At 47.9% G+C, this 281,083-nt stretch overlaps 10 protein-coding genes, 1 long non-coding RNA gene, 1 other non-coding gene and 1 pseudogene across 25 annotated transcripts in view; 7 read left to right on the forward strand and 6 right to left on the reverse strand.

The window, feature by feature from the left end:
- The first annotated feature begins 5,660 nt into the window (after window positions 1-5,660).
- Dpep1 (dipeptidase 1) lies at window positions 5,661-21,031 on the forward strand. Its single transcript, XM_045134772.1, has 11 exons — window positions 5,661-5,886; window positions 14,477-14,665; window positions 18,300-18,432; window positions 18,673-18,805; window positions 18,926-19,076; window positions 19,260-19,329; window positions 19,576-19,752; window positions 19,841-19,925; window positions 20,003-20,078; window positions 20,451-20,586; window positions 20,667-21,031. Exons 2-11 carry the CDS (start codon window positions 14,562-14,564, stop codon window positions 20,832-20,834), a joined length of 1,233 nt encoding a protein of 410 aa, XP_044990707.1. The 5' UTR covers window positions 5,661-5,886; window positions 14,477-14,561; the 3' UTR covers window positions 20,835-21,031.
- Window positions 21,032-25,452: 4,421 nt separating this feature from the next.
- Chmp1a (charged multivesicular body protein 1A) lies at window positions 25,453-47,945 on the reverse strand. Of its 2 annotated transcripts, none has more exons than XM_045156162.1 (7): window positions 47,689-47,945; window positions 30,662-30,681; window positions 29,492-29,569; window positions 28,578-28,724; window positions 28,039-28,167; window positions 27,507-27,694; window positions 25,453-27,023 (listed from the first exon to the last, which is right to left on the reverse strand). In XM_045156162.1, the coding sequence occupies exons 1-7, from the start codon at window positions 47,693-47,695 to the stop codon at window positions 27,002-27,004; spliced, it is 591 nt and encodes a 196-aa protein (XP_045012097.1). In that variant the 5' UTR covers window positions 47,696-47,945; the 3' UTR covers window positions 25,453-27,001. The 2 variants fall into 2 exon arrangements, with proteins under 2 accessions (XP_045012097.1, XP_045012093.1); XM_045156158.1 differs by lacking the exon at window positions 47,689-47,945 and adding an exon at window positions 36,308-36,436.
- On the forward strand, window positions 47,914-60,321 carry Spata33 (spermatogenesis associated 33). Its single transcript, XM_045156171.1, has 3 exons — window positions 47,914-47,986; window positions 48,157-48,336; window positions 60,110-60,321. The coding sequence occupies exons 1-3, from the start codon at window positions 47,950-47,952 to the stop codon at window positions 60,319-60,321; spliced, it is 429 nt and encodes a 142-aa protein (XP_045012106.1). The 5' UTR covers window positions 47,914-47,949.
- Cdk10 (cyclin dependent kinase 10) lies at window positions 48,205-74,397 on the forward strand. 4 transcript variants are annotated; one of them, XM_045156136.1, is made up of 14 exons: window positions 48,205-48,336; window positions 61,459-61,548; window positions 67,469-67,559; window positions 68,402-68,473; window positions 68,853-68,955; window positions 69,091-69,172; window positions 69,470-69,537; window positions 70,830-70,882; window positions 71,070-71,139; window positions 72,461-72,520; window positions 72,772-72,895; window positions 72,970-73,109; window positions 73,507-73,559; window positions 73,809-74,397. In XM_045156136.1, the coding sequence occupies exons 4-14, from the start codon at window positions 68,455-68,457 to the stop codon at window positions 73,904-73,906; spliced, it is 870 nt and encodes a 289-aa protein (XP_045012071.1). In that variant the 5' UTR covers window positions 48,205-48,336; window positions 61,459-61,548; window positions 67,469-67,559; window positions 68,402-68,454; the 3' UTR covers window positions 73,907-74,397. The 4 variants fall into 4 exon arrangements, with proteins under 4 accessions (XP_045012071.1, XP_045012066.1, XP_045012058.1 ...); XM_045156131.1 differs by having other exon boundaries at window positions 67,469-67,541; XM_045156123.1 differs by lacking the exons at window positions 48,205-48,336; window positions 61,459-61,548 and adding an exon at window positions 65,481-65,637.
- On the reverse strand, window positions 74,398-78,094 carry Spata2l (spermatogenesis associated 2 like). 2 transcript variants are annotated; one of them, XM_004664820.2, is made up of 3 exons: window positions 78,084-78,094; window positions 77,668-77,971; window positions 74,398-76,295 (listed from the first exon to the last, which is right to left on the reverse strand). In XM_004664820.2, exons 2-3 carry the CDS (start codon window positions 77,968-77,970, stop codon window positions 75,324-75,326), a joined length of 1,275 nt encoding a protein of 424 aa, XP_004664877.1. In that variant the 5' UTR covers window position 77,971; window positions 78,084-78,094; the 3' UTR covers window positions 74,398-75,323. The 2 variants fall into 2 exon arrangements, with proteins under 2 accessions (XP_004664877.1, XP_045012085.1); XM_045156150.1 differs by lacking the exons at window positions 77,668-77,971; window positions 78,084-78,094 and adding an exon at window positions 77,015-77,032.
- Window positions 78,095-83,726: 5,632 nt separating this feature from the next.
- Window positions 83,727-99,817, reverse strand: Vps9d1 (VPS9 domain containing 1). 5 transcript variants are annotated; one of them, XM_045141796.1, is made up of 16 exons: window positions 99,702-99,733; window positions 95,794-95,869; window positions 94,230-94,404; window positions 94,041-94,130; window positions 93,776-93,938; window positions 91,755-91,866; window positions 91,605-91,667; window positions 91,087-91,139; window positions 90,904-90,991; window positions 90,656-90,741; window positions 88,204-88,721; window positions 87,252-87,381; window positions 86,766-86,974; window positions 86,395-86,491; window positions 84,999-85,103; window positions 83,727-84,507 (listed from the first exon to the last, which is right to left on the reverse strand). In XM_045141796.1, the coding sequence occupies exons 3-16, from the start codon at window positions 94,234-94,236 to the stop codon at window positions 84,414-84,416; spliced, it is 1,815 nt and encodes a 604-aa protein (XP_044997731.1). In that variant the 5' UTR covers window positions 94,237-94,404; window positions 95,794-95,869; window positions 99,702-99,733; the 3' UTR covers window positions 83,727-84,413. The 5 variants fall into 5 exon arrangements, 4 of the variants coding, with proteins under 4 accessions (XP_044997731.1, XP_044997730.1, XP_044997729.1 ...); XM_045141795.1 differs by having other exon boundaries at window positions 94,041-94,133; window positions 99,702-99,732; XM_045141794.1 differs by lacking the exon at window positions 94,230-94,404 and having other exon boundaries at window positions 99,702-99,817.
- Window positions 99,818-100,213: 396 nt separating this feature from the next.
- Window positions 100,214-119,187, forward strand: Znf276 (zinc finger protein 276). 2 transcript variants are annotated; one of them, XM_004664821.2, is made up of 11 exons: window positions 100,214-100,593; window positions 101,485-101,788; window positions 102,094-102,140; window positions 102,232-102,678; window positions 104,436-104,514; window positions 105,649-105,732; window positions 113,610-113,720; window positions 113,787-113,862; window positions 115,093-115,210; window positions 118,362-118,461; window positions 118,533-119,187. In XM_004664821.2, the coding sequence occupies exons 1-11, from the start codon at window positions 100,362-100,364 to the stop codon at window positions 118,801-118,803; spliced, it is 1,869 nt and encodes a 622-aa protein (XP_004664878.2). In that variant the 5' UTR covers window positions 100,214-100,361; the 3' UTR covers window positions 118,804-119,187. The 2 variants fall into 2 exon arrangements, with proteins under 2 accessions (XP_004664878.2, XP_045012397.1); XM_045156462.1 differs by lacking the exon at window positions 105,649-105,732 and having other exon boundaries at window positions 100,528-100,593.
- Fanca (FA complementation group A) lies at window positions 119,012-172,346 on the reverse strand. Its single transcript, XM_045156446.1, has 41 exons — window positions 172,261-172,346; window positions 171,085-171,218; window positions 170,867-170,962; window positions 169,751-169,824; window positions 167,567-167,679; window positions 165,807-165,889; window positions 165,113-165,146; window positions 164,334-164,397; window positions 163,476-163,588; window positions 160,989-161,065; window positions 160,463-160,604; window positions 159,767-159,900; window positions 154,953-155,063; window positions 152,212-152,307; window positions 152,067-152,126; window positions 151,158-151,246; window positions 149,818-149,878; window positions 149,681-149,730; window positions 147,917-147,993; window positions 144,920-145,021; window positions 142,415-142,551; window positions 140,587-140,657; window positions 140,243-140,339; window positions 139,931-140,118; window positions 137,306-137,402; window positions 135,910-136,086; window positions 132,051-132,124; window positions 129,936-130,064; window positions 129,447-129,531; window positions 125,780-125,952; window positions 124,299-124,398; window positions 124,161-124,220; window positions 123,955-124,059; window positions 122,943-123,055; window positions 121,803-121,941; window positions 121,330-121,395; window positions 120,788-120,893; window positions 120,094-120,166; window positions 119,736-119,904; window positions 119,527-119,619; window positions 119,012-119,321 (listed from the first exon to the last, which is right to left on the reverse strand). Exons 2-41 carry the CDS (start codon window positions 171,154-171,156, stop codon window positions 119,214-119,216), a joined length of 4,008 nt encoding a protein of 1,335 aa, XP_045012381.1. The 5' UTR covers window positions 171,157-171,218; window positions 172,261-172,346; the 3' UTR covers window positions 119,012-119,213.
- Window positions 124,802-124,937, forward strand: LOC123457871. The gene has a single exon (XR_006635230.1). It is a non-coding gene; the product is annotated as a small nucleolar RNA SNORA51 (small nucleolar RNA).
- A 23,986-nt stretch (window positions 172,347-196,332) lies between the features above and the next one.
- Window positions 196,333-247,783, forward strand: Spire2 (spire type actin nucleation factor 2). Of its 2 annotated transcripts, none has more exons than XM_045157509.1 (15): window positions 196,333-196,620; window positions 216,139-216,182; window positions 225,598-225,954; window positions 227,361-227,441; window positions 227,566-227,730; window positions 229,980-230,066; window positions 230,400-230,523; window positions 231,761-231,930; window positions 232,559-232,748; window positions 233,767-233,879; window positions 240,960-241,094; window positions 241,442-241,509; window positions 245,273-245,300; window positions 246,908-247,023; window positions 247,419-247,783. In XM_045157509.1, the coding sequence occupies exons 1-15, from the start codon at window positions 196,353-196,355 to the stop codon at window positions 247,645-247,647; spliced, it is 2,175 nt and encodes a 724-aa protein (XP_045013444.1). In that variant the 5' UTR covers window positions 196,333-196,352; the 3' UTR covers window positions 247,648-247,783. The 2 variants fall into 2 exon arrangements, with proteins under 2 accessions (XP_045013444.1, XP_045013442.1); XM_045157507.1 differs by lacking the exon at window positions 196,333-196,620 and adding an exon at window positions 196,878-196,901.
- LOC123462953 lies at window positions 231,371-251,838 on the reverse strand. Its single transcript, XR_006638587.1, has 2 exons — window positions 251,554-251,838; window positions 231,371-231,896 (listed from the first exon to the last, which is right to left on the reverse strand). It is a non-coding gene; the product is annotated as an uncharacterized LOC123462953 (long non-coding RNA).
- On the reverse strand, window positions 236,500-240,380 carry LOC101595866 (annotated as a pseudogene).
- Tcf25 (transcription factor 25) overlaps window positions 251,830-281,083 on the forward strand; it is a 40,116-nt gene continuing 10,862 nt past the window's right edge. The window contains exons 1-10 of one of the 3 annotated variants that reach the window (XM_045157490.1): window positions 251,950-252,086; window positions 252,806-252,878; window positions 268,776-268,845; window positions 268,991-269,155; window positions 269,781-269,855; window positions 270,852-270,970; window positions 271,693-271,758; window positions 278,106-278,188; window positions 279,463-279,593; window positions 280,499-280,598. In XM_045157490.1, the coding sequence (XP_045013425.1) occupies window positions 269,021-269,155; window positions 269,781-269,855; window positions 270,852-270,970; window positions 271,693-271,758; window positions 278,106-278,188; window positions 279,463-279,593; window positions 280,499-280,598 (709 nt within the window). In that variant the 5' untranslated portion in view covers window positions 251,950-252,086; window positions 252,806-252,878; window positions 268,776-268,845; window positions 268,991-269,020. Of the gene's footprint in view, window positions 252,087-252,805; window positions 252,879-268,775; window positions 268,846-268,990; window positions 269,156-269,780; window positions 269,856-270,851; window positions 270,971-271,692; window positions 271,759-278,105; window positions 278,189-279,462; window positions 279,594-280,498; window positions 280,599-281,083 lie in introns of all 3 variants that reach the window. The other 2 variants (XM_045157494.1, XM_004664822.2) reach the window with 2 other exon arrangements.

Genomic DNA, 281,083 nt, shown 5'->3' on the forward strand with positions numbered 1-281,083 from the left:
CAGAGATTCTGCATGGTTCTGTCCTCGGGCTCCAGCCTCCCCCTCACTTCTCTGCTCTCCTCTTTGCCTGGATTGGATCTTTGCAAAGTTCCCTCTGGACTTTATCTTGTCCCTTCCTCCAGGAGGAAGTCCTAGATTAGCATCAGCTCAAAGGACTGAAGATAAAGGAATCCCTCAGTCCAGATGAGTAAGAAGGCCAGGGCCAATCAATACTCAATTGTTCTGGAATTTTCTGCATACTCATCTCCCTCTTACCCTGCTGGAAGTGAGGCCCTTGTCCCGCCACTGCTGTTTCCATAGGAGGAAAGGTTTGGATGCGTACGCGTGTGAGCAGAGAGAAATTAAAGCAAGGCTTTTGTGGCAACAGGATGGGGGCTGTGTTGATTCTGTCTGAGCCCAGAATGTTCTGTCCTCCTGGCAGCAATCGTCCTGCAACAGCAGTGACACAAACCAGCATCAGACATGTTCAGGAAATGTTCATATTGATTACAAAGGCAAGTCCTCTGCTATGTCTTTTCTTGGCTGTGACACAAGGCATTCCAGAGCCTAAAGATAGCTAAGATGCTTGAAGCTGTTCTGAGCCCGGTTCTGGCCCTAGCTGGGTGTCTGGGGGCCTCTATCTGGTCATGAGTCATCTCGCTAAGGAGCATTCATTTAAAGGTCACAGTTGCCCAGGATGAAGGCTGGGGCTGCAGTTCAGTGAAAGAGTACTTGGCTGGCATACCTACATAAGGCTGTAGGTTTGGACCTGAGTACCAGACAGAAGAAAAGTATAAACACACACTAGTGCATACACACACACACACACACACACACACACACCCTGCAATGAAAACATAAGCATGGTATGAGCCTTCCTTTGTATTACCACCTCTGGTGCTTAGTGTCTCAGATTCGGTCCTAAATCAAAATTCATTTTTGTGCAAAAAGCCCATATTCCCTTTTGTTTTTCCTTTTTAGATTTTTGTTTTATTTTATTTTACTTTTTTCAAAGCAGGGTCTCACTGTAGCCCAGGCTAACCTGGAATTCACTATGCAGTCTCAGGCTGGCCTTGAACTCACAGAGATCCTCCTACCTCTGCCTACTGAGTGCTGGGATTAAAGGCGTGCACCACCATGCCAGACTCACTGAGGGATCTTGATAGAGTCTTAAGTTAGCATCAGCTCACAGGACCAAAGACAAAGGAACTCCTCAGTGCAGATGAGTGTGTTAGGCAGCAGCTGCAGGCCACCGCAGCCACAGGAAAACAGTAGAGGCAGGGACTCTTCTGAGAGGCCGCTTTTTAGCCTGGTGTGAGTTGGGTAGAGGACTTAGAAAGAGAGCTTAGGGCTCTCTTGCCCTGCAGTCTGGATGTGAATCCTGGCTCCAACTCAATGGCTTATTGTTTGGTCTATGCCTCAGTTTGCAGAGAGTTGGACGGCAGGGATGAGAGCGGCGCTTGCTCTGGGGAAGGAAGAATGTGAGTTAACAAATAGGACCTTAGAGGGTGGGGGCCACAGTGAGTGGTGATGGCTCCAAGCACCTGGTCCTCAGAGCCTGGGAGCCCAGCAAACCCTGCATGATGAGGAGTGGCTTCCCTGGGTGACAGACCTGTCAGGGACACACCAGTCAGAATGCCACAAGGCCCTGGCCAACCCCCATAAGAGGCACTCTTGGACATGGTCACCAGAGTGCAGAAGCCACAATAGTTAGCTGGGACCACAGCTCCACATACAGGACGCTGCGGTTTGGGGCAGATCCGTCTCTCGCATCCGGGTGCAGGCTAAGAACAGCCCACCCTGCAGGGAACAAACTCTTGACTGGCCTCAATGCCTGGCCTGGCCCCTGAGCCATCCGCCATGCTCAGGAAGAGCTCTGGGCTCTGTCAGACAGGACGCTGAGGCCTGAAGAGTGGTGGAGTGTCTGTGTCTCCTTCTGAGCTAGCGTTCCCTCTTCCCCCCATTCCTCAGTCCAGGGTCCTGTGACCCCACAGGAGGCCCTCCCCCTCCTGCTCCCTGTCCTGACACTGACTTCGCTTCCTGGCTCAGAGTGTGGGAGGCTGGGCTGGGCGAGGTCACGTCCAGGACCCTATCAGGAGAGAATCTGCTGAGGAAGCAGCGAAGATGCCAAAAGATAAGCTGGCCTCAGACCTGCCCCACCCAGGGAGGGCGCTCAGGGCCACCTTCCCCATGACGAGCCTGTGCCCTACCCCCAAGGTCCTGGCAGGACACCCAGTACTTCAAACACACCTACAGAAGTCTCCCATGCTTGGATGTTCTGAGTCCAGCCGATGGATTTTACACAGATGGCAGACACCTCAGTGTCCACATAGGAACTTGATTCAGAAGTTGGGGATGGCCGGGCGTGGTGGCGCACACCGTTAATCCCAGCACACGGGAGGCAGAGGTAGGATCACATGAGTTTGAGGTCACCCTGAGACTGCATAGTGAATTGCAGGTCAGTCTGAGCTACAGTGAGACTCTACCTTCAAAAACAAAACAAAGCAAACAAACAAAAAAGGCTGAGGATGTGACCACAAGTGACGAGAGATCCTAACCTCTGCTGGAACCTGCGAGAGAGAAGGCTGTGATAGAGGAGGATGGGGGGCATGGAATGAGTGAAAAATCCTCTTCACCTCTGTTCAGAGGTGTCCAGAAAGCTTCCAGACCTACAGGGGACTTGGGAAGGATCTGCGTGGAGGATTTTAGGAGAGTTTGGGGAGTCATCATAGTAGAGATAAGGGCTCTTGGACAGCCAAAAGCACCCTGATAGCCAGTGTGGACACAGGGACAGCTGATGTGCGTCAAGGGTAGTCACAGGAAGGTGGGTTCTGCGCAGTCTCAAGTGAGAAGCTTGGTAGAGTTCGTGAGGATTGGAGAGTCAGGCAGTGTTGATACTAGGCTCCGGTGAGCAGTTGTGCTATGGGGTATGTGTGGGGGTCGTGGAAGCCTGGTAAAGGTAGTCAAAGGGACTTGAGTTCCAGTGGGAAAGGGGATTCCTATTGAGCAGAGGATGGTCTTCAGACTCCACACCATGTATCATGTGGCCTCAAGGGTGGGGGTCCCATTGGAAAAGCACAAGTGGTGCTGAGCTGCTGGCCTGGAGCCAAAGGCACAGGGACTCAGAGCAGGACCCCGGAGGGCTGAAGGTGTCACTGGGGACCTTAATCATGAGTGCAAACTGATGCGATAGACAATGGGGAAGAAATGCAGGCATAGTACCAGCAGGATCATAACGGATTTACCAAAGGAGCGTGTAGGGTAGTGGAGCCAGCAAGATTAAGACACCCCCAGGAGGCACAGAGGAGAGCTGCGTCCTGACAGCAGAAGTCCCAGGCAGCAATGGCAGTTCTCCCCATTGTGCCCCCACCAGAGAGAAGGACCACAAAGGGGGAAGAAGGTCACTGCAGAAGGTCAGCTAAAAGACCCTGCTTGGGACTGAATTTTATTGAAATAGATTCATGGCAGGATGGAACTGGAGAGGGGACAATAAACAGGAACCATGTGGAGCCTGGTGTGGTGACACACGCCTTTAATCCCAGCACTCAGGAGGCAGAGGTAGGAGGATTGCCTTGAGTTCAGGGTCACCCTGAGACTCCATAGTGAATTCCAGGTCAGCCTGGGCTAGAGTGAGAGACCCTATCTCACAAAAAACAAAAACGTGTGGGTTCACCCAGGGTTCAGCCTACAAAGAACCAGGAAGGCTGAGGTAAGACAGGAACGGAAGAGGGAGGTGGGGGGAGAGAAAGGAGTTCCCAGGAGCAGCACCTAGCCTCCCTCCTCCAGACCCTGACTCCTGGGACATGGAGGGGAAGCAGTCCTGCCTCACATGCCACCCTCAGTACACAGTGATTGCTCAGTTGACGGTCACAACTACACCCATCTCTAGAGACAGGCAGCGTGTCCCCGAGAGGCCTTCAGCAAAACAGAACAAGCAGGATCACTGCCTGTGCTGCTCAAGGCAGAGGTCAGGAGGACGTCTGTGTGCCTGCTCAGGACCTCACTGTGTGCAGGGCAGGCAGTCAGCCACCCGTGCAGAGCCCCTCTGTCCCCCACATTCCTTTGTATCGTCAGGCCTACCGACACAACAAGTCAAAGGTGAACCAAGAACCTCAAGGTGGTTGTCAGACCTTGATGTCAGTCCAAGCTCTCCACGGTGGGTGTGGAAGATGCCTGCTGCTTCTCACCCTGAGCCCTGCGGTTCCTACCAAGCCTGGGGAAACTTCTGGTAGTGAACTTCCTGCAGCCAACCTGAAATAGGGCTTGAGGTCCTCGTGTTGGTCCTGGCAGTAACAAATAGCAATTACATCACCAATCTTGAAGGGGTTCCTGATTTAACAACATTTCAGGATGTTTTCACTCCAGGGACTTAAAAAAATCAGTAGGATCCCCAGGTTAGAGCAGGGACATGAAGCCAGGTGCACTTGCCCCCCCCCCCCTGCAATACACTAACACTTGACCATGCTTGGAGGTGACCCCAAGGCAGAGGTGGGGACACTTGGAGATTTCCCCCGATAACCTCTAAGTGAACTAAGGACTCAGGGTGGATCTGGGGACACCGAGATACCCAAAGTCAGTTGGGGTTCCCTAAGTCACCCCAATACAGCATGCAGCTGGTGGCTAGGCCATGCCCTGAGCCCTCACCTCCTCAAGCCAGGGGCTCTTGTCAGCCTCTTCTCGGGGCTCTGGCCCGTGACGCCCCCAGAAGGAGCTAGACTCCTGTACCCTCCAGAGCAGGGTCTCTGTCACTCTTTATGAGCCTGTCCTAGTTGGGTGAGGTGAGCTAGGTGGCCCCAGTAGAGCACAGGGCGTGTCCCTGTCCCTCTGAGAACCCGCCGGCCTTCCTCGCCCCTTCCTCTGTGCTGAGGACGCTCCCTGTGGGGCTCCTAGGCTCCGTCACTGTGTCCACCTCTGGGACTTGGGGTCCGACTCCCTAAGCCATCCCTGACTGCATGGCCTGTGCTTACTTAGAGACCCCGTGCCTGCCGCACCACAAGCGAGTGGCTCACGGGGAGTCTCACAGGTAGCACTGGGGTGGGCCAGAGCAGGAGCAGGGCCCCCATGTGTCCCTGCTGTGTCCCAGCCATGGAGCTAGGGTCAGACCTGGCCTTCCCTCCCACTCGCTAGAGCCCACCCAGGAGGCCCCTCCCCCTACTGGCACAGCAGTTCCTCGGGCTCAGCCTGAGCCACCAGACCCTCCCCTGATTTCGAAAGCCTGTTCTTCTGCCAGAGCGCATTCCAGTCTGAGGTTGCTTTCAGTTGTCCTTGCAGCCTGGGATGGGGGACATCAACCCTTCTCTGTTACAGAGAATGGAGCCAGGGGCCCCTAGGCCCTTCAAGATCAGCATTGGCTAGTCCCATGTTGGGGAGGAAGCTGTCCCAAGTGGGGTGCACATGTCACTCTTGTACCAGGAGTGAGAGAAATGGTAGGGGGTGGAGAGAAAGCACTGAGGTCAAATGCCTGGGCCCCTCAGGACACTGGGCCCTTCAGAGGAGCCCAGGGAGGCATAGATGCTCCAAAACTCTTCACTACCTGGCCCTGAACTTCTCACTCATTCTCCACCTGATGCCATGACAGCCTGGTGCAGAGCCCAGGTTACTGCCTCAGGGCCCTCAGTTTCCCACCCTACAGACTTTTGCCTGCCCTGGGTGAGGGAAAGCCCGAGACTCAGGGCCAGCAGGATGCTCAGCGTCACTGAGGGCTCGCATGTCTCGGAGACAAGCAGCAGCTGACATGTGTGAGGCATTAGCCCTGTCTGCGCTCCCTGGCGCAACGTGAAGCCCCAGGGAGTTTCCCTTTTAAAGAGGTGGCCCTTCCCCGCTGGAGAACTCACGAACAGGCTGCCCTGCTCCCTGGGTTTCAGCCGCAGGGACCAAAGCCCCACTTGTACCCCTGACCTACTCTTGGTGAGTATTGGGGTGCTGGGAAGTGGAGCTGGGTAGGATCCAGACATTAATGAAGTACAGAAAGTCCCTCACTTCCCTGGCCTGGCTGTAAATGGCATGTGAGCAGGGAAACCTCAGTTAGTGGACAGCAACTTTAAGCCCAGCTAGCGGCATCATGAGAGACCAGGGTGGGTGAGAATCTGAAAGCTAGGAGCTCTCAGGGGATGGACAGAAGGGTGATCAGCCCCAGGAGAAGGGGTAAAAGGGTTACTTACCAGGGGGACTGAGTCCGATGTTGGGGGAGGGAAGGCTAAGGACCCCATAGGGCAGGCAGGGCATGCAGAGCTAAGGTGATGTGTGAGAAAGATGATCTGGCTGGGCAGCTAGTCAGGGACTGTGCAGGCCTCCTGGAGAGAGGGGCCCCAGAAAGAATGTGGGGGGACACAGAGAGGTAACCAATGTCTTCATAAGCAGGAAATGCTGCCAGTCAGGGCATGTCTTCGGGGTCCTGGTGGCGCAGGGCTCTTACACCATGGGTCAGGTGAGTGAGGCTTTAGGGGTCGGGTGTGTGGTGGGGGCTTGGCTGCTGGGCCTGGAGCTACTGGGAGACCTGGGGATCCCCAAGTGGAATTGTCAGCCTAGTGCGCAGCTGGGAGAAATGCTGTGCTGTCAGGCTGTCTGACCCACTGTGTCCTCCAGGGAGAGGGACAGAACTCAAGGGTCCTCCTCATGGCTAGCCACACAGCCTTCCTGAGGCTTGTTTGGGGGTGCCTGAGTGCCAGAGTCCCTGGGAGGTAATATGGAGTTGAGGGAGCACTGCAGGCACCCACGGGGCCCGGTGGTAGCAGGACTGGCTGTGTGCATCACCCTGGACCGTGGGGGACTGTGCCCCATGTGCAGAGACAATAGGTGGACACGTGTATGGCTGGCTGTACACATATGTGTGTCGACATGTCTAGGATCTGAGTACATGTTTGCTTAACATTCTGAAAGAGTACATGGGTGTGTTCATAAGTCCATGTACATGTCCGGCCCTGTAGTTTTGAGGTATCCCCCAATATTCCTGCCTGTGATGGTCCATGTGCATGGGTGCAAGTGTGTGGGGCCTTGGGGGGGGTCTGCGTTTGCTTGTGTTCTCCTGTCCAGATATGAATGTGGACGAGTTCACATTTGCCAGCTGTGGGTGATGTTAATATTTGTATGATGTGTCAATATGCAAACGTGCATGTGCAGGGTGTCTGGGTTTTTACCTGTGGCACCATACACTGGAATGGGGCTCAGCTATGTATTTATTTGCTCATCTCTGTGTGTTTGGATGTATTCATGGCGGGCATGGGTCACGGACATGTGGCCTCCATGTCGCTATGAGATGTCTCCACTGCTCTGTGGCTGTTTGGTGGCCCCGCCATTGTCAAGCCAGCTCAGTTAGGGCTCAAGTGGCAGATGAAGCTTAGGAGCTCTGTAAGATCCTATGTCACAATCTGGCTTTGTACAGTGAAGCGTGATGAGCTCTGATCTATAATCCTAGCCGCAGAACGGGTAACTCCAGGCCACTGAAGCGCCCCCGTCCCCATGCAGCACGTTCTCTCGGAAGTGATTCCAGATCCATTGGTACTCCTCATGGTGTCCGTCTCACTCTGGTGTGATTTTCCTTGAGGTGGGGCCTCATTCTGCAGTTCCAGGCTGGCCTTGAATTCATAGCAGTGCTCCTGTGTGCTGGCATGAAAGGCAGGTGCCCCCAACCCGGCTGGTTGGGATTTAGTAGTACTGTTTGGGTATCATGTGTTTATATCTGAAATTTAATGTTGTTAACCTTTTTTCGTATTTTATTTTAAATAAAATAAAACATTTATTTGAGATAGTGAGTGGGAAAAAGAGGCTGATATATTGAGAGAGAGAATGGGTGCACCAGGGCCTCCAGCCACTGCAAACAATCTCCCGACGCATGCACCACCTTGTGCATCTGGCTTATGTGGGTACTGGGGAATCGAATTTGGGTCCTAAGGCTTTGCAGGCAAATGCCTTAACTGAGAAGCCATCTCTCCAGCCCTGTTTTTTAAGTTTAATTGTGGAGAGCACAAGTGTGCATGGGAGGGCATGGCCTCTTGCCACTGCAAATGAGCCCCAGATGATTGAACCTGTGTCAGCAGGTTTTTCCAACAAACACCTTTTTTTTTTCAGTTTTTTTGTTTATTTTTTATTTACTTATTTGAGAGTGACAGGGGGGGGGGAGGGAGGGAGAAAATGGGCGCACCAGGGCCTCCAGCCACTGCAAAAGAACTCCAGACGAGTGCACCCCCTTGTGCATCTGGCTAACGTGGGTCCTGGGGAATCGAGCCTCAAACTGGGGTCCTTAGGCTTCACAGGCAAGGGCTTAACCACTAAGCCATCTCTCCAGCCCCCAACAAACACCTTTAACCACTGAGCCATCTTCCAACCCCACCGTGCTCCTTCTGCATGTGGCAAGTGAAGCTGATTTTCTTTACTCCATGTCTGGATTAAAGGTGATGTGATTCAAGGCCAATGCCTCGTTTGAGAACCAAACCTGAGGCAAGGGGCTGTGTGCAGATCCTAGGGAAGGGAGGACCAAGGCTGAAAGGAATGTCTGAGCCCTGGGCACCATGCAGTCTTCCTCACTGGGATCCATCTTGCTGGATCTCTCACCTGATGGGATGATCCTCCCATGGGTAACTCAGTGAATCTCTCCTTGACTTATTATTATTGGCTTTTTGAGGTAGGATCTCACTCTAGCCCATTCTGATATAGAATTTACTGTGTAGTCTCAGGGTGGTCTTGTACTCACAGCATTCCTCCTACCTCTGACTCCCAAGTACTGGGATTAAAGGTGTCGCCCCCTTGCCTGATCCTTGACCTTTTTTTTTTTCCAGTTAGGGTCTCGCTCTAGCCCAGGCTGACCTGGAATTCATTATGTAATCTCAGGGTGGCCTTGAATTTATGGCAATCCTCCTACTCTGCCTCCTATATGCTGGGATTAAAGGCATGCACCACTACACCCAACTTCCTTGACATTTTTTTTTGTTTTATTTTTATTTATTTGAGATAGACAGAAAGAAGCAGAGAGAGAGAAACAGAGAGAGAGAAAATCGAGCCTTGAACCTGAGTCCTTAGGCTTCACAAGGAAGCACTTAACCACTAAGCCATCTCTCCAACCCCTTGAGTTCTTTTGTTTTTAAGAATTTTTTTAATTAATTTATTTATTTGAGAGCGACAGACACAGAGAGAAAGACAGATAGAGGGAGAGAGAGAGAATGTGCGTGCCAGGGCTTCCAGCCTCTGCAAACGAACTCCAGACGCGTGCGCCCCCTTGTGCATCTGGCTAACATGGGACCTGGGGAACCGAGCCTCGAACCGGGGTCCTTAGGCTTCACAGGCAAGCACTTAACCGCTAAGCCATCTCTCCAGCCCCCTTGAGTTCTTTTTAAAAAAATAAATTTGGGCTGGAGAGATGGCTTAGCGGTTAAGCCCTACCTATGAAGCCTAAGGACCCCGGTTCGAGGCTCGATTCCCCAGGACCCACGTTAGCCAGATGCACAAGGGGACGCACGTATCTGGAGTTCTTTTGCAGTGGCTGGAGGCCCTGGCGCGCCCATTCTCTCTCTCTCTCTCTCTCTCTCTCTCTCTCTCTCTGCCTCTTTCTCTCTCTGTCACTCTCAAATAAATAAAAACAAACAAAAAATATTTTAAAAAAATAATAAATTTTAGGGGAGATGGCTTAGTGGTTAAGGCATTTGCCTGTGAAGCCTAAGGATCATGGTTTGATTCCCCATGACCCACATAAACCAGATGCACAAAGGGGTGCATGTGTCTGGAATTCATTTGCAGCACTAGAGGACCTGGTGCACCCATTCTCTCTCTCTCTAATAAATAAAGAAAAATAAAATATTAAATACAAACAAACAAAAATCTTTATTTTAAATTTATTTTCAAGACAGAAACTGACAGATATTAGGGCTACAAAAGAACTCCAGACTCACAGGCAACTCTATGCATCTGGCTTTCCATGGGTACTGGGGAATCAAACCAAGGCTAGCAGGCTTTGCAAGCGTCTTTAACTGCTGAGATGTCCCCAGGCCTCCCACTGACTTCTGACTCTTTGGCTGAGGATTTGCACAGAAGCCGCTCAAAGGACGGCCTGTTGGAAGCAGCTGTGGAGTCCTCGTCAGGGGACAGCCATGAGGGGACCACCTCAAGGCTCACACAGGGGAACCACTGCCCCCCACAGTCCCCAAGATTCTTCCCATCATGGCTGCTGGATTTCCAGAGAAGCATTCTGGGAGACAGGTGACACGAAGAAGCCACTTGGCATCTGGCCAGCTGTCTTCTGTTCATCACAGCCATTTTCCTATGCCTCGATGGAGCCGTGTCACATGACAACAGGAGCAGTTGGGATGGGATTTTGGAACCTGTAAACCTGTCACAGCCAGTGCCGGGCCAAGGCTGTCCTACTGGAATCTGGCGCTATTAATGGCTGTTTCCATCTTTTGCTGCCTTCCTAAAGTTGAGTCAATAACAGAGGACCCGCCACACCCTACATTGCTATTGCCCAGCCAGGCCCTGGCTCCTAGCCTGGGGAAGCATCCAGGTCAGCTGAGAATGTGATGGTGCAAGAGACAATGCCATACAAGACATGCAGAACCAGTGAGAGAGATAGCAACAGGTGCTGGGGGTGGTGGCCCTCACTAGCTGCATCTAAACCTAAATGGAGAGAGGCCCACACAGCCCGGCTCACTCTGCTGTGGCTCCAGCCCTAAACATTAAGTAGGAAGCCACAGAGATTACCAGCTGGTAGAGGGATACTGACAATGCAAGGGAAGGTTCTGATAAATAGGAAAAAAGAGGCTGGAGTCCACTGAGTAAACCAAAGAGAATAAGAGAAAATAGTGCTGCTTAGATGGATGTGGCTTTTATAACCAGAGCAGAATGCCAAGGGAAAGAGCAGCAAGAAACTACTGTCAAGAGCCTGGGCAGGCAATTCGGTTTAATATATATAGATTTCTTGGGCTGGAGAGGATGGCTTGGCGGATTAGGCATTTGCCTGCTGTTGCAGTCAGGTTCGCATTGCTAGTAGAAATCACCCAACCAAGAAGAAGCTTTGGGAAAAAAGGATTTATTATGGCTTACAGACTTAAGGGGAAGCCCCATGATGGCAGGGGAAAACAATGACATGAGCAGAAGGTGGATATCACCCCCTGGCCAACATAAGGTGGACAACAGGAACAGGACAGTGTGCCAAACACTGGCAAGGGAAAAATTGTTATAACACCCATAAGCCTGTCCCCAACAATACACTGCCTCCAGGTGGCGTTAATTCCCAAATCTTCAACATTCAGCACGCCAAAGTTTCTGGGAGACACCTGAATCAAACCACCATACCTGCAAAGCCAAAGGACCCTGGTTTGATTCTCCAAGGAGGCGCATGCATCTGGAGTTTGTTTGCATTGGCTGGAGGCCCTGTCACAACTATTCTATCTCTTCTTTTTCTCTGCTTGTAAATAAATTTAAAAACAAAACAAAACTTTTTTCAAAGTGCTGGAAGGACTAGAGAGATGGCTTAGTGGTTAAAGCACTTGCCTACAAAGCTTAAAGGCCCAGATTCGATTCCCAGGTCCCACATAAACCAGATGCACATGGTGGTAAATGCGTCTGGAGTTCGTTTGCAGGGGCTAGAGGCCCTGGTGTGCCCATTCTCTCTCTCTCTCTCTCTCTCTCTGTCACTAATAAATAAATAAAAATAAATCTTTCTTTAAAAAAAGAAGAGGAAAGAGGGGAAGAGAGGGAAAGTATGGAGAGAGAAAGAATGAAAGAAAAAGTTAAGAAGAGAGCCTTAAAGCCCATCACTAGGAAATCTTGGAAGTGCCAGGATGAAGTAGCTCTGTCCTGAACAAGCATGGAGCGTACAGAGAACTTCCATGTAAACTGACCTGATGTTTCCATGAACAGCTCCTCAAGTGAGGCCGACTTTGGAGCCTTCCAGTTCAGGGGGACAGTAGAGTAGAGCCCAGAACTGCATTCCCAGCAAAACTGCTGGTGAGGTGTGGGGGCAGAAAGACACACAGACTTGCCCAGACTCAGACGTCTGGTCTCCACACTCATGTCCAGAGAATGTTGTGAGGGTCTGTCCTAATCAAGTCAGAGTCAGAGCCAAAAAAGAGGAAGATCTATACTGGGCATGGTGGCACACACTTTTAATCCCAGCACTCAGGAGGCAGAGGTAGGAGGATCGCTGAGAGTTTGAGGCCACCCTGAGACTATATAGTGAATTCCAGGTCAGCTGAGCTAGAGTGAGACCCTACCTGAGAAAAACAAAAAAAGAGGAAGATCAGAAGTAAGGGAAATAAGGGATGGAGAGACAGCTCAGCGGTTAAGGTGCTTGCCTGCAAAGCCTAAGTTTATGGGGGACACCTGAACCCCAGCTAGATCCCCAGTACCCACATAAAGCCAGATGCACAAAGTGAGCATGCATCTGGAGTTTTCAGGAGCTAGTGGCCCTGGTGCGTTCATTCTCTCTCTCTCTCTCCTGTCTATTTCCACTTGCAAATAAATAAATAAAGTTTAGGGCTGGAGAGTTGGCATTGCAGTTAAGGCAATTGCCTGCAAAGCCTAAGGACCTAGGTTTGATTCCCCAGTGCCCAGTAAGCCAGATGCACAAGGTGGTGCATGCATCTGGAGTTGTTTGCAGTGGAGGCCCTGGTGCATTCATTCTCTCTCTATCTGCCTCTCTCTCTCTCTCTCTCTCTCTCTCTCTCTCTCTCTCTCTCTCTCTCTGTGTGTGTGTCTCTCTCAAAGACAAAAAAAAAAAAAAAGTCAAAACACCTAAGCCAACCAACCAATGAAAAAACAATCTAATTAAGCCAAATTCAAACATGGAAAGAATCTCATAATCAAGAACAAGACGGGTCTAGGCAAGACAGCTTGGCCTCCCTTGGGGGGGCATCAGAGGACACAGGACAGTATCCAGACTGGCCCGGATGTTTCTGCCAGGCTGGGACCAGTGCGGGGAGCTTGCAGCTCATTCCATGAGCGTGAGGACACTGATGCAACAACAGCATTTCAAGGAATGTACCCAAAAAAGGACTGGGGACAAGCAGAGGCGCGAATCAGAGTAAGCACCTCGGGAGAAAGTCAGTACAATGAACAATGAATGCAGGGGAACGTGCTGCCCCCGAACCCTGTGGATGTGACTTAGACACGAAAGATTCTGTACCACAGACAGGGTCCAGTGTGGCTGCTGGAAGACGAGACAATGCTCGGCAAGCGGCGACACCAAACAGAATGGGCCAATTAAGGGATGTGGGTGAAGAGTTACTTGAAAAATGTAGCACAAGCATCTGGGTGTGGCGGTGCACACTCTGCTCCCAGCACTAGGGCAGCTGAGGTGGTAGAATTGCTGTGAGTGTGAAGCCAGCCTGGGCCACACAGTGGGCTGCAGGCCAACCTGAGTTACAGAGTGAGACGGTGTCTCAAAAAGAAAACAGTACATGTCGGGCATGCTGGCACACGCCTTTAATCCCAGCACTTGGGAGGCAGAAGTAGGAGGATTGTCATGAGTTTGGGGCCACTGTGAGACTACAGAGTGATTTGCAGGTCATCCTGAGCTAGAGTGAGACCCTAACTCAGAAAAGAAAAAAAAAAAAACAAAAAACCCAGTATGGAACAAAAGTGCTGTATACCATCCCACTCTGCAGTGACAAGAAGCCTGTCACCCTAAACAGCCTTTAAACACAGGCACCAAACTCATTGCAAGTCCAGGGGCGCTGTGATGGCCTTCATTGTGGAGGACTTCCTGACTGTTCCTGTCTGGGGCAGGTCAGGAAGGATGAGTGTGACTGAACACAGAGAAGGGCCCAGACCCCACGAACCGGGGCATGGACGGCAGAAGTTCCTGCCCAGGGCCCTGATACTAAGGGTGTTTGGAGGTCACTGGAAGATCCCAGCCGGGCTCCTCCCCTAAGGCATGAGGATAGAAAGAGCAGATAGGATGGGCACAGAGGGCTACTGTCTAGTCTAGTACCCTCAGCAGTCAGCTGAGATGCTGCCAGCAGGAAGGAAACTGAGGCCCAGAGGTGCAGACACTTGCCCTGGAAATAGAGCTGCTTGATAGCAGAGCCAGGGACGGACTGTGGCCTTTCTCCTCAGGGAAAGGAGGAAAAAAAGGGCCTGCCAGTACACGGGGTGGGATGGGTACCGGTAAGATTCTGCCTGTCTGAATCTTGGCACCTACTGTGATCCAGATCCTGAGGGGCAGGTCTGTGTGAGAGTCCCAAGAATCCAGGAGCAGATATACCAGCAAGCCAGGAGGAAGGGAATTCCCATGTGGGGGACTGCTCCTTGACCATCTGCCCTGCGGTCAAGCCCTCCTGAGCCACTGTCCTTTCCTGGAGTTCCAGCCCCACCCTGGGCCTGGGATCACAGTATCTTACCAGGCATCTGCCTAGCCTAGACCATGCCGCCCAGCCCTTGGATCTAGGATCATCTACGCTACCTACCCTGGAAGGAAACACAGAAGTTACTCATTGAACATGGGGAGTTATAAACAGGAGGGCTCCCAGCAATAATCACCTGGACCAAAGGCCTCTGCTCTCTCTTTTAGCAGGCGCAGCGGCTCCATCCAACGTGCACTGACCAACACAGGGGTGCTGAGGCAGCTGTGGAAACAGATCTCCGGGGACCTTGTAATGTTGACCGCCTGGTGGTTCTGGCCCCTCGTGGCCACCTGTGCTGCGGACTCATTCCGAGAGCAGGCCGAGAGAATCATGCAGACCACGCCTGTCATTGATGGGTGAGTGGCCATGGAGCCTCCCACACCTCGGCTGGGGACTCAGTTTTCCCCACTGGGCCATGGCCCTTGTCCTCTGCCTGATCTCAGTTTCTTTATGAGGTCAGACACCAAGCTCCTAGAGGCCCTGAGGCTCAGAGTCTTCCTGGGCCTTGGGAGACTGAAGTCTCCTATGTCTTGTTAGCCATGTATCTGAATAAGGGAGCCACGTCCCCCACTTGGGTCTCAGTTGAGAAGCTAAGGTAAGGTTGGTTTCCTTCCCTCCGGATGCTGTTACTTGTGGAGCATGTTTCTGGCTCTCCCTCCCTGCTGCCTGACCCAACAAAAAAATGGTCAATACGCGTCTCACTCCCTCAGAGGGCTCACAGTGCCTGTGGGAGTCTTGCATAGGCTCAGCCTAATCTCCCTGTGTCCACTGACCTCACTAGGAGGTTTAGGGAGGACCCCCACCAGTCCCCACTACCTGCTCCTTTCCTGGTACAGGATGGTGAGTTTGCTTTTAGCTGTCACCTCCAGACTACATTGGCCCAGCCACCTTCACACTGTGTTACTATGGAAGCCTCTAACAAACCTCCCTGCATTGCTCCATGATCTCTGAGTCCTCTAGGATCTAGACGTGCAGTTTGGTCCAAGGTGTTTCTATCCTCCTCCAAGACAGACGTCCTGCCCTCTAGTGTTGTCCTCCCATGGAGAATTGAGAGAGGGAGGGTGAGGAGGGAGTGACCCCAAGAGTAGTAAGGGTCTGCTAAGGTCCCTAGGGTTTCATTCAAAGACACCCCCATTCCCAGCACCCACAGTGGGGGCGGGGGGAGTGTATTTCTTAAACAGGCAATGATTTGCCTTTGGGCAAAGGATTAAAGTCCCTTTCCTGAAGCCTGCCCAGCCCTGCCCCAAGAGCTGCCAATTCATTCACCCAGCAAGTTCACCCTGATGGATCTGTGCCAAGCACTGGGGAACCAATCAGCCCAGCCTAGCCCAAGCCCAGCTTCTCCTGAGGAGTGATGCTCACACCAGCAGAGATTGATGTCTGCGCCCCTTTGCCAAGGGATTGGGGCGGGGAAAAGCTGTCCCTAGGGAGAGCTGCCTGATGCATCCTCTGAGTTTCCTGGCTTTGGAAAAGTCATTAGAGTGTGAATCAGGTCCAGATGCAGGAGACTTGATAAGAGGGTGTACCACATGGACTCCACAAACTTCATTTAATAATGCTGTTGTGCGGGGTGTGGTGGTCTATACCTGCAACTCTAGCACCTAGAAGGCTGAGGCAGGGGGATTATTACAAGTTTGAGACAAGCCTGGTCGACGTGGAGAGCTCCAGACCATCCAGGCTTCTGTCCAGTGAGCCCTTATCTCAAAAGAAGAAAAGAAAATCTAACCAGTGATTTCCCACTTGAGACTTCTCCCATTTTATAGGCATTTTGCCTTCTTCCCTTCTATCCTCCCCATATCTCCCCTTCCTCTTTCTCTCTCTCTCCGTCCTTCTTTTTTTTCTTTTTCTTCTTCTTTTTCTTTTCTTTTGAGGCAGGGCCTCGCCCAAGCCCAGGCTGACATGTAACTCACTTTAAAGCCCTAGGCTGGCCTTGAACTTTCAGTGATCCTCCTACCTCTACCGTCCTAATGCTGGGACTTTAAGCCTTGGCCACAACACCTAGTTGGCTTCTTTCCTTCTTTTAAACTCTTTAAGTAAATGTTGAGTATGTTTGAGCTTCAAAAATGCAACCACAGACTGGGGAGATGGCTTAGCCGTTAAGGCACTTGCCTGTGAAACATAAGGACCCATGTTCAACTCTCCAGATCACATTTAAGCCAGATGTACAAAGGTGAGACAAGCCCATGCCCTCTAGGTGGCACAAGTGTCTGGAGTTCAATTTTAGTGGCTGAGGTCCTGGCACACCAATTCTGTCTCTCTCCCTCTCTCTCCCTCTCTCTAAAAAAAAAAAAGAAAAGAAAAGAAAAGAAAAAGAAAAAAGATGGTGGCACATGCCTTTAATCGCAGCACTTGGGAGGCAGAGGTAGAGGTAGGAGGATCACCGTGAGTTCAAGGCCACCCTGAGACTACACAGAGAATTCCAGGTCAGCCTGAGCTAAAGTGAGACCCTACCTCACAAAACCAATAAAATAAAAAAAGAAATAAATGCAGCCAAGCAACAATAATACAGTCAGGATTCCCATAATGACATTTGGATGATGGATTGAGTTGGCCACAGTCAGTTCCTATGATAATACCTTGTAGCTTAGTCAGTAGAAGCTTACACAAGGATGAAATTGCCTGATGATGCATTTCTTAGGACAGATAGGCATGACTGCACTAACAGTTACTCATTTACTCTAATAATTTGCTGTCTGGGGAAGATACCATCATAGCCCTCATGTTACAGATGAGGAAACTGAGGCACAGGGGAAAGAAGCTGGGATTAGAGATGGAAAATAGACACACCTGGGGAGAAAATACAGTCTCTGTCCACCTTCTAGGGACCTTAAAGCCCCAGACCAACACAGGCTGCAGCCCCAAGCCTGATGGCACACACTGTCACCCACTTCCTTGGCCATCCCTGCATGCAAGGGCCCAGGAAGGACTGAGTCTGAGCTTCTAATGAACCCAACTTGGGGTGCTCCTGGTCTCTGTGTGCTAGAGTCCAAGGAGAAGTCAGCCCCAGGTTGTGCAGCAGAGGCAAAGGTGGCAGAGGGTCCTCATAGAGTGGCTCACCTGCCAGCTCCTGGCCCCTCATTTTTCCATGGGACCCCTGGCCCGCCTCCCTTGTAGTCCCTGGCAGCTCAGAGGACGTCAGCCCTTGGCAGTGAGAAACAAGCTGGCAGAAGGCAGATCGGGACTCTTTCCTAGAAATAGAGACAGAGAGAGGCTCAAGTCCTGTATGTGAGGACCTGCTCTCTGGAAGAACGTGACATAGTGCTGGGATTCCACGAAAGAGGGAGCGAATCTGTGAACTGAAAAAATGTCAGGTTCTAGACGGGCGTGGTGGCGCACGCCTTTAATTCCAGCACTCGGGAGGCAGAGGTAGGAGGATCACCATGAGTTCGAGGCCACCCTGAGACTACATGGTTAATTCCAGGTCAGCCTAGATTAGAGTGAAACCCTACCTTGAAAAACAAAATGAAACAAACAAACAAAAAAATTCAGGTTTGGGATGGAGAGACTTGGGTTTTATTCCCCAGTACCCACATAAAGCCAGATGCACAAGGTGGCACATGTGTCTGGACTTTACAGTGGCTAGAGGCCCTCTATCTGCCTCTCTCTCTCTCTCTCTCTAATAAATAGATAAATAAATAAATATTTTAAAAAATGTTAGGTTCCCCTAGGTTCTCTCTGCTTCCCCTCAGCCAAGTGTGGGTGATCGTGAAGCAGAGCAGGTAGGTGTCTGCCTTCTCCTCCTCCCTAGCGGAGGACCTGCCCAGCCACATTCAGCTCACTGTCACGCCGCCTAGGGTACAGTTGGGACGCTCACCCGTGAGCAAATGTGTTCAGGTGACAGAAGCTCTTCCCCCCAAGGCCTAGGCTAGGCATTAGGACGGACAGAAAGTAGGAGGTGGAATGGGACAGACTGCAGGCCAACCCACCCAGAAGCCAACAGGTCCAAGTGGACATCCTAACCTGCTCTGGGCCCCTCCTCGGTTCACCCAGGCATAATGACCTGCCCTGGCAGCTGCTGAAGTTGTTCAACAACCAGCTGCGGGACCAGAGAGCCAACCTGAGCGCACTGGACAGCACACACACCAACATCCCCAAGCTGAAGGCTGGATTTGTTGGGGGCCAGGTATATCTTCCAGTCTCCCACTCGCCCTGCACTGGAGCCCCACACACACACACACACCTCCCTCACGTGATTGGCTAGATGTGGCCCTGCCTGGAAGAGTACACCTCTTGGGCACTTCACTGGCCTTGGAAGGGTACAGCAATTGGGGCCTCCCTCAAGGCTTGCAGAAGGGACAGAGAAACCAGACATGCGTGCAGAGGATTGTGCCAGATCTGCCAGCTGCTCTCCCTTGGCTCCTAGTTCTGGTCTGCGTATGTGCCCTGTGACACCCAAAACAAAGACGCCGTGAAGAGGACACTGGAGCAGATGGATGTTGTACACCGCATGTGCCAGCTATACCCGGAGACGTTCCTGTGTGTCACCAACAGTGCAGGTAGACTCCCCGTCAGGTCTCAGAGGCCCCTAGCCAGGTCTCTAGTAGTGGGTGCCTGTGTTGGGGCTGGGACCTTGAGCCTTGGATGCCCAGTGCTGCCTCTCTCTTCACTCTCTGTAGGCATCCAACAAGCCTTTCAGGAGAAGAAGGTGGCCAGTCTGATTGGTGTGGAGGGTGGCCACTCCATCGACAGCAGCCTGGGTGTCCTGAGGGTGCTTTACCACCTGGGCATGCGGTACCTGACGCTCACCCACAGCTGCAACACACCCTGGTGAGGGGGACTCCTCACCATGGGGACCTCAGGCTGTGGTTAGGAGGAGGACCAAACATGACCTCTGTCACTCCTTATATGCTATCCTCCCCTCCTGAGCCCCAGACCAGGCCTTGTCAACTGGGTGGGTGAGGGTGGGTAATCACCGTTCTGCTCCTTGAACACACGTATGCTCCTTCCCAGGGCTGACAACTGGTTGGTGGACACAGGAGATGACAAGGCTGAGAGCCAAGGACTGTCACCTTTTGGGAAGGTGAGGGGGGAAGGACCACAGTCCCCAGAGACAAGGCAGAGGCTTAGAAGAGTTTCCAATACAATCATAACCTCAAGGGACCTTACTGTCGTGCTTGGTCAGGGGCAGCTAACAGAGCTAATCTCCAGGCTGAAGCTTGTATGCAGAATGCTGAATCCTGGGGGCCCATCTCCTTCAACTTCCAGTCACTGAAGGGCTAGTAACACTTGGCTCAGCACTGCCCCTCCCATGCCCTGTCTCTTCCAGCGAGTGGTGAAGGAGATGAACCGCTTGGGTGTCATGATCGACCTGGCCCATGTATCTGTGGCCACCATGAAGGCTGCTTTGCAAGTGTCCACGGCCCCAGTCATCTTCAGCCACTCCTCGGCCTACAGCTTGTGTGCGAGCAAACGGAATGTACCAGATGATGTGCTCCAGCTGGTGGTGAGCGTGAGCGGCTGTGCTGTGGAGGGAAGTGCCCGGTCTCCCGTAGGTGCTCCCTGGCTCTCAGTCCTCGCCTCTCTCTGAGCAGAAGGACACGGAGAGCCTGGTGATGGTGAACTTCTACAATGACTATGTGTCCTGCACAGAAAAGGCCACCCTGTCCCAAGTGGCTGGTAGGTGTATGGTGACTCCACTGTGGCCAAGTGGGGGAGGACCTTGTTTGGGACCCACACCTGACACTTTTTTATAGACCATCTGGATTACATCAAGAAGGTGGCAGGTGCTGGGGCTGTTGGTCTTGGAGGGGACTTTGATGGTGTTACCAGGTAAGGGTGAGACCTTGTCCTGTGATGACCTTTGGTGTTGTGATTCAATTAGTGTGTCCTTGTGGGAGGTGGGGACAAGGAAGGGAAGGTGTGACCTAGGCATGGGATAAGACATTTTTCTGCAAGCCTGCTCTGCTGGCCTCCATGTGCTAGGGGAGCAGCCCCATATGCTGAGTCCAGTACTTTTGTTTTGTTTTGTTTTTCAAGGTAGGATCTCGCTCTAACCCAGGCTGACCTGGAACTCACTATGTAGTCTCAGGGTGACCTCGAACTCATGGCGATCCTCCTACCTCTGCCTCCCAAGGGCTGGGATTAAGGGTGTGTGCCACCACACCTGGATTTCTGAGTCCAGTACTTGTGATCTTGACGCAGGCTCCCAGTGGGACTGGAAGATGTCTCTAAGTACCCAGACCTGATTGCGGAGCTGCTTAGGAGACACTGGACAGAAGCGGAAATCAGAGGCCTGCTGGCTGACAACCTGCTGAGGGTCTTCAAGGCTGTGGAGAAGGTAAAGGTAGAGTGGCCGCCTGGGCTTCCTGCTTCCCACCCACCCACCAGACAAGCTGCCCAACCTGTGTCTGTCTCCAGGCAAGTAATCACTTGCAAGCTCCTGAGGAGGAGCCCATCACTCTGGACCTGCTGGACGGCTCCTGCAGGACGCAGTATGGCTACTCAGAGGCCCCTGGCCTCCACCACCAGTCAGAGGCTCTGCTGGTCTCCATGGCTTCCCTGCTCTTCGGTCTGCATTTTCTGTGATGTCTTTGGGGGCGGGGGGATCAGAACCAACTTCAGTACTCCTAGAGCTCAGGGAAGATTAGCAGAGCCAAGAGCCCCTGGTGCCCATGTACAAAGCCCACCCTCTCCTGAGCAGGCACTGGGCTTGCCTGGGGACAGCTCAGGACATGGTTAGACAAGGGATCCTCCATAAATACAATGATCTCTTCAAGCCCTAAGTATGTGTGTTGTTGGCACCCCATCTCTGAAGGGGTGCTTCTGAGCATCTGGAGGGTATATCTTATGATAATGGGCCCTGGGTGGACAGGGATGTGGGTGTGCCTGAGTCCTTGGAAATGAGAGTCAAAAGGAACCCAGACATCTGGGAAAGGGCTCTGTACGAGAAAGGCTGTTTCAAAACCTGTGGTCCAGGCTCCAGTGGCTACTTTCCTGTATCGCGTGTGTGCCACATGCATAAAATACACCTCACACACATGCACTTGTACTCTTCATATGCACGTATATGTATGTGCACACCTCTCCACACACATACACTCAAGTGCACACACACCTACACTCACAATGTGCACATGCACTGACACACCCCATGGGTGATTATGTATATGTACATATATAAAAAATATCACCTCTGTCTGGGTTTTGTAAATCTGGGAAGACATCAGGAAATCTGCATTTGGTCCAACCTTGGAGGGTAGGGTCCAAAAGGGGTGGGCGCCAGGGCCCGTGCAGGGTCACCTCACATCCCTAACAGCAGGTCCTTCGGCACCCACAGGGACAGAAGTGGTGGTCTGTGTGTGCACTGTGTGCACGATCCGTTGTCAGTGGGGACAGCGGGTCAGGTCATTCATGGATGGGTGTGGCGAATGACCTTGTGGAGGATGGCATGGCCCCAGTCCCCACTGTATGGTCAATGTCCCCATCCTGCACCATGACATTGAGAACACTCCACCTTGTCACAAGGATGGACTTTTCTTCCCACCACCAGACCCCACCTGCTCCCTTAGTGCCCACTAGGGGGTAGGGCGCTGGGCCACACAACCCTTCTGACAGGATGCTTTCTCAGGGGACCTGCCTGAAGGCGTGAAGCCCCACAGCCACGTGTCTCTGCCCTTCAGATTTGCCTCTCTTGGGGGAAAATCAGAAAGAGGGTGACCACAGCCCAATGGAGGCTGAGCACAGGACATTCACCTGAATTTTTTTTTTTTTTTTTTGAGACAGTCTCATGTACCACAAGCTGGCCTTTGACTTGCTATGTGACCAAGAATGATCTTGAACTTCTGATCCTCTTGCCTCTAACGCTGGGATAAAAGGTGTGAGCCATGAACCACCACACCCAGTGCTGGGGATGAAACCACCGGCTTCCTGCATGTTAGGCAAGCACTCTACACCCTCATCCCCAAGCTGACTTTCAGAGTCCCCCATGAGCCAGGTCACTTGCATGAATGTGTCAGAGTGAAGGGATAGGGGCTTGTCTACCTATAAGTCTGTGAGCATTAGCATAGAACAAGACTTGGTCTTACCCCTTAAGCTTTTCCCAACATGCATACCCTACCATGTGGCATCTCTCCAGGCAGATCTAAGCGTCCATGGTGACATTTGCTGACCACCTGGCTATCAAAAAGGGGAAACTTTAGTAAAGGTTTCTATGCCTAGTGTCTAGTCCAGACGATGGAAGGGGTCCCCCTGGTGGCCTTTAGAAGTATTACACCTCATTTTGCTTGCTGGGAAGTATTTTCTCCCAAGTCACAAAAAAAACGGTCCTAAAAAGTCCCAGTGGTGGTACATACTTTAACATCAGTCATCAGGAGGCTGAGGCAGGGGAAGTATTAGCTCTGTTGTGATGGGATCTCATGTAGCACAGGATGGCCTCCAGTTTGATATGTATGTAGCTAGGGAGGACATTAAACTGATGCATAAAGCTTAGACACAAGTAAACTCACACCAAAGTTCTCAGGGAGGGCACACTTATCTGACTTGAGATTTCTTCCTGCTTGTTGCAATTGGTTTACTCATCCTCTGGGTCCAACCTTGGGTCACCATCTTCTGAAACACCCAGGTCTCACCACGGCCCCCAAATAAGTCAGGGCTGCACAGAGGTGAAGGTGAGGCAGAAGGCCACTGCACAGCACAGCGACCCCACCTGCAGGTGTAAGTAGACAACTCTGCCCCCCCCCACACACACACAGGGCAGTGTCTGTCCTTCCTAGGCTACCCCTGGCCTAGAGAGACCCTCATCTACGTGTTCTGCACTAATGAGCAAGGCAGGAACTGCTGCCCTGCTTGACGTTTGTTTTTTTTTTAATTAATTAATTTATTTATTTGAGAGTGACAGACACAGAGAGAAAGACAGATAGAGGGAGAGAGAGAGAATGGGCGTGCCAGGGCTTCCAGCCTCTGCAAACGAACTCCAGACGCGTGCGCCCCCTTGTGCATCTGGCTAACATGGGACCTGGGGAACCGAGCCTCGAACCGGGGTCCTTAGGCTTCACAGGCAAGCGCTTAACCGCTAAGCCATCTCTCCAGCCCCTGCTTGACTTTTTAAAAAATATTTTTATTTATTTGAGAGAGATACAGAAATAGGCAGGGAGAGACAGAATAGGTGCGTTAGAGCCTCCAGACACTGCAAACGAACTCCAGATGCATGCACCCCCTTGTGCATTTGGCTTACGTGGGTCCTAGGGAGTCAAACTTGAGTCCTTTGGTTTTGCAAGTAAGCGCCTTAACCGCTACGCCATCTCTCCAGCCCCTGCCTGCTTGCTTTGGATCCATTGCCGTAGCCTCCCATCTAGTTCTAGCAGTACACAGGGCACTTTTCACCAAAAACTAAGTCTAGCCAGGTGAGGGGAGGCTCCCACAATGGAATGCAGACACAGGAACCCACCAGAACCACATGATCACCCCTGGACGAGATGAGAAGAGAACCCCAGTCACTTTGTGAGACTCTGAGGTGAGACAATGACCTGCAGCTAGTAAGTCTAAAGCTACATATGGTGCAAGGAGTATACTTCAGCAGCCAAAGAAAAAAAGACAGATCCACAAAAAGGTACATGCATCTGGAGTTTATCTACAGTTTATCAGCTGTAGGCCCTGGAATACCCACTCTCTTCTCTCTGCTTGCAAATAAAATTTAAAATTTTTTTTAAATTAAAAAAAAAAAAGAGCTAGGCATAGTGGCACAACCTTTAATTCCAGCACTCAGATGTAGGAGGATCACTTAGAGTTCGAGGCCAGCCTGAGACTACAGAGTAGGTTCCAGGTCAGCCTAGGTTAGGGTGAGTCTGTACCTCAAAAGAAATAGGTGATGTGAAAGCCAGTTTTTCATTGTCAAAGATATTATACAAATGAAATAGGTATGGTAGCCTATGTATATAATGGAAGTCCTTGGGAGACTAGAAGTGGGGATTTGAGGCCAGCTTGGGATACATAGAAAGACCTGTCTTGGGGGATGAAATGAAAACAGGCAAGGCAGTCAGGAGCAGGGCCCGAAGCCTGCGCAACATGGAGAAGCTGGCAGTGCAAAGGGCGAGCCAGACGGAAGCATCTCAAATTGAACCCAGTATGTTGCCAGGTGTGGTGGCCTACGCCTTTAGTCCCAGTACAGGAGACGGGGTAGGAGGATCACTAAGTTTGAGGTCAGCCTGAGCTAGAGAGAGACCCTACTTTGAAAATAAATTGTAAAGCCTCAGGTTTATTTTTCCAGGTAGGGTCTCACTCTACCCCAGACTAACCTGGAATTCACTATGCAGTCTCAGGGTGGCCTTGAACTCAAGATAATCCTCCTACCTCTGACTCCCAAGAGCTGGGATTAAAGGCATGTGCCACCACGCCCAGTTTAAACCTCAGATTCTGATTCTACACTCCTGACTGGGGCCCTGAGAATCTGCATTCTTCTAGCCTCCCCTCTTCCCTTTGGTGCTTCCGGTTTGTTTCCTTCAGTTTTTCAAGGTAGGGTCTCACTCATGCCAAGGCTGACCTGGAATTCACTACATATTCTCAGACTAGCTTCGAATTCATAGCAATCCTACCTCTGCCTCCTGAGTGCTGGGATTAAAGGTGTGCACCATACCCAGATCCTCTTCCCTTTGGAACTGGGCTTCCAGGGACCCTTCTCTTAGCACCTGAGGTGGAGGACCTCATCCTGTTTGTCAGCCTCATCCAGGCAACAGAATTTACTTGTGCAAGTTTTCAAGGATCAATTTATTTATTTTATTTTTATTTAACTTTTGTTGTTGTTTTTTCTAGGTAGAGTTTCACTCTAGCCCAGGCTGACCTAGAATTCACTATGTAGTTTCAGGGTGGGCTGGAATTCACAGTGATCCTCCGACCTCTGCCTCCCGAGTGCTGGGATTAAAAGCCCAGCCTTTTTTTTTTTTGAGGTAGGGTCTCACTCTGGCCCTGGAACTCGCTCTATAGCACCAGGATGACCTCAAACTCACAGCAATCCTCCTACCACTGTTTCCCAAACGCTGGATTAAAGGTGTGCACCAAAACCAAACAACCAGGGTTTGATTCTCCAGTACTCAAGTAAAGCCAGATGCACAAAGTGGTACATGCACCTGGAGTTCATGTGCAGCTCACCTGAAGGCCCTGGCGCACCCATATGCACTCTCTTTCTGCTTGCAAATAAGCAAAGAAAAGATTTTAAAGGTGTGTACCACCACGCCCTGTTCAATTTATTTATTTACAACAGTATTTTAAGTGAAGGGCAGACATGCCCACTCTAATGAACCCAACCCAGCACTCCCACCTCAATGGTACATCACAAACTGTACCCTCCAGGGCCAGAGTTTTCCCAGGCTCTCCCCCAAGAGGGGCAGCAGTTACTTCCAACACTCAGTAGGTAGGTCGATCTCAGGAAGCCTGCAAAGGGTAGTTTCTTGGCCCCCCAATACCCAGAATCACCAATGCCACCATCCCCCCAAAACCCAACTTGCAGGAACACCCACAGGCCCCAAAACATAGAACAGAAAGAACCAAACATACTGAGTGCAGGTTAGCATGCCCATGTTTTGATGTGTAACCCGTGGGCTGCAGGGAGACTCTACTCTCAGCACGGAGGAGGATGTGAACAACACATCCCATCTGTTGCACGCTTTCTACTTTGGCAAAAGAACAAAAACCTCGGGAGCTTCAGGAACACGAGTAAACTTTAGGAATCATAAAACCAAAACAGCGGCCTGTACACACAGCCTCTTGGACTACCATGGCCAGCCTCATGAGCTGCCTGCAGCTGGTTTCTCACCAGCCCGTTTCCCCCTTATGAAAGGCCACGGCTGAAGATGACTGTCCCAGGTTCTCTATGTGAGCCACTCTGGCTTCCGCTTGGAGGCAGGAGGGTGGCAGCTAGAGGTGGCACCTGTTACTTACAGTGACAGGAAAGACACAGGAGTCTTGCACTGAGGAGAGGCACTGGAAGGAGGTCACAAGCTAGAGGGCCTTGTCAGTGGTGGGGCTGACAGCCCAGCTCAAGTGGCCCAAGGCACCTCCCAGGCAGCTGATGCCTGAGGGCGAGAACCCCCAGGGAGAGCACACCTGCACTTAGAATTAGGTGCCAGTTCTGTCCCCACGGGCTGGGCAAGAAAGCAAGGATAGGAGGCCCAAGCAGGCTCAACCAGCTGGCAGTGGTGGCCAAGACCCCAGTCCTGGAACAATGGAGAAGAGTCATTGTCTATAAAGGTTCCAGCAGAGTTTTGGTAGCACTGGAGGTCTCCAGTACACACAGGTCCACAGGAACCTTCACAAGGCTTTCCTGCAGTGGGGCTTCTTATCTGCAGATGGAGAGGAAGAGGCAGCCAGGAGCTGCCTGGAAAAGGAACAGCCCTGACCCCTACTGGCCATAGCAGGTAGCAGGTCTGCAGTCACTGGAGTCCAAAGCCCCCACAGCATAGAGCTGGAATCCACACACATCCATCGGGCGGCCAAACCCTGTCAATTCCATAGGGGCACAAGACAGAGCTGGGCCTACCATTTCCCAGCTGTGGCTCAGAGCCACAAAAGTCACTAACACACTTGTGCAAATTCAATACCAAGAAACAGACCCACTGCCCAATCTAAGGATCAGTTCCAAGGTGCCCACCCTGGCAGATGAGGGGCAGAGGCAGCTCTGCAGGGCCAGAGGAAGGTGTGTGGAGAGGGTGCAGAAGCCTCCAGCATCAAGGGCAGGGGAGGCAGCACCTGCAGAAGGTGTGCTAATTCCTCAGAGCAGCCAACCTGGAAACCAAAACAGATTCTGGTGAGACAAGCAAGAGGGAGGGGACACCTTCAATACTGTGTTCACTTGTCAGATGCCAGCCCAGAGCCACAGTCCCACCCTACCCAAAAACATGCTCATTTCCTCCTTACTCTCAGCTACCCAAGGTTGTTCTGGGACAATAGCAGTGAAAGATGCCAGAAACAGCCATAGTAGCCATTCTTAACATGGAATTCCCTTTGGAAGTGAACTGCATGTAGTCAAATGTGTGATCACACATTGGGCACTAACTGCTCTGCTACACAGGGTTGACTGTCTGATGCAAGGGGAGCTGTCCACCCCCAAGACAGGAGTCTCCTCTAGACTTCTCAACACCACCTTCCATGATCAAGGCCCAGCCCATGTTGTACTAAGTCACGTACCATGACCATGTATCATGCTGATCTGAACCTAAAAACTATGCCAGAGCATGGATCATTACATTTGTGTAGGAAGGGCCCTACCTCCGAGACAGCTGGTCCTCCTGGCTGCGCACAGAGCTCTCGCCCACAGCAGACGCGCCCTCAGGAAGCTGGCTGAGCTGGTCCAAGACCTCCAGGCCATTCTCCTCAGCAATCTGCACAATGAGGCTGTCAACCTGCTCTTGCGGTGTGCTCAGTGTGGTGGCTGAGCTCATGGAGTCCTCCATCACCTGGGGAGAGAGGAGCATTCTGGGCAGTGTGGTCCAAGGTGGCCCTCCATGACATCATGAGGACCACTGCGAAGGCTCTCTCTCCACACACACAGTCTTCTCAGAGGTTTTCTCCGGGGTGCTCATTCCCTGGTTCGCTTGGCTCATCCTGCCCATACACAGGTCTGCTACCTCCAGGCACACCTGCTCCAGGGCCCTTTTCACCCCTCTATGCCCATTAATCATCTGACCCACCCCAGAGGGGCAGGTATCCCACCTCCCCTTCTCCAGGTCCTGCAGACACCCAGCACAGTGCTGTGAGCCACCCTGACACACTGCAGGATGACGTCGCAATGGCAACCTACCGACGTGTGCACATCCAGGTTCTGCACCTGCTGCTCGAACCTGTCCATCACTGCCGACACTTTCTGAAGATCCATGGCACTCAGAGCCTTGTCCAGAGCTTTGGTCACTTGTGCCATGTTCTTAGTCACCTGGGACAGAAAGACAATTAAGTGAGGCAAGGGTCAACAACCAGGGACAGGTGGGGGGGAGCTCAGCGCTTTGGGAAGTGTTGATGACACGCGTAAGCAGAGAAGACCCAGAACGTGGGCTCCTGAGGGTGGGTGATGACGCAGTGAGGGTTCAGGCAGGCCTCCTCGGAGGGAGGGGGATCGACGCTGCAGAACCAAGGGGTCTGGTGTGACTTCCTGAACAAGGGCTCTGCCCCTTGTAAAATGCTGTAGGATCCAGTCAGTCTTCCTGGGCTCCCCTGTGGCTGGGACCCCCTGCTGTCTGGGCTCTATGCTACATTCCCTCCCCTCTAGGGCTGCTTCAGCTCCGCCATGCAGCTCCACCCCAACCCCACGTAGGGTGCTCACGGGAACCAGGGCCTCGCACTCACCCCCTTCATGGTCACGGCTGTCTGCACTTTGGAGGCCACTGCGTCCACACGGGATGCCATACGGAGCCAGTTCACACCTTCATTCTTCTTACGGATCGCATTTTCAGCATATACTCGGGCACATTCCACATTTTTCTGCTGCAGGGCCTAAGATACAGGGGGAAAAGGCTCAATGGGGAATTTGGTGGCTTGTCTGCACAGAGTGCCTGCCTGCCATAAACTTGTGCAAGCTTGTAAAAGTGCAACGCTCAGCTCCAAAGCCCACTCTGGAATGAGTGGTATCCAGACAGAGTGAAGGCACAGACCCCATGGGTCAGCTCTCTCTGAGGCTTTCGGCTACACAATTTGGCTGAATGTGCCAACAGCAGTCAACTCAACCCACTTTTCCTTTTGCTCCATCTGTCTTTAGGCAGGGAGTCCCTACCAGAAGTCACAAAAACCTTGATACCTGTCCTGCCCTCTAACAAAAAATGCCTTCGCCAGCTGTACATGGTGGCGCATGCCATTAATCCCAGCACTTGGGAGGCAGAGGTGGGAGGATCACCATGAGTTTGAAGACACCCTGAGAGTACACAGTGAATTCCAGGTCAGCCCGAGCTAAAATGAGACCCTAACTCGAAAAACCAAAAGAAAAAAAAAGGGAAATTGTGCATGGATAGGAGGATGGCTAAGAGTTCAAGGCCACCCTGAGTACAGGTCTGCCTTGGCTCGAGTAAAACCCCACCTCAAAAAACCAAACCAAACCAAACCAAACCAACCAACCAAAAAACAAATTAAAAAAAAAAGGAAAGGAAGGAAGGGGGAAAGAAAAGAATGAAGGGAAAGAGGGAGGGAGGGAGGGAGGGAGGGAGGGAGGGAGGGAGGGAGGAAAGAAGGAAGAAAGAAAACAAATGCAGGCAAGAAAAGTCACGTACCTTCTTAACTTTTGCCTGCTCAGCCTTGGAGTCCTTCTCTGCCTTCTTAGCTAACTTCTCCAACTGCTTTGCTGTGAACTGAATAGAAACCATAATAAACCATAACATTCCAAGCTACACATGCTGAGCCCACCGTCTAGGTCCCATATCTTCCACCTCTGCCCATTCTTGGCCTAATCTTGTGCCAAGATGGCACAAAGCCTATGGTGGTCACCCTGGGCCTGAGACTGCAACAGCTGGAGAAAGGCCACCCTTGTCTAGACCCTTTCTGTAAGGAGGCTGTAACAAGTTTCCTAGAATATGTCATCTCCAGGGTCATCCTAGCCCGAATCTCCCCTGGTGCGGAAAGCCAAGTGGCAACTCTCAGCAGCCTCTCAGAAGACCGAGGACGCCTCCTTCTCCTGAGCAGACACCTACTCCTGCGAGTGCTCCACCTGCAGAACCTGCTTATGCGGAGCCTCACTGCTGTCGGCAACACCGAGAGAAAGCGGGGTCGAGGCCTGCAGGACCCTCCTGCAGCATCACTCTGGGACGAGAGATCAGGCCACGGCCACCAGCACAAGCTGACACCCTAAAGCCCTTCCGCCAACACTGTCCTCCTGTGGGTGGTGGCCCACACAATGCCATCTGATCTCAGGTGGTCCCAAGTATGCCAGAGCCACATTTGCAGCCTGTGAGCAGCGACTGCCCAGCTCCTCAGAAAGCAAGATACAAGGTGAAGCCCACCCTGAAGACGGCATTAAGGGAAAGGTGGCGAGAAGCACGGCCAGTGTTACTGGGAGGCTACAAATCCATCCCCAGTAGGAAGGACACTGAGCTGCCCACGAAGCTCCCCTTCACAGGATTTCAGGCCACGGCTTGAAACGCTTAGCAGAACATCAAGGCATGCAGCTAACACCCCAGCTGTGTTTCTGAAAGATAGTATACTCGGGCTTTCATGAACGGGGCTGAGAGATCTGCTTCCACTTAGCTGAAAACAAAGAAAGAATGAACATGGCAGAAGCCCAGTCAATAATCCTGTCTTTGGTCAGCAGTCCAAACCCTGTGTGGCAGCCACTCACTGTTGTAATCTGCCCCTGACTTTGCATATCTGTGGTCTGAGTGTCTCCGTACTTGTCCTTACTGGCTAGTCACCAGGACAGGGCTGAGGAATGGTCACTCGATACGTACCTTCAACTGGAACAGGGTATCTGCAAGGACAAAGGAAACAGTTTAAGGATTTTAAGAAATGTGGCAAGTAGCATTTCTTTTTATAATATATTTTACTTATTTACTTATTTGAGAGAGAAAGAGGTAAAAAGAGAGACAGAATGGGTGAGCCAGGGCCTCCAGCCACTGCAAATGAACTCCAGATGCATGGGCTCCCTTGTACATATGGCTTACGTGGGCCCTAGAGAATTGAACCAGGATCCTTTCTTTGGCTTTGCAGGCAAGCACCTTACCCTCTAAGACATCTCTCCAGCCCTACAAATAGCATTTCTAACAAGCAAATAGGCTCAACAGCATTCTTGCAGAGGCTAGGAGCTGGCACAGGTCATGTGAAGGACATTTGCTAAACCTGTTTCCTTGCTGGGAACACAGGGAAGACACAAAGCTGACCTCAAAGGGCTAGTATGAGAATAGACAGCTCTGGCCATGGTGACAATAGAGATGGCAGTTTACAATTAGGAAAACTTTAAAAAAAGATACTTGGGATTCTTTCCTAGTTTAATAATCTTTGTTCTCTGACAGCCTGTTTTTTCACATCCTATATCTTCCCAAAGGCAAATGGATAAAAAGTGAGAAGTTGGGGCTGGAGAGATGGCTCAGCAGTTAAGGCATTTGCCTGCAAAGCCAAAGAACCCCTGTTCCATTTCCTAGGAGCCATGTAAGCCAGATTCACATCTTGGAGTTCATTTACAGTGGCTGGAGGTGCTGATGTGCCCACTGTCTCGCTCTACCTCTTTCTCTCTCTCAAATAAATAAATAAATAAATAAATAAATAAATAAATAAATAAATACTGGGGAAATGGCTTAGTAGTTACGGCATTGGTCTGCAAAGCCTAAGGACCCATGTAAGCCAGATGCACAAGAGGGCACGTGTCTGGAGTTCGTATGTAGTGGCTAGAGGCCCTGGCATACCCACTCTCTCACTCATAAATAAATATTTTTTTTTTTAAAGTAAGAAGTCTTAGGTTATCAAAGAGCTGACACCACACCAGCTGCCATATCTATACCAGTGTATCCGGCCCAGTGCACGCTCTCAAACCCACTCAACAAAGGATTTGAGTATGTTATAAATTCCCAAGCTGGAAGTGGTGGTGTGCACCTTTAATCCTAGCACTTGGGAGGCAGAAATAGAATTGCTGTTAGTCTGAAGCCAGCCTGGGACTAGCAAATGAGGTCCAGGTCAGCCTGGGATAGAGTGAGACTCTACCTCAAAACAAACAAAAAAAGATTCACTGCTAATAGAACATGCTACTCATCCAGCAAAACTTGAGAGCCAGGTAGAGTCCAATGTCAATTTATTCAAATTCTATTTTTTTTTTTTTTTTTTGGTTTTTCGAGGTAGGGTCTCACTCTGGTCCAGGCTGACCTGGAATTAACTCTGTCATCTCAGGGTGGCCTTGAACTCATGGCAATCCTCCTACTTCTGCCTCCCAAGTGCTGGGATTAAAGGCGTGCACCACCACGCCCAGCTACAAATTCTATTTTTCTAATTTTTAATTTTTTATTTATTTGACAGAGAAAGGAGGGAGGGGGAGAGAGAATGGGTACTCTGGGGCCTCCAACCACTACAAACAAAATTCAGATGCATGCGCCCCCTTGTGCATCTGGCTAACGTGGGTCCTGGGGAATCAAACCTAGGTCCTTTGGCTTTTCAGGCAAACACCTTTACAACTAAGCCATCCCTCAAGCCCTCAATTTCTATTTTTTTTTTTATCTTTTAAAAACATTTTTATAGGGGCTGGAGAGATGGCTTAGCAGTTAAGCGCTTGCCTGTGAAGCCTAAGGACCCCGGTTCTAGGCTCAATTCTCTAGGATCCACGTTAGCCAGATGCACAAGGGGGCGCACGCGTCTGGAGTTCATTTGCAGTAGCTGGAGGCCCTGGCGCACCCATTCTCCCTCCCTCTCTCTCTGTCCATCACTTTCAAATAAATAAAAATAAATAAACAAAATAAAATTAAGAAAATATTTTTATGGGCTAGAGAGATGGCTTGGCAGCTAAGGCATCTGCTTGTAAAGCCAAGGGACCCAACTTCAATTCTCCAGGACACATGTAAGCCAGATGCACAAAGTGGCACATACACTTGGAGTTTGTCTACAGTATCCAGAGGCCCTGTCATACCCATTCTCTCTCTCTCTGAAATAAATAAATAATATTTTGTAGAAAGGCCAGTCTGTTGGACATGCCTAAAAAAAGGGGGGGGGGGGAGTAAGAGAGAAAGAAAGAATGGATGTAACAGGGCCTCTAACCACTGAATATGAACTTCAGATGCATGGTCCACTTTGTGCATCTGGCTTTCATGGGTCATGGGGAATTGAACCTGGGTCCTTAGCATTGCAGGCAAGCTCTTTAACTGCTGAGCCACCTTTCCAATTCCCTTCTTTTCTTTTTTTTCTTAAGCTGATGTGGAATGCACTATATAGTCTCAGACTGACCTCAAACAGCAAGCCTCCTACCTCTGCCTCTTGAGTACTAGGATTAAAGGCATGCGCCACCACACCAACCATGCCTGACCAGAGTGGGGCAACAAGAGAGACAATGGGCATGACAGGGCCTCTAGTCACTGCAAACGAAGTCCAGATGTATGTACCACTTTGTGCATCTGATTTTACATGATTACTGGGGAATCAAACTCAGATCGTTAGTCTTTTCAGCCAAGCACTTTAACCACTGGGCCATCTTTCAAGCTCCCCACTTCCTTTTCTTTTTTTTTTTTTCTTTTTTTTTTTTTTGAGGTAGGGTTTCACTCTACTCCAGGCTGACCTGGAATTCACTCTGTATTTTCAGGGTGGCCTCAAACTCATGCTGATCCTCCTACATGTGTCTCCCAAGTGCTGGGATTAAAGGCGTGTGCTAACACACGCAGCTTAAATTTTATTTTTATTCATTTAGAGACAGAGAGAGAGAGAGAGAATAGGCACGGCAGAGCTTCTAGCCACTGCAAACGACTTCCAGATACATATGCCAATATGTGCAACTGGCTTAAGTGGGACCTGGAGAATTGAACCTGGGTTCTGAGGCTTTCCAGGCATGTACCTTAACCACTAAGCCACCTCTCCGGCCCCCCTTCCTTTTTCAATGTGTGAGTGCACATCTGTGGGGGCCAGACGAGAACCTCAGGTGGTAGTCTCAGGAACATCATCTTCCAGCTGCAGGCTATAAGGCCCACAGCACAGAACATAGGTTCTGGGCATCAAACACAGATCCTCATGCTTGTGAGGCAAGCACTTTACTAACTGAGCTATCTCATCAGGCCTCAATTTTTCTCTTTCTTATTTTTTTGGGGGGTGGTGTTGAGATAAAGTCTCCCTCTAGCCCAGGCTGACCTGGAATTCACTATGTAGTCTCTCAAGAGTGGCTCAAAAACATGGCAACCCTCCCACCTCTGCCTCCTGAGTGCTGGGATTAAATGTGTGCACCACCACAGCTGCCTCTTTAAATTTTTTTTGTTTTAACTTATCTGCAAGCAAAGACAGACAGAGAGAATGAGTGTACCAGGGCCTCCAGCCACTGCAAGCAAACTCTAGATGCATGCAACAGCCTGTGCATTTGGCTTTACGCAGGCAAGTACTGGGGAATCGAACCCAAGTCATTAGGCTTTGCAGGCTGCCTTAAGCACTGAGCCATCTCTCCAGTCCACAATTTTGCTTCTTTTGAAATAGAGTCTCACGTACCCCAGGCTGGCCTCAAACTTATCATATAGCCCTGGATTAGAATGACTTTGAACTTCTAATCCTTTTGCTTTCACCTCCCAAAAGCTGGAACTATACATGTGAGTCATGACATTCATCTAATTTACTCAATTTCTAACTTTACACAGCCCTGTGACACTTGATTTCTGAAACAGCTACCCACCAACCCAGCATGAAGTACTGAGGATCTATAGGCATAAAAACGAGATGAAACCTACTTGGGGTGGGGGTGGGGATACAATGAATTCTGCATCTGACCATCTATCACCTGTCTACAGACAGTGGTCCAGGCCAAAGTATGGCCAGAGATGCCAGAGTTGGCTATGACTCTCGGAAGCAAAGGTCACCTGAAAAAGAGGTGGAAAGAAAAGTGCGCCTGGGTGTGGCCCCGCCACCCCACTGGCTGTAGGTCAAATTCCTTTCCCTCTGGATTGAGGAATTCTTCTCAATCCAGACTTTGATGGGACTGGACTCTAAAATTTAACAAAAAGCTGGAGAAAACTGGCATGGGCTTAAGAAAAGTTCCCTGAAGAGCAGAGTAAGTTATGGAACAACAAAAAAAAATTATACAGCCAGGCATGGTGGCACATGCCTTTAATACTAGCACTTGGGAGGCAGAGGTAGGAGAATCAACATGAGTTCGAGGCCACCCTGACACTACATAGTGAATTCCAGGTCAGCCTGGGCTACAGTGAGAACTTACCTTGAAAAAACAAAAACAAACAAACAAAATTTTTTTTTTTGATCTTTTATTCTTAAGGGATAACGTTAACAGGACGGAGGGAAAAATGCTTGCTGCACAAGAGTGAAGAACTGAGTTCAGACTCCGTCCCCAGCACCAGGCACGGTGGCATGCATCTGTAATCCTGGTCCTAGGGAAGTAGAGACAGGAGGATCCCCTGGGCAAGTTGGCTCACTAGTTTAGAAAACTCTATGAGCTCAGAGTTCAGTGAGAGATCCGATCAAAAAAAGTAACATAGAGGGTTGGGGATTTAGCTCTGTGGAAGAATACTTGCTGGGCTCAAACTTCAGAACCAGGGGAGACAGTGAGCAAGTGCAACAGAGGGAGTCTCCAATTATCAATCTCTGGCCTACACACCCATGTACACACACAAGTGTCCACACCCACACAAACTCACATACACATGAAAACGAATACAATCTTTCTTTTGGGAGGCTAGAGTACTTCCCCATATTCCCTCTAAAGGCAACCTATGTACACTTTTACACATTTCCTTCATGACACTCACACAGCTGAAGAGCTTTCTACATTTCAAAAAGTATTTTTGGTTTTGTTATTTTCCGAGGTAGGGTCTTACTCTAGCCCAGGCTGACCTGGAAGTCACTATTTAGTCTCAGGGTGGTCTGGAACTCACAGCGACCCTCCTACCTCAGCCTCTGGAGTGCTGGCATTAAAGGTGTGAGCCGCCACTCCTGGCTAACAGGTTTTTATAAATCTACTGTTGGCGGAAAAAAAAAAAACAACGAGTAAAACTACTTATCGAGCCAGGAGCATTCCTTTTTCTCCAGGTTGTGTTCAGGTCAAGGGGTGCAACTAGTATCTTTACTGATGCCTTCTGGCCAGTCATCCCCGGGGACTCAAAGGCAGAAGCATAGCAAGAAACGAGAACCTCTAGATCTGAACCTGGGACCATGGGGTCAGAAACAGAGGGATAGTGGTGGGGATCCTAGAAAGGCCAGTCGCATCTGGGGTCAAGGGAGGGAGACAGATCCAGGATGGAATACGGAGAGGAATCCAGGGAAGGGGTCCTGGTCCGGAATCTGGGGTGGAGGCCCAGGCCCAGGGGCAGGTACCGGTCCGGATACGCAGTCAAAAGCCGGGAGCGGGTCCTGGGGTCAGCCTCCGCCATCCACCAAACCTCCTCCCGAGCCCCAGGTGGGTGGCGGCCCCTTACCGTCCATGGTCAGTCTGGCGGAGCACCCGTCCGGGAGGTGCGGCCGACACGATACGGCCCACTAGCAGCTCCTCCTGAGGACTTCCGGGGTCGCTTCGCGTCGCGCGGCCCGCTCTCGCGAGACCAAATGCCCAGCCTGGGCGGGGCTCTGCGGCGAGCTTGCGCTCCGCCCGTTGCCGTGGTGACCGACGCACGGGAGGGGTGTGGGTTTTATGAGTCGTTCGGGGTTACGAGCCGCCCACACGGTCGGCGCGGTCACCTATGGGCCTGTCCAAAAGCAAATCCAAACAGAGGAAAGGTAAAGGGCGGCGCCCGGCGACGAGGCGCGCTCTCCGAGGCCAGAAGCGGTGGGCAGGTGGCCTCTCGCAGGTGCATCAGTCCTGTGTGAGTCTAACTGATTATCCGTGTGTTTCAGATGAGGAGCAAAAGAGGACCCCCACCCATTCAAATCCCCCCCATTCAGTTCCAAAGGCTAAGGACAAGACGACGGAGAAGGAGGCCAAGCAGGGAGAGAAGGAGGCCTTGAATCAGCATTCCGATAACCTGTTAGGGTCCGGGTCGACCAAGCATAGGAAGTCTTCTGCTTCCTACGAAGGTAGGAGACATCACGGCCTCTGGGCTGGGGTCTGTTTCCAAGACCCTGATGAGATAGTAGATTCATATCCAGAATTCTCGGCGTCGTTTATGAGCGTAGCACGGGTGTTTTCCTGTGGTACACCGGGGGCCTGTGGCTGAATCCCAGCACTCACCCGAAATCCCAGCACTCAGGAGGCTGTGCAGGAGGTTGTTAATTCATGGCCAGTTGGCATTCTATAGTGAGGTCTAGGCCGGCCTTACGTTCCAAAGAGAGCCTGGTGAGAGGTCACACACAGGAGGGCTGGGTAATTTCTGGTGTCACTGTAATTCCTTCAACCTGTCACATCCTGGGGCAGAACCTCGAGAAAATGTGCAGGCTGGAGTGTGGCTTCCGAGGAGAACAGTTCCTGAGGAGACCCTGGACTCACTGCACCTCACACCAAGATGGGAGGGCCAGCAAGGAGGAGCAAATTATGGGTGACATAAGAGTAAAATTATTTGTCACATCTGTACACTTTATGGCATACTAGTATAGCCGTACTTTGGGTGTATGTGGGTAGAGATGAGACCACAAAATCAGAAAGGAAAAAGAAAAATAACACCTGAAAAAAAGTCTTCCACTATTAACCTGGGTTGTGGAAACCGAATGAAGTATTTAAAACAAGGGAGGTATGATGGGTGTGTGCCTTAGCAAGGTTTTTCTGGTTCAAAAATACAGGTCAGTAAGGGAAGCAAAAACACCCTAGTGAGAGATGAAGAGATGGCTTAGCCTGCAAAGCCAAGGAACCTAGGTTCGATTCCCCAGGACTCACACAAGCCAGATGCACAAGGTGGCACATGCATCTGGAGTTTGTTTGCAGTGTCTGGATGCCTTGGTGAGCCCATTCTCTCTCTCTTCCTCTCTCTGCCTCTTTATCTGAAATAAGTGAGGTGGGGTAACGGTGTGGTTGCATACACCTTTAATCCCAGCAATTGGAAGGCAGAGGTAGGAGGATCACAGTGAGTGTGGGGCACCCTGAGACTCTATAGTGAATTCCAGGTCAGCCTGAGCTAGAGTGAAACCCTACCTCAGAGAATCATAAAGAAAAAAAGAAAGAAAAAAAATTTTTGTAGGCCTGGAATTCACCATGTAGTTTCAGGGCTCGAACTCACAGCCATCCACTTACCTCTGCCTCCCGAGTACTGGGATTAAAGGCGTGTACCACCACGCCCTGCTAGAAAAATACTTTTTAATATTTATTGAAAGGGGGAAAAAAAGCTGGGTGTTGTGGCGCACATCTTTAAGCCCAGCATTCAGGAGGCAGAAATAGGAGGATAGCCATGAGTTCAAGGCCAGCCTGAGACTACATAGTGAAGTTCAGGTCAGCCTCAGGTAAGAGACCCTAACTCAAAAAATAAACAGAACAAAAGAGGGCTAGAGAGATGGCTTAGCAGTTAAGGTGCTTGCCTGCAAAGCCAAATGACCCAGGTTCAACTCCCCAGAACCCACGTAAGCCAGAGGCACAAGGTGGTGGATGTGTCTACAGTTCATTTGCAGTGGCTGCAAGCCCTGGTGCACCCATTCTTTTTGTCTCTCTCTCTCTCTGTCAATCTCTCTCTCTGCCTCTTTCCCTCTCTCCCTCTTTTCTTATGTAAATAAAAAATAAAATATTTTAAAAAGAGTTGATTCGGCAATGATGTACAACTCAGTGGCAGAGCACTTTCCTAGTATGTGTCAAGCCCTGGGGTTCATCCCAAGCACCATTAAGAAAGAAAAGAAACAGGTGAGGATCTGAGGAACGTGCTTGCCTTATAACTTGAACTGAGTTATCAGCCTCCAAAACCCAAATAAAAAGTATGGATAGAAAGCCGGGCGTGGTGGTGCACGCCTTTAATCCCAGCACTTGGGAGGCAGAGGTAGGAGGATCGCCGTGAGTTCGAGGCCACCCTGAGACTACATAGTGAATTCGAGGTCAGCCTTGGCTAGAGTGAGACCATACATCAAAAAAGGAAAAAAAAAAAGATATAGATAGATAGATAGATAGATAGATAGACAGACAGACAGATAGATAGATAAAAAAGAAAAAGTATATGAACACCTATAATACCAATGTTGGGGAGGTGGAGACAGAAGGATCCCTGGCGCTAAAAACAGAAAGAAAAAGCCAGGTGTGGTGGCACATGCGTTTAATCCAAGAACTCGGGAGCTAGAGGTAGGAAGATCACTATGAGCTCAAGGTCACCCTGAGACTATGTAGGTCAGCCTGGGCTAGAGTGAGAGAGACTCTACCTCAAAACAAACAAAAAAAAAAGAGACAGAGAGAGAGAGAAGACGATGACAACCAAAGACCCCAGGGACTGCTGGCCAGCCAGTCTAGCCTCATTGGTAAGTTCTAGGCCAATAAGAGGTCCTGAACTAGGGGTTAGGGAGAGGAGATGGCTCAGTGGATAAAAATGCTTGTGTTACGAGTGGGAGTACCTCAGTTTGGATTCTCAAACCCTATCAAAAGCCCGGAACTACAGTGCTAGCATCTGTGATAACAATGCACTCCCCCTGAGCAAAAGGAGATGGAAACAGGACAATTGCCAGAAGATTACAGGCCAGCACACAGTGCTGAACTACTATGTAAGAGCCCCTGCCTCAACCAAGGTGGAAAACAAGGACCAACACAAGAAGCTGTCCTCTGACCTCCACACATGCTGCAGCAAGCGTGTGCCCACGCCCATACACATGAACATACATATATGCACACAAATTGTTTTTTAAAAAAGAAAGAAATGGCATTCCTGAAAACGATTTCTGAGGTTTTCCTCTGGCCTTGTGCACACACACATAGGTGCACACACACATGAAAAAAAAAAAAAGTTCTGAAGAGATGGCTCAGCAGTTAAAGGTGCTTTCTTGCAAAGCCTGACAGTCTGAGTTTCATTCCCCAGTACCCACGTAAAGCCATATGCACACCGTAATGCATGCATTCTTTGGCAGTGGCAAAAGGCCCTGGTGTACCTATACTCATCCTCTCTCCCAATAAAAATATCTGTAAAACCATACTGTATAAAAACGGCACTCTCACCAGGCATGGTGGTACACACCTTTAATCCCAACACTTGGTAGGCACAGGTAGGATCACCATGAGTTCCAGGCCACCCTGAGACTATATAGTGAATTCCTGCTCAGCCTGGGCTACAGCAAGACCCTACCTCAAAAAAAGGGGAAGCACTCTCAAAACCTTATATAACGAAAAATTAAAATTAAAATTAATAAAACTTTATATTCTGTATGATTCTAATTATGTGGCATTGTCCAAATGACAAAATCATAGAGATGGAGAACAGACTTGATTATAGAAGCTAAGGATGAGAGGCAGGAAGAACAGATGTGACCTCAGGGGGCAGGAAGAGGTCTCTGGTGGAACAGTGTCCTGATCCAGGTGAAGCCACATTATGTTCTTTTGATCAATGTCAGTTTGATGTTGGTATTATACTACAGTTACACAAAATGTTACAACTGGATATAATTGGGTGAAGGGCACTTAGGACTGCTTTTCACTAATTTTGCAACTTTTTGTGAATTTATAAATACTTTTTAAATAAAAAGTTTAAAATAAATCAAAAGTTATAATCATTTTAGTTCTCATTATAGTGCCAGAATAAGAGCAGAGCAATGCAACAAAAAAAAAAAGAAAAAGAAAAAGAAAAAGAAAAAGCTGCGTGTGGTGGCACTCGTCTTTAATCCCAGCACTCAGGAGGCAGAGGTAGGAGGATCGCCATGAGTTCGAGGCAACCCTGAGACTACATAGTGAATTCCAGGTCAACCTGGGCCAGAGTGAGACCCTACCTAAAAAAAAAAAAAAAGGGCAGAGCAATGGCAGAAATTATGGAGAACAACGTTTTGAATGTATGTAGTGCATACTTAAGTGTATAATAAAATTGATCCAGAAACCAGTGGGAAAGAAAAAGTTCTACAATAAATGATGCTAGTGAAATTGCCTGGAACTTGAGACATTAGTTGTACTGCAGCATCTTACCATACACTGAGATGATTTCTGGATGAATAAAGTGAATATAACCAGGTGTGGTGACACACGACTTTAATCCCAGCACTTAAGAAGCAGAAGTAGAAGGATCACTGTGAGTTGTGAGTTCAAGGTAAGCTGGGGACTACAGAGTGTGTTCCAAGTCAGCCTGGACTAGATGGAGACCCTGCCTAGAAAAAACAACAGCAATGGGGGTTGAAGAGAGAGCTCAACAGTTAAAGGCATTTGCTTGCAAATCTTGATGGCCTGCGTTCAATTCACCAGTACCCACATAAAGCACAAGATGACGCATGTGTCTGGAATTCATTTGCAGTGGCTGGAGGCCCTGGTGCACCCATTCTTTCTCTATCTCTCTCTCTCTCTCTCTCTGTCTGTCTCCCTCCCTCCCTCTTTCTCTCTCAAATAAATAAATAATAATTCATATATATATATATATATATTTTTTAATTTTAGCAAGCAGGCTGGAGAGATGTGATGGCTTAGTAGTTAAGTGGTTGTATGTGAAGCCTAAGGACTCCAGTACTAGGCTCAATTCCCCAGGACCCATGTAAGCCAGATGTGCAAGTTGGTGTATGCATCTGGAGTTCACTTGTAGTGGCTGGATGCCCTGGCATGCCCATTCTCTGTCTACCTGCCCCTTTGTCTCTCTGTTGCTCTCAAATATATAAATAAAAATAAAGCCCCCCCAAAATTTAAAAAATGTCAGCAAGCCAGGTGTGGTGGTGTACACTTTTAATCCATCACTCAGAAGTCTAAGGTGGTAGGATCACTGGGAGATTGAGGCCAGCCTGAGAATACGAGGTGAATTCCTGGTCAGCCTTGGCTAAAGTGAGACCTTACCTTGAAAAGGCAAAAAAGGGCTGGAGAAATGGCTTAGCAGTTAAGACGCTTGCCTGTGAAGCCTAAGAACCAAGGTTCGACTCTCCAGAACCTATGTACACCAGATGCACAAGGAGATGCATGTGTGGAATTCATTTGCAATGGATAGAGGCCCTGGCACACCCATTCTCTCTCCCTCCCCTCCCCCCTCCCTTCCCCCTCCCTCTCCCCTCCCCTTCCCCTCCCCCCCTCCCCCCCCACACATAAATAAAATGAAATTTAAAGCTGGGCGTGGTGGTGCACGCCTTTAATCCCAGCACTCGGTAGGCAGAGGTAGGATTGCCATGAGTTCAAGGACACCCTGAGATGACAGAGTTAATTCCAGGTCAGCCTGGACCAGAGCGAGACCCTACCTCGAAAAATCAAAAAAAAAAAAAAAAAAATTGAAAAAGAAAAAAGAAAATTAAATTTAAAAAGGAAAAACCCCAAAAAATGTTTTTAAATTCAGCAAGATGGGTGTGGTCATGCACATCTGCAATTCCAGCACATCAGAGGTTGACAAAAAGAATCCTCATACTGACTGGACTGGAGAGATGGCTTAGCAGTTAAGCGCTTGCCTGTGAAGCCTAAGGACCCGGGTTCAAGGCTCCATTCTCCAGGACCCATGTTAGCCGGATGCACAAGGGGGCACACATGTCTGGAGTTCGTTTGCAGTGGCTGAAGGCCTGGTGTGCCCATTCTCTCTCTCTCTCTCTTTCTCTCTCTCTCTCCTTCTTTCTGTGTCTGCTGCTCTCAAATAAATAAATAAAAATAACTTAAAAATTAAAAAAAAGAATCCTCATACTGGACATGGTGACACAACCCTTTAGCCCCAGCACTCAGGAAGGAGAGGAGAAACCCTATCTCAAAAAAACAAAAACAAATAATAAAAAACAAGGAACCTCATGAGTTGAGGTCAACTAGAGCTGTATAGCAAGAGCTTATTTCAAAACAATTCAAAAAAAATTGGCCCCAACAATCTACTGCTTACAGCTTGCAGGAAAATGGGACATCAGTACTTGTTACTGAGCCACAAAGAAACCTTTACCCTAACCCAAGATGCACATGAGAAGATACAGCACGGCTCAGATTCTGAACACAGCCCTAGTCAAGCTGCGCCTGGACTGGACCACTGAGACTGGGAAACCATAAATGCAGGTGTTGACTGAGCCACTACATTTGTGGCAATTTGTTATGTAGCATTCCTGAAGTCCTGGGCTCCATGCCTTGCAGAGAAAGCTGAGGGGAGTGGGAGGAGAGGAGAGGAGTGGCACACAACATTCAGGGGTCAGAGGCAAGAGGATGGCCTCAGGTTTGAGATCAGCATGGTCTCTGTAGTAGCAACTGGAAGGAAGAAAAAAAAAAGAAAAACAGGATAAGGGCCTGGCATGATGGCACATTCCAGCACTCCAGAGGCAGAGGTAAAAGGATCGCCATGAGTTCAAGGCCAGCCTGAGACTATATAGTGAGTTCCTGGTCAGCCTGGGCTAGAGACTCTACCTCAAAACAAACAAAAAAAGATTCACTGCTAATAGAACATGCTACTCATCCAGCAAAACTTGAGAGCTAGGTAGAGTCCAATGTCTATTTATTCAATTTCTATTTTTTTAATTTTTTAATATGTTTTTATTTATTTATATGACAGAGAAAGAAAGAGGGAGGGGGAGAGAGAGAATGGCTACTCTGGGGCCTCCAGCCACTACAAACAAATTTCAGATGCATGTGCCCATTTGTGCATCTGGCTAACGTGGGTCCTGGGGAATCAAACCTAGGTCCTTTGGCTTTGCAGATAAACACCTTAACCATTAAGCCATCCCTCAAGCCCTCAATTTTTTTTTTAAATCTTTTAAAAATATTTTTATGGGGGCTGGAGAGATGGCTTAGCAGTTAAGTGCTTGCCTGTGAAGCCTACGTACCCTGGTTCTAGGCTCAATTCTCTAGGATCTACGTTAGCCAGATGCACAAGGGGGCGCACGCGTCTGGAGTTCACTTGCAGTAGCTGGAGGCCCTGGCACACCCATTCTCTCTCTCTTTCTCTGTCGTTTTCAAATAAATAAAATTAAGAAAATATTTTTATGAGCTAGAGAGATGGCTTGGCAGTTAAGACATTTGCTTGTAAAGCCAAGGGACCCAACTTCAATTCTCCAGGACACATGTAAGCCAGATGCACAAAGTGGCATATACACTTGAAGTTTGTCTGCAGTATCCAGAGGCCCTGGCATACCCATTCTCTCTCTCTCTCTGAAATAAATAAATAATATTTTGTAGAAAGGCCAGTCTGTTGGACGTTCCTTAAAAAAAAAAAAAAAGAGAGAGAGAGAGAGAAAGAATGGCTGTAACAGGGCCTCTAGCCACTGAAAATGAACTTCAGATGCATGGTCCACTTTGTGCATCTGGCTTACATGGGTCATGGAGAATTAAACCTGGGTCCTTGGGCTCTGCAGGCAAGCACCTTAACTGCTGAGCCACCTTTCCAGTTCCCTTCTTTTTTTTTCTTAAGCTGACCTGGAATTCACTATGTAGTCTCAGACTGACCTCAAACAGCAAGCCTCCTACCTCTGCCTCTTGAGTACTAGGATTAAAGGCATGCGCCACCACACCAACCATGCCTGACCAGAGTGGGGCAATAAGAGAGACAATGGGCATGACAGGGCCTCTAGCCACTGCAAACGAAGTCCAGATGTATGTACCACTTTGTGCATCTGATTTTACATTACTGGGGAATCAAACTAAGATCGTTAGTCTTTTCAGGCAAGCACTTTAACCACTGAGCCACCTCTCAAGCTCCAGCTCCCCCATCCCTTTTTTGTTTTTTTTGAGGTAGGGTTTCACTCTACTCCCGGCTGACCTGGAATTCACTCTGTATTCTCAGGGTGGCCTCAAACTCATGGTGATCCTCCGACCTCTGTCTCCCAAGTGCTGGGATTAAAGGCATGCACTACAACACACAGTTTAAATTTATTTTTATTCATTTAGAGACAGAGAGAGAGAGAATGGGCACAGCAGAGCTTCTAGCCACTGCAAACGAACACCAGATGCATGTGCCACCATGTGTATCTGGCTTATGTGGGACCTGGAGAATTGAACCTGGGTTCTGAGGCTTTCCAGGCATGTACCTTAACCACTAAGCCACCTCTCCAGCCCCCCTTCCTTTTTTAATGTGTGAGTGCACATGTGTGGGGGCCAGAGGAGAACCTCAGGCGGTAGTCTCAGGAACATCATCTTCCAGCTGCAGGCTATAAGGCCCACAGCACAGAACATAGGTTCTGGGCGTCAAACACAGATCCTCATGCTTGTGAGGCAAGCACTTTACTAACTGAGCTATCTCATCAGGCCTCAATTTTTTTCTTTCTTATTTTTTTTGGGGGGTGGTGTTGAGATAAAGTCTCCCTCTAGCCCAGGCTGACCTGGAATTCACTATGTAGTCTCTCAAGAGTGGCTCAAAAACATGGCAACCCTCCCACCTCTGCCTCCTGAGTGCTGGGATTAAATGTGTGCACCACCACAGCTGCCTCTTTAATTTTTTTTTGTTTTAACTTATCTGCAAGCAAAGACAGACAGAGAGAATGAGTGTACCAGGGCCTCCAGCCACTGCAAGCAAACTCTAGATGCATGCAACAGCCTGTGCATTTGGCTTTACGCAGGCAAGTACTGGGAATCAAACCCAAGTCATTAGGCTTTGCAGGCTGCCTTAAGCACTGAGCCATCTCCCCAGTCCTCAATTTTGCTTCTTTTGAAATAGAGTCTCACGTACCCCAGGCTGGCCTCAAACTTATCATATAGCCTGGATTAGAATGACTTTGAACTTCTAATCCTTTTGCTTTCACCTCCCAAAAGCTGGAACTATACATGTGAGTCATGACATTCATCTAATTTACTCAATTTCTAACTTTACACAGCCCTGTGACACTTGATTTCTGAAAAAGCTACCCACCAACCCAGCATGAAGTACTGAGGATCTATAGGCATAAAAACGAGATGAAACCTACTTGGGGTGGGGGTGGGGATACAATGAATTCTGCATCTGACCATCTATCACCTGTCTACAGACAGTGGTCCAGGCCAAAGTATGGCCAGAGATGCCAGAGTTGGCTATGACTCTCGGAAGCAAAGGTCACCTGAAAAAGAGGTGGAAAGAAAAGTGCGCCTGGGTGTGGCCCCGCCACCCCACTGGCTGTAGGTCAAATTCCTTTCCCTCTGGATTGAGGAATTCTTCTCAATCCAGACTTTGATGGGACTGGACTCTAAAATTTAACAAAAAGCTGGAGAAAACTGGCATGGGCTTAAGAAAAGTTCCCTGAAGAGCAGAGTAAGTTATGGAACAACAAAAAAAATTATACAGCCAGGCATGGTGGCACATGCCTTTAATACTAGCACTTGGGAGGCAGATGTAGGAGAATCAACGTGAGTTCGAGGCCACCCTGACACTACATAGTGAATTACAGGTCAGCCTGAGCTACAGTGAGAACATACCTTGAAAAAACAAAAACAAACAAGTTTTTTTTTAGATCTTTTATTCTTTTTTTTTAAATTTTTTATTTATTTATTTAAGAGCAACCGACACAAAGAGAAAGACAGATAGAGGGAGAGAGAGAGAATGGGCGCGCCAGGGCTTCCAGCCTCTGCAAACGAACTCCAGACGCATGCGCCCCCTTGTGCATCTGGCTAACGTGGGACCTGGGGAACCGAGCCTCGAACCGGGGTCCTTAGGCTTCACAGGCAAGCACTTAACCGCTAAGCCATCTCTCCAGCCCTAGATTTTTTATTCTTAAGGGATAAGGTTAACAGGACGGAGGGAAAAACGCTTGCTGCACAAGAGTGAAGAACTGAGTTTAGACTCCGTCCCCAGCACCAGGCACGGTGGCATGCATCTGTAATCCTGGTCCTAGGGAAGTAGAGACAGGAGGATCCCCTGGGCAAGTTGGCTCACTAGTTTAGAAAACTCTATATGAGCTCTGAGTTCAGTGAGAGATCCGATCAAAAAAAGTAACATAGAGGGTTGGGGATTTAGCTCTGTGGAAGAATACTTGCTGGGCTCCAACTTCAGAACTAGGGGAGACAGTGAGCAAGTGCAACAGAGGGAGTCTCCAATTATCAATCTCTGGCCTCCACTCCCATTAACACACACAAGTGTCCACACCCACACAAACTCACATACACATGAAAACGAATACAATCTTTCCTCTTGGGAGGCTAGTGTACTTCCACATCTTCCCTCTGAAGGCAAACTATGTACACTTTTACACATTTCCTTCATGACACTCACACAGCTAAAGAGCTTTCTACATTTCAAAAAGTATTTTTGGTTTTGTTATTTCCCGAGGTAGGGTCTTACTCTAGCCCAGGCTGACCTGGAAGTCACTATTTAGTCTCAGGGTGGTCTGGAACTCACAGCGACCCTCCTACCTCAGCCTCTGGAGTGCTGGCATTAAAGGCGTGAGCCGCCACTCCTGGCTAACAGGTTTTTATAAAACTACTGTTGGCGAGGAAAAAAAAAAAACGAGTAAAACTACATTTCGAGCCGGGAGCATTCCTTTTTCTCCAGGTGGTGTTGAGGTCAAGGGGTGCAACTACCATCTTTACAGATGCCTTCTGGCCAGTCATCCCCGGTGACTCAAAGGCAGAAGCATAGCAAGGAACGAGAACCTCTAGATCTGAACCTGGGACCATGGGGTCAGAAACCGAGGGATAGTGGTGGGGATCCTAGAAAGGCCAGTCGCATCTGGGGTCAAGGGAGGGAGACAGATCCAGGATGGAATACGGAGAGGAATCCAGGGAAGGGGTCCTGGTCCGGAATCTGGGGTGGAGGCCCAGGCCCAGGGGCAGGTCCCGGTCCGGATACGCAGTCAAAAGCCGGGTGCGGGTCCTGGGGTCAGCCTCCGCCATCCACCAAACCTCCTCCCGAGCCCCAGGTGGGTGGCGGCCCCTTACCGTCCATGGTCAGTCTGGCAGAGCACCCGTCCGGGCGGTGCGGCCGACACGATACGGCCCACTGGCAGCTCCTCCTGAGGACTTCCGGAGTCGCTTCGCCTCGCGCGGCCCGCTCTCGCGAGACCAAATGCCCAGCCTGGGCGGGGCTCTGCGGCGAGCTTGCGCTCCGCCCGTTGCCGTGGTGACCGACGCGCGGGAGGGGTGTGGGTTTTATGAGTCGTTCGGGGTTACGAGCCGCCCACACGGTCGGCGCGGTCACCTATGGGCCTGTCCAAAAGCAAATCCAAACAGAGGAAAGGTAAAGGGCGGCGCCCGGCGACGAGGCGCGCTCTCCGAGGCCAGAAGCGGTGGGCAGGTGGCCTCTCGCAGGTGGCCAGTATGGCTGCACCTGAGCGGACTGCTGAGCCGGAGGGGGCATCCCCCTGCATCAGTCCTGTGTGAGTCTAACTGATTATCCGTGTGTTTCAGATGAGGAGCAAAAGAGGACCCCCACCCATTCAAATCCCCCCCATTCAGTTCCAAAGGCTAAGGACAAGACGACGGAGAAGGAGGCCAAGCAGGGAGAGAAGGAGGCCTTGAATCAGCATTCCGATAACCTGTTAGGGTCCGGGTCGACCAAGCATAGGAAGTCTTCTGCTTCCTACGAAGGTAGGAGACATCACGGCCTCTGGGCTGGGGTCTGTTTCCAAGACCCTGATGAGATAGTAGATTCATATCCAGAATTCTCGGCGTCGTTTATGAGCGTAGCACGGGTGTTTTCCTGTGGTACACCCCGGGGCCTGTGGCTGAATCCCAGCACTCACCCGAAATCCCAGCACTCAGGAGGCTGTGCAGGAGGTTGTTAATTCATGGCCAGTTGGCATTCTATAGTGAGGTCTAGGCCGGCCTTACGTTCCAAAGAGAGCCTGGTGAGAGGTCACACATAGGAGGGCTGGGTAATTTCTGGTGTCACTGTAATTCCTTCAACCTGTCACATCCTGGGGCAGAACCTCGAGAAAATGTGCAGGCTGGAGTGTGGCTTCCGAGGAGAACAGTTCCTGAGGAGACCCTGGACTCACTGCACCTCACACCAAGATGGGAGGGCCAGCAAGGAGGAGCAAATTATGGGTGACATAAGAGTAAAATTATTTGTCACATCTGTCCACTTTATGGCATACTAGTATAGCCGTACTTTGGGTGTATGTGGGTAGAGATGAGACCACAAAATCAGAAAGGAAAAAGAAAAATAACACCTGAAAAAAAGTCTTCCACTATTAACCTGGATTGTGGAAACAGAATGAAGTATTTAAAACAAGGGAGGTATGATGGGTGTGTGCCTTAGAAAGGTTTTTCTGGTTCGAAAATACAGGTCAGTAAGGGAAGCAAAAAAACCCTAGTGAGATGAAGAGATGGCTTAGCCTGCAAAGCCAAGGAACCCAGGTTCGATTCCCCAGGACTCACACAAGCCAGAAGCACAAGGTGGCACATGCATCTGGAGTTTGTTTGCAGTGTCTGGATGCCTTGGTGAGCCCATTCTCTCTCTCTTCCTCTCTCTGCCTCTTTATCTGAAATAAGTGAGGTGGGGTAACGGTGTGGTTGCATACACCTTTAATCCCAGCAATTGGAAGGCAGAGGTAGGAGGATCACAGTGAGTTTGGGGCACCCTGAGACTATATAGTGAATTCCAGGTCAGCCTAAGCTAGAGTGAAACCCTACCTCAGAGAATCATAAAGAAAAAAAGAAAGAAAAAAAATTTTTGTAGGCCTGGAATTCACTATGTAGTCTCAGGCCTCGAACTCACAGCCATCCACTTACCTCTGCCTCCCGAGTACTGGGATTAATGGCGTGTACCACCACGCCCTGCTAAAAAATACTTTTTAATATTTATTGAAAGGGGGGAAAAAAGCTGGGTGTTGTGGCGCACATCTTTAAGTCCAGCATTCAGGAGGCAGAAATAGGAGGATAGCCATGAGTTCAAGGCCAGCCTGAGACTACATAGTGAAGTTCAGGTCAGCCTCAGGTAAGAGACCCTAACTCAAAAAATAAACAGAACAAAAGAGGGCTGGAGAGATGGCTTAGCAGTTAAGGTGCTTGCCTGCAAAGCCAAATGACCCAGGTTCAACTCCCCAGAACCCACGTAAGCCAGAGGCACAAGGTGGTGGATGTGTCTACAGTTCATTTGCAGTGGCTGCAAGCCCTGGTGCACCCGTTCTCTCTCTCTCTCTCTCTCTCTCTCTCTCTCTCTCTCTCTCTGCCTCTTTCCCTCTCTCCCTCTTTTCTTATGTAAATAAAAAATAAAATATTTTAAAAAGAGTTCATTCGGCAATGATGTACAACTCAGTGGCAGAGCACTTTCCTAGTATGTGTCAAGCCCTGGGGTTCATCCCAAGCACCATTAAGAAAGAAAAGAAACAGGTGAGGATCTGAGGAACGTGCTTGCCTTATAACTTGAACTGAGTTATCAGCCTCCAAAACCCAAATAAAAAGTATGGATAGAAAGCCGGGCATGGTGGTGCACGCCTTTAATCCCAGCACTTGGGAGGCAGAGGTAGGAGGATCGCCGTGAGTTCGAGGCCACCCTGAGACTACATAGTGAATTCCAGGTCAGCCTTGGCTAGAGTGAGACCATACATCAAAAAAGGAAAAAAAAAAGATATATATATATATAGATAGATAGATAGATAGATAGACAGACAGACAGACAGACAGACAGATAAAAAAGAAAAAGTATATGAACACCTGTAATACCAATGTTGGGGAGATGGAGACAGAAGGATCCCTGGCGCTAAAAACAGAAAGAAAAAGCCAGGTGTGGTGGCACATGCCTTTAATCCAAGCACTCGGGAGCTAGAGGTAGGAAGATCACTATGAGCTCAAGGTCACCCTGAGACTATGTAGGTCAGCCTGGGCTAGAGTGAGAGAGACTCTACCTCAAAACAAACAAAAAAAAAGAGACAGACAGAGAGAGAAGACGATGACAACAAAAGACCCCAGGGACTGCTGGCCAGCCAGTCTAGCCTCATTGGTAAGTTCTAGGCCAATAAGAGGTCCTGAACTAGGGGTTAGGGAGAGGAGATGGCTCAGTGGATAAAAATGCTTGTGTTACGAGTGGGAGTACCTCAGTTTGGATTCTCAAACCCTATCAAAAGCCCGGAACTACAGTGCTAGCATCTGTGATAACAATGCACTCCCCCTGAGCAAAAGGAGATGGAAACAGGACAATTGCCAGAAGATTACAGGCCAGCACACAGTGCTGAACTACTATGTAAGAGCCCCTGCCTCAACCAAGGTGGAAAACAAGGACCAACACAAGAAGCTGTCCTCTGACCTCCACACATGCTGCAGCAAGCGTGTGCCCACGCCCATACACATGAACATACATATATGCACACAAATTGGTTTTTAAAAAAGAAAGAAATGGCATTCCTGAAAACGATTTCTGAGGTTTTCCTCTGGCCTTGTGCACACACACATAGGTGCACACACACATGAAAAAAAAAAAAAAGTTCTCAAGAGATGGCTCAGCAGTTAAAGGTGCTTTCTTGCAAAGCCTGACAGTCTGAGTTTCATTCCCCAGTACCCACGTAAGGCCATATGCACACCGTAATGCATGCATTCTTTGGCAGTGGCAAAAGGCCCTGGTGTACCTATACTCATCCTCTCTCCCAATAAAAATATCTGTAAAACCATACTGTATAAAAAAGGCACTCTCACCAGGCATGGTGGTACACACCTTTAATCCCAACACTTGGGAGGCACAGGTAGGATCACCATGAGTTCCAGGCCACCCTGAGACTATATAGTGAATTCCTGCTCAGCCTGGGCTACAGCAAGACCCTACCTCAAAAAAAGGGGAAGCACTCTCAAAACCTTATATTACGAAAAATTAAAATTAAAATTAATAAAACTTTATATTCTGTATGATTCTAATTATGTGGCATTGTCCAAATGACAAAATCATAGAGATGGAGAACAGACTTGATTATAGAAGCTAAGGATGAGAGGCAGGAAGAACAGATGTGACCTCAGGGGGCAGGAAGAGGTCTCTGGTGGAACAGTGTCCTGATCCAGGTGAAGCCACATTATGTTCTTTGGATCAATGTCAGTTTGATGTTGGTATTATACTACAGTTACACAAAATGTTACAACTGGATATAATTGGGTGAAGGGCACTTAGGACTGCTTTTCACTAATTTTGCAACTTTTTGTGAATTTATAAATACTTTTTAAATAAAAAGTTTAAAATAAATCAAAAGTTATAATCATTTTAGTTCTCATTATAGTGCCAGTATAAGAGCAGAGCAATGCAACAAAAAAAAAAAGAAAAAGAAAAAGAAAAAGAAAAAGCTGCGTGTGGTGGCACTCGTCTTTAATCCCAGCACTCAGGAGGCAGAGGTAGGAGGATCGCCATGAGTTCGAGGCAACCCTGAGACTACATAGTGAATTCCAGGTCAACCTGGGCCAGAGTGAGACCCTACCTAAAAAAAAAAAAAAAAAAAAAAAAAAAAGAGCAGAGCAATAGCAGAAATTATGGAGAACAAATTTGTATATGTATGTAGTGTATACTTATGTGTATAATAAAATTGATCCAGAAACCAGTGGGAAAGTAAAAGTTCTACAATAAATGATGCTAGTGAAATTGCCTGGAACTTGAGACATTAGTTGTACTGCAGCATCTTACCATACACTGAGATGATTTGTGGATGAATAAAGTGAATATAACCAGGCGTGGTGACACACGACTTTAATCCCAGCACTTGAGAAGCAGAAGTAGAAGGATCACTGTGAGTTGTGAGTTCAAGGTAAGCTGGGGAGTACAGAGTGAGTTCTAAGTCAGCCTGGACTAGATGGAGACCCTGCCTAGAAAAAAACAACAGCAATGGGGGTTGAAGAGAGAGCTCAACAGTTAAAGGCATTTGCTTGCAAATCTTGATGGCCTGCGTTCAATTCACCAGTACCCACATAAAGCACAAGATGGCGCATGTGTCTGGAATTCATTTGCAGTGGCTGGAGGCCCTGGTGCACCCATTCTTTCTCTTTCTCTCTCTCTCCCCCCCCTCCCTCTCTTCCTCTTTCTCTCTCAAATAAATAAATAATAATTTATTTATATATATTTCAATTTTAGCAAGCAGGCTGGAGAGATGGCTTAGTGGTTAAGTGGTTGTCTGTGAAGCCTAATGACCCCAGTACTAGGCTCAATTCCCCAGGACCCATGTAAGCCAGATGTGCAAGTTGGTGTATGCATCTGGAGTTCACTTGTAGTGGCTGGATGCCCTGGCATGCCCATTCTCTGTCTGCCTGCCCCTTTGTCTCTCTGTTGCTCTCAAATATATAAATAAAAATAAACCCCCCCAAAATTTAAAAAAAATTTCTGCAAGCCAGGTGTGGTGGTGTACTCTTTTAATCCATCACTCAGGAGTCCAAGGTGTTAGGATCACTGTGAGATTGAGGCCAGCCTGAGACTCCTGGTCAGCCTTGACTAAAGTGAGACCTTACCTTGAAAAGCCAAAAATGGGCTGGAGAAATGGCTTAGCAGTTAAGATGCTTGCCTGTGAAGCCTAAGAACCAAGGTTCGACTCTCCAGAACCTATGTACGCCAGATGCACAAGGAGATGCATGTGTGGAATTCATTTGCAATGGCTAGAGGCCCTGGCACGCCCATTCTCCCCCCCTATCTCTCGCATATATGAAATAATGAAAATTAAATTTAAAAGAAAAACCCCCCAAAAATGTTTTTAAACTCAGCAAGATGGGTGTGGTCATGCACATCTGCAATTCCAGCACATCAGATGTTGACAAAAAGGATCTTCATACTGGTCATGGTGACACACCCCTTTAACCCCAGCACTCAGGAAGGAGAGGTGAAACCCTATCTCAAAAAAACAAAAACAAATAATTAAAAAAAAAAAAAAAAAAAAGGAACCTCATGAGTTGAGGTCAACTAGAGCTGCATAGCAAGAGCCTATTTCAAAACAATTCAAAAAAAAATTGGCCCCAACAATCTACTGCTTACAGCTTGCAGGAAAATGGGACATCAGTACTTGTTACTGAGCCACAAAGAAACCTTTACCCTAACCCAAGATGCACATGAGAAGATACTGCACGGCTCAGATTCTGAACACAGCCCTAGTCAAGCTGCGCCTGGACTGGACCACTGAGACTGGGAAACCATAAATGCAGGTGTTGACTGAGCCACTACATTTGTGGCAATTTGTTATGTAGCATTCCTGAAGTCCTGGGCTCCATGCCTTGCAGAGAAAGCTGAGGGGAGTGGGAGGAGAGGAGAGGAGTGGCACACAACATTCAGGGGTCAGAGGCAAGAGGATGGCCTCAGGTTTGAGATCAGCATGGTCTCTGTAGTAGCAACTGGAAGGAAGAAAAAAAAAAAGAAAAACAGGATAAGGGCCTGGCATGATGGCACATTCCAGCACTCCAGAGGCAGAGGTAAAAGGATCGCCATGAGTTCAAGGCCAGCCTGAGACTACATAGTGAATTCCAGGTCAGCCTGGGCTAGAGCAAAACCCTACTTTGTGAAATTAATAATAGGGAGCAGGGCATGGTGGTGCATACTTTTAATCCCTGCGCTGGGGAAGCAGAGGTAGGAGAATTGCCATGAGTTGGAGGCTGCCCTGAGACTCCATAGTAAATTCCAGGTCAGCCTGGGCTAGATTGAGAACCTACCTCAAAAAACAATAATAATATATAATACACATTATAATATATTAATAGTGTAAAATAATTATTTAATAATATAATAATAATAACAATAACAATAATAGAACTGGACACGGTAACACATGCCTTTAATCCCAGCACTCAGGAGGCAAGAGGTAGGAGGATCACCTGTGAGTTGAAGGCTACCCTGAGACTGTAGTCACTATAGTGAATTCCAGACCAACTTGGGCTAGAGTGAACCTCTACCTTTGGAAAACCAAAAATAAATAATAATTAAATGAAATAGGTACTAGTATCAAACCAGGCACTATACTTGCAATCCCAGCCCTCAGGAAGCCAAGGCAGGAGACTCGAGTTCCACACAGCCTGAGCTACATCATAAAATCCTGTCTCCAGGGGTTGGGGAAATGGCTCAGCTTTTTTTAAAGTTTTTTTTTTAATTTTTTATTTATTTATTTGAGAGCGACAGACACAGAGAGAAAGACAGATAGAGGGATAGAGAATGGGCCCGCCAGGGCTTCCAGCCTCTGCAAACGAACTCCAGATGCATGCGCCCCCTTGTGCATCTGGCTAACGTGGGACCTGGGGAACCGAGCCTTGAACCGTGGTCCTTAGGCTTCACAGGCAAGCGCTTAACCGCTAAGCCATCTCTCCAGCCCCTTTTTTAAGTTTTTAACAAACTTTTATATATTTGTTTATTAGAGACAGAGAAGGAGAGAGAGAGAGAGAGAATGGGCGCACCAGTGCTTCTGAGATGGCTCAACTTTTAAAGGTGCTTTGCTTTGCACAGCTTGCCAGCCTGGATTCAATTCCCAAGAACCCACATAAAGCCACTTGTAGGACAGACATTTGCGATGGTGAGAGGTCCTGTCCCAAAGAAGGCGGAGCACTGAACTCCCTACATACACACATACAGACACAATCACATAAATCATAAATTGCAAACAATTTTAAAGGGGCCTGGAAAGATGGCTCAGTAGTTAAAGGTGCTTGCTTATAAACCTGCCAGACTGGGTTCAATTCTTAAACCACCCAAGTAAAGCTGGAGAGGCATTCATCTGCAGGGGCAAAAAACCCTGACAAATACTTTTTTTGTTTGTTTGTTTGAGGTAGAGTCTCACTCTAGCCCAGCCTAATCTGGAACTCTGTCGTACCAGGCAGGCCTCGAATTTATAGCGATCTGCCCACCTATTCTTCCCAAGTGCTGGAATTGAAGGCATGCACCACCACGCCTGGCCAAAATAAATTTTTAAACCAGGTATATGCCTTTAATCCTAGCACTCCAGAGGCCGAGATAGCTGTGACTTTGAGGCCAGCCTAAGACTATATAGTGAATTCTGGGTCAGCCTGGGCTAGAGCAAGACCCTACCTAGAAAAACAAACAAAGTTAAAAATAATTTTGTAGGTATGGGTGTGGTGGTGCACGCCTTTAATCCCAGCACTTGGGAGGTAAAGGTAGGAGGATCACTGAGTTCGAGGCCACCCTGAGACGACATAGTGAATTCCAGGACAGCCTGGGCTAGAGCAAGACCCTACCTTGAAAAAAAAAAAGTAAACATTGCAATTGCCAAGTGTAGTCACATCTATAATCCCAGCACTGGGGTAGCTACATCAGAATTGTGAGTTCTAGGCCAATCTGGGCTACATATTAAGACTGTTTGACAAAACAGAAATGGGCTAAGAAGATTGAGCAGAGGTTAAAGGCACTTACTTGCAAACCATGCCTGTCTGGGGTTCAATTCTCAAGCTGCCGACATAAACCAGACCCAAAAAGTAGCATGCCCATATACACACAATAAATTTATTTAAAAAAGCAAAACCAAGCCGGGTGTGGTGGTGCACACCTTTAATCCCAACACTTGAGAGGCAGAGGTAGGAGGATCGCTGTGAGTTCAAGGCCACCCTGAGACTACATAGTGAATTCCAGGGAAGCCTGAGCTACAGTGAGACCCTACCTCAAAAAACCACAAAAAAAAAAAAAAAAAAAGCAAAAACAGCCAGGCATGGTGGTGCACACCTTTAGTCCCAGCACTTGGGAGGCAGAGAGGTAGGAGGATTGCCATGAGTTTGAGGCCAGCCTGAGAGTACATAGTGAATTCCAAGTCAGCCTGGACCAGAGTGAGACTCTACCTTGAAAAACCAAAAAAGGTGGCTGGAGACATGACTTAGCAGTTAAAGCACTTGCCTACAAAGGCTATGGACCCATGTTCGACTCTCCAGTTCCCACATAAGCAGATACACAAGGTGATGCAAGCGCACAAGGTCACACATGCACACAAGATGGCACACACATCAGGAGTACTATTAGAGTGGCTGGAGGCCCTGGCACAACAAAACAGTTCTCTCTGTCCTTTCTTGCTCTCTCTCTCTTTCTCTCTCTCTTTTTGGCTTTCTAAGGTAGGGTGTCACTCTAGCTCAGGCTGACCTGGATTTCATCATGTAGTCTGAGTGACCTCAAACTCTCTGCAATTCTCTTACCTTTGCCTTCCAAGTGCTGTGATTAAAGGCGTGTGCCAAAACACCCAGCTCCACAAAATTTAAAAAAAAAAAAAGCAAAATAGGACTGGAGAGATGACTCAGTGGTTAGGACATTTGCCTGCAAAGCCAAAAGACCCAGGTTCTATTCCCCAGGACCCATGTAAGCCAGATGCACAAGGTGGCACATGAATTTTCAGTGGCTAGAGGCTACAGCCCATTCTCTCTCTCAAATAAATAAAAAAGAAACTAAAAAAAACCAAAAAAAACCCACAAAAGTACTAAATGAACGTGGATTAATGGGCTAGGGCAGTGGCTCACCAATTAAAAAGGCACTTGGCTTGCAAAGCCTATCAGCTCGTTTGATTCCCCAGTACCATATAAATATAGCATAAAAAGTGGCATGTGCATCTAGGATTCATTTGCAGTGGCAAGAGACCTGGGTGTACTCATATACACACACATACACACAGAGAAATTTAAAAAAATTAAATTAGAGCTGGAGGAATGGCTTAGCGGTTAAGGCATTTGCCTGCAAAGCCAAGGGGCCCTGGTTCAATTCTCCAGGACCCACGTAAGCCAAATGCACAAGGGGGCGCACGTGTCTGGAGTTTGTTTGCAGTGGCTGAAGGTCCTAGTGTGCCCATTCTCTCTCTCCCTCTTTCTCTGTCAAAAAAAAAAATAGAATATTTAAAATTTTTAATTAATTTTATTCATTTGCAAGCAGAGAGAGAAGAGAGAACGGTTGGGGGAATATGTGAGTACCAGGGCATCTAGCCACTGCAAACAAACTGTAGATACATACACCACTTTGAGCATCTGGCTTTACGTGGATACTGGGGAACTGAACCCAAGTCATTAGGCTTTGCAGGAAAATACTTTAACTGCTGAGCCATGTCTCCAGCCCTCAAATAAAATTTTAATAATTTTATTATTTATTTGAGAGAGAGAGAATGGGCTTTCCAGGGCCTTCAGCCATTGTAAACAAACTCCAGGTGCTTGTGTTCTCCTTGTACATCTGGCTTACGTGGGTCCTGGGGAATCAAACTTGGGTCCTTTGGCTTCTCAGGCAAATGCTTTAACTGCTAAGCCATCCTTCCAGCTCCTCAAATAAAATTCTTAAGAAAGAAAATGGATAACTATTTTATAAGTTTACATTAAGGAAAAGATTCCTCTGTCTCCTGGGATTAAAGGTATGTGCCATCATGCCTTGCTGTCCATCTGTTTTTTGAGTGCTGGGATTATAAGCATGTACCACCATGCCTCCTTCTCCCAGCAAATTTCACAAATATAAAATTATAATTTGACCTAGAAGTTCTACTTCTTGCCCAATAAAAACAAGTTGTGTCAGCCAGGTGTGGTGGTTCACACCTTTAATCCCAGCACTCAGGAGGCAGAGGTAGGAGGTTCGCTGTGAGTTTGAGGCCACCATGAGACTACATAGTGAATTCCAGGTCAGGCTGGGCTAGAGTGAGACCCTACTTTGGAAAAACCAAACCAGCTGGGCGTGGTGGCGCATGCCTTTAATCCTAGCACTTGGTAGGCAGAGGTAGGAGGATCACCGAGAGTTGAGGCCACCCTGAGACTACAGAGTGAATTTCAGGTCAGGCTGAGCTAGAGTGAGACCCTACCTTGAAAAACCAAAACCAAAAAAAAAAAAAAAAAAAACCACTGTGGAGCTAGGGAGATGGCTTAGCAGTTGGAGATCCTTGCAAAGCCTGTGGGCCTAGGTTCAATTCCCCAGCCACCCACATAAAGGCAGGCAAGCATTCATCTGTAGAGGCAAAAGACCCTAGCCTGCCTGTACAAAATATACACACACATAAAAATAAAAACAAGTTATGATGGTTAATAATATCAACTTAATAAGATCTCAAATCACTTAGGAGACAAACTCTAAGCATATCTGTGAAGTTTCTACATTTCAGTGCCTGAGGTGGGAAAAACCACCTAAATGTGGGTAGTACTATCCCATGGACTAGAGCCGCAGATTAAAGAGAAAGGCTAAAGCAAGTGAGCACTAGCATTTATTTCTGCTACCTGAATATGGACACAGTGTGACCCGATGCCTCAAGCTCCTGCCACCATGCCTTCTCTGCCATGATGGACTATGTCCCTTCCGGAACTACAAGCTTAAATAAACCCTCCCTCCCTTACACTGCTGCTCACAGCAGCAAGTAGAGTAACTAATGCACATTGCATGCAATGAAAACAATAAAATTTGGAAATAAAACCTATACATTAAAGGAAGTTGGTCACGTAAAGGATGGAGAATCCTTTGATAGGCCTAGAGGCCAGGACTCTGTATGTAGACATAGGTGCACAGCCCAGCATGCATTTATTAAGCAGCTTCTATACTGTGGATGGCATGGGCATGTGAACCACCTGGAAGGGTAGGACTCAAACATGTGCAGTGTTTAAGTTTACAGCTTTTTTTTTTTTTTTTTTTTGAGGTAGGGTCTCACTCTAGCTCAGGCTGGCCTTGAACTCATGGCGATCAATCCTTCCTCAGCCTCCCAAGTGCTGGGATTAAATGCATGTGCCACCATGCCTGGCTTACATTTATTTATTTATTTTTTTCCCCCAAGGTAGGGTCTCACTTTAGCTCAGGCTGACCTGGAATTCACTATGTAGTCTCAGGGTGGCCTCGAACTCACAGCAACCCTCCTACCTCTGCCTCCCAAAGGCTGGGACTAAAGGTGAGCACCATCATGCCCTCACACCCAGCTTCTTCTTTTTTTCTTAAATTATATACATAATTTTTTGCTTTTTTGAGGTTTTTCTAAGTTCTGATCTGTAAAGTTCTGAACAGAAAGTGTTTACAAATCAGAATTATCTGGAGGCTCGGTTTCTGAGCCCTACCCTTTGAGGTAGACCTGCCTTTTCACATCTTCCTGATTTTGCAACCCTTAAGCCATCCTGCAGGGTCATGAAATGAAATCTAGTCTCCTGTTTTGTTGTTGTTGTTTGAGGTAGGGTCTTGCTCAGGCTAACTTGAAACTCACTTTGTAGTCCCAAATTGGCCTTGAACTCACAGTGGTGATCCTCCTACCTAGAATGCTGGGATTGAAGGCGTGTGCCACCACACCAGGCTTTTTCTGTTTTTTCCTTGCAAGAGGGCATCCAATATTCGTGACTTGCACGGCTGAGTTGTGAATGGTTTGGAATGTTCCTGCACAATCATTCCTTCTGGCCACAAGTCCTTTACGATGAGCTTAAGACAGATCTTTTGTTCATTGTGAAGGAAGTTCCCACACACTCACTAAATAGCTGGATGTTTTCTTCCCTCTAGAGAAAGCCGATGCAAAACAAAAGCCAAGCAAGAAGAAAATTGTCATTCCGCAGATCATCATTACTCGAGCTTCAACGGAGACGCTAGTGAGCTATGGTCCTCCATATGATGAAGAGCAGAGAACCATTCGGGAACAAACTGAATGGGGCCCTTACTATCGACATAGGAACCCCAGTACGATAATGGCCTATGAGCCAAGAACCAAAGAATAAAGCAGAGTTCCCAGAATCTGCCACTGTTTACTGTGATTTGAGTCTCAGCTACACTGGCAGAAGGGCCACTGCCCTGTGGGGAGCTGAAAGCCTTTTCCTAGTTCATGAGGTTCTAGGAGCAAAGTGATTGGCTCAGAGAGTTGCAATCCTAAAGGCTTGACTTGCTATGACTCTGGTGAGCCCTTGAAATCCTTCCCACTCACTTCTGAAACTGTGGTATAAGCACTTGGAAGTTAACAATGAATGGCATGACACAAAACCCAGGGAGAAGGCTATTCTGAGGACTCACCTCCAGCAGAGGTGTGGCATCACCTCAGGGCTGGCAGGCCCCTAGCTTGATGGTTTTAAAAGCCCAGTATGTCCTGCAGTGGGCAGCTGAGGCACTTACAACTTTGGTAGTAGCCTGGTAGCAATGACCTGTCTTTTTAGCACCACTGATGAGGGCTTGCTAATAGTGAAGGGCCATTCAGAATGCCAAGCATGATGACAACTTCTTGGCTGACTCCAGCCTTACCAGCAACCTTCAGGTCCAGCTGTTGCTTGAGAGAATGCTCTGCTCTATGTGGTCTCACACATAAAGTCTAGAAATAGCATCAGTTTCTATGCTACTGGCCTTTGTAGTTAACCAGAACCAGCGAACAGTGGTATGCCCACCAAGATCATGAACATGAGTTTCTCTGATAATGGGGTCTGGGGACTTGTCTGTTACACATGCCAATAGTTTCTTTCTTTTTGGTTTTTCGAGGTAGGGTCTGACTCTGGTCCAGGCTGACCTGGAATTAACTATGTACTCTCAGAGAGGCCTTGAACTCTCAGTGATCCTCCTACCTCTGCTTCCCAAGTGCTGGGATTAAAGGCGTGTGCCACCACGCTCAGCTTTAGTTTCTAATATATACATACAGGCTTATCTAGTACCACCTAAATGACTGAAAAAATGAGTGTGTGTGTGATGCTGGAGATTGAACCTAGGACTTCATGCATGCTATAAGTACTCTGCCACTGAACTACATCCCTAGCCCAATTTCTTCATGTGTATGTATATATACACCTGTCTGTACTGACCCCATGAGTGTGTGGAGGCCAGAGGAAAATATTGGGTGTCCTCTTATCACTTATCCATGTATTTCCTCGAGACAGGATCTCTCCATCAACCAACCCTGAGCTGTTGTCCATCAGCGAACCCAGTGATTCACCAGTCTCTGCTGTCACCAGACTGGGGTTACAGATGTAAGTGGCCATACTAACTTATTTATTTGAGAGAAAGAGGGAGGGAGGGAGGGCGGGCGAGCGAGCAAGCATGCCAGGGCTTCCAGCCATACTGCAAACAAAGTCCAGATGCATGCACACTCTTGTGCATCTGGCTTATGTGGGTCCTGGAGAATTGAACTGGGATCCTTTGGCTTTGCAGGCAAACGCCTTAACTGCTAAACTATCTCTCCAGCCCCCATATATAACTTTTTAAAAAAAATATATTCTATTTATTAGAGAGAGAGAGAGAATGGGTGTGCCAGGGCCTCTAGCCACTGTAAACGAACTCCAGATGCATGTGTCCTCTTGTGCATCTGGTTTACATGGGTCCTGGAGAATTGAACCGGGATCCTTTGGCTTTGCAGGCAAATGCCTTAACCGCTAAGCCCTCTCTCCAGCCCCCATACCTAACTTTTAAAGTGGGCTCTGGGGAGTCAACCTTGTTGGTCTCCAGCCTAAGAGGCCCTCATGATTAAGTGGTCAGCACTCTTTTAACTATTGAGATACCTCACCAGCCCCCCCTTATTGGGGGGCTCAAGGTAGCATCTCAGTCTAGTCCAGACTGACCTGGAACTCACTCTGTAGTTCCAGGTTAGCCTTGAACTCAGTGATACTCCTAACTCTGCCTCCAGAGTGCTGGCCTGATTTAAAAAAAAAAATTTTAGGGCCAGGCGTGGTGATGCACGCCTTTAATCCCAGCACTCAGGAGGCAGATGTAGGAAGATCGCTGAGTTCAAGGCCACCCTGAGAATACATAGTGAATTCCAGGTCAGCCTGGGCTAGAGCAAGGTCCTACCCCGAAAACAAAAAACAAAACAAAATGAAACAAAAAATTTAGGACTGGAGAGACGGTTTAGCAGTTAAGGTGTTTGCCTTCAATGCCTAAGGACCCAAGTTCAATTCCCAGCACCCATGTAAACCAGATGCACAAGGTGGCTCATGCATGCATCTGGAGTTAGTTTACACTGGCTAGAGGCCCTGGAGCGCCCATTCTCTCACTCTCTCTGAAATCAATAAAACAAATTTTTAAATTTATATTTATTTATTTGCAAACAGAGACAGAGAGAGAAGAGAGGAGACAGAGAAAATGGGTGCACCAAGATCTCTAGCCACTGCAAATGAACTCCAGAAGCATGTAGCACTTTGTGCTTCTGGCTTAAGTGGGTGCTGGGGAATCGAACCTGAGTCCTTAGACTTCATAGGCAAGTGCCTTAACCACTAAACCATCTCTCCAGCCCCCTTTTATTGATTATTCATTTGCAAGCACATAAAGAGAAAACACGGAAAAAGAAAGAAAAAATGGGCATACCAGGGCCTCCTGCCACTGAAAATGAACTCCAGCCATTTTGAGCATCTGGATTTACATATGTACCAGGTATAAACGTGGGTCCTTGAGCTTCAGGCTTGGCAAGCAAGCAAGAGCCTTTAACTGCTGAGTGATCTCTCAGCCCAGCCCCCTGCCCTTTTGAGACAGGGTCTCACACTGAAGTTCAAACTGACCTGGAACTCACAGCAATTCTCCTGCCTCAGCCTCCCAAATACCAAGATTATAGGCATGTATGACATCTCCAGTAAAAAAATGAATTCCGGGCTGGAGAGATGGCTTAGTGGTTAAGCGCTTGCCTGTGAAGCCTAAGGACCCTGGTTCGAGGCTCGGTTCCCCAGGTCCCACGTTAGCGAGATGCACAAGGGGGCGCATGCATCTGGAGTTCGTTTGCAGAGGCTGGAAGCCCTGGTGTGCCCATTCTCTCTCTCTCCCTCTATCTGTCTTTCTCTCTGTTTCTGTCTCTCTCAAATAAATAAATAAATAAATAAATAAATAAATAAATAAATAAAATGAATTCCCACTGGGCATGATGGCACACACCTTTAATCCCAGCACTCGGGAGGCAGAGGTAGGAGGATCGCCATGAGTTGGAGGCCACCCTGAGACTACAGAGTGAATTCCAGATCAGCCTAAGCTAGAATGAGGTCTTACCGCAAAAAAAAAAAAAAAAAGCCAGGCATGGTGGCTCATACCTTTAATCCCAACACTTAGGAGGCAAAGGTAGGAGGATTGCTGTGAGTTTGAGGCCAGCCTGACAGTACACAGTGAAGTCCAGGTCAGCTTGGGCTAGAGAGAAACCTTGCCTTGAAAAAAAAAATACACACACACACACACACACACACACACACGTATTGCCCAAGAGGAAATGATCGATCATAAGTCTTAAATTTCTTTCTTTCTTTTTCCTTTTTTGGTTTTCTGAGGTAGGGTCTGGCTGTAGTCCAGGCTGACCTGGAATTCACTCTGTAGTCTCAGGGTGGCCTCAAACTCATGGCGATCCTCCTACCTCTGCCTCCCAAGTGCTGGGATTAAAGGTGTGCACCACCATACCTGGCTAATTTGTTTCTGAGACAGTCTGCCTATGTAGTCCAGGCTGGCCTTGAACTCACAATCCTCCTGCCTCAGCCTACAGAGTGTTCCAATTACAGGCACATGCCACTAGGCTCAAACATCCAACCACAGCCTGCTTCACAACTTCAGTGTAGTACTCACATGGGCCTAGGCACTTAAAAGCAGGGACAGCTTAGCTTCCCATTCTTCACATCAATCCACCACAAAGGACCAGAGGCAAATGATGTTCTGAGTTCCATTACACAGCATATGGAGCACAGTGCAATCTTTCCAAGATCTTTTGGGCCCCTGGAGCTGCTGTGCTGTGGTCAGTACACTATTTTCCTCCTAGCAGTCTCAGAGTCAAGCAGCTCTCCCCAACCCAGAGCGACATTCTGTGCACTGGGGAGGGAGATCAGGAAATCCGCATGTATGATGTGCAGCCCTCCCTCACAAGGCTCTAGCCTTGCCCCTGGTTAGAGATGGGGCCTGAAGTTTGCCTCCTGATCTTGCTCCCACAGAGGCTACTTTTTAGGGTCAGCCTTCTGTTCCCCAAATGCTATCACAAGCACAGCTCTCTGTTGGAAGAGCACTAAACACTATTATTATCTGCTAGAATTGGCATCTCACTAAAATGGAAAGTGTGGAGGGGAGGCAACTTCTGTAGGTTCAGCTGGTGGCTGTAGTTTGAGCCCTGCTACCTCAACTGGGCTTCTACAGTGAATCCAGATTAGGAGACATGTGGCCGTGGTCCTGAGCATCACACCAAGGGTACTGTTTCTACCTGACCTTCCTGCTCCCACCTTCCAGGGTGGGGCCAGAGATTGGCCAGGCAGCCTGCCCTGGGCACTGACTGCCTCAGGAGAGCTCTGCAAAACAGGAAGGGAGGTGTTTCATGGTGGGCATCTCCTCAGAGACTGCTGGAATCTCCTCACCCAGGAACTAAGCTTGAATGTCATCTGAAGAGCCCTTGTTGCAGTCGTCATCTTGTTGCTGGCACAAAGCACCTGACGGGAGGAAAGGGTTTATTTCGGCTTACAGGCTTGAAGGGGAAGCGGGTGCATGAGCAGAGGCCGGTGGCAAATAGTGGCAGGAGGGTGAGCCAAACACTGGCAAGGGGAAGCTGGCTGTAACACTCCTAAACCTGCCCCCAACACACCACCTCCAGGAGGCTCCAGTTCCCAAACTGCCACCATCTTGGGACCCAGAACACATTCATTTATGGGGGGGGGGGGAATACCCGACTGAAATCACCACAAGCTCTCTTCCCCGCTGCTCCAGTTTGTGATCATCACACCTAGCGAGACACTCCGATGCCAAGTATTGAAGCCCAACTCGCTGCACCAAGACCTAACTTCAGCCTGAAGGGTCCCCAAATTGTTGGGCATATTGCCTTAAGGGTCCCCTCCCGCCGGACTACAGCACCCCAGGCTCCTCTGGCGATCCCGCTGGGTCTTGCCTGCGCCCTCTCGGTCCCCAGGCGCGCGGGGAGGAGGAATCCCCTTGCAGCCGCCCCAGAGACAATCCGGAAGTGGGCGACGCGCCTGCGCCGGAGGACAACCTGCGCCTGCGCACACGATGAGTGGGGGGCGCCAGCATTGGGCATGGCGGAGGCGGACCCCGAGTCGGATCAGATCCGTCTGAAGTGTATCCGTAAGGAAGGTTTCTTCACGGTGCCACCAGAACACAGGGTGCGACGGGGTGCCGCTGGGGCAGCGCTGGGGCAGGCCGGGGCTCCCGGCGCGGGCGGGAACGACTGTCCGAGTTAGCTGCGGCGTGGACGGAAGGCGGCGCCAGACCAGCCCGGGGAGGGTGGGAGGGGAGAGCGCGTGCAGCTCACCGGGCGCTCCTCTTGGCACCGTTCTAGTACGGTCCTTTCTGTGCGTCGAGGAAGGTGGACCTTGGAGGCTCCGATTCCTGTCATGGTAGACCGTGGTAGAAAAGGTTTGCAGCAGGAAACTTATTCTGCCAAGCCACGTGCTCAGGAAGCACCATTACCTGTATTTTACTTAGCATTACCCTAAGTGTAGTGCCCAGAAGCGTGCAGAACCCGGTGCTGTGCTGGAATCTGGGTTACCTCCATGATTGGGAATTCTGCTCTTAAAGGGGAGGAAATGGCATGTGTGCAGTGCTTGGCGCCTCAACACAACACTATTAAGGAACCAGGAGCTGATGACCCAGGCCTGTAAACCTAGCTGGGGGCTTAGGCAAGAGGATTGCCAGGAGTTGGAGGCCACCCTGGGATACAGAGTGAGACAGTGTCTCAAGACAAAAGTATCAGAAACTTTGGAGAAGTTTATCCAACTTGGACTAGAGAAGAGATTTGTAGAAGGCCTGACTTCTCTTTTGGACCAGGAAGTGTGGTCAGGGTTTGAGAAGGGTTGACATGCCAGACTCTGATGGGAGAGTCATAGGCACAATGAAGGGAAGTTTCCAGTGAACAGAAAATACAAAGAGGGATCATGAGTCGGGCAGTGGTGTACACTTTTAATTCCAGCAATCGGGAGGCAGAGGTAGGAGGATCGCCATGAGTTCGAGGACACTCGGAGACTATACAGTGAATTCCAGGTCAGCCTCAGCTAGAGTGAAACCCTACCTGGAAAAACTGAAAATAAATAAAAGGAAATCATGGAAGGACAGCAGGTGTGAGAGTAAGAAGACTAAGGACAGAGCTGAGGGCTGTTAGGGAAATGGAAGCCATGTGGGGACTGGTAGAATCCAAATCATGCTGCAGGTGCTTCCTAGACCCAAGACACACTAATCCACGTACAAAGGTGACACACTATGAAGATGTACTAGGGTAAAGACTGATGGGACAGAGACCCCAAGATACAGTGGCTCAAGAAAGGTAGGGCTGGCCAGGCTTGTGGGCACACGCCTTTAATCCCAGCATTTGGGAGGCAGAGTTGGGAGGATCGCCATCAGTTTGAGGCCATCCTGAGACAACATAGTGAATTCCAGGTCAGCCTGAGCTAGAGTGAGACCCTACCTCGGAAGAAAAAAAAAAGGTAGGGCTTATTCTGTCCCATAAAATGTTAGAGGCAGATGTTTTCCATAAGGTCATTCTATCTTGTTCTACCTATCCCTATCCCAGCTTACCTCAAAGGGCAAAAGGAAGTAGGTCACAGCTACCTAGCTTTGATCTTGAAGTTAAACGTATTCCTTCTCATATCCCAGTGACGAGTGCCACTGGGCAGTTTTCCTCACACATAGGACATATGACATGTTGGAGGCAGGACCTTCTGCCACAGAGGTGTTGTGTACATGGTTGGTGGATACTGTCATGACACAGTAGTCATCTGGGCTACTGGGTTGAAGGGGGTATTTAGGCCATCATTGATATTTCACTCAACGTGGTTCCAAAAGCATCTCCTTTGCCCATCAGAAGAGTCCAAGTATGTAACTGCCTTTTCTGCTTGGTGGGCAAGATGTGTACAGGGTTTTTACTTCTATGAGTAAGACCATTCTTACTTGTGCCATCCATTTCCCAATCCTCACACCAATGGCAGCTTTGTCTTACAGCTGGGGCGATGCCGGAGTGTGAAGGAGTTTGAGAAGCTGAACCGCATTGGCGAGGGCACCTATGGCATAGTGTGTGAGTGGTCAAGATGAGGTACCTAGGTCTACAAGTGTGGGACAAGGGTGGTTATAATGACAGCTGTATTGGGCTAGAAGGTTCAAACCAGGACAAAGCCTTGTTTAGGAATTTGATTTCCACAAACTACTCCATATGTGGATCAGGTTGCCAATATCAGTAATCCAAACATATAACAATGTAACAATAACAACTGATCGATAAAGTGTACATGTCTTTTATTTAAATGAATTTAAAAAATTTACTTATTTGAGAGAGTGAAAGAGGGGGAGAGAGAAAGAATGGTCACACCAGGGCCTCCAGCCAGTGCAATGAATTCCGGATGCATGTGCCCCCTTGTGCATCTGGCTTACGTGGGTCCTGGGGAATTGAACTGGGATCCTATGGTTTTGCAGGCAAACGCCTTAACTAAGCCATCTCTTTAGCCCTGAAGTATACACTTCTAAAAAGCTGCTGGGAGCTTATCACAGCTCCACTGGTGTGAGTCATTTGGCCAAGTATGTGTATGTTGCACAAGTGAACAAAATACTTTGTAGCATCATCTTCATACAAAGTTACTTAATTGCTTCCAGAACGTAGCTCAGGTGAACACAAAGTGGTGGCCTGCGTTTGAAGAATGCTCGGAGAGCTCAGTATCCCACAAGCTGCTGGAGGCCAGGTTTCAGCTCAGAGAGTAAAACTAGGGACTGCCAAGCTAGCTCAAATGAAGATCCCAATTAGGAAGTCCATGTTTTTGCCTAGGCTGCAATTCTTACCTGCATAGGGGTGGACTAGGTAACCTTGAGAATCTCAGGAAGGGGCTTCTGTGTGGCAGGATGGGGTTTGGAGTAAATTCCATCACGGATGTGTTCCCATTACAGATCGGGCCCGGGACACTCAGACAGATGAAATTGTTGCCCTGAAGAAAGTGCGGATGGACAAGGAGAAAGATGGTGAGCTGGGAGCAGGGAGAAGGACCACCCCAGCTGGAGCATGAAATTAGGGAGGGGAGAGCCCAAGCCCTGCCAGACTATCCCCACCTCTGCCTGGAGGAGTCTACATTCTCTCTGTTTCCTCTGCCCCTTGCCCACTGATGACATCTCTCCTGTCTCAGCTCACTGTCACCCTCCACGTATCAGCACCCCTGCTCCTGCCTGGCATCCCCTGTGGATGCCTGGCACACATAGCAGTTGGCACTGAGAGGTGCTTCATGGTGTCTGATGACTGTGAGGTAAGACTGGTACTGATAATACTATGATTCTCCTTGAGCTGGAGGCAGTGTCTGCGGGACCCTGAATGGAGTAGCGTGGGTTACTGAGCCCTGTGTTTCAGGTATTCCCATCAGCAGCCTGCGGGAGATCACACTGCTCCTGCGTCTCCGCCATCCGAACATCGTGGAACTGAAGGAGGTGGTGGTTGGTAACCACCTGGAGAGGTATGTGTGTCCTGAGCACATCCTGTCAGAATGGCTCTCTCTCCTGTTGGAGTTACCCTCCCTGCAACAGGCCATGGTCTTTCTTTGCTTATTGAGAAAAGGTGGCATGTGTCTACCCTTTTTTTTTCCTTCCAGCATCTTCCTGGTGATGGGTTACTGTGAGCAAGATTTGGCCAGTCTCCTGGAGAATATGCCAACGCCCTTCTCTGAGGCCCAGGTAAGCAGAGGGAGGTACTTCCCAAGCTGGGTATGTGTGGAGCTGCCACTGCCTCCTGTGAAGCACCTCGGGCCCCACTGAGGTGGAATTAGTGCTTTGGGTCCCTGGGGAGCATGGGGATCTAGTCCTGGGTAGGCCCTATCTGCTCACATATCAAAGGGGAGGAAAAGTGTCAGCAGTACCATCTTGGCTGTGCCCGAGGCTGCCAGTGACTGTGCATCCTAGTGGCCAGTGCAGAAATGGCAGGGCCGGCAAGGCCTTGGGCTTTCTGTAACCAGTGCCTCTGGCCCTACGTAGGTCAAGTGCATCATGCTGCAGGTGCTTCGGGGCCTTCAGTACCTGCACAGCAACTTCATCATCCACAGGTGGGCAGAGCACCCAGCAAGGTGTTTTGGGGTATCTGGGTGGTGGGAGGGGATGCATCTGGCTCCCCACAGGGCTTCTCTCAGGGAAGGATTTAGTACCGGACAGTCTGAGAAGCTCTCATAGGTTTCCATCCAGCAAATGGCAGGTGGGTGCGTAGGGTCACAATGGCCAGAAGCCCTCAGTGGACAACGGTGCATCTCTAGGTCAGGAGCTGGCTGTGACTTGAGAGGCTTGAGAGGTGGGTGTCTACACTGAGGTCGCCAGAACAGGGCTGGAGACCTGGCTGTGTCTTGCCCTCAGTTACTGGGAATGCCAGCATTCTAGCAGCCAGTGTCATTGCTCCTGTTTACCCTAAGCTTTATAAATCTTATTTTTTCCCCCTGAGGTAGGGTCTCACTCTACTCCAGGTTAATCTGGAATTCACTATGTAGTCTCGGGGTGGCCTCGAACTCATGGTGATCCTCCTATCTCTGCCTCCCAAGTTCTGGGATTAACGGCATGTGCCACCACACCCAGTTTATTTTTAAATTTTTATAATTTCTGTGTGTGTGGAGGTCAGAGGACAACTTTGGGTTTGTCTTCACCTGTCTACCTTATTTTTGTTGTTGTTTTTCAAGGTAGGATTTCGCTGTAGCCCATGCTGACCTGGAATTCACTATATATTCTCAGGGTGGCCTTGAACTCACAGTGATCCTCCTACCTCTGCCTCCTGAGTGCTGGGATTAAAGGTGTGCACCACCATGCCTGGCTTCTGTCTACCTTACTTGAGGCAAGGTTTCTTGCCCTGGTATTCTTTGCTGTACTTGCTATGTATTTTGAAGAAATTCTGTCTCCTCCTCCCATCTTGCAGTCATTATCAGCATCATGTTGGGATTACAGAAGCTTGTCTTGACTGCTGGCTTTTATTGTTTTATTTATTTGAGAGACAGAAAGAGGCAGAGTGAGTATGGGCACAGCAAGGCCTCCTGCCACTGCAAACAAACTCCAGATGCATGCGCCACTTTGTGCATCTGGCTTTTTATGGGTAGTGGGGACTTGAACCAGGGTTTGTAAGCAAGTACCTTTAGTACTTGCTTGCCTGGCTCCTGGCTTTTTACTGGGGATCAAACTTGGGGATACTCCAGCTTGAGTGACTAGTGCTTTACCCACTGAGCCATCTCCCCAGCCCCCACCCTGTTTTTAAAACACCCAGGTGGCATTGAAAGTGTTGTGTTGTGTCAGGGCGTGGTGACAGCTTAATTGCCTGTGGAGCTGGCTTTCTGGGAAACCCCGTGTTGTCTTTCTGTCATAGGGACCTGAAGGTCTCAAACTTGCTCATGACGGATAAAGGCTGTGTGAAGACAGGTGGGTACTAATACCATATGTGGGTGGGGCTTTCTGTGAGCACACCTTTGGGGCCTTGAAGGCCAGAAACTGACTTGTCTGTCTTTGTGGCCTCTGGGCACCCGAGTCCAACTCTGTCCACAGATAGCAATTTGTCAGCCCTCACTAAGTGATACCCTCCTCCCTCCCCTTTCTGCCTCTACTGCAGCGGATTTCGGTCTGGCCCGGGCCTATGGTGTCCCAGTAAAGCCAATGACCCCCAAGGTGGTTACGCTGTGGTGAGTCCCTCAGAATCATGATGGCCCCTGGGGACAGGTATACCTCCTGTAGGGGTCTTTGTTGTTTGAATATGGATGCTGCAAATGGGCCTTGAGAGTTAAAGCCATGCAGAGCGGCACATACTCCAATGGCCAGGTCTGGGTCAGCTTCCCAGGGCAGAATAAGGCTATCCCAGAAAAAGGGTGATACCTAGGCTCAGTGGTCTCAAGCATGCCTTACCCAAATGAAGTGCCATCCTCCCAAGACAGCCAGCAAAACAGCTTGGCTGTTACAGTTTTGGGAAGTGAAGATGGTAACAGCAGCTGTGTAACTCTAGGTAAATTTTTGGTTTTTTTCAAGGTAGGGCTTTGTTCTAGCCTAGGCTGACCTGGAATTCACTATGTAGTCTCAGGGTGACCTTGAACTCAAGGTGATCCTCCTACCTCAGCCTCCTGAGTTCTGGGATTAAAAGAGTGCATCACCATGCCCAGCTGCTATAGTTTTTAACAGGTAGTTTTTTGTTTGGTTTTGTTATGGATTTTTTAAGGTAGGGTCTCACTCTAGCCTAGGCTGACCTGGAATTCACTATGTAGTCTCAGGGTGGCCTCGAACACATGGCCATCTTCCTAGCAGTGCCTCCTAAGTGCTGGGACTAAAGGCATGTGCCACCAAACGCACAAGGTAGGGTTCACTCTAGCCCAGGCTGACCTGCAATTTACTCTGTAGTCACAGGGTAGCCTCAAACTCACTGTGATCCTCCTACCTCTGACTCCCAAGTGCTGGGACTAGAGGCATGCGCCACCACACCCGGCTTTGTTTTTGTTTTTTAAATTGGTGTGGTTGTGCATGCCTTTATTTATTTGAGTGAGAGACAGAGAGAAGCAGATAGAGAAAATGGGTGTGTTAGGGCTTCCAAGCCACTGCAAATGAACTCCAGACGTATGTGCCACCTTGTGCATCTGGTTTACTTGGGACCTGGGGAATCAAACCTAGGTCCTTTAGCTTTGAATTCTAGTGCCATAACCACTAAGCCATCTCTCCAGCACAACAGGTAGAGTTTTGAAGTCTTTCATGCCCCAGTCATGATCCCCCATGGATTCTGCTGCATGCCTTTTCACCCCCATCAGAAAAGCAGCTAATGGTAGAGGTCTATGCTGGGGCTCTTGTGGTTCTGGTAACAGACATGATGGCTCTCTGTTGGTGTCCCTGAGTTTTCAGGCTTAAGATCACAGGGCAGGCCAAACTTCAAGTAATGATCCCGTTACTCAGGCTGCTAAAGGCCCTCAGGGAGCTCAAGCTGGAGAGGAGTTAGTTGGAGGTAAAGTTGGCCTCTGTCTGTAGGTACCGAGCCCCCGAGCTGCTGCTGGGAACTACCACCCAGACGACCAGCATCGACATGTGGTAAGAGCGCCTGCTGCTTGTGGGGCCTTGCCACTTGGCTCCTGAGCTTGGCGCTGGGGTAGGAGTGGGACTGAGGAAGGCCTAACCCTGGAACCCAAGAGGAAGCATGAGGCCATAGCTTGGCCATTAGCACTGCAGAAAGGCAGGCCTGCTGTGTTCTGGGCCTGTTGGGAGGAGCCTCACTGTCACTTGCCCATTCCTTTATGGGTATGTTGGCCTGGAGCTAAATACAGATGTGGCTGTTCCTGTAGGGCTGTGGGCTGCATCCTGGCAGAACTACTGGCTCACAAGCCCCTCCTCCCTGGCACGTCTGAGATCCACCAGATTGACTTGATTGTGCAGCTGCTGGGGACGCCCAGTGAGAACATCTGGCCGGTGGGTGTCACAGGCAGTCCTTGGCTCCCACCTGTGCCCACTGGGCCTATGGCTCCAGCCCATGCCTCCCACAGGGCTTCTCCAAGCTTCCCCTGGCTGGCCAGTACAGCTTGAGGAAACAGCCTTACAACAACCTCAAGCACAAGTTCCCGTGGCTCTCAGAGGCTGGACTGCGCCTGCTCAATTTCCTCTTCATGTATGACCCCAAGAAAAGGTGCAGACCCAACCTACGGGCCCCTACATGCCTCTTAGGAGAGGACACTGACCTCTCTCTGTGCAAGGACACCTTGAACCCAAATCCTTAATACTTTTTGTGGGGGGGGGGGTGTCCTAGGGCTTTGTGTGTGCTAAGCAAGCACTGTACCACTGAGTGTACCTCAGCTCAACTGGAACCCTTTGAAGATGGCTTCTCAGAGCATGAGCTATAGATGTCTTTGTCACAGATATAGTAGACACACTGCAACTACGTGTCCAGAGTAGATTCTGCTCTCTTAGGTATTAGAGCCACTCTGAGCTTCCTATAAGTTTCTAGATCCCAGACTTCAGTTATTGGAAGTTGAATTGGGGGCTGTTGAGGCCAGAGTTTCCACTAATGGGCTATTGTTCTTTAGGGCAACAGCAGGGGACTGCCTGGAGAGCTCCTACTTCAAGGAGAAACCCCTACGTGAGTTTGCCAGACCCCTTTAAGCTTTCCTCTTTGAGGGCTTGGTCAGCACCTTTGTAAATACTGTGTGGGTTTCCAGTACAGGCCTGTGCAAGAGGGACACGGGCATCTCAGGGACACACAAAACCGTCACCAGGGTGGAAGGACTAGCCCAGTGCATGCCTAAATGAGTAACCCCATCATGGCCTGGAAGCCTATTGCCTGGGAAGTTATCCCCTAGCACAACACTGAGATGCCCCTCTCCCACAGCCTGTGAGCCAGAGCTCATGCCTACCTTCCCCCACCACCGCAATAAGAGGGCTGCCCCAGCAGCTGTTGAGGGGCAGAGCAAACGATGCAAGCCCTGAGGGCAGGCCCAGCACATTGCTGCACATCTTCGCGAATCATCTATCAATAGCGAACTGAGAGGTCCAGCCTGTGCCCTTGGCTCCCCCAGCTGACTCCTGGCTGTTTGCCGTGTGCCAAGATATAGACAGGTGATGCTTGGTAGGAGCTCTATGTCTGGCCACCTAGGAGGGACTGGGCAGCATCTTGCCTGTTACTCTTGGTGGGTGGTGATCTTATCTGACACTGAGGACCTGCTTCTGGGAAGGAAGTGCTGAAATGGCCACTGTCTCAACTCACAGTTCCTGCTTGGCCACCCAAGGCTGCTACAGATAGACTGTAGTGAATTGGTAGGGCTAGTGGGGCTCTGGGTGGGGAGGAGGAAACTCTGTACATGGGGGCCAGCCATGACAGAGTATTGGAGACTCCCAGAATGAGAGTCCATGGTTCATGCTCAGGAAACAAGTGTTGGCTCCTGTACCAGGGGTGAGGAGATTAAAAAGTCTTCCTAACACGCAGTTTCACCATCCTTTAATGTTCTGTGGGTTTTGACTTGTGCAATGTGGATTATATCATCTGAGGGTGCTGGGCAGGAGGGTCTGGAACAGAGGGGTAGGAACAGGCTCACCAAGGGAGTGCTGATAGACAAGAGGCTGTAGAACAGTGGTCACCTGCACCTCCAGGTAGGCTATGGAAATCCAGCCCTTCCCCAGCCTGTGGGCTGGTGGTTTGGAGGACACCAAGAAAAAGGGACAGTGGCTTCTCTCTTCATGTTCATCTGTCACCTGGTTCAAGCTGCATTGGCAGCAGCCCACAGATGGTAACCCTTCCTTCTGCTGGCAGGCAGCCGGGTGCCTGTCCCTCTGAGGAGTGATAGCATTTCCCACTTGCCTGTTCTCTGTAGCTTTTACACCTCCTGGCTGTGACTTTGAAGACATTAGAAGTCTTCACAGCCAGGTCAGCCATGACCCGGTAGAACCTCCTAGACTGGCTCAAGTGGAGCACAAGTGCCTGTCATCTGCAGGCTCTTGAGGCAGCCCTTGTGTGGGGATTCCCCAGACATGTGAAGAGAGGTGGCATGTCCTCAACCACAAAGTATAGGGAGCTACAGGCAATTAAGTGATAGGCTTCTAAACAGGGCTGGGGTCCTTCTTAAGAGATGGGTATGGACACTAACATGGACACAGTCTGGGCTCTACCCAGCACATGTGGGCACAAGGACAAGTGCATAAAGGAAGGACTCTGTTGGTCCAGTTCAGGATCTACTGCTAATTAGGGCTGAGGACTGGCATCTCAGTGAGGAAGGCCTGACATGACCCTAGGCAGGAGTCTCCTGCGGGGCCTAAGGTGTCCCAGGAATAGGAGGACCAGGGCAGTCAGTGGGTTCAGGCCCATCCCCAAAAGAAGCACCATGGAAACAGTCTCAAAACCCAGCCAGACCTAGGGATGGGCCCCAGTGCTGTCATAGAGCAGGGTATCCACCTGTGCTCGCTGCAGCCACAGGCGCCTCTGGGTGTCACCGAGCAGTATGCGCAGTGAGTGACTTGGGCGGCAGGCTGACAGGGAAGTGCAGTGAGTGGCATGTAACTGACGGCAGGTGTCACAGCAGAGGGTGGGCAGGGCACCAGGGGCCAGGCAGTTGTGTGTCTGGTAACTCAGGTGTTCAGGGACAGGCCCATAGGCCGAGGCTGGTGTTCCTTCCGCCAGCCTGTGTCGGGGACTGGCCTGCCTTGGGCTCCCAGGAGCTTCAGCTAGGTCCCCTGACTGACTCAGCTCACGACGCAGAGAGAGAAAGGAGAAAGCAGAGGGCTCAGGCTCTAGCTCTTCCTCCAGGGCCCCATAGGGTGGACTACCAGCCCGAGGCAGATCATCAGCTGGGGGCTCCCAGGGCTGGCCCCCAGTGCCCCATAGTTTGGCACTCTGCTCCCAGAGTGGTGGCCTGTAGGTCAGTTCCACAGGAGGTGAATCTGGCCCTGGTGAGGGCTCCTCGTACAGGCTGGCTTCTGAGCCCTCATCCTCTTGCAGGTCTTGGTACAGGTCCAGTGGGGCTCCATAAGCAGCAGGTGTGCCCCGGGGAGGCAGGGGTGGTGGCTCCTCATCTTGGGCCAGCCGCTGCTGCAGCCAAGCCACACAGGAGGCCACATCCCCACTAGCCCGCCGTGCCCGTAGCAGTTCCTCAGCTGGCAGCACACTAGTGCCCAGCTGGGCCAGTACTTCACCTAAGATTTCACATTCCAGCCGAAGAGCAAAGCAGCCCAGAGCCACCTGTACCAGCTGGCAGGCAGGGGGTGGAGCTGTCACCATCAGGCGGTGGTTGTCTCTCCGCACATAGCCCATCTTCTGGAAGCTCCGGGTCAGGAGCTCCTCAGAGAGCACACCCTTCAATACGTGCACGTAGCCCCCTGAGAAGGTCTGCAAGGGAGGGTCCTAGTCAGCAGCATCCTCTCTTTGGGCCCTTGGGTGCAGTCCATCTGGACTCAGCCCAGCTTCTGAAGTTTGTGCTTTCCCCAGAAACCTCTCATCTGTCTGGGATGGGCCTGGATGTCAGTCTTTTCTGGGGGCAAGGGACAAAGGGGAATGGAACGGGGTCTTGAATATGTTAGGAAACCACTGTGGCCACATCCCAGACCTTTGAGAATCTCATCATGTGTCCTAGCTTAGCCTTGAACTCACCATCCTCCTGCCTCACCTACAAGTGGGTGCCAGTCCATCCAGCCAGCAGGTAGACTTTTCATTTCCCCTGCTGTGGATTATTCCAGTGTGTGGACTAAACTTTTTAAAGCACCCCAGAGGTTCTAATGTGCTAGAGCATGCCAGGAACAGATGGGAAAGTGCTTTCTAGACTACAAAGCTATGTAAGGAACCGAAACACCATCCTGGGTCTCTCCGGGATCTGGGCCTCCCTGGAACACTGCTCTGCTTAGTAACCTTCAACACCCATAGAGCATTAGCTGCTGCCCTCCTTCAAGGGCTCTGCACCCTGCCCAATGGACTAATTCGGTGTTCCCTTCTCAGAAGAGGAAAACAGCTTAGATTAGGTAACTTGCCTAAAGCCACCCAGTTAGGAGGAGGCAGAACATGATCCCATGCCAGCTCTGCCCAACACTAGCCCTCCTCCAACCTATGAGTACCTCAAAGCTAGACCTGTCTCCTTTGGTCCTCGGTGGAATTAGCAGGTGACCCTCACCTGAAAGGAAGAATGAAAACTCCCAGCGTTTCAGGTGTCCCATGGAGCAGCAGGAGTGGGGGATAGGGAGAACAGAAGAGAAAGGGGAGGGAAAGGGACGCTGCCATAGCAACCGGTGGAGGTTTACCTCGCCCACGTGTGAACTTACGTCATCACCTTCCCACACGAAATTAGCTCCAAGCACCCCACTGTCCCGCCCCTTTCTGCAGGCTGTCCGCTAACCTAGGAGGCCAGGCCAAGCCCCGGACCTGGCCTCCTGGACTGGGCCCAGGCAGGAACAAGGTCTATGCCCAGTTCCCCATCCGGGGTTCTCTTCCCAGCATCAGATCCTTTACAGATGGTACTAGTCCACAACCTAGAGGAACTGGGTGGCCATAGGACCTCAAGTGCCTCTAATAGGCTTCTTGGATTTCCATAGCAACCAGGGCAATGGGGTCACTTTGAGGACAGTGACATAAGATTTTGGGCGCATGGTGGGCAGGCACCCCAACGCTCCCACGATCAAGCCCTCCTCCGGAGGGAGGACGGTTCCTGACGACCCGCAGCCCCCAGCAGCTGGGATAGGGGAGGGAGCGGAGGAGGGTTTCCTCGCCCTACCTTGATGGTGGTGAACTCCTTCCTCCAGGGCAGTAGGTAGAGGTGCACGGCGGCCAGCTCGAGGAGCTCGAAGGCGCGGGCCAGGTCACGCAGGGCGGGCGCCAGGTCCGCGCGACCCCACAGGCCGTCGGTGAGCAGCGCGAGCGCGTCGTCCTGCAGCGCCCCGTGCAGGTCAAAGTCCTCCACCAGGATCTGCCAGAGCACGGCGCGCAGCGAGGGGTCGCCGCACACGCCCGCGCGGCCCCGCCGGAGCTCCCGCTCCAGGCACTGCCGGTAGTCCTCGGACAGCGAGCTGCTGCCCATCCTGGCGGGACGCGGGTTTCAAAAGAGCTGCTAGACCCTGCCCCGCCCGCTAGGCGACTCGCAAGCCCGCGCCCAGCATCCCCGGGCCCCTCTCCCAACCAGAAAACCCAGACCTCACGGGCCGAGCGGCTCTAGGAATCCACCGTGCCTTCCAGCGTGGAGAGCCCGATCCCGCCAGTTGGACGACCCCGGTATCTACAGCCTCCCTTCTCTTCTCCAAGAGACCTCGGCCCCGCCGGCCGAGCGCCCCCGCATCGACAGCATCCTCCTCCTCCGGGGCCCAGCCCCCGCCCGCTGAGCCCCCAGCCACCAGAACCCTTCGCCCACCCACCCCGCGGGCGACGGCGCTACCTGCCGGTGCCCAGGGCTCCCCAGCCGCCTGCCACCGCCGGGCTGGGGCCTCCCGCTCGCCTCGCGCTTCCGCCCGGAGCCGGCCCCGCCCCCAGCCCCGGCCGCGACGTCGGGGGCGGGGCTTGAGCGTGACACCGCCCCCTCGGCTGCGCGGGCGGGGCCTGGGCGCGGGGCGGTCCCTCCCTGCCAGCACCTGCCAGAGGTCGCTGGCCTCCCTCAGGCCCGAGGCCGGGAGGACACAGCGGGCGCCCAGCGCGTGCGGCCGTGAAGTTGGGACCGAGGCTGGACGCTGATGCTCCAGGGCGTCGGCGGCTGCATAGAAAAGCTATCAGGCGAAGCTGGGCCTTCCATTTTTACCTGGAGTGAATTGGCGGGATACGGGAAGGCGGGGCTTATCTTGGTTGGGTGTCATGGACCAGCAGACCACTAAGGTGGACTCAAAAACATATTATTAATTTATGTGCAGTTTTAAAACAGCAGACTTTGGGTAGGTGGGATGACCTTGGAGTCGTCTTCCACCAGCTTTGCTTCCTGGTCTCTTGTAGTTGTTCATCCCTAGTCCTAGAGAGCATCGGTCTGAGGTTATTTAAGGCAAGATGAAGGTAGACCAGTGTGGTTGACACACAGCCTGCAAAGCTGACTGGGTCCTACGGATTCACCAGGATTTAAGTGGGTCAACAACTTCAGGGTAATATTTTCTTTCCTTTGCTTAGGGCTCAAGTCACCCTCCCCTTAGTCCCTTGAGGTGGAGGAATGCAAGAGATTATTAATCTCTTGTAGGCCTCGGCTCCATACAAGTAAGGTTTTGTGTTAGATTTCCTTCTTAGGCAGTTCTGCTTTCCGTCTCTCCAGGCCATCAAACCAAAGCTCAAGTTTGGTGAGATGGACCTGCCTGGGGAAAAGTGCCTGCCTTTTCTTAGACTTTCCATGCTTCAACAAAAACTTCAGGGGCCGGAGAGATGGCTTAGTGGTTAAGCGCTTGCCTGTGAAGCCTAAGGACCCCGGTGCGAGGCTTGATTCCCCAGACCCACGTAAGCCAGATGCACAAGGTGGCACATGGATCGCCCTAGTGTGTCCATTCTGTCTCTGTCGCTTTCAAATAATGAAAATAAATTTTAAAAAATATCTCTACTACCAAGCCACACTCCCAGCCTTATAAAGAAAAAACAAATTTAAGAAAAAGAAAACTTCAAATACTGTAACTAAGGAGGCAGATCTCCCTGAGGCATTCTGCCATCTACCACTTTAGACAGGTATTTTTGCTCAGTGTTTACTGAACCCAGCCTTACTGCCAAGTGCTGCCTGCAAGCCTCCACCTTCATTTTCTTCTTGTGTTGAGGAGGGTTCAGAGACTACTCTTTTCAGTTTGTGACAGCAGTTCCTGTATTTGCTAGTTGGTTTAATTCTCTTCACCTCAAATCTGGTTGACTTTTCCAGCTTCATCAACGCAGCAGTGACATTGTGTGATTTCTAAGGCCAGATCATAAAGTTGCCATGCTCATTTTTTGTTTCCACACACTCCTGGACCCCAGCTGCTGTGCTATGAGGAAGCTAGTGGTCAAATGGAGAGGTCTTCAGGCAGTGGATGTAGTGGACTGGAAGAGTGCTGCCTGGCATACACAAGGTCCTAGGTTTAATCCCCACTTTGGTTTTATTTTTTTAAAGTACTGGGCATGGCCAGGTGTGGTGGCGCATGCCTTTAATCCCAGCACTTGGGAGGCAGAGGTAGGAGGATTGCCAAGACTTTGAGGCCACCCTGAGACTACATAGGGAATTCCAGGTCAGCCTGAGCTATATGGGCTCTGACCCAATATTATTGGTATCCTTATAAGCAGAGAGTTTTGTATAAGGCATGTGAGACAGAAAGCTATGTGAAAAAAAAAAAAAAACACCGGACATGTTGGCATGTGCCTTTAATCCTATACTTGGAAGTCAGAGATAGGTGGATCATTTGAGTTCAAGACCATCTTGAGACTACAGAGTGAATTCCAGGTCTGCCTGGCTTAGAGTGAAACCCTACCTTGAAGGGGAAAAAAAAAAAAAGGCTATGTGAAGATAGCTGCAGAGATGGAAGTGGTACAACTCCAAGCCAAAAGATGCCTAGATTTTCTGAAGCTACCAGGGGCTGGAAGAGGCAGTAAGGACACTCCCCACGAGTTTCTACAGGAAGTGGAGCCCTGCTGATACTAATTTTCGATTTCTGACCTGCAGAACTGTGTGAGGATTTCCATTGTAAGCTCCCCTCACCCCCACTATTTCTGTTTTGTCACAGCTGCCACAGTCTACCCACATGGACCTCATCCTTATGTAGTTCTGATGGTACTGGCCGAAGTCCCAGCTAACCATTGGTACTTACCCAGACAGATCATCAGATAGACTCAACACTTTGTCATCAGCTACAGTCTGGAATCTGCCCTAACTGATATGGGGTGGGGGTGGGTAGACAAGCCCTTCCTACTAAACTCTGCTCAGCTGGAAGGTACATGGACAAAATATATGCCTTATGTATTTGAGCCGGTGAGTTGCAGTGGTTTATTTGGCAACCATAGCTACTTTGCCTTCCCTGCTCTCCCAGGGTGGACAGTGTCACTGCATGTCTTTTGTATATGCTCCAATGGTCTCTAGAGCAGAGGTCTATCTAAGGTAAATGAGCTCTATGAACTGGATACTGTCTTGTCCGCCCACAGCTGTACCTCTCCACACACCACCAAACAATGCACTATCCCACTTCCCTTGCCCTTCAGGGTTTTTTGTTTTGTTTTGTTTTTGAGGTAGGGTCTCACTCTAGCCCAGGCTAACCTGGAATTCACTATGTAGTCTCGGTGGCCTTGAACTCACACGATCCTCCTACCTCTGCCTCCTGAGTGCTGGGATTAAAGGTGTGCACCACCATGCCTGTTTTGTGTGTGTGTGTGTGTGTGTGTGTGTCTGTGTGTTTATTTATTTGAAAGCAACAGACAGACACAGAGAGAAAGAGGAAGAGAGAGAGAGATAGAATGGGTGCATCAGGGCCTCCAGCCACTACAAATGAACTTCAGATGCATCCACCCCCTTGTACATCTGGTTTATGTGGGTCCTGGGGAAACGAGCCTCAAACCAGTATCCTTAGGCTTCACAGGCAAGCGCTTAACCGCTAAGCCATCTCTCCAGCCCGTGTGGTTTTTTAGCTAGGTGTGGTGGCACACACCTTTAATTTTTTTTGTTCATTTTTTATTTATTTATTTGAGAGCGACAGACATAGAGAGAAAGGCAGATAGAGGGAGAGAGAGAGAATGGGCATGCCAGGGCTTCCAGCCACTGCAAATGAACTCCAGACGCGTGCGCCCCCTTGTGCATCTGGCTAATGTGGGACCTGGGGAACTGAGCCTCGAACCGGGGTCCTTAGGCTTCACAGGCAAGCGCTTAACCGCTAAGCCATCTCTCCAGCCCCCGTGTGGTTTTTTAAAATAATGTTTTTATGAATGGGAGATTGTAAGAGAGGGAATTGGTGCTCCAGGGCCTCCAGCCATTGCAATCAAACTCCAGATGCATGCATCACCTTGTGTGCATGTCGACTTTGTGCACTTCTGCAGCTGGCTTACATGGGACCTGGAGAGCCAAGCCTGGGTCCTTAGACTTTGCAGGCAAGCGCCTTAGCTGCTAAGCCATCTCTCCAGCCCACATGTGTATTTTTGAGGTACAGTTTTACCCTCGCCCAGGCTGACCTGGAATTCACTATGTAGTCTCAGGCTGGCCTCAAACTCACAACAACTCTCCTACTTTTGCCTCCCTGGAATTACAGGCATGCACCACAACAACCAGCTTTTTTTTTTTTTTTTTAAATTTTTGAAGACAGAGAAATAATAGATGTGCTAGGGGCACTTTGCCACTAAATGAACTCCAGACACATACACCACTTTATACATCTGGTTTTATGTGGGTTCTGGGGAATCAAACCCAGACTGAACAATTTTCCCAGTATCCCCCTTTTTTTCTTGGCAGGATTTCACTCTAGACCAAAGTGGGATTACTGTGAGTTTGAAGCCATCCTGGACTGCATAGTTACAGGTCATTCTGGGCTAGAGTGAGACCCTGCCCCCCCCCACAAAAAAAAACAAATATAAGCCAGGCATTGTGGTGCACATCTTTAATCCAAGGAGGCAGAGGTAGGAGGATCACTGTGAGTTCAAGGCCAGCCTGGAGCTACAGAATGATTTCCAGGCCAGCTTGGGCTAGAGTGAAACCCAGCCTCAAGAAAACAAACAAAAAAGCTGGTGTGGCAGCACACACCTTTAATAGCAGCACTCAGAAGGCAGAGGTAGGATGATCACTGTGAGTTCGAGGCCACCCTGAGACAACATAGTGAATTTCAGGTCAGCCTGGGCTACAGTGAGACCCTACCTCAATCCCCCCCTACAAAAGTCACCCCCCCCCAGATTAAATACTTACTAAGGCTGGGAGGTGGCTCAGTGGATAAAGTGCTTGCTATTCAAGCCTGGGTTTGGCTCTCCAGATCCCATGTAAAAGCCAGAAGCTGTGGTTTATTTCTATAATTCTAGCATGCCTAAATGGGAAGACAGACTTTCCCAGAAGCTTGCAGACCAGCTAGCCTGGTGAGTTGAGCAGTACACAAGACCCTGCCTCAAACGAGATGGAAGGCAAGGACTAACACCTGAAAGTTGTCCTCTGAGCTCCACACTGCCTGTGTCTGGCCACCTCCTCCTAGGGTCATAATTACAACCATGGGCATCTATCTGTGTCTCCACATATAGAAGCACAACTATTACAGGGCATTCCTGTGTGTGAAATGAGGTTTCCTGTGACCTCTGCGGGAGGGCTCTATGCTCAAGCTGCTGTGGTAATTTTTTGTTTTCCTGAGGCAGGGGCTCTGTAGCCCCCAGACTGGCCTTGAACTTACAGTGATCCTCTACCTGAGTTTCCCAAATGCTGTGACTAAAGGCATGCACCACCATACCTGGAAGTGGTAACTTTTTATTTTTCGAGGCAAGGTCTCACTCTAGTCCAGACTGACCTGGAACACACTCTGTAGTCCCAGGCTGACCTTGAACTCGCAGCAATCCTCTCACCTCTACCTCCTGAGTACTATGATTAAAGACATATGCCACCACGCCCAGCTAGTGGTAACTTCTGACACTGAATTCCCAAGGATGCCTGCAGAGCTGTGTTGTAGAGGGTGAAGCCCAGACCTGCCTGGCTGGGAACAGCCCTGGCAGGATGCTGCTACTGTACAGAGGGTCCAGAGGTGAGCTGTGCCCACTCCCAGCATGCTGTCCTCTGGTCCTGGGATCTCTGCGGGGCGGGGGGGGGGGCAAGAGACAGTGGCTGTACTGTCTAAATCATGGCACCGGCACCCAGGCCCCTGCCTGCTTAGTGGGTGGAGAATAAGCAAGCCACATGGACTCAGATAGAGTGACCTCTTTATTATAGGCTGGGTTGGTGGCCCCTTGGGGCGTGTAACAGTCAAGGTGCTGAACCGTGGGCTCTCCCCAACCAGGAGAGGCTGTACAGCTGTGGGAATTGATCAAGGGTGCTAAATGTTCACTGTCCACCACTAAGGTGGACTTGGGTGGGAAGGGACAGTTAGGCCGGCAAAAGCAAGCAGGGCAGTTGCTGCCCAATAAATAAACAGCACAGCCTCATACCACTTGTGCTCGGTCTTCTGGAGAGGGGGATGGCGCTCTTGTTCTGGAGTCTGACAAGAAACTGGCTCAGATGAACGTTGGCTGTTTTGAGGGACTGGAAGGGAGCAAAACCAGACTGATAGGCCAGCCTTGGCCAGTCTCCCCGTGCCCCTTTCACTGTCCAGTGTCGATGACAGGAGGCCAGGGCTAGCCATGCACACTGCTGAGCCGTACCCTTTGCCACAGCTCCTCTCTCTGGGGCCTTTCAGAGGCCAGCCAGGACAGTACAGGCCTGGCACATGGAGCTGATTGGACCTTGTCCTGTTGCAGAAAAGGTACTGCCTCTGGGGCAGGTCTGGGATTATGAAGGGAGCAAGAGCTAGAGTCTGATCACAGCAGGCTGCCCCGACCAGATGTGCAGGGCAGTGCGGAGGTCCTATGGCTCCTTCAGTCCCTGGGTTCCAGCCTCCACTACTTGCCCAGGGCCCCCCGGGGTAGCAGCTCCACATAGCTCAGGGCACTCTGCAGGGAGGTCAGGCAGTACCCTTCCTCTCCAATAAGGTACCTGTGCAGGGGAAAGCACAGGGGCATGTGTCATTTAGACCGACTGGACACCCCACAACTCCAGAGGGCAACCTCTGCCCTCTCACCTGGGCACTGATGTGGCCAGAGCTGCGACTATTAGGGACTGGGGTGGAGGAGTCTTTTTGTCCCTACCTGTCCAGATGCAGGGATGGCTAGAGCACAGACTACCCAGGCAAATGCTATTCCTGCAGCTCCTGTCTACTGTGTACTGAGAGAGGGGCTATGGAACACACTTGTCTGAGTGCCCGGTTCACAGGTGGACTTTGGAGGACTGTCCAAAGGTGAGGATGGGGCTGCAGGCCTCCCTCACAGCCCCCAACTCTATCATCCCCAATGGTTTAGGTCTGGGCTTGAGGTTCCCATGTCCCCAGTGCCACAGATTCCGTGTCCACAGCCCTTCCCACAGAGACCTCCCACCCTAGGGAAATCACACTCATCCCCCGGCCCCCACTGGCAGGTGGTCTTTCGTACCCCTCATGAATGAATTCCTCTAGGGCTGCACACTCCGATACCAGCTGGGGCAGGCCACTCCTCAGCACCACAAAGGACAGAATGGGCAGCAGGTCGTCAGCACCACTGCTGGGCAAAGCACAGGGGATGGTGAGCCTAGGGCCATAGTGGCCACTCACTCCTGATCCCTGGGGCCATTGTGGATGGTTACAATCCCTGTCATTTCCCACCCACCAGCATCATAGGAGATCTCCTGGCCATGGTGACACTGTTCCCAGACAGGAATGCCAGCAGCTGGATATACGTGTGGCACCCCCTTCCACTCCTCCAGTTGCTTGTGGTCTCACAGGCTTTTGTTAGCTCAGGGGCAGGAGAGGGCTGAGATTGGGAAATGCTCATCTCTGCATTGGGTCTTTCTAGACCCACCTCAGAAATGTCTAGGTATACCGGTGAGGGTGTGTATGGAGAACAAAGAGGCAGCCAGAATCTGAGACTGTGGCTCAGGTCTAACCCCAAAGCCCAGGGACGCACCACCCACCTGCTGCGCCTGCTCAAGGTCCTGCCGCCTGCAAGGACATGGTGGCTTCCCACTGTTCCCCTGTGTGGGGCTGGCTTGGACCAAGATTTTAAAATGTAGCCCTGCCTTTCTTTTGTAAAATGGGTAAAGAAGGCAGACGATGGATCAGCAACTGGACATTGGAGAGCATGGAAAACACCCGTCCCTTCCTCCCCAGTGACCTCACACTTGGCTCTAAGGTGTAATTGGCTCCAAGGTCTAATTGCAGGGCTTCAAGTGCAAGCCAGGGTCATGACCCCTCTCCCACCAATGACAGTTATACTCAGGACTGACCCAGGCACTTAAAGCAGGGTGGCAGACCTCATGTAGGAGGTGTGGGGGGCAGTAACTCCAAGTCAGAAGCTGCTGGCCATAGCTGAGTTGAGGGGAGTTGGGAGTAGGATTAGGCATCCAGCTCCCAGGCTATGTGACTTGGGTGGGGAGAAGTAGACTCATGTAGGACCTGCCAGGGAACCCTAATCCTGGAAGGTCAGTGCAGGAAGTAGGTCCCTAATAAGAGCCTGCACCTTCTCTGTTCCCTGTACGTGTGTCCTAGAGTTCAGGCATGTGCTTCTGGGAAGAGTACCCCCCAGTTCCACCAGATCAACCAGGACCCTGATTTCCAGGGAGCCTTGGCCTAGCCCGAGGGCACTGCAGCAGCAGCCTTGTCCACGTGGGCCTGGTCAGTCATGGAGGTGGGAGCCCTGCTCCTACCCTCAGCTGGCCCAGGGTCCTTGCTCTGAAGTTACATGCACTGGGCCCGTGGAGACAAGCAGGCCACCAGGGTCCTTTTGCTCAAGCACAAGGCAGACTCTACATACTCATGTCTTCGCAAAGCAGTGTCCTTCACCCTGGACTCACATGGCAGCAACAGGGGGCTGGGGTCCGGCCTCAGGCCTGGCCTCGTGGGCACGGCAGTAGTCTTCTGCACAGATGCAGATGACCCTCAGGGTCCGCACTGTGACACAGAAACATAGCTTTAGTGGGGCGAGATGGGGGATGAAACAGAAAAACTTGAGGGGCCCGATGCAGGGGGAAGCATGCTGGTGCCCCCAACCCGGGTCCTCCTCATATTGCCTACCCTCCTCCTGATACACAGGGTTTGGGAGACCCACTATCCTGCCACCATCCCTCCCAAGGGTATCGCCCCCACATCTGACGAGTGACAGGCCTATAGGCCGGAAGGGGAGCTTCTGCCTCTCAAACCTCTGGGACCCTCAGACTCCCCGCACCGATACACTCTAGCTTCTTCTGAGGGCAACTCTCCAGGACCAGTAGCCCTAGCTCCTGGGCAGCAGCACAGTACGGGTAGGTGGAGGCCCCTTGAGCTTCAGGGCTCCGGGGGAGGAGCTTGGTAGGGACGCCAAGGGCCGCTGGGGGTGCACTCCTGTACAGCTCCATGCTCTTGCTCACGGCCGCCTCCCGGGTTCGGTGAACACTCCTGGAGCAAAAGGACCTGGCTCAGCTACCACAGAGCTACTGTCCCAGAGACAAGCAAGACTGTGGCTGGGGTGGGGGGGCTTCTCTGGAGCTCAGTGCTGGGAGGGATGTTTACCTGAGTAAACATCCTGACTGTCTCTAAGACAGACAGGAGGTGGGAACGGGCCGCTGCAAACTTGAAACACTTAAAGATGGCCTCCAGATCAGGCCAGGCCATTGGGAAACTGGGCTGGAGATGCCAGCTCCTGACGGGGATTTTCACTGGGCTGGGGGAATACCTGTAGAGGGCCAGTAGCATGGGCCACAGTGGGGAGAAGAAGGGCTCCTCAATGCATGCCAGGCAACGGTCCTTGGAGGTGGCTGTATTCAGGCTTTCAAAGGCCAGAAGGGTCAGCGAGAGCAGCCTGTCTGCCAGGAGCAGAGTTGGGGATGTCCAGATGGGCCCCTACCCCCCCCCCCCCATATCTAGAGGCTCTAAGGCCAGAGCCAAGGTGTCCCTGGGCCCCAGAGCCAGCCTCTGTGCCACTGTGCTACAGGCAGCATCAAGGCCCAGCGGGAAGAGAGGTTCACCTGGTTCTTCCACTTGCGCACCATCTCATGCCCATCCCCTGCCCATCCTGTGTTGGTGTAGCCTGAAGCAGGTCCCAACTCCTCTGCCTCCCTGGGGCTGACTTGGTCATACCCAGCTCCCATGTAGCCAAGGGGTCTACAGAAAGGGGATGGCAGTCCCTAAAGGACATGCTCCCAAGCCTACAGGAACCCAGGCACCTTCAGAATCATGAGGCAGGCCAGCCCTGGTGGGGGAAGGAGGACATCATTAAGTTCTCAGGATGTGGGCAGGGCCTAGGCTGCTGGCCTTCCTCCCTGGTTCATACAAGACCCCAGGTGCTCTGGGGTAGGCACGGCCACGCCTCCTGCTGACCAGAAGCTCTGAAGGCAGGCCCTCTTCCAACAGAAAAGTAGAAGGGACCAGGAAATACATCAAAGGGTGAACAGGCCTTGTCTCCCAATCTCCCTTTGTAACCCAGGGAGCTTCCATATGCGTCCTCTCCCCTTCCCTGCCCCACAACTCTCCAAGGGACTTAGGTGGACCAGGGACTGCTCTGCTGGGCTGAGTGCTTGGGCCCAAAGGCAGGTGGACACAAGGCTCTGCTGTCCTGGGGAGCAAGCTGCACTTGAGGGCTAAGAGGCTGCGGGAACAGCTCCTGAGTTGGTGCCCCGCTGGCTCACCGATGGCATTGTGTATGTCCTTCACTGTGGTCTTCAGACACTCCAGCAAGGGCTCCCTCTTTGCTCCTGGGGTCTGTGGCTCAGGCTGTCCCCCAGAACCCCTGCCCCATCTCTCAGATATAGACAAAAACTGTTCTAGGTCTTCAAAGGAGCTGTCCTTGTCTGGCAGGCGGGATGAGGCGTCCACTAGAGGTGAGGAAGGCCCTGCTGGGCTGCTGTCTGCTCCTCGGTCCAGAGGGCCAGGGTAGAGTGGGGGTGTGGGTGGCGTGGCAGGGGGTCCATCCTGGGGTCTCAGGACTGTGCTGGGCTCTGGTGGGGAGAGCATGCAGTAGAGGCTCTGGGAGGACCGCAGTCGCCGGCTCCCTGGAGCCAGCAGCCCATTGGTGTCTGGGGGCAGGGAGCAGCAGCCCGGGGCAGGCGCAGAGCTGGCAGCGGCATGGCTCACGACGGGGTACAGGGTGCCATATACTTCACACTGGAGCTTCTTCAGGAGCTTCGGGATCGGGTGGTCGGGAAGGCTGCAAGGAGAGAAGCAGGTCCACAGGTACAGTGGGCCCTGAAGAGGACACTGAGGAAGGCCTCTGCCATTCACCCACCAACTGTCCTCACCTCCAGCACAGAGCAAAGATGCCAAAGTGCCCGTCAGCAGAGCTGGACAGGGCCTCAATCTTTTTTCTGACCTCAGAACTGAGAAATCCAACAGTGACCTTGACCACCTGAGCCTTCTGTGTAATATCGCTTATTTACAAAGGTTTCCACATACGAAAAGCTTCAGAGAAGTGATTCTTTTGCTGCTGGTTGTTAGTATTAAAAATAAAGTGTAGGGGGCTGGAGAGATGGCTTAGCGCTTAAGCGCTTGTCTGTGAAGCGACAAGGCTCTATTCCCCAGGATCCACACTAGCCAGATGCACAAGGGGGCGCATGCATCTGGAAATCGTCTGCAGTGGCTGGAAGCCCTGGCATATCCATTCTCTCTCTCTCTTTCTGTCTGTCACTCTCAAATAAATAAATAAAAATAGACCAAAAAAAATAAAGTGTGGGGAAAAAAGAACACTCCAGAGTGCTGCAAAGTTCACAACAAAAGGAGGTGAGAGCCAGATATGGTGGCATACACCTTTAATCCCAGCACTTGGGAGGCAGAGGTAGGAGGATTGCCATGAGTTCAAGGTCACCGTGAGACTACACAGTGAATTCCAGGTCAGCCTGGGCTAGAGCGAGACCATACCTTGAAAAACCAAAAAAAAAAAAAAAAAAAAAAAAAAAGGGTGAGTCAGGTCAAACAAATATTAATTAAAACATTAAAACATGTGGGTGGGAGAGATGGCTTAGTGGTTAAGGCATTTGCCTGTGAAGCCTAAGGAGTGCCGGTTCAACTTTCTAGTACCCGTGTAAGCCGGATGCACAAGGTGATGCATGTGTCTGGAGTTTGTTTTCAGTGGACAGAGACCCTGGAATGCCCATTCTCTCTTTTTCTGCCTCTTTTCCTCTCAAATATATATTTTAATAAATGTATAATTCCCACAAACTGGAAAATCAGTTGACTACACAGCACAAATAATTCCAAAGGAAATACAAGGATTCAATTCTCTTTCTCAAAAAAACAAAACAAAACAAAACAAAAAAAAAACAAAAATAATTAAATAAATAAAGCCGGGTGTGGTGGCACACACCTTTAATCCCAGCACTTGGGAGGCAGAGATAGGAGGATTGCTATGAGTTCAAGGCCACCCTGAGACTCCATAGTAATCCAGGTCAGCCTGGGCTAGAGTGAGACCTTACCTCAAAAAAAACCAAAAGAATAAAATAAATTTAAAAAAAGTATGGGGGTGGAGGTGGAGAGATTGCTTAGCAGTTAAGGCACTTGCCTGCAAAATCAAAGGACCCAGATTCAATTCTCCAGTGCCCACATAAAGCCAGATGCACAAGGTGGCGCATGCATCTGGAGTTCATTTATAGTAGCTGGAGGCCCTGGCATGCCATTCTTTCTCTCAAACAAACAAACAAACAAATAAATAAATAAAATATTTTAAAAAAATAAAGTGTGGTGCTAGAGAGATGGCTCAGTGGCTAAAGGTACTTGCTTGCAAAGCCTGAAAGCCCTGGTCTGATTCCATGAAAAGCCAGATGCACAAAGTGACACATGCATCTGGAGTTCATGTGCAGTGGCAGGAGGCCCTGGTGCACCCATTCTCCCCTCTCCCTCTCTGCTTGCAAATAAGTAATAAAATATTTAAAATAAAAGGTGGCTTGTTCTACCTGGGGAAGCTTAGTGAAGCCAGTGAAAAGCCATCAGCACATAGGGCTGCCAGCCTGGGTTTAGCAGCAGGAGCCCCTTGCCCCTAGGACTATTGGCAGCCCCCTAGGCATCCTAAATAATCTTTCTAACATTCTTCCTCATCATCCAGTAGCCCACAGGAAGAACCTCAGGCCAGGGAATAGGGTCTTTGGGTACCTGAGTAAGTGGGAAACCAGGTTGGTCACCAGTGCCAGGTCCCCTGGGCTCCTCTTCAGCTTGGCCCTCCAGTGCTTTGGCCATTCCTGCATGACAGAGGGCCTTGGAGGAAAGCAGAGGATTCCCCACCACAGGCTGCCCTCTGCCCTTCCAAGGTTGTACAGGGTCTCCCTGGGTGGTGGGAAAGAAGCAACGCCTTCATGCCCACGTGACCCCTGGCTCTGCTTGTACGAGTGCGACTCACTCACATGGTCTTGCTCATATTCCAGGATGGCTGCATAGAGGGCCCGCTGTTCCCGCTCCTCTGGGGTCAAGGCAACCTGACTGTAGAACCTCCTGGAGAGGAAGACAAATGGGACCAGGGATGGACCTGTGGGCCCGCAAGCCCATGCCAGGCCTCCCAGCAGGCCTCAGACAGGGAGGAGACGCACCTGTTGGCAGCCTCTTGAAGCCGCAGGCGGCGCTCCTCCATCTTCCGCTGGAGCTAAGGTGACAGAGTCAAGGGGCCAGCGGAATCTGAATGGACCTCCATCCCTGCCCCGTCCCTCACCTGCTCCACACTCTCCTAGTACCTGACATGTCTTAGGGGTGCAGCAGGCAAGTAAGGCTACTTCTGTCCTCCAGAGGGTGAGTCCAGCAGTGCACAAGGCCAAGAGGACAGGCACCAGCTCAGGGAGGGGCTGGTCCTGGGGAAGGCAGATTGAGGGTGGAGAGTACCTAGTTGGAGCTGGGAAGGGCAGTGGGCAGCTCATGTATGAGCCAAGAGGACAGAGGCCTGAGGAGGACCAGGCAGCAGGCCAGAGGCAAAGGCCATCTCCCTGAGGATGTGCTCCTCTACAGCTGTAGGGACCCTCAGTCTCACATCTACCTGGTCCCTGGTTCCTCCTCCCTACTCTGCACCTCCTCTACCCTCAGCTCAGGACCCCACATAATCTCCCCTCAAGGATGCCGTCTCCTCTCTGGCTTTGGCAATCACCAGGTTCTCCATCATCTGCCGTTGCAGAGACAGGGTCTAGGGAGGAAGGAAGAAGTAAGACCCATTCTTCATCTGCCTGCACCCTTCCTTCACCAACCCAGTCCCACCCTGGGTCCTGCTCACCAGTGACGTCTTCTGCATGGCCTGGCTGGGGTCCAGACGGGCCATCCGGGCTTCATATGTGGCTTTCAGCTTCTGGTTCTGCAGAGAGGCCTCCTCCAGTGGTGTCAGCTCCCTATAAACAGTGACAAGCTGCTATCCAATGTGCAGGAAGCCCAGGAGCATCTGGTAACCTGAGCAGCTATCCTCCTATCCCTTGGGACCAGGAGGTAAGATGAGGTGATGAGGCGGGAAGAAAACACTGAGATTTTTTTAAATTAAATTAATTTTTTTTAAAATAAAGGAGTGGTTTTTTTTTTTGTTTATTTGTTTTGTTTTGTTTTGTTTTCAAGGTAGGGTCTCGCTCTAGCCTAGGCTGATCTGGAATTCACTATGTAGTCTCAGGGTGGCCTCGAACTCATGGCGATCTTCCTCCTGAGTGCTGGGATTAAAGTTGTACCACCACACCTGGCTCAGAGGGGTGTTCTAAGTCGAGCTAGAGACAACTGCCTCCTCTAATCTACTGCCAAGACATGGGTTTTGGTTTTGCCAGAACTCCTGCTTTCGCAAGAAAAGCTGGGCATCTGGACTTTGATGAACATCAATTAGAGAGCTATGGCAACAACAGGGAACTCATGAAAGGTTCTGCACTGGCCAAACAAGATCCATATGTGACACATGAAAGGGAGAAATGTGTCGACTCAGTGAGTGATGGCAGCAAGCCACACGCTCCCCCACCCTCTGAGAGTTAGCAGACAGTGGGGTGTGGAGAAGCCTGAGGAGGGAAGAGTCCATCCTGAAGTCGGTATCTGTGCTTGGCCCAGTGCTCCCACAGGAAGTATCTGGGGAGCCAGGAGGCTGCAGACACCCTTAAAAGATGAGGTAGGAGGGTGTCATTCATCTATACAGAGCACATTGGGTTTCTTACATCTGTGTCCAGGTTATCTTATCTTTCATTACTTTTAGGAAACTGCCTCCTGTTATATCTTCAAATAATGCCTCCTTCTCAATTCCTTCCTTCCTTTCTTCCTTCCTTCCCTCTTTCCTTCCTCTCTCCCTCTTTCTTTCTTTCTTTCTTTCTTTCTTTCTTTCTTTCTTTCTTTCTTTCTTTCTTTTTTCTTTCTGAGTTTTAAGAAACATGTTAGGCATTTCATCTCTCCTATCTTCTGTTTTGTTTGTTCTTTTGACATCTGAATTTTTTTTTTATGCCTTTTTACCAATTTACTAACTTTCTTTTTTCAGATACGCCTACTCTGTTGTTACAAACCTGTCCACTCTTTTTGTTGTTGTTATTAGTTTTTTTTTCATGGTAGAGTCTCGCTATAGCCCAGGCTGACCTGGATTTCACTATGTAGTCTCAGGGTGGTCTCAAACTCATGGTGATCCTCCTACCTCTGCCTCCCAAGTGCTGGGATTAAATGCATAAGCCACCATTTCTGGTTTCAACTAGTTTTAAATAAACAATTCTAGCATTGTATTTTTTTGGTTTGTTTCTAAGTGTGTGTCTATAGTTTCATGTTTGGGTATTTTCAAACTTGTGCTTTGAATCTCTGAAGAGTGCAGCATGATTAATCTGTGTCTAACCATTATCTGGAAACTTTTAGGTCTGTTTCTGCTATCATTCCCTCATCATTTCCTTTTCCTTTCCTTTTTATTCACTTCCCTTCCTTTTTCTTTCCCCTTTCCCTTTCCATGTCCCTTCCTTCCTTTTTTTTTTTTTTTTTTTTTTTTTTTTGAGGCAGGGTCTCACTCTAGACAGGCTGACCTGGAATTCACTCTGCAGTACCAGGCTGGCTTCAAACTCACAGTGATCCTCCCTCCTATTCCTCCCCAGTGCTGGGATTAAAGGCCTTGCCACCACATCTGGCTGCTGCTTCCTTTACTGTCTTTCATTCTGTGTCACTAATTTTATGAAATTTCTCATTAAGAGGACTTGGAAAAAGGATGTTTCTATGTTTCTATTCTGGAACCCACATTAGCCAAATGTCCCATGGCCTCCAAACCCAATCCCAGAATCAATATGGTTCCCATCTTGCCCATCTTACTTCTTGGAGCTTTGAGATTCTGCCACCTGCAGCTTCTGAAAGATCTCAGGAGGCAGGAAAGGAGAGAGCTTCCCTCCTTCGTCTGAACACACCCGGCGGTGTCGGCTGGTAGGCAAGGGCACTGGCGCAGCCACAGGCACAGCTGGCTTCAGACGTGTTTTCCCTGCAAGCCACGTGCAGCCAGGGGTTAGTGGGTTAGGCCCCATTCCACAAAGCAGATGCTGACTGGGAGAGCCTAGGAGGGCCCCCTCTTTTGGGCACCCACCGAGCTTGGCAGCTGTTGACTGGGCACGCTCCAGACACTGCTCAGCCAGCTTCAGCATCTTCGAGGTGTCGGAGGGCACAGGTTCCCCAGCTTCTGGGGAAAGGACAGGAAGGTTGATTAAAGTCAGTTCTACCACAAATCAAACACTTGCTAAGAACAGGGGAAGTGGAAAAAGTTGGGCAAGCTCACCCTTCATTCATCTGATCATCATGGCCCAGGACCATGCATGTGCCTGTGCTTGGCAGCCCAGCATCAGACTGATTCTTGCCCTTCTTTAGTGCTTGCGTGTCAGGGGCCTGCTGTCCTCACGGGGCCTGCCTGTAACTGCAGCTCCTTTGAGGGTAGCCATGCAGCTTCATGGCCACTGCAGAGAGACAAGGATATGCTACAGGCTGTCCTCGTCCTGCCACCCATGAACTGCCTGTGCCCCAGACTTGCCCTCTGCAGGTGTAGCAGTGAGTGCCCCCACCATTTCATCCCCTACCCAGAGGTGTGTGTGCTGCCCTTTCCCTCCATAGGTCTGTTTTATCAGCAGCAACGTCCTCTCCCCGAACCCTGCCAGGCCCAGGCCCTGGATCCACAGTGGTGTCCTGCTTCCCCTTACAATGGACCCCTCACAAACTCCATTTTCCTCCTTCTGCTTTAACCTCTCAGTGCCCCTAAACTGCCAAAGATGGCAAGCCACTCAGGTTTTTCTATATTCTGAGATGTCACCTTCCTTTCGGGTTCCTCTTACTGGTCTCTCCAGAGCATAGCTGAGCTCATTTGCTCCCTGCTAGCTCTCTCCCATGTCCAGTGGGCTGCTTGCCCCTCAGACTTCACAAGGTTACAGTGGAATTTTCTGCCCCTCCCCTCACACATCTGCGCCTGCCCCATCAGCTGCCGAGAACATTCTCTGTACTAGCAACTCACATTCAACACTCAGCAAGTTTAAGCTCTTCACTCCTCCTGCCTATATGTGGCACAGATTCTATGTTTTTTTCTTTTTTGGTTTTTGGAGGTAGAGTATCACTCTAGTCCATGCTGACCTGGACTTCACTATGTAGTCTCAGGGCAGCCTGGAACTCACGGAGATCCTCCTAACCTCTGCCTCTCAAGTGCTGGGATTAAAGGCTTGTGCCACCACGCCCAGCCAGCTTCCACTGTGGTGCTGGTTCTCCCACAAAACTCAAAGCCTCCACAAGCTTTTCCTCAGAAGAGAAGTCCTTCAGTTTTACCCAAGATGCACAGAGCCCTGCCACACATACTTCTTTCTCAGGAATTTTTTTCTTTTTTTAAAAAAAAATTTTATTGTATTTATTTGAGAGCGAGAAAGAAGCAGGTAGAGCGAGTGAGAGAGAAAATGGGCACATCAGGGCATCTAGCCCTGCAAACGAACTCCAGATACATGTGCCACTTTGTGCATGTGGCTTACATGGGTCTTGGGAATTGAACCTGGGTCCTTTGGCTTTGTAGGCAAAAGCCTTAACCACTAAGCAATCTCTCCAGCCCCTTTCTCAGGATTTTTGCATGTACCTCTGATAACAATGTCTTACCTTTGTATGTCTTGCCCCATTTGAGTACCTATCCCCTTACCCACAGCACAGTCCCTCAAGACTACCATGTCTTACTATGACAGCTCATGCTTGTGGCAAACTTGCTGCTAATAGCCAGGCTGGAAAGATAAAGAAGGCTCCTAGCCCTGGGGCCCACTAAGGGCTAAGTTGCCCATGTTTTAGCTCTCATGAGGGGAATAGAAAGCCTGAGCACATACCTCTAGTGTTTTCAACTTCTTCCAGTAACACCTGGGAGATGTAGTGGATGCTCCTCAGATACTCCATGTATGCCTCCTATGTATAAGTAAAACAATGGCAGGGGTCAGGCCAGTAGAGGAGAGTGACTGATTCTTGCCTGCCTGGTTGGAAGCCCTTGTGGGAAACACAGAATCCACAGCTCATTTCTGACAGACTTATAGGCTGTTTAGCTGAGAATATGTTGTGTTCAGTAATGGTCCACCTACCACACAATGAACTCAAAGCATGTGTCTGTACAAATGCACTGGGCAGTTAAGCTGGAAAACAGTTGGGACACATTTCTCCCCTCTCTCCTTTATCTCCAGCATAGGATGGAACTGCGATTCAATGAGGGGGGCAGGGGAGGCAGCCAGAGCAACGCTGTCAATTTTCATTATGTATTACGAGTTTCCTTCTTGTGCAACTTGAAGACCCCATGTAGTGGTTTGACTCAGGTGTCCCCATAAACTTAGGTGTTCTGAATGCTAGGTTCCCAGCTGATGGAGATTTGGAAATTAACACATCCAGGAGGCAGTGTGTTGTTGGGGGCGGGCTTATGGGTGTTATAACCAGCTCTTCCTTACTAGTGTTTGGCACACTTTCCTGTTCCTATTATCCACCTGATGTTGGCCAGGAGGTGATGTCCACCCTCTGCTTATGCCATCATTTTCCCTGCCATCATGGAGCTTCCCCCTCAAGCCTGTATGCTAAGATAAACCTTTTTTTTTTCCCCACAAGTGGCTCTTGGTTGGGTGATTTTTACCAGCAATGTGAACCTGACTGAAACAGTAAAGTGGTACTGAGGAGTGGGATTGCTGCTGGACACCTGACTGTGTGGCTTTGTCCTTTTGGAGCTGATTTTCAAGAGGAATGTGGGAGGAGTTGAAACCTTGGCCTAAGAGATGCCTTGCAGTGCTGTAAGTACAGCTTGATGGACTATTCTGGTCAGAGTTGAAAGATCTGAATGCAGTAAGAACTATGGACTATAAGGTTTGGCTTATGAGGGTGAAAAAGAGCTTTGCTTGGACGGGACTACAGGTGATTTGGGTGAGAGGCTTGCTGTTATGCCCGTGTCCTGAGAACTTGTGTGGGTTACAGTACATAGTAACATACTGATTTGAGCAGAGGGATATGGCATAGAAAGAAATGTTTAGGCCAAAACTGCTGCCTGTTCAACTGCTATTGAAAGATTTACAAGCATTGAGATTGGGCCAGCTGACTTGCATTGGGGCAACAGGAATTGTAGACTCTTTTGAAGGGGCCTGAGTGCTAAGGAGTGCCCTGATCTTCAAAGTCTGCTTTACCCCCCCCATCCCCCGAGTTAACAAATTGGCACTCTACCTGGTATTGTGGAGTATAAAAAATGCAGGAAAGAGAGGGTCATTGATTTTGCAACATGGTCTTGTGTTTTGGAAACAGCCAGGGACAGTGTGAAGCAGGTTTGCTGGATGCCTGCATGGAGACCTGATGGAGCTGTGAGGATGTACTGTGGCTCTCAGTGGAAATACAGTAGAGATGCTGGGACCACAAGACGACTGCTAAGGAAAGCTGCTGGCCCCAGATGAAGTTTTCCAGTACTGTGAGTTGAAGGGGTGGAATTGAAACTCCAGACACTTGTTGCTGGTTAGAATTATTGGACATGGAGACTTGTCACTGGAAAGTTGCTGGACTTGGAGCAACAGAGTTTGGTGTTTGCCCTGTTTAAATCATCTATTGCTTGAGTATTCTTTGCTATGCCCAATGCTATCTTTTACAGTGTGAGTATTTATTCTATGCCTTTATGGTTTTTTGAGGTTAGTTTTTGGTATTATGACTCAGTTAAAAGATCTTGCACTATGGGGATATATGAATATCACTGGAATCAATAAAAACTATGAGACTTTTAAAGTTGGATGAATGCATTGCATTTTACATCATGTATGGTTATCAGTTTATGGGGGCCAGGGTGGAATGTGGTGGTTTAATTCAGGTGTCCCTCATAAACTTAGGTGTTCTGAATGCTAGGTTCCCAGCTGATGGAGACTTGGGAATTAACACTTCCAGGAGGCAGTGTATTTTGGGGGGTGGGCTTATGGGTATTATAGCCAGTGTCCACATGTCAGTGTTTGGCACACTTTCTTTTTCCTGTTGTCCACCTGATATTTCCTGATGTCCACCCTCTGCTCATGCCATTGTTTTCCCTGCCATCATGGAGCTTCCCCCTCGAACATGTAAGCCAAAATAAACCTCTTTTTACCCACAAGCTGCTCTTGATTGAGTGATTTCTACCAGCAATGTGAACCTGACTGCAACACCCCATATTCCATGGATTAAGAAAAGGATTTTGCCAGGCTTGGTGGAGCATGCCTTTAATCCCAGCACTCGGAAGGCAGAGGTGGGAGGACCACTGTGAGTTTGAGGCCACCCTGAGACTACATAGTTAATTGCAGGTCAGCCTGGACCAGACTGAGACTCTACTTCAAAACAACAACAACAAGGCTGGAGAGATGGCTTTAGCAGTTAAGGCACATGCCTGCGAAGCCTAAGGACCCAGGTTTGATTCTCCAGGTCCCACATGAGCCAGATGCACATGGTGGCGCGTGTGTTTGGAGTTCATTTGCAGTGGCTAGAGGGCCTGGCGTGCCCATTCTCTCTCTCTCTCTCTAACTCTAATAAATAAATAAAAATAAAACAACAACAAAAACATTAAAAAAGGTATTTCCTGAGCTGGAGAGAAGACTTATAGGTTAAGGTGCTTGCCTGGAAAGCCTAAGGACCTAGGTTTGATTCCCTAGAACCCACACAAATCAGATGCATATGGTGGTGCATGTGTCTGGAGCTCGTTTGCAGTGGCTAGAGGCCCTGCCATGCCCATTCTCTCCAATAAATAAATAAAAATTTTAAAAAATGTGGGCATGGTGGTAATCCAAGCACTTGGGAGGCAGAGGTAGGAGGGTCATTGTGAGTTCAAGGCTACCTTGAGATGACATAGTGAATTCCAGGTCATCCTGGGCTAGAGTTGGACCCACCTCAAAAAACCAAAAAGAAATCATCTCATGAGAGGGTAAATTGAGAACAAAGGTGCATATCTAATCCCAGAATAAGTATTCTCTGTACTTGCTGGAGCCTTGCACACTGAATTGCACTGTAACTGCTCTGTCCAGGGCACTCTGACAGCTCAGGACACCAGGTACGCCACACTTCAAAGATACGATAAATGGATTTCAGGTGGGATTTCAGACTTGTGCCAGGCATAGTGGCACACACCCTTAATCCCGGCACTCGCGAGGCAGAGGTGGGAGGATCACCGTGAGTTCGAGGCCATCCTGAGACTACATAGTGAATTCCAGGTCAGCCTGGGTTAAAGCGAGCCCCTACTCTAAATACCCCCCCCCCAAACAAACCCACCCGAACATGGGGACTAGGGTGCTTTTCCTAGGCAAACACTGATTCCTCCACTCCCGGGATGGCCCAAGGTTGACTGACAGGCTTGTCTACCTGGCTGCCATTCTTTGAGGTAGCATTCATCCTCAATGACAGGGCACACCCCTCCCCGCCTGCATTCCTTTCCAAACGACCTCTAAAGATGACTGCAAATAGCCGCATCACGAATGAGCTCGTAGTTAGCCTACACACCCCCCCCCTGCCCGTCACCTACATCTTGGAGGGGAGCTTCGCAGGCCCTTCCCCCTCCCTTTACAAACCGAACCGTGGCTCTGATTCACCGACTCAATGAACAGGTAAACCTGAGACCAAGAGCGGGCTGAGCTATGAGGTCACTGCACAGCATGCACTCGCCACCGCCCGCCCAAGAGATGCTCAGCGGGTCCCGGCGCCTCGAGACCCCCCTGGCGCTGCCCGCTTTCATCATCACAGGCCGGATCCTCGCCCGCATCCCTCTCTGCCTTACCCGGGGCCGGTTGCCAGTGTCCAGCTCGATGGCCCCGTTCGCCAGCTTCATGGCACTCTGCAGCGGCTTCGCCGCCGTGTCCCCGGCCGCAGCGGCCATAGTGCGGGGCGGGGGAGGCGAGGGGCGGGGCGGGGCTCGGCGGGCGCCTCCAGACGGGAACGCGTTGTTTACCTCTGCGGGAGCCGCCGGAGCTGCGGACCGCCGGAAGGGACCCAGATGTACTTCCGGTGGCCCCGTCCCGCCGCGCAGAACTCAGCTCTGGGAGGGAAGGGGCCGGCTGGGTCTTGCCAGCGACTCGGGGCGGGTCCGCTTTCCGTGTCGACGAGGAGATTGGTGGAAAGAAGCTCCCGTCGTCGTTGCCGTCAGCGCTGGAGTGCAACAGTGGACGCTCCTAACTGTGCCCATTTACCCTCGCTGCCGCCCCTCCCTCCCTCCCTCCCGGTCCTGCGGCGAGTTGTGCACGACCCGAGCTCGACCTCCCGGCGCTCCGACGCGGCTGCCCGGCACCGCCGCCCTCGGGCCGCTCCTCACGTTCGCCCGGCTCACCTCGCGGCCGGCAGCACCGAGCCGAGTGGCCCAGAAGCGAACAAGAGTCCAGCGGAGCTCAGTGTAGCCCAGCCACACCGAGTAGCCGGACTGACTGACGTGACGTCCGCCACCATGAAGAGGGACCGGTTCGGCCGCTTCCTGTCTCCCGGGACGGCTCGGCAGCGCGGAGGCTCGGGTGGCAGCGGTGGCAGCGGCGGCCGGCCTCGGGGTCGTCCCTCGCGCACTGGCGGGCCCAGCGCGGCCGGGGCGGCGGTCTTAGCGGCGGCGGAGGCGGCGGCGCAGCTCAACTGGGGCCCGGCGCGGTCTTGCGGGGACGCAGGCGAGGAGGGCGCGGACGAGAGCGGTGAGTTTGGCGCGTCCGAGGACCCCGGCGGGAGCTGGGTGATAGATTAAGACAGCAGACCAGGCCCCCCAGCTCCGAAGGTCCCGGAACTTCTTGCTTCCAACTTTGCCCAAACAGCTAACTCTTTCGTGTCCTTGTGTAGCGACTTTGTGCCTCAAGGTTTGTTGTCAGAGAGGCTTGGGCTCTTTGTGCTGTGTACTTTTGGGGTAATTGGTTAACATCTCTAAACCTCAGTTTCCGGTTGGTTAAAAACCCAAAAAGTGTGGTGGGAACTGAATTGATTTAAGAATGAACTGCTTGTTGCTCGCCCGGTTGGTGGTTTGTGTGTAGACAACAGCTGCTGAGGGTAGTAACAGAAAGAAGTGTAGTTTGCATTTGTGTCATGCTTTTTGCCTATTTGAGAACGACTTTCCCATGCACGCTGTGCTTCAGTCCCCCTGGGAGCAGTGAGATGGCATTGTCCGCATTCTGCAGACAGGACACCTAGGGATAGGCAGTAAGTTCTTTCCTTGAGGTACCGAGGGACACATCTCCATCTCTGGTCTAACCAAAATGTGTGAACAGAAACGAAGTTTGGAGTTCTTTAAAAGGATCCAGGCGCAGTGGTGCATGTTTGTCATCCCAGCCCTGGGAAGGCTGAGACTGGAGGATTTCAAAGACGAGGCCAGCCTGGGCTAAAAAAAAAAAATTTTTTTTTGAAATATTTCTTGATACTGTTCTTTCAAAATCTGAATGTCCAATGAGGAAGCCCAGCTCCTGAGCTCCACTGCTCGTCTCTTGGGGAGGCACAGGGATGGCACTTCTCCATTCCAGGCACTGGGAGGCCAGTGGGGAAAGTGGGCCTCACACTTCAGGTGCCACACTCACTATCACATCTGCTACTTTGCCCAGGAGCAGGCCGAGCTCTTGCCATGGGGCACTGTCGCCTCTGCCATGGGAAGTTTTCCTCACGGAGCCTCCGAAGCATCTCTGACAGGGTGCCTGGGGAGAGCTCAGAGAGACCATCCCCAGGGGAGCGTATCTTCATCAGGGATTTCCAGCGCCTGCTGGGTGTGGTTGTACACCAGGACCCAGCCCTGCCTCAGTTTGTCTGCAAAAACTGCCACGCCCAGTTCTACCAGTGCCACAACCTCCTCAGGTCCTTCTTGCAGAGAGTCAACGTCTCCCCAACCGGCCAGCGGAAGCCTTGTGCAAAGTAGGCCCTTGTTGGATTGCTCAGGACCTTCAGGGGTTCGGCACCCTGTGTGCTGGTATAGAGCAGGAAGTACTGTGGTGGGACCCTGTGGTGGGGTGCACAAAAGCCAGTGTAAACCCTCGTGGTACTGCCATGAGATGAACAAGGAGGTGCTGGGGTGGCAAGGTTTGCACAGGCCTGAGGGTGAAGAGCACCCATTAAAAGGGAGGTACAGGGCTGCCAGTGGAAGGTCCCAAGGGAGACAGCTGAGGGAAGTTTGAGACCCTGGGAGGCTCCTCAACCATGGCCCCACTCATGCTTTGCAGGCCTGGTGCTCAGCCCCCCACAGTGGCGGAGGAGGGAGCCTGCATGGGTGAGTCTGCTTCTGGTATCAGGGTGGGCTGTCCAGGTTGGGCTGGGTGCTGGCCAGTCATGGGATTGATGATTCTGTTGATTCTCCTCAGTGGATCTGATCACCTCGAGCACCCGGTGCCTACACAGCTTGGTGGGCTGGGTACATGGACATGCAGCCAGCTGTGGGGCCCTGCCCAGCCTCCAGAGGACGCTGTCTTCCGAGTACTGCGGCCTCATCCAGGCTGTGTGGGGCTGTGACCAGGGCCACGACTACACCATGGACACTGACTCCAGCTGCAGAGCCCTCTTGTTGGACAGTGCATTGGCAGTGAAGTGGGCATGGAATAAAGAGACTACACCACAGCCGGTTCAGAACTCAGAGACCAATTCCGCTGGGGCTGCCTCTCAGCTCTGCCAGGCCAGAGAACTCCCAGTAGGGGCTGAGAGCAAGATGCTGCCCAGCTTGGATGTGGCCTCATCGCCCTCAGATGGACACCCTGTGGGACCTGGGCCAGGCTCCCACACTCAGCCAAGCTTGGCCCCCAGTGAGGCCCCAGGTAGGTGGCACCTTTTGTTCATGTTAAACCGGGATGATCCTGACCAGGGTTTGTCTTCAGCAGAAAGTGGATGCATGCAATGTCTGGGTATAGGTTGTGGTGTAGCAATCAGGGAGCTGGCAGGAGAAGATGAGAAGCCAGCCTCAGTGCTTCCCCTGGGAGCTGCAGCTGCTTGCAATTTCAGAGAGTAGGCTGGTGCAACCAGTCTGTGTGTCTTGACTTTTTTTGTTGTTGATGTTTTGAGATAGGGTTTCATTCTAGCCCAGGCTGACCTGGAATTCACAATGTAGTCTCAGGGTGGCCTTGAACTCACCGTGATCCTCCTATCTCTGCCTCCTGAGTGCTGGAATTAAAGATGTGTGCCACCATGCCCAGCTTTTAAAAAATATTTATTTATTTGAAAGAGAGAGAAAGTGAGATTGGGCATGCTAGGGTCTACCGCCACTGCAAATAAACTTCAGATGCATGCAGCACTTTGTACATCTGGCTTTATGTGGGTACTGGGGAATTGAACCTGGGTCATCAGGCTTTGCAAGCAAGCAACTTTAACCAATGAGCCACTTCCTCAGCCCCCCCAACTATTTATTTATTTATTTATTTTTATTTTTTGAGGTAGGGTCTCACTGTAACCAAGACTGACCTGGAATTCACTGTGTAGTCTCAGGGTGGCCTTGAACTCGCAGCGATCATCCTACCTCTGCCTCTCAAGTACTGGGATTAAAAGGGTGCACCACCATGTATGGTTACCCCCTTTAAATTTTTATTTATATATTTGCAAGCAGAAAGTGGGGGATGGGCACGCTGGAGCCTCTTGCCACTGCAACTGATCTCCAGATGCAGTCTCCACTTGTGCATCTGGCTTTATGTAGGTACTGAGGAATCAGACCCAGGTTGTCAGGCTTTGCAGGCAAATGCTTTTAATTGCTGATCCATCTCTCCAGCCCTGTCTTGACTTCTTGTTCCTTCACAAGCAGGCGTCTGCTGCAGCAGTTTCTTATTTGGTGTTTAGTCTTCCTCTAAGCATGTCCTCAGGCCAAAGGGTACTAGTTGTTCTTGTGGGCTGAGGGGGAGAGAAGAATGGAGCTTTTGTCTGTGGAACATGTGGGTTGAGAATGACACTGGTGCTTTACTGTGGTGTGGGCCAGTGTGTAGCCTCTTCTTCTGATTGGCCCTTCTGTGGGGCTTGGACCCCACCCACGTGTTCTGTGAGTTGGGTGCAGCTGCTCACTGACATCATGTTAGGTAGGATGGGGCCAGCTTCCTGACTGCCTCTGGTCTTCATGTGCTAGTTTGCCATCTGCCTGTTGGTGCTCAGAAGGCTGAAACCTGTAACTCCATAATGGGGCTTTAAAGAAAATATGGGTATTTTTGTGGCTCAGCTAGATAACATAGGTGTAACCATATTTCCATAGAAGAGTCTGGGGAAATGTCTCCAACATCTTGGAATGCCAGAACACTTGGCTTTATAAAGTTGTGAACAAGCTGTATTAAAAAGAATCTTCAAAATGCCCTATAATTGCCACAGAGTGGGTTGCTCCTACCTACAACAATGAATAACATGAATCTTGGAAGGGTTCACTTGCTGGCCATAGTGCTGCTTTGTGCTGGGGGTGGGGGCTGGGCAGGGGCTGGGGAAAATTGAGGCTAGAGGACCCCCATGACCCTATAAATCCTCAGAGAGAGGCATTTGCCTCTTTACAGGTGAGACCCTTCATGTACTCAGTATTGGTAACCACAGCCTGTTCTTTATTTCCCAGGGCAACTGGGTGAGAAGCAGGTTCTGTCTTCAACCTCGGATGATCGGGTAAAAGACGAGTTCAGTGACCTTTCTGAGGGGTGAGAGAAGAGTGGGTTTAAAAAGCCTAAAATTTCTTCTTTGAAAACCAGACTCAGCTATTGTTAGGCTGCAACTCTTGGTTGGCACATTTGCCCTTCTTCTCTCTCTCAAATGGAGAGGAAAGGAGTGGTCAAGGGAGTTCTGAGGCCTTTGACTCCTGACAGGGACTTTCTTGTCCCAGAGACACTCAGACCCAGTGTACTTCCAGTGTGCTTCCTGGGAAAGCACAGTGCTGGTTCTGGCCCAAAGCAGTATGGAGTTGCCTTTTTTAAGCTGCCCCAAGGTTGGTCCTCTGCTTCTATCTCTGTGTTTCTTGCCTAAAGGCCTTAGTTTTATACCAACTCCAGATGTCACTAGAACAGAGGACAGCAGATTCATGCCCTTTGGGATGGTGATGTTGAGACTTGAAGCAGAGGCTCTGCAGGAGGGAGAGGACAGGCCTCTCTTGGAAAGGGTGTGTCAGGTGTGTTAGCTCTGGGCTGAGAGCCACATACCTGGTGCTCACCCTCCATGGCCTCGGCTGAAAGTCAGAAGGCATCCTCATCCAAATGGGAGGAGCAGCTTAAATGTAGGTGCATCTTTTATGAGGACCAAATGTGTCTGGGCTGTCAGACTGTCAGTAGTCTTTGGGCTGTCCCCCATCCAGCCAGCTGGTAGCCTGTGGGGAACAATGGGCTTGCTAACCTGGCTCTGTTTGCTGTTCAACAGAGGCCAAACAGTGCTCATGTTTTAGGGTACAGGTCGCAAATCATGTTTTTACCTTTGTGACCTTTGACATGGCTGACAGCAAGCCTGCGCTCAGTTGGTGAGCAAAGCAATCACTTTCTGAGTCTGCCTCCTTCAAGTCTCCACACCCTCTCAGTCCTGTAAAACAATAAGCTCTTTCGAAGTTTGGGGTCCCGGGAGTAGGAGAGTGGCTTATGGTGGGGAATTGCTAGCTTGTTTGATTTCAGTGACCCTGGTTTGCCCTTCTTGTTAGGATATGGATTGGAAATTTGGCGATTTTAAATTTCTTAAGTCATTTTCAGGAAAAATGAAGTATGGGCTGTGGGTCTGTGGCACCTTGAGACAGGAGGTCCTGCTGTTACTTTCAAAGGCCAGGGCTTTGCTGAAGGCTCTCTCATCTTTCCTAGAGACTTCCTGAGTGAAGATGAGAATGACAAGAAGCAAAACCAACAGTCCTCGGATGAGTCCTTTGAGCCTTATCCAGAAAAGAAGTAAGGGTTATAGCCCCTGCCTAAGCACATGGAGTCTGGAGTGGCATTGGATAGGTCAGCCTCTGTGTACATGGGAGAGTCATGAGCATCTTGGGGATGGGATGTGAAGGCCTGTACTTTTACTTGGCCTGACTTAGCTTACTTTCTGCTTTTCCTTTGGTCTCATCTTCCAAGTCCAGTGAATGTGGTGGCTTCTGAGTAATCAGGTCAGTTTGAAAGGCCAGATGGACAGCTGGATCTGGAAGGAAGATGCCTGTTGGCTGCTGGTCACTTCTCTTCCTAGTGGTTTGGGAAACTCCTCTGAGTGTGTACCATGAGGTGATAGGCAGATACATTGGCAAGACTTAGTCCCATTCTAGGGAGTATCTTTGTGCTCCTTCTTCAGTTCTGTCCTTAGGGCAATCCACAGCAATCCCTGGCTCCACTCCAACTGTTCTGCTCCCTGGATTATGCTTCCTCTGAGGCCCAAACACTCAGCCTGGTGACTGATTTCTGTAGCCAAACAGCTATTGCTCATTCTTTGTTGAGCCCCTTCTGTGACCTTGCTTTGGTCTTTTCAGGATTTGTTTTCTCTGTCCAGCAAGGCATAGGGTCCTGGCACAGAGAGCTGATTTTCACCTGGTTATTTCCTCTCAGTCCTGGACTGGGAATACCCACACACCCAACAGTTAGTTGGTGACTGCCTCATTGCCCCTGAACATCTCACAATTCAGGGTAAAAATCCAAAGAACAAGTACTCTTATCACTTCCAGCCAAGAAAACCCTAAGTGAAAATGGCTCTTTTTGTTTTTGTTATTTGACAGAGAAAGAGAAATAAAGGGAGGGGGAGAGAATGGGCACACCAGGGCCTCCAGCCACTGCAAACGAACTCTAGATGTGTGTTCCCTCTGTGCATCTGGCTAATGTGGGTCTTTTGGCTTTGCAGGCAAACGCCTTAACCACTAAGCCATCCTCCAGCCCCATTTTGTTTTTTTTGAGGTAGGGTCTCCCTTTAGCCCAAGCTGTCCTGAAACTCACTCTGTAGACCTAGGCTGGCCTAAAACTCACAATCCTTTTACCGCTGCCTCTTGAGTGCTGGACTCAAAGACGCCACCACACCTGGCGTAAAAAAATAATTAAATTCAGGGCTGGAGAGATGGCTTAGCAGTTAAGCGCTTGCCTGTGAAGCCTATGGACCCCGGTTCGAGGCTCAATTCCCCAGGACCCACGTTAGCCAGATGCACAAGGGGGCGCACGCGTCTGGAGTTCGTTTGCAGTGGCTGGAGGCCCTGGCGCTCCCATTCTCTCTCTCTCTCTACCTGCCTCTTCTTCTCTCTGTCTGTTGCTCTCCAATAAATAAATAAAAATAAAGTGAAAAAAAATAATTAAATTCAATTATTTATTTATTTATTTGAGGGGGCGGGGAGAATATGGGCATGCCAGGGCCTCTAGCCATTACAAATGAACTCTAGACCCATGCGCCACCTTGTGCATCTGGCTTTATATGGGTAATGGGGAATTGAATCTGGGTCCTTCAGCATTGCAGGCAGGTGCCTTAACCACTAAGTCATCTGTCCAGCCAGCCCATAAGGTCATTTTTTTTTTACAGTTATTTTTGAGGGAGGGAGAGAGATGGATGTGCCAGGGCCTCTAGCCACTGCAAAAACTCCAGATACATGCACCATCTTGTGCATCTGGCTTATGTGGGACCTGGAGAACCAAACCTGGGTCCTTAGGCTTTGCAGGCAAGCACCTTAACTGCTAAGCTGTCTCTCATAAAGTCTTTTTTTTTTTTAATTTTTTTTTGGTTTATTTTTTTATTTATTTATTTGAGAGCAACAGACAGAGAAGGAGGCAGAGAGAGAGAGAGAGACACAGACAGACAGTGGGCACGCCAGGGCTACCAGCCACTGCAAACGAACTCCAGACGCGTGCGCCCCCTTGTGCATCTGGCTAACATGGGACCTGGGGAACTGAGCCTCGAACCGGGGTCCTTAGGCTTCACAGGCAAGCGCTTAACCGCTAAGCCATCTCTCCAGCCCGTCATAAAGTCTTTTTTGTTGGTTTTTCAAGGTAGGGTCTCACTCTAGTCCAGGCTGACCTGGAATTCACTTTGTAGTCTCAGGGTGGCCTCAAACTCATGGCAATACTCCTACCTCTGCCTCCTGAGTGCTGGGATTAAAGGCGTGTGCCACCACGCCTGACTCTCTAAAAACTTTTTTTTTTTTTTAATTGATTATTGATTTTCAAGGAGAGAGAGGGAGATGGTACCACCATTGTGTCTGCCACAGCAGTTAACAGTGTTACTTTCCCACCAACAGTGAATAAACTTTGGCTTTTTATTCTGGGCAGCAGTGTCCTTTCTTTCTTAGTGTTTTGTTAGCTGTCCTAGTAGGTCATTATGATTTGCTGCTACCTAATGACATGATAAGCTGCTGTCTGTGCTGTCACTGACCATTTATCTTCTTAAGAGAAATAGCAAGTCTTTGTCTGTTTTTTGAGCTAGCCTTTTGCTGCTATAGGAGTTCTTTATATAGTCTAGCTATGTAGCTCTTAACAGATATGTAATTTATAAACATTTTTCTCACTGTGTTGTCTTTTCACTGCCTTGGATTGTGTTCCTTGATACACAGAAATTTAAATTAAGAAAATATTTTTTATTTCTTTATTTATTTGAGAGAGAGAGAGAGAGAATGAGAATGAATGGGCATGCCAGGTCCTCTAGCCACTGCAAACAAACTCTAGATAAATGTGTCACCATGTGCATCTGGTTTACATGGGCTCTAGGGAAGCAAACCTGGGTCCTGAGACTTCACAGGCAAGTCCATTAACTGCTAAGCCATCTTTCCAGGCCCCCCCCCAATTTTTTAAAATTCTTTTTTTTTTTTTCCAAGGTAGGGTCTCACTCTAGTTCAGGCTGACGTGGAATTCTCTATGTATTCTCAGGGTAGCCTTGAACTCACGGTGGTCCTCCTACCTGTGCCTCCTAAATGCTAGGATTAAAGGTGTGTACCTGTTTTTTTTTTTTTTAATTTTTATTAACATTTTCCATGATTATAAAATATATCCCATGGTAATTCCCTCCCTCCCCACCCCCACACTTTCCCATTTGAAATTCCATTCTCCATCATATTACCTCCCCATTACAATCATTATAATTACATATATACAATATCAACCTATTAACTATCCTCCTCCCTTCCTTTTTTTTTTTTAATTTAAAAATTTTGCATGTGAGTTGGGCATGGTGGTACACACCTTTAATCCCAGCACTTGGGAGTCACAGATAGGAGGGTCATCATGAGTTCAAGGCCATACTGAGAGTACATAGTGAATTCAGCCTGTGCTGAAGCGAGACCCTACCTCAAAAAACAACAAAAAATTGTGTTTTGGGTATGAGTTGGACGTGGTGACACATGCCTTTAATCCCAGCACTCAGGAGGCAGAGGTAGGAGGATTTCCTTGAGTTCAAAGCCAACCTGAGACTACATAGTAAATTCCAGGTCAACTTCGGCTAGAATGAGATCCTACCTCGAACCTCCCCCCCCAAAAAAAATATTTTGTGTGTTTGTATGTGTGTGTGTGCATGCATGTACAGGTGTGCCTGGACATCCTGCTTATGTAGGTGGCTTGGGAATTGAACCAGGTCAGCAGGCTTTGCAAGCAGGCACCTTTAATTGCTGAGTTATCTTCACAGCCCATTTATTATTTATTTATTTTATTTTATTTTTTTGGGTTTTCAAGATAGGATCTCACTTTAGCCCAGGCTGACCTGGAATTCACTGTGTGGTCTCAGGGTGGCCTCAAACTCACAGTGATCCTCCTACCTTGGCCTCCCAAGTGCTGGGATTAAAGCCACCACGCTCGCTTTTTTTTTTTTTTTTGGAGACAGTTTCACTTTATTCTTCAGGTATGAGGTACAAACTTACCTAATAAACTGAGTATAAACTGAAATTTACCATACAGCCCAAGCTTGCCTTAAACTTAGAGCAATTGTCTCAACCTCCCAAGTAGTAAAATTATAGGAGTGAGCCACCATGCAGCTCTATGTGAGTTTTATAGATTTAACACTTGGATTCAGGTCTTGATAGTTAATTTTTGTATATGATGTAAGCTCCAACTTCATTCTTTTGCCTGTAAATGTCCAGGTTTCCCAGAGATTGTTCTGTTCCCCCATTGAATGATATTGGCAATTGCGTTAAAAACTAGATCAGATGTAGGAGGATTTGTTTATGGTTTCAGTTTTATTTCATTGGTTTGTATGTTTATCTTCATGCCAGTAACACAGTTTTGATTCCTGTAGCTTTGTAGTCAGTTTAAGGAACAGGTATGGAGAGAATGCTTTATGGCTAAGGTACTGTCTGCAAAACTTAACAACCCTAGTTTAATTCCCCAGTACCCATGTAAGCCAGATGTACAAGGTGGCACATGCATCTGGAGTTCGTTTGCAGCAGCTGAAGGCCCTGGTGCATCCATTCCATTCTCTTTTCCCACTTTCTCTGCTTGTAAATAAAAAAAGAAAATAAAAGAAAAGAAAGTTGGGATTCTCCAACTTTGTTGTTTCTAAAATTTGTTTTGGCTATTCAGTGTATCTTGAAGTCCTAAAGTTTCAGATAGTTGTTTCTTTTTTTTTTTTTTCTGTCCCCAAAAGTCTTTTTTTTTTTTTTTTTTAATTTTGTTTCCATGCTGGACATTGAAGCCTGAAGGGCTTGCAAATGCTCAATAGTCACATCTTCCACTGAGCTGTATACCCTGCCAGCTTATGCTTATTTTAAAAATATTTTTATTTATTTGTAAGCAGAGAGAGAGAGAGAAAAGAGACAGATAGAATGGGCCCATCAGGGCCTCTAGCTGCAAGCTGCAAACGGACTGCATATTGCATATGCTACATTGCTTGTTGGGCTCTGCAGACAAGCCAATTAACCACCCAGCCATCTGTCTAGCCCTGTTTTTTTGTTTTTTGTTTTTTTCACTTTTGAGGGAGGGTCTTTTTAACATAGGCTGGAACTTGTAATTTTTCCCATTTCAGGTTCCCATGTGCTTGGATTATAGGTGTATAAAACCATTCCCAGCTTCTACTTAAAAAAAAAAATTGGGGGCTGGAAAGATGGCTTAGTGGTTAAGCACATGCCTGTGAAGCCTAAGGACCTTGGTTCGAGGCTCAATTCCCCAGGATCCACGTTAGCCAGATGCACAAGGGGGCACATGCGTCTGGAGTTCGTTTGCAGTGGCTGGAAGCCCTGGCGTGCCCATTCTCTCTCTCTCTCTCTCTGCCTCTTTCTCTCTCTCTCTCTGTCTGTTGCTGTCAAATAAATAAATAAACAAAAAAAAATTAAATTTTTTTTTTTTATTTGAGAGAGAGAGAGAGAGAGAGAGAGAGAGAGAGAGAGAATATGGGCATGCCAGGGCCTTCAGCTGCTACAAATGAACTCCAGACGCATGTGCCACCTTGTGCGTCTGGCTTTTGTGGGTCTTGGGGAATCGAACCTGGGTTCTTTGACTTTGCTGGCAAGTACCTTAACCATTATGTCATCTCTCTAGCCCCCAGCTTCTACATTTTTTTAAAAAAAATTATTTATTTATTTATTTGAGAGCGACAGACACAGAGGGAAAGACAGATAGAGGGAGGGAGAGAGAATGGGCGCACCAGGACCTCCAGCCTCTGCAAACGAACTCCAGACGCGTGCACCCCCTTGTGCATCTGGCTAACGTGGGTCCTGGGGAACCGAGCCTCGAACCGGGGTCCTTAGGCTTCACAGGCAAGTGCTTAACCGCTAAGCCATCTCTCCAGCCCAGCTTCTACATTTTTTTTTTTTTCCCCCCAAGGTAGGGTTTCACTTTAGCCCAGGCTGACCTGGAATTCACTATGTAGTCTCAGGTGGCCCCAAACTCACAGCAATCCTTCTACCTCTGCCTCCCAGGTGCTGGGATTAAAGGCGTGCACCACCACACCTGGCCTCCCAGCTTCTACTTTTATTAGTTTTTAAAATTTTACTTATTTGAGAGAGAGAAAGGGGCAAGCAGAGTGACTGTGGGCATGTCAGGGGTTACTGCCACTGCAAATGACCTCCAGATACATGTGCCACTTAGAACATATGTGTTTATGTGGGTTCTGAGGAATCAAACCTGACTCATTAGCCCTATACTTTGATTTTATTATTTGCAAGCAATAAGAAATAGAAGACACACAGAGAGAGAGAGAGAGACAGAGAGAGAGAGAGAGAGAGAGAGAGAGAGACTGACTGACTGACTGACTATGAATGGGCACACCAGAGTCTCCAGCCACTGCAAATGAATTCCAGACGCATGTGCCACTTTGTGCATCTGGCTTTATGTGCGTACTGGGGAATCAGATCCTGGATCGTTAGTTAGGCTTTGCAGACAAGCACGTTAACTGCTGAGCCATCTCTCCAGCCCCTTACTTTAATTTTTGATAGGGATTGCAGTGAATCTGTTGATTGCTTGGAGGAATATAGAACATAGTGCCCCCTTAATATTAGGTTGGTTGGTTTGTGACAGTTTGCTATATTTCTTAGGCTTGAATTTATGATTCTCTCACTTTTGCCTTGAGTTGCTAGGATTATAGGCATGTGCAATGACAGTCCACTTTTTTGTTTTTTGAGGTAGGGTTTTACTCTAGCTTAGGCTGACCTGGAATTCACTATGTAGTCTCAAGGTGGCCTCGAACTCATGGTGATCCTCCTACCTCTGCCTCCTGAGTGCTGGGATTAAAGGCGTGAGCCACCATGCCTGGCCACAGTCCACTTTTTTTTTCAAATTTATTTTTTATAAACAACTTCCATGATAGTAAACAATATCCCATGGTAATGCCCTCCCTCCCCCGACTTTCCCCTTTTAAACTCCACTCTCCATAATATCCCCCCCCCCCAGTCAATCTCTGTTTTGATGTCATGATCTTTTCCTCCTATTATGATGGTCTTGTGTAGGTAGTGTCAGGCGCTGTGAGGTCATGGATATCCAGGCCATTTTGTGTCTGGAGGAGCACATTGTAAGGAATCCTACCCTTCCTTTGGCTCTTACATTCTCACAGTCCACTTTTCCTATTAGATTTATTTTTTTCAGTTTTTTATTTTTATTTATTTATTTGAGAGTGATAGAGAGGGAGAGAGAATGGGCACACCAGGGCCTCCAGCCACTGCAAACGAACTCCAGACGCGTGCGCCCCCTTGTGTATCTGGCTAACGTGAGTCCTGGGGAGTCGAGCCTCGAACCGGGGTTCCTAGGCTTCACAGGCAAGCACTTAACCGCTAAGCCATCTCTCCAGCCCTCATTGTCCACTTTTAAGGTTAGTTTTTATTCATAAACACGATTGTTCTTCCATTTATTGTTTTTGTCTTAAGTTCTTTGCTTTCTTTGGTTAATTTTATTCTATGTATTTCATGCTTTTGGGGGAACCCAAAAAAGATAAGTTAAGCCTAATCATAGGTAGCTGTCATTCATGAATACCTTGTAGCAGCCAGGAGGTGGGCAGAGTCCACTCTTGCCAAAAAGAAAAGTTACTGGGTTTTCTGCATTGTGGTATTTGGGATTGAACTGAGGGCCTCACTCATATAAGCAGGTGCTGTACTACTGAGCCATATGTCCCCCATCTCCTCTTAAACCTTCAGTTAGTTGCTCAGGCTAGCCTTGAATTTGTGATGCTTTTGCCTCATCTCCCTGCATGCCCTTCTGAGGCAGCTCCTTCAGGCCTCTCATCCGTCTAGGGTTTTGGCTCAGAGTTGACTAGGGAGGAAGGTCATTCAGTTTTCACATAAGCAGCTGTCATAGATGCTTGAGGAAAAGTGTTTGGTCTCTGAAGAGAAGCAGGAAGAGATGGGAATTATTGCAAGTGAAGTCCAGACACATTACTGCATATTGCTTTTTTTTTTTTTTCTAAGAGTCGCTAGTAAGAAAAGTGAGAGCAAAGATGCCAGGAAGGCTGAGGAACCAAAAATTAGAAAGAAACCTGGGCCCAAGCCTGGATGGAAGAAAAAGCTCCGCTGTGAGAGGTAAGGGGTTGTGGTGGGGAGTGCCCGCCTGCTGGGCCATGCCTCCACATGTGCTTTGCCTTGCAGGGAGGAGCTGCCCACCATCTACAAGTGTCCTTACCAGGGCTGCACAGCTGTGTACCGTGGGGCTGATGGCATGAAGGTAAGAGGACACCACTTTTGGCCAGAGGTGCTTTCAGATGTGTGTGTGCCTGACCAGTGTGTGGTGAGCAGCAACACTGAGCTTCCTGGACTCACCAGATGTAAAGCCAAGTGCAGATGCCCAGGAATTGCATGAGCCTAGGCCGGTGGAGAGTCAGCCACTAGGAAAAGATGTGGAGTCAGACTTTAACGCTGGAGACACTCCCTATAGGACCAGAAGTTTCAGAGTGAATCTTTTTTTTTCTTTTACTTTTTTTTTGAGGCAAGCCCAACAGACTGGCCCTTAAAATTTTTTTTTTTAATATTTATTTTCATTTATTTATTAGAAACAGGGAGAGAGATTGAGAAAGAGAATGGGCACACCAGGGCCTATGCTACTGCAAACAAACTCCAGATGCATACACCACCTTGTGCATCTGGCTTACGTGGGACCTGGAGAATTGAACCTGGGTCCTTAGGCTTTGCAGGCAAGTGCCTTAACTGCTAAGCCATCTCTCCAACCCTTTCCTTCCCTTTCCCTTTCCTCTTCCTTCCCTCCCCACTCCCTTCCCCCCTCCTCGTTTCCCCCTCCCCTCTCCCTTCCTTTCCCTTTTTTTTTTTTTTTTTTTTTTTTGGTTTTTCGAGGTAAGGTCTCACTCTAGCCCAGGCTGACCTGGAATTCACTATGGAGTCTCAGGGTGGCCTCGAACTCACGGCGATCCTCCTACCTCTGCCTCCCGAGTGCTGGGATTAAAGACGTGTGCCACCATGCCCGGCTCCCTTTTCTTTTTAATATGAAAGAGCAAGTTCTGGTTGTGGAGGTACATGCCTTTAATTCCAGCACTGGGGAGGCAGAGGGGTAGGAGCATCACTGAGAGTTTGAGTCTACCCTGAAACTACACAGTGAACTCCAGTTCAGCCTGGGCTAGAGCAAGACCCTACCTCAAAAAAAATATGTGAAAGCAAGAGTGTGAGAGAGGGAGGGAAGGAGAGAATAGGTGCGCCAGGGCCTTCAGCCACTGCAAACAAACTCCAGACATGGGTCTTTAGACTTTACAGTTAAGTACCTTAACCACTGAACTCTCTCTCCAGTCCAGTGAAGCTTAGAGTCAGTGGCATAGGGTGGGAAGTTGAGTCTTTCCTCCTTCCAAGAGAGTCCGTCATCACTTGCTGAGGGCATTACACGGGGTCTCTTGGGAGGTGGGATGTGTCCTGCTAAATCACCATGGTCTCTTGCCCCTTCGTCCTGCAGAAGCACATTAAGGAGCACCATGAGGAAGTCCGGGAGAGGCCTTGTCCGCATCCTGGCTGCAACAAGGTATTCATGATTGACCGCTACCTACAGCGCCATGTGAAGCTCATCCACACAGGTACCTGCCATAGGTTGTATTTTGTGATCATGGGCCAAGGTTTGGGTTGCAGTGGATCTTAGGTGCCCAGCCAGAGCACAGGTGTCTGGCTCACAGCTCAAAATTAGGTGCTCATAGGTCACGTGGAGGATAAATTTCATATACAGGTGTGAGCCCTGCAGGCTAGAGTCCTGCTGGAAGCAGTGTTTTCTGCAGGGTCTGAGCAGTTTTTCAGTACTGATAGCATAGAAATCTTGGTGCTTTTCTGTAAGTTCACCATCTTTTAAAAAAAATTTTTTTTTTAAGTAGGGTTTCATTCTAGTCCAGGCTGTGACCTGGAATTCACTATGTAGTCTCAGGGTAGCCTTGAACTCATGTTGCTCCTCCTACCTCTGCCTCCCAAGTGCTGGGATTAGAGATGTGCATCACCACACCCAGCTACTACCATCTTTTTAAAAATTTTATTTTTCATTTTATTTGAGAGAGAGAGAACAGGCACACCAGGACCTCTAGTCACTGCAAACAAACTTAATGCATATACCACCATGTGCATCTGATTTATGTGGTTTCTGGGGAGTTGAACCTAGGTGTTTAGGCTTTGCAAGCAAGCGCTTTAACTGCTAAACCATCTCTCCAGCCATTTAAAATTTTTTTCTCCCCATGTTTTTTTCTTTCTTTTTTTTCTTTATGAGAGGGGAGAGGGAGAGAGAATGGGCAAGTCAGGGCCTCTAGCCACTGCAGATGAACTCCAGACACATGTGCTTCTTTGTGCATCTGAGGTAAGTGGGTTCTGGGGAGTTGAACCTGAGTCCTTAGGCTTTGTAGGCAAGTGCCTTAACTGATAAGCCATCTCTCCAGTACCCACCCCTTTTTTAAAATTAAAAACATTTTTATTTGAGGTCAGACATAGTGGTATATACTTTTAATACCAGCACTTGGGAGGACTGTCGTGAGTTCAAGGCCAGCCTGAAACTACATAATGAATTCCAAGTCAGCTTGGGTCAGAGTGAGACCCTACCTTGGGAAAAAAAAAAAAGTGAGCATATGGGCTTGCCAGGGAGTAAAGGCATGTGCTATTATACCCAACTTAGCAGCTTTCTAAAGCTGTCAAAGCCCATCATGGCAGTTCACACCTGTAATACCAACACCCAGGCTGAGGAAGGAGGATTGCTGTGGGTTCAAGGCTAGCCTAGGCTGGAGTCATACCCTGCCTCAAAAACCAAAATAAAGCAGTTCAAAACAGGGATGGAGAGATAGTTCAGCAGTTAAAGGTGCTTGCTTGTAAAGCCTGATTGCCTTGCAAGCAAGCACCTTTGATTTCCCAGTGCCTATGTAAAAGCCAGATGCACAAAGTACAGCATGTGCCTGGCATTTGTTTATAGTGCCAAGAGGCCCTGGTGCGCCCATTCTTTCTCTGCTTGCAAATAAATAAGAATTAAAATTTTAATTTACTTTTTTGAGAGAGATAGACAGAATTGGTGCCACAGGGCCTCTCACCATTGCAGATGAACTCCAGACACATGTGCCACTTTACATATGGCTTTACATAGGTACTGGGAAATCTAATCTGCGTCCTTTGGCATTTTTAAAAAAATTTTTATTAGCATTTTCCATGATTATAAATATCCCATGTTAATTCCCTCCCTTTCCCCCCACTTTCCTTTGGCATTTAAAAAAAATATTATTTAGGGCTGGAGAGATGGCTTAGCGGTTAAGCGCTTGCCTGTGAAGCCTAAGGACCCCGGTTCGAGGCTCGGTTCCCCAGGTCCCACGTTAGCCAGATGCACAAGGGGGCGCACGCGTCTGGAGTTCGTTTGCAGAGGCTGGAAGCCCTGGCGCGCCCATTCTCTCTCTCTCCTTCTATCTGTCTTTCTCTCTGTGTCTGTCACTCTCAAATAAATAAATAAATAAATAAATTTTTAAAAAAGTTATTTACTTATTTATTTGAGGTAGAGAGAGAGAGACAGACAGACACACACAAACAGAATGAGTGCACTAGTGCCTCCAGCCATTACAAATGGGCCACAATCTGGCTTACATGGATCCTGGGGAATTGAACCTGGGTCCTCTGGCTTTGTAGGCAAGTGCCTTAACTGCTAAGCCATCTCTCCAGCCCAATAAAAAATTTTAAGCTAGGAGTCACGGTGCATGCCTTTAATTCCAGCGGCAGATACAGGAGGATCACTGTGAGTTCAAGGCTGGTCTGAGCAAGACCTCTGTAAAAATAAATAAATAAATAAAAAGCCTCTGCAAAAGAACTTCAGATACATGTGCCACCTGTGCATCTGGCTTACGTGGGTCCCAGGGAATGAAACCTAGGTCTTTTTGGCTTTACAAGCAAGATCCTTAATCACTAAGCCATTTACTCCCCCCCCCCCCACAAAAACATTTTTTTAAAAGGCAAAACAACAAAATACCAAAAAAATAAAGGCAAAACATTATAGAATAAGCTGGGTGTGGTGTCGCACACCTTTAATCCCAGCACTTGGGAGGCAGAGGTAGGAGGATTGCCGTGAGTTTGAGGCCACCCTGAGACTACATAGTGAATTCCAGGTCAGCCTGGGCTAGATAGAGACCCTACCTCGAAAAACCAAAAACAACAACAAAACCCCCAAAACCAAAAAACACCATAGAATACGATCATCAAATCTGAGGGTGACTTGCAGCTCAGAAATCTCAGGCAGCAAGTGGATGTGATGCTTAGATTGTATCCATAACTTTTTGAGACAGGGTCTCTTGTAGCTCAGGCTGGCCTCAAACTCATGTAGCAGAGGATGACCTTGAACTCTAGATCCTTCTCCTTCCACTTGAGATTACAAGCATGCACCACCATGGCTGTTGTAGCTATGATTTTTTTTTTTTAAGAAGTTGATTTTCAAAGCTGTTTGAGCCATTATAATCCCACTAGTGACCTAGCTGTGCTGGTCAGTGATCTAGATCTGTGTCTGATAGGGCCTTCTATGAAAGGAACTTCATGTGCACATAGTTGCAGAGGTGAAGAACCAGCCATGTGACAGTGTTTTTAGACAATTTAGAAATCATTATTAATGAAATACTTTGTATCAGATTTGTCAGATCTTTGTTTGGCATATCTCTTTGTGGTGAGTCATTGCCCTTTTGGGCAGATTTGGGTGTCTAGAGGCTAGTGCTCATACCCCTTCTGGTCTTGTAGAGGTACGCAATTACATCTGTGATGAGTGTGGGCAGACCTTCAAGCAGCGGAAACACCTTCTTGTTCACCAGATGCGCCACTCAGGAGCCAAGCCACTCCAGTAAGTGTGGGCTGGGTTCCTCCTATGGTTGGGGCAAGGCACAGTTTACCTCATCTGCCTCTGCCCTGCAGGTGTGAGGTCTGTGGGTTCCAGTGCAGGCAGCGAGCATCCCTCAAGTACCACATGACCAAACACAAAGCAGAGACTGAGCTGGACTTCGCCTGTGACCAGTGTGGCCGGCGGTTTGAAAAGGCTCACAACCTCAACGTGCATATGTCTATGGTACATCCTCTGACCCAGACCCAGGACAAGGCCTTGCCCATGGAAACAGAACCCCCACCTGGGTCTCCAAGCCCCACCGGGACTGTGGAGGGCCAGGCTGTGAAGCCTGAGCCTACCTGAGGACTGTAGGTGGAACACTGGGCATATCGAGCAGCTTGAACTAAGCAGGTATGATTGAGGTTTAAAGACTCTTCACTCCCTGGGCAGTTCTGTTGCTCTTTGGAGCCCACACTGTGACCCACCCCACATGTCCAGAAGTCACACGTGGGGATGGCACTTCTCCCAGGGAGAGGGAGGTGGGCTTGGCGTGTATGTGTAGCCTTTATGGTCTGCTTTGGGACCAGCAGTTTATTTTCCTATGAACACTGAGCAACTTGGGACAGGCACAGATTATGAATAATTGATTGATTTTCCCAACTAGAGCAATCAAGGAGATTTGTAATCCACTTTCTAGTGTAACTGGAGCTCCATGTTATGCTTGCAATAAATTATTTACAAAGGAGACAGTTGGTGCACTGAGACAAGCTTAGTCAAAAGAGATGGGGCTCTTGATAGAGGTCAAAATTGGGGTTAGCCTGCTGCCTGCGCAGGAGGGCAGCACTCACTTCAGGGTCACAATCTTCACGACCAGCCAGCAGCTGTGAAAAAAACACAATGTTCAGTCCCACAGGTCAGCCCAAGTTACCTGCCTACAGACCCAGGGCAGAGAAGGGCTTAGTGGACACTTGGTTGTACTGCCAGCCTGATGAATCTGTGATCAAGCAGCCACCATCACAAGTGTCATGGGCTATGACTACTTAACGATGTGAAATCAACCCAAGAAGGCTGTCCGTGCTTTGTTACCTCTGTCATGTTTGAGAAGCTCTGTTTTGGGCACTGAGGTATTAACTGCAGCAGAAAAACTTGTGCCTCTGTTATCAGCTGTACAGGGTTGCCCTAGACAAAAGACAGACAGCCATGGATTGTGACACACCAAACCAGCGAGTGAGTCACCCTCTGCTGCTCTTGGGGAAGAGCTGTCTCATAGGTTTGGTGGGGGAGGGGGGGCTCACCTGGGGCCTAGACTGTCCCTGAAGCTGCAGACTTCTGCTTGCCAGAGGTGACACAGCCCTGGTTTCCCCATCCACAAAGAGCTGGATCAACTTGAGGTACATGTCAACTGCAGTACGTAGGAAGGCTTCTTCCCTGATGATAGCATCTTCAGTGAAGTAGGAGAGAAGACTGCAGGGAGAGACAGGATGACAAAGGACTTGAAGATACTGACAAGGTAAGACTGCTCACTCATCTATGGACAAAGTGACAAGCAACTTTTTCTACCTGGTGGGAGATCTTGGGGAAACAACACCCTTTCTCTGACTATACCACACTCCATAAGCCCAGGCTCACTTATCAGTCCAGCAGGTACATTACCTGTAGAAGGCAAATGGCAGCAGCCTGGTATGCTGATCTGGGGCCAACCGGAGGAGGTACCCCAACCTTGCATCTGCAAAACCCAGTAACTCAGTCAGCTCTGTGGACTCCTCCTCTCTGTTAGTGCAGGGGACAGTTCTGGGGAGATATCATGTGCTCAAGAATTCTGTGTCTAGCTGTGGTGATGATGTGAGATCTATGACCCACACTAAGGATTCCTGTTAAGAAATACTGGGAAAGGGGTCACTTCTCCCTCAAAAACTGCTGGAAAGCCAGGCGTGGTAGTGCATGCCTTTAATCCGAGCACTCAAGAGGCAGAGGTAGGAGAATCACTGTGAGTTTTAGGCCTCCCTGATACTACATAGTGAATTCCAGGTCAGCTTGAGCTCTAGAGTGAGATCCTACCTCAAAAAAAAAAAAAAAAAAAAAAAAAAAAAAGGCTGGGAAGAAGATGGGGTGATATACTCATGTATGTAGAAGGGCAAAGAAAAGGGCTTAGTACGTTCATCTACCCTACCCCAAAGCCTGTGGATCCACTGCCCTAGATCATTAGCATTCTGAGCTTCCCAGTGCCCCAATGGGTTCTTGTGTTGCTTGGAACACAATTGCCATGGTGTCTCATCAAGTGATGTTTACCTCATCCAAGGCAGAGCCAGCCTTCCATCCTACATCAGAGCCTCACATGGCTTCTCACCTGTTTCTGTTAACTGAAAGAGCACCAGCCAGGACACTTTCTTCCTTTTCAAGCACATGAGGACCTCGGCACAGATGTCCACAGCCTTTAGGGACTCAGCAGTGTCCTGTGACCCATGAAAAACCTCAGAAGGGCCAAGCAGGTGGAGAGTTGGCCTTTTGTACTAGGTGGATGGGGCTGGATTTTCTATGTACTGCTGAAATCTCTGGATTTAGGGGTTTACCCCTCAGTACAAGAGGGGATAGTTCCTTTTTACTCCTCTCAAGCCTCTAAAACTAGTGACAATCTAAAGGGGTTGTGTCTTGGGCCCTCTGGATGGAAAAAGAGCTCAGGTAAAAGGGGAAGCTATGGCCCTTAGGGTGCCCATACCTCAGGTTTCTATGCCAAGCTCTGGAGCAAGACAGCAAAATTAAGCCACACAAATAGATACCTAAGAGATTTTTAAACTAAGGTTTAAGGGACTGGGGACTTCCTACCTGGTCAGGCTCCTTCCCAGCCCAAGGGTTGGGGAAATGCCATTTCAGATGAGAGGTCTGACTTACCACCGGTGGAGTCAGATAGGATGAGATTAGGCCCATCAAGGAGAAGAACAGAAGGGAGACAAGTAGCTGTGATGGAAATGGGCAGTTAGCACATGCACACCGATGTTCTAGGTAGAACAAGACCAACATGCTGTTCCAAATGAGCTTGGCTATGGCTAGGGCCTAAGGCCTTTAAGTGGATCTTAGTAGGAAAATATATTTCCAATTACTTAAAAAAAATTTAACCAGTGTGGTGGCGCACACCAGCACTGTGAAGCCTAAGGACCCCCGTTCAAGGCTCAATTCCCCAGGACCCACGTTAGCCAGATGCACAAGGGGGCACATGCGTCTGGAGTTTGTTTGCAGTGGCTGGAAGCCCTGGCGCACCCATTCTCTCTCTCTCTCTGCCTCTTTCTGTCTCTGTCATTCTCAAATAAATAGATAAAAATGAACAATAACAAAAAAATTTAAAAAAAAAGATTTCCACATCTTACCTCCTCTCTTTCACAGTCCAGCTTCTTTAGTTGTCTTTTGATATTTTCCTTCCTGACTTCTCTAACTGCAAAGTACAGTGCAGCAGCTGAGACCCAGGCTGGGCTGGGTGCAGGGGAAGCTGAATCAGAGGAAAGGAAACTGGGAAACAGAAGAAACATACTGTTACAAAGCCTTCAATTCTCTGAACTGCATACTGCTGGCCACCAAACACCTTTGAGTCTATCAACAAGGGGCTTGCCTTTCCAATAAGATTTAGGGGCTCCAGAGTACTATGAGGTTTGTGTAGCTGTTCTGGGGGATGGAAAGGTGGGATGATGCTGTTCTCACTCTGTGCTTTGGAGGAAGAGGTCACAGGATCATTAAGGTCTCAGTACTGATGGTCTTCAATGTGGCCCTGCACTAGGCCAGCCCACAACAGTGGATAGAGGAAAAAGGGAGTCTTGCTTTACTACCAGTGTGATGTCTTGGGTTCTAGCAGAATAATGTAGCAGAAAACCAATGACATACAATATGGAAAAATTTGGTCTGAGATTTGAGCTAGTCAGCAGGAAGAAGTCACTGAAAGAACACTTCAGATGCTTCCGGAGGGTAGGCCAACCAGGACCACCAGAGGTTTGGCTGGGCTGTATGTTCGGTAGGACTGATAATTTTGTACCCCATCCCATCCCCCTGAGGTTGCCAGTCCTGGGCTTCTGGAGGACCCAGTGTTAAATAAGGGCTGGAGGGATGGCTTAATGGTTAAGGTAGTTGCCTGCAAAGCCAAAAGACCCATGTTAGCCAGATGCACAAGGGTATGCATGCATCTGGAGTTTGTTTGCAGTGGCTGGAGGCCCGGATGCGCCCATTCATTCTCCCTTTTTCCCTCTCCCTCTGTCAAGTAAATAAATGTAAATTTTAAAAAAAGAAAAAGTTATGTTAAATAAATGTAAGGACAGGACCCATGGCCAGGGCATAGGAAAAACTGAGCTGGAGTGGGACCTATTGAAATGAGTATCCATGAACAAGAGCTGTTTTCTTAGGCAAGTCCACTCAGTTTCCTTTCAGGCAAATCACTCGGAGGCTGCAACCCAGGATGTCCGTGGAAAGTGCCAAGTCCAAGGAGCGGCTAGGCTTTCCCTTGACACACTGCTACTACTTACTTGCTAGCAAACTGCTGGGACTCCTGCAACCTCTGTAGCTCCCGGGGAAGTGTGTTCTGGAAGCATTTCTTCCACCGACTACACAACACTGGCTCCAGGCTTGACCACCAGTACTATGAAAAGGGAAAGATCACCAACAAACAGATTAAGGCAGTTATCTTTTAAACCATCTCCAGTTACTATGCCCAGGAAGGCTATGAGAGATGCTGCCATTTGGCCAACTACCAGTCAGCCACAGATCTTCCAGAGATTTCCACGTGGCAGAAATTGCATTGATTTGTAATTGAAAATAGTCTTATTTATCTCATTTGAAGTTCAGAGCAATTCATGAAGCATTCTTTTTTTTTTTTTTTGGGGGGGGAGGTTTCCAGGTAAGGTTTCACTCTAGCCCAGGCTGACCTGGAATTCACTATGGAGTCTCAGGGTGGCCTTGAACTCATGGCGATCCTCCTACCTCTGCCTCCCAAGTGCTGGGATTAAAGGCGTGAGCCACCACGCCTGGCTTCATGAAGCATTCTTATTCTAAAGGATAAAGCTTGAAGGAAGAACCCTGAGAGCTGGTGTCTATCTAAATACAGAATGGCTAATTCATAGTGAATTCCACTAACTGACCTACAAACTAGGTAAGATGGAGCTTGCTAGGCCCAGAACTGGCTACTTCCTCTCTCACATGCACTGCTACATCATGGGCCAGATAGAGGCACCAGGGGCCTGGGAATCCCCAGCAACTTTTCTCTCGTATACCAACCATAACATGTAAAGATGAGTTTTGCTATGGGGTGCCTAGCAGCCACTGCTGGCCTCAGTGAGTGCCCGGAGGGTAGGGCTGCATCAGGGTAGAGATGGTGACAGCTCAAAAAGGACCAAGGCTATGTCCTCTGCTGTAGCTAGCATGCTCTGCCCACCCCATTTCTCTTCACATAGCTCTTGAATCCCAACAACCAGGGTGGGATATCACACCAGGGAATGGAACACCCACCTCATGTAAAAACACTGAGACAACTAGGCCTACCAGCGCAGAGGTCAGAATCACGGGGCATTTGCTCTGGCACTCTGTCAGGGTCAGATTGACTGTTGAGGAGGGGTCTTGGCTGTGAAAGCAGGCATTGAGGAGCCCCTGCAGCAGAGAACACACTAAATCTCAGTAGTTTGCCACAACCAGGGCAAGGATGTACCCTAAGGAACCCTGAAGAGGTCGCATGGAAGGTGCTGGATTACCCTGAAGAAGTGGACGGTAATATCGTGGGTCAGGATGCTGCCATGACAACAGAAGTTTCTCTAGAAAACAGTTTTAAGATTAGTGAGAACAAGATCCACAGAGAAATGGAGAGGCCAGCCCAGAGCACTCACACATACCAACTCAGAATTGACCAGGTGGAAGAATTCCTCACAGTTAAGGGTCTGTCCAAGCTGGGGGATGCCCACAAGATAAGATGAAGGCAGGCGGAGGAGGAGCCTTAAAGGAAGGGAATGTGTCACAGTGAAAACAGACTTTGTATAACAATACTTGTCAAGTCTAGTGACAATGCTGGAACCATAGCCCTGGTCTCTAGTCCCTGTTAAGTCTTGCCCTGGGCCCTTTGTCTCCAGCTCCTTAGCCATGATGAAAACACCCAAAGTGTGTGTGTGTGTGTGTGTGTGTGTGTGTGTGTTTTAAAGGCGGGGGGAGGGCTGGAGAGATGGCTTAGTGGTTCAGGTACTTGCCTGTGAAGCTTAAGGACCCAGGTTTGATTCTCTAGGTCCCACATAAGCCAGATACACAAGATGCCACATGTTTGTTTGCAGTGGCTAGAGGCCCTGGCATGCCCTTTCTCTCTCTCTCTCCTCCTTTGTCTCTTAAAAAAAGGGGGGGGGGAGATAGCCTGCTACTGCTTACCACAGGCTGTGTGTTCTTATACTGACTGTATAGAAAGAGGAGGCAAAGGAAACCTAACCCCAAGTACACCCCAGCCTGAGCCACTGTGCCTGGTCTGTATTGTGAATGGGGAGACATGGAAAAGAAAAAAGAAAAAAAAAGGAGGGGGGGACTGGAGAGAGATGGCTTAGTTGTTAAGGCATTTGCCTGTAAGCCAAAGGACCCCAATTCAATTCCCCAAGACGCATATAAGCCAGATGTACAAGGGGGTGTATGTCTCTGGAGTTCTTTTGCAGTAGCTGAAGGCCCTGGCATGCCCATTCTTTCTCTCTAATAAATAAATAAAAATAAAGCATCCTAGGACTTGGGAGGAAGGCAGGGGAGGCGAGGTAAGGGGATCTCCGTTTTCAGCCTGAGACTACATACTGAATTTCAGGTCAGCATGGGGTAGAGTGAGACCCTACCTTGAAAAACAAAAAATTAAGCCAGGTGTGGTGGCTCATGCCTTTAATCCCAGCACTTAGGAGCAGAGGTAGGAGGATCACTGTGAGTTCAAGGCCAGCCTGGGCTAGAGTGCAACCCTATCTCAAAAAAAAAAAAGAAAGAAAAAAAGAAATTCCAGGACTTTGGAGGCCAAGATAGTAGGATTCCCATGAGTTTGAGGCCAGCCTGGGCTAGAGTGAGACTCTGCCTTGAAAAATAACAAAAAATTTTAAAACAATCAAGTAGCAAGATATATCACCAACTAAGGAGGTAATCCTTTAACTAGAGAGTTCTATTAGATCCTTCAGCAGCAGGAGTGCTGAGTCTGAGTGGGAAGGTTTAAAATAGAAGCACTTTTTCCATTTCTACACCTGCCAACAAGGAAATGAAGTCACCCCAAGACCAAGGCACAGAGAATGGTGGAAATAACTAAACAGCGGAGAAACTAAATACAGTCTGGAATGCACCACTGTGATGCCACCCTGCCCAGGCCTGTTACCGTTTACACATGAGCAGTTCGTGCTGTCTCCTAAGGCTGCTGGCTACACCAGTCTCACTTGACAGAGCCTGGAGCCGTCTTCGGAACACCCGGAAGATAAAGTGTCCCTGAGAGGTAGATTGGGTGTGGGGCAAGGCACAGCCCTGTTCCAGCTCCAGATCCACAGCCATTTCCTGAAAGAGTAGGACCAGTTACACTTATCCTGTCTGGCAAGTCAGAAAAGTCCTTGGGGATTACTATGGACCTCAGTTGGGGACCCTGAGAGCTGAGCTTGGAGAAGTGTCTTCACAGGGACAGTGGTGAGAAAGGGCAGCAACACAAACTTTATTATTTGAAAAACCACCCTTTGTCAGACGTGGTAGCATAGGCCTATAATCCCAGCTACTTAGGGGCTGCAAGTTCAAGGTCTGCCTGGGTTAGGACATTTGATTTGCATGTATAAGGCCATGGGTTCAAATCCCAATTTAAAGAAAAGCTTTTGTGTGTGTATATAGGTGCATGTAAGGACAACCTCAGGGTATGAAACCTTATCTTCCACCTTGTTTGGGACAGGGTCTCTTGTTTGCCATTGGGAAGGCCACATTAGCTGGACTCTGAGCTTTGGGGTTCTCCTGATTCTGTTTCCATAGCACATTGGGATTATAGAGGTACATGTTACTTGTGCCTGCTTCATGCGGCTTTAGGGGATCCAAACTCAGGTCATCAGACTTGTGCAGCAAGCACTTTATATCACTGAGCCATTTCCTCAGCCCCAAGAAACACTTTTTTTTCTTCTTTTGAGGTAGTATCTTGCTATAGCCTAGAACTCACTATGTAGTCCCAGGTTGGCCTTGAGCTCACAGCCATCTTTCTACCTCTGCCTCCCGAGTGCTGGGACTAAAGGTGAGCACACTACCACACCCAGCTAGAAACCTTCCCCGCCCCCATTATTTATTTATTTGACTGAAAGGGAGACATTAGCTGCTGCAAACAAACTCCAGACGCATGCACCGCTTTACGCACCTGTTTTTATGTGGATATTGGGGAACTGAATGTAGGTCCTTAGGCCTCACAGGCAAGCACCATAACCATTAAGCCATCTTTCCAGCCACTGAAAACCTATTATTTTTGTTGTTGGTTTTTCAAAGTAGGGTCTCACTCTAGCCTAGGCTGACCTGGAATTCACTATATAGTCTCAGGGTGGTCTTGAACTCTCTCCTACCTCTGCCTCCTGAGTGCTGGGATTAAAGGTGTGTGTTACCACGCCCAGCACAGAAGCCCGTTTTTTAATTTGTTTTTATTTTAAAATTTTCTATTTAAAATTTTTTATTGTATTTATTGGGGGGAGGAGAGAAATGGGGGAGGGAAAGAGAATAGGCACACCAGGGCCTTCAGCCATTGTAAACAAACTCCAGACGCATATACCCCCTTATGCATCTGTCCCATGTGGGTCCTTTGGCCTCACAGGCAAATGCCTTAGCTGCTAAGCCATCTCTCCAGCCGTCCCCCGTCTTGTGTGTTTTTTTGAGGTAGGGTCTTGCTCTGGCCCAGACTGACCTGGAATTCACTACGTAGTCTCAGGGTGGCCTTGAACTCACAGTAGTCCTCCTACTTCTGCCTCCCAAGTGCTGGGATTAAGGGAATGCCCATTACCTATTATTATCATTTTGTTCAGTGTGTGCAGGTAGGCAAATGCAGGGTGAACTCCATGCTTAAGGTTCTTGCCCCCCAGTCCTCTCTAGCCCTCTACTGCAGGTCCTCATATTGGCCTCGCACAGCCCATGACTGGCCCCATCAGCACAGCACAGCCATACTGTCTGCCCCAACCACAGCATCTAGGCCAAAGTCAGGCAGTTCCCAAGCCCCCTTTATTCTGTAACATTTATATTTCCAAAGATACATCAAATGAAACTGACCTTTTTTTAAGAAAGGAAATACGGGCTGGGGAGATGGCTCAGTGGTTAAAGGTGCTTGTTTGCAAAGTGTGCTGGCCCAGGTTCAGTTCCCTAACACCAATGTAAAGCCCAATGCAAACAGTAGTGCATGCATGTGATGTTCATTTGCAGCAGCAAGAGACTCTGGTGTGTGTGCAGATACACACTCATGCAAATATGTATGTATGTATATATGTATGCATGCATGCATATATGTATATAATTTTGCTTTGTTTTCCAAGGTAAAGTCTCGCTCTAAGTCAGGCTGACCTGGAATTCACTATGTAGTATCAGGGTAGTCTCAAACTCATGGCAATCCTTCTAACTCTGCCTCCCAAGTGCTGGGATTAAAGGTGTGCACACCACGCCTGGCTCTCTTACTCTTTTCAAAGTAGGGACTCATACTAACCCAGGATGACCTGGAACTCATACTGTAGTTGGCCTCAAACTCACAGTGATCCTCCTACCTCTGCCTCCCAAGTGTTGGAATTAAAGGTGTGTGCCACCATGCCTGGCCATATTTCTTTTGCATTCCTCACATTTCTAAATAAATTCACACCTTGAAGAATGGTAGCATGGAACCCATACATATGATTGCATCAAATGAAGCCACACATACTGTTATGGTTTGAATCTGAAATGTCCCCTAAAGGCCAGGTGCTAAAAGCTTGTTTCTCAAAGTACCAGTGTTCAGAAGTGATTGGATCATGAGGACTGAGTCTATCAATTGATGAATTCATAGTTGAGTAGACTACTAAGAGATGGTAGAAAATGTAGGAGGTGGGCCTATTTAGAGAAAGTAGGCCACTTAGGACACGCCTTTGAAAGGTCTATATTGTTCCAAGTCTCCTGTTCTGTTGTCCTCTGCTTTCCCACTGCCATAACGTGAACAGCGTTGTTCCACCACACCCGGCCCAATGTGATGTTCTGCTTTGCCAGAAACCAGTAGCAGCGATGTCAAGTGAGGTTAAATTAATTTTCTCAGGTATTCTGTCAGAGTGAAAAAAGACTGGCAAACACATGTATGTTCCTAAGGGCAGTTGTTATGGTGGATTTGGAGGCAGGAGGGAGTCTCATTTGAGAACACACAAACCAAGAGACACACCTCATGTGAAACATAAAACACGCCACTGCTGCATTCTCCCATGTGCTCTAGACCCTGCAAATCTTGCAAACTCCATGTTTTCTTTTCTTTTGTCAAGTAAGGGGATATGAATGTCCAGTGGAGAAGCTAGGAATTAAAAAGCAAAAGATCGGGGGCTGGAGAGATGGCTTAGCAGTTAAGGCATTGGCCTACAAAGCCAAAGGACCCAAGTTCATCTCCCCAGGACCCATGTTAGTCAGATGCACAAGGGGGCGCACACATCTGGAGTTCATGTGCAGTGGCTGGAGGCCCTGGTGCGCCCATTCTACCTATTTCTGTATCTCTCTCAAATAAACAAATAAAAATAAAATATTGAAAACAACAACAACAAAATAAGATCATGGAGCAATAGCAGTTTTACTGTCAAGGCTACCTGGGGCTCAAAGCCTGGAGATGGTCATGACATCCCAGCTGTGTGCCTGGGTTTTGTGATGCTCCCCTATAGAGTAAATTCACACAGCACACTATTGCTCTGTGTCTCAGATGGTGCGAATTATGTGTTTCTACTTTTCTCTGCTGAATTAGGCACCATCAGGGAAATTTGTCAGATCCCTTAGCAGGGGGATGGCTTGCTGCAATTTACACAGAGCTCTGATGTTCTCTAACTCACCTGCAGCCTAGAAAGGACATCTTCATTTCCTGTGCGGCCACCAAGGACTAATTCAGAGTTCTCTGGGTGATTATAATTCCTCGAGCTGAAAACAAAACAAGGACTGCCTGCTCAGTACTCCCAGACAGTGCTGCAGCACCCGGTCTTCCTTCTGCCTGAGCTGCGTGCACTTCACTGACAGAACGACACTCACAATGCTCAACAAGTATCAAAACCCAACAAGTACTAGCAGCCCAAATCTACCACATATAAAAGAACAGCTGGAGAGAATGCTCAGTGGTTAAGGCGCTTGCCTACAAAGCCTCACGACCCAGGTTGGATTACCCAGTATCCAAGTAAGGCCAGATGCACAAAGTGGCACATGCATCTAGAGCTGCAGGGGCTAGAAGCCGTTCCACACCCATTCTCTCTCAGCTTGCAATTATTTAAAAAAAAAAAATTGCTGGGCACGCTGGCACATGTCTTTCATGGCAGCCTGTCCACACTGACCTTTGAAAGAAGTCCATCAGCTCACTGACCAGGACTGTGCATGCCACTTCCAGGTCTCCATCACAGCCCCCTGAAGCCGAGGGGGCAGGGAGATAGTGCTCATGGATTGCCCACTGGTGGAAGTCCTGTCTGGAACAGCAAACACAGATCAATCCTAAGCAACATTCATGACCAGGGGTTCTCCACAGTCTAGGTGGGCCCCACAGAAGGTACACATAGCTCCAATGATTGTGGATGCAGGACTAAGCGCTTAGGAACTTGGGCTAGGATGAGGCCTCATTGTCTACAAAGCAGGGGATTTGGGGTTGCAGGAAAAGCCACTTTCAGGGGCAATTTTTTTTTTCAAGGTAGGGTCTCACTGTAGCCCAGGCTGACCTGGACTTGAACCCAGTGAATGAAGCAGACCACTGTGTCAATGCAGGTTGAGTCTTCTGACAGTCTGGACCACACATTGTCACCAGTAGGGGCATGGCTAAGAAGCTTCATGTCCAGACCATCAGACTGTGGACTACAGGGCAGCTTTCAAGAGGTTGGCACTGCCTGTGTTGACAGGAAGGGTCTCAAGGATATGGTGACTGTGGTCCACTAAGTGGAAAAAGCCACACCCAAGTAAGATGTTCCAAAAGACAGAAGCAACTGAGAATGACACTACCTGAGATCTGCACAGAATCTACTCAAATGTCAGGTGTGGGATTAAAATACAAAAAGAGGCTGAGGACATAGCTCAATTGTCGAGTATTTGCCTAGCGTGTGCTAGGCCCTGGGTTCCAGCACTGCGGAAGGAAGGAAGGAGGGAAGGGAGGGGGGAGGAAGTGGGAGCAGAATAAGAATAAGAAAGGAGAAAAGAAAAAGGAGGGTGGGAAAGAAAGGAAAACAAAAGCTGCAATGATTGTTATGGGGAGGTAATATGATGGAGAATGGAATTTCAAAGGAGAAAGTGGGGGGGGGAGGGAATTAACATGGGATTTTTTTTTATAATCATGGAAAATGCTAATAAAAATTTTAAAAAACATTTAAAAAATTAAATTAAATTTAAAAAAAAGCTGGACATGGTGACACACGCCTTAATCCCAGCATTCAGGAGGCAGAGGTAGGAGGATCACCCTGAGACTACATAGTGAACTCCAGGTCAGCCTGCCTGGGCTAGAGTAAGATCCTACCTCAAAACACCAAAAAAAAAAAGATGATGAAAGATAGAAAAATAAGGTTACTGGACATGTCTACACACAATTTCAAGGCAATAGCAACCTAAGGTTAAAGATAAGGTTGTAATGAATTCTCACTCCTATCCTTCCTTACCAGTGTGCTAAGTTTTCTATTGTGGGACAGAGGAGAAAGAGAAGCCACATGGGAAGAGGCCATTCACAAAGCCAGTTAAGTGCAAACCCGACAGTAAATAGGTATCTGCTTCCTTTCCATCTCAGCCCTTCCTTTCCTATATACTCCTATGAGCTCTATCTAGGCTCTTCCATGATGACCCAGTGGCCTGGGGATAGAGCTATGTGTATTGTACAATGTCCACTGGAGGACGGAGGGTGTGGCTGGCCAAGGCAGTCCTCCCTTGGGACTGAGTGTGGCGGCTCCCTGGGCCCTCCGAGTTCAGTAAACTTGTTTCCATCTACCTAGTCTCCTCTGTGGTGACATTCTCCTCTCTCCATGCTTTAAGCTGCACACTCCCAAACTCAAGGACCCTCAGTTTTGCCTCACTCATAATTTACTCAGTTCCTGGAACTCATCTCAGAGCCAGAATCTCCTGGAGCCTGCTGCTCCATGTACCTCATAGCAAATAACCTCTTGTTCCCACCTGGTCACTTGTTCTCACAGGGCCTATCTTCTGGCTTCAGACCACCTGTCCTTATCTATAATCCATCTTGTGTCTACCTGTGGTTTCACCACGACACCGAGAGTACACATTTCCTCCACATGAACTCAGGTGGGGGTGAAGTCCTGTGTGTACCCTGACTGTCCTTATGTGTACAAAGGTGTCAGATAGACAGCTTGTTTCATTCACTCTGCACCTTTAGCTTCTGGGACATTTGAGAAATGTCTGGGAGTGACTGAAATGCTTGGACATTACCTACTTGACCTGAACATCACATCGAGGACAGCGCTCACCTTTCTGTATCTGAGAGAATATCGGCTTCCGGTTGAATTTCCAGTTCCAGCTGTAGCCAGTCTCTGTAAGTTAACTGAGACAGAAAGTCAGTGCGGTGAGGGGGGAACACAAAAATCCCACTATTGGTGGTGTTATCTTCAAACAAACATCTGTGCCATGTCATAATGGAATGGATGCATTGTAGAAAAACTGTTTCTGAACTCTGAATATGGAACCACCTAAAACCAGGTCCTTTTTGTTTTGGTTTTGCTTTTTGTTATAAAGGGTCTTTTTCTGTACCATGGAACTTAGTATGAAGCCCAGGCTGGCCTTGAACTTATGGCAATCCTCCTGCTTCAGCTTCCCAAGAAATGGGACTACATGCATTTACCAACAAACCTGGCCAAACTGGTTTTAGTTAGCATATTACCTAGTTTTGAATAGTCAACTTATGGTATCTATAAACCTATTCCTTGCTAGGTTATTATACAACAAGATCAGAAAAGAAATAATTTTCTAAGTCCCTTGAGTTGAGGGAGTGAATCTTGATATAATAAATAACACAGTGCAAATATTCATGGCAGCTTTAAGCACTTTTTAATGTTTATACCTGTATATTAATGCTGCTTTCACTTTTGGTTAGAGAAGCTTCTCTTTTCAGATGGCAGTGACCACTGGGATGACTCAAAAGTCACCAGTGTTAGCTGGGTGTGGTGGTGCATGCCTTTAACCCCAGCACTGGAGAGGCAGAGGTAGGAGGATAGCCATGAGTTCAAGGCCACCCTGAGACTACATAGTGAATTCCAGATCAGCCTGGACTAGAGTAAAACTCTACCTTGAAAAACCAAATAAATAAATAAATAAGGTAAAAGGGGCTGGAGAGATTAGTGGTTGGGATGTTTGCCTGCAAAGCCAAAGGATCCCGGTTCGAATCTCTGGGACCCATGTAAGCCAGCTGCACAAGGGGGCCCATGCATCTGGAGTTCGTTTGCAGTGGCTGGAGACTGGTGCGCTCACTCTGTCCCTCTCAAAAAACAAGCAAACAAACAAACAAAACCATTCACTGGGTGTGCTAATGCACATCTTTAATCCCACCACTAGAGACAGAGGTAGGAGGATCACTGTGAGTTCAAGGCTACCCTGAGACTCCATAGTGAATTCTAGGTCAGCTTGGGCTAGAGTGAGACCCTACCTTGAAAAACCAACAACAAAAAAACCCACACAACCAAAAACCCATATTCATGGCAGCTTATATCTTGTTTTTTTTTTTTTACTGATCTATTTGGTACTGGGTATTGAACCTAGAAGCCTCACATGTTAAGTAAGCACTCTACCAGTGGGCTATATTCCTAGCCCATTAGTTTCATTTACTTATTTACTTACTTACAGGTGTGTATGGTTGCACCAATGTCTCTTCACTGCAGTCAAATGCCTATCAGGTATATGTGGATGGCTGGGGCATTGAACCTACATCTGTCAGGTTTTGCAATCAAATGCCTTTAACCACTGAGCCGTCTGCCCAGGCCCTCTGTTTGGATGTTTGTTTTTGCAGTTTATATCTTTTTTTATTTAAAGCTGGTCATGGTGGTACACACCTTTAATCCCAGCACTTGGGAGGCAGAGGTAGAAGGATCACCATGAGTTCAAGGCCACCCTGAGCCTACATAGTGAAATCCAGGTCAGTCTGAGCTAGAGTGAGACCCTACCTCAAACAAACAAACAAACAAACAAACAAAGTATTTTATTTGAGAAAGAAAAAGATTGTGTGTGTGTGTGTGTGTGTGCACACACACACACCAGGGCTTCCTGCCACTACAAAAGAACTCTAGACACACGTACTACATTGTGTGTCTGGTTTTAACTAGGTACTGGAGAATTGAACCTGGGTCACCAAACTTTGCAAGCAAGGTTCTTTAACCACTGAGCCATCTTTCCAGACTCAGTTTATATCTCTGAAAATTCTTAGAGCAGCTCTTTTTTTTTTTTTTAGTTTGAGAGGAAGGTAGCTAGAGAGAGAATGGGCACACCAGGGCCTTCAGCTGCTGCAACCGAACTCCAGACACATGCACCCCCTTGTTCATCGGGCTTACATGGGTGCTGGGGAATTGAACCTAGGTCCTTGGCTTTGCAGGCAAGTGCCTTAACCAGTAAGCCATCTCTTCAACCATTACAGCAGTTCTATAAATCAGTGGGGCCCAATCTAAAACTTCACTTTGCATAAAAAAAGTATGAACCGGGCACGGTGGCGCACGTCTTTAATCCCAGCACTTGGGAGGCGGAGGTAGGAGGATCAATATGAATTTGAGCCCACCCTGAGACTCCAAAGTGAATTCCAGGTCAGCCTGAACTAGAGTAAGACCCTACCTTGAAAAAACAAAAAAAATAAAGTATGTCATAGAAAATGCCTCCATAAACTGGGCATGGTTGTGCACACCTTTAATCCCAGCACTCGGGAGACCCTACCTTAAAAAAAAAAAAAAGCCTCCACATGCTACTTGGACAAAGGCCAAGGCAGGCAGCAGTATATATGTGGTCCAGTACCTGGGAAGCAAGACTACAACTGCCCCAAGATATAACAATGCCTTCTAAAGACCTGGTGACACTTAGGCTAGAGGGGTGGCTTAGTGATTAAGCGCTTGCCTACAAAGCCAAGGTTCGATTCCCCACGACCCACATAAAGCCAGAGGCACAAGGTGGCTCATGCGTCTGGAGTTTGTTTGCAGTGGCTGGAAGCCCTGGTGGATCCATCCTCTCTCTATTTGCCTCACTGCTTCACCTGTCTTTACAATGGACACAGTGCCATACCTACCCTTGTAAACTGATATAGATTGCAAAAATAAATACAATAAGGAAACAGTCAAGGGGCTGAGATGAATCAGCAGTTAAAGGAGCTTGCTTGCAAAGGCTGCTGGACTAGGTTCAATTTCCCAGCACCCACATAAGCCAGACACACTCCTAGTGTATGTAACTGGTGTTCGTTTGCAACACCAAGAGACCCTGGAGCATGTGTGTACACATACACACAAATAAATGAAATTAAGAAAAAAAAAGTCAAAATGTTTTCTTGTTTGTCTGTTTTTGTTTTTTGAGGTAGGGTCTTGCTCTAGCCTACGCTGACCTGGAATTCACTATGTAGTCTGAGGGTAGTCTCCAGTTCAAGGAGATCCTCCTACCTCTGCCTCCTGAGTGCTGGGATTAAAGGTGTGTGCCACCAAGACCAGCTTCAAATTTTTATTTATTTATTTATTTATTTGAGAGCAACAGACACAGACAGAAAGACAGATAGAGGGAGAGAGAGAGAAAGAATGGGCGCGCCAGGGCTTCCAGCCTCAGCAAACGAACTCCAGACGCGTGCGCCCCCTTGTGCATCTGGCTAACGTGGGACCTGGGGAACCAAGCCTCGAACCGGGGTCCTTAGGCATCGCAGGCAAGCACCTTAACCGCTAAGCCATCTCGCCAGCCCCAAAATGTTTTTTCCTAGCTAAGCCAAGCAAATAAAATACGCGAGACAGTGAGTACCCAGGCCTGTTGGTAGGAGTAGTGCCATGCTTCTTGGCTAGGTGAATGTTGGGAAGTACAGAGATATTAAGACCTCAGCACAAGGGAGAAACTGGCCAAAGCACAGCAGGGTCTTTTGTAGCATTTCTTAGAGCTGCAATGACCTCGGTGAAGGTTTCAATCCGAGTGTTGCTCTTAAGACGTTGGTGGTATAGTGGTTAGCGTAGCTGCTTTCCCAGTGCCACTCTGGCCCGTCAAGAGACGGTGCGCATGTGTGCTTGTGTGTGCGCGCACACACGAGCACACACACACTCAGGAGACACAGGACCACTCCCTCCAGGAGTCAGGAAACGTGACATAGTAGAGAACATGAGGACCTACATGAAACTCCGTCTCCTTCAACAGCTCTTGGAAGCTGCTCTGTCTCCACAAAGAGAACGCAGCACTCTGCCAGTCTGCAGAAGGAAGGTACAAGGGTCTCCAGGCGAGGCCAGCTGTGTCCTCTGGAGGGCAAGGTGCTCGGGCCTCTGGGAACAATCTGAACACTATGAACTGAAACTGAAACACAACGACACGTGCACGTTGAGAGAGGAAAACGCTCACAAGGACACAGCTCACCAAGAACTACAACCACCTGAGGACCTCATCCACTGCTCTCCCGGGCAGCCTGGAGCGGCCCTGACACTCATGGCTGTACACTGCGCCTCAATGCCCATAGGCACAGTGATAGATCCTCACTGCCGCCCAGGGCTGGTGCAGGCTAGCCTTGGAACAGTGCAAGGCCTGTCTCCCAGCATGGCCTAAACTAGTATTTTCACTCAACACGATGCCAATGGGGCTAGCAAGATCTTAGCAGTGATGGATTCTGGCATGATTTTGCTTATGAGGGAGATAGACAGGATTCTCTGCTCCTATTTAACAAGCCCTTGGCTAGTCAAGAGCCCTGGTTTTTGCCCAGGAGCATGGTGGGTCTCAAATATCTACCCAGGTCCCAAAGGCAAGGTCCTCCAAAGCACAAGTACAGCCTAGAGTTCCAGAATTTTCCAATTCTGATTTAATTTATCTGAATAGAGCTCTAGAGTCTGGACTTTCAAAAGCTTCTGTTTATTCTTTTTTTTTCCCCCCCTAGGTAGGATTTCATTCTAGCTAAGGCTGACATGGAATTCACTATGTAGTCTCAGGGTGGCCTCAAACTCATGGCTATCCTCCTACCTCGGCCTCCCAAGTGCTGGGATTTAAAGGTGTGCGCCACCATACCTGTCTTACTTTTTTTTTTTAATTTATTTTTATTTTTATTTATTTATTTGACAGCAATAGATAGAGAAAGAGAGGGAGAGGGAGAGAATGGGTACGAGGGCCTCCAGCCACTGCAAACAAACTCCAGATGCATGTGCCACCTTGTGCATCTGTTATGTGGGTCCTGGGGAATTGAGCCTCTAACCGGGGTCCTCAGGCTTCATAGGCAAGTGTTTAACCGCTAAGCCATCTCTCCAGTCCCCATCTTACTTTCAATACTTCTTTTTTTTTTTTTAAGTGTATGCATTTTTTAAGTGTAACACAGGACTCATGTGATAGTCCTCGCCTGCTACCTTGTTTGAAGCAGGGTCTCTTGTTTGCCTTTATGTATATCAGGCTATCTGGCCCACAAACTATTGGGGATTCTCCTGTCTCCACCTCTCCCCTCACCATGCCAAGAAGCAAAATACCTCATCCTTTTTCTAAAAGCTGATTAAGCCAGAGATCTTCAAATGGAAAAACAAGAACTTGGAAGACCTACCTTTTTGACCAGGCCTGGAGATAAATAGCTGTGCAAGGTATCATGGGGCTGGGAAGAGAATTTGCACAGAGAGTAAGAAATTGCTGCTGTACAGAATCTGCAAATAGAAAACAATACAATAGACAAAATACTCACACAATGCAGGGATAAAGGAAAAGTAAGTTTGAAATGCACACAACTGAATTTAGTACATTCTAAACTGGATAGCCTAATCAACGCTCCTTAATTGAAGAGGAAAAAAAAAAAATTGTGTAGCCTTGGTTCCAAGTTCAGTGTCTCAGTAGGAGCTGCTGTCTCAGGAGCTCAAGTCCACGTTACAGACAGACACAAGAGACACACAGCATCACACATGAGCAAGGACATGTGTCTACTATATACATGTGAAGAGTCATGCTGGGACACAAAAGGAATGAAGTGTACATAACCCAGCTCTTAGATCAGCTAGGGGACAGTGCACTTGACAAGGGGCACAAATGGAAAGATTGGTACAGACACTTCTAGCTCACTTGGCATCACCTGTGCTATTGATATGTGAAAGGAAGTCCACAGAACTAGTATGTATGTCTCAGGAGAAGACAGTGTTTGTGTAGACAGTAAATGTTCCTTAGAACACAGCCTTTCATGTATGTGGCTTTGTTCTTAGGAGATGTGACTGGCTATGACAATGTGTGCAGAAGGAAAAGATGAGGACCAGGAGACAAAGAAATAGTGAGAAGGGAGACTGAGGTGAGGACAGTGTCAAGGTAGCACCACCCTCCATGCCTTGTCAGCCTTCACACCCATCCCAAGGTACCCACGAACATCCAAGGACAAAATGAGATAACCCACACCAAGAAGTAACTGGTAATGCTATATAAAAAGTAAGCCTTGGTGACGATGGCACGTCAATGATCCATGAGGTACAGATGACTAAAGGAGTCGTACCCACCAGGAAACCGCAGCAGTTACCCAGTGTCCTGTTTCTTCTTACTGAGATACACGCATATTTCAGCCTGTCTCCCCTCTTAAACAGCAGCAGAGTTCAATTATTTTTCTCTTTCCACCCAATACATCTTCATGTCAGCAAGAGGAGATGGCTTATTCTCTCCCCCAGTAGCTGGTGTCTTTTCACTGGGCACCTGACGGTCCCTGCCTCCTGAGGTGGAGTACTGAGTGCTGTGGGCCCTCTGGGACTGACTGGTATTGAATGCCGAGTCTCTGTGTTCTAACGACACGAAGGCTCCTTCCGCACACCCTGCTCTGCTGAAGGGTGCAGCCTCTCTCCACTCCTCTCCTGTTGCCTACACTTCTTATGCCTTCCCTTATTTCTCTACTGATTAGCTCCCACCAGGCTCCTGGTCCTTGCTAAAGCATAACAGCCACACAGCCCCTAAGTCTCCAAGTTTAAGGACCTTTTGACCCTCTGCCAAGTACCCAGAGCTTCCCTCCTACTCAGCATGCAGACCACTCCCCCACACACGGACACACAGATGCCTAACTCCCTTTCAGCACTGGCCACAGCCAGCACTCCATGCTTCCTCCCAACTATCCTGAGGAGAGGGCTTCCTGGAGCAGACCTGACACACGAGATGCTCCACGGGTGCCTGGGAGGTGCGTGATAGCATGGACAGGAAGAACAATGTGTTTCTAGCTTCCACAAGTGACCTTGCTCTGAGCGTAGTCTCAACAGAAATAGGATTCTCTTTTATAGAATTGCCACAGGGAAACCCAGAAACCTAACTGGAAGGAACTGTTCCTACCACCAGCTGGAGGACCCCAAGACAGCCAGGCAACTCTCACCATGACTACCAAGAGTAGCGTACTGATGTGGAAAGACACTGACAATCTGGTGTTAATGTTAGTAATAGTCTTGACTTCAGCAGTTCTCTAAAATAGAATGACCATTTTTTATAAGCCAAGAAACAAACCTATTAAGACTGGGCGTGGTGGCACACACCTTTAATCCCAGCACTCTGGAGGCAGAGGTAGGAGGATTGCTGTGAATTCAGGGCCACCCTGAGATTACATAATGAATTTCAGGTCGCCTGGACTAGAGTGAGACTCTACCTCAAAAAAATAACAACAAAAGAACTATTAAGGGCTGGAGAGATCACTTAGTGGTTAAGGTGCTTGCCTGCGAAGCCTAAGGACCCATGTTCTACTCCCCAGATCCCATATTAGCCAGATGCACAAAGGTGAGGCAAGCACAAGGCTATACATGTCCACTAGGTGGCACAAGCATCTGGAGTTTGATTGCAGTGGCTGAGGCCCTGGTGTGCCAATTCTCTATCTCTCCTGGGACATCTCTCTCTCTCTCTCTAAAATAAAAACAAATAAATAAAACCCTATTAAATAAAATTCTGGAAGGAAACATCTTAGACTGCTAAGAAATGACTTTCAGGTGGCTGATCTGATTTTCTGCATATCTGTCTCCCCTTCCCTTTCTTCCCAACCTCTCCCCTCCCTTCCCTCTCTTCCCTTTCTTTTTCTTTTGGTGCTAGGGATTGATTCAGGACCGCATACATGCCAAGCACACACTCTACCACTGACTATACCCTGGCCCTGGATTTTCATTTTATCAGCTGACATTTATTACATTTATTATGAGAGGCAAAACAGTGGCTGAGGAACTCAGGGGTGACTCACTTCATGGAGAAGAGCAAGGACTCCCTGGTGCAGCAGGACAACAGGCTGTTCAGGAACTTGGGGATAGGACAGCTGCCGGTGGGGGCAGGAGGACTCAGATCCACCTCTGGGAGCATGGATCTAGACTCGCCAAGGTGGACAGCCAGAGCAGCCAATCCCAGTATATGTGGGGTACTCAGGTTTGGGCCCTGAAAGAAGACAACAGGAGGTGGTAAAGTTGATGGCAGCCCATTATCCAGCCAGAAAACTCCAGGCACTGAGAAGCAGAAGGCAGCAGCAGCCTGGCTCACAGCAGCTCTGAGGTATGGCTACCTGGTGACGGAGTAGCTGGCAGAGGCGGGCAAGTACTGCAGGGAACAGCATGTGTCCACACAGGGTCCTAACAAAGAGAGCAGCCCAGGGACTCTGCCTGCACAGACAAGAAACAAGTCACTAGCCAGCCATGTCCCTCCCATGATCAATCTAGGCATGGGGGGGGGGGGGAACTACAAAAGGGCCTGGGTGTTCCCAACAGTGCCCATCTCTAACACAGACCATCAATCTCCCATGGGGTGCCCATTTGGCAAAGCTCAGCCTGGATGTATGTCCTGGGAACTGAGCTCATGCTGCCTAGACCATGGTCTCAGTGCCCCAGGACAGCTGGAGGTCAACTTTACCTCTCTGGAGGCACAAAGCTGGAGGCTGCCATCAGATTCTGACAGAAGGCTTTGAGCAGGAGATCCACAACCTGGAAAGAGACACATCACCACAAGGCTGGGGCCTCCCATGCCTGAGAGCAGTAGGAAGATCTGTGCAAACAGGACTGCAACTCAGGCTGCTGTAGTGAGAACGGACGTTATAAGGCTGGGGAGAAGGCTCAGCAGTTAAAGACACTTGCTTGTAAAGCTAGACAGCCTGGGTTTGATTCCCCAGTACCTATATAAAGCCAGATGCACAAAGTGGTGCATATATTTGGAGTTTGTCTGCAGTGGCATTCTTAGACCCTGCTATGCCCATTCTCATTCTCTCTCTCTGCTTATGAATAAGTAAACATTATTTTATAATAAAGTAATAAAATTAGCCAGGTGAGGTGGCACATGCCTTAACCCCAGCACTTGGGAAGCAGAGGTAGGAGGATCACTGTGAGTTGGAGACCAGCCTGGAATTAGACAGTGATTTCTAGGTCAGGCTGGGCTAGAATGAGACCCTACCTCAAACCCCAACCCCAAAATTAGTAATAATAAAATTATAATAAAGAACATTATAAGTGTAAATTGGTGCAACTCCCCATACTCCATCAGGACAAGGGTCATCACACAACCTAGAAACTTGAAATTAGTGCCAAGTGGGACAGCAAAGCTTGATTGTAAAGGATCAAAGAGGAAATGCTTTAGGATTTAGGGACAAAAGCACAGGCTTCTTTAAAATGCAAAAACAAGGGCTGGAGAGATAGGTTAGCGGTTAATGTGTTTGCCTGCAAAGCCAAAGGACCTTGGTTTGATTCCCCAGGACCGACATAAGCCAGATGCACAAGAGGGTGCATGCATCCGGAGTTCGTTTGCAGTGGCTGGAGGCCCTAGCATGCCCATTCTATCTCTCCCTCTCTCTCTCTCAAATAAATAAATAAAAATAAAGTTTTTTAAAAAATGAAATGCAAAAACAAGGCAGGCATTGTGGCACACACACACACCTATAATCTAGCATGTGGGAGATGGAAGCAAGAAGATCGAGAGTTTAAAACTTGTCTCAGCTATATAGGAAGTTTGAGACCAGCCTGGGCTACATGAAGTTCTAACAAAAAAATAAATAAGGGCTGGAGAGCTGGCTTAGCGGTTAAGGTGCATGCCTGCGAAGCCTAAGGACCCAGGTTCAATCCTCCAGGTTCCAGGTAAGCTATATGCACATGGTGACACATGCCTCTCGAGTTCGTTTGCAGTAGCTAGAGGCCCTGGTGTGCCCATTCTCTCTCTCTCTAATCAATAAATAAAATCTTATTAAATAAGTAAATAAATAAAACTGCTGGGTGTGGTGGCACATTCCTTACTCTTAGCACTTTGGAGACTGATGTAGGAGGATTGCTGTGAGTTCGAGGCCAGCCTGTGACTATGGAGTGAGTTCTAGGTCAACCTTGGCTACAGTGAGACCCTGCCTTGAAAAATTCAAATAAATAAATAAATCTTGGAGCTAGAGAGATGGCTCAGTAGTTAAGGTGCTTGCCTGCAAATCTTAACAATCCAGGTTTGATTCCCCAGTAACCACTTAAAGCAAGATGCATTTAAAGGGCACATGCATCTGGAGTTCGTTTGCAGTGGCTGGAGGCCTGGGTGTGCCCCATTCTCTCTACCTGTCTCTTTTCTATCTCTGTGCTTGCAAATAAATAGCAAAAAATAAATTTAAAAAATTTTAAAGTGTAAACAGCTCTTGGCACACAAATAAACCAACGAGGGCTGGCCAATTCTGGCCTGGAACTAGTCCTGCAGCTGATTCCAAGGTTTCCCCACATACCACCTGGTCCTGCCCCTCGAGTCTGGGAGCAAGGATGTTGAGCCGAATCTTCAATCTCTCTAGGCTGCTGTCATCCTTACTGCGACCCAAAGCAGCACCCAGTCTTTCAGAAATCACGGCCACCTGAGCAGATATAACTACAAAGAAAGGGACCAGTTAGATAAGACAGCAAATGTGGGAAGGAGCAACACCTGGAAGTGCCGATGGGCCTTGCGAGACACCACGTAGCGTCAGCCACTGGCGATGACACCCTGGCAGGGAACCTACTCTGCGTGGAGGGCAGAGGGGCTACCCTGCAGCAGCCCTAGCCTCCTGCAAGTGTGACACCCCCACAAATCCTTTGTTGCTTATGTCCCCAAGCAGGGATTGAAAACAAGTTTTATTCACGTTGCAGGTGATAACACATAACACTGAGCACCAGGCCTGGGCTCCTTCTGGATGAGCCGAGAGGCTGACACAGCCATGCACTGTCAGGAACCCACGCTAACTAACTCTCCATGCCTGTAACATCGGTCTGAGCACAAAGCCTCCCGATCCGATACCAGGGTCAACGCACAGGCTTCCACTGCTCAAGTGTGGAAACCTCTTTGTTGCTTTGTCCTGGCTGCCCTGACACTCATCAGATTTTTGCTTATGCACTGGAACACTTAAGCCCTTCAAGTATGACATTCTGAGCTGGATGTGATGGTGCATACCTGGAATGCTAGCACTTGGGAGGCTGAGGCAGGAGGATCATTTGAACCTGGAGCTCAAGGCCAATTGTGGCAACACAGCAAGAGCCTGGTATACACATACATGTACATAACAAAGCCAAACACATGGCTCAGTGGTTAGGCAGCCTGCTGCTTAAGCATGAGGGTCTCTGTGGCTGGGGACCACCAGGTTCAACTCCTTAGAACCCATGTAAAAAGATGGGTAGAGAGAGAGAGAGAGAGAGAGAGAGAGAGAGAGAGAGAGAGAGAGTTGCGCGCGCGCGCACACACACACTCAAACACAACACATTTTGCACAAGCAGACTCTGAGAGGCTGTGCTTTGACACCTGTGTACTTGGCCTGAGGCAGGGTGGTGTACAAGGGCCTGAAGCCCCGTCAAACAGCGGCACTATAGAAACTTGCTAGGGTTTCACTGTGAGACTGTCTTGGCTTATGTAAAAGTGAATCCAGGGCTGGAGGGATGGCTTAGTGGTTAACATGTTTGCCTGCGAAGCCTAAGGACCCCGGTTTGATTCCCCAGGACCCACATTAGCCAGATGCACAAGGTGGTATATGCATCTGGAGTTCGTTTGCAGTGATTGGAAGCCCTGGCGTGCCCATGCTCTCTCTCTCTCTCAAATAAATAATTAAAAACATATTATTTTTAAAAAGTGAATCCATAGTAATAATAGATTTTGTTGTAGATGTGAGTAGTCACCTAGGGATTTTTTTTTTTTTTTTTTTGTCTTCTCAAAGTATGGTCATACTTGAGCCCAGGCTGACCTGGAACTAATTCTGTAGTCCCAGGCTGGTATCAAACTCACAGTGGCCCTCCTACCTCTGCCTCCTGAGTGATGGGATTAAAGGTGTGTGCCACCATGCCTGGCTCATTTGGATTTAAATTAGCAATGAAAAAGAGACTAACACACTCAGTACACATGCAAAATATTTATTTAGATGGTGCATGCATCATAATAAAAATCTGGAAGTAGCCAGGTGTGGTGGCTCACACCTTTAATTCAAACACTTGGGAGGCAGAGGCAGGAGGATCAATGTGAGTTCAGGGCCACCTTGAGAATACACAGTGAGTTCCAGGTCAGCCTGGGCTAGAGTGAGACCCTACCTCAAAAAACCAAATAATAATAATAATAATAATAATAATAATAATAATAATAATAAATAAAATAAAAAATAAAAACCTGGAAGTACCCTAAATTATTTTTTTGTCATGGACCACGTAACAATGTGTTTTGGAGCCCCACAAAAGGATGCTGTGGAGCTGGACAGACAAGCCATCAAGGTGCTTGCCTGAGAAGCCTAAGAACTTGGGTTCAATTTCCCCAGGACCCGAGTAAGCGAGATGCACAAGGTGGCACATGCATCTGGAGTTCATTTGCAGTGGCTGTAGGCCCTGATGCACCTATTCTCTCTATTTGCCTGACGCCCCCCCCCCCCAGCTCTCTCCAATAAATAAATAGGTAAAAATATTCTTAAAAAGGATGCTGTGCACTCAGCATCAAGGAGCAGGGGCACTTAAGTTAGGTCTTAATGCTGTAACTACTCAGTGAGAAAGAAACAGCATTTCCTAACTTCACTCTCTACCATCTGTCTTACTGAGATGCCAAGCAGCAAAAGTTACACCTCCTGCCCAGGCTGCTAACAATGTAGTAAGACCTTAACACCCACCTATGGCTGAGGGCAAGTTCCACAGCCAGATACTGGACTGCAAGGAAGACAGAGCAGCCTCTGTCACTATGGCTCCACACATGCACACATGGCACACACCTCCCCCATGGCCAGCACTGTCCTTACCATCATACTGGGTGGGGTCTGTCATTAAAGCTCGGAGCTCTTCAAGTGCAGCTGTGAGTGGTCCTAGGGGCCCTTCAGCACAGGTGGGTTCTGTCCTTGTTCCTGGGATGGCATATGAACCAGGGATGGGCAATTATAACAGTTAGACTACTTTCAATGGGATTCTTCATTACAACAGGAAAACCTTACACAACTGAGGAAACACTGATGCACACTGCTTTCTGTGAGTGCTAGACATGGGCTCTGGGAGGTCTCTCTGAGGCTGGATGCTACAAGCCATATAAAAGATGGAAGCAGGTTTAGATGGCTTAGCAGTTAAGGCATTTGCCTGTGAAGCCTAAGAACTCAGGTTTGATTCCCCAGGACCCTCATAAGCCAGATACACAAGTGGTCACACAAGCCTGTAGTTTGTCTGCAGTGGCTGGAGGCCCTGGCATGCCCCTTCTCTCTTTCCCTCTTTCTTTCAAATAAATAAATAATATATATATTTTAAATGGAAACAGTGGGCTGGAGAGATGGCTTAGTGGTTAAGGAGCTTGTCTTCAAAGCCCAATGACCCAAGTTTGATTCCTCAGTATCCATGTAAAGCCAGATGCACAGAGTGGTGCATGCATCATCTGGAGGAGTTTGCTTCCAGTGTCTGGAAGTCCTGGAGCAGCCATTCTCATTCTTTCTCTTTCTCCTCTATCTCTCTCTGCTTGCAAATAAATAAAATAAAAATATTATGTAAAAATGGAAACCAGATGTGGTGTTCATGCCTTTAGTTCTAGCACTCATGAGGCAGAGGTAGAAGGATCACTGTAAGTTCAAAGCCATCCTGAGACTACATAGTGAATTCCAGTTCTGCCTGGGCTAGAGTGAGACCCTACCTCGAAACACCACAAAAAAAAAAAAAAAAAAAAAAGGAAACATGAGAACTGGAAGTGTGGCTCATTGGTAGAGCATGTGCCTGGTCCTGGGTTCAAACCTAAGCAACACATAAAAATTGTTTAAGGCAAAACAAAAACAAACAAAACAAAAAAAAAACCCCACAAACCTGTTTAAGGCCTAGAGAGATGGCTCAGGTGCTTGCCTGTAAAGCCTAAGGACCTGGGTTCGATTTCCCAGTACCCACATAAAACCCAATGCACAAAGTAGCACATGCATCTGGAGTTTGTTTACAATAGTTAGAGGCCCTGGTGCGTCCATTCTCTCTCTTCCCTTGCAACTAAACAAAATATCTTTAAAATTTGTTTAAAACATTTACAAACAAGTTAAAGAAAAATGGTTATTCATGGGCTATGAGGCTTATATCTAGAATATATAAAGAACTCAAGTAATTACATACCAAAATAATAAGCCATCCAATCAATAATATTACAATATTGAACAGGCAAATCTCAAAAGAAGTACATGTATGCAAATAGTATAATGAAACCCTTTATTTTGAACAATGAATATGTATGAATAAAGCTGAAATAAAAAACAAAGGCTTATCTCTATCACACCTCCCAAGGCTCAGGGTCTATTATGGAAGAGGTGGCAGAAAGAATGTAAGAGCCAAAGGAAGGGTAGGACTCCTTACAACGTGCTCCTCCAGACACAAGATAGCCTGGCTATCCATGACCTCACAGTGCCTGAAACTACCTACACAAGACCATCATAATAGGAGGAAAAGATCATGACATCAAAATAAGAGACCGAAAAAAATAAAGGGCTGGAGAAATGGCTCAGCAGTTAAAGGTGCTTGCATCCCAAGCCAAAGGACCCAGGTTTGATTCCCCAGAACCCATGTAAGTCAGATGCACAAGGTGGCACATGCATCTAGAGTTTGTTCAAAATAAATATATATTTCAACAAACAAAAAAATCACCTAAGGTGTCAGGGAGATGGTTCAACATTAAAGGTGCTTGTTTGAAAAGCCTGCAGGTCTAGATTCAATTTCCAAGTCAACCACATAAAGCTGGATGCAAAAAGTGGCACAAGTGCCTGGCTTTTGCTTGTAGTGACAAAGAGACCTTGGTCCACAAAACAACAACAAAAAGACATTATAGCAGAGGAGGTACTATTTGAGAAGAGGAAGGGGATCATAAGGGCAGAAAAGAGAGGGCAATTAGGAGTGACAAGATCAAAGTACATACATGTATGAAAGTGTCATCACAAAACCCGTGATCTGGGGCTTAAGAGATGGCTTAGTGGTTAAGGCACTTGCCTGTGAAGCCTAAGGACCCAGGTTCAACTCCCCACTATCCACACAGGCCAGATGCACAAGGTGACAAGGTGGCATATGCGTCTGGAGTTCGTTTGCAGTGGCTAGAGGCCCTGGTGCACCCATTCTTTCTCTCTCTTCTACCTCCTTGTCTTGCTCTCTCAAATAAACACATTTATAAAGAAACCGTAATTTTTCTTAACTAATATACATTAATATCTAGGCATGGTGGCTAATATCTTTAATCCCAGTACTTGGGAGGCTGAAGTAGCTTGGGTTAGAGTGAGACCCTGCTCAAAATACTGAAAAAGAAAAGAAAAGAAAACAAACAAACAAACATATAAAGCAAACTAGACTGGTCTTCATGGCATCTCTTACTGCTGAAGAAAGGATCTGTGAGGACATGCCACTGCACTCTGCAGGGCTGTCCAAGTACCAGTGTCTCACTCATCTGTTTCCCAGAACTGGGGAGGTCTGTCCACTGGACTGTCCAAGCAGTCAGAAAATGGCTGAATACAGCTACACTACACCACAGTCAACATGACAAGGAACGCGGTGGGCTTCTCTACCCCAATGCTTGCTAGAAGCTGTGACGTGAGGTGAGGTCAGGGCCTCCAGGACAAAGAGCCTAGGAGTTGCCAATGTCTTGTTTCCTCCCCAGGTGCCATGGCTGGGCTGGTGCCAAAGCCCCAGCTAGTCCAGGCTTGAGTGAGCATGACTGGACCACAGAGGCACTGCTGCAGGCCTTGGGCAAGAGGCCCACATGAGAAACAGAGAGCATAGGAACCAAAGGTGGCCGTGAGCCTTACTGTCACATTGCTTCTCCTTGGCGGTGGCGCAGGCTTGACTGTAGACACTGTACAGGGACGAGGGAATCTTATTCGCTCTGGATCAGAAGAAAGCAATATCCAAGTCAACCATGACCATTCTCAGGTCTGTGATTCTAAAACTATCACAGGAGATAGGCATCAAATGTAAATAAGCTACACAGCACTGTATAACATATTGTCTTGGCTTATTTATTAACTTTTGCAGTGCTGGGGACTGAACCCCTTGGGCATTGCCACTGCACTACACCCTCAGTCAACTTGGCTTCACAAGGAATCATATGTAAGATTTAAAAAGCTTATGCAGTCATTGTGGGATTTTATTTTATTTTATTCTAAATTTGTCTCATAAGAAAAATTAAAAAATAAAAAGCTTATGCAGTTTTAGTGGTACTTTGTTTTAAAACACAGTATGTATTAATAATGACTGATGATAAAAAATTAACTCTCAATGTAATCGACATCATTATAAATGTGTACACGGGACTAGGTGTAGTGGCGCACGCCTTAAATCCCAACAATTGGGAGGCAGAGGTAGGAGGATCACTGTGAGTTAGAGGCCACCCTGAGACTACATAGAGATTTCCAGGTCAGCCTGAGCTACAGTGAGACCCTACCTCAAAAACAAACAAACAAACAAACAAACACCCCAGAACAACAAAATATGTAGCTGGCATGTGGTGGTCTGCAAGATGTCTCTTCTCTGTAGTGCTGGTCTTCGAGTCAGAGCACATCCATGCTCTCACTCTTCTGTTTGTATTTTGCCAACCTCTGATGGCAGAGCACTCTGAGGTGACCTCACAGCCTGTTTGTCATAGTTTGTGCTGAACTCTCCATGTTGGCCTTCTGTGTACATTTTCAGTGCTACTTTATGCAGGAGAGGGGGTGTGGAGGGGTGTCCACATGTATGTGTGTGCATGTGGAAGCCAGAGGACAACCTTGGGTAACATTCCTTATATACTGTCTACCTCTTTATTTAAGGTGGGTCTCACTCTAGCCAAAGCTGACTTGGAACTCAGTCGTTCAGGTTGGCTTTGAACTCATGGAGATCCTCCTACCTTAGCCTCACAAGTAGTGAGATTAAAGGCATGAGTCATCACGCACGGTTTAGATCTACCTCTTCTTGAAAAAAAGGCCTGGAATTCATCAATTAGACAGTTCCCTACTTCTCTCAGGAAGGAAGACATTTCAGATCCACTGCTGCTGTGGCTGGAGGCTACAGCATGGGCAGCTGGAGTGAGTCTTTATTCTCCAGACACAACCATTCAGGTTATCCTGAGTCTTGACATGTGAAGCTTTGTCAGGGGTCTTTACTCTCCCTCTTTACCTAGATTTGTCTTCTGTCATGGTCATGTTCTGAAACATTACTAACTCAAGCTCCTGGACCAACAATCCCAAAGCTCCCTGAAGTAAATGTGTACTGATAGTCAGAACCAAATTTTGTTTGTTTGTTTTTTTTGTTTCTTTTGAGGTAGAGTTTTGCTGTAGTCCAGGCTGACCTAGAATTCACTATGTAGTCCCAGGATGGTCTTGAACTCAGGGTGATCCTCCTAACTCTGTCTCCCAAGTGCTGGGATTAAAGATGTGCTCCACCATGCCTGGCCCCCCAATTTTTTTTTTTAAGTCCTAACCAACGAACCCAACTGGAACCAATATTTATTTTATAAATAAAACGTGTATGGTAAATTTTTCTGCAAAAGAACTGCGAAACCCAACCAGGCAGAGCAGGCCTTCCGAAGCCCTTACCTCTTCAGAGTCTCTATAAAAGCCATTCGGGAGTCAGGGACCACCGGGAGCTGTGAAAAGAACTGGCATGTGGAGAGCAGACAAGGAATGTCCTTGCTTCCCAGAGGTGGCCGTAGGCTTCAAACCTGCAAACTCACCACTCGTGGAGTGAGCAGGGCAGGAAGGAAGTGTGACAGGTAGTAGGGCCTCCTGAAGATGCTGTGACACAGAGAAGCAGACAACACTGTAATGAACACAGGAAAAAAAAAAAAGGCACCTCCCATGAACAGTCACTGACCTAGAGGGACAGCTCTCATAACACGCCTCTGGGGTTTTTGTTTGTTTTGGTTTGTTTGAGACAGGGTCTCTTGTAGCTCAGACTGGTCTCAAACTTGCTATGTAGCCAAGGATAACCTTGAATTTCGGCCTCCCCTTCCCAAGGGCGAGGATTACAAACATGAACCACGAGGACAAGCTAGGCTTGGATGTTTAATTATGTCTCTAGGTCTTTTTTGTAGTCTTTGTAAACAGCAACCATTCACTCAGTGACAGGCCCTATTTGACTCTCCCAGGTCTGGTCATGGAGACCAGGGTAATTTGATGCTATGCGAGTCGCTCTGGGGCTCCTCTGAGCTATTCTCCAAGGTCCATGAACTGAGCTCAGTTCACCAACACTGGTGTCAACCAGAATTCAAGCTATTCTTAGAGCACATGGAATTCAATAAAGTTCTGCTATCAATCCCCCATGCTGGTCATGAAGAAAGCACTAACTGAAAATCCCTGCTGCTACACTGTGGGCCCACCATCTTCCCTTCCTACACTGCTCCCAACATAGTACCATCAGCTGTTTCCCTGAGGGAGGACGCCAAATGCTGTCACAGAAGTAGACTAACCTGCCCTCGCTCTGCACATTCAGACCTCACCTATTTTTTTAAATAATTTTAAAAAATTTATTTTTTTTTCATTTTTCAAGGTAGGGCCTCACTCTAGCCCAGGCTGACCTGGAATTCACTATGTAGTCTCAGGGTGGCCTTGAACTCACGGCGACCCTCCTACCTCTGCCTCCCAAGTGCTGGGATTAAAGGCATGTGCAACCATGCCCAGCTTAAAAAAAAATTATTATTTATTTGCAAGCATGGGGGGGGGGCATGCCAAGGCCTTCTGCCACTGCAAACAAACTCCAACAGTCTTTACTTGGGTAGTGGGGATTCAAATCTGGGCTGCCAGGTTTTGCAAGCAAATGCCTTTAACTGCTGAGCCACCTCTCCAGCCTGAGACCTCATCTTTTATTTATTTTTTTTCCCAAGACCTCATCTTTGATTTGACACCTACAACCTTACTTATTTCTTATAAGAACATGTGATGCCTCCCACCCCATCTCCATGTGCTCTGAGATCAGCATGGAACAAACTGGGAGGAACCCCACTACACAGATGAAGATGCTACAGCACGTGAATGTGCTGTAGCTGGCAACTGCTCTCCAGCAACCCAGTCCTACCTGGCCTCCATGACAGGCTCTGGGATTCTCCCTTTGTGTTCAAACACCACAATGGCCCTTTCCACGTCCTGTATTGCTTGGTTATGAGGCTGGTTCCATATAGGGAGGGAAGGAGAACGAAGGTAAGATTGGCAACATAACAGGAGGAGCTGGAACATTCACACGAGTCCTCCAGTTTCTGCTTCCTGGATCTACAAGGGTCCCTGTGCACAACCCAGCCCTGAGAAGCCAGGCCATTTCCCTATCTCCCTGGTCTGGTGTGAGCCCCTTCCCTGCTTCTCCTCTCTGTCGCCCTCAGGAGGACACTGTGGAAGCAAAGGCTTCCAGGCAGAAAGGAGCAGAGACTTTTAGATTTTTATTTATTGATTGATTTTTCTTTCTCCAAGGTAGGGTCTCACTCTAGCCCAGGCTGACCTGGAATTCACTATGTAGTCTCAGGGTGATCTCAAACTCATAGCGTTCCCCCTACCTCTGCTTCCTGAGTGTCGGGATTAAAGGCATGTGCCGCCATGCCCGGCAGGTATTAAGTTTTGAGATTTCAAAAAAGTCTGAAATGGCCAAGCCAAGCGTGGTGAAAAATTTCTGTAATCCTAGTATTTAGGAGTTGGAGGCAGGAGGATTAGAAGTTCAAAGCTAGTCTGGATTACATGAAATCCTGAAAATATCCAAAAACCAACCACATATATACAGAACTAATGAGAAGCCACCACAGCACAGCTCCCTGTATACAGCCACTGCTCCCAGCCAGGCTGCCCAACACAGCAGCCGCGGGACAGTACAGACACAGGCACAGAGAACTGGGCCCCAGCTTCACCAGAGGAGAACCAAGTTCAAGAGTTTGAGGATCAAAATGCTCAAGCCAAAGATTTGATCCAGGGCTTCGTTCAGGACAGCCCACGGCAATGTCACCTCTGCAATGTCCTCAGAGGAGGAAGAAGTCTTGTAGAGTCCCATGTTCTCCAGGGAAACCTTCAGAAGAACAGAACACAGATGTGAACGAAAAAAGTCAGGACTGGCTATTGCAAGGCAGGGCTAGAGTAGAGATCAGACTTGCCTTGAGGTCAGCAAGCCGTGTCTTGGCCAAGGAGACGTAGTCCATGAGGAGGGAGCGGTACTTGTCTGGGACCAGCGGTGGGTGGAGAATATGCACCTACAACAGAGGACGGGGCGCGTCTGTCCAACCCCAAGCAATCCCAGTGCCTCGCCCCTCTTCTACTGCGGTGCACGCAAAACGAGCACAGAGATGAGGACAAGAGACAACCCTTAGCAGACAGGAGATTCATGACTTGTAGGAAATTAAGAGGGAATTCTACTGGGATTGGTACTAAGGGCAAGAAAGGAGTTAGAGGAAAACCAGGGGTATAGAACCCTGTGGGCATAACAACAACTCCAAATCACAGGTCCTGGCCAAAAATGACAAAGGACACAATGTGACCCCAGACCAGTGTGGTCCACACTGACTCCAGGTCTGTGACGCTGGAAACGACAGGACTTGAAGAGGGCACCTCGTGTCTTCAGCACTGAGTTGAGTTTACAGGAAGTGAGCACAGGTACCAGGTGTAAGGAACGGGGAGGATGGTGAAGTCTAAAGCCGGGCTGCCATGCACAGGTAGCAAGATGTAAGTACTAAAGAAAGGAAGACGGAGAATTTGCCAAAGACACAGGAAGAAGTCTGGGCAAAGGACCGCCTCCACATCCCTCAAACTCAGACACTCAGAAATGTTTGGGCTCTTCAGTGCAAGCTTGTTTGACTACAAAAACAGCAGGGCACAATCCAGCATTTGGGGCAGGAGGACAGAACCAGCTTCCTTGATGACTGCCGTAAACCAGTCATTCTGCTGATACATCCTTTCTGAAATGTAATGCAAGATTCTTAGTGAAAATAGAGAATGAGTACCCAGGTTCAGAACAAATAATGGTATGAATTATCCGATGAATATAAAAGCTAGGCCATCAAGGTTTCTTCTAGGGGAGTGTGTGTGTGTGTGTAGACTGGATTTCACTGGTTCCCAGGCTAGACTTAACATCTAGACTCCAGTGATTCTCATGCCCAGCCTCCTGCATAGCTAAGACTACAAGCGTATATGGCTGTGCCTAGCTTAAGAACTGGGGGTGGGGTGCAGACGCAGTTAAAGGAACTTGCTTGCAAAGCCTGATCACCCAGATTCGATTCCCCAGTACTCATGTAAAGCCAAATGCAAAGTGGCACATGCATCTGAAGTTCGCTTGCAGTGGTAGGAGGCCGTAGTGTGCCCATTTCCTCTCTCTGCTCGAAAATACATGTTTAAAGCAAAACAAAGCGAACAAAAATACTGAAGGAAAGGAAGATTGAGACAGTCTCACTGTGTAGCCCAGACTGGCCTTGAACTCCTGATCTTCCTGTCTCAGCCTCTTGAAAGCAAGGATTATGGAAGTGTACCGCCAAATCTGGTTTCCACTTTTTTTGAGAAAGGGTCTAATCAGCCAGGGCTGGCCTGGAACTTGCTGCGTCAAACAGGTTGGCCTTGACCTTGCGGTACTCCCCTTGCCTCTGTCTCCAAGCACTGACATTGCAGGCATGTGTCACCATGCCTGGCTTTAGGACATTTTTTATTCATCTTTAAAAATGTTTACTTATTTGTGAGAGACAGTAAGGGTGTGCCAGGGTCTACTGTTGATGTAAACAAATTGTACATACATGTACATGCACTGGAGAACAGAAGCTGGGCCAGCAGGCTTTGCAAGCAAGCACCTTTAGCCACTGAACCATCTCCTCAGCTACTAGAATTTTTTTTAATATATTTTACTTATTTATTAATTTGAGAGAGAGAGAGAATGGGTGTGCCAGGGCCTCTAGCCACTGCAAACAAACTTCAGATGTGTGTGTCCCCTTGTGCATCTGGCTTATGTGGGTCCTGGAGAATCGAACTGGGCATATGCCTTAACTGCTAAGCCCTCCTTCCAGCCTGAATTTTTTTTTCCCCCTGAGGTAGAGTTTCACTCTAGCCCAGGCTGACCTCGAACTCACAGCAATCTTCCTACCTCTGCCTCCTGAGTGCTGAGATTAAAGGCATGTACCACCACACCAAGACAAAGGTAGGAGAATCGCTGTTGAGTTCAAGGCCACCCTGAGATTACATAGTGAATTTCAGGTAAGCCTGAGCTAGAGTGAGACCCTACCTTGAAAAACAAAACAAAAAACCTTGTGCAGAAGAGACAACTCACTGGTTAAAGTGATTGCCTACAAAGCCTAATGACCTGAGTTCAATTCCCCAGTACCCACTTAAAGCCAGATGCACAGTGGCACATGTACCTGGAGTTTGTTTGCAGCAGCTGTAGGCCCTGACATTCCCATTCTCTGTGCCTCTCTTCTCTCTCTCTGCTTGTAAATAAACTATTAAAAATATTTTAAAAAGAAATATACCTTTTTTTGAGGTAGTGAGTGTCTCACTCTAGCCCAGACTGACCTGGAACTTACTTTGTAACCCAAACTGGCCTTGATCTCACAGTGATTCTCCTAACTCAGTCTCCTAATTGCTGGGATTATAGGTGTGAGCCACCAAAGCCTTCACAGAGGCTGTGTGGCAGGCACCGCACTACACACTGCTGTAGCCCATTCTCCTCTCTGGGGCGGATGTGTGGATGCTCTGTGCTTGCCCCCAGTGAGTCCACGCTGGGCATCATAGGAACTGCCTGGGGAATGGCAAAGGCCTACCCCAGCTCAGTGTGATATGCAGGAGGCTAGTGGTGACCTTTGTGTGGAGGAATTCATGAGCAGACAGCCCCAGAAATCTCTTGCTGCTGGTAGCTTCTTACCTGCATGTACCGGGGGTCTTCCCAGGGCACGAGGTCAGACAGGAACTTTAACAAGAAGACCAGGGCCTTCTTGCTACAACCGTGGTAGCCATGTGAGCTTCCAAAAGAGGCCTAGAGAAAGAAAGAGATGGCATAAGGCCCAGTGGCCAGGCTCTGTTCAATGGGTGCCCACTCAGCAGAATATCCTGTCTAGCATTGGGCATTTATGGCCAGTCTCAAACATAGAACTGCTACTGGAAAAAAGAAGACAGAGAGAGAGAAAGAAACTTGGATTCACAGACTTAAAGATGTAACAGAGATGAGCCAAAAAGTTACTGAAAGAGAAATTATAAGTGAACTGCTATGGAGAACATTAACTATGAGCCAGGTATGGTGGCTTGTCCCTATGGAGGCCGAGGTGGAAGATTGCCATGAGCGAGGCCAGCCTAGGCTTACAGTGAGCATCTGTCTTAAGAAACCAATTCTAAAAATGTTCTGGGTGATACAGTTCAGTCAGTAAAGTTGTTGCCTAGCATGTTCAATGCTCTGAGTTTGATCCCAAGCATCATAAAAAAACAAACTAACAAAAAACAGGTATAGTGGTATAAATCTATAGTCCATGCACTCAGGATGTGCAGGCAGGAGGATGAAGAGTTCAAGGTCATCCTCAAATTCACAGTTAGAGGCCAGCCCGGGCTACATGACAACCTGTACCATAAAAGAAGAGGGGCTGGACATATGGCTTAGCAGTCAAAGTGCTTTCCTGCAAAGCCAAAGGACTCAGATTTGAGTCCCCAGGACCCACGTAAGCCAGATGCACAAGGTGGCGCATGCATCTGGAGTTCATTTGCAATGGCTGGAGGCTCTGGCACACCCCTTTCCCCTGCAATCTCTCCCTCTCTCTCTCTGTATGTATGTATGCATGTGTGTGTGTATGAAATCTGCCTGTCTCTCTTAAATAAGTAAAAATAAGACACAAAACATGTTAAAAAAAATAAAAAAAGAAAGAAAAGTGAAGAGACAGGGTCAACTATGCGACCCTTTCTGACCAAAGGCCCAATCTATCAACCTGATAGAGGCAAGATGTCTGTTTCATTAGCTGAGATTTTCCTGATGCACTAACTTCCACTTCCAAATCTTTCATGACCAGCAAGGCCACTGTGGGTGAGGAGGCTGAGGAAGAAGGCCAAGGGTGCTGCCCTCTCCTCTAGTGAAATCACTGGATTGTCACAGAAAATGTGTTCATGTTCTCTCTCATATGCTCCTAGCTACAGATGACTGGACTTCTGTGTGAGTAGGAAGAAAACTCAGTAGCAAAGGCTAGTAAGCTAGAAAAGAGATATAAAGGGAAGAGAAAGGAAGGGAGGGGGTACTTTAATAGGATGGTATTAGATATATATAAGTAGAAGAATAGATTAACTGGGGTAAAAAGACCCAAGTGAGGTCAGGGGAAGAGACTGAGTGAAGGAAAAGTAGAGGGAGGACTAATCAAAGTCTAAGAGGATATAAATAAATCATATGGAAACCTACTTTTCTGGACAGTGGACCACTCAGGAGCCATAGATTGTTGCTAGAAAGTTTTCAGTGCCAGGATGGGATGCCTTCCAGTGAGTTCTTGGCCAGGGAGGTCCCTGATGCCCCCAAAACATTATAGGCCATTGCTGAGGCCCTTGGTTTCCCACCAGGAATGGATGGTAAGACCCTATTGCTGAAGACTCCACATACTTGGGCTGCAAGGCCACTGAGAAATCCTGCTGGAACTGAGCTGATAACCTCCTCCATGTAGACCAGCTGACAGAAAGCTAGAAGAAGCCATTCTGCATGTAGTTCAATGGGAGAGAGAGAAATCACCAATGAAGATACTCAACAGTGGACACTGCAAGCCTTACCTTTGGCCAAAAAGGCCAAATGAGCCAACAGGTGCAATAGTGGCATGTCTGTTATGGAGGAAACCAACCACCCTCTAATTGGACTGGAGGCCCGCTCCATTGAGGGAATACATCCCTGATACTGAAAACTTAAAACAGGGCTAGTCATGAGCCCTAGGGGTGTAATATCTGTTGCTGTCTGGCTAAATGTATATACTATGCTTATCAAACTGCCCAGTAAGCACTTCTCTTAATATTCATACCCTTATATTAATGCTACTCTCACTTTTGGTAGAGAAGCTTCTCTTTTCAGATGGCAGTGACCTTAGAATGACTCAGAAGGCATCATGGTGCTGGAAAGAAGTGACAGGAGTGTTCAGTACTGCAATATCTCTATCACACCTTCCAAGGCTCAGGGTCTATTGCAGAAGAGGTGACAGAAAGAATGTAAGAGCCAAAGGAAGGGTAGGACTCCTTACAATGTGCTCCCCGTAGACACAAAATGGCCTGGATATCTATGACCTCACAGTGCCTGACACTACCTACACAAGACCATCATAATAGGAGGAAAAGATCATGACATCAAAATAAAAGAGACTGATTTAGAGGGGGAGGGGATATGGAGAATGGAGTTTCAAAGGGGAAAGTGGAATTGTGGGATCTGAATGGGTGTCTGGACCTTTAAGTGAGAAATAATGAATTAAGTATACTGATTATCTACTCTGCTTCATCATATTAGAGACCAGTTACAAAGCATATACTTTGTTAGTGTGCTAGGCTCTGCCTCCTGGCCAGAGATAACTAAGACCTAGGGAACACTGTCAGAGATGTGCTAATTTGTATTTGGGTGTTACAGAAGCAAACCTAAGACAAGTTATTCATTTAAATGGTATCTGTTGGTCAGAAAGATAATTTATTAAATGTTATGATCATATAAGATTACAGTACTCAACTTTTCTAGCAAAATATTTTTTAAGAAATAAACTAAATGCCTTTATAAAAAAAGAGGGGAGGAGAGGGAGGGCATTACCATGGGATATTTTTTACAATCATGGAAGTGTTAATAAAAAATTAATTAATTAGGGCTGGAGAGATGGCTTAGCGGTTAAGCGCTTGCCTGTGAAGCCTAAGGACCCCAGTTCGAGGCTCGGTTCCCCAGGTCGCACGTTAGCCAGATGCACAAGGGGCGCACGCGTCTGGAGTTCGTTTGCAGAGGCTGGAAGCCCTGGCGCGCCCATTCTCTCTCTCTCCCTCTATCTGTCTTTCTCTCTGTGTCTGTCGCTCTCAAATAAATAAATAAAAAATTAAAAAAAAATTAATTAATTAGCCAGGCGTGGGCACACACCTTTAATCCCAGCACTTGGGAGGCAGAGGTAGGAGGATCGCCACGAGTTTAAGGCCACCCTGAGACTCCATAGTGAATTTCAGGTCAGCCTGGGCTAGAGTGAGACCCTCCCTTGAAAAACCAAAAAAATAAAAAATTAATTAATTAAAAAGATATATTTTCTGGGCATGGTGGTGCACACCTTTAATCCCAGCACTTGAGAGGTAGAAGTAGGAGGATCGCTAAGAGTTTGAGGCCACCCTGAGATTACACAGTGAATTCTAGGTAAGCCTGGGCTAGAGTGAGACTCTACCTTGAAAACCCAAAAAAATAAATCAAAAAAAATATTTTTTAAGCTGGGCATGTTGTGTGGTGGTACATGCCTTTAATCCCAGCACTCAGGAGGCAGAGGTATGAGGATTGCCGTAGGCCACCCTGAAACTACATAGTCAATTCCAAGTCAGCCTGGACTAGTATGAGACCCTATCTCGAAAAGCAAACAAACATATATATATAGGGCTGGAGAGATGTCTTAGCGGTTGAGCGCTTGCCTGTGAAGCCTAAGGACCCTGGTTCAAGGCTCGATTCCCCAGGACCCATGTTAGCCAGATGCACAAGGGGGTGCACGCGTCTGGGAGTTCGTTTGTAGTGGCTGGAGGCCCTGGCGTGCCCATTCTCTCTCTGCCTCTTTCTCTCTCTCTGTCACTCTCAAAAATGTAAATTTATGTGTGTGTGTGTGTGTGTGTGTATTATATATATCACATTCATACTATATATATATATTCATATATACATACATATATATATGAATATATATATTTGAGAGAAAGAGAGAGAGAGAGAGAGAGAGAGAGAGAAGGAGAGAGGCACACACACACACAGAGGCAGGTCAAGACAGAGAGAGAATGGGCATGCCAGGGCCTCTAGCCACTGCAAATTCCAGACGCATGTGCCACCATGTGCATCTGGGTTATGTGGGTACTGGGGACTCAAACCTGGGTTGCCAGTCTTTGCAGGCAAGCACCCCAACCACCAAGCTAGCTCTCCAGCCTATTGCACAAATTCTTTTTTTTTTTTTTTTTTTTAATTTTTATTTCTTTTTCTTTTCAAGGTAGGGTCTCACTCTAGCCCAGGCTGACCTGGAATTCACTCTGGAGTCTCAGGGTGGCCTCGAACTCACGGCGATCCTCCTACCTCTGCCTCCCAAGTGCTGGGATTAAAGGCACGCGCCACCACGCCCGGCTTACACAAATTCTTAAGAGAAAGTGAATGCTGCTGAAAGCAGAACAAGGAATATGGATCCTGAGGACAAGGGGCACAGGACTTTCAGGACACGAAGAAGCACAGCACGTCTGATACAGAGAAGCACCCCATGCTTCAACTTACAATGGATTCCAATCTTAGAAAAGAAGAAAAAGAGGCTCCAGCAAGTGGGGGAAGAAGCAGAACAGAGCCAGCGCCTCCAGCCAGTGAGCAGAGCACAGCTGGAAGATTTCGGACACCACATGAGGGCGTCTATCTGGAGCAAGCTTGCAAAGCTGGCCTCCTTATCAGAGAGCACAGAACAGGGATGCCAAGAATCCCTGTACACAGCCCACTGGGAGCAGGACTTTGTCAGGTAACCAGCTTCCCTGGTAACTCACCTTGAACCAGTCAGCATAGGATGGGAATATGGAAGGGCCCTCCAGTGCGGCTTGGCGCACAACCAGGAATGCAGTGACCATGTTGTCCAAGTGGTAGCTCTCAAAAGCACGGGTCATCAAACAGGCCACCCAATCTGCGAGACCGGAACATCGTCAGCAGACAGAGAGCTGAAGGAGGCTCACACACAAAACATGAGTTCTACTGGTGACTGAGGGTCCCAGGCAGGAGGATGTGCACATAGCAGGGTTTTTTTTTTTTTTTTAAATTTATTATTTTTTTTAAGTTGAGAGGGAGAGAGGCAGTTAAGAGAGAGAATGGGTACACCAGGGTCTCCAGGCACATATGCCACCTTGTGCATCTGGTTTACATGGGTCCTGGGGAATTGAACCTGGGTCCTTTGGCTTTGTAGGCAAGTGTCTTAATGGCTAAGCCATCTCTCCAGCCTCACATGGCAGTTTTCAAAAGACTGCTTGCTGAGTGCAAACTACCTAAGACTCAAGGATATGTTTACTCTGCTACATCAGAGCCGAGGTGAGTGCTAACCATTAACAGACTGGGGCTCTACAAGTTCCAGGCAGGCAAGGAGGGTCTTTTCTGATGGGCTCAACCTCTAATGCTGGGATCAGACTGATACCAGCATACAAATACAGCATGTGTATGTTCAGGAGCACCATGGGGTTCCCACACAAGCATACCTTTAACCAGCTGCTGTGCCTCAGGGAAGCAAGTAACCAGTGTAGACACGCAGGATAGCACACGTTGCCAGTTAACCTCTTGCATCTCTAGGACTTCCTTCAAATGGCTAATAGACTCCTCAGGACTCAACATCACAAAGAGCTGAAATTAAAGCCCTTGCTCCTTTCAATGCCAAAGCCAACCACTTTCAGACAGGTACTGGTCCCTCTCCTCCCTTCCAGCCCACCCACCATAACCAACAGAAAAGTGTGCACCCAGCAAGGAGCCCCAGTGGTGACCACCATGGTATCTCTCCTCTCTGCCGTGGTCAACAAGAGCAGAAAGACTTCTCATCCCAGGGAGGAAGGGCTGGACTGAAGTCCTGAGGAAGGTGGCCATGTCTTGCTGGAGACTCCTAAACCTTCCACACAGGCAGTGGCCATGGGAATTGACCTGATAAGGACTTGGAACCAGAGCCTCAGCCAGTATTGGACATTAAGTTCCCATTGCACACAGTAGATCTAATACCACCCCCCAGACACTCACCCTGCAATATAGAGTGGTGAGCAGAGGGTGGGTCTTTGCAAAGCTCCACTCTTTCTGCATTTGGATGGCATCAGACACTGGGGAGGAAAAGCAGATGAATGAAAACTTCAAGTCAGGCTTTATCAAAAAGCTGTGTTTAGGAGCCGGGCGTGGTGGCGCACGCCTTTAATCCCAGCACTCGGGAGGCAGAGGTAGGAGGATCTCCGAGAGTTCGAGGCCACCCTGAGACTACATAGTGAATTCCCCAGGTCAGCCTGAGCCAGAGTGAGACCCTACCTCGAAAAACCAAAAAAAAAAAAAAAAAAAAGCTGTGTTTAGGGCTGGAGGGATGGCTAATAGGTTAAGGAGTTTGCCTGCAAAGCCAAAGAATCCCAGTTCGATTCCCCAGGACCCACATAAGCCAGATGCACAAGGGGGCGCACTCATCTAGAGTTTGTTTACAGTGGCTGGAGGTCCTGGCCTGCCCATTCTCTCTGACTCTCTCTCTCCACCCTCCTCTTTCTCTGTCAAATAAATAAATAAAAATAAAAAAATATTTTTTTAAAAAAAAGCTGTGTTTAGCTGGGCATGATGGTGCACGCCTTTAATCTCAGCATTCAGGAGGCAGAGGTAGGATTGCCATGAATTCAAGGCCACCCTGAGAGTACATAGTGAATTCCTACCTACCCCCCAAAGAACAAACAAACAAAAAAACAAGCTGTGTTAAATGGGATGAAGAGGTTGATTTCTCAGTGGTTAGGGTGCTTGACTGCAAAGCATAATGACTCAGGTTCAATTCCCTAGTACCACGTAAAAGCCAGATGCACAAAGTGGCACATCACATGCACCTGGAATTCATATGCAGTGGCTACAGGCCCTAGTATGCCCATTCATCTTCTCTCTCTCTTTCTCCTTGCAAATAGATAAGTTAATTAAATAATTTTTTTAAAGCCAGGTATGGTGGCGCATGCCTTTAATCCCAGCACTTGGGATGCAGAGGTAGGAGGATTGCTGTGAGTTCGAGGATACCCTGAGACTACATAATGAATTTCAGGAAAGCCTGGGCTAGAGCGAGACCCTACCTTGAAAAACCAAAAAAATAAAGAATAAAAAAATAAAAATATTTTTTTTCTTAAAAAATAGTGTGTTAAAAAAAAAAAAAGGATGGGGCTGGAGAGATGGCTTAGTGGTAGTACTTGCCTGTGAAGCCTAAGGACCATAGTTCCAGGTTCGATTCCCCAGGACCCACATAAGCCAGATGCACAAGGAGGTGCATGTATCTGGAGTTCGTTTGCAATGGCTGGAGGCCCTGATGCATCTATATTCTCTCTCTGTCTCTCCCTCTCTGCCTCTTTCTCTCTCTGCCTGTTGCTTTCAAATAAACAAAAACAATTAAAAAGAAAGAAAGAAAGAAAACAAGCAGGGCTGGAGGGATGACTCAGTGGTTAAGGTGCTTGCCTTTAGAACCTAATGACCATGGGCTGGAGAGATGACTTGGAGCTTAAGCGCTTGCCTGTGAAGCCTAAGACCCTGGTTCGAGACTCTATTCCTCAGGACCCACGCAAACCAGATGCACAAGGTGGCGCATGCATCTGGAGTTCGTTTGCAGTGGCTAGAGGCCCTGGCGTGCCCATTCTCTGTCTCACTTTCTCTCTCTCTCTGTCACTCTCAAATAAATAAATAGACCAAAAAAAATTTGTTTAAATAAATAAAAAATAAAACCTAATGACCAGATCTTGATTCCCCAGTACTCACATATACCCCGATATACAAGGTGCAGCATGCATCTGGAGTTCATCAGCACTGGCTAGAGACCCTGGCATACCCATTTTCTTTCTCTATCTGCCTCATTCTCTCTCTCATATAAATAAATTAATTTTTAAAAAAAGCTGTATTCAGGAGGCAAAAGTAGGGTGGTTGAGTTCCAGGTCAGCCTGGGCTAGAGTAAGACCTTACCTCAAAAAAACAACCTTCTCCTTGCCAAAAAAAAAAAACAAACAAACAAATAAATAAGCAAGCTGTGTTTTCAAGCTTCAATGTAAAAAGATAATCTTTATTTTATTTTATTTTGGTTTTTGGAAGTAGGGTCTCACTCTAGCTGAGGCTGACCTGGAACTCACCCTGTAGCCCTAGGCCGATCTCAAATTCACAGTGACCCTCCTACTTCTGCCTTCCAGGTGCTGGGGTTAATGGCGTGCACCACCACACCCTGCAATTCTGGATTTTCTTATAAGGAAATATATTTTCGTTTTTTGTGGCTAAGGATCAAACCAGGATTCATGAGGCTAATAGGCCACATCCCCAGCACAGCTAATTACTTTCAAATGAAGACATTCAGGAATAAAGTGTCTCTCGTGATCTTAAGGGGTCTTAGAGCATGTTCTCGCACTCATAGGCCTCAGGGCCTAAGCACCTATAGACGTCCCAGACATCTCCACCAGAGCATCTCAGAGGCACCAGGGGAGCCGAACCGCAGGCTGGGGACTGCACCACAGCACCAGCGCCTACCTTTCAGCACAGGGTTGTGAGTCAGAATCTGAGTGAGAGTGTGACTGAAGAACCTCTTTAGAGAATCCACCCCGATCATACCACAGCATGAGCGTCCACTGTACACACCAAACCTGCAACCAAAGCAGAAGACGGTGCTAGGAAAGCAAAGCACTGCCCTTAGCATAGATTATGTACCAAGCACCAATGGAGGTCACGGCACGTCCCTTCTTCAAGCCTGGAAAACACTTTCTCAGCCAGGCCACCAAGCTACAGGTAGGCACCAAGCCAGCACACAGGAGGCAGAGGTAGGAGGATTGCCGTGAGTTCGAGGCCACCCTGAGACTACACAGTGAATTCCAGGTCAACCTGAGCTAGAGTGAAACCCTACCTAAAAAAAAAAAAAAACCAAGCTGTGTTAAATGGGCTGAAGAGATTGATTGATTGTTCAGTGGTTAGGGCACTTGACTGCAAAGCATAACGACTCAGGTTCGATTCCCTAGCACCACATAAAAGCCAGGGGAACATGGTTCCAATGAGAGAAGTGAAGCATCTGAGACTGCCAAGAGTCCAGAAGCAGGCAGGAAACGAGAAACAGGCTAGGAAGGACGGGGCCACATGCCAAAGGTGAAGATGGGCGTGTGGGGGTCAAGGAATACTGGGAGGGAGGAGTAGCAAAGATCTTTGGGAAGTTTAGAAGCAGAACAGGACCCTCCTGCCACACCTTGGAGGGAGAAGGCAGGATAGAACTCCCACTGCTCCAGCAGTGACCCTCTCCGAGGGCATCACGAACAGCAGAAAGTGCCCAGTTCAACATGCCACGGATCCTAGCTGAGCAGAAGCCCCCTGCCACATGCCCAGAATGTCTCCCAGACTCACCAGCCCCTCACTGCCTTGTGATCTGAGGTGTCCAGTCGGCCAGCAGCCAGGGTGTCAAGTGCAACTGACAACAGAATGGAAGCAAACATCAGCTACGAGAATGGCCTGCCCTTGACTTCCTCTAGGGATCTCAGACAGGAGCCAACTTTCTTTTTTTAAATAGTTTATTATTTATTTATTTGGCAGAGAAAGAGAGGGAGGGTGTGAGAGAATGGGTGCGCCAGGCTAATGTGGGCCCTGGGGAATTGAACCTGGGTCCTTTGGCTTTGCAGGCAAACGCTTTAACTGCTAAGCCATCCCTCCTCCAGCCCAGGAGCCCACTTTTAAGTCATGGGCTCCCAAAAGCCCACAATCCCCACCCTGGATGGCACCAAGTCCGCTGAGACGTCTAAGTGCCCTCAGAGCATGGCGATCTGCAGGCTTTAAATTCATGAGAACGTGCAGACTTGTGAGCACTGGGCTTGTCCATGTACAGCTCCAGAAATGCGGCAGCGCTGGCCATTAGCCCGTGGCCCTGCACACGCTGGACCAGCAGCTACACTCAGCCACACCCCCGCTAGAACTCTACCAGTTACATGTGAAACATAAGGAACAGCAGCCGGAACAAAAGCCGGAGGCAAGTTTAAACCAAATATCTGCCCCCAAAAACAGGGTCTCTAAGCCAGGGTCTGCCCAATGAAGCAGAGGTGAGCTACTCAAGTGGGAAGGATAGAACCTGCCGGAATCAGTAGTAAGAAAACTAGTCATTTACAGTCTGGGCTTAGGAATAAGCAACTTACAAACTGACATTCTCTGCAGAACATCGATGGCGACCTGTCAACAGAACATAAACTCCTATTACTCGGTCACTGTCAAGCAGTCACGTGCCAGCACCACACAAGAGAATATCTTATTACGTTGAAGTAAAGAAGAAACTGGCTCTACAAAGAAGCTTGCTTTTAAGATTTCTTTGGCCTAGAAATGATCCAATTCTGAGATGCAATGCAAAGGTGGGGCTCTCTAACACATGCGCCGTGGCACCAACAAGTGCTCCTGACAGGCCCTGAGACTGCAGGCCTGAGCCTGGGCTGTGATCCGTCAGCCAGGTCTCATGAAACCCACTCTGAGGGGCTTCTGGTTAGCGAAGTACACGAGGGTCTGTACAGACCACCTTAGTGCATTCAGTCCTGCCTTCCCCTCCTATGTAGCAAGCATTAAGTGTGGGGCTTGGGATGCTGTGTTGAAGACCTTTGGAAACTGGAAGCCTGGGGAGAGGGTAGATAGGATGGGACAGTATTGTCCATTTCCATTTCTTCCCATTCACACAAGACCCATTTCCTCACAAAAAGCTCACAACTTCCTGCACTGGGGCAGAATATGAGCCGCTGGTAGAGAGATTCCCAAAAGGCAACACACTTTGGGATGGGCACTGCTCTTTAGGCTGCAACCCATCACATAAAGGCCAATTCTCCACTCTGTATGGTTTCTTCCTACCTGGGGCATCTTTTCAGGTGTCACAGTTCTTTTCAGAGCCAAGTTTTCCTGAAATCCCCTCAAAACTAATAGTTGCACCAAACCTGGAAGGCCAAAGACCAAAAGTAAGAACATACATTATAACATATTATATACATTATAAACATTATCTCCAAACAGATCACCTACCTCAGGGGGTAAGTGAATGTATGGCTTGAGGGGGTTACTTAGGCACAGAGTACGTGACCCTAGGGGAGCCTCCATGGCTGGCACTGCCTACCTGGCAGGGGCAAAAGCATTCATCCACCCAGTTTAATAAGTCAAATTTATGTTAGTATAATACACATACAAAAACGACTAGATTGCTCAAAAATAAAAGCCGGGCATGGTGGCACATGCCTTTAATCCCAGCACCTGGGAGGCAGAAGTAGGAAGATTGCCATGAGTTGGAGGCCACCCTGAGACTACATAGCCAATTCCAGGTCAGCCTGGGCTAGAGTGAGACTCTACTTGGAAAAACCAAACAAAAACAAAAAATAATAATAATAAAATATATATTTTTTTAATTTCAGGAAGCCTGAAATTAAAGGTTTTTGTCTTGTCTTTGACTTAAACTTCACCTATCTGGAACATATTACAGGAATCATGAGCTCATACCATCAGGAAAGTGTCATTTGCCAACAAAGAAACATAAGCTAGCCAGGCAGGGTGGCTCATATCTATCATCCCAGCTCCTAGGAGGCGGATGCAAGAGAATTGCCATGAGCTTGAGGCTGACCTGGAGGACAGAATGAGAACCTGCCTTAAAAAAACAACAAAAACCTTTCGGCGACGAGGGGGACGTGGAGATCGCCGCTGCGAAGGACGTGGCACTCCGCGGATGTCTTGGGCCCCTGCCTGCCTTCCCGTCTAATAAAATGGCTTGAGCGCAAAAAAAAAAAAAAAAAAAAAAAAAAAAAAGAATGGCCAGGGGTGGTGGTGTATGCCTTTTATCCCAGCACTTGGGGAAGAAGCAGAAGTAGGAGGATCATTGTGAGTTCGTGAGTTCAAGGCCACCCTGAGACTACATGACTACATAGTGAGTTCGAGGTCAACCTGAGGTAGTAAGACCCTACCTCAAAAAAACTTGAAAAACAACATCAAAAGAAACACACAGGGCTGGAGATGGCTTAGCGGTTAAAATGTTTGCCTGCAAAGCCAAAGGATCCTGGTTCGACTCTCCAGGACCCATATAAGCCAGATGCACAAGGGGGGGAGGCATGTATCTGTAGTTAGTTCACTTGCAGTGGCTAGAAGTCCTGACATGCCTATTCTCTCCCACCCCCACATAAATACATAAAGTTTTTTGTTTTATTTTTTTAAAGAAACACACAAGCTACCTGTGTAGAGCACATGCTTTTCATCTTTTTTGTTTGTTTATTTGTTTTTTTTGTTGTTGTTCCAGGCTGATCTGGAACCTACTATGTAGTCTCAGGCTTACAGTGCTCCTCCTACCTCCCAAGTGCTGTGCTGGGATTAAAGGTGTGCCTTGTTGGTGTCATCCCTCTGAGACTACTGGCTGTGCAGAGTCTGAAGCTAAGACGGGACTGGAGCCACCCTAAGGGAAAACCCAACTCCTGCTATTTAGCACCTCCAACCGCTCAGTAGACAGAAGCCCACAACAGACCCAGGTGCATGCAGATGCCATGCAGAGCACCAGACCCAAGGGATGGGGAAACTGCTTTGTGAACACCCAGAGTCATGAGGAATCTTCCCCAGGAACCCTCCCGCGTGAAGCATACCGGAAAGCATGGCCTCAGCAATGTCAGTGGACGGGCAGGACGCGTCGGTCTGCTCACACAGAAGACACAGGTTCCCAAAGAGCCACGTGGCCATGGCCTGCATGTCAGGATGACTGGGGAGGGCACACAAACACCCAAGCTGGATGCCCTTGTCCCATCTCCCTCATCAGTGTCCTGCAACACTCATGTAACTAGGAAGCATGGACCTGTGGGAAGGAGCTAGCAGCTGCCAATGCAAACAGCAACCATTTAAAAATTTTACTTAGCTAGACATAGTGGTGCATGCTTCTGATTCCAACATTCAGGAGGCTGAGTAGGAGAATCGCTGTGAGTTTGAGGCCTGTCTGGGGCTACGGAATGAGTTTCAGGTGAGTCTGGGGGTCTGGGGAGATGGCCTGCTTTTTATTTATTTACTTTTTTGTTTTGTCTTTTGAGGTAGGGTCTTGCTCTAGCCTAGGCTGATCTGAAATTCACTTTGTAGTCTCAGGCTGGCCTCAAACTCACAGTGATCTTCCTACCTTTACCTCTCAAGTGCTGGCATACACCACCATGCCTGGCAAGATGGCCTATTTTTTTTTAAATATTATTTATTCATTTGACAGAGAGAAAGGGCACGCCAGGGGCTCCAGTCACTGCAAACAAGCTCCAGATGCATGTGCCCCCTTGTGCATGTGGCTAACATGGGTCCTGAGGAATCAAATCTGGGTCCTTTGGACAAGCAGTCTTTTTAGGAAAGCACCTTTAATACTGAGTCATCTTTCTAGCCGGTTTTGTTGTTGTAGTTGCTTTGTTTGTTTTGTTTTTGAGGTAGGGTCTCACTCACTCTAGTCCAGGCTTACCTGAAATTCACTATGTACTCTCAAGCTGGCCTCAAACTCAGTGATCCTCCTACCTCAGCCTCCTGAGCACTGGGATTAAAGACATGTGCAACCACACCTGGCTTCCAGCTTTTTTTTTGAGACTGGCTTAATGTGGCTTCAACTTGCTATGTAGCCAAAGATGACCATGAACCTCTAATCCATCTGGCTCCATCTTCCCCGTGCTAGTATTGTAGGACAGTTCTACCACAGCTAGTTAATACATTGCTAGTAAATTGAACCCAAGGCTTTGCACATGCTAGGCAAGTACTTGACCAACTGAGCTACATCCCCAATTAAAAAATATATATATTATATTTTTAGCTGGGCATGATGGCACACACCTTTAATTCCAGCACTCGGAAGGCAGAGGTATGAAGATCACTGTGAGTCCAAGGCCACCCTGAGACTACATAGTGAATTCCAAGTCAGCGTGGGCTAGAGTGAGACCCTTCCTTGAAAAACCAAGAAAAAAAAAAAAAAACCATACACACACACACACACATATGTATGCATATGTATGTATATATATATGTATATATGTATGTATGTATGTATGTATGTATATATTCATATTTATTTATGAGAGAGAAGAGAGAGAGAGTAGCAGCATATCAGAGCCTCTAGCCACTGCAAATGAACCCCAGATGCACGTGCCACCTTGTGCATCTGGCTTACATGGGTTCTGGGGAATCAAACATGGGTCCTTTGGCTTTGCAGGCAAGTGCCTTAACAGCTAAGCCATCTCTTCAGCCTATCCCAGCTTTTTTTTTAGTTTTCAAGGTCACCATCACCAGATATTACATACAAAGAAGGCACATATACGGACTTTAATCACAGTAAATGTTTAAATGATAATGCAATTATTCCTCCAAATGCTTTTCTGCTGTAAGATATAACCCAGGGGCTGGAGAGCTGGCTTCATGGTTAAGATAATTCTTTGCAAAGCCAAAGGACCCAGGTTCAATTCCTCAGGACCCGTGTGAAGCCAGGTGCACAAGGTGGCACATACATCTGAAATTTGTATGCAGTGGCTAGAGGCCCTGGCATGCCCACTTTCTCTCAAATAAATAATTTTTTTTTAAAGGATAACCCAGGACAGGCATAGTACGTAAGCCTTTAATGCCACCATGCAGGAGGAAGAGGAAGGAGGATCGCTGTGAGTTCACAGCTACCCGGAGACTGCATAGTGAATTCCAGGTCAGCCTGGGCTATTGTGACACCCTACCTTGAAAACGAAAACAAAAAAAGATAGAATGCATTCTAGACTACAAAGCAAAAAAGGTCGTGTATGTTAAAGTGATATAGAAAAGCTTTAGTACCTTACCTTTCCAGCAGCTCTTGTAAGTTCACAACGTTTTGTGCATGAAGACGCCACACAGCTTCAAGCAACAAAGAGTTCTGAAGAAAATAATAGCAGCACGTATATGTGTGCATTTCCCTACAAAATATTCTGCCCAAGTGCCCACTGACAATTAGAGTGGCATCACAGCATGATCAGCAAAACGTATGCATGCCGCAAGTTCACATTTACACAGCACCCACGCCCTGTGCCACCCTACTTTAATCATAGTAAACGTTTAAATGGCAAAACAATTATGCCTGGAAGAGAGCTTCTCCAGCCTCTGACAGCTCTGACCTCTTCCCAGGGGACTCCAGTAAGCCACTTGCAATCCTTTCTCCACTTACTCTAGAATACTCAGTAGAGTGCTGATCTCTACTTTACAAACTTCCCTTTTCCTTTAGCACCTGGCCCTTCCTCTCTGGAACTCTGCTACATAGGAACCCTTCCCTGTTCAGCTGACCACTGGTGTCATCTCACTGGAGTCTACTACTCAGGTCACACGGTCTACTATGTCCTCCATTCTTGATCCAGCTAGCTCCTGCTCTTCCACTCCATGTTGCTTCCAGCTCCTCTAGAATAGTCCATCTGAGAAGTTCAAGCCTCCTAACAGTTCACCCATAAAGGCAGAGTATCATGTTTCTATGAGGTGCTGCATTCTAATAAACCCACTAAGGATGGTGTTGGATACTGACATGCAGTACTGAGGGTACTCGGGTACCTCCTTCCCACCCTCAGGATCAGCCAATGGAACCTTTCTCTCATGCTCTGTAATTAATGAGATGTTTGGTCAAATTCCTCAGGAAACTCAGATCCAAATCAACAAAACACTGCTTGAAAAAAAGAAAAAAAGGTGGGAGACATGGCTTAGCAGTTAAGGCGCTTGCCTGTAAAGCCTAAGGACCCAGGTTCAATTCCCCAGTAACCACATAAGCCAGATGCACAAGGTGGCACATGTGTCTGGAGTTTGTCTGTAGTGGCTGGAGGCCTTGGCACGCCCATTCTCTTTCTCTCTTTCGGACTCTCGCTCTCTCAAATAAATAAATTAATTAAATATTGGGGAAAAAAAAAAAACAAGTGAGAACTACCCTTCAAATTTACCTGTGCTTTCCATAATTCTTGACAGAAGGAGAGACGGGAGAACATATTGTGCGTCAATAAATACTGAGCAATGTCTAACAAGGAAGAGAGTTTCTTCTGAAACGAGAGATAAAAATCTTGTTAAAACAGGCAAATTCCCTAAAACAATATTAAAGAAACGTCCCATTTCCCCAAACAGCTTAAAAATCAGGGCACATTCTCATTTCTGGGCCGCTCACTCTTTGCTCGGCGTTGAGTAGCACAGGGTTGCTGGGCTCTGCGCAGACCTGCTCCACACAGCCGGCGAACATCCGGGCTGACAGGATCCCCACGGGAACTCCTAGCCTCAAGGCTTGATCCTGAAGAGCAGAGCCTAAAGACAAAACAAAATCACAGCTTTTCCTGAAAAATGAGATAAACTTTAAGTCTTAAGTTGAAGAAACAACTTTTTTTTTTAAGTTGTAGCATTGTAGAAAATTGCTTTTAAAGGGGGAGAATAAAGGGAGAGCCAGGTGCAGTGGCGCCTTTAATCCCAGGCTGGAGGCCCTGGCGCACCTATTTTCTCTGTCTCTGCCTCTTTCTGTCAAATAAATTAATTAAAATAATAATTTATTTTAAGGCAGCAGCAAAATAAGCCCAAATCACATCATAGAACCTGTGTAATTAATTGGTGATGGCACATCCAAGGGGAAAGTTATTATTTGGGAGAATTTAAATGTCTCATTATATGCAGATCAGGGTCACTTATTTACTTATTTATTGGTTTTTCGAGGTAGGGTCTCACTCTAGCCCAGGCTGACCTGGAATTCACTATGGGGTCTCAGGGTGGCCTCGAACTCACAGCAATCCTCCTACCTCTGCCTCCCAAGTGCTGGGATTAAAGGTGTGCACTACCACGCCTGGCCAGGATCACTTTTTTTTTTTAAAGAATTTTTTTTTTAAATTTTATTTATTTATTTATTTGAGAGCGACAGACACAGAGAGAAAGACAGATAGAGGGAGAGAGAGAATGGGCACGCCAGGGCTTCCAGCCTCTGCAAACGAACTCCAGATGCGTGCGCCCCCTTGTGCATCTGGCTAACGTGGGACCTGGGGAACCAAGCCTCGAACTGGGGTCCTTAGGCTTCACAGGCAAGCGCTTAACTGCTAAGCCATCTCTCCAGCCCAGGATCACTTTTTATTTATTTATTTTATTTTATTTTATTTTTCTTTTTTCGAGGTAGAGTCTCACTCTGGTCCAGGCTGACCTGGAATTAACTCTGTCATCTCAGGGTGGCCCTGAACTCATGGCAATCCTCCTACCTCTGCCTCCCGAATGCTGGGATTAAAGGCATGCGCCACCACGCCCGGCCCAGGATCACTTTTTATAACGAGTTCTCTAGCTCACTGAGTAAGAAAATCCAGGGACAACTCACCTATGAAGGAAATGGAACAATCAGTATGCTCTCCAGCACTGTCGCAATCAATCAGTTTGCTGAGACACAAACTTTTGTACTGTGGATCTTCTACCTACAAAACATGAACAATTCCTCTTTCAAAGTTTGAACTGTGCATAATGCATATATGTATACTGGGCATTCTCAAGTGCTATTTTACTTTATTTTTGGTTTTTCAAGGTAGGGTCTAATTCCAGCCCAGGCTGACCTGGAATTCACTATGTAGTCTTAGGGTGGCCTCGAACTCAGTGTTCTTCCTACCTCTGCCTCTACTGGGATTAAAGGCATGCATCAACATGCCTGGCTTCAAGTGCTTTTTAAAAAAATAAAAAAAATTATTTGAGAGAGAGAAAGAGGCAGAGGGGGAGGGAATGGGCATAACAGGGCCTATAGCCACTGCAAACCAACTCCCGACACAGGTGCTACCTTGTTCATCTAGTTTATGCAGGTACTGGGGAATTGATTCTGGGTCCTTTGGCTTTGCCAGCCAAGTGCCTTAACCACTAAGCCATCTCTTTCCAGCCCTTCAAGTGCTTTTTCTTTTTCTTTTTAAAAAGAACTCTTGGGCTGGAGAGATGGCTTAGCGGTTAAGTGCTTGCCTGTGAAGCCTATGGACCCCGGTTCGAGGCTCGGTTCCCCAGGTACCACGTTAGCCAGATGCACAAGAGGGCGCATGTGTCTGGAGTTCGTTTGCAGTGGCTGGAAACCCTGGAGCGCCCACTCTCTCTCTCTCCTTCTATCTGTCTTTCTCTCTGTGTCTGTTGCTCTCAAATAAATAAATAAATAAATAAAAATTGAACAAAAAATATAAAAAAAAGAACTCTTATTTTTTAAAACCTTTTAAAAAATTATTATTTATTTATTTATTTGAGACAAAGAGAGGGAGAGAGAGAATGGGTACACCAGAGTCTGTAGCAAATGAACTCCAGATGCATATGCCACCATGTGCATCTAACTTATGTGGGACCTGGAGAATCAAACCAGGGTCCTTAGGCTTCACAGGCATGCTCCTTACCTGCTAAGCCATCTCTTCATTTCTTTTCTTTTTGGTTTTTCGAGATAGGGTTTTCACTCTAGCCCAGGCTGACCTGGAATTCACTATATAGTCTCAGGGTGGCCTCGAACTCATGGGGGACCTCCTACCTCTGCCTCTGTGCACCACCACATCTAGCTGTTGTTTGGTTTTTTGAGGTATGATCTCTCTGTAACCCACACTGACCTGGAATTCATTATGCAGTCCCAGGGTGGCCTCAAACTCACGGCAATCCTCCAACGCCCAGCTTAAAAAAATGTATTTTTTAAAAAGCGCTGAAAGCCAGGCAAGGTGGTGCATGCCTTTAATCCCAGCACTCAGGAGGCAGAGGTAGAAGGATTTCTGTAAATTCAAGGCCACCCTGAGACTACATAGTGAATTCCATCCAGGTCATCTTGGGCTGGAATGAAACCCTGTCTGGGGGGGGGGGGGAGATAATTTTTTTTAAAGTTATCTGCAAGCAGAGAGCAATAGAGAGAAGAGAGAAGTGGTGCTCCAGGACTTCCAGGTGCTACAAATGAACTCCAGACGTATGGGCCACTGGTGCATCTGGCTTTATTTGAGTACTGGGGAAGAGAACCTGAGTCATTAACCTTTGCAGGCAAGTGCCTTAACTGCTGAGCCAGCTCTCCATCCCCTTAAATATTATTTTACAGAGCAAATTTTCCAAAGGTCTTCTGAGAATTGTTTAAGTCACTGGTTGAATAGTGAATTTAATATCTGAATAGTGAATAATAGTGCATTTATTCTCCAAAAGCATAAATGTGCCCAACTTTCTTGTCACCTGGTCAGTAGGGACCGCTTGTTTACCAGGGACATGGAATTCCAGAGCTGTTAGGAAGACTAGCTTTGGATAAGCTCCAAATACCCAAGCCTGACTCTGCCTGTGCAGTCACGCTAACCTTACCTCTAGCAAAAGGTCATTCAGGTTCTGGTGACATCTCAGGAGGTGCACAGCGGAGTCCTTTAACTTCTGGCCCCTTTCAGGATTATATTTTTGTTTCTTGACTCTTCCCGCTGAGAGAGAAAATCAGTTTCAAAACCTTAAGCACTACTTCTAAGAACACAAGGCAACATGATGCACGGAGGGTGAGAGCTTACTGCCCTAGCTGCACGGGGCACCGACGGTCATCCGCCAACAGGGGCTGGGACAAGGGGGAATCAAGTGACCGCGCCGGTACACCAAGGCCTCCTGGGGACCACCGCTGCCCTGCGTGGGCGGGCGGACGGGCTGGGGCAGGGTGACCCCACGCCTGCAAGTCAAAGAGGCGCCCCACGCCGGGACTAAGAGTGGGGAGAGGCCTCGGAAGGGTGAGTGCCAGAGCGGGGGATCCGGCGGTGGGTGGCCGGCCGGTGATGCCCACCTACCGAGCAGCTCAGCCCAGGTCCTCCGGCGTCCCGAAGGCCCAGCGCTGGATGAAGGCTCCCGAGGCAGGGAGCCGGACATGCTGAACTAGATGTTGGCTTGCTCCAGCCGCGGAGCGCGCGCTGCCTTCCCATTGGCGGTGACCTGGAGCGCGCGCCCATTGGCTGAGGCACTCCCGGCCACACCCCGCGAGAGCGGAACTTTGCTCTGGAGCCATGTTGGTAGTGGCGTGAGTGGCACAGTCTGGTAGCCATCTTGGTAGTGGCACAGGAAGCCACACATTCCCCCCCCCCCACGGCGCATGACAAGTAGGGGGAAGAGGGATGCAGGATTCAGATCTGAAGTAGGTGATGCGGAGTGACTGCTGGTAAGGGTGGTGTTCCTAAGACGACTACTTTCCTGTGGAGATAGAGCGGTCCTGAGAGACCACCTGACAAACCTGAATTAGGAGATGCCAAAAACTCCTTTGTACTGGGTTGACAAGAGTACACAGAGAGCCGGGCGTGGTGGCGTACACTCGGGAGGCAGAGGTGGGAAGATCGCCGAGAGTTCGAGGCCACCCTGAGACTACACAGTGAATTCCAGGTCTAAAGTGAAACCTTACCTCGAAAAACCAAATAATAATAATAAATTTTAGAGAGAGTTATAAAAGGGCTGGAAAGCCGAGCGTTGTGGCGCACACCTTTGATCCCAGCACTCAGAAGGCAGAGGGAAGAGATCGCTGTGAGTTCAAGGCCAGCCTGTGTAAGTTCCAGGTCAGCATGGTCTAGAGTGAGACCCTACCTCGGGGGGAAAAAAGGGTGTACTGGAGAGATGGCTCAGCGGTCAAAGGCACTTTGTAAAGCCTGATGGCCTGGGTTCGATTCCCCAGTACCCACAATAGAGCCAGAAGCACAAAGAGGCACATGCATCTGGAGTTCATTTGCACTGGCTTAGAGCTAGCCCTTGCATGCCGGTTCTTATTCACTCTGTCTCTGTCTTTCTCTGTTTGCAAAACAATCAATCAATAAAAATATTTTTGAAAAAGAAATGAGTCTAGGATTCGAAAATGCCCACACAATCGGAAGTGTATTGGCAAGGTAATGTTTATTTTTGCACGAGTGTGCAGCCAGAAAAAATTCAAGCTAGCAAGCACACCAGCAGCATGTCGGCTAGCGTTTTTACATTCTCTGATGCCGGCAGGGTCCTGAGTCGTAGACCAGGTAGTTTGGCTTCACAATCTCAGATAAATGATTGACTGAAATATAAAAACGACATAGATTCTAGGGCAAAGGAAGGGAAGATTCCGGGACCCTTTTCCATTTGCAGAAGTAGAAGCTTTGCTTTCAGGTATTGTTTTGGTCTCAAGGATGACCAACTCAGAAAGGGTTGGAGGGGCTTCCCACAGAGTGGCATCCTTTCAGAATTGAGTTTCTCTGTCTTTTTCTGTCTGATTCTTCTAGTCTCAAAGGTTTGACTACCCCTTTATGTTTAAGGGATTGATACTTATGCACTTCGTTGACCAGAAGGTGGCACTGTTGTGCTTGTAGTAGACCAAGGATTATATTGCACATCAAAGAATGGTTTTAGTTAAAAAGACCCCAAACTGCTGAGCGTGATGGCGCACACCTTTAATTCCAGCACTTGAGAGGCAGAGATAGGAAGATCGCCATAAATTCGAAGCCAAGAAAGAAAGATCCCAAACTGAAGGATTCCAAAACCGAAGAAACTTTCAACAAAAACCCATCATTGTGGCCAGGTGCCCTGTCCAGTGTAGGGCCAGGAGGAATGTGGGTTACAGTCTGCCACTGTGATCAGAAATCCTTCTCTGACAGAGCCACCAGGGGCAGAAAAGCTGACTGTACTTCAATCAATGGACTCTCCTCCTCATGACACAAACCCAAACTGCTTAAGTCTACTTAGTGCCCTTTCCCTGCCTTTATCTTCGTGTTCCCAAAGAAGGGAAATATTTTCTTCTCACACAAAAAGGACTTTTTGTAATTCAGTAGCCCAGTCGTTAACTGAATGACTAGCATGTTCCAAGGGCCTAGGTTCTATTCCCAGCACTGAAAACATAAACAAAACAAGGCTGAAGAGATGGCTTGGCCATTAAAGTGCTTTCCTGAGAAGTCTAAAAACCCCGGTTTGACTCTCCAGAAGCCATGTAACCCAGATGCACAAGGTGATGCACGTGCACAAGGTGGCACACATGTCTGGAATTCGATTGCAATGGCTAGAGAAACTGGCATGCCAATTCTCTCCCTCTCTTTCTGCCTCTCTTTATAAAAATAAACAGCATAGTGGCACACGCCTTTAATCCCAGCACTCAGGAGACAGAGGTAGGAGGATCACTGTGAGTTTGAGGCCACTCTGAGACTCCATAGTGAATTCCAGGTCAGCGTGGGTTAGTGAAACCCTACCTCCAAAAACCAAATAAATAAATAAATAAATAAATAAACAAAAAAAAAGGGCACACACATAATGAAAGACTTTAAAAACTTTTTTAAAATATTTTTTGTTCATTTTTTATTTATTTATTTGAGAGCGACAGACACAGAGAGAAAGACAGATAGAGGGAGAGAGAGAGAATGGGCGAGCCAGGGCTTCCAGCCACTGCAAACGAACTCCAGACGCGTGCGCCCCCTTGTGCATCTGGCTAATGTGGGACCCGGGGAACCGAGTCTCAAACCGGGGTCCTTAGGCTTCACAGGCAAGCGCTTAACTGCTAAGCCATCTCTCCAGCCCTTTAAAAACTTTTATTTATTTGTTTGTTTATTTGTTTGAGAGAAAAAGGCAGACACAGAGGGTGAGAATGAGCATGTCAGGACCTCCTGCCACTGCAAATGAACTTCAGATGCATGCATCATTTAGTGCATCTGGCTTTTACATGGGCACTGAGGAATTGAACTCAAGTCCTTAGGCTTTGCAGGCAAGTGCCTCAACCACTGAGCCGTCTCTCCAGCCTTGAAAGGACTTTTACCTCCATTATGAAAGTGGTGACTTAATTATTGACAAAACTACAGGTACATGAAAGTAATAGTTTTGCCACAAATCACCCAAGAAACAACCATCATTAATATTTGCTGTGTGTCTTTCAGCTTGTTTTGCTTTGTATGGTTTTTGCTTTTGTTTATTGAGACAGGGTCTCAAATAGTTCAGATGGCCTTAAATTCACCATGTAGCTGAAGATGACCTTGAACTTCTGATCCTCCAGTGTCTGTTCACCTCCCAAGTGCTGGGTTGACAGGTATGTGCCACCAGGCCCTGTTTATGGAATGCTGGAGATTTGAGCCCAGGGCTTCATATAGTAAGCAAGCACTGTATCAACTGATCTTACACCCCCAATTTTCTTTTCAGGCTTTCTTCTTTGAAAGTATTCTTTTCCTTTTTTTTTAAAAAAAGTATTTATTTATTTATTTATTTATTGAGAGATATAAAGAGAGGCTGATAGAGAGAGGATGAGTATAGGTGTGCCAGGGCCTCCTCCCACTGTGAACAAACTCCAGACCCTTGAGCCACTTTGTGCATCTGGCTTTACATGGGTACTGAGGAATCCAACCTTGGCCATCAAGCTTTGAAAACAGGCACCTTTAAGCACTGAGACAAATCTCTTCCCCAGTATTTTTCTTTTTCTGTTCTTAAGATTTATTTATTTATTTACTTATTTGAGAGAAAGGGAGAAAGAATGGGCACATCACGACCTCAAGCCACTGCAGACAAACTCTAGACTCATGCACCACCTTGTGCATCTGGCTTTACATGGGTACAGGGAATCAAGCCTGGGTCCTTAGGCTGAATAGGCAAATGCCTTAACTGCTAAGTCATCTCTTAAGCCCCAGTATTTTTTTTTTAATTTAATTTATTAGTTTTCTTTTCAGTAAATACAGGCAGTTTGGTACCATTATTTAGGCTCATCTGTGATCTACCCCCTCCCATTAGACCCTCCTTGTTATTGAAAATGGGTCGTGCATTGTGGAGTTAGCCCCCAGTTATTAGTATGATAAATGTTTCTGAAAATCATGACCCAACATGTAACTCTGACATTCTTTCCGCCCCCTCTTCCGCAAGATTTCCCTGAGCCATGTTGGGTTCATTTTTGATCTGCTTCAGTGCTGAGGTGTTGGGGGCCTCTGAGGCTCTGGCTCTCTGATTTGGTAGGAGTTGATTTTTCTCTGCATTGATCTCTCAGTATTTTTCTTTTAATTGCTGCTTTATAATCTGTATTTTTCATAGGTGTAGTGGCATCCATCTGCAATCCCAGCTGCTTAGGAGGCTGGGACAAGAGGATCACTCCAGCCTAGGAGTTGTCAGTCCCAAGCCAAGGAATACCACCAGGCATTGGAATAAGGGACAGAATTACTCCCTGGTGCCTCTGGAGGGAGCTCAGTCCTTACACATACTTTGGCTTCTAGTCTTCAAAACCGTACAGATAAGTGTTTGGTGATGGTTGGTTTCAGCAGCTGTAGGAAACTCACATACCCACCATTGCTTCAATAGCATCATCATAAATGTTAACACAGTGAAAAGGGGAAATTAGGGCTGGAGAGATGGCTTAGCGGTTAAGCGCTTGCCTGTGAAGCCTAAGGACCCCGGTTCGAGGCTCGGTTCCCCAGGTCCCACGTTAGCCAGATGCACAAGGGGGCGCATGCGTCTGGAGTTCGTTTGCAGAGGCTGGAAGCCCTGGCGTGCCCATTCTCTCTCTCTCCCTCTATCTGTCTTTCTCTCTGTGTCTGTCACTCTCAAATAAATAAATTTAAAAAAAAGGGGGGGGGAAATTACACCATAATATTAGTATGAAAATTATTTTGATGTAGAAATGTTCTGAAGGCTGCCAGAGACCTCTGAGTGTGGGTCACATATAGAGGCCAGGTGCCCCAGTGAAGACAATAGTAAAATGGCAAGAGAGTGGACAACTTAGCTGTGTGGATCGTTCAGTCTTCATCATAGCCCCAGCTTGCTCTAGTAGCATAAAAGCAGCCACAGATGTGGCCCAAATGAATTCAACTGTGGGTCAATAAAACTTGATTTACAAAAACAGGAAGAGGGACAGAACAATTTTATCTTATTTATTTATTTATTTTTTCCAGGTAGGGTCTCACTCTAGCCCAGGCTGACCTGGAATTCACTATGTCATCTCAGGGTGGCTTCAAACTCACAGTGATCCTCCTACCTCTGCCTCCAGAGTGCTGGGATTAAAGGTTTATGCTACCACACCCAACTAGAATGATTTTTTTAAATTACAAGACACATAAGCAGGGTGTGGTGGCACATTCCTTTAATCCCAGCACTCAAGAGGAGTAACAACATGAATTTGAGGCTAGCCTGGGGCTACAGAGTGAGTTCTAGGCCAGCTAGGGCTAGGGAGGGACCCTACCTCAAAAAACAAGACAAAACAAGACCAGGGTTCAACTCTGTAGTACCTATGTAAAACCAGATGCACAAAGTGGCACATGCATCTAGAGTTTATTTGCATGCCCATTCTCATTCTGTCTCTTTTCTTGTAAATATATATATATTGTTTTGTTTTGTTTTTCAAGGTAGGGTCTCACTCTAGTAGTGACCTGGAACTCACTATGCAGATGGCCTCAAACTCAAGGTGCTCCTCCTACCTCTGCCTCCCGAGTGCTGGGATTAAAGGTATGCACCATCACACCCAGCTTAAAAATATATTTTTTTGTTTATTTTTATTTATTTATTTATTTCAGAGCGACAGAGACAAAGAGGCAGATAGACAGAATGGGCACGACAGGGCCTCCAGCCACTGCAAACGAACTCCAGACGCATGAACCTCCCTATGCATCTGGTAGTGTGGGTCCTGGGGAATCAAGCCTCGAACTGGGGTCCTTAGGCTTCACAGGCAAGCGCTTAACCACTAAGCCATCTCTCCAGCCCAAAAATATATTTTTAAAAAGAGATTTAATTCCAGCACTTGGGAGGCAGAGGTAGGAGGATCACAGTGAGTTCAAGGCCATCCTGAGACTATATAGTGAATTCCAGGTCAGTCTGAGCTAGAGTGAGACCCTACCTTGAATTACAAAACAAAACAAAAAAGAGCTTAAAAAATGACACTAGACACAACCTGGCAATGGCCTATGCCTGTAATCCCAGAGTTGAGGAAGCAGATAAAAGGGCTTCCCAGGGCTTGCTGGCTACTTACTCTAGCCAAACTAGTGAGCTCCAAATTTAGTGAGAGAGACCCTGTCTGGAAAGAAAGAAAAGGAAGGAGGAAGGGAGGGAGGGAGAGGGAGAGAGAGAGAGACAGAGAGAGAAAGAGAAAGAGAGAGAGGGAGAGAGGAAAGAAGGAAGAAAGGAAGGGAGGGGAAAGAAATAACTGAACCTGGACCTCATGGATTCAGCTAGACTAGCTAGCCATCAAGCCCTTAGAACCTTCCTGTCTCTACCTCCCCAACACTGGGATTACAGGCATGAGCCAACACACCTATGTGGCTCACATGGAAAGCAACTGAGGAATCAATGTCACCTTCTGGTGTCCAGAAGCACTCATGCACATATACCCATACACACAATGCAAGAACACACATCACACAAAATGACAAGAACACAAAATGCTATAGAAAGGTTCATATGTTGAAGGCATTTTTTGGCAGCCCATGACCCTACTGGGAGGTGGTGGAACCTTTGGAAAGTGGAGCCTAGTGGGAGGGAGTAAGGCCATTGGGTGCGTCTTCAAGGGACACAGAGAGTTCAGTGCTTTCCTGCCTTTCTTTCTTTGCTTCCTGCGGCCATGTTGTGAGCAGCCTCCTCTGCCACATGTTCCTGCCATGATGTACCCCAACACCACAGGCCCAGAGCACCAGGGCCAAGCAACCATCGCCTGCAATTTCCACACCATAAGCAAAGGGAAAGCTTTCTTTCTTTTTTTTTTTTTTTTTTTGGTTTTTCGAGGTAGGGTCTCACTCTGGCTCAGGCTGACCTGGAATTCACTATGTAGTCTCAGGGTGGCCTCGAACTCTCGGCGATCCTCCTACCTCTGCCTCCCGAGTGCTGGGATTAAAGGCGTGCGCCACCATGCCCGGCGGGAAAGCTTTCTTTAAGTTGATTATTTCTTATAGTGATAGAAAGCAAAGTGCATAGCAAGTTCTTTATCAACCGAGCCACCCCTCAGCTCCACTTTCATGGCTTTAATCGGTGCTGAATTTCTTCATCTCTTAATGCAACTTGTCCACTTTCCCACCAGAGACTTTTCTGGTGCTGAGGAGACTTTAATATATTCATCATGGTTATTGTAAATTCTATTCATCAGCTCTAGCATCCAGGTTACATCTCAGTCTAGTTCTTTTGTTTATTTTTTATATTTCTTTATTTTATTTATTTATTTTTGGGTTTTTGAGGTAGGGTCTCACTCTAGCTCAGGCTGACCTGGAATTCACTCTGTAGTCTCAGGGTGGCCTTGAACTCACGGTGATCCTCCTAAGGTATGCACCACCACACCTATCTTTTTGTTGTTGTTGTTGTGTTTGTTTGTTTTTTTTGTTGTTGTTCATTTTTTATTTATTTATGTGAGAGCGACAGACACAGAGAGAAAGACAGAGGAAGAGGGAGAGAATGGGCGCGCCAGGGTTTCCAGCCCCTGCAAACGAACTCCAGACACGTGCGCCCCCTTGTGCATCTGGCTAACGTGGGACCTGGGGAACCGAGCCTCGAACCGGGGTCCTTAGGCTTTACAGGTAAGCGCTTAACCGCTAAGCCATCTCTCCAGCCCTGTTGTTTGTTGTTTGTTTTTTGTTTTTTCAAGGTAGGGTCTCACTCTAGCCCAGGCTGACCTGAAATTCATTATGGAGACTCAGAGTGGCCTCGAACTCATTGCAATCCTCTTACCTCTGCCTCCTGAGTGCTGGGATTAAAGGTGTGCACCGCCACGCCCGGCTTATTTATTATTTTTTTAATCTTAATTAATTTATTTATTTGGCAGAGAAAGAGGGAGAGAGTGGGCACACCAGGGCCTCCAGCCTCTGCAAATGAACTCCAAACACATGTGCCACCTTGTGCATCTGGCTAATGTGGGTCCTGGGGAATTGAACTTGGGTCCTTTGGCTTTGCAGGCAAATGCCTTAACTACTAAGCCATCCCTCCAGCCATAATTTATTATTTTTATTTGAGACATAGAGAGAGGGAAAGAGAGACAAGAGAGAGAGAATGGGCACACCAGGCTCTAGCCACTGCAAATGAACTCCAGACACATGTGTCACCTCGTGCATCTGGCTTATGTGGAACCTGGAGACTTGGACCTGGGTCCTTGGCCTTCACAGGCATGTGCCATAACCACTAAGCCATCTCTCTAGCTCCTGAGTCAAGTTCTACTTATTGCTTTGTTCAACTCTCCAGAATGTCCATGAAACATTGGGCATGGCCACACACTTCTGTCACCCTAGTTCATAGAGGGTGGAGACTGGAGAATCACTGGGATTCGCTGACCAAAAATGGCAGCTTGCACCTCACGTGGTGGCACACACCTTTAATTCCAGCACTCAGGAGGCAAAGGTAGAATGACTGAGTTCAAGGCCAGCCTGAGACTACATAATGAATTGAAGGTCAACCTAGGCTAAAGCAAGACCCTACTTTTAAAAACCGAAATAAACAAATAAATAGATAAAATATTAGAATACATATACATATATATTTAGAGAGAGAGAGATAATTGAATGTGCTTTCACTATGTGAAAGGTAGGTGGGTACAGTAGTGATTAAGCAAACTCTCTTCATTTGGGATTGGAAACAACCTCCACGCCCCACAGTGAGAACTGGATGGGGGAATTCTGGTATACTCACAAAGGGACCCACAGTGCTGAAGAAGAATGCAGATGCTCTTTACAAAGATACAGATCATTTCCTCATGCTGATTGTAAAAACATCAAAGTTCAGAGATAAGCCACACTAGATAACAGGAGATATGTATGTTTATGATGGATATATGACATTTCTGGAAGGAAACTAAGGCATATCCCTGTAGGTATATGTGTGGCTAGGGCCAGTGTGAGGTATAAGATTTTCCACTATATACCTTTTTTGAATTTTTGTTTTGTTTTGTTTTGTTTTGACGTAGGGTCTCACTCTAGCCTAGGCTGCCCTGGAATTCACTCTGTAGTCTCAGGGTGGCCTCGAACTCATGGCAATCCTCCTACCTCTGCCTCCCCGGTGCTAGGATTAAAGGTGTGCACCACCACGCTTGGCTTCTTTTTTGAACTTTTGAACACCAAAACTGCCAATTTCAGCAACATCAATTTATACAGGATATATCATACCTGTTTTTTGAAAAATATTTTTAATTTATTTGCAAGGGGAGAGACAGTGGAAGAGAGCAGGGAGGATGGCCACACCAGGGCCACCTGCCATTGCAAATGACCTCAAGATGCATGGGCCACTTTGTGCATCTAGCTTTACATGGGTACTGGAGATTTGGATCCAGGACACCAGGCTTTGCACAAAAGCACCTTAAACCACTGAGCCATCTCTCCAGCCCTGTTTTTATTTTATTTATTTATTTTAAAGAGAGAGAGAAAAGGAAGCAGATAGAAAGAAAGGATGGGTCTGCCAGGGCCACCAACTACTGCAAATGAATTCCAGATGCATGCCCCACCTTGTGCATCCATCTTACGTGGGCAATGGGGAATTGAACCTGAGTCCTTTTGGCTTTGCCAATAAGCACCTTAAAGGCTAAGCCATCTCTCCGGCCCACACCCTGGTTTTTATGTTTGTTTGATTTTTTTTGTGGGGGGATAGAATCTCACTCTAGCCCAGGCTGACTGGAATTCACTATGTAGTCTCAGGGTGACCCTCAAACTCATGGCAATTGCCTCTGCCTCCTGAGTGCTGGGATTAAAGGCATGCGCCACCATGTCTGGCTTGTTTTTTTAATCTTATAATGTTTAGGCTCCTGGGCAGGTGTTGGAGGCCCAAGTCATTATCTCAGACCAGATGTCAGTGTTTCCAACAGCAACCAGCACCTAAGTGACACACTAGGAAAATGATCTGTTTGGTTTGGTCACCCTGAATTTTCTATTCAAAACATAAACAGGTTAAAAATTTGCAGAAAACTTTGAATGTCCTCAATGGGTTGCAAATAGAACCCTCAAATATTCTCACGAGGCTTGGTGCCTTTTCACATTCCTAGCCTCACTCAACTCTTGTGTCCCAGAGCATCCTGCACCTCAAGGAATCCTGCCTGCTGTTCCCTCTGCAGTAGGTACTCTGGCTTCCCTCCCGTCAGCTTGGCTCTACTCTGGGACTTCCCTGCGACTGTGGCATGTTCTCTCGATCCTCCCTCATTTTCCAGGTTACAACCTCTATGTATTAAACCTGTAGCCCAGAAACCTTGTGGCATTCATTTCTAGAGCCCCTCCCTCAGAGCCGTCCTGGGTTCTTTTCCAGACCAAGCACAGCCTGGCTCTATCTGGTGTCCCTGGAGAGTCATGGTCTTTATCATTATCCCAAAATAAACCTAGAGCACAAAACCACAGACTCTCACATTTCAGCTTTTCTTCCTGGACTCCTAACTCCAGCCCTGCCTGACTGCAGACAATGTGACAGAGAGTACATTCAGGGGCCTCTGAGGGGTGGTAATGTGAAGCCTGGCTCCTCGCTGCAAACAGCGTGCAGAGTCTCTGGGGAGAAGCCGACCTGGATCTGAAGTGCATTTAGAGGCAAAGGCCCCGGCACTCCACTCTTGGCAGGTAAAGCACGTCTGCCTGAATGTAGGTGAGTGGACGGGGCTTTTGCTCTGACATTGACTGGGTGCCTAACTCTCTGTGACCTTTGTGCCCAGATGCTGTACCTGTTTCCTGAAAGCCACCGTGGGCCCTGGTGTCCTGTACTCCTGCAATATGGTACCATCTTAGAACAGTCTCTAATTGTAGCCACTAGACATCTGGGAATCCTTCCCTCTCTTACCTGTTTGCTCTCCAGGATTTAAAAATCACAGGCCCCTCTAGCCTCATGTAGGTAAAGATGCTCACTAGCAAACTTCCAGAACTCTCCCACATGTGCCAGCGCAGCTCCCCGCCCATGGCCATTTCCACATGTTGTAGGGATGCGATTCACTACTCCCTCGCAAAGCTCAGGGATGGGCTGGAGAGATGGCTTAGTGGTTAAGGTGTTTGCCTGCAGAATCAGGTTTGTTTCCCCAGGACCCATGTAAGCCAGATGCACAAGGTAGTGCCTGCATCTGGAGTTCATCTGCAGTGGCTAGAAGCCCTGGCACACCCATTCTCTCTCTTTTTTTCTCTCTACTTGCCTCTTTCTCTCCCTCTCAAACAAACAAACAGTCAGACAGACATTTATTGTTCATTTTTTTAATTTATTTATCTGAGAGTGACAGACACAGAGAGAAAGACAGGTAGAGGGAGAGAGAGAGAATGGGCGCGCCAGGGCTTCCAGCCTCTGCAAACGAACTCCAGACGCGTGCGCCCCCTTGTGCGTCTGGCCAACGTGGGACCTGGGGAACCGAGCCTTGAACCGGGGTCCTTAGGCTTCACAGGAAAGCGCTTAACCGCTAAGCCATCTCTCCAGCCCCAGACAGACATTTAAAAGAAGCTCAGGGATAGCTAGGTGTGGTAGCACACACCTTTAATCTCAGTGCTTGGGAGGTTGAGGTAGGATGACAGCTGTGAGTTCGAGGACAGCCTGAGACTACATAGTGAATTTCAGGCCAGCCTGGGCTAGAGAAAGACACTAGCTAAAAAAAAAAACTAAAATAGTTAATAAAAATAAAAATAAAAATAATAAATAAATAAAATAAAATAAGGGCCGGAGAGATGATTTATTGGTTAAGATGCTTGCCTGCAAAGCCTAAAGACTCATGTTCAGCTCTCCAGAGCCCATGTAAGCCAGATGCACGAGATGACACAAGCACACATGGTTGCACATGCACACAAGATGGTGCATGTGTCTGGCGTTCAATTTTATATATTTTTAAAAATTTTTTATTTATTTATTTGAGAGCGACAGACACAGAGAGAAAGACAGATAGAGGGAGAGAGAGAGAATGGGCGCGCCAGGGCTTCCAGCCTCTGCAAACGAACTCCAGACGCGTGCGCCCCCTTGTGCATCTGGCTAACGTGGGACCGAGCCTTGAACTGGGGTCCTTAGGCTTCACAGGCAAGCGCTTAACCGCTAAGCCATCTCTCCAGCCCTGGCGTTCAATTTTAGTGGCTGGAGGCCCTGGCACCAATTCTCTCTCTTTTTCTGCCAAAGAAAACTAATAAAAATATTTAAAACACTGCTTGGCTTTAAATAAATAAGTAAAATAAAAGCTCAGGGAAGGAGGCTGGAGAGATGGCTCAATGGTTGGGGACATTGCCTGCAGAGCCTAGGGACCTGGCATCCGATTCCCTAGTCCCCGCATGGAGCCAGGCACACAGGGTGGCACATGCATCTGGAGTTCATTTTTGGTGGCTGTAGGCCCTGGCATGCCCATTCTCTATCTGCTTCTTTCTCTCAGATAAGTGAATAAACAAATAAATAAAATATTTTTTAAAGTTCAGGGAATCGGGTGTGGTGGCTCACACCTTTAGTATCAGGAGGCAGAGTAGGAAGATGGTTGTTAGTGTGAAGCCAGCCTGGACTGAGTGCCAGGTGAGTCTGGGCTAGAGTGAGACCCCCCACATCACAAAAACAAACAAACAAAAGTTCATGGCTGGAGAGATGGCTTAGCACTTAAGACATTTGCTTTTGGAGCCTAAGGACCCAGGTTCAGCTCCCCAGAAACCAGGTAAGCCAGATGCACATGGTGGCACATGGTGCCACATGTGTCTGGAGTTTGTTTGCAGTGGCTAGAGCCCCTGAAGCATCCATTCTCTCCTTCTCTCTTTCTCTTAAATAAATAAATAAATAAATAAATAAATAAATAAATAAAAAAAATACATTGAAAAGTTCAGGGAGCATTGCAGAAGAGGGGGCAGAAAGATTTTAAGAGGCTCAGGGTGGGTAGGAATAGCCTGAGGCACTGTTTCCTCCACCCCCCCCCCCTTCATCCTGTGCAGAGACTAACAATGAATACCAATAACCCCACTGAATGAAGAAGACCCTCAGCAGAACTGGCCTGGAGAGAGGGGGTTCTAAAGGGCACAACTGTTTTATTAAACAATATTAAAAAAAGGAAGTTCCCATTAGTATTTTCAAAGCACCAAGCACAGAATGTGGACAAAAGCTAGCGAAACTAGTTGGCCTCCCGCCTCACATCCTGTACCCCAAGGCTGCATCCACTTGTAGCGCTGTTCATTTCCTCATATGTCCTTGGTCTTTCCCTAGGAGCAGAGGGGCAGCTGCATAGCTTGCAGATATGTCTCCAGGCTGAGGGGGCAGTGCCAGGTGCTGGGGAAACGTGTGAACAGCTTGCACCCCCAAGATGTATGTTTTGGGGGTGTCTTCGCAAACATGTTAACTTGATAAAGTCACTGTCCAGTTGCAAACACTAGTGAATTAATCACTGCACCAAAGATTTTAGTCAGCCTCTAAGCAGAGAAGCCCATGGTAACTGACAGACCACCCCCACCCTGGTTCCCTAGTCTCTCAGAAATGAAGTATAAGGCACATGTTTTCAAATGCTACTAGCGTTGAAATCGGCCCAAAGCTTTCCAAGCTGGGATAATGACTGACTAACTTCTACTGCATTTCTCACATGAGAATGGGTGTGCCAGGGTCTCCAGCTGCTGCAAATGAACTATCTTGTACATCTGGCATACATAGGTCCTGAGGAATTGAACCTGGGTCCTTTGGCTTTGCAGGCAAGTGCCTTAACTGCTAAGCAATCTCTCTCCAGCCCTTCAGTCCCACCCACTTTTTTTGTTTGTTTGTTTTTTGGTTTTTTGAGGTAGGGTCTCACTTTGGCCCAGGTTGACCTGGAATTCACTCTGTAGTCTCAGGGTGGCCTTGAACTCACGGGCAATCCTCCTACCTCTGCCTCCTGAGTGCTGGGATTAAAGGAGTGTGCCACTACGCCCAGCCTTTCAGTCCCTTTTTAATAGCTGGAAACACTGATTTATTTTTGAAGTCCTAGATGGCAAGTTCAAGTTATGTGAAACCATTATTTTTAAAATTTTGGTTCAATCTCGTTATTGTCCACAGTCAAGTAAGTAAATGTTTTAGCCCAAGCAGTATTTTCTTTTTTAAATCTATTTTTATTTATTTATTTGCAGACAGTGGGGGAAGAGAATATGAATGAATGAATGAATGAATATGGGCCTGCCAGACACATGCACCACTTTGTGCATCTGGCTTTATACATGATGGTACTGGGGAACTGAACCCAGGCTATTAGGCTTTGCAAGCAAGGGCCTTAACTGCTGAGCCATCTCTCCAGCCCCCAAGTAGTATTTTCTTTTTTATTTATTTATTTATTTTGTTTTTTTGAGGTAGGGTCTCACTCTAGCCCAGGCTGACCTGGAATTCACTATGTAGTCTCAGGGTGGTCTTGAACTCATGGTGATCCTCTTACCTCTGCCTCCCGAGTGCTGGGATTAAAGGTGTGAGCTACCATGCCTGGCTTAGTATTTTCTTTTTTAATTTTGGTTCTTTTTTTAATTTTTATTTATTTATTTGAGAGCAACAGAGAGAGATAGAGAGAAAGAGGCAGACAGCAAGAGAGAGAATGGGCGCACTAGGGCTTCTAGCCACTGCAAATGAACTCCAGACACGTGCGGCCCCTTGTGCATCGGGCTAACGTGGGTCCTGGGGAATCGAGCCTCGAACCGGGGACCTTAGGCTTCACAGGCAAGCGCTTAACCGCTAAGCCAACTCTCCAGCCCTATTTTATTTATTTATTTGAGAGCAACAGACAGAGAGAGAAAGAGGCAGAGAGAGAGAATGGGTGCTCCAGGGCCTCCAGCCACTGCAAATGAACTCCAGATGCATCCACCCCCTTATGCATCTGGCTAACGTGGGTCCTGGAGAATTGAGCCTCAAACCAGGATTCTTAGGCTTCACAGGCAAGCGCTTAACCGCTAAGCCATCTCTCCAGCCCCTCCCCCCTTTTTTTTTGAGGTAGGGTTTCACTCTTGCCCAGGCTGACCTAGAATTCACTATGTAGTCTTAGGGTGGCCTTGAGCTCATGGTGATCCTCTTACCTCTGCCTCCCCAGTGCTGGGATTAAAGGCATGCACAAGCAAGTCTGGCTCAATCAATATTTTCAATTGGAGAAAATGGTCGCCTAACTTTGGCTTCGGCTGCTAACTGGTGGTACTCATCATTGCACCAAGGGTACCAGCCAGGCTAGAGCCCAGTTCATCTAGTTCCTGAGCAAGGGGCCAGTTTAATCAGTCTTCAAGAGAATCTGCTCTTCAGTTCTGATCACTAACTTAAAAAGTCACCCCAGGATTCTCAGGACACAAGGATATAATCCTTCTGGTTGCCATGGCCACTATCACGTGATGATGATCTGCTGTCTCACCTGAGGTCCAAATCTAGGTCTCTGGCACTTTTTGGAGTGTAGGTAAATAATCTAGAAGGAGAGAAAGGAATGTTTTCTATGAGTGACTATAGAGCTGACTAATACTTTCGCTTCTTCATTTTAATTATGGTTAGGGTGAATAAAGCTTTAGATATGACAGAATAAGTTAGGAGAACCTAACTTGTACACTTTTAAAAGATTTATTTTATTTATTTGCAAGCAGAGAAAGGTATGAAGAGAGAGTGAGAGAACTAGAGAAGCAATGGGCATCTTGCCACTGCAAACTCCAGATCATGTGCCACTTTGTGCATCAGGTTTACATGAGTAGTGGGGAATAAAACCCAGGCTTTCAGGCTTTGTAAGCAAGTGCCTTTAAGTGCCTTTAACTGCTGAGCCATTTCTCCAGCCCCCTAACTTGTACGTTCTTTAGTAATACTGTTGGGGCTTGGTTCAGTGCTAGAGTGTTTATCTAATATTCACAAGACCCTAAGTTTAATCTCCAGTACCACAAAAAGATGTTTTTAAAAACAATAATGTTTTTTAAAAAAATATTTTTAAAAATATTTTTGTTCATTTTTTTTAAATTTATTTGAGAGCAACAGACAGACAGAGAAAGAGGCAAGTAGAGAGAGAGAGAATGGGCACGCCAGGGCTTCCAGCCACTGCAAACAAACCTCAGATGCGTGCGCCCCCTTGTGCATCTGGCTAACATGGGTCCTGGGGAACCAAGCCTTGAACCGGTGTCCTTAGGCTTCATAGGCAAGCGCTTAACTGCTAAGCCATCTCTCCAGCCTTAAAAAAATATTTTTTAAATTTATTTATTTATTTGAGAGAGACAGAGAGAAAGAGGCAGATAGAGAGAGAGAGAGAATGGGCACGCCAGAGCTTCCAGACACTGCAAAGGAACTCCAGATGCGTGCGCCCCTTGTGCATCTGGCTAATGTGGGTCCTGGGGAATCCAGCCTTGAACTGGCGTTCTTAGGCTTCACAGGCAAGCGCTTAACCACTAAGCCATCTCTCCAGCCCTTGTTTCTGTTTTTTGAGTTAAGGTCTTGCTCTAGCTCGGGCTGACCTGGAATTCACTATGTAGTCTCAGGGTGGTCTTGAACTCATGATGATCTTCCTTCCTCTGCCTCCTGAGTGCTAGGATTAACACCACAGGGTTTTAATTTTTGGTGAACCTGTGTTCTAGTCTTTCTGGCTGGAAAGTACTTGAGGACACCCAAAATAATGATGCCAGGTGAGAAAAGATCAACCTCACGAAACCAGCAGCTGCTGGATGGCCATACTCATCACTTAAGACCCTATACCCTTGTGGTCAGCAAGGAAAATTTGAAGCCACCAGAAAGAGGGCAGGTGTACTAGACTTTTCTGTTGCTGAGACACATTTCCAAGAAACCAAGAGGAAGACTTTATTTTGGCTTAGTTGCAGAGGTTCCATCCATGGTCACTTGGCCTTGTTGCTTCTGAGCCCATGTGTGGTGAGACAGAGCACCACAGTAGGAACATATGATGGAACAGAATGATTCACCTCGCTGGGCATGGTGGTGCACACCTTTATTCCCAGCACTTGGGAGGCAGAGGTAGGAAGATCGCCATAAGTTCGAGGCCACCCTGAGACTGCATAATGAGTTCCAAGTCAGCCTGGACTAGAGTGAGACCCTACCTTGAAAAACCAGGAGGCAGAGGAACAAGGAAAGACCCTAGGACAAGATAAAGCCCTTGCAAACATGCCTCCAGGGACCCACGCCTTCCTCCCACTCGGCCCCACCTCCAAAATAGTGCTATTAAATTAGGGGAGACCCAGTTGAATTAATCCACTGATTAGATCAGAATCCTCATGATCCAATCACCTGTCAATGATTGGAGCAAACAACAGAGGACTAACACATGAGCCTTCTCGGGGACACTTCATATTCAGACAATGAGAGAAAGGTATTGCTTCTCAGGCAATTTTCACCCATTGCCCAAATTGCCCCACAACCCTGCCAACTCATTGCCCTGTGACCAACTGTGAGGATGTACTTCCTAGAGGTACTTACTCTAGAACACAGTTTCTATTGTACAAGTCTTTAGCAGGGGGACAGCATGACCCTGAGTCTCCTCCCTATCTATGCAGCTGCACCCTGCTTGTATCTGGTTAGTGCAGCCATGGACACAAACACCCTGAACAAACAGCTTTCTGTTCTGCATTTGTACTTTCTTATCACTTAGTTATTGCTAAGGAATTGTCTGTGTATGCCCCAAAATCATGTAACCTTAGAAACTTGTAACCCACCAATGGTGTAAAGAATTTCAGATGATGTCAGACTGCCTGCTGTCTGTCTATAAAACCCCTGAGTCACCAGAGCTCAGTACTCAGGCTTTGGAAGTTATTCCTCTGAGTCCATGTGCGGTGGTCTGATTCAGGTGTCCCCCATAAATTTGTGTGTTCTGAATGCTAGGTCCTCAGCTGGTGGCAATTTGGGAATGGAAGCCTCCTGGAGGCGGTGTATTACTGGGGGTGGGATTATGGGTGTTCTAGCTAGCTTCCCTTTGCCAGTGTTTGGCATACTCTCCTGGTGCTATTGTCCACCTGATGTTGGCCAGGAGGTGATGTCCACCCTCTGCTCATGCTCATGCCATCGTTTCCCTTGCCATCATGGAGCTTCCCCTAGAGTCTGTAAGACAAAATAAACGCTTTTCTCCCGCAAGCTGCCCTTGGTCAGGTGTTTTCTGCCACCAAGGTGAAGCTGACTGCAATACCATGTCAACATGGGTAAGTTTTCTGATTCTCCACTCTTTCTCTGGCAAAACTGGTGATGCAGTTTCCTGTAACACTTCTGCCACCAGAAGTGGGAAAGGGGCACAATCCATGGGTGCTCGAGACTGCCCTCTGGATCAGAGACCACCACATGGTCTCCCTGTCTTCCTTCCCTCTCTCCACATGGCATGGAAGACCCCCTCCTCAAATGTGACATTCTCTTTTTTTTTGGTTTTTCGATGTAGGGTCTCACTCTGGTTTAGGCTGACCTGGAATTAACTCTGTCATCTCAGGGTGGCCTTGAACTCATGGCAATCCTACCTCTGCCTCCCAAGTGCTGGGATTAAAGGTGTGCACCATCACGCCAGGCTAAATGAGACATTCTTACCTGCACCCATCTCTCCTAAGATGACAAAATACATGGGCAGTTTAGTCTATAATGGGAGCCATGTTCCTAAGGTTTTTTTTTTAATCTTAAATTCTTAAAATTTTATTTATTTATTTGCAAGGAGAGAGAGAGAAGAAGAGGAGGAGGAGGAGGAGGAGAAAAGACACACAGAGAGAATGGGCACACCAGGGCCTCTAGCCACTGCAAACGAACTCCAGATGCATGTGCCCCTTGTGCATCTGGCTTATATGGGCCCTGGGGAATGGAACCTTGGTCCTTTGGCTTTGCAGGCAAACGCCTTAACCACTAAGCCATTTCTCTAGCCCTTAAATTTTTTTTTTTTTTTTGAGACAACATCTAGCTCAGGCTTACCTGGAACTCACTCAGTCTGGTCTCAAACTCAAGGTGATCTTTCTATCTTAGCCTTCCAAGGGCTAGGCTTACAGAGTGCCTTGCCTGGATGTCCCAGTTTCTGATGAGTTGGTGTTGAGACCTTTCCAGTGGTACATATTTACCAGGTTCTAAAAGCAGAAATCACCCCACAAAGAATAAAGAATAGCAGGGCCACATCAGTGGGTGACAATTGCCCATGACCACACACATGGTATACTTGTATACACACTCTTGCTCCTACATAAACAAGACTCTCGAGGTTCCCAGTGTTCTAAGGCCACCCTTGTAGTTTCTGTTTATCCTTTTGTTGGTTACCATGTGATGTAGACAGGTGATGACTGAGGAAGATGAGCCTTCATCCTGGCTTATCATACAATGTATTTAGAACAGTGCAAACCTTTCCCCCTCTCTTCTCCAGTGTCCTTTGTCCTTTGGTTGTTACTTCAGTTATGTGTGTCCTAGCTATTGGTTATAAACATGCCAGGCACAATTCATTTGTATCAAGTTTCTTTCTGCTGGAAGATTAAAAATCTATGTATGTATGTATATATATATATATCCCTCGAAAAACAAAACAAAACCAAAAAAACAGAAGGGAGCCAGGTGTGATGGCTGAAGCCTTTAATCCCTGCACTTGGTAGCAGAGGTAGGAAGACCATTGTGAGTTTGAGTCTTGGACTACAGAGTGAGTTCCAGGTCAGCCTTGGCTAGAGCAAGACCCTACCTTAAAAAAACAAAAACAAAAACAAAATAAATAAAGGCATGAAGTGCACTCCTTTAATTCCAGGCAAAGGTAAGAGGATCAACATGAGTTTGAGGCCACCCTGAGACTACATAGAGACAACCAAGGTTCGATTCCCAAGTACCCACATAAAGCCATATCCACAAAATTACACGTGTCTAGAGTTCGTTTGCAGTGGCAGGAGAACTTGGTGTGCCATACTATCGTTCATTCTGCCTTTCTCTCTCTTTCTCTCCCTCAAATTAATATTTTTTAAAAAAATCCAGAAGGGATGATCAGATAGTGAGGCCCCGGTGGTAGCTACACCCTATACCGAGTCTTCCTCAAATGTGGTGGAACTGCCTTATGGCTATGGTTCCTGTCCTCAGCTGCCCAGAACCACCAGAGAACCTCAGAGCCCCTGGTTTCACCCTAGACCTGTCAGATCTGCACTCACACTCAACCTGGGAATTTGCATAGTGTGCTTCCCAGGTGATTTTGGCCAGTAGCCAAGCCTAGAACCCATTGCCTTGTTACATTTCCCAATTTTATTTTCTTGTTCTGTAGTTCTAACCGGGCACATATATATATAGTTGCAATCAGTCCTAACAAAGCTGAGTGTGTGACGGGCTTGCCACCACCTCTGTGTCCTGGAATAGCTGGCCTGAAATGAAGGCACAAACATGTGCAAAGTGAAGTGCTAAGTCACCACTATCACACCCTGTCTGTCACCGACACTTAAGTTTCATGCAGACATTCCCTTCTGCTAAAAAGGCTCACTGAATAAGTCTTTGCTTCGTATCTGAAGGGCTGTGTCACCTGTCAGTCGCCCTATACCAACTTCCTGAGGTCACCTTGCCAGGCCTTTTTCTGGCGAGACCAGGGCAGCCACTGTGCATGCTGAGGAAAGGGAGAGCGATTTAGGCCTCCTGACTCCCTGTGGTATCCCCTCAGCGCCAAACCTCTCAAGACACCCACAATAACTGCAGTGTGTCCCCAGCTCCCAGGCTGGATGCCAGCCTGATGTGAGAGCCAGGCGTGGGCGCCGGCTGCCTGGGAGCGCCGGGAGCTCCGGGGGAGTCACCGCGTCTCCCAGCGAGTGCGCCAGTCTGGAGTGCCTGTCCCCAGGCTCCCAGTCAGCGCAGGACCTGCCCTACAACCCAACACAAAAGTCTTTCTCCTCTCCAGGAGACTGGGTCCTCCAGCCCTCCGCCCTTGAGTACCCTCCTTCTCCAGCTCGCCCTAGCCCGCTGCGCTTGAGCTGGACATCCCACTCCAACTAGACCTCCGCCCTCCACCATCGCATCCCCTCTCTCAGCTCACCCCCAAGCCCCGGCCCCCCCCCCCGGCCCCGGCCCGTGGCACCCTCCCTCTCTGCTCGCCCCCCGCCCGTGGCACCCTCCCTCTCTGCTCGCCTCCCGCCCGTGGCACCCTCCCTCTCTGCTCGCCCCCCGCCCGTGGCACCCTCCCTCTCTGCTCGCCCCCCGCCCGTGGCACCTTCCCTCTCTGCTCGCCTCCCGCCCGTGGCACCCTCCCTCTCTGCTCGCCCCCCGCCCGTGGCATCCTCCCTCTCTGCCCGTCCTCCGCCCTCCACCCATGGCAATCTCCCTCTCTGCTTGTCTCCCGCCCGCGGCGCCCTCCCTCTCTGCTCGCCCCCCGCCCGTGGCATCCTCCCTCTCTGCTCGGCCTCGGCCCTCCACCCACGACATCCTCCTTCTCTGCTCGGCCCCCGCCCGTGGCACCCCTCCTCTCTGCTCGCCCCCAACCTCCACCCGTGGCACCCTCCCTCTCTCTCCTCGCCCCCACCCTCTACCCCGTGACACCTTCCCTCTGTGCTCTTCCCCCCGCCCGTGGCGCCCTCCACCCGTGGTACCCTCCTCCCTGTCCAGTGGGCTCCCGCCCTCACCTGCGGCCGCCGGCGCGGGGCGGGGCCAGCGGGATGACAAAGCACGCGGGCGGCGCGGGACCCGCCTCCGCGCTCGGCGGTGCGTCGCCGGGCTGTTATGGAGACCCGCCGCGCGCGCGGGCGGCGATGATGGGCGGCCATGGCCCGGGCGGGCGGCGGCGGCGGCGGCGGCGGCACGGCGGCCCCGGAGCGCGCGGGGGGCGCGGCGCAGCCGGAGCCGTGGGAGCTGTCCCTGGAGGAGGTGCTGAAGGTGTACGAGCAGCCCATCAACGAGGAGCAGGCCTGGGCCGTGTGCTTCCAGGGCTGTCGCGGGCTGCGGGGCGCGCCGGGCGCCGGGCGGCGCATCCGGGACACGGCGGACATCCTCCTGCGCAGGGACGGCTCGGTGGGAGCGCGGCTGGAGCAGGGTGAGGCGCCGGGGCGGGAGGGTGTGGCCGGCGCGGTGGGTGGGAGGCGACCAGGCGTGACCTGCGGGGGTCGGGTGCACCCGGCTCGGACCCCTCTCCTTTACTCAGGAGGTCCCTCGCTGCCCTCTGGCTCCCGGGACACCCCTGTCCTCCTTCCCTGTCTTGACCTGGGACCCTTCCCCCAACCGCCTGAGACATTCCCCAGCTGGGGCGCCCGTGGCTCCTGACGTCAAGGCCAACTGCCCTTTTGCTGCCCGAGGTTGGGGATGCTGTCCTCAGGGGTAAGGGACTTTGTCTAGATCCGTGGTTATCTTTGACAAGGTCTGGAAACCTATCATTACGCTTCTGTCCACACTGGGTTTGGGGGTCTGTCGTCCTTGAGACTTGCTCATAAACCTCCTGGGTGCAAGTCCTCGCTCCCCTGTAGAGCCCATCACCCTTTGGTGGGGACACTGCGGACCTTCCGCAGGAAAGGATACCGAGATGTCTGGTCTTTTGGGCAGCCTGTCTTGCTAGGAATTTGTACTGAGTTGACACCAATATCCTGAGTTTAATTGTGAGCTCAAGGAGAGTGTGTCGTTGATGATGTGAGGGGGGAGGTCCTGGTTTTTCTGATCTTAATCATCAATATGAACCAACAATTAAGGGCTTGAAAGCTATTGGAATTCTATTCAAAGTGGTGAGTTTTAGAGGTTATTTGCTTTTCCCTTTCACTTTCTTCCCTGGAGAATTGTAGTTCTAGTAAAGGGAATATTGTGATTTTACCCCAAAAGTTGATACCCTGTTGGGAGCACAAAGGCAGGCTGTGTGTTTGCTGAATGAAGCTTGGCCTCTCTCCAGCCCTGAGAGCTGTGGGTTTGCAGAAATGCTCTAGAGTAGGCTTGTGTGGGGGACTGGGAAGGACAGGCAAAGCCAGGCAGAAACAATGGACAAGCAACTGCTCCTGTAACAGGCAGGGTTGACTGTGCACACTGCTGCTTTCCCAGGCGACTCAGCCTGTACCCACCTCCCTCTTCCCACCACACCCCTCCCTTTGACACTCGGGATTTGCTAAATTTTGCACAAAGAGCACAGGTTCAACTTCGGCCACAGTTACTCAGAAAGTGGCAGCACCTGGGCTTGCTGCTCATGCTCTGGCTTCTAGAGGCTGGGCTGAAGGGACATGACCTATTCTCACCTGGGGGCCCTGAAGCCTGCACAATCACAGTTTTTGTCCCGAGCCTCTGTCCTCGTGACACTAATAACTGGTCCCACCACACTGCTGGAGGTGTAGCATATAAGCCAGAGTCTGGCTCCCAGCACTGTAGAGTGAGACAAGGTCTATAGGGAATCTGCTTGCTGTGCTCCTCTGATCTTGAAGAGAGGGAGACTGAGGCACAGACTTGTGAATGAGTTGTAAGTGAGAGCTCTGAGCATCTCTTTGCAAAGTGGACAAACCAAGCCGAACTCCCTGTGGGGTGTGTCCTCTGGAGACATGGAAGAGGGCTGTCCTTGCCTGGTTCTCTCCATCCCCCCATTCCTGGAGTTATAGCTGTGCTTTGTTCCTGGTCATTCACAGACACAGCAGCATTTCCTGCCTGGGGGGGTCAAAGCTCAGGCAAGGCACTCTGTTGTGGGAGGAACCAGCCTGTGATAGCAAGAGTTCAAATTTCACTTTCTTTTCAAAATGATCTTTTGATCCTTTTGATCCAAAGGATGATTTTGGTAGTTCATAAGCATGCCGCCTTATGAGGGTGAAGGCAGCTTATGACTTGCTTTTTGTTTTGTTCCACTTTGTTTTAGACAGGTTCTAGGTATGTACTCCAGGCTGAATGTACTCTTCTTTGGCTCACGTGATCCTCCAGACCAACTCTCCCAAGTGCTGGGGCTACAGGGACTTGCTGCCTCTTTAAGGAGTAATTAAAGTACATTTACTTGAGCTGTCCTTGAGCTTCATAAATCAGCTGAAACTTTAAACCAGCCATTCTTAACAGTGGCTAGCTCAGCATTTTTCTGGGACTTAAGTGACCAGTGGATTCACTAAAAGATGTGTGTGGTTCACTTCTGCAAATAGCTGTCAGGAAAATGTCCATACTTCACTCATCAGCATTTTAGTCTTTATTTTTTTCTCCTTCTTTAACTCTTTCTTTCTCCTCCTCCTCCTCCTCCTCTTCTTCTTCTATTTTTTTTTGGTGGTTGTTTTGAGGCATGGCCTCACTCTATCCTGGGCTGGCTTTGAACTCATGGTGATCCTCCTGCTTCAGTTTCCAGAGTGCTAGGATTATAGTCATGAGCTACCATGCCTGGATTTATTCTGCTTTTCATGCCAATAGTATTTCCTAACCTGCTACATTGGTTGTTTTTTTTTGTTGTTGTTGTTGTTTGTTTGATTTTTTTGGTTTTAGTTTTTTGAGGTAGAATCTCATTCTAGCTCAGGCTGACCTGGAATTCAAAATGTAATGGGTAGCCTTGAACTCATGGCAATCCTCCTACCTCTGCCTCCTGATTGTTGGGATTAAAGGCATGCAGCACTATGCCTGGCTCCTACACTGGGTCTTAAAATATATATTTTAGGTCTGGAGAGATGACTTAGTGGTTAAGCGCTTGCCTGTGAAGCCTAAGGACCCCAGTTCAAGGCTCGATTCCCCAGGACCCACGTTAGCCAGATGCACAAGGGTGTGCATGCGTCTGGAGTTCGTTTGCAGTGGCTGGAGGCCCTGGCGCACCCATTCTGTCTCCCTCTATCTGCCTCTTTCTCTGTCTGTCACTTTCAAATAAATAAGTAAAAATAAACAAAAAATTAAAAAATATATATATATATATTTATTTATTTGCAAGAAAAAGATACAGACATGCACATACACGGGGATTGGGAAGCATATGTGCGCACCAGGGTCTTCAGTCACTGCAAATGAACTCCAGATGCATGTGCCACTTTGTACATCTGGCTTTATGCCTGCATTTGGTCTTTTTTTTATTTTCAAATTTTTTTCTATCAACAACTTCCATGATTATAAAAAATATCCCATATTAATACCCTCCCTCCCCCCACTTTCCCCTTTGAAACTCCATTCTCCATCATACCCCTCCCATCTCAATCAGTCTCTCTTTTATTTTGATGTCATGATCTTTTCCTCCTATTATGATGGCCTTGTGTAGGTATTGTCAGGATCTGTGAGGTCATGGATATCCAGGCCATTTTGTGTCTGGGGGGAGCACGTTGTAAGGAGTCCTACCCTTCCTTTGGCTCTTACATTCTTTCTGCCACCTCTTCCACAATAGATGCATTCGGTCTTTTGCACCTGATCACTCATGAAAAGTTCTGGTGAACCTAGATAATAAGAAAATGTAGGCTAGAGAGATTTCTTAGCTATTAAGGTGCTTGCCTGTGAAGTCTAATGACCTTGGGTTCAATTCCCCAGTACCTACGTAAGGCCAGATGCACTAAATGACACATGGAGTTCACTTGTGGCGGCAAGGGGCCATGGCATGCCCATTCTCTCTGTCTCTCTCCTATCTCTCTCTGCTTGCAAATAAAATAAAAATGTTATTTAAAAAATGTCCACTGGGCATGGTGACACACACCTTTAATCCCAGCACTTGGGAGGCAGAGGTAGAAGAATCGCAGTGATTTTAAGGCCACCCTGAGACTACATAGTGAATTCCAGGTCATTCTGGGCTAGAGTGAAACTGTACTTTGAAAAACCAAAGGAAAAAAGAAGAAAATGTTCAAGACCTGGAGAGATGGCTAATTGGCTAGAGATGCTTGCTTGCAAAACCTGACAGTCCAGGTTTGATTTCCCTAGCACCCGCATAAAGCCGGATGCACAAAGTGCCGGATGTATCTGGAGCTCATTCCCAGAGGCAGGAAGCCCTGATATGCTCATAAACTTTCACACTCTTTCTCTGTTCTCATCTCTCCCTCGTTTTCTCTTTCTCGAGTAATTAAATAAAAATATTTAAGAAAGACAATGTTTAAAATAATTTTGGAGCCAGGCGTGGTGGCTCACACCTTTAATCCCAGCACTCGGGAGGCAGAGGTGGGAGGATTGCTGTGAGTTCGAGGCCACCCTGAGACTCCATAGTGAATTCCAGGTCAGCCTGGGCTACAGTGAGACCCTACCTGGAAAAACCAAAAAAAAAAAAAAAAAAAAGAAAGAATTTTGGGGACTGGGGAGACAGCTCACTGGGTGAAAGTGCTTGTTGTAAAAGTATGTCCACCTGAGTTAACCCCTTTGGTGAGATGGGAGACTGAGATGGGGGGGGGGGAGGAAGCACCAGAAGTGCAAGAGCCAGCTAGCCCATGGTATGCAGTGGCAACTACCAAGGGATCTGCCTGAAAACAAGGTAGAAGTTGAGGACCAACCCCTGAGGTTGTCTTACCTCCACATGTGTGATGTGGCAAGCATACACTCACACCCACATAACACACACACACACACAAACATAAAACAAATAAAATAACTTTGGAAACTAGGCATGGTGGCTCCCACCTATAACTTAGACACATGAGAGGCTGGATCAGGAGGATTGCTGTGGCTTCAAGCCCACTCTATACAGTGAGTTTCAGAACAGCCTGAGTGACAGAGTAAGACCCTGTCTCAAAAAAAACACAGTAGAATAAAATATTGGGCTGGAGAGGGATCAGTGTGTAAAGGTGCTTGCTTGCAAAACCTGATAGCCTAGGTTTGATTCCCCAGAACCCATGTGAAGCCAGATACACAAGGTGGCGTGTGTTTCTGGAGTCCATTTGCAATGGCAGGAGACCCCGGTGTGGCTATTCTGTTCCTCTGTCTGTCTGTCTCTCTCTCTCTTTCCTGTCTGCATCTGCATCTTTCTCTTTCAAATAACTAAATACAAATATTTTTTAGATGTCCTATTCATTTATTTTAAAAAATATTTTATTCATTTATTTAAGAGAGAAAAATAGATAGAGAGAGGGGATGGGTGCACCAGGGCCTCTAGCCACTGCAAACGAACTCCAGATACATATGTCACCTTATGCATCTGGCTTTATGTGGGTAGTAGGGAATCAAATCTTGGTCCTTTTGCTTTGCCAGCAAGTGCCATAACCATTAAACCATCTCTCCAGCCCCCAAATATTTTAAATAAAATATTAATAAAACAACTTGGGAAAAAGCCAACAGCTATTTCTGGGGGTGGTGGCACAGGCCTGTAATCCCAGCATTTGGGAGATGAAAACAGGGTATCAAGGTTCATCTGGGGAAATGGCTCAGCAGTTAAAGGCACTTCCTTGCAGAGTCCACCAGCCTAGGTTCAGTTCTCTAATGCATGCATCTGAAGTTCACTTATAGTGACAAGAGGCCGGTTTACACATATTCTCTTTTTCTCTCTCTGCTTGCAAATAAGTAAATTGAAGTAAGAAATAAAGAGTTCAGGCTAGAGAGATGGCTTACAGGTGAAGGCACTTGCCTGCAAAACCTAACGACTCCAGTTTGATTCCCCAGTACCCACATAAAGCCAGATGCACAAAGTGTTGCATGCATCTGGAGTTTGTCTGTGGTGGCTAGAGGCCCTGGCAGGTCCATTGTCTCTGTATCTCTCTCTCTAGGTCTGTCTCTCTTTGCTTTCAAATAAATAAATAAAATAAATATTGAAAAAAATTAAAAGTTCAAGCTCATCTACTATGTACTGAGTTCTAGGCCAGCCTGGGTTACACAGGACTGCTAAAAACTAAAAGAAAGGAGGGAGGGAGGGAAGCAAGGAAGAAAAGTAGGAAGGGAGGGAGGAAAAGTCACCAATTAAACTAGTTGGGAGAATATAAAATATTAACATGCAGCTGGGCGTGGTGGCGCATGCCTTTAATCCCAGCACTTGGGAGGCAGAGGTAGGTGGATCGCCGTGAGTTTGAGGCCACCCTGAGACTACATAGTGAATTCCAGGTCAGCCTGGACTAGAGCAAGACCCTACCTTGAAAAACCAAATAAAAAATATATATATATGTTAATAAATATGTGTGTGTGTGTATATATATATATATATACATATATAATAAAAATATATATACATATATATATATAAATATATATACATATATATATATATATATATATATATATATATATATATATATATATATATATGGCATGCAGGGCTGCAGAAATGGCCCTGTGGTTAAAGACACGATGACTCAAGTTCAGATCCCCAGTACCCATGTAATGCCAGATGCTCAAAGTGGTACATACATCTGGAATTTGTTTGCAGTGGCAAGAGGCCCTGGTGCGCCCATACTCACTCTCTTTTTGTCTGCTTCTTTCTGTTTGTCTCTTCTCTCTCTCAAATAAATTAAAAAATATTAACATACAAGGGGTAATTTTTCTTTCCAAGCTGAGAAGAGGAAAGATTACTGGAATAAACTCCCTAATATTATTTATTTATTTATTTTTCTTTTCTTTTTTTTTCATGTAGTTTAGGCAGTTTTGAACTTGCTATGTTGGTCATGCTGCTTTTAAGCTTGTGGTGATCCTCCTGTCTCAGCCTCCTGAGTGCTGGGATTTTAGGTATGAGATACTATGACCAGCAATTTTCTTTCTTTTAACAAAATATTTTATATTTATCTGAGAGAGAGAGGCAGAGAGAGAATGAGAGCAAGCCAGGTCCTCCAACCTCTGCAAACAAACTCCAGCTTCATGTGTTACCCTGTGCATCTGGCTTATGTGGGTCCTAGAGAATCAAACCTTTGACCAGCAATTTTCTGATCTTTAATTTGAAGACTTCTTCAGGGCCTGCTTGGAAGTAACATTTTATTTATTTATTTATTGTGACAAGTTCTTCCTATGTAGCTCCAGTTGGTTTAGAACTCGAGATCCTTCTACCTCAGTGTAGAGTGCCATCATAATCAGCCACTCCCCTCCTTTCCCCTCCTGTCTTTCTCCTCCCTCCCTCCCTCCCTCCCTCCCTCCCTTCTTTGCAATGGAAACCTGTTCACATATAGAGGTATTAGAACTTCATGACACCAGGTGTGGTGGCTCACACCTGTAATCGTAGCACTCAGGAGGCTAAGGAAGAAGAATCACTGTGAGTCTTAGGCCAGCCTGTACTACAAAGTGAGTTCCACTCAACCTGGGCTAGAGTGAGACCTTCAGAAACAAAACAAGGGCCTGCAGAGATGGCTGAAGGAGGGCTTGTCACACCTGAGTTCAGATCCCCAGCACCCATGAAAAAGCTGGCTCACACCCGTAATCCCAGTACTGGGAAGGCAGAGATGGGGGAATCCCTGAGGCTTGCTGGCTTGCCCATCTAGTGGGACTGGTGAGCCTCAGGTTCAATGAGCAACCCTGTCTCAAAACCAGTGGAGGGCTAGAGAGATGGTTCAGCAGTTAAAAGTGTCTGCTTGCAAATCCTGACAGCCTGGCTTTGATTCTCCAGTACACACATAAAGCCAGAGACACAAAGTGGCACATACCTTTTGGAGTTTTTTATTTTAAAGTTTCTTTTGTTTTATTTTTATTTATTTATTTCACAGCAACAGACAGAGAGAGGAAGAGACAGAGAGAGAGAGAATGGGCACGCCAGGGCCTCCAGCCACTGCAAATGAACTCCAGATGCGTGCGCCCTCTTGTGCATCTGGCTAACGTGGGTCCTGGAGAATCAAGCCTCGAACCGAGGTCCTTAGGCTTCACAGGCAAATGCTTAACTGCTAAGCCATCTCTCCAGCCCCCCTTTTGGAGTTTATTTGCAGTGGCAGGAGACCACTGGCTTGTTCATTCTCCTCCCACCTCCAATTAAATAAAATATTGGGGGGGGGGACTTTTTCTTTTCCTTTTTTTTATTTTTCAAGGTATGCTCTCACTCTAGCCCAGGCTGACCTGGAATTCTGTGTCCCAGACTGGCTTTGAACTCATTGTGATTCTCCTACCTCTGCCTCCAGAGTACTGGGATTAAAAGTGTATGCCACTCATCAGGCTATTTTTATTTATTTATTTTTGTTTGATTTGTTCTTAGGTTTAAATCAAATATTTTTTATTTATTTATTTACTTATTTTTTATTTTTATTTTTTGGTTTTTCGAGGTAGGGTCTCACTCTGGCTCAGGCTGACCTGGAATTCACTATGTAGTCTCAGGATGGCCTTGAACTCATGGCGATCCTCCTACCTCTGCCTCCCGAGTGCTGGGATTAAAGGCATGTGCCACCACGCCCGGCATATTTTTTATTTTTATTCATTTGTTACAGACAGAGGAAGAGAGAGAATGGGTACACCAGAGCCTCTAGCCTTTGCAAATGAACTCCAGATGCATGCACCACCTTGTGCATCTGGCTTATGTGGGACCTGGAGAATTGAAGTTGGATCCTTAGGCTTCGCAGGCAAGAGCTTCAACTGCTAAGCCATGTTTCCAGCCCTAAATAAAATATTTTTATAAAGTAAAGCTGGGCATCGTGGTGCATGTCTTTAATCTCAGCACTCAGGAGGCAGAGGTAGGAGGATGACAGTGAGTTTGAGGCCAGCCTGAGACTACATAGTGAATTACAGGTCAGCCTGAGCTAGAGTGAGACCCTACCTCAAAAAAAAAAAAAAAAAGTGAGCCAGGCTTTACATGGGTAATGGGGAATTGAATCCAGGACAGTGGGCTTTGCAAGCAAGCAACTTTAACCACTGAGTCATCTCCTCAGCCCCTGGCCTTTAGTTTTACATGTCTCCTCCTCACAGGTGCATGCAGTGAGTATTACCAGAGGAGAGAATTTGCTCCTCCTGAGTCTCCTGGTTGCCAGAATGTTTGTGGTTGAAACATACTCCTAGAGACTGATTGAGATGGGGAGGGGATATGATGGAGAATGGAGTTTCAAAGGGGAAAGCAGGGGAGGGAGAGGGAGGATATTACCATGGGATATTTTTTTTAATATATATATTTTTTAATTTTTTATTTATTTGAGAGTGACAGACACAGAAAGAAAGACAGATAGAGGGAGAGAGAGAGAGAATGGGCGCGCCAGGGCTTCCAGCCTCTGCAAGCAAACTCCAGACGCGAGCACCCCCTTGTGCATCTGGCTAAGGTGGGACCTGGGGAACCGAGCCTCGAACCGGGGTCCTTAGGCTTCACAGGCAAGCGCTTAACCGCTAAGCCATCTCTCCAGCCCGATGGGATATTTTTTTATAATCATGGAAATTGTTAATAAAAATTTGAAAAAAGAAGAAAGAAAGAAAGATCCTCCTGAACCAGATTTGTCCTGTGGGCTCCTGCCTGCATCTTCTTAAGTCCCTGTATCAGCCACATGGCCTGCCTCACTATTGCAGGGTACCTCCAGTCCTGTGGAGTCTATGTCCTGTGAGGGTCACGTGGGCAACTCGTGTTGGGGGTGACTCCAGGCCACCTTGGACAGGTGACTGGAACAAAGTTCAGAGGTGCTCACAGGGCAGGTGTACAGGCAGCAGAGGGTACCATTGGGATCCCACTCTGCCAACGAAAAAACTGGAAGTTCGCAAAGGAAGAGCAGCTGCCCAAATCACCTTGATGGGAGTGACTTGGAACCTGCCTTAGAGGTGGTATAGTGTCTCTGCAGCCTTAGAATACGACCCCCAAAAGGGAGCTCTGGCCTGTGTGGGGGCAGCAGCAGGTGTCAGGTACCTCCATGTATTGCAGCCAGATTCAAACTTGGGAATCCAGGGTCCTGGGCAGATTGCTGCCCAAAGCACACAGTCTGTGAAGGCCTCCCTATGCACGTCTTGATGGCGACTCTCCTGTCTCCTACGCCCTCTCACTTGGAAGAGAGGAAGTGAGGGCTGGGTGTTGCAGGGTTGTGGCAGGGTGCCTGACTGCTGTGGGTGTGGATGCGAGCTAGGTGTGTCTGTGAGCTGGGTGTGTTTGTAGATAGTTTTCCCGATTTAGTTTCAGCTCTGAGATAGGCTTACCTCACAGGAAGACAATCCTTTAGGTGTGTTTTCCCTTCGTAACACTGCCTATACCCGGGGTTGCTGTCCCAGAAAACCCCAGGATACAGTAGCCATGGTACTGGTACCCAGACCACCCAGTTATTTGCAAGCTCACTACTGTGCTTCTGGGAGAAGTCTTTAACTCTTTAAGTGATGAGCTGTCTCCCCAGCAAGATATCTTTAACTCTTAAGCAGCCTGTGGGGTCCTTATATTACTTGTGCGGCTTGACTTGTAGTAGGAGTATAGCCCCAGCCTTGGTGACATGTTCTGGGCCCTAGTCCTACTGTGCACTCAACTGAGACCACCCTAGTATAGATGGAGAATAATTTCTCTGCTCCACATAGCACAGAACCAATTGTCTTTTGGGTTCAGCTGTGGAGTATTGGAGTGGTGGGCACAGCCAAGATTCCCTCAGCCTGTCAGCTGAGTGGTCTGGTCCTAGAATGTGGCCCACCTGAGCAGGTGAGCCCAGGTTCCCAGGTTTCAGCCCTAGTGATTAACTCTCAGTTCTCAGAGGGAGTTAGGCCTCCACATGAGGCAGAGGCGTGGTTTCAGGACAGTGGCTCTGCCGTCTTGCTACTTAGGCAAATCAGCATGTGCTGAGGTCCAAGCACCTGCAAAAAGTATCCAGCCTCTCCCTTCACATCCATCTCTCAGCTCAGTGAATCCTGTTTACTCTGGGACAGTGGCCTTGTCATCTTTTCCCAGGGGAGCAAGACAAGAGGGTGGGCAGAGCTTAAAAAGAGAACACATATGGGGTTTTAGTGGCTTACAAACCTGCTAGTTTAAAACACCATAGATTTATTCTCTTCCAGTTAAGGGACCAGAAATCCAGAATAATATCTATCTTCTGGTCAGCTATTAACAGCCTACTTCACCTGCTGCCTCAGTGCCCTTGCCATGTAACACAGCATGTCCACAGGTCCTGGTGGACGTGAGCATGAACAACTTTGGGGCCATCGTTCTGATGACCACAGAAGGGAAACAGTTGAGGATACTATTCTGATTCCACCCCCACATCTGATGTCACATTTGTCATTCTTCCCTCTTCCTTTTTAAAATATTTTTATTTTATTTATTTATTTATTTATTTATTTATTTATTTATTTATTTATTTATTTATTTATTTATTTGACAGAGAAATCGGGAGAGAGAGAGAATGGGTGCTCCAGAACCTCTAGCCACTGCATATGAACTCCAGATGCATGCACCTCCTTGTGTATCTGGCTTACATGGATACTTGGGAATTGTACCTGGGTCGGTCCTTCTTTCCTTCCTTCCTTCCTTCCTTCCTTCCTTCCTTCCTTCCTTCCTTCCTTCCTTCTTTCTTTCTTTCTTTTTTTAGAGAGAGAAGTGGCATGCCAGGGCCTCAGCCACTGAAATTGCACTCCAGATGCTTGCGCCACCTAGTGGGCATGTGCAACTTGTGCTTGCCTCACCTTTGTGCATCTGGCTTTTGTGGGATCAGGAGAGTTGAACATTGGCCCTTAGGCTTTGAAAGCAAGTGCCTTAACTGCTAAGCCATCTCTCTAGCTCCAAACCTGGGTTCTTAGGCTTCACAGGTGAAAACCTTAGCCTCTGAGCCATCTCTCCAGCCCCTCTTTCTTCTTTCTTATTTTAAATACATTTCAAGGAGATTGTATATACCCCTTTAAATACTTCAGGTATGTATGTTGTTAACTAGAGTTTAGAGTCGTGTGTGTGTGTGTGTGTGTGTGTGTGTGTGTGTGTGTTTTGCTGGGGATGGAACCCAGAACTTTGCACTTGCAAGGCAAGAACTCTATCATTAATCTACACCCCAATCCCCTTGGCTATTTCTTTTCGTGCAAAATTTGCACAGAAGTTGATATAGTACAATATACTTAGGAGGTGAAGGCAGGAGACTCTTCAGGAGTTCAAGGTCATCTTCACCTATATATGCATTGGAGGCCAGCCTTGGATATATGAGACCTTGTCTCAAACAAAACAAAAAACAATATAAGACATACATGTAATAAAACATGGCCAGGCATGGTGGCACACACCTTCAATCCCAGCACTTAGGAGGCAGAAGCAGGAAGGTCACTGTGAGTTCAAGACCACCCTGAGACTACATAGTGCATTCTGGGTCAGTCTGAGCTAGAGTGACACCCTACCTCAAAGAAACAAAAATAAAATAAAATAAAAACCATAAATGAATCCTAAGTGTGCATTCACTGGTCTAGCTCATACTGCAGCCTCTGCTGTGGAAGTCTCACTATATCTGGGTAGCTGTCAAAGTTCCCCTGCCTGTCGCCTTTCCAGGCCCAGAAATCTGCATACCACAGCTGCCCAGAGTCTCAGATCCTGTACCAGCTCCAGAATTGTAATGCAACCAACTGTTATCACACTTGAGTGAGTAGGTATCAAAGCCACTGGTGGGCATGCTCTACAAGGCAGAGTCCCACCCTAGAGTGCAAACCTTCAGGTCTGAAAAGAACCTGAGAAGCTACATCTGTCTCTGTTTTGTGCATACATTTGCGGGTGTGTGATATGTATAGTGTGTGGCATATGCATGACTGTGAAGATGTGTATGCTCCATGTATGTGCCGGAGGCCGGAGGTGAATGTCATGCATTCTTCTCTTATCACCCATGCACGTACTTCCTTGACACAGCATCTCTTCTGCAACCCAGACCCGCTGTCAGTCTGCAAGCCCCAGCAATTCTCCATCCTTCTCTATCCCTGCCCATTTGTGTTACAGATATGTGTGAGCCCACCAACCTCGGAGGCCCTCATGCTTAAATAGCAAATGCTTTTCATTGCTGAGCCATTTTCCTAGGCCTGTTTTTGGCTTTTGAGACAAGGTCTCACTCTAGCCGAGACTCACCTAGAACTCATTAGATAGCTCAAGCTAGCCTCAAACTCATGCCAACCAGCATTTTTCTTTTACAAGGTCCAAGCTAGGCTTGCAATGGCGACTGTCATCGAGATCCACACCTAGTAGATCGGGTTTCTGCTGTAGAAAGATATTTCCTGGGAGTGTGTATGTCAGAGAAGCCTGTTGATCTCAGTCCAGGGATCAACCGCCGCCCATCTGTGGAAATAGAGGAGGAGGAGGAGGAGGAACACACCTGTATCCCTTTGCCCCACAGAGCTGTTTGCTAAGCAAGCACGGGACTGGCACTCCGGGCTTCCTGCGGGCGTGTCTCCCCCTCAGCTTTGACCAGTTTCCAAGGCTGATGCTTGACCTGGAGCGCAACTGTTTTACAATTCATTTCTCGACAATGCCACATGCCTGTATGGGTAGCTTACTAAGTGCCAGACGCTGGGTGTGTTTCCACTCAATCCTTACAAACACTTGTGTGGTAGGTGATATCCCATTTATGACAAGGAACTAAGGCTGCTGCAAGCCACACTGACCCTTTGGCACCAAAGTCTGGTGGTTCCAAAGCTCTAGGCTGCACCCTGACCTGAAGTTGGTGGTGTGTGATCACTCACCCACATTTATTTATTTATTTATTTAAAATTTTTTTTAATTTTTATTTATTTATTTATTTGTTTGAGAGCGACTGACACAGAGAGAAAGACAGATAGGGGGAGAGAGAGAATGGGCGCGCCAGGGCTTCCAGCCTCTGCTAACGAACTCCAGACATGTGCGCCCCTTGTGCATCTGGCTAACGTGGGACCTGGGGGACCGAGCCTCGAACCGGGGTCCTTAGGCTTCACAGGTGAGCGCTTAACTGCTAAGCCATCTCTCCAGCCCGTATTTATTTATTTTTTTTTATTAACAACTTCCATGATTAAACAATATCCCTCCCCTCACTTTCCCCTTTGAAACTCCATTCTCCATCATAATATTTTATTTATTTGAGGCACGCAGAGAGAGGGAAAGATAGATAGATAGATAGATAGATAGATAGATAGATAGATAGATAGATAGTAGAATGGGTACGCCAGGGCCTGTAGCCACTGCAGATGAACTCCAGATGCATGTGCATCTGGCTTACGTGGGTCCTGGGGAATTGAACCTGGATCCTTTGGCTTTGCAGGCAAGCACCTTAACTGCTAAACAATCTCTTCAGCCCCAAATTGATTTCTTGACTCTAGAAGCCCCACATATTTCCAGATTTAGAAGATTTCGAGGGAGGACCATGGAGGTGTCCTTGCCTCACTGTCTCTGGCTGCCCAGCCTCTATCCTCATAGGCAGCCAACAGCATCCTGCACAGATAACACACAGGGGCTAAATTCAGGAGTTATGATCTGCTCTTCCCCAGTAGGGGCCTTGAATCAACTCAGCACAAAGGACATCTTTTATTTTTTTTTTCAAGGTAGGCTCTCATTCTAGGCCAGGCTGACCTGGAATTCACTATGTAGTCTCAGGCTGACATCAAATTCATGGTGATCCTCCTACCTCAGCCTCCAGAATGCTGGGATTAAAGGCATGTGCCACCACACTTGACAGGACATCTTTAGTGTTTATTTATTTATTTTGGTTTTTCGAGGTAGGGTCTCACTCTGGTTCAGGCTGACCTGGAATTCACTGTGTAGTCTCAGGGTGGCCTTGAACTCATGGCGATCCTCCTACCTCTGCCTCCCAAGTGCTGGGATTAAAGGTGTGTGCCACCATGCCCAGCATTTAGTGTTTATTTGTGACAGGATCTTGCTTCAAATTTAAGATCTTCCTGCCTCGGCCTCTCTGGTTCTGGGATTACAGATGTGTACCATCACCTCTGAAAACTTTTGTCCTTTTTTTTTTTTAAGAAATCATTTTTTTTTAAACTCTAATCTTTATATTTTCTTCTTTTTTCTTTTTTTTATGAGAGAGAGAGAGAGATTGGTGTGCCAGGGCCTCTAGCCACTGCAGTCAAACTCCAAACACATGCATCACCTTGTGTCCATGTGTCACTTTATGTATTTGCCTAAGGTGGGTCCTAGGGCATTGTACTTAGATGCTTTAGGCCTCACAGGCAAGTGCCTTGAGTGCTAAGCCATCTCTCTAGCTCCTATATATATTTTCTTTTTTTATGTTTAGAGAGAGAGACAGAGAGAGAATTGGCATGCTAGGGCCTCAGCCACAACAATTGAACTTCAGATGCTTGTGCCACTTAGTGGGTATGTGCGACCTTATGCTTGCCTCACCTTTGTGCATCAGGCTTATGTGGCATCTGGAGAGTTGAACATGGATCCTTAGGCTTCACAGGCAAGCACCCTAACCACTAAGTCATCTCTCTATTTCTCTAGCTCCTATAGTTTTATTTATCAAGAGAGAGACAGAGAGCACATGGGTGTACCAGGGCCTGCCTTTTACCTCTGAAAATGAACACTGGATCATGTGCCCCTTTGTGGGCCTGGCTTTATGTGGGTATTGGAGAATCAAACCTGGGGCATCAGGTTTTACAAGCAAGCACCTTTAACAACTGAGCCATGTTTGCAGCCCTCATTTGTTATTTTAACAAAAGAATGTCATGGTGAGCATGCACTTCCTGCAGGGGAATTGAGCCCTTAGCAGAACTAGGGAGTGATGCTGATATAAACCAAGTATCCTGGTTCCAGCTCTTGCCTTGATATGGTATTTATAGACATAATAAGAACTCCTTGGCCCAGCTCCATCATTTGTTATCTGTGTGGTCTTGGATAAATTTCTCAGTCTGTCTGAGCTCCGGTTTCCTCATATGTTAGAGAAAACAATCATGAAAGCTGGTTGTGGTAGAACACTCTTACAGACCTAGCACTCAGCACTCTGGAGACAAGAGGACCATAAACTCAAGGATAGCCTAGTGAGACCCTGTCTCAAAAACAAAATCAAATAACAGCCGGGTGTGGTGGCACATACCTTTAATCCCATCACTTGGGAGGCTAAGGTATGAGTATCATCATGAGTTTGAGGCCACCTTGAGACTAAGGAGTGAATTCCAGGTCAGTCTGGGCTAGAGGAAGACCCTATCTAAAAAAAAAAAAAAAAGAAAAGAAAAGAAAAAGAAAACAAGAAAGAGAGAGAGAAACCATTAACACCAACTCATGAGTCCGTCTGGCCTGAGGTCATTATTAGCATTTGTTAGTTTGTAACATCTGTAGAGTTTTGGGCTTGGCCTCTGGCTGTGTGGCCCATCATTCAGAATCCACAGCTTTCTCTTCAAAACCCAAGACTTGCTTGGCATAGTGGTATACACAATAATCTTGGTACTTGAGAGGCTGAGGCAGGAGGATTGCCATGAATCTGCGCTACAGAATAAATACCCTGTCTCAAGAATGAAAATACTGTCTGGAAAGCAGTCCACTTCCTGTACAAGTATGAGGGCCTGAGACTGCCCCAATTCAAATCTTCAGATCCCACTTAAACAACTGGATGTGTCCATGAGAGACTATAATCAAAGTCCCTCAGGAGAGCAGAGACCTGAGAATCACTGGAGTCCCACAAGATCCAAATAAAATTTAAAAAAGCAGGACCATTAAGGAAGAGCAGTAGGAAAACACATTTGATGATTTGGCCATTTTAGGTGAGCATCCCTTTTGCCCCAGTACAGGCAACTATGTGGGGTGTCACACCACACCATGCACACACACCAGCAAAAACCAAAAAACAGCCAGGAGTGGTGGCGCACACCTTTAGCTTGGGAGGCAGAGGTAGGAGGATCACTGTGAATTCAAGGCCACCCTGAGACTACATTAGTGAATTCCAGGTCAGCCTTGACTAGAGTGAGACCCTATGTTGAAAAAACAAAACAAACAAACAAAAAGACCACAATGCTGACACTCCCCAAATTCTTCTAACTTGAAGCATAATTATATTCTCAAACATTTAATTTTAGCCCAATTTTTTTGTTAACATAAGCCCTATTTAAGCGTTAAAAATATTCTACTTGGAGGGCTGGAGAGATGGCTTAGCAGTTAAAGCACTTGCCAGCAAAGCCAAAGGACCTGGGTTCAGTTCTCCATTACCCAAGTAAAGCCAGATGCACAAGGTGACACATGTGTCTGGAGCCCATTTACAGTGGCTAGAGGCCTATTCTATCTACATGCCTCCCTTCCTCCCTCCCTCCCTCCCTCTCTCTCTCTCTCTCTCTCTCTCTCTCTCTCTCTCTCAAATAAATAAATAAGATAGTTTTAAGAAATTCCATTTGATTCTGGGGGGAATGGCTCAGTTGGTAATCACATGTTGACATTGTGATGTTATAATAGGCCACCCGGGGGGGACTGTTGTCATAGAGGGCATTTTTACATTTGAGTATTGTAATACTAGGGCATTGTGATATCACAATGGTCATTGTGTTGTTACTACTGGATGTTGTGTTGTCATAGTTGGGCATTGTGAAATCACAATAGTGTATTGTGTTGTCACAGTGAGAAGTTGTGACATCATAGTAGATATTGTTATTTCACCAAGGGGAATTATGAGGTTACGGTAGGCCATTGTGATGCCCCAGTGGGAGCGGTGATGTCACAGTGGTGTTTTGTGATGTCATACATGGTAATTGGGATGTCATTTAATAGTGGTTCATTGTTGATGTTGCAGTCAGGTTCACATTTCTAGCAGAAAACACCCGACCAAGAGCAGCTTGTAGGGGAAAAGGTTTATTTTGGCTTACAGACTCGAGGGGAAGCTCCATGATGGCAGGGGGAAATGATGGCATGAGCAGAGGGTAGACATTACCTCTTGGCCAACATCAGGTGGACACAACAACAGGAGAGTGTGCCAAACACTGGTAAGGGGAAACTGGCTATAATACTCATAAGCCCGCCCCCAACAATACACTGCCTCCAGGAGGCGTTAATTCCCAGATTGCCATCAGCTGGAGGCATGGCATTCAGAACCCCTAAGTTTATGGGGGACACCTGAATCCAACCGCCACATTTGGTAAAATGTTTGCTAAGAAGCACAAAGATCTAACTTCAGATCTCTAGCACCCACAGGTGCAGTGGCATACACCTGTAACCCCAGCACTAGGAAGACAGAGACAAGAGGATCCATGAGGTTTGCTGGCTACTAGCCTAGCTGAATTGGTAAACTCTAGATACAGTGAGAGTGCCTCTCTCTAAACAAAAAAACAAAGGTAGAGAGTAATTGAGGACACTTAATGTCAACCTCTGGTCTCCCCATGCATGTGCACATATGTACTTGCATCACACACACATATAAAATATTCCAACCATGAGCTGTAGCTATAGTTCAGTTGGCTGTTAGGTGTGTGCAAGGGCCTAGGTTCAATGGTCAGCAACACACAAACCAAATGTGGCACATGCCTGCCGTCCCTCCTCAGCTACATAGTGAGCTTGAGGCCAGCGACATGAGATCTTGTCTCAAGAGAGGGAAAAAATTCCAACTAGAAAGCTGCCCAGTGATGGAGTTCCTTGTCTGGCTGTGTATTTAGGCCTGGCCAAGGCCCACCCACCTGCCCTACGTTCCTGACCCTCAGAGTGACCCTGGCCTCTTCTAGGAAGTACCTTCATTTCAGCTCTGATTTCTTCCATCTCCTCATTGCCCGGATCCAATCACAGCTGCCCACTTGTTAAAATACCCAATGTGGGCTGGGGACACAAAGTCCCTGGGGTCACAAATCCTCCAACAGCATGCTGCTTACTGCTCATTTTTTTTATTACCTCACTGACATTGGGGAGTGGATTGTTTTCCATTATTTTAATGGATTCTCGGTCTCCCTTTATCGCTGGCAATCTTCCTGGCTCTTGACGTATTTGGAACATATTTGCAGAGTTAGCAGGTTCACTGAGCAGACAGTTTCATGGGGTTTTAATTTTTTAATGTCTATCACTTCATTCCTGAAAGAACTTGAGGCAGCTGAAATTCACATTCTACTATGGTCCCACCTGCATGTGTAATTCAAAGAAGCCATAGAAGGGAGGGGGTGGTTTGCATCCTCCTGCATTCTGGAAGGAGGGTGAAAAGCTGCTGGTAACACACTCTGAGGTCTCTGGCCCATCCCATGGTGCTACCACCACTTGGCAGTGTTGAGCCTAGGAATTTATCCTTATGGGCCGCAGTTCCTCATTTGTGAAATGGGTGCTGGAGCTTTTGACCTCCTGGGTTGTAGTTGGGCTACATGAAAGAACCCTTGAAAATGTTAACTCACTGCCTGGCCTTGCTCAGTGCTGTGGTTAGTAGATAAACCACAAAGTCAAACTTCCACCCACCCTTCAGCCTAGAGACTCGTTCTCTGAGAAAGGAGGCTGCCATTCAGCGATAAGCCAGGCGTTCTCATCTGATTGCTGGGGCCTGGAGCACATGACATCGGTTCAAGGCAGTGGAGCACCATTTCAGATCATGGGTCTGCCCTGCAGAGTGACTTAGTTGAGCAGCTGTCTCTCCTCCAAGGCAGCTTTCTCAGTGCCCAGCTACATTTGCTGGACACTGTTGCCTGCCCTCTAGCCCTGACTTCCGCCCCTGAGCAGTCATTCTACTCCAGGGGACTGTCACCCATCTGAGAGCAGGGTCTGTATCACTCTTGGCTTTGCAGTCAGAGTCCTAAGAGGTTATTCAGGCTAGGCCTTGTAGGATCCTGTCCAAGTAATCATGTAGCTCAGACTGTTGCAAGATTTCAGGTAGTTCTTTGTGGGGGGTGAGGGTGGTGCTGTGGGTCCTAGGGGAGATGGTGCTGAGGTGGGAGAGTGAATAGCTCTGTCCATTGGACTGTCGGAGCTGCCAATACAACAAGATTCTGTCTTCTTTTGCAGAGCCTACAACCATGGTGGTGCTACCGGCCAGCTGGGAAGCCCAGGTACTTAAAAACAACTTTAAAGATGACTTAACACACAATGTAATTTACCTGTACTGTGTAATATAAATTACAAAGTATATAAAGTTATACAGTTGTTTCAATGAGGCAGTACATAGATGAAATACACAAAGTCATTCTCAAAGGACAGGCGAGGCAAGGAGCCCATGATGTGGTTCTACTCCTGTGACAGGGGAGTGAGGGAGGCAGAGAAGGGAGCAAGTGATGTGGTCTTCAGAGTTGCTCTTCAAAGGCATCAAGTTTGGAGCTGGGTATGGATTTCAGGGGCAAATGAGAAACCAGTCAATGACCAATGCCCAAGAAACTCCATCCGATCCACAACACACTGAAATCTCTCCCTGTGTCTCCTACCCTTCTACTCATTGGCTGGGGTAATGAAGTTGATGTTTTATCATTCCACTGTCCTTTCCCCCCCCCCTTCTTTTTTTTGGAACTGGCTTATAAAGCTGCTGGACCTCAACTTAAAAGTCACTGTGTAGCTGAGGCTGGCTGAGGCTTGAAACTCCTGATCCTTCTGCCTCAGCCTCGCAAGTGCTGGGATTATTGCCGGAAGCCAGGGACAAATAGCCCTATCACAAGGAATGCTGTCTAAGTAACACTGCTGAGTGTTGCTTGTGAGTTCTGTGAAAATGGTACTGTTCTTACACGGTTAGCTGGGATTTGGGGGAGGAACAATTGTATATTCCAAGATTCATCTACACTGTCTTTACCACTGTATAATATTCTAACTAGTTTATTTCCCCAAGTCCAGGGCTCTTGGGTTAGGAGGTCAGCTGGCCCTTAATGTCCAGGGTCCATAAAGAAACACAGCTGCCACTATCCAAACACTTTTTTTTTTTTATCTTGGGTTGTTTTTTGTTTGTTTGTTTTTGTTTTTCAAGGTAGGGTCTCACTCTAGCCAAGGCTGAGCTGGAATTCACTATGTAGTCTCAGGGTAGCCTCGAACACATGGCGATCCTCCTATCTCTGCCTCCCAAGTGCTGGGATTAAAGGAATGTGCCACCATGCCCAGCTGTTTCTTGTTTTTTTGAGGATGCTTATTGTTAAATATCTCAAAACTATTTTTCCTAGGCTGGAGAGATGGCTTAGTGGTTAAAGTGCTCGCCTGCAAATGCTAAGAACGTTTGTTCAAATTTCCAGGTCCCACATATAGCCAGATGCAAAAGTGACCTAAGTGTGCAATGCGCACAAGGGGCGCATGCATCTAGAATTCATTCACAGTGGCTGAAAGGCCCTGGCACGCCCATTCTCTCTCTCTCTGCCTCCTTCTCTCTCTCCCTGTCTCTCTCTCTCAAAAATGAAATAAAAAAGGTTACTTTGCCTAAAAAAAGTTTAAAAAATATTTTTCTTTTTTGTATTTTTTTTGTGGGTTTTTGAGGCAGGATGTCACTCTAGCCCAGGCTATGTAGTCTCAGGCTGGCCTTGAACTGAAGGTGAGCCACCTACCTCTGCCTCCCGAGTGCTGGGATTAAAGTTGTGCACCACCACGCATGGCTCTTTCATTCATATATATATATATATATATATATATATATATATATATATATATATATATATATGTTTTGGGGGGGTTCGAGATAGGGTCTCATTCTAGCCCAGGCTGACCTGGAATTCACTATGTAGTCTCAGGGTGACCTTGAACTCACGGCAGTCCTCCTACCTCTGCTTCCCGAGTGCTGGGATTAAAGGTGTGTGCCACCATGCCCAGCTCTCTTTCTTATATTTTAAAACTATTTATTGACAACGTCCATAAATACAGACAATATACCATGATCATAATCCCCTCTCATCACCCTCTCTTTCTCCCCTCGATCCCCATTGTCAACTAGTCTAGTTTGATTCCATCATTGTTTTTTCTTATCATTATGAAGGTCTTAAGTAGTTACCAGGCACTGAGAGGTCATTAATATCAAGGCCACTTTGCATCTGGAAAACAGCATTGTAAGCAGTCCTTCCCTTCCTTTGGCTCTAACTCTTCCTTCCTTCCTTCCTTTTTTTTTCTTACACTCTTTCTACCACCACTTCCACAATGGTTCCTGAGCCTTGGAGGGTGTAATAGAGATGTCTCACTTAATGCTGAACACTCCATTGTCACCACTTCTCAGCAGTGTGGTGACTTTTGAGTCACCCCAGTGGTCATTGCCATCTGAAAAAAGAAGCTTCACTAACCAAAAGTGACAGTAGCATTAATACTTAAAAATATTTATAAAAAAAGTATTTATAAAGAACTTTATAAAAAAAAAAACATTTGGGCTGGAGAGGTGGCTTAGCAGTTAAGCACTTGCCTGTGAAGCCTAAGGACCCCAGTTCGAGGCTTGATTCCCCAGGACCCACGTTAGCCAGATGCACAAGGGGGCACACGCATCTGGAGTTTGTTTGCAATGGCTGGAGGCCCTGGCATGCCCATTCTCTCTCTCTCTGTATTGGCCTCATTCTCTCTCTCTGTGTCCCTCTCAAATAAATAAATAAATAAATAAACAGAAAAAAAATTATTTATTTATTGTGTGTATGAGAGAGAGAGAAAAAAAAAAACAAAACCAGAGAGAGAGAGTGAGTGAGCATGGGCCTGTGTGGAGGTCAGAGGACACCATCAGAATATCTAAGTTCCATTTCCTTTGCAGGGCTGGAGAGATGGCTCAATGGCTAAGGTATTTGTCTACAAAGTCTAATGACCCAAGTTCAATTTCCCAGTACCTACGTAAAGCCAGATGCACAAAGTAGCATCTGGAGTTTTTCACAGTGACTAGAAGCCCTGGCACGCCCATTCTTTCCCTTTCCATCAGTCTCCCTTCATCTCTCTCTTTCTGCCAGGTCACACTTTTAATCCCAGCACTCAGGAGGCAGAAGTAGGAGGATCACCGTGAGCTCAAGGCCAGCCTGAGACTGCATAGTGAACTCCAGGTCAGCCTGGGCTAGAGCAAGACCCTACCTCAAAAAAAAAAAAAAAAAAAAAAGATCTCTTGCCACTGCCAAGTGCCAGACTAGCTGGCCATGAGCTTTGGATTCTCTTCGCTCTGCCTTCCATTGTTGCAGACATGTTGGGAATCACAGATACATACACCACTTTTCACCCAGCTTCACACAGGTGCTAGGAGATTGAACCCTAGACCTGCAAGGTCCTTTAAATCCATGAGTCATCTCCTCAGCTCAAGAACTTTGGATGAGGAAGTCCTGCATGGACTGTTGCTCTTGGAGGCCCACAGGTTAACCTGAGATCCCACCCCGAGGCTAAAGGGTAGAGGAGTCACCCAGCATCTCAGCTTCATTCTGACTGTTTGGGTTTCATGAACTGCCTGGGCAGCACCTCCGCTCACAAGCAGATCCCAGGATGCTGCTGGTGCATGTCCGCTCCTTAGTTCTCATTTTAGCCCAGTGCAGGAACTCACAGGCAACGTTTGAGGTCCCGAGACTGGCCAGCTGCCCAAGCTTTCCTTATAGGAAAGTAAGCACTCTGAGTTCTCCTGAGAAAGTTTCCAGGGCTTTAGAGTACAGAAAGGCTTTAGCAAAGTACCCATCAGCTGTCAGATAAGAGATTCTTCTGGAGCTAACCCTCTCTCTCACATTTGGCTAGCTTAGGCCAGCAACCAGGGAAAAGAGAGGAAGCCCGGATGGATTGGGTTGTTATGCCTGGAGGAGTATTCCTACTTGCTTCTCAGTGTTGTACCCCATAGGGTCATTTGGTTTCCATCAGAGACCCTGTCATTGCCACAAAATAAAGCATCATGAACTGTGAGACTGACTGGAGACCTTGTACCACCTTGCTCCCTGGCATCTTCCTCTAGGGCCAAGAAGAATTGATGACTGCTGGGCGTGGTGGCTCAGGCCTTTAACTCCAGCACTCAAGAGGCAGAGGTAGGAGGATTGCTGTGAGTTCAAGGTCAGCTTGGGACTAATTGCAGGTCAGCCTGGGATAGAGCAAGACCCTACCTTGAAGAACAAAACAAAGCAAAAACAAAAGAATTGATGATTATTTGGCCTCTCCATGCCTCTGTTCTTGTACTTTGCCAGCCTTCCCACTTCCATTGTCATACCCAGGAGGGGCTCTGAGATGTTCTCTGGAGCACCTACTATCCTAGGGCCCCCAGCTGAGGCCCTGCTGTCTGCCACCTGTCAGGTATGACCAGTCATTAGATGTCAGTTGTCTTACCCTCTCACTGGATTCTAGACTGTGCCTTAGAGCCAGTCTGTGACTCTTACTTTTTTTTTTTTTTTTTTTTGGTTTTTTGAGGTAGGGTCTCACTCTGGTTCAGGCTGACCTGGAATTCACTATGTAGTCTCAGGGTGGCCTCGAACTCATGGCGATCCTCCTACCTCTGCCTCCCGAGTGCTGGGATTAAAGGCGTGCGCCACCACGCCCGGCTCTTACTTTCTTAAAATAGAGATAAGACCAGGGTGAGGGCAAGCCTAGGGATGGGCTGGGGCTTCACTCCACTGTGGCCTTGCTCTTCCCACCAGCCCTCACGAGCCAGACGTTGACCCTTCCCAGACAGCTCTTTAGGACTTGGAACCTTTATCCCTGGCTGGCCCTGGCTTTGATCTGTCCTTAATATGCTTGACTGTGGATCAGGTTCCCTCAACTCCCAGTGATAGGTACTGGAAACAAATGGAGAGGGCACTGGGGTAAGATGGATTCGAGGAATGGAGAGTGAGTGACCTGATGAGGCTGTGGTTCCATCTGCCACAGTGTCCTCACACCCTGGCAGTGTGGCACAAAGCTTAACACAGGGTACAGACAGACTCAAGTTCCAGGTCTCGTTTGGCCAGCTGCCAGCTGTGGTCAAGTAGTCTGATCTCCCCAAGTTTCTGTCTCCTACCTACGATGAGAGGTTGTGTCAGTGGGTTGTTGCAAGGTTAAGTGGGATGAGTTTTGCAGAAGCTCAGCACAGTGTCTGACATAGCTGTTATTTTTTCCCTTTTTTTTTTTTTTAAGGTAGGGTCTCCCTCTAGCTAGCCAAGGCTGACCTGGAATTCACTTTGTAGTCTCAGGCTGGCCTCGAATTCACAGCAATCCTCCTACCTGTGTCTCCCTAGTCCTGGGATTAAAGGTGTGCACAGCAGAGCTGTTATTTTATGTACATGCATCTTTTATACTCTCTTCACCACACCATTAATTCAGTAGTACTGAGGATTGATCCTCAGGCCTTGCACATGCTAGGCAAGTGCCCTACCACTGAGCTACATTCCCAGCCTTTAGTTATACTTTTTTTTTTTTTTTTTTTTTTTGAGGCAAGGTCTGTAGCCCCAGCTGACCTGAAACTCATTCTGAAGCCCAGGCTGCCCTTGTACTCATGTCAATCCTCCTACCTCAGCCTCCCAAGTACCTGGGTTATAGGCATGAGCCACCATTCCTAGCTGGCATTTTTATTTTGAGACAGGCTCTTACTAGGTTTCCTAAGCTGGCCTTGTACTTGCTCTGTACCACAGGTAGGTGTTTGATCTTACAGTCCTCCTGCCTCATCCCCCTGAGTAGATGGGGTTAGAAGTCTGTGCTACCAGGTCTGGTTTGAAAGCCCTTTATTTAATTTGTATTTATTTATTTTGAGATAAGATGCCATTATGTAGCCCACCCAGGTTGGCCTCTTGCCTCAACCTCCCACAGGCTTGCACCACTATGTACCATTTTTTTAAAAAAATTTTATTTATTTATTTGAGAGCGACAGACACAGAGAGAAAGGCAGATAGAGGGAGAGAGAGAGAATGGGCACGCCAGGGCTTCCAGCCTCTGCAAACGAACTCCAGACGCGTGCGCCCCCTTGTGCATCTGGCTAACGTGGGACCTGGGGAACCGAGCCTCGAACCGGGGTCCTTAGGCTTCACAGGCAAGCGCTTAACCGCTAAGCCATCTCTCCAGCCCCACTATGTACCATTTTATGAAAGCCCCTGAAAACAGAAAAACAAGCACAATATAAATTAAGGGTACTGTTACTCTTTCATCTGTGCTGGGAGCCTGTCATGATGCTCCCCTGTCTGAGCAGACCTGACCTCCTAGAAGGAAGCACATGAGCCCGTGGGCAGGCAGGGAGAGCCAGGGCACAGGTGGTATCTGGAGGGCGAGCTTGTGTCAACATCCCCAATGCACTCCACAGAGCCACTGTCTCCAGGTTATTGATGGCAGACTGTGAAAACAGTTCCCTGCCAAGTGAAATGCTGACTTAAGAGGACTCTACAGCAAGACCTCAGCGATCCTTAATGTCCTTAAAAAGGAAACATTGGGCTGGAGGGATGGCTTGGCCGTTAAGGCATTTGCCTGCAAAGTCAAAGGGGTCCCACGTTAGCCAGATGCACAAGGGTACACACGTGTCTGGAGTTCGTTTGCAGTGGCTGGAGGCCCTGTTGCACCCATTCTCTCTCTCTCCCCCCCTCTTTCTCTGTCAGATAAATAAATAAATAAAAATATTTTTTTTAAAAAGGAAAACATTGCCAAGCATGCTGGCCCATGCTTGTAGTCCCAGCACTTGAGAGGCTAAAGCAGAAGGAATTGAGAGTTTGGGGCCAGAAACCCTCTCTCAAAATTCTTAAGAAGAATTTCAAGGGCTGGAGAAATGGCTCATCAGTTAAAGTGCTTGCTTTCAAAGCCTGACAACCCAGGTTTCACCAGTACCCATGTAAAGCCAGATATACAAAGTAGCACATGCATCTGGAGTTCTTTTAGTGGCTGGAGCCCTTGAAAACCCATTCTTTCTCTCTCCTCTCTCTCTCATGAATAAATAAATAATTTGTTTAAAAAGTTTAAAAAAATGGGGGCAGGAGAGATGGCTTAGCAGTTAAGGCACATGCCTGCAAAGCCAAAGGACCTAGGTTCAATTCCCTAGGACCCATGTAAGCTAGGTGTACAAGGTGGCACGTGCATCTGGAGTTTGTTTGCAGTAGCTGAAGGCCCTGGTGTGCCCACTCTCTCTCTCTCTATCTCTCTCAAATAAAATAAAATAAGATAAAAATATTGTTTAAAAAGTTAAAAATAATGGCTCAGCAGTTAAAGGCACTTGCTGGCAAAAAAGTAGAACATTTACTTTGGCTCAGAGTTTTATAAGTTTCAGCACACGACCACTTGGTTCTATTACTTTAGGCCTGTGGTGGCACAGTGTCATGGCAGGAGTACGTGAGGAGAAGGCTGCTCACCTCAGGGCTGGGTGTGATACAGGAAGAATTAGGGGCCAGTTTCCAACATTCCCTCCAAGGCCTCCCAACACACCTCACCTCTTGAGAGTTCCTCCAATTCCCAATGGTGGCAAGCTGGGAACTGGCCCTTTAATACATGGGACTTTGGGGCATATCTAAGAACCAAACTACAGGGCTGGAGGTGTCAGAATGGTAGAATGCTTCATAGCATACATGAAGGCCTGGATCTGATCCCCAGCACTGCAAAACAAATCAAAACAACAACTTACCTCTCAAAAGTACAGAAGTAGCCGGGTATGGTGGTGCACTCCTTTAATCCCAGCACTTGTGAGGCAGAGGTAGGAGGATTGCCATGAGTTCGAGGCCACCCTGAGACTACAGAGTGAATTCCAGGTCCGCCTGAGCTAGAGTGAGACCCTACCTCAAAAAAACATAGAAAAAAAAAAAAAACCCACAGCAGCTATTAAGCATTCCTTGCAGCAGCTTTCCCTGAGGCAGCTGGTCTCTCTCTTCTGATTTAAAAGCATGTTGTTACACTATTATTTTACAGTAAAGGCTAATGTTTGAATATTGTCTTTTCTAATTTTTTTTTTCCCCGAGGTAGGGTCCCTCTGTAGCTCAGGCTGACTTGGAATTCACTCTGTAGTCTCAGGGTGGCCTCCAACTCATGGCAATCCTCCTACCTCTGCCTCCCGAGTGCTGGGATTAAAGGTGCGTGCCACCACGCCCAGCTTCTAATTATTTTCTTGGAGTATATATTGTACAGCCAGCACCAAAGTCAAGACAGAGTCCTTCTCTGTCACCTAAAAGCCCCCATGATCCTTCCCGCCACAATCCTGCCCTTGGCTAAGGGAATCACTGATGTTTTTGTCACTAAGGGTGGGTTCATCTTGCTTAGTGATTCATAGTCATGGGACCACGCGCCGTGAGGACTTCTTGTCTGGTCCTCACTTGGTTTAGTGTGTGACTCCTGAGTACACTCGTCCTCTTTCCCGGTATGTAGTCCTCCACTGGGAGTGCATGCCACTTTGTTTATGCAGAACATTTGAGCAGTTTTTAGGTAGCAGTATTAAAAGCAAGTCTTATGTGGATGTACTTTTCCATTTCTCTGGGAAGATTTTTGAATCACCTGCTAGATGCCTATTTGATAAGAATTTTCCAAATTACTTTCCAAAGTGACTGTGCTACTTACACCTTTATGTATTTTTTAAAAAAATATTTATTTGAGAGAGAAAGAGGCGGGGGGGGGGTAGGGAGAATAATGAGAATAGACATTCCACAGCCTCCAGCTGCTGAAACAAACTCCAGACGCATGCACCACCTTGTGCATTTGGCTTATGTGGATAGTGAGGAATTGAATCTGGGTCCTTAGGCTTTTCAGGCAAGCACCTTAACCACTAAGCCATCTCTCCAGGCCTGTATTTATTTGAAAGAGACAGAGAGGGCTGGAGAGATGGCTTAGTGGTTAAGGCACTTGCCGGCGAAACTCAAGAACTCATGTTTGAAACTCCAGGTCTCACTTAAGCCAGATGCACAGTGAGGCAAGCATGCAATGTCGCATATGCACACAAGGGAGTGCACACGTCTGGAGTACGTTTTTATTGACTGAAGGCCCTGGCATGCCTATTCTCTCTCTCTCTCTCTGCCTCTTTCTCTCTTCCTCTCAAAATAAATAAATAAAATAGGGCTGGAGGGATGGATTAGTGGTTAAGGCATTTGGCTGCAAAGCCAAAGGACACAGGTTTGATACCCCAGGACCCACAAAAGCCAGATGCACAAGGTGGCACATGCACCTGGAGGCCCTGGTGCGCCCATTCTCCCTGTCTTTCTCAAATAAATAAATAAACTTAAAAAATAAAAATAATAAAAGAAAGAGGCAGATGGGGGGTATGGGTGGGCCAGGGCCTCCTGCTACTGCAAAGAACTTCAGACCCATGTGCCGCTTTGTGCATCTGGCTTTTTGCATGGGTACTGGGGAATCAAACCCAGCCATCAGAGTTCGCAAGCAAGTATCTTTAACCACTGCGCCATCTCTCCAGCTCTCGTGAACACCTTTTAAATTGTGGGTATGTGTTTTGTTTGTACCATGGTGAATTTCCTGCTGCCAAACAAGGGGTTGTTTCTGCAAAGCTGTTAGAAAGCTGTGCTGTATGTAACCTCTCCTCTCCCTACTCATCATCTTCTCTGGCAACTGTTCCTTTCATGAGCCTTTCTGCCTTATGGTCCCCTCCTGTGGTTGGGATGCCTACCCTGTGACCCACCCCCTACTGTCTTGCAGATGGTACAGTCACTGGGCTTCGCCGTCTACCGGGCGCTGGACTGGGGATTGGATGAGAGCGAAGAACGTGAGCTCAGCCCGCAGCTGGAGCGGCTCATCGACCTTATGGCCAACAGTGACTGTGAGGACAGCAGCTGCGGGGCTGCCGATGAGGGATACGGGGGTCCTGAGGAAGAGGAAGAGGCCGAGGGAGGTCCCCGGGCCGTGCGCACCTTTGCCCAGGCCATGCGACTGTGTGCTGCGCGCCTGACGGACCCGCGTGGCGCACAGGCCCACTACCAGGCAGTGTGCCGCGCTCTCTTTGTGGAGACGCTGGAGCTGCGGGCTTTCCTGGCCCGCATGCGCGAAGCCAAGGAGGTGAGTGGGCTATGCATGGGAGAGGCTGGAGGGAGATTATGGGGACCATCCTTCGTCCAACAGGGGTCAGGATCCTCCATACTGCTGTAATTGGTGCTACTCTAACTACAGCGGTGTCCTCTCCCAGTGTCCAATGGTCCAGCTTGACCTTCTCTCTCAGGACCTCCTTGGCATCATGGATACACTTCCAATCTCCCCCAGGGCTGACAGATGTTCCTTGGGCTTTTGTCCTTCTTTGAACTTGGTCTGTTCTGTTGCTCAGATCAATTCCTTGTCCAGACAAAGAAGCTTTTGCTGTAGCAGGAGCACGCAGTTCTGCACTCTGTGCCATTGACCGCAGAGACCTTCGTTCAGGGGATGGGTGGAGCACAGGAGGCAGACACCACCAGCCTCGTCTAGGCTGGCATTTTGGTCAGAAGCAGCCTGCCCGAGAGTCAGGTGTAGCTATTCTAGGTAGGACAGGAGAGCCACCTGCCGTGCCCTTTGCCCCAGGAGTCCCACGCAAAGACTATTATTAGGATCACACACCTTGTGTGGATCCAAGTTGGCAACATTTCCTAGAGTATCTCAGAGCTGTTTGGCAAGTAGCTTGGGGTGAAAGCCAGGGTAACCGGTTCTGCCTTGGGTGCTGGGGGGGGGGGGTTGGGGTGTGGTGTCTGTGTGCTGAAGGGCAGATGCTTCTCCACAGCCAGCAGTTAATGAGAGCAGTAGCTCCCTATCTGGTATCTTCCCCCAAATCCCCAGTTACCTGACAGTCCCTGGCCTCCTTCCTGAGCCCTCACCATGATACTGCCCTCTGCCTTGGTTTAGGAAGCACACCCCAGGATCTGCTGGTAACTTGTCCTGTCCCCTACCCACCCACCATCCATCTGCCCATAGTTGAGGATCTATCGCTTGTCACACTGTGCTGGGTCTCAAACTTAGAACAGCAGCTGAGGGAGCAGATAAAGCCCCTGAAAGGCCAGTCCCCAGTGACCTCCAGCAGGGATCGCAGAGAAACAGCTATGGAAGCACCAAGAAAATGGATGGGCATGTGGTGTCCCCAAGGAAGTGCTGAGAAGTAAACTGAGCACTTGGAGAGAATAGGGAGTGCTTCTGTTTCTCAGTCTGCCACCTCTGAAGGACACAGCACCTCTATCAGACATGGGAGAAAGTGCCATGAGGGCACTAAGCTCTCACCAGGCCTTGCCCAGAGAAGCCACTACAGCACAGGTGGATGAGCGTCCTGTGTGACTCCACAGCACTGATGTGGTTTCCTTGGATCTTCCCCAGTCCCAAAGCCTTGGCCACAATACCCATGTGCCTCCTCTTTAGTTGGTTAAATGGTAGTCCAGTGGCAAGGAAGTGTCCCCACCAGGCAGGTAGCCGTCTTCTATTCTCTGGACTAATCAGACATGTTGTCCCAGATGCTGCAGAAGCTGGGGGAGGAGGAGCCACAGGTAGAGAAGCCACTGGCCGAACTTGACCACTTGGGACACACAGACTGGGTAAGAAGTGAAGCCTTCCTGACCCGGGACAGAGAAAAACACAGCGCATCACCCCCCAAGAGCCTGTGCCGGGAGGGCCATGGATGGTACCGGGCTTGAGGCTGTTTCCTTCTCCTGGGGTCAGGCCCGGCTGTGGGTACAGCTCATGAGGGAGCTGCGCCATGGGGTGAAGCTTAAGAAGGTTCAGGAGCAGGAGTTCAACCCGCTGCCCACCGAGTTCCAGCTTACCCCCTTTGAGATGCTGATGCAGGACATCCGGGCCAGGAACTACAAGCTGCGCAAGGTCATGGTGAGCTCCCAGCCCTCCTCGCCCTGTTCCTCATTCTGGGCACAGAGCCTGCTATTGGCCTGCAGGTATGAATAAGGCAAACGTGGCTGATGTCTCACAACTTGGGGTTGTGCTGGGGGCACAGTGTGACTAGGGCAGGGAGGTGGTTCTGTAAGACCAGGAGGGGCTCTAAGAGCCACTTGTAGTATTTTTCCACTTAGCACTCACTTATGCAGCCTTATGTGCACTGGAAGAACTCTTAAATTTTTATTTATTTTTAAATTATTTTATTTACTTGCATGGAGGGAGGGGGAAGAGAGCAAGAGAAGGGGTAGAGCATGGGTAGACTAGGGCCTCTTGCCACTGCACATGAATTCCAGACACATGTGCTACTTTGTTCATCTGGCTTTTCATGGGTATTAGGGGACTGAACCTGGGTAGGCAGGCTTTGCAAGAAAGTGCTTTTAACTGCTGGGCCATCTACCCAGCCTTATTCTTAGAATTTTATTATATTACTTATTTATTTGAGAGAGAGGCAAAGACAGAGAGGCAGATAGAGAATGTGCACACCAGGGCCTTCAGCTGCTATAGTCAAGCTCCAGGTGTATGTGCCACTTTGTACATCTGGTTTATGTGAGTCCTGGGGAATTCAACCTGGATCCTTTGGCTTTGCAGGCAAGTGCTTTAATTGCTAAGCCATCTCTCTGGCCCCATTCTTACAATTTTAAACTAAGGTGTTTTTTAAAAATAATTTTATTTATCTATTTATTTGAGGGGGGGAGGGAGGGAGAGGGGGTGAATGGGCTTCCACCCACTGCAAACGAACTCCAGATGCATGCACCGCCCTGTACATCTGGCTTACTTGGGTCCTGGAGAATCGAACCAGTATCTTTTGGCTTTGCAGGCAAATGCCTTAACCACTAAGCCATTTCTCCAGCCCATAAACTAAGGTTTTAAAGAAATATTTTCTTTATTAGAGACAAAGAGACAGAGTGTGCCAGGGCCTCTAGCCACTGCAAATGAACTTGACACATGCAACCTTGTGCATCTGGCTTATATGGGTCCTGGGGAATTGAACCTGGGTCCTTAGGCTTCATGGGCAAATGCCTTAAGTGCTAGGCTATCTCTCCAGCCTGCATTCTTAGAATTTAATTTTATTTATTTTTAAATATTTTATCTCTTTATTTGCAAGTGGAGAGAGAGAGAGAGAGGAAGAGAGACTGGGTGCACCACTTTGTGCATTTGGCTTTATGTGGGTACTGGGGAATTGAACCTGAGTTGTTAGGCTTCTTTGCAGGCAAGTGCCTTAGCCACCGAGCCCATCTCCAGCCCTCATTCTTAGAATTTTAATTAATTTTTTGTTTATTTTTATTTATTTATTTGAGAGCGACAGAGAGAGAGAGAGAGAGACAGAGAGTGAGAGAGAGAATGGGCATGCCAGGGCTTCCAGCCACTGCAAACGAACTCCAGATGCGTGTGCCCCTTGTGCATCTGGCTAACGTGGGTCCTGGGGAATCGAGCCTCGAACCGGGGTCCTTAGGCTTCACAGGAAGTGCTTAACCGCTAAGCCAACTCTCCAGCCCCCATTCTTAGAATTTTAAATGAAGAAGTTCATTTCACTCTTATGACCATCCCATGAGGTAGGTGGTACGAACCCTATTTGCTGAGGAACCTGAGGTTTAAGAAGTTTAGGTTAGGCAGCCATTAGGCCTTGAATTTGACACTCACCCCTGGGTGCAGTATGTATATGTAATAGTTTGATTCATGTGTCCCCCATAAACTTATGTGTTCTGAATGCAAGATCCTCATCTGATGGCCATTTGGGAATTGGAGCCTCCTGGAGGCAGTGTATTGTTGGAAGTGGGTTTGTGGATATTATAGCCAGCTTCTCCTTGCTAGTGTTTGACACACTCTATATTACTGTTGTCTACCTGATGTTGGTCAGGAGGTGGTGGCCAGACTCTCTGTGCTCATGGCATTGGCTTTACCTGCCATTATGGAGTGTCCTCTTGAGTCTGTAAGCCAAAAGAAACCCTTTCCGCCTACAAGCTGCTCTTGGTCGGATGTTTAGCTGACTGCAGCAATGTTATGCTGTGCACTGGTTTGAGAAGCAGCCGGGCCCCAGGGAGCAGAGGTTGCAGGGGAGAGATTGACTTTGCAGACTGAGCTGTGGTCAGGACTTCGCAAACCCCTCTTGCCACTCTAGCACCAGCATTGATCCCTGCAAGTTCATTTCTTAGTTTGAACAGCCACTCCATCCTCCCTGGCAGGTTGACGGGGACATCCCTCCCAGGGTGAAGAAGGATGCGCATGAGCTCATCCTGGACTTCATCCGCTCTCGGCCGCCACTGAAGCAGGTACCAGCCTTGCCCCTCTTTCTGTGGGCGTGCCGGGGCCTCGTGCTGTCCCATGAGGCCTCTTAGTACAACTTCTTTCTGTTCCCTCTTGCCTATTGGCTGGAAGGTTGAGTATGGGCACACAGCTACTTCATCCTACGTCCCTTCCTCCTGGGAAGAACTGTTAGTCACTTCCGCCCCACGCCAGGTGCACACAGAGCTCCCTGGGGTAGTGATTCCTTCTGAGTTGCTGAAAGGCAGCACCCCAAGTCTCCTGAACTCCACAGTCTCCCTACTCTAAAGCAGATGTACGTCATCACCTGCCTCTACTCCTACCTGGTTTCATGTTTGCAGGTCTCAGAGAGACGACTTCGCCCATTACCACAGAAGCAGAGGACGCTGCATGAGAAGATCCTGGAAGAAATCAAGCAGGAGCGAAGGCTGCGGCCAGTGGGGGACCAGCGCTTGGGTGCCCGTGGTGAGCAAATAGAGGTCATGATGGGAGGGATGACACCTCAGGGGTCCTGCTAGGGTCTCCCACTTCTCTTGGTCAGGCTATAGATCAGGAGTTGCTGTCAGCCTGTGCAGGCAGAAAACCCCGGTCATCTTGTTTTTTAAACAATTATTATGTGTGGGCTGGAGAGATGGCTCAGTGATTAAGGTGCTTGCCTGCAAAGCCAAAGGACCCAGGTTCAAATCCCCAGGACCTACGTAAGTCTGATACACAAAGTGACACATGTGTCTGGAGTTCATTTGAAGTGGCTAGCGGCCCTTACATGCCCATATTCTCTCTCTCTCTCTCTCTCTCTCTCTCTCTGCCTCTTTCTCTCACTCTCAAATAAAAATTTAAAAATATCATTTGGGCTGGAGATATGGCTTAGCAGTTAAGACATTTGCCTACAAAGCCTAAGGACTCAGATTCCGCAGTACCCACATAAGCCAGATTCACATGGTGGTACATGCATCTGGAGTTCATTTGCAGTGGATAGAGGTCCTAGCACACCCAGTCTATCTGCCTCTATCTCTCAAAACTAACAAATAAATAAATGAAATACTTTAGAAAAAATTTGTGTGTGTGTGTACACACATGCATACATGTGTATGGGCACACCAGGGATTTTTGTTATTGCAAACAAAGTTTATGCCTCTGGCTTTATGTGATTATTGTGGAATTGAACCCAGGATATCAGGCTTTGCAAGAAAGTGCCTTTAACTACTGATCCCTCTCCCCAGCCCCATCTTGGTTTTCACCTTGTAGACTTGGGGAGTTCCGATGGCCTAGTGACATCTTAGCCAGAGCACACAATGGTGCAAGAATCTTGCGCTCAAGTTTAGACCCAATTTAATCAGTCTACATTGCAATAATGATGTGACAAACTTCAACATCTAGGAGCAAAATACAACATAGCAAAGTTTCTAGATGGGCAGAATCCAGGCATCTATTCAGATGTCTGTGACTTGATCTTTGTAAGATAAAGGTGGTGAACTCCAGCCTTGCTTCTGTGGAGCCTCTGAGTGGAGGTTCTGCTCTTAGGCTAGTTTCCATTGGTTAGCTGGCTGACCAGCCTTCGTTCTCTCCCACTGTAAATAGAGATGAAACCAAATGGCATGTGTGAAGCACCTGTTGCTTCCTAAAAAGCCCTCACTCTTCTGCTCACCATCCGCTCACATGCTGGCCTCTGTCCTTTCTGCTCACTAGTCACTCTTTCCTTCAGGGTTTGGTTCTCTTCCCTGCATCCTCAATGCCTGCTCCGGGGATGTGAAGTCCACTTCCTGCATCAACCTGTCCGTCCCAGATGCCGGAAGCAGCAGCCAGCGTCCACGGCCCCGGGTCCTTCTCAAGGCCCCCACCTTAGCAGAGATGGAAGAGATGAACACGTCTGAGGTCAGAGCCCAGGGACTCCTGAAAAGACCCAGTAGGAGGGGCAAGAAGGGCTAAACTGGAGCCTGGAGTGGCAGCATACACAGGAGTGGTCATCCCCTGCCCAGGACCTTGGGCTGCGGGTGGCAGGTGGGGTCCCTTCCCCATCTTAGCAGCTCAGAAGTTGCCTTAGGACAGTGACTTTAGGATACTCCTTCCCCCAGTTTAAAATATATATATATATATATATATATATATATATATGCCTGAAAGTGGAAGATCCATCATCTTGGGGCTGGAAAGCTGGACAGCCCCCAGTTGATGTGAGAATTTGGTCCCAGTCAAAGGCCATGTTCCATTGTCACTGTCCTCTGAGAGCAGAGAACCTCAGTGGTAGTCACCTTAGAGGGCCCAAGCTCCTGCAGGCTTGTCTTCTCCTGGACTTTCTGGAAGGCCCCAGGAAAGGATTTGGCTATTACGTCACTTTTCCATGAACTTCCCAGAAGACAGGAGGGTTGTCTGTAAGTACAGGACAGGCCAGGATCCCTGTGAGCCCAGCAGTATCCCTGGATCAACGTGCCTTGGTGCGGGGATGAGCAGGAGGTGCTGGGGATAGTAGTCAGGACGGGGGCCATGCCTGGCATGTTTGCAGGAAGAAGAGTCTCCATGTGGGGAGGTGACACTGAAGCGGGATCGCTCTTTTTCGGAACACGACCTGGCTCAGCTTCGGAGTGAGGTGGCCTCTGGCCTGCAGCCGGTCACTCAGCCCCCAGGAAGGACGGAGCCACCTCGGCCCCGAGCAGGCAGCATGCACACGTGGAGGCCCAGCACCCGAGACCAGGGCAAGTGCCGCCTCTCACCCCCACCTGCTCTTCCCTCCGACCCACTCCGCGGGCACTGCCGCAGGCTCGGTCCTGCGTCCTCACGAGCAGACAGCACCCTGGGTGTGGAGCTCGTGCCTGCAAGGAAAGTGCGCAGATTGTGTCACCACCTCAGGCAGGCGCGCACCCTCCCTTTTCCACTTGAGAACTTTTTATCACCTATCATTCTTTAAAGAACGTCAGCCCCCATGATTCTATTACCCAGAGATAATTATTAACACATTGAGAAAAAGATTGGCTAGGCCCTTCAATTCTTTTTTCCTGTGGACAGTGCTCTTGCAGCCCATGACCTGTCACCAGCCACCTTCCCCAGGCGCTCCTCTCTTATTGGGAGCCCAGAGAACTGAAGCTTAGAAACAGACCTATTGGCCTGGCTGCACAAGGGCCCGTCCTGCCATTGAGGGGCTGAACTCCACAGAGCACCATTAGGACGTGGGTTGTCATCAGCCACAGGCATGGTCAGGACTTCTTGGCTGCACACTGGGTTGTTCTGAGAAGTCCTACAGCTTTCTAGCCGCTCTTGGGGGGGGGGACCCGTCTGGTCATGAGGATTCATGTTCCTACATGAGGATGTCCAGATAAGGCGAGTTCTAAACTTCATTCTTGCCTTAGCTGTTACCAGACTTTAGATCCCATTGAGACCAGCCTCCTGCCCTGTGAGCCTAAGCACCGAGCTGGGCCAGAGAAGGGTGACCTTCCTGTGTGATATGTCTGAGGAGTGTATTGAAAGCCGTGCTGCACCATGGCTCCCAATGCTAGATCATCTGTAGGCTCAGAATCAAGGACCTTTCAGGGGTACCACATGCCCTCCGAACTGCATGGGTTCCTGGTACAGGTCTCCACATAGGTCACATGCTTTCCACTTGACAGTTAGCTTGTTCCACACCCTTACCTCCCCAGGGACGCACACACTGCCCCTATCATCACTCGAACAGCAGTCCTGCCAGTTGGTCTTCACAGGCCTGTGTTCTTCCTCCAGTTTCTTATCCTGGGAGTGTCCAGACCAGGCCTGACCCCTCCCCACTGCCCAACAGCCTGAGCACAGTGGACAGACCTGAAGCTTCTGCACCAGACACCAGACATCTGTGGCTGGTGAGTGACAGAATAATATGTTGCTTGGGTCAGGGGAGAGGGCTTCTCCAGGACCATTTTCATCCTTTCCCAAAACAAGGCACCAATCTGGTGCTCTGGAGAGACAGGCTCCATTCCTTAGGGTGTGGCTGGGGTCTGGCTTTGTCTTATCTGGTGAGGTTGGTCACGTGCTGCCACTTGCTGGTACAAATTGGTACTGCAGCCCCAACGCCAGGTCTCTGCCTTGGACCCCTTGGGCCTGAAGTTCACTGTCCAACTCCAGTGGGGTCAAAGCAGATGGATCCAGCACCTTGGGCAGTATGCAGTCACAAGGAGCACACTGTTGGTTGAGACACTGGTCTGCTGCTGGGTTCCATTAGTTGTGAGTATTGTGTAACTTGGGGATATGACGAGTTTGCTGACTTGGAGCCTTGGTGTATTTTTTTTTTTTTTTTAAGGTAGGGTCCTGCTCTATCCCAGGCTGACCTGAAATTCACTTTGTATTCTCAGGGTAGCCTTGAACTCATAGCAATCCTACCTCTGCCCCCTGAGTGCTGAGATTAAAGGCGTGTGCTACCACACCCAGCTCTCAGTGTAGTTTTAAAATATTTATTTATATGAGAGAGAGAGGTGCACACCAAGGCCTCCTGTGTCTGCAAATGAAACTTCAGACACATGCTCCATTTTGTGCATATGGCTTACATGGGTACTGAGGAATCAAACAAGTGCCTTTAACCTCTGATCTAGCTCTCCAGACCTGAGTATAGAATTTTATCAAATGAAGGAACTGAGGGTAAACACTGCTGGTGGCCACAGAGGCATTCTTCTGGTCTGTAGAAGGAGGCTAACTGTGTGGTTGGCATGATCATCTCCCAAGAAGAGGCTTGCATGAAGGCAGGTTAAACTGCTTTGAAAAGTCACAAGCTGTACCTAGTATAAAGTAGTGTCATTACTTTTAGTTTAAAAGTAATACATCTCTTAGTTCTGGGTTATCTATCCCTATATTTAAAATGATCCCTCCTGGGCTGGAGGGATGGCTTAGTGGTTAAGGTGTGTGCCTGCAAAGCCAAAGGACCCTGGTTCAATTTCCCAGAACCCATGTAAACCAGATGCATAAGGGAGCACATGCATCTGGAGTTCATTTTCAGTGGCTAGAGGCCCTGGCGTGCCCATTCTTTCTCTGTCAAATAAATAAATAAATAAAAATAAAATAAAGATCTCTCCTGATGTGGAGGCGCATACCTTTAATCCCAGCACTTGGGAGGCAGAGGCAGGAGGATTGCCATGAGTTAGAGGCCAACCTGGGACTAAAAAATGAGTAACAGGTCAGCCTGAGCTAGAGTGAGACCCTATCTTGGAAAAAAAAATGACCTCATAATTTGGTATCCTTTTTTTTAAAATATTTATTTATTTATTTATTTATTTATTTGAGAGCGACAGACACAGAGAGAAAGACAGATAGAGGGAGAGAGAGAGAATGGGCGCGCCAGGGCTTCCAGCCTCTGCAAATGAACTCCAGACGCGTGCGCCCCCTTGTGCATCTGGCTAACGTGGGACCTGGGGAACCGAGCCTCGAACCGGGGTCCTTAGGCTTCACAGGCAAGCGCTTAACCGCTAAGCCACCTCTCCAGCCCTGGTACTTTTTTTTTTTTTGAGGCAAGCCCAACAGGCTGTATGTATGTATGTATGTATGTATGTATGTATGTGTGTGTGTGTGTGTATGTATGTATATATATATATATATGTATGTATGTATGTATGTGTATATATATATATATATGTATGTATATGTGTGTGTATAAGTGTATATATATATATTTTTGTAAGTATGTATAAATTTTTTTTTTTTTTTAATTTTTCAAGGTAAGGTCTTGCTCTAGCTCAGGCTGACCTGGAATTCACTATGTAGTCTCAGGGTAGCCTTGACCTCATGGCGATCCTCCTACCTCTGCCTCCTGTGTGCTTGCATTAAAGGCATGCACCACCACACCTGGCTTGGCCTTTTTTATTTTTGCGTGTGAGAGAGAGGGAATTGATTTGTTGGGCCTCCAGCCACTGCAATTAAACTCCAGACATGTGCACCCCCTTGTGCACATGTGCGACCTTGCATGCTTGTGTCACCTTGTGCATCTGGCTTACGTGGGACCTGGAGAGTTGGATGAGTCCTTAGGCTTTGCAGGCAAGTGCCTTAACTGCTAAGCCATCTCTCCAACCCTATAATTTGGTATCTTTTTTTTTTTTTTTGGCTGTGTGGGTGCATTTATTCTACTTGAGACACGGCATCAATTAAATCTATGGAGAAGACAAGAGCTCATGCTTGGAGCAAAACTCTGCTGAGTGCAAAAGGTTTAAGTCGGAATTGTAAAATTTTGAGAAAAAGGTGAATTCTCTACTGAGGAAACTTGGCAGAGTATCTTACTTCAACTATAATTTTATGTTTATCCACAACATGCTCGTGTAACTTCTTGACATACAAAGTAGGCTCTAACTTCCAGTTAAGCATGCTTTTAAGGGGAAGGTTACTGCCCCCTCCCCTGTCACACCTGGGCACATCTTTGTGTTCATGAAGTACAGGTTAAATTCTCTGTACTTGAGGGAAACCAGGAAAGTTGGCAATCTCAAAACATTAAAAACACTGGTATGCATTCAATCTTGCATAAATAATTTTTAAACAATTTGTACAAAAATACTTCTGCATAATGTAAGATGTAACAAAACCAACCAAACAAAATGTGTCAAGACAGCTGCACATGTGGTATGTGGTCCACTATATGTTGACACCAGAAGCCTTGGTGTTTCAAGGAACAAGGTGTCCATAATAAAAACACCAATGAAAGCACTAAGCTCACACCTGGAAGAGGATTTCTCCAAAGCCCATCCTCCTTGCCAATGGGAATGTCTTCTAAAGGCCACCTTAGAAATGGTCCAGAAAGCAGTGCAGTTAGGATGCAGGAGGGCCAGAGGAAGCATCTGGCTCATTAATCCCCAAATGGGTGGTTGAATGGCTTCTCCCTTGTTAAGACTTGCAAAATGGAATCATTCCATGGTCTGTTGTTCCAATGGGAAATTACAGCCCCCCCTTTTTTGTAGTCTTTCCCCTCCCCAGTTATACTCCCCCAATATTTACATACTTGTCCCAGGACTAACTAAGTTTTTGCAGGAGTTTTTCTTCCACTTGTCCAAACTGGACACTCACAGACATTTCAGCTATAAACTGCTCACAGCCTTCCTTGGTGACTTGCTTGCAGTACCTCAGGTCAATGTGACAGATATTTCCACAGCGTTTGAAGAAGGACAGGCATTGGTCAGTGACCTTGTTGCAGTCTGACAGGTTGATCTCAGAGTGTCTCGGGTGGTAGTGCCGACTGCAGTGAGCAGGTTGATGGACTGGTCGGTGACATGGTTACAGTAGCTGAGGTGGAGCTTGGAGAGCAGGGGCATGTGGCGGATGATGAGTCCTAGGGAGTTATCTGTGATGTCCAGGCCAGCCAGGCACAGTTCCACAATGTTCTGGAGCTTGCTATGATTGTCCATCTGGCCTGGCCTGTTGTCTGTGGGCGGGGACAGGAGATCCCGCATCTGGGCATCCTTTAGTCCTTCTACTCACTGGACATCAAGGGTCCGAAGCAATGGACAACTGGAGCTACAGAGGGCAGAGACTGCAGTCCATGAGCAGCCAGATAGCACCAAGTCTCGGAGCGCAGGCAACCGGTTGATGAGCCAGCTCAGCTGCTTCTTGGAGATACTTGTCCAGCTGAGGTCAAGGGAGACAGGCTGTCACTGGATGATGCCACTCAGTATCAAGGGTGTGATGGACTTGCAGAGGTTCAGGTCAATGTGGGTCCACAGCTGTTTATCGCAGCACCAGTGGTTCCAGGTCCTACAGACCTGCATGCACACACACAGATCATGATGGCTGAGGTAGCTGAAGACAGCCATCCACACCTCCCTGTGCATGACATGGGCCGCCCCATCATCCAGGGGCAGCGAGTCAGGTGGGGGGCTGATGGGTGGTGGCCGGATCACATGGCGCTCCATCTGGATGCACTTGGGTGGGGAAACAGAAGGTGGGGGACGGGAGATGACACGGGGTGGGCTCCGCAGGCTTGGCCCCAACGGGTGCTGCAGCTCCTGAGGGGTGCTCTTGAGCCCCTCGCTGAAGCGGTGGGGGCGCTCACAGAGGCCTATCAGTCGCTTGGGCTCCTTATTCTCACTCTCAGGCTCTGACTTGATGGGCTGGTGGTTCTCGTGGGCCAGGCTGCTCTCTGTCTTCTGGATCTCATGGTTGAGCTCTTTGCTCAGCTCTTTGTTGGGAAGCCGCCGTTTCTGGTGCATCTTCACCTTCTTTTTCTCCTCTGGACCCTCGGCCCCCTCAGTGCTGGGCCCAGCGGTGGGAGAGCTGGAGTGGTCACTCTCCCTGGTCTTAGGGGGTGCCTCGGGCAGATCGTCCTCTGGTTCCTGCTTGAAGCACCAGAGGGGCTTGCTGGTCAGTGCCAGCCTGTCTTCGGAGTTCTTCCAGGACCGCCTCTTTTTCCTGAAAAGCTTATCTTCTTTGCCATGTTTTAGCTGCTGCTGGAAGTAAGTGAGACTGGATCTCCACCAAGGGCTGAGGCTGCTGCCTAGAGGAGGCCTCGGCGAGTGGCGAGAGGAGGAACCGGGGGACGTTTGAAGCGTCGAGGCTCGCTTGCGTCCACTCAGCTCTTGGAGCTTCTTGTATTTCCGCTTCCTACTCAGGTGTACATCATCCGACTTTTGGTGCAGGATGGCCTCTGGAGGCACCTTCTTGGGGTGCTTATCTGACCTGCGTCTAGGTGCTTCTTCACACTCACTTCTCCGCTTGGCAGGCTCCTGCCCTTCCTTGTTGTCCAGGTTCATCTTCTGCTCCTTGAGCAGGGAGCCAGGCAGGTTGGAGGCATACTTGAAGCCAGGGCCACGCTTTTGTTTCCCGGTCTTGCCAGCATGGTTACACTTCGGACACTCCCAGCAGTTGGGAAGCTCATCGTTGACCATACCCTCTGATTCCTTAATCTCACTAGGGGTTTGAGCAGACCTTCTTCCTCCACTGTGTCCTCTTTCCCTGCCTCGCCACAGACAAGGCACACGGCGGTGTGGGGAAGCACTGGCGCCATGCACTGTCGCATGATGCAGCTCTGCTTCATCCGCCCAGGCCCCCCAAACTTCTTCATATCCTTGCAGAAGTGGCACTCTCCACACTCGGCCCCCAGGCAGGTCTCACACTTGCGCCATCGCGTCCTGTGCCGGCGAGCTTCTGCCGTGGTCCGGTTGGCAGCCAACTTCACCGCAGAGGCCGGGCCCAGCTTGCCCTTGGGCCGACCCCCAGCCCGGTTCTGGTCCGGCTCCGATTCATAGTCGTCGTCCTCGGTGCTCACGGACATGGCCATGGCTCACGGTGGGCCCAGGCTCACGCATGCTGACATGGCTGGAGTGGCGCTGCCGCCGCCGCCCGCCGGGAGCAGGCTTGGCTCGCCCTGGCTCGGGCTCCCGCTCCCGCCTAATGTGGTATCTTAACATGACAATGTTGCATAGTTTCTGAACATTAGAAATCCAGAAGCAGCAGCTGTTTTCATTGTATGTTTTATTTGTGAGATAAGGTCTCACACTGTAGCCCAGGCTGTCCTGGATCTCACTTTGTAGCCTGATATGGGCTGTATGCTGCAATCCCCTTGCTTTAGCCTCTCCCAAAGGCTAGAATGATAGGCACGTGTCACCCCACTCTGCTCAGAAGCAGCTGGTCAGGGTCTTCCCAAGGCTTCAAGTGGGATGTGAACAGGGGCTGCAGCCTTCTCTGCAGGTTCCATGGGCTATAAGAGCTGGAAAGTCCTTACTCCTTGGTGGTCAGGAGACATGGTGTATTTTATGACCAAGTCTCAGCAGCAACACTGACACTGTACATTGCAGGCGTGTCACCAAGTCCAGCTATGCTCAAGGGGAGAAGAACTGAGGGCCAGTTCTTGTTCAAGGAAAGGGGAAACATATTTTAATATCCCACAAGTTCCATAAGTGGCTTTTCATCTCCGAGATCTCAGAAGTGCGTTCTGAAGAGTTTGCCTATCAAATCAGAGAAACTGGTGGCCCTCCGTCCTGCCTGAGCCTCTGAGAGGCAGCTACTAGCCTCTGCACCTGATATGGAAACTCCTGGCCACAGGCTAGTGGCAACAGAAACAAGCCCGAAATCCTGATGCCTTGGGCCAGGTAGAGCATGCAGCAGATGCTGTCCCAGAGCCACGTAGCCCTGCAGAGTAACCATCTGCACATATGGTTAAAAAAAAATTAACTTCAACCCCTGTGGCACCCTCACAATGCCTCCAGGAATGATAGAAAGCATTCTGAGCCTTCTTTGCCCAGCCCTGTGTTTGGGGTTATATGTATATTGCCTCAATGAAATTGAAACAACCCCATTTTACAGAAATGTGAGACTTCGAGTAGTCCCACGTCTAGTTCTTTGCTGGGCACTGGGAAGTTGGATTATTCACCATCAGGACAGAGGTCTTGTCTTTTTTTTTTTTTCTTTTGAGGTAGGGTCTCACTGTAGCTCAGGCTGACCTGGAATTCACTATGTACTCTCAGGGTATCCTTGAACTCATGGAGATCTTCCTTCCTCTGCCTCCCAAGTGCTGGGATTGAAGGCGTGCACCATCACGCCCAGCTAGGACAGAAGTTTTGTTCAGTACAGGGCAACCTGCAAGATCAGAGTGGGCAGGAGGTCTTCAGGGCTCCTACTAAGAGTATAGCTCAGGAGGGTGGGGTGGGGAGGCTCAGTGGTGAATGGCTTCCAAGTAGAGGGAAGATTAGAGCCATGGTGTGTGCTTGAAGGTGGGGACACTTTGAACAAACGAAGAGAATGGAAAAAGGGTTTCCTAGCATGTGGTCAGCAGGGCCTGGATCCTGAGGCCCTTGCTATAGCAGTAGAGTTTCCACAAAGAACTGGGAACAGGCCCAGCTTCCAGCAGTGATAGCTGTACTTTAGGAAGTTGCCAGAGTGTTTGGACTGAGGCCAGGGAAGGAGAGAAGTTTCTGGTGCCACCCTTGCCAGAAAGACCATTTCTAGGGGTTGAACAAGCAGGACTCTGCCTCCCCCAGGAGTTCAGCCACCCTGTGGAAAGCCTGGCCCTGACCGTGGAGGAGGTGGTGGATGTGCGCCGCGTACTGGTGAAGGCCGAGATGGAGAAGTTTCTGCAGGACAAGGAGCTCTTCAGCAGCCTGAAGAGGGGGAAGGTGAGACAAGGACACCGTGGCGAGTAGACAGTGGGGCCAGGCCCCGGGCTTGGTGGTGGGGGGGTGGAAGCCCTGAGGCAGGCACAGGCAAGAACTGTCCTGCTTCCCATGAGCCCTTGGGCCGAGATGTGGGATTTAAGGCGTGTACCACCGTGTCTGGCTTCTTTTACCATCTTTAACAGGATTGTTTTAAATTAAAAATTTGCCATGCTGTCCATATTTATGAATGCTTTGGGTGGTTTCAAGGGGTTTATCTGGATTTTACATTTATAATGAAGGCTCTTTGAAATAAAGTTTTAAAAAAAACTGGGCTGGGTGTCAGACTGTAACCAGGTTTCTCCCTGTAGATTTGCTGCTGCTGCCGAACCAAATTCCCTCTGTTCTCCTGGCCGCCTACCTGTCTCTTCTGCAAGAGGTAAGCCTCCATCAGCACGCCCACTACACAGTAATGAGGAGGGGGCAGGAGGGTTAAGGTTAAACTCCTATGGTTGTGGGAAGGGTCTGTCACATGCCATGAGCTATGACTAATTAAGGTAATTAATGTAATTTCTAAAAATGCAACTAAGGAATGGAATTTAATTATCCTCTGGAGGTTTGGAAGTCACTGGTTATGCCATAACATGTTTCAGCAGCTCAGGCTCCTGGTTCTCACCAAGTAGCCATCTCTGGGTGTAACAAGCCAGCTCACTTACACTTCCTTTTCTGTGGGCTTCATTACTTTCCAGAATTCATAGGGCATTAAGAGGAAAACACAGGAAACTTGTGTCTCACTAGTGTAGAATAAGTAGCCCTAAGCTGAGTATTGTCCTGATCCAGCCAACAAATTATAGAAGTATGACGTGAGCTGGGCATGGGTGCACATGCCTTTAATCTCAGCAGCGGTAGAAGGATCACTGAACTTCGAGCCAGCCTGGGCTAGAGGAAGACCCTACCTGGAAAAAAAAAAATAGTATGACATGAAAGAACCAAACTTTTCTTAAATATTTTACTGTTTGACAAACCAAGGTCAAGAATGGCAAGACAAAAATATACAGCACTCAACAAAGTAAAAATATCTGGCATCTAATTAAATATTATTGGACTTACAAAAAAAGAGAAAGGGCTCAGAAGAAAATGTAACTAAATGATAGAGTACTTGTCTACAAGACCTTGGGTGTGATCCAGCAAACAAAAAAAAAAAAAAGCCAAAACCAGAAATAACAATGTATTGTGGGTTTTGAGGATGTATAAATAAAATAAAACAGTAGGGCTGGAGAGATGGCTAAGCAGTTAAGGCACTTGCCTGTGAAGCCCAAGAACTCATGTTCAAATCTCCAGGTCCCACTTAAGCTAGGTAGAGTGACAAAAGCACACAATGTTGCACATGCACACAAGGGGACACACACATCTGGAGTTTGTTCGCAGAGGCTGAAGGCCCTGGCATGCCCATTCTCTCCTTCTCTCTCTCAAAATAAACAAAATTGGGCTGGAGAAATGGCTTAACAGTTAAGGCGCTTGCCTGAGAAGCCTAAGGACTCAGGTTCAATTCTCAGGTGCTATGTAAGCCAGGTACACAAAGTGGCACATGCATCTGGAGTTTTTTTGCAGTGGCAAAAGGCCCTGACGTACCCATTCTCTTTATCTCTTTCTCTCTCTCTCTCTCCCTTTCTGTCTTTAATAAATAAAAATAATTTTAAAAATAAATAAACTAAATAAATAAAACAGTAGCACTGAGGCATTAAGACATTAAGGCATTAAGAGGAAGAGAGGGAAATTGGAATTCTTTTTTTTTTTAATATTTTTTGTTAATTTTTTATTTATTTATTTGAGAGTGACAGACACAGAGAGAAAGACAGATAGAGGGAGAGAGAGAATGGGCGCGCCAGGGCTTCCACCCTCTGCAAACGAACTCCAGACGCGGGCGCCCCCTTGTGCATCTGGCTAACGTGGGACCTGGGGAACCGAGCCTCGAACCGGGGTCCTTAGGCTTCACAGGCAAGCGCTTAACCGCTAAGCCATCTCTCCAGCCCGAAATTGGAATTCTTATACTCCACATGAAATGACATAATAGATGAGACTGTGGTAAGTCACGATTACATTTAAAGTTTTTAAAATTTGTGTGTGTGTGTGTGCATGCGCACTCATGTATGTGAGCCAGAAGATAACTTTAAAGTGCTCTACTTTCTTTGAGACAGGGTTTGTTGCTATTGCAAATAAATTTCCAGAAATTGCCAGAGTGCAAAAGAACATCAGACTAGCAGCCTCTCAGCTTAGATTCTCCTGGCTCTGCTTCTTGTTGTCATGGGGATATGGGATCACAAAATGCATGTAACACTTTGTATTTGGCTTTACCTGGGTGCTGGGGAATTGAACTTGGACCAGCAGGCTTTTCAAGCAAGCATGTTTAACCACTGAGCCATCTCTCCAGCCTCCAAAGTTGTATTCTATAAGCCCTAAAACAATGATTATGATAAAACAGAGCTTTAACTAGTAAGTCAACCAAGAAGATAGAGTAGAAACATAAAAGAATATTCTGTTAGGGCTGAAGAGATGGCTCAGCAGTTAAAGGCACTTAATTTATTGGAAAGCCTGAGAAGCCTGGGTTCAGTTCCCCAGTACCCACATAAAGCCAGATGCACAAAGTGGCAAATGCATATGGAGTTTTGGTGGAAAGAAGCCCTGGCAGTATGCCCATTCTCTCTCTCCAAATAAAATGAATATTTAAAAAATACTCTGCTAGGAGCTAGATATAAGACATGCATAGGTTTTAGAAGCATAGTCAGGGAAGCTAAATAAAGAGTAAAAACACATTGTCAAAAATATTTTGGGGGAGCCAGCACCTGGGAGGCAGAGGTAGGAGGATCACTGTGAGTTCGAAGCCACCCTGAGGCTACATAGTGAATCCCAGGTCAGCCTGAACTCGAGTGAGACTTTACCTCAAAAAATAAAAAAATAGGGCTGGAGAGATGGCTTAGTGGTTAAGCTCTTGCCTGTGAAGCCTAAGGACCCTGGTTCGAGGCTTGATTCCCCAGAACCCACATTAACCAGATGCACAAGGGGACACATGCGTCTGGAGTTCATTTGCAATGGCTGGAGGCCCTGGCGCACCCATTCTCTCTATCTATCTATATATCTATCTGCTTCCTCCTCTCTCTGTGTCACTCTCAAATAAATAAATAAAAATGAACACAAAAATTTTAAAAAAATAAAAATAAAAAAATAAAAAATTGGGGGGGATATATCTTAAGGGGCTGGAAGGATGGATTAGCAGTTAAGGCACTTGCCTGCAAAGCCAAAGTATCCAGATTTGATTCCCCAGGACCCACATAAGCCAGATGCACAAGGTGGCACATGTGTCTGCAGTTTGTTTGCAGTGGCTAGAGGCTCTGAAACACCCATTCTTCCTCTCTTTCAAATAATAAAATATTTTTTTAAAAATTTTAGGGGGCTGGAGATATAGCTCAGTTATTAAGGAGCTTGCTTACAAATCCTAATGACCTGGGTTTGATTCCCCAGTACCCACATAAAACCAGATGCACAGTGGCATATGCCCGAGAACATAGTCCATTGTTTTTTGTTTTAGAAAAGGAGTTTGAACAACTTTTGCTAATGTGGAGGAGAGCCCCTGTGTATCTGTAGAACAGTTTGCACAGTGACTCATTTCATTGCAAAGTACGTGCTTACAACACTCTGGAGGCTGGATGCTAGTAGCAGAGGCTGTCTAAATATGGGTTGAATTTTTACTTTTTTATTTTTATTTATTTTTTGAGACAGAGTCTCTCTTTGTAGCCTAGGTCAGCCTTGAACTCACAGTCATTCTGCCTCAGTGCTGGGATTATGTATCTGTGCAGCCATGCCTGGAAGGCATTCACTTCTGAAACTGGGTATGGGAATAAAAAGAAATGCAAATTGCTGTCCCTCTGCCTGATGGTACTTGTGGGTAAGTGGTGTCAGCCACATACGAGTGTGGAGAAAACTCCAGGCCAGATATTCCTGGGCTGAGGGACAGAGGTAAATGGATAGAAGAAGAAGAAAGATTCTGGAGTCAATGAAAGTAAAGTACTGAAGTGACCAGGGATCAGGCCAAGGGCAAGGATGGTTGGCCTAGATATGTGGGCGGACATGAGGCCAGAAGGAAGCTGTTGTTCCTTTCTGGGCTTCCTCACCACTGACTTTGCTTTCTCTTCATTCCCTTCCAGAGCTGTCTGTACTTCCTGTAGTGTAAAGGTGAGGATCTCAGGGGACCTTCCAAGAGTTGGTGAGGTAGGACAGGCGGCACCTCATCCATCACCTTCTCCAAGAAGAGCCTTTTGGACATGTTCCAAGACTGCAGTTGGATTTGTTTGCTTGTTTGGTTTTGTTTGTTTGGTGTTTGAGGCAGGGTCTCACTCTAGTCCAGGCTGACCTGGAACTCACTGTGTAGTCTCAGGCTGGCCTTGAACTCACAGTGATTCTCCTCCCTCTGCTTTCCATGCTGGGATCAAAGGTGTGCACCACCATGTGCGGCTGGCTTGGTTTTTATGAGACAGGATCTCATATAACCCAGGCTAGCCTTCAACTTCTGATCCTTTTATGTCTCAACTGCTGGGATTACAGGGGTGTGCCAGCGCACATGGCCTAAGCCATTGTGGTTTTTAACGACCCTCACAGGTAGTCTTTTTAGGAAATGGGGTGATGGCTTAGTTGATAAAGTGCTAGCCATCCAAACATGAGGATCTGAGTTCAAATTCCAAGTACACACATAAAAACCCAGGCTTAAACTGGGTGTGGTGTCGCATGCCTTTAATCCTAGCACTTGGAAGGCATAGGTAGGAGGATCATCATGAGTTCAAGGCCACCCTGAGACTACAGAGTGAATTCCAGGTCAGCCTGAGCTAGAGTAAGACCCTACCTTGAAAAACAAAACAACAACAAAAAAACCCACCAAACTAGCTTGGCAGTGAATGCTATAATCCCAGTGCTAGGGAGGCAGAGACAAAGGATCCTTGGGGCTTGCTGGTCAGCTTGTCTGGCCAAATTGAGCTCCCAAGTTCAGTGACAGATCTTGTGTCAAAAAAGGGGGGGCGGGATGGAGAGATGGCTTAGCAGTTAAGGCACTTGCCTGCGAAGCCTAAGAACACACATTCAAATTCTCCAGGTCTCATATAAGCCACATGCAGTGACACAAGCATGCAATATCGCCCATGCACACAAGGGGCACATGCACCTGGAGTTCATTTGCAATGGCTGAAGGCCCTGGTGTGCCCATTGTCTCTCTCTCTCTCAAATAAATAAATAAAAAGAAAAGACGTTTAAAAAAAAAAAGCTGGGTGTGGTGGCACATGCCTTTAAACTCAGCACTCAGGATGCAGAGGTAGGAGGATAACCATGAGTTTGAGGCTACCCTGAGAATACAGAGTGAATTTCTGGTCAGCATGGGCTAGAGTGAGACCCTGCCTTAAAAAAAAAAGTGGAGTGTGATTGAGGAAGATTCCCAATATTGACTGTCTGGCTTCTACATGCATGTACAAACACTGTACACGCACAAACTCTTCATTTCCTGCCCCTTGGTCTTGGGAACTCTCCTTCCTTATCAATGTGGAGTACTGATTGTATACCTGATACTAGATCCTTCATGGTATAAAAAGGCAGAGTTCCTGCCCCCTAAGGAGTTCCTTCCCAGGTGATCAGGAAATGTGATTGGGATGTGACAAGGAAGGAAGCCCAGGCTGGGTCCTCAGATGAGAGTGTAGAGGTGCCACTGGCTGTCTCTGGGTCCCAAAAGAGTGGAGAGGATGAGGTGTGCCCGGACAGTCCCTAAGGTGCCTTGTCCACACTTGCCCCCTGTGTTACAGATGAAGATGCCTTCCAAGAAGTGTGCACACATTCCTGTCTACACGCTGGGCTTTGAGAGCTCTCAGAGGGTGTCCGCTGCTAAAGCCATGCCGGTGCTGAGGAGAGATGCCTTCCAGTATGTTGCTTTGCCTTGGTATTTGGTGGTAGTAAGAGGGATAGTAACTGGGAACCTGGGGCGCGAATGGCTCTGGCACTGAGGAAGGAAATGGAAAAGCAAAGCAGAAGAGGTTGGGGTCAAGCCGTTTTGCAGAGTGGTATGGAATTGAACTTGGGTGGTTTGAGCCTAGGTCCTAAACATCTGTCAAGGAAGGGCTTTTGCTGGGATGCACTTTGATTGGTGTGGATGAGCCAGGAGGAAGAGGAGAGGGGCTTCCGTAGCTTTAGAGGGGTGGATGTAGATATAGAAAGTGAGGGGACTTGGGATTCTAAAGCAGCAGGGCAGGGCCTCTGGAAGACTATGACCCGACTGCGATCCTTTCCCTAATGATCTTCTCCTGACATTCCCTCCAGATCACTGCAGGGACCACAGTGGCGGAGCGTGGAAGAAGAGTTCCCCCACATCTACGCCCACGGCTGTGTGCTGAAAGATGTCTGCAGCGATTGCACCAGCTTTGTGGCCGACGTAGTGCGCTCCAGCCGCAAGAGTGTGGATGTCCTCAATGCCACTCCACGCCGCAGCCGTAGCCGCCAGACCCAGTCCCTTTATATTCCCAACACCAGGACTCTCAACTTTCAGTGACTGCCTTGATGGCCAGGCCTGCATGGGGCTATGCCATTTTCTCCCTGTCTGGGGACACAGCCGCCACCAACCGCCCTGCGCATGTACATATTTACATATATATTTATAATATATACATCCAGCCTATATATTTATATACATTGTCTCCTGGCCACACAGTTCATTGAGTGCCAGGCTCACTTCAGGGCTGGCTCTCTCCCTTTCCTCTCAGGACTCCTTGGAGGGGCAGAATAGGAACAGAGGAATGGGAGGAGGACAGGGGAATCTTGATCCCAAGACTTGTGTCACAGCTCTCCTGCCATGCCCTGATTCTCTTCTCCATTCCAGCTTGAGCACGTGGCAGCCTCCCCTCCTCAGCTGGACACCTGGACAGGACACTTTGGTTTCTGTGTATATCTGAGTACCTGGCCAGCCTCTGCTCTCTCTCCAGGGGACTTGGGCAGCAGTGGCACATAGGAGACCTCTAAGTGGGTGGAATTCAGGCAGCCCAGGTACCCCCTAATCCCAGCTCATTCCCTGCCCCTTGTTAAGTGTTGTGACTTTTTTCAAGGGAGAAATGAACAAACATCTATTCACCCCAGATAGGACACTGGCAATTCAGTATAACCAATGAATTTATTGCTGTTATAGGCGCATCGTTACAGGAACATGGATGATTCAGCAGCTGTACTACCAAAACTTCCTATCCCAGCATGGGTGACAACTCATAAAAGCCATATCACTGAAGTCCCAACTCCCAGTCAACCTCCACTTCCAAAATACTGCAACGCCCACATGCTGCTGGGGGTGACAGGAGGGAGTAGTGGTTGGGATCTCAGGTGAGGGTCTCATGACCCAACCTCCCTTCTATGAGGAAATGCTAACTCCATTGTCATTACCATAGATCTAGCTATCATTATGGTATGTTGTTTTGCTTATTGCCATGAGTGTGGACCAGGATAGTCTGTAGGTCACTGCAGGTGCTCTGGTTCATAAGGGTGATAGTCATTTTAAGCTCGGAGGGAATAGCTATACCACAGGGCCTCAGGAAGGACCCATGCTAAGCACCCTGCCTGCTTACATATACCCAGAAGGTGGGTTCTTACATCACCTCACCCTTCAGATGAGGAAACCAGTGCTTATTAAGATAAATATGACAGTTCACCCCAGAATATACCAGGACTTCAGCTGAAGCCTGCTTGGGGCTGAAGGAGGCACCTAGGGGGACATGATGTGTGACATACGGGCATGTGGGAAAGAATCATACAGAATTAGAGCAGCCAATAAAATAGCTAGCTACCAGCAGATGTTTGAGCATTTCAAACAACTGCCTGTCTTTGTATTTTTATTTGCTTAAAAACAGGCATATGGGATGGAGATAGCTTAGCGGTTAAGCGCTTGCCTGTGAAGTCTAAAGACCCCACCCAGTTCAAGGCTTGATTCCCCAGGACCCATGTTAGCCAGATGCACAAGGGGGCGCAGGCATCTGGAGTTCGTTTGCAGCAGCTGGAGGCTCTGGCCCACCCATTCTCTCTCTCTCTCTCTGCCTTTCTCAAATACATAAATAAATATTAAAAAAAAAAAAAACAGGCACAGAAAGGTTAGGGACTTAGCTCAGTGGATAAGCACTTGCCTAGCAAGTGCAAGGCTCTGGGTTCAGTCCTCAACACTGAGAAGAAAACAAAAACAAAGGGAACCAAAAACAAGCAATAGAAGGTCATGAATTTGCTGTTGTCACACAACCAGCAATGAGAAAATTCCTGTTTGGGCCAGGCATGGTGGTTCCCAGTACTCAGGAGGCAGAGACAGAAGGATCATGGATTTTTACACATGTGCTTGGGATCGAATTCAGGTCTTTTTTTTTTTTTTTTTTTTTTTTGGTTTTTGAGGTAGGGTCTCACTCTAGCCCAGGCTGACCTGGAATTCACTATGGAGTCTCAAGGTGGCCTCGAACTCACAGTGATCCTCCTACCTCTGCCTCCCAAGTGCTGGGATTAAAGGCATGCACCACCATACTTGGCAAGAATTCAGGTCTTTATGTTTGGACACTGAGCCATTTCCCCAGCCCCATACCTCCCAATGCTGTTGTGAGGCAACAAGCCCACATACATTAGTCACATCATTTAACCCTGAGTGACTCAGAAACTAGCCTGGTCCTGAAACGTCACAATAGACATGGCAGTGGTATGCCGAGCCCTGACTGTGGGAGAGGTTGGGACTGTAACAGTGGCTGGGAGCAGGGCCAGGAGGAGGGGGGCTGCTGTGAGAAAGCAACTAGGGGCCATCCACTGTGAAGTTTCTTAACATTCTAGCCTTCTTTTTAAAATATTTTTATTTATTTACAAGGGTGGGGGGGATTCGTGCACCAGAGCCTATCGCCACTGCAAACAAACCCCAGATGCATTCACCACTTTGTGCATCTGGCTTTACTTGGATGCTGGGGAACTGCAGCCAGGCTGTCAGCCTTTGCAAGCAAATGCCTTTAACAGCTGAGCAATCGCTCCAGCCCATTCTAGAATTCTGATAGGCCAGTCATGCTGGGAGGAATGCTGGCTCCGCTCCCAACCTAGTCCAAGCCAGACTTCTGGAGGAGGCGGGTTGGAGTGGAACTTGGGAACAGGTGCAGGTGCTAAGCAGTAGAGCCAAGGGATGGTGTCCTTGCCCTCCTCTTCGATCCTTACCAGCAGCCTACCTCATTTAGACTTGGGAACCATATGAATGCAAGCCCAGGCTCTTAGGTACTTACTCTCTATGTCCTAATTTTTTTTTTTATATGTAAAAAGACATCTATCTCCCCAGATGATGGAGGAATTTGATGCCTGGCTTAGCTCAACAGTGAGGGCCATCACTGAGCCCAAAGCTGCTGGCCTCTCTGCTGTCACTGTGAGGATGGGACCAGTCCAACACCAGATTATCTTATATTTAGACTACGGCAGTCCTCAATCCTAGATGTTTAGCAAAGCTTTTTAAAAAAATGTCAGGGCTAGAGAGATGGCTTAGCGGTTAAGGTGCTTGCTTGACTGCAAAGCCGAACAACCCAGGTTTGATACCCCAGTACCCACGCAAGCCAGCTGTACAAGGTGGCACATGCCTCTGGATTTTGTTTGCAGTGGCTAGTGCCCATTCTTCATCTGTGTCTCTAGCAAAATAAATAAATAAAATATTTTTAAAATGTCAAAGCCAGGCTGGATGTGGTGGCATACCCAACTCTCCAGGGGCAGGCAAGTTCAGGTAGCCTGGTCTACATAGCCAGTTCCTAGTCCAGCGAAGGCTATATATAGCACAAAAATTAGTCAAAAAGTGGGGGGGAGGGGCATGGGCTCAGTGGATAGTGTTTGTCTAGCAAGCACAAAGCCCTGGGTTTAATCCCCAGCGCCACATAAATCGTATGGTGACACATGCCTATAATCCCATCACAAAAGCCATGAGGATCAGAAGTTCAAGGTCATCTTCCACAACATAGCTAGAGGGCCATATGAAACCCCTCAAGCAAACATCTCAAAAAAAAAAAAAAAACATATCCCAAAGTCAGGACCCCCCCCCAACTCCACCTGTAATTTTTCCATCTTTACTGTGAAAACCTCTGTGGGAGATCAGAATGCATGTAGGAGAGGGGCGCCTCGACCTCAGACCACTGAGTCACACACACCTCCACGTACTGGAGCACTGCCCGCAGCGTTCGTGACCACAAAGAGCATGCTCCCGGGGACCTACTCTAAGACGAAGTTCCGGTCATCTCGAGGAGTAGACATGTCCACGAATCTGTGACTTTTGTACGTTTCTGGGTTTAGAATTATATGACGTCGAGAACCGTCCCTTTGCAGCCTAGGGGCAAGCTGGGGGTGGGAGCGGGCGGACAGGTCGCCCAGGTCGACGATGCACAGCGGGGACCAGGACCCTCTAGGTCGTTCATCTGTCATCGCTCACCTGTCGCCTCGGAACTGTCTCCTCGAACGTCCCGAGCTGCCGTGGACCCACCCCGGGAGCTCAGTCCACGTCACCGGCTTAGGCGTCTGAGGCTGCGCGAGTCCCGCCCGCGTCACGGCCTGTCATCCGCAACTCCCGCCGCGCTCCTCGGCTCTCGCGAGAACGGCCGGATTCGCCCGTACCTTCTCTGACTCATCTAGTCTCCGAGAGGAAGTTCCGGAGAGCCGCAGCGCGCAGACGCGACACGCCAGCCTCGCGCAGCGCGCCGCAAGTGCGCAGGCGCGCCTCCGCTCCGCTGTTCTTCCTCGTCCCTGTCCCCAGACGTAAAGCCGTCGGGTCCTATGTCGCGCCGGGCCCTCCGCAGGCTGAGGGGGGAACAGCGCGGCCAGGAACCCCTGGGGCCCGACGCCCTGCAGTTTGTCCTCCGTGATGATGATGACGCGGAGGAAGAAGGATCAAGGCGAGGGTCGGGTGGCCGGCGTCCCGGGGCCGCAGGGAAGGAAGGAGTCCGAGTCAACAACCGGTTCGAGCTGGTGAGGAGCACGGCGACTTGGGGGTCTGGGAGGGGGGCGTGACGTCACGCGAAGGTTGGGTGGGCGTAAAGTTGAGGCTGGACTGCAGCGGGGTGGGCGGGGCCGTGACGTCTGGGTAGGTGGGGCGGGGGCGTGCGCTGCTGCGGGGAGGCGGGGCTTCAGTGGAGTGGGTGGGGCCCTGGTACCCAGGGACTGGACTGAGAAGCGAGTGAGGGTGGCGTGCATGCAGTGGAGGGTGAAGCCAGGGTGCCCGGGGAAGGAGCTAAGGGACTGATGAGGAACTGTGGAAGGCTTGAGTGATGCTACTTGGCTGCACTAGAGAGGGCGTGACTAAGGGTGTAGCAGGGGGCGTGGTGCAGGGCACAGGGACAACAGGGCCATGATGTCAAGGTGGGCGCAGTCATGGAATCTGGGACAGGCTAGGAGTCAGCATGTGGTGTCCAGGGGTGAGGCTGTAGAGTGGGAAGTGGGGGGGTTGTTAAGTTGGGTCTGCAAGTGGGATAGGCGGAGCTTCATGTGTCTGGGACTTGAGGGGTTCTGTCTTTATTCACACTTAGCCTAGTACTGACATGGTTTTACAGGCGTTTTTGGTTTATTCGTTGCAACATCCCCAGGACATTGTGTCTTGGTCATCCCTGCATCCCTCACAGAAGGTGTCTGACACAGGGAAGTCACAGTAAATGTGAAGCACCTTCAGGTCCCACAATGTTTTTCTTTAGCCCTGACCTGTATCTGCAGTTTCACGTGCGTATGGATTATCTGATCCTGGCTTCTCTCTGACCTCCTGTGTGGGTAGGTAGCATGTCTGTTTTGCTCACCTTGTTATCCCCAACCTGCGCACATAGTAAGGTTTCAGTTGTCATTGCTGGATGAGTGAAGTCATTGTAATGGGTGTGAAAGTTCTTTGTACATGATTACTTCATCTTGCAGTGAGTTGCCCCCGACTTGTTAGCAAGTTGACTCTGCCTCCTGTTTTTCAGCCTGAAAGTAATTCTCCATTCCTACTCAATTTCTTGTCATTTCCTTTTTAACATTTTTATCAGGGATAAGGGATAATTTTAAACATACACAAAACATACACAAGAAAATGTAAGTAAGCCTTATGTGCCTGTGGCCCAAGACTACATAGTTATTGACACTCAGCCAGACTGCATTTCCTTAATACTGTTTCACAGCCTTCTCTCCATGGAATGATTTCAGTGCTGATTTCAGATATATCAGTCACCTTGAAGAAAGTCTTCATAGGTATTTGGATTCCTCAGCCCTTGGCAGCAGCCATCATTCTAGCTCCCAAGCCTAGGATGTCTGAGACCCTTGGGCATAATGTTTTGACAGCTCTCTGTCAACCCTTCCAGAGACCAAGGCCTACTTTTTGTCTTCTGTGGCTGTTTGCAGCTTTCCTTCCTTCAGTGTCAGCTCTCCATCTGTCCCCCTTGTTCCTGCCCTGACCACGCTCTTGAATGATTTGGTTGCCTCTTCTAAAGTTGTTAGGCAGCCACTTGCCCTACCACTTTTGTAGCCTGGCCTGGCCTGCTGGCTGCCCCAGCTGTCATTGCCACAAATGATCGGCTGCTTCTTCCTGTGCATTACCAGTGTAGCTCACACTATTAAAAGCAGGTCAGAAAAGACCACTGGGAAGAAAACTTTTATTGGGCCTGATTGGGAGGCAGCATGAGAAGGTGTCTTTTAGCCAGCAGAACAAGTCAGCAGGACTGCCTGCTTTTATAGCACAAGAAGCCAGTCATAGCAAACTCACATACAAATGAAGTAAACAGCATTATTACTTTTATTTTATTTATTATGTATTTATTTAGCACCAGTCACAGCAGCATCTCTGTTAGGCGTCTGAGGGGAAGTGTCTTCCCTCTGGCCTAGGTGGAATGGATGCAGGGTTTTGTAGAGTTCACCAAGGCCCAGGGCTGCAAGGAAAAAATCCAGTAGTTGCCAATTAGGGAATCAAACTGCCCCATTCCCCAAAGCCTTTGCTTAGTTATAGGAGAGCAAGCATCAGAAGGTGTGTGTTTATAAGAACTTAGAGAACTTACTAATATTTATAGCGATTCTAACAGACTTTTGGGGGGTAGGGGTTTCGAGGTAGGGTCTCACTGTAGCCCAGGCTGACCTGGAACTCACTCTGAAATCCCAGGCTGGCCTCCAATTCACAGTGACCCTCCTACCTCTGCCTCCTGAGTGCTTGGGGAACTAAAGGCATGTCCACCACTCCCAGCTTCTAACAGATTTTAACAGTGCCAAATAAGATGGCTAGTGTCCCTAGAAAGGTGGGTCCCCTTTATCTGTCTCAGAGGGCCTCCATCTCTGCTTTTATTTTTTTTTCTTCCCCAAGAAGCAAGGTCTTACTCTAGCCCAGGTTGACTTGCAACTCACTCTGTAGTCAGTAGTCTCAGGCTGGCCTCGAACTCACAGCCATCCTTCTACCTCAGCCTCCCCAGTGCTGGGACTAAAGTTGTGTGCCACCCTGCCCAGCTTTTTTTTTTTTCCTAGGTAGGGTCTCACCCTAGCACAGGCTGACCTGGAATTCGCTCTGTATTCTCAGGGTGGCCTCGAACTAACAGCAATTCTATCTCTGCCTCCCCAGTGTTGGGATTAAAGGCGTGCAGCACCACACCTGGCTCCAGCCTTTTTTTTCTTTTTTTGATTTTTTTCGAGGTAGTGTCTCACTCTAGCCCAGGCTGACCTGGAACTCACTATGTAGTCACAGGGTGGCCTCGAACGCATGGCGATCCTCCCACCTCTGCCTCCCAAGTGCAGGGATTAAAGGCATGCGCCACCATGCCCGGCTGCTTTTTTGTTTTATAACTGAGAATGTTAATACTTCTTTTGTCTCCTCCCCCCCCCACACACCCCTCCATTCCATTGGGACCTTCCTCTTTCCAAGTACTGTTTTGATGCATCATTCTTCTTGTTCTCCAAATGGGCTCAGAACAGTGCAGGTCTTGTGGGAATACCACCAGTCCATGGTAGGAGGGCAGTGTCCCCAAAGTACTCCTTCCCACTCTGTGGCTCTTGCCTCTGCTTTTGTTCCTCTACATTCTGTTCTGAACAACAGCTGATCACCCCTTCCTTTCCCAACCATCCTTAGTGGCTCCAGGCTTGTCCAGTTTGCCAGATAACTCTCCCGCCTCTTCTCTTTTTCACTGTGTTCCAGCCACCCTCGCCTCCTTTTTCCTCCCTCTCTGCCTGTAGTCCACTACTCCCACGGGCTTTGCTTAGGTGTCATCCACCCAGTCATGGCTACCTTTACCACCTGACCTAAATTACAGCCACCCACATTTCCATTATTCCAGTCTTTTTCTTTTGCCTTGGAAGTTGCCACCAAATACGCTGTATAAATTATGTGTTTATTCTTTTAACTTTGTGTTGTCTTCCACTACTAGAATGTGAGCCTCTTGAAAATAGGGACTTTTGCTCAGTGGTGTATTCCCAACACCCTGGACAGTGTCTGGCACCGAGCAGGCATGCATAGAGTTACCGCCTATATATGCCTGCTCTAATAAGATGGTTAGTATCCACATGTCTTCAGACCTGTGGAGTAAAAGGCACCTAGATTTGAATCCTGGTTCTCACTTTATGTGGTGAGAGCTTGGACAAGATACTAAATTACATAAACTCATGGGAGTAAACTGTAGCACATGTTGGGTACCTGGTCAGGACTCAGCAAATATAGATGTATATTTTGGAAATGGAGAGGAACAAAAGGCCTTCTCTAGAAACAGACAACCTTAGGTGGTTTACTTAGAAACTTCCTAGGGGCTGATGGCATCCTCTTGGGAGAAGAAAGAGGGCAAGGACAGCCTGGGGCCAATTCTTGTTACCCATAATGTTGACATTCTTAGCACAGCTGGCTGGTGGGTGAGATTTAGATTAGAAACCATTTTTGCCATTCCAGTAAGAAGGGCTTTAAAAAAATCTTTTATTTAGGCCAGGCATCGTGGCACACACCTTTAATCCTAATCAGGAGGCAGAGGTAGGAGAATCGCCGTGAGTTCAAAGCCACCCTGAGACTACATAGTGAAATCCCAGAACAGCCTGAGCTAGCGTGAGACCCTATCTCGAACCCCCCCCCCAAAAAAAACCACATTATTTATTTGAGAGAGATAGAAAGAAGCAGAAAAAGAGAGAATGGGCATGTCAGGGCCTCCTGCCACTGCACATGAGCTCCAGGTGCATGTGCCACTATGTGCATTTGGCTTTATGTGGGTACTAGGGGATCCAAACCCCGATTGTCAGGCTTTGCAAACAAGTACCTTTAACCACTGAACTATCTTTCCAGCCCCAGAAGGATTTTTTATAATGAGCTTATTGAGCCAGATGTGGTAGTGCATGCCTTCAATCCCAGCACTGGGTATGCTGAGGTAGGTGGGTTGCTGGTGGGTTTGAGGCCAACCTGAGCTACAGAGTGAGTTCCAGATCAGCTTGGTCTAGAGTGAGACCCTGATTCAAAAAACAAAAAACAAACGAACAAAATACCCCCACCCACAAAAAAACCTAAAAATGAACTTACTGAAGTTGTAATATATAATAGAATGCATCCACTTGAAGCATCTAGTCTGAGTTTTGACAGATGTGCACACTAGTGTAATTGCTACCAGGTTCTGAAAGACCTCCATCAACATTTCTAACAGTGAGTCATGCCTGCTCTAGGGTTGCATGGAAACAGAGTATAACAGTATAAATATGCTTATTTGTACATAGTCCCTTGCTCAGCGTAAGCTTTTGAGATTTATGCAGTTGTATTAGTACTTTGCTCCTTTTTATTGGCATGTTGTGTGAATACCTATAGTATGTTTATCTACTTTTTTTTCAGGGCTGAGGATTGAACCCATAGCCTTGTGCATGCTAGGCAAGTGCTGTCCATTCACTTTTTTCCCCCCCTTTCTCTTCTTTTTTCTCGAGGTAGGGTCTCACTCTAGCTCAGGCTGACATGGAATTCACTATGTAGCCTCAGACTGGCCTTGAACTCACCAGCACCCCACCTACTTCTCCCTCCCAAGTGCTGGCATTAAAGGTGTGCACCACCATGCCCTGCTCTCCATTCACTTTTTGATGGACATCTGAGCTTTTTCCAGTTTGATGCGGTTGTAAATAGGGCTGTGTGAACTTTGGGGTACAAGTCTTAATGTGGACATGTTTTCACTTTGTTCAGTTGAATACCTAGGAGAACACTGGACCAGGTGTGTTGTAACAAGATTGTAGATTGCTAGATACTCTCCATGGCATCTGTAGCTCTTAGGCCCCATCACCAGTGAGTGAGGGTTCCATATCCCTTCTCCCCAGCATTGGTGTTGGCAGTCTATACGTTCAAGTACATGTGCAATGGCACCTTGTTTGATTTAATTAATTAATTTATTTATGTATTTTTGGTTTTTTGAGGTAGGGTTTTTACTCTAGCTCAGGCTGTCCTGGAATTCACTATGTAGTCTCAGGGTGGCCTCGAACTCATGGCGATCATCTTACCTCTGCCTCCCAAGTGCTGGGATTAAAGGTGTTCAGCACCATGCCCAGCTGGTTTAATTTGTATTTCCTGAAGATGTTGATATTTTCTTGTGTGCTTATTGATCATCTTTTGCAAAATATCTCTTCACTTGTTTTTGTCCTTTTTTATTTGTGTGTGTGTATGCATGTGTGAGAATGTGTGCATGTATGCTTATGTCAAGCAGCGTGTATGGAGGTCATGACAACTTTCAGGTTGGTCCTTGCCTGTCCACCTCATTTAAGACAGGATTTTTCACTCTGCTGTTTTTTGCTGCACTCACCACAAGCTGCTGTGAAATTCTCCTGTCCCAGCCTTCAGCGTCAGCATGCTGGGTTTACAGAAGCCTGCCGTGGCTTCCAGTTTTTTACGTGTAATGTAGGGATCAAACTTAGGTACTCCAGCCTGAGCAACTACTGCTTTGTTCACTGACCCATCTCCCCAGGCCACTGCCCTTCTTTTTTAATTTTTTTTTATTTGTTTTTATTTATTTGAGAGAGAGAGATTGGGCTTGCCAGGGCCTCCAGCCATTGCAAATGAACTCCAGACACATGCGCCCCCTTGTGCATCTGGCTTATGTGGGTCCTGGGGAATTGAACCTGGGTCCTTAGGCTTCACAGGCAAGTGCCTTAACCACTAAGCCATGTCTCCAGCCCCATTGCCCTTCTTTTCATGTGATTGTTTTCTTGCTGGTTTATGAGTTCCATATAATTTAGAATGTATGTCTTTTGTCAGGTATACAAGTGAAGATTTTCTTCCAGTAAATATTTCAAAGTAAAACTCTAGCCCATTAAAAAAATAGCATGGGGGGCTGGAGAGATGGCTTAGCGGTTAAGCGCTTGCCTGTGAAGCCTAAGGACCCCGGTTCGAGGCTCGGTTCCCCAGGTCCCTCGTTAGCCAGATGCACAAGGGGGCGCACGCGTCTGGAGTTCATTTGCAGTGGCTGGAAGCCCTGGCTCGACCATTCTCTCTCTCTCCCTCTATCTGTCTTTCTCTCTGTCTGTCACTCTGAAATAAATAAATAAATAATGAACAAAAAATATTAAAAAAAAAATAACATAGGCCAGTCATGGTGGTGCACACCTTTAATCCCAGCACTTGGGAGGCAGAGGTAGGAGGATCACCATGAGTTGGGGGCCACCCTGAGACTATATATTGAGTTCTAGGTCAGTTCAGGCTAGAGGGAAACCCTACCTTGAAAAATCAAAAAAAAAAAGTATATAAAGATATATATATAGGTGTATATATATAGATATAGATATAGATATATATAATAAATATTAACTATGTATATAATTGTATTTATGTGTGTGTATGTGTGTGTGTATATATATATATATACACACATACACATATATACATATATACATGTGTGTATATATATATCTCTTAGAATTTGGCATAGTTGTACATGCCAGTAACCTCAGCACTCAAGAGGCTGAAACAGGCGGGTTATTGTGAGTTTGAGGAGACCAGCCCAGATAACACATTGTGGAGGGTTTTGTTTTGTTTTTTGGAGTTGGGGGTCTCATTCTAGCCCAGACTGGTCCAGAATGTACTCTGTAGCCCAGCCTGCCCTTGGACTTTTACCCCAACCTCCTAAGTACTAGGCTTAAACATATGAGCCCCCCACACCTGGTTCCCAGGTAACACTTTGCACATCTATGATTTTTAAATTTTTTTTTGTTTATTTATTTATTTGAGAGTGACAGAGAGAGAAAGAGGCAGAGAGAGAGAGAGAGAGAGAGAGGGAGGGAGGAAGAAAGAAAGAATGGGCACCCCAGGGCCTCCAGCCACTGCAAATGAACTCCAGATATGTGCGCCCCTTGTGCATCTGGCTGACGTGGGTCCTGGGGAATCGAGCCTTGATCTGGGGTTCTTAGGCTTCACAGACAAGCACTTAACCGCCATCTCTCCAGCCCAACATCTGTGATTTTATTGAATTAGAAGACTAAGCCTATGTTAGCATGATTCCATCCCCCCCCACACACAGCTGTACAGTATGAGAAAACAATCACATGACTGCCCTAATACCAATTCCAACTTTAGGGGCCACCAAGTTCACCCTTCAAGTTTAGTGACTTATGAGAAGTATTCACAGGACTTATGTTCTTATAATTACAGCTTATGATAGGGAACATGTTCAGATTATAATCAACCAAGGGACAGAAAGTTTAGGCAGAGTAAAGAAGTACCAAGAGTGGTGTTCCCACAGCCCTGTGCCTGTGGGCCTGTGACATTTCTAGTGTTGGTGTATAACAACATGAATGGAGGGTTCCAGGCAGGGAAAGTGACCTGAGCATCAGTGTACAGCTTCTTGTTTACTTTTTGGTAGTGTATTATCAGGATTCTCTAGAGGAATAGAACCACCAGAATGAATGCATACTATAAAGAGGTATGTTAGATTGGCATACAGTATATGGACTAGCAGTTCAACAATGATTGACAGCAAATTGGAGACTCTGAGAACCCAGTAGCTCAATCCACAAGACTGGTTGCCTCATACGTGAAGTACTTCTGGAGAACGCTGGTCTTCATTCCCTGTTGGAAAACTGAAGACGTGCTGGGTTCTGACATAAGCAGAGAATGGTAGCAAACAGGGTAGGTGCACTCATCAGCAAGGGGCAAAGGCAGCCAGACCAAAAGGGTCACTTTTTCCTGGAACCTCATTGCATATAGGCTGCTGCCACTAGGAAGGGCTGCCCACTGTGGGAGAAGGTCTCCCCCACCCCACGCAGTCCTTCCTGGAAATGCCCTCACAGACCTGCTCAAGAAGCGTGTCTGTTACTTGATGTCTGATCCAGTCAAGTTGACAAGAGAGACTGACTATTAAAAGCAGCAAGGGATGAAAGGAGAGCTTCTTACTCAGTTCATTATTTTATTTATTTTTGGTTTTTGGAGGTAGGGTCTCACAATAGCCCAGGCTGACCTGGAATTCACTGTGTAGTCTCAGGATAGCCTCGAACTCATGGCAGTCCTCCTACCTCTTCCTCCCGAGTGCTGGGATAAAAGGCTTGCACCACCACACCTGGTTATACACTTTGTGTGTGTGTGTGTGTGTGTGTGTGTGTGTGTGTGTGTGTGTGTGTGTTTGAGGTAGGGTCTCACTCTAACCCAGTCCAGGCTGACCTGGAATTCACTATGTAGTCTCATGGTAGCCTCAGACTCCTGGTAATTGACCTACCTCTGCCTCCCAAATGCTGGGATTAAAGGCATGCACCACCATGCACAGTTTATATACTTAAAAAATATTTTACTCATTTATTTGCAAGGAGGAAGGAAGGGAGGGAGAGAAAGAGACAATGGGTGCATCAGGGCCTCTAGCCCCTTCACATGAACTCCAGATGCATGTGCCTCTTTGTGTACCTGGCTTTACATGGGCATTGGGGAATTGAACCCAGGTCACTAAGCATTGCAGGCAAGTGCCTTAACCACTGAACCATCTTTCCAGCTCAGACTAAACATTTTAAATATGTGTGTTTTAATTTCATCTTATCTTTTGTTTTTTCTCACTCTATTCCAGGCTGATCTGGAACTTACTTTGTAGTTCAGGTTGGCCTCAAATTCCTACGTCAGCCTCCTCTAAGTGCTGCAATTAAAGGTGTAAGTCATCACACCTGGCTGCTTTTTAATTTTTGAATACAGAATCTTTCTTTCTTTTTGGGGGGGGGAGGGGAGGGGCGGATCAGGACTGACCTGGAATTCACTCTGTAGTTTTAGGGTGGCTTTGAACACATGGCAGTCCTCCTACCTCTACCTCCCCAAGTGCTGGGATTAAAGGTGTGGGCCACCATACCCAGCAAATACAGGACTATGAAGTCCTGGCTGGCCTGACATTCACTCTGTAGCCAGCCTCATCCTCTTACCTTAACCTCCCAACTGCCCTCTAATCTTTTTCAAAGAATTATGTATGTCTGTCTCTGTTTTCTTGTACAATCTAATTATGATTACCTGACAGTAATTGTGAATCTAAATTGTGCAAATAAACAAAAAATTATAGAGATCAGTTTGACTTCCATTCTTTTGAAGGACTTAAGATAGTGTTGTGATCTTAAACTTGCCAACACTGTCACCTTCTTTTTGATGATCATTTGATTTTGATTGCAGCAAGAACATTTAGTAACTACTATAGTTTCTCTTTTTATTTATTTTTATTTTTATTTTTTTTTGGTTTTTTGAGGTAGTGTCTCACTCTGGTCCAGACTGACCTGGAATTAACTCTATAGTCTCCGGGTGGCCTCGAACCCATGGCGATCCTCCTAACTCTGCCTCCCGAGTGCTGGGATTAAAGGCATGTGCCACTACACCCGGCTTAGTTTCTCTTCTTTACTGTTAAGTTTAGGAATAACTTTGCAATTTTTTTGCATGTGTGCAATATGTGCACATATGTGTGTAGATGTACGTGCCTTGTGTGCACACATGGAGACCCAAGGGCAATGTTGGATATCCTTCCTCTGTTGCTCATCTGCTTGTCTCCTTAGACCAGGTCTCTCACTGAACCTGGTGCTACCATTTTTTGGTCAGACTGGCTTACTAGCAAGCCCTAGTCATTCTCTAGTTTCTGCCTCCCCCTGGACTGGGGTTACAAGCAAGCATGGATACCCCTAGATCTTTACATGAGTATTGGAGAATTGAACTCAAAGTGAATTAATCCCTTTCAGGCCTGCATGCTTACAAGGCAGTTCTCTTACCTGCTGAGCTATCTCTCAGCCCAGTTTTGTAAGATTCTTCACATTAAAATCATATCACACTATTTCTTTTGCCTTCCAATCTAGTAAGACTGTCTTCAGTGAAGTTGGCATCATGAATGTTGCTGTGAGCAAGGAAGGAATGATAAGTTAGCATTCTACTTGTAAGGTTGTTTGAATGGTGAAAAAGGAAAACATATGTGGTATTACCAGACCTAATACTTGCCTAAAGATAGACAGCTGAAGTCTTGTCATTCTTGATTGCCAGAGATCCAGGGGCCCAGATTTCTGCTTTAGTGCACTTACCAGGACTAGCACCAGGAGGGTGTCCTGAGATCATGCTACCATTACCATGCTGGGGTGACTGGAATTGATAGGACAGAGGCCTAGAGACAAGGGGTTCTAGAAGTCTGTTGTGAGATTTTGGCTGATTGATCTGCTGTGCTGGGCAAAATACGATGACTGGGGAAAGGACACCTACCAGAAAGCTTGGAGGTGTGTTAGCAGAACTCCCAGGGGAGAGGAGGACGTACATTTCTGATTGGCCAGAATGGAAAGGTCGCATGGGTGTTCAGTAGAGGCTCCACAAAGTCTGCTGCTTAGGGAAAGGATAAACGTAGCTCCAACAAGGATTACTGGGAGCCACGGGTAGTTGTGTATACTGGTAATGCCAAGACTCAGGCCAACCAAGTCTGCACTCTAGACATTTTTCCCCCCAGAGGTAGGCTTTCACTCTAGCTCAGGCTGACCTGGAATTTACTGTGTAGTTTCAGGGTGGCCTCAAACTCACAGTGATCCTTCTACCTCTGCTTTCTGAGTGCTGAGATTAAAGGCATGTGCCACCATGCATGGCTAGACTTGTCTTAACAAAGCTTGAATATTGATTTGAAGGAATTTGACTAATACATAAGTAAATTAATGACTGAACACATTTCAACCTCTGCTAAGGAAAAGAATAAACTCTAGTTTTATAGCAGTGTGTTACCATGCTATCTAGCACATACATACTTAAAGATCACCGAATTAGCCAGGGGTCATGGTAGCACATGCCTTTAATCCCAGCACTTGGGAGGTAGAGCCATAGTGAATTCCAGGTCAGCCTGGGGTAGAGTGCGACCCTACCTCGAAAAGAAAAGAAAAAAAAAAAAAAAACAGATTAGGAAAATGTATTATACAGCCAGGAGAAAAGTCAGAAACCGACCCTGAAATAACCAATGGTGAGAATAGATACGAATTTAAGATAGCATACAAGTATATTCAAAGATTTAAAGAAGGCTGAGTGTGGTGGCAGATGCCTTTAATCCCAGCATTTGGGAGGCAGAGGTAGGAGGATTGCCATGAGTTAGAGGCCACCCTGAAACTCCATAGTGAATTCCAGATCAGCCTGAGCTAGAGTGAAACCCTACCTCAAAAAAAAAAAAAAAAAAAAAATTTAAGGAAAATCATGAATACAATGAGTGAAAATACAGGAATCTCAATAGAGAAACTAAAAATCATAAACAGATGGGCATGGTGGCTCACACCTTTAATCCCAATTTATGGGAGGCAGAGGTAGGATTACTGTGAGTTAGAGGCCACCTAATTCCAAGTTAGCCTGGGCTAGAGCAAGACCCTACCTTGAAAACAACAACAACAACAACAAAAATCATAAGCAGAACAAATTTTAGAACCAGAAATGTACTGTCTGAAAGGAAAGCTGTTATGGTTGTGTGTACCTATGAGCCCAGCACTTGGGAGGCTGAGGCAAAAGGATTGCTGTGAATTCAAGGCCAGATAGGTTACATGGTACCAGCCTAGCCAAGACTAAGTAACAACACCCTGTCTCATAAAACAAAGCAAAATCCACCACAAATAAATAATAGAGCAACAAATGAAAGTACAGTATCTGAAATGAGTAGCTCACTTGAGATTTTTTTTTTTGCATGTGTGTATATATAGCATGTGTGGAGTGTTGTATGCATGCGTGTGTATAGTATGTGTGGTGTGTATGCATGTGTGTGTGGAGTGGTGTGTGTGTGTGTGTGTGTGTAGTATGTGTGGAGTGGTGTGTGCATGTGTGTGTATGCTTCCTTGAGTCTCACTAAATCAGCACTGTTGTTTTCAGTCACTCTGCTGACCAGTGGGCCCCAGTGATTTTCTGGTCTCTGCTCCCCACAGGACTGGAGTTACAGGCATGTGTGGCCATGCCCCACTGTTTGCATGGGTCCTAGGGAATTGAACTCAGGAAGTCTCGGGCCTTCTTGCTTGCACCAAGTGTTCCTACCCACTGAGATCCCCTGCCCCACAGGCAGGGTTTCACTCTAGCCCAGGCTGGCCTTCAACTCAGCTCTAATTCAAGAAGTTTTAACAAGTGTAAGGCAAAGTAAATCTAGAGAAAACCATAGCAAAGTAAGTCATAATCAAATTGAAAATGTGGGGGGGAAAAAAACATAAAAGTAGCTGGAGATACCCATTGAGAATTCACTGTCACACTACTCACTCCATACAAGCCAGGTTGAACCAGGCATGGTGGTGCACACCTTTAATCCCAGCACCCAGGGTGGGGGCAGAGGTAGGAGGGTCATTGTGAGTACGAGGTCAGCCTGGGCTAGAGTGAGACCCTACCTTGGGATGGGGGTGGGGGCTGGGGGTAAAACAAAGCCTGGTAGAAGCTGAGCATGATAGCTCATGCTAGAATCCCAGCACTCAAGAAGCAGAGCAGGAGGATCAGTGCATGTTCAAGGCCAACCATATTTCCATAGTAAGTCCAAACCAGCCAGAGGTGCATAGTGAGAACTTGGTCTCAAAAGTAAATAAATATGGGCTGGAGAGATGGCTTAGCAGTAAAGGCACTTGCCTGCAAAGGCTGACAACCCAAGTTTCATTCCCCGGTACCCACATAAAGCCAGATGCACAAAGTGGTGTATGCATCTGGAGTTCATTTGCAGTGGCTAGAGGCCCTGGCACACACATTTTCTCTCTCCTCTTTCTCTCTCTCTCTCTCTCTGCTTGCAAATAAATTACTGTTTTTTAAGTCAGTAAATAAGGCTGGATTAATAGTTTAGCAGTTAAGGTGCTTGCTTGCCTGCAAAGCCTAAGGACCCATGTCCGACTCTCCAGATCCCATGTAAGCCAGGCGCACAAAAGTGAGGCAAGTGTTTTGACCTTGACTGCAGTGGCTGAGGCCCTGGTGTGCTAATTCTTTCTCCTTCTCTCTCTCTCTCACTCTTGCTCTAAAATTAAAAAAAAAAAAATTAAAGTCAATAGTCGGGTATGGTGGCACATGCTTTTAATTCCAGCACTTGCAAGGCAGAGGTAAGAGGATTGCTATGAGTTTGAGGTCAGCCTGAGACTACATAGTGAATTTCAGGTCAGCCTGAGCTAGAGTGATACCCCTACCTCAAAAAAACAAAACAAAAAGTCAGTAAAAAATGGCACAAACATTGTGCCACACACCTTTAATTCCAGCTCTGGAGGAGGGGCAAGTGACTGAGGTAGGAGGATCACTGTGAGTTTGAGGCCAGCCTGGACTACAGAGTGAGTTCTAGGTCAGCCTGGACTAAAATGAGACCTTCCTCCAAAAAAAAGTTTTTTTAATAAATAGGCACACCACAATTACAGTGAGATGATGCCTACAGAGTGCTGGAAGTTCAGTGTTACTACGGGGCTGGGGGTTCTTTTTTGCTCAACTGAGACAGAAATATTAAAGACATAGCCACTCAGCTCAGAATGCAAGTGGCTCACATCTCTTCCAGCAGCTCACAGCTGCTTGCAGCAGTCACTCTTCCACATTCCACCATCCTCCAGCTTCTAGCCACCTTTTGAGTTATCAGCTGTAGCTGGTATTTTTAGTGCCAGCAGCCCTTAGTGTTTCCATCTCAGCTCAGCCAGAATCAAGATAAAAATCATGAATAGGAGACCAAATGTGATATCACATTCCTGTAAACCCAGCACTCAGAAGGCCAAGGCAAAATGATTGCTATGATTTAGAGGCCTGCCTGGGTTACATAATAAGGTCCTCCCCTAAATTCCCTTCCCTTTGGAAGGTCAAAAGTAGGCAAAATAGGGCTGAAGAGATGGCTTAGCAGTTAAACGCTTGCCTGTGAAGCCTAAGGACCCCAGTTCGAGGCTTAATTCCCCAGGACCCATGTTAGCCAGATGCACAAGGGGGCACACGCATCTGGAATTCGTTTGCTATGGCTGGAGGTCCTGGCGTGCCCATCTCTCTCTCTCTATCTGCCTCTTTCTCTCTTTGTCTGACTTTCTCAAATAAGCAACAAAAAAATTTTTTTTAAGTAGGCAAAATAAAGCAACCCTAAGCGGGTTATAAGACCTGTGTGGCACCACAAGAGGTGCAGCGTGTGGCCCCGCCTGAACTGACAAGGGCAAAGTCTGCTGTTTGTGCAGGAACAGAGACCAGTTCATACATGAGCATTGGTCGTACGTGCCCCTGCAGACTTGAGAAATGACTGGGAGTTTTAGTGGTTCTTAATTATTTATTTAACACTAGAATGCAGCTGTTAGATTCTAAGAACCAAGGGAAAATTAATCTTCCACTGACTTCCCTTTAATTTCAGCCTTTTCAGTAAATCTAACTTTTTATTTTTTTAATGAATGGGTTGAATAAAACAAAGCACTGGCTGTTATTGTGTGCTGGGTTTGAGGGCCCTTAGGTGCTGTAACCTGTGCTGCCAGTTTCAGTTGCTTGAATATATAATTAAATACATAATTGGGTAGGATGGCATGGTAACTTATAATCAAAATATTACCCAAATAGTCCCATTCTTCTAAAGAATGAGCACGCTAGCTTATAAAGAGACAGTCACAAATAAAGTGTTTTGCTGAGTGAAACTAATGTGACTAGGTATGGTAGTGCACGCCCTTAATCCCAGCACTCTGGAGGCAGAGGTAGGAGGATTGCTGTGAGTTCAAGGCCAGCCTGAGACTACATAGTGAATTCCACATCTACCTGGGCTAGAGCAAGACCCTGCCTCCAAACAAGGGGAGGGGGAACTAATTACTAAAGTAAGTATTTGTAATTTAGGGACTAATGTGTAAACACTAGGAGTAATGCTATTATAAATAAATGTTCCTTTTGCCCTGGCCTTTTAAAATATATATACATATATATTTGTTGGACTGGAGAGATGGCTCAGCAGTTAAAAGAGTTTGTTTGCAAAGCCTAATGGTCCAGGTGTGAATCTCCAGTATCCACCTGAAGCCAGATACACTATGTGGTGCATGTGTCTAGAATTCTTTTGCAGTGGCAGGAGGCCCTGATTGATGTATGCATTATTTTTCTCTTGTCTGTCTCTCTCTTTCTCTCTCTCTCTGCTTGTGAATATAAATAAAAAATTTAAAACTTTGTGTATTTATTTATTTGAGAGATAGAGTAAATATGGATGCAACGGGGCTCTTGCCTCTGCAAGCAAACTCCAGACACATGCCCCACTGTGCATCTGGCTTCATGTGGGTACTGGGGAATCAAACCCTGGCCATCAGTCTTTGCAAGCAAGTACTTTTAACCACTGAGCCATCTCTGCAGCATCTCTGGCCTGGCCTTTGTATGCTATTTTAAAAGTCATACATCTTGCTGGGTGTGGTGGCATGTGCATGCCTTTAATCCCAGCACCGGGGAGGCAGAGGTAGGATGATTGCCTGAGTTTGAGGCCAACCTATGAGTACACGGTGAAGTCCAGGTCAGCCTGAGCTAGAGCAAGACCCTACCTCAAAAAAAAAAAAAAAAAAAAAGTAGTACAGCTTTTAAATGTGACAGTGTAAATATTTCAAACCTGCACCACAACTCTTAACAACATTTTTGACTCTAAAGTGGAAGTACAAGCGTGTGGGTGGATGGCCTGTCGGGTGTCTTCCCTTCCCCCAGGCTCCTGTTCTCTGTGCTACTGAAGCTGAACTGAGGCTTGAGCAGGTGGTAGGAAGAAAGGACTCCCTGGTCCTGGCATACTCCTATAAATCCAGCACTCTCAAGGCTAGGGCAGGAAGATCCATGAGTTTGAGACTAGCCTGGGCTACATGGTGAGACCTTTCCCCCTCCTCCCCAAAAGAAACCATGAACCAATGAATGAACTTGCCCATTTGGCTGAATTCTGTACTTAAATTTTTTACCTGTAGGTAATACTCAGTAAATGGAGTGGCTAATATTTGGAAATTCTGGATGACATGTCTGAATAGTCTGAATTTGGACTGTGCATTATTCAAGGTTCTCTGGAGCTCACTGACTGAGCGAGAACTTATTTAGAACTGTATTGAAGTTCATGGGTCAGACACTTTTCCCAAGCCACAGTCGAGAGTCCTCTCCTGGTTATTTTGTTTGTTTGTTTTCTGTTGTTGTTTTCTTTTTGGGATGTGTTTGTGTGCATGTTTATGTGTGTGAGTGCAGGTGTGCACATGCCAAAGCACGTGTGGAAGTCAGAGACAAACTTTGGGAGTGTTCACTGCTCAATTCTCCAGGCTAGCTGGCCTGTGAGCTTCCTGCAGACTCTCCTGTCTCCGCCTCCTTTCTCGCCCTAGGCATGCTGGGATTACAGACACTAGCGCTACAGCATCCAACTTTATATGGGTTCTGGGGATCCAAACTCAGGTACTCACGTTTGTGTGACAAGTGCTTTATCCATTGAGCCATCTCCCCAGCCTGTCCTTTCCATTTTTGACTGTCTCAGCATCATATGTACACTGTGACTGTGATACTCAATAACATCTTCATTTCCTCTCAACCTGTTTTCCAGATAAACATTGAGGATCTTGAGGATGACCCCATGGTCAACAGAGAGAGGTCTGACTGTGCCCTGCCAGACACTGTAGTATCAAGGAAGAATAAAGGAGGGGTTCAGTGTGGAAACTCGGAGACCAAGCATGCTGCAGATGTGACCAAGGCCATGTCCCCAGAACAGGTATGGAAGAATGTCAATGGAGGGCCCCTAAGTGCCAACTTAATGTAACCTGTGCTGCCAGTTTCAGTTGCTTGGGTATCCAAAAATTCTCTTGGGAACACAGATAAGGTTTACATGGAAATCTTAAGTCTGGTGATGGCTTCATGGGTGCTGTGCACCCACCTGCTTGCCTTGGAAGTATCTGTGTGTGTTCAGAACAGCCTACCTCTGCAAAAGCCTAGGGTCTCATGGAAGAAGTTGTCTGAGGCATGTGTTGGGGAAGTACAGGGCACAGCCTTGCTGTGAGGTCCCATGGCATAGTGAGGCCTCATCTTCAGGGTAAGGAACAGAGGGAAGAGTGAATAAATCCCAGCAGGAGAGTGGCCAGATGGTTTAGAGCCTATGAGCTGTACTCGACCTGTACATCATAGGGAGTCCTGAAGCATGACCAGGACAGGGGTGTGAGAGGCCATGCCTCCCAGTGTCATTGTGAGGGAGGTGTTTGTTATTGGAGAATCGGGGAAGTGAGTTGAAGAAGCCCTGCCATGAGGGAAGATGGGAACTGTCACCTGGGAGTTTACTTGCTGCTTAGTCCTTAGTGTTTAGGATTTCTCTTTCTACTGATGAAAATGTCTTCTTTCATTAGCCTAATGCAAGTGGAAAACTCCGAAAGAAGAAAAGGAAACAGAAAAGTAAGAAAAGTTGCACAGGAGAATCCTCGGTATGTGGTCAGACGCGCTGGTTCCTCTGCCTGTGCCTTTCTGTTCCCTGTTCCCTGTTCCCTGCTGGTCCCTCATGCTGGGTAGAAGTATAGCCAAGAGGTCAGGGGAAAGAGGAAAATCTCTTCCAAATCTTGCTTCTGGCTTATGCCTTTTGCTCAGTGGGTATGTTCTGAGGCATGCACCCCTCCCAGCTCTGTTCCTGTTTTGTCTAGTTATCCCACCTTAATGGCCTCACTGGCTGGTGTGTGTAGATGCGTCCATGCACCAGTTGTCATCCAGCATATACCTATTGCTGCCCCAGTCCCCTTGTCTCATGGTTGTGAAAAGAAGTTGTAGCTTTGTCACTTTCCAGTGGAATCACAATTACACTTACCCAAGGAGGTAGCTTATCTGAAGACAGAGAATGTGAGCTTCTGGCCTGTGATTTTCAGAGCCCTGTGGTTCTTGGATTCCATCCACTCTTAGCTGACTTTACTGGGACATCTCTCCTTCCTGAATGTATGTGCAGCATATAGGGTTTGAATGATATGTCTTCTGGGTGTAAATCCAGTGTGACCATTCTTTTTTAAAAATAAGCCATTCTGAAAATAAATAAATAATAAGCCACTCTGACCTGGGTGTGTTGGTGCATGCCTTTAATCCCAGCACTTGGGAAGCAGAGATAGGAGGATCACTGTGAGTTCAAGGCCACCCTGAGACGATATAGTGAATTCCAGGTCAGCCTGGTCTAGTGTGAGACCCTACCTCAGGAAGGAAGGAAAAAAAAAAGCTGTTACTCATTAATAGACCATTGAAAATACAGTCATAGCTACATGTGGTGCATGCCTGTTATACCAGCACTGGGATGCTTAGACAGGAGGATCATGAGTTCTAGGCTAGTCTGGGCTGCAGAGTGAGACTTTTATCTACAGAAACAACACCCCCCCCCCAAAAAAAAAAAATCACAGTAAGATCAAAATCAGTATGGTGATTAACTGGTTCTTCTGGGCTTTTAGGAAAATGGACTGGAAGATATTGATCGCATCTTAGAGCGGATTGAAGACAGCAGTGGGTTCAGCTGTCCAGGTCCACCTCCACCGAGCTGCAGGAAGCATGTTCTCTATGTGGAACACAGGTATGGCCCTGCCCACACTCCATGAGGGAAAAAAAAAAGTTACCTTTTTAAAATTTATTTATTTATTTGAGAGACAGAGGCAGACAGACAAGACAGAGAGAATAGGCCGCCAGGGCCTTTAGCCACCTTAATCGCTAAGCTCTCTCTCCAGCCCCTGTTATCTTTTTTTTTTTTTTTTGGTTACCTTTTTTAAAGGTGGTAAGGACTAGGGATATAGCTGAATGGTGGAATGTACACTTAGCATGCTGAAGACTCTGGGTCAATCCAGCCACTGCAAATGAACTCCAGATGCATGCACCCCCTTGTGCATCTGGCTAACGTGGGACCTGGGGAACTGAGCCTTGAACCAGGGTCCTTAGACTTCACAGGCAGGCACTTAACCGCTAAGCCATCTCTCCAGCCCTGATGGTTCATTTCTGTAATCACCTTGACAGGCTGAGGCAGGAAGATTGCCACAGGTTTGAGGCTTAGTCTTCCAGATACTCAAGAAAGCCTACCTCTTACCATAGATAGATATATTGCCAGCTTTATTGAGACTGGGTTTCACTATGTACCCAAGGCTGGCCTAGAACTTCTAATTCTCCTGCTTTGTCCTTCCAAGTGCTCAGATTACAGACATGTGCCATCGTGCCCTGAACCCTGTTAAATTCTTAAGTGGCTTTATAAAATTTTATAGTTATTGTAGAACATAATTTTTCTTTCTAACTTTTTTACTTCTTTAGACACTTGAATCCAGATACAGAACTGAAAAGGTATTTTGGTGCTCGGGCAGTCCTGGGAGAACAAAGGTAAGGTCCCCACCAAGCTGTGCTCTCCTAACTTCTTTCACTCTTTTCTAGACTCTTTATTTTGTGTGTGTGTGTGTGTGTGTGTGTGTGTGTCTTGCTGTTACAGATACTTGCATCACTTTTTTTTTTTAAGCAAGGCCAGCAGACTGGCCTTTTTTTATTTTATTTTATTTTTTATTTATTTGACAGAGGAAGAGGGGGAGAGAAACAGAGAATGAGAGAGCAAGAGAGAGAATGGGCATGCCAGGGCCTCCAGCCACTGTAGACGAGCTCCAGACACGTGCTGCCCCTTGTGTATCTGGCTAACATGGGTCCTCGGGAATCGAACCTGGATCCTTTGGCTTTGCAGACAAATGCTTTAACTGCTAAGCCATCCCTCCAGCACCACCCCCCCCCCCTTTTTAATGTGTGTGAGAGAGAGAGAGAGAAAGAGGCAGAGAGGGAAGAGGAAGAGAATTGGCATGCCAGGACCTCTAGCCACTGTAATTGAACTCCAGACACATGTGCCACCTTGTGTGCCTGTATGGCCTTGCATGCTTGCATCTGGCTTATATGGGACCTGGAGAGTCAGACATGGGTCCTTAGGCTTCATAGGCAAGTGCCTGAACTGCTAAGCCGTCTCTCCAGCCCCACTTCAGTTTTGATGCTGGGGGTCTCACTGACTTGCTATGCTCTCTTCTGTGTAAGCTTCCAGGAAATTAGCCTGTCTCCACCTCCCTTCTTGCCATAGGCAAGCTGGAATTACAAGTGACCCTTACAGCTTCTGGCTTTTTGCATGAATTTCAGGGATTAGAACTCAGGTATTAAAATCTTGCTACACAAGTTCTATATCTACTGAGCTATCACCCTACCCTCAAGGTTTTAAAATCTGCATAATGTCACACGCATCTTGAATTTGTTTATAGCTAAAGACCCTGGAATGACCATTCTTGTATTCATTCTCATTCTCTCTTTCTGTTTGCAAAATAAATAGGCCATATGAGCCAGGTATGGCAGTGCATGCCTTTAAAAAGAATCTGCATAATGTTAGTTGAGGTGGGAGAACCCACCTTAGCAGTGGGTATCACCAACCCATGGGCTGGGTTCCTGGGCTGTGTAAAAGGAAGAAGCAAGTTGAGCATTCAGTGTCCGTCCCTACTTCCTCCTGCTGGTGTGTTGCTGGCTTCCTGCTCCTGCCGTGCTTTGACTGCCCAGGAGGACTCTACCTGCTGGAACTGTCAGACAAAATAAACTGAATTTCTGGTAGGGTGTTTGTTCCAACAGTGAGAAAGCTGATGCACTTGTCAGTTGGTCTGATCACCAGTTAAAGGAACTCATAGGAATCAAAAATCACCATATTGTGTATTGTGTGTGAAGGAACCTTAAAAAAAAAATACTAACTTACAGCTGGCCATGGTGGCACACACCTTTAATTCCAGCACTTGGCAGAGGTAGGAGATCACCGTAAGTTTTAGGCCACCCTGAGAATACATAGTAGTGAATTCCAGGTCAGCCTAGGCTAGAGGAAGACCCTACCTCGAAACTCCCCCCCCCCCCCCCAGAAAACCTAAAAAACAAAATGCTATCTTGCTCAGCATTTCATGATAGTGATCACCCCCACCCCCCTTTGTTTGTCACTACTGAACTTTGCATGTTAAATAACCTTGTGAACGCGCTACTTTTACTTACCTGTCTGGAGTGTATTTGTTGACCTCTAAAATAAGCAAATTTAATTTTGAACTAGATGATCTAAAAGTTCTTTTTGGTTACAAAGTCCTGAGGTCACTGGATACTATTTGTAATACTTGACCTCTGTTAAGAGCTGAAACATGAGATTTTATTGTACTTAGAAGTTAATTCAGTTGGCCACAGTTTGGTGCATGCTAATTTATAACATTACATTTGTTTTACACCAAGAGAAAAAAAAAAAAAGAATCTGCATAATGTATAGACAAAATAGTCCTGGGGTTTGGAGGGATGGCTTAGTGGTTAAGGCGCTTGCTGGCAAAGCCAAGGGACCCAGGTTCAGTTCCCCAGTACCCACATAAAGCCAGATGCACAAGGTGGTTCATGTTGTTTGCAGTGGCTAGAGGCTCCGGCACACCCATTTCCCCCTCCACCTTTTTCTGTCTCTTATAAATAAATAAAATAATAATTTTTTAAAAAGTATAGGACAGGCATGGAGACACATACCTTTAATCCCAGCACTTGGGAGGCTGAGGTAGGAGGGTTGCTGTGAGTTCCAGGCCACAGAGTGAATTCCAGGTAAACCTAAGCTACAGTGAGACTCTACCTCAAAGAAAAAAAATAGTCCTGGCTTTTTAAAAAGTGTGTGTGTGCGCGCGCGCGCGTGTGTGCACGTTTGTGTGTGCACACATGCACTCAACTCATGCCAGGAGTCTTTGCCTCTGCAAACAAATGTCCAAGCGCATATCTGGCTTTTTGTGGGTTGTGGGGGAATTGAACTTGGGTTAGCAAGCTTTGCAAGAAGCACCTTGAGCTGCTCAGTCATTTCCCCAGTCTCTTTTCTTGTTTTTATTTCTTGGATTATGAATGAATCACAGGCTTTTCATATGCTGTTCACTTCTTCTTTCCCTACTCTTGTAACATTATGCACATACATACATACATATGTGTGTATGTATTTGTGTGTTATATCTTTATAGTATATATTAATTATATAATAATTATAATTATATATAATATGTGTCTTGTACCATATATATATAAAATTTGCCAGCAGGGAGAAAGAGGAAAGAGAGAGTTGACATGCTACAGCCTGGTGCCACTGCAAATGAATTCCAGGCCACTTTGTGCATCTGGCTTTATGTGCGTACTGGGAAATTGGCAGTCGGGCTCTGCAAGAAAGTGCCTTTAACTGCTGAGCCATCTGTCCACTCATTTGTAACATTTTTTTTGCTTTGTGTGTGTGTTACATTTTGTATTATACAAGGTTTCTGTATTTAATTTCCTTAGGGAGTGTTACTTCTTGGGGCTAGGTGTGTATCTCAGTTGGTAGAGTGCTTGCCTAACGTGCACAAAGCTATGGGTTTGAGCCCCAGAGCCACATAAACTCGGCATGGTGGTGTATGCCTTTCCTCCTAGCACTTGCAAGGTGGAGGCAGGTGTATTGTGAATTTGAAGCCAGGCTGGGGTATATGATATACTCTCTCTTTATATGTGCGTATATACATGCATACATACATACATACAGTGTTCAGTCACCTGCATTGCTCTGAGGTTAATGTTCTAGTTCCCTGTATTCTTTACTTTTCTAGTTGCTGTGACAGAATATCAGACAAAGGCAACTTAAAGAAGGGTTTGTTTGGGCTCACTGTTTAAGGAACGGGGCAGGTGTGATAGCAGGAGCATGAAGCGGCTGGTAGCATTGTGTCCACAGAGCTTGATGATGCTGATGCTCAGAGGCCTTTATCTCCCTCCCTCCCTCTCTCTCTCTTTACTGTTTATTCTGTCTTGTATTCCAGCTATTAAGTGGTACTGCCCACATTCAGGGTGGGTCTTCCTACTTAGCTAAACCTCTCTGGAAACACCCTCACATACATACTCAGATGTGTTTCTCTCAGGTTATTTCATGTACAGTCAAGTTGACAATGAAGATTAACCATCCCAGACTGGGGAGATGGCTCAACATTTAAAGATGCTTGTTGGCTCAGGTTTGATTCTCCTGTACCCACATAAAGCCAGATGTACAATGTAGCATATGTGTCTGGAGTTCCTTTGCAGTGGCCAGAGGCCCTGGCACTCCCTCTCTCTCTCTCTCTCACTCTCTTCTCACAAATAAATACAAATATTAAACAATGGGCTGGAGACACGTCTTAGTGGGTAAAGTGCTTGCCTGCAAAGCCAAAGGACCTTGATTTGATTCCTCAGGACCCACATAAGCTAGATGTACAAGGTGGTGCATGTGTCTGGAGTTTGTTTGCAGTGGCTGGAGGCCCTGGCGCACCTATTCTCCCTCTCTCCCTCCCTCTTGCTCGCTCGCTCGCTCTCTTAAATTAAAAAAAAATATATATATATAAAACAAAAAGCCATCTCCCCTTCCCCTAAACCCAGCTTTTTCTGTGTGCCATTTCATTATGGTTTACATGGTGCTATTCCTATAAAATTAATAATTACGTTTTATATTTTGTGTGTTGGCCATCAAACCCACAGCCTTAACACATGCTAAGTATACATTCTACATCCCTGAAACCCCATGCTTTTTTTTTTTTTTTAATGTAGGTCTCAGTCTAGCCCAGGCTGACCTGGAATTTACTGTGTAGTCCCAGGCTTGGCCTCGAACCCATGATCTTCCTACCTCTTCCTCCCAAATGCCAGGATTAAAAGCATGCACCACAACACTATGCCAAGTATTTTTTGTTTGTTTTTTGAGACAAAAATCCTACTGTTGCACAGCTGGTCTTGAACCTGTGAACTCAAGTGATCTTCCTAACTTAGCTTGCTGAATAACTGGGGCATAGGCATGCACCATCATGTCTCTAGTCTGTTATCTATGATTACTTTACGTATGTGTGTGTGTGTGTGTTTGTGTATTAATAAACATACCAGAGTATTTTGACAATGCAAACAAACTCCAGGTATATGTTCCACTTTGTGTGCAGTCTTACATGGCTGCTGGGGAATTGAACCTAGGCCAGGAGACTTTGCCAGCAAGCACTTTTTTTAAAAAAAATTTTTATTGACAACTTCCATGATTATAAAAAATAGCCCATGGTAATACCCTCCTTCCCCCCACTTACCCCATTGAAACTCCACTCTCCATCACACCCCCTCCCCATCTCAATCGTCTCTCTTTTACTTTTGATGTCTTAATCTATTCCTCCTCTTATGATGGTCTTATGCAGGTAGTGTTAGGCACTGAGGCCATGGATATTCAGGCCATTTTGTGTCTGGAGGGAGCATGTTGTATGGAGTCCTGCCCTTCCTTTGGCTCTTACATTCTTTCTGCCACCTCTTCCACATTAGACTCTGAGCCTTAGAAGGTGTGATACAGATATTGCAGTACTGAGCACTGCGGTCATTTCTTTCTATCACCATGATACCTTCTAAGTCATCTCAAGGTCACTGCCATCTGAAAAGAGAAGATTCTCAACCAAAAGTGAGAGTAGCATTAATATGAGTGTGAACATATGGGCTGGAGAGATGGTGTAGTGGTTAAGCGCTTGCCTGTGAAGCCTAAGGACCCCGGTTCGAGGCTCAGTTCCCCAGGTCCCACGTTAGCCAGATGCACAAGAGGGCGCACGCGTCTGGAGTTCGTTTGCAGAGGCTGGAAGCCCTGGCGCGCCCATTCCCTCTCTCTCCCTCTATCTGTCTTTCTCTCTGTGTCTGTCGCTCTCAAATAAATAAATAAAAAATGAACAAAAAAAAAATTTAAAAAAAAAAAAAAAAAAAGAGTGTGAACATTAACAGATGTGCTTACTGGGCAGTATGATAAGCATAGTATATACATTTGGCCAGACAACAGCAGACATTATGCCCCCAGGGCTCATGACTACCCGTTTTAAGCTTTCAGTATCAGGGTTGTATTCCCTTCCCATGGAGCAGACCTCCAGTCCAATTAGAGGGCGGTTGGTTTCCCCCATAACAAACATGCCACTATTGCACATGTTGGCTCATTTGGCCTGGGTGGCCAATTATAAGGCTCCAGAAAGCACTTTTAACCTCTGGGCTATCTCCCCAGTCATCTTAAAAACATTTTAAGTCCTAGGCTAGGCATGGTGATGCTTGTCTATAATCCTAGCATTAGGAGAATAAAGAGGAGGACACAGGTTCAAGGCCAGCCTGGGCTACAGAGTGAGACCCTAAGTCAAACTACAAAGAGAAAGAAAGAGAAATTGGAAAAAAAAAAAAAACACAAATAAAAGAAAGAAAAACTAGGCATGGTGGTACATGCCTTTAATCCCAGCACTCGGGAGGATCACTGTGAATTTGAGGCCACTCTGAGACTACATAGTAAATTCCAGGTCAGCCTGAGCTAGAGTGAGTAGAGTGAGACCCTACCTCAAAAAACCAAAAAAAGAAAGAAAGAAAGAAAAGAAAAAGAGAAAGGGGGGCTGAAGAAATGGCTTAGCAATTAAGGCATTTGCCTGCGAAGCCTAAGAACCAAGGTTCGATTCCTCGTAAGCAGGATGCACATGATGGTGCATGCATCTGGAGTTTGTTTGCAGTGACTAGAGGCTCTGATGCACCTATTTTCTCTCTCTCTCAAATAAATAAATAATACTAAAAATAATTTTTTTCAAAGAAAGAGGCAAAAAGGAGAAAAGTCAGTTTAGGGATTAGGCAGCCAAGCTTGGTCCCCATGCAACACAGAGTGTAAAGCTGTGCGTATGTTGCTTTCTCCCCAGGCCGCGACAGAGGCAGCGTGTATATCCCAAATGTACATGGCTGACGACCCCTAAGAGCACCTGGCCCCGATACAGCAAACCTGGTAAGACTCCTCAGTCTGGACAGTAGCTCAGGCTGGGCACTGCCCAACAGTCCTCCGAAGCTGTCTTGTCTTCCGTCTTCTGCCATGTTTCTGAGGGCTGAGTGATAGAGACCCACTATCTCAGCATAGTCCTCCAGGCAGCCTGTGTGTATCCCCGACAATTTCAATGCAAATTTTTCTTTTCTTTTTCAATGGAGGTTTTCTCTTGTCCCATATCTGCCATTTTCTTATAGCCATAAGAAGTAATCAAGTTCACTTTTAAAGTATAATACGTTTTTTAAAAAACAAAAGTAATACTTTTGTATTTCATAGCAAACTACCAGCTACACTGACTTAAAGAAAAATTGCTGCAGTACAGAGAGGCATGGGGTGTCAAGTTAATACCCTTTGCATGATGGGGCTTCATAGCATGGAAGTGTTTGAAGACACTTTTCTATAGCTGGATTAAGGGTCACGAGTATCCCTCCATGGGCCAAGGCAGGGAAACCAACTGCAGAGAGAAAATGTGTTACTCTCCCCTCCCTCTGTGTGTGTGTCTCTAATAAATAAAATAAAAAGAAATCTTAAAAAAGAAAATATGTTACTGTGCTGGTGATAGTTGGGTCGCAGGGGCTCTCCTGTGCCTGTCAGGACCTGCCTCAGGATCTATGCTTTTAGAGGGCCAACCTAGGTGCCTCAAAGATATCTCTTGTCCCTATCTATCTTGTCTCTCTGTCTAGAGAGAGACATGGCTGACGTGAGAGAATGAGTGCAGAGAGAAAGTATCTAGTCATGAGTTAAAGTCAGTGTCACTTCTGAGACCTGGCACTGGGTCCACTGCACGGCCACCTTGGATGCTCATCCCAGCCAGTACAATTGGCACAGTGTTTCCCTGGGCCAGTGGTTCATGCATGCTTTAGTTTGACATTGCTCTGGCCAAGTAGGCCATCCTGGGACATTTCCTCCTGCTCACAGTTGGGGCAGACCTGAGTGCTGTGGAGAATTGAGTCTTTACAGTAAGCAGAGCAGATAGGACTCCACGTCCTGGTATAGCTCATATGACCTCAGTAGGTCCAGGAATTCTGGGAGAGTACTCAGCAGATAACAGCCTGTGGCCTGGAAGCAGCACAGCCTCAAAGCTGGGTGATCTGAACCAGACACTGAGGTCAAGTTGGGTCCATGTGTCAGACTCCTACCAAGGACAGGAGAGTATGTTACTACACAAAGCCATGTCACCCTGCAGAGTGCCACAGCCTAGCTCCCAGCACACCCTCCCTGAGCAATCTTCTCACCAGGTTTGTCGATGCGGCTGCTGGAATCCAAAAAAGGCCTTTCCTTCTTTGCATTTGAGCACAATGAGGAATACCAACAGGCACAGCACAAGTTCCTGGCGGCTGTGGAATCCATGGAGCCAAACAACATTGTGGTGCGTGACCCTGCAACTCCTGATGGGTGGGAGCTAAGCAGCACACTTAGCTTACTTAGCTTGGGGGAGGCACTTCTGAACGCAACTACTTTCCCCTCCCCCAGCAGGTAGGACACCTTACTTGGGGCCCTATGTTATGAATAAGTGCTTGGGAAAATTAGAACATGGTCTGTCCTCAGAGGAAAGGCAACTGCTGCTCTGTGGCTCCTTTTATTTTATTTTATTTTATTTTTATTTTATTTTATTTTATTTATTTTATTTTATTTTTTGGTTTTTCGAGGTAGGGTCTCACTCTGGTCCAGGCTGACCTGGAATTAACTCTGTAGTCTCAGGGTGGCCTTGAACATACGGCGATTCTCCCACCTCTGCCTCCCAAGTGCTGGGATTAAAGGCGTGCGCCACCACGCCCGGCTTGTGGCTCCTTCTAGGAGCTGTTTCAGGGCACTGTGGAGTTGTCTTCCAGCTGCCTTTGCCTTTGCTGGTACAGCAGAGAGTACTTGATTCTCTGCCTTCAGATAGCCTGAAGATAGCCATCTCCTATGCCACTATAACCTGGATCTGACCTGCTCCTGTGTCCAAAGAGCCCTGCCAGCCCCATACTTGGGCCTCCGTTGAGTTTGTAATCTCTAAGGTGCAAGAGGAGCTCATCCCCTGTGTCTGTGTCATGGAGAGAAGGAGGTTGCTGGTTTCCATTGCTCTTGGCTGAGGCATGGAGAGCTAAGTAGCCAAAGTCTCGGTTCCCATCATGAACCAGATCCGTGGTTTGGCTGATCCACACCACCACATACCTTGAGTTGAAAGAAAACCCTTACCCTGGTGATCATTTCTCCCAGCTTGAGCATAGCCTTGTCGACTCTGGTGCCTTACCTGTAGCCTTTCTCCAGTGCTGCCCTCTTTTCCACCAGGTTCTGCTCCAGACAAGCCCCTATCACGTTGACTCACTTCTGCAGCTCAGTGATGCCTGCCGCTTTCAGGAAGATCAGGAGATGGCCCGAGACCTCATAGGTGAGAGCCCATCTGTGCCTACTGCCTGAGCCTCACAGTCAGGGAGACACTGTTCCATAACATGACAAAGGGACATGGCTTGTCAGGTGTTTCATTGAGATATAATTCATATCCCCTAAAATTCATCCATGTAAAGTGTGCAATCCGTTGTTTTTGGTGTATGTGAGCATTTTGTAGCCATAGTCTATTTTAAAGCATTTTCATTTGTGAAATTTTGATTGTGCCCTTTGGTCCCAGAAACCACTAGTATGTTCCTTGTGTTTGATTGCTGTGGAGAATTCATGTAAATTGACCATATCAGCATGTGGTCTTTGTGTTTGGATTCTTTCATTCACCATAATGTTTTCTTGATCCCTTTGGAGTTTGTGCCACACCTGTACCCTGTTTATTTGTTGTATAATACTCCCTCTTGTATAGACCACATTTTCTCTGTGCCATCTATTGATGACATTTGTGATGTTTTCTGGTTATTGGGAGTAGTGCTG

This window comes from Jaculus jaculus, chromosome 1 (genome assembly GCF_020740685.1).
Source record: "Jaculus jaculus isolate mJacJac1 chromosome 1, mJacJac1.mat.Y.cur, whole genome shotgun sequence".
NCBI classification, from domain to species: Eukaryota; Metazoa; Chordata; class Mammalia; order Rodentia; family Dipodidae; genus Jaculus; species Jaculus jaculus.

Bases quoted from the DNA above. Each gene is read 5' to 3' on its own strand.
- Cdk10 (XM_004664817.2), top strand. From the start codon at position 65,551: ATGGCGGAGGCGGACCCCGAGTCGGATCAGATCCGTCTGAAGTGTATC. The intron at 70,883-71,069 runs GTGGGTACTAAT...CCTCTACTGCAG, and splicing joins TAAAGGCTGTGTGAAGACAG to CGGATTTCGGTCTGGCCCGG. The intron at 73,560-73,808 runs GTGAGTTTGCCA...CCTCTCCCACAG, and splicing joins CTTCAAGGAGAAACCCCTAC to CCTGTGAGCCAGAGCTCATG.
- Spire2 (XM_045157509.1), top strand. From the start codon at position 196,353: ATGGCCCGGGCGGGCGGCGGCGGCGGCGGCGGCGGCACGGCGGCCCCG. The intron at 230,524-231,760 runs GTGAGCAAATAG...TCTTTCCTTCAG, and splicing joins CCAGCGCTTGGGTGCCCGTG to GGTTTGGTTCTCTTCCCTGC. The intron at 231,931-232,558 runs GTCAGAGCCCAG...GCATGTTTGCAG, and splicing joins AAGAGATGAACACGTCTGAG to GAAGAAGAGTCTCCATGTGG.
- Spata33 (XM_045156171.1), top strand. From the start codon at position 47,950: ATGGGCCTGTCCAAAAGCAAATCCAAACAGAGGAAAG. The intron at 47,987-48,156 runs GTAAAGGGCGGC...CGTGTGTTTCAG, and splicing joins CAAATCCAAACAGAGGAAAG to ATGAGGAGCAAAAGAGGACC. The intron at 48,337-60,109 runs GTAGGAGACATC...TCTTCCCTCTAG, and splicing joins GTCTTCTGCTTCCTACGAAG to AGAAAGCCGATGCAAAACAA.
- Vps9d1 (XM_004664781.2), bottom strand. From the start codon at position 99,800: ATGGCCGCTGCGGCCGGGGACACGGCGGCGAAGCCGCTGCAGAGTGCC. The intron at 90,992-91,086 runs GTGCGTCTCCTC...CTTCCTCTCCAG, and splicing joins CTTCAAGAGGCTGCCAACAG to GAGGTTCTACAGTCAGGTTG. The intron at 86,492-86,765 runs GTGCGGGGAGTC...TCTGTGTCACAG, and splicing joins GAAGAAGCTAGAGTGTATCG to TGCGGACCCTGAGGGTCATC.
- Dpep1 (XM_045134772.1), top strand. From the start codon at position 14,562: ATGTTGACCGCCTGGTGGTTCTGGCCCCTCGTGGCCACCTGTGCTGCG. The intron at 19,753-19,840 runs GTGAGCGTGAGC...CTCTCTGAGCAG, and splicing joins ATGATGTGCTCCAGCTGGTG to AAGGACACGGAGAGCCTGGT. The intron at 20,079-20,450 runs GTAAGGGTGAGA...ATCTTGACGCAG, and splicing joins GACTTTGATGGTGTTACCAG to GCTCCCAGTGGGACTGGAAG.
- Fanca (XM_045156446.1), bottom strand. From the start codon at position 171,156: ATGTTCGCCGGCTGTGTGGAGCAGGTCTGCGCAGAGCCCAGCAACCCT. The intron at 161,066-163,475 runs GTAGGCGCTGGT...TTTCCTCCCCAG, and splicing joins TCACAACCCTGTGCTGAAAG to TGTCTGATGCCATCCAAATG. The intron at 140,658-142,414 runs GTATGTGGGGAA...GTCTCTTTCCAG, and splicing joins TCGAGGGGCAGGACCAGGTG to GTTGTGGATCTCCTGCTCAA.
- Spata2l (XM_004664820.2), bottom strand. From the start codon at position 77,970: ATGGGCAGCAGCTCGCTGTCCGAGGACTACCGGCAGTGCCTGGAGCGG. The intron at 76,296-77,667 runs GTAGGGCGAGGA...CCTCCCTTGCAG, and splicing joins AGGAGTTCACCACCATCAAG to ACCTTCTCAGGGGGCTACGT.
- Chmp1a (XM_045156162.1), bottom strand. The intron at 28,168-28,577 runs GTGAGTGCGAGG...TTTCTGTCCCAG, and splicing joins CAGCCGTGACCATGAAGGGG to GTGACTAAGAACATGGCACA. The intron at 27,695-28,038 runs GTAGGTTGCCAT...CTCTCTCCCCAG, and splicing joins ACCTGGATGTGCACACGTCG to GTGATGGAGGACTCCATGAG.
- Znf276 (XM_004664821.2), top strand. From the start codon at position 100,362: ATGAAGAGGGACCGGTTCGGCCGCTTCCTGTCTCCCGGGACGGCTCGG. The intron at 102,679-104,435 runs GTAGGTGGCACC...TTTATTTCCCAG, and splicing joins GGCCCCCAGTGAGGCCCCAG to GGCAACTGGGTGAGAAGCAG. The intron at 113,863-115,092 runs GTAAGAGGACAC...TTCGTCCTGCAG, and splicing joins GTGGGGCTGATGGCATGAAG to AAGCACATTAAGGAGCACCA.